Source organism: Neoarius graeffei, chromosome 9 (assembly GCF_027579695.1).
Source record: "Neoarius graeffei isolate fNeoGra1 chromosome 9, fNeoGra1.pri, whole genome shotgun sequence".
NCBI lineage: Eukaryota > Metazoa > Chordata > Actinopteri > Siluriformes > Ariidae > Neoarius > Neoarius graeffei.
The window spans coordinates 5,322,929-5,578,770 of NC_083577.1; the positions used below are offsets into that span (position 1 = coordinate 5,322,929).

General features: G+C 42.3%; 1 protein-coding gene and 1 long non-coding RNA gene across 10 annotated transcripts; one reads left to right on the forward strand and one right to left on the reverse strand.

Moving 5' to 3' along the window:
- Positions 1 to 45,426: 45,426 nt before the first annotated feature.
- Positions 45,427 to 62,681, reverse strand: LOC132891121 (uncharacterized). 2 transcript variants are annotated; one of them, XR_009655277.1, is made up of 3 exons: positions 62,401 to 62,681; positions 55,176 to 55,249; positions 45,427 to 49,829 (listed from the first exon to the last, which is right to left on the reverse strand). It is a non-coding gene; the product is annotated as an uncharacterized LOC132891121 (long non-coding RNA). The 2 variants fall into 2 exon arrangements; XR_009655276.1 differs by having other exon boundaries at positions 62,394 to 62,681.
- Positions 62,682 to 67,847: 5,166 nt separating this feature from the next.
- Positions 67,848 to 243,346, forward strand: itprid2 (ITPR interacting domain containing 2). 8 transcript variants are annotated; one of them, XM_060928968.1, is made up of 21 exons: positions 67,848 to 68,183; positions 97,984 to 98,089; positions 158,363 to 158,560; positions 160,026 to 160,068; positions 172,275 to 172,324; positions 197,968 to 198,021; positions 204,814 to 204,853; positions 207,855 to 207,956; positions 212,874 to 213,082; positions 215,987 to 216,648; positions 216,947 to 217,007; positions 221,146 to 221,234; positions 223,281 to 224,987; positions 225,434 to 225,508; positions 227,323 to 227,438; positions 229,179 to 229,323; positions 230,054 to 230,119; positions 230,432 to 230,704; positions 236,241 to 236,375; positions 238,799 to 238,919; positions 240,339 to 243,346. In XM_060928968.1, the coding sequence occupies exons 3-20, from the start codon at positions 158,401 to 158,403 to the stop codon at positions 238,904 to 238,906; spliced, it is 4,095 nt and encodes a 1,364-aa protein (XP_060784951.1). In that variant the 5' UTR covers positions 67,848 to 68,183; positions 97,984 to 98,089; positions 158,363 to 158,400; the 3' UTR covers positions 238,907 to 238,919; positions 240,339 to 243,346. The 8 variants fall into 8 exon arrangements, with proteins under 8 accessions (XP_060784951.1, XP_060784953.1, XP_060784957.1 ...); XM_060928970.1 differs by having other exon boundaries at positions 158,366 to 158,560; XM_060928969.1 differs by lacking the exon at positions 67,848 to 68,183 and adding an exon at positions 79,784 to 79,889.
- The last annotated feature ends 12,496 nt before the right edge of the window (positions 243,347 to 255,842 follow it).

A 255,842-nucleotide genomic window follows, 5' to 3' on the forward strand; every position in this document is an offset into this window, starting at 1 on the left:
TCATGGACAGATGTCCTGACATTTTCCTTTAGAATTCACTGGTATAATTCAGAATTCATTGTTCCATCAACGATGGCAAGCCGTCCTGGCCCAGATGCAGCAAAACAGGCCCAAACCATGATACTACCACCACCATGTTTCACAGATGGGATAAGGTTCTTATGCTGGAATGCAGTGTTTTCCTTTCTCCAAACATAACGCTTCTCATTTAAACCAAAAAGTTCTATTTTGGTCTCATCTGTCCACAAAACATTTTTCCAATAGCCTTCTGGCTTGTCCACGTGATCTTTAGTAAACTGCAGATGAGCAGCAATGTTCTTTTTGGAGCAGTGGTTTTCTTCTTGCAACCCTGCCATGCACACCATTGTTGTTCAGTGTTCTCCTGATGGTGGACTCATGAACATTAACATTAGCCAATGTGAGAGAAGCCTTCAGTTGCTTAGAAGTTACCCTGGGGTCCTTTGTGACATCACTGACTATTATATGCCTTGCTCTTGGTGTGATCTTTGTTGGCCGACCACTCCTGGGGAGGGTAACAATGGTCTTGAATTTCCTCCATTCGTACACAATCTGTCTGACTGTGGATTGGTGGAGTCCAAACTCTTTAGAGATGGTTTTGTAACCTTTTCCAGCCTGATGAGCATCAACAACGCTTTTTCTGAGGTCCTCAGAAATCGTCTTTGTTCGTGCCATGATACACTTCCACAAACATGTGTTGTGAAGATCAGACTTTGATAGATCCCTGTTCTTTAAATAAAACAGGGTGCCCACTCACACCTGATTGTCATTCCACTGATTGAAAACACCTGACTTGAATTTCACCTTCAAATTAACTGCTAATCCTAGAGGTTCACATACTTTTGCCACTCACAGATATGTAATATTAGATCATTTTCCTCAATAAATAAATGACCAAGTATAATATTCTTGTCTCATTTGTTTAACTGGGTTCTCTTTATCTACTTTTAGGACTTGTGTGAAAATCTGATGTTTTAGGTCATATTTATGCAGAAATATAGAAAATTCTAAAGGGTTCACAAACTTTCAAGCACCACTGTATCAGAGGAATCTGATACCAGTGTCCCCGATGCGGAATAAACACCATGAATAAATCTTTTCTGACTGTTCCTCTTTTCCAAACCAAAGAAAAACTTGGATGGGGCATCCATTTCAGCAATGTTCTGAAAACGTGACCTAATTAGAGCTCCCTGAGCCTTAACTCTTAAAAGGTCAGATAAAAACACCTTTTTGGATTTAAAGGACTCATAATAAAATTGATTACTAGCTGAGGATGTGGGGTGTTGCATATCCATAAATTCAAGTTCTATAGCTTTTAGGGACTCAGTAATCACTTTGGAAACACATAGGCTGTAGTCTTGACAAAACATTTTAATTTTTGCTTTCGCCACATCCCACTACTGTGCAAGCGATGAGTATAGGGTTTTCTCAGCCGTTATAACACTCCAAAAAACAACAAAACTGTCCTTAAAATTAGAGTCCTCTAAAAGTGATGCATTAAAATGCCAATAGGCGCTCCTGGGTTTGACATTGGTCATGGAAACATTGCAAACGACCATGCTGTGGTCAGAAAAACCAACAGGGCATATCCAGCATTTTCTAATGATATTCAAATGGTGTTTAAAAATATTAAATCTGTCAAGTCGCGCCATGGACAACACGTTACTCCTAGAATGCACCCAAGTGTATTGTCTATCAGTTTTGTGGAAGCACCTCCAAACATCACACAGCCCATGTGTTTGTAGCAGTTCAACAAGGTGGCTGCGCGACAAGGCATGGGGTTCAGCGTGGTTCCTATCCATGCTATCTGTCGTGCAATTAAAATCACCGCCTAGAAACAAGAAATCGCCCGGACTGCAATCTCTAATCAGAGCGCTTAGTCTCTTAAAAAAAGCCAACCTATCGCCACCAGTAGTCGGCGCATAAGCGCAAATAAAAACAAAAACCTCATTCTCAAAAATGGCCCGTATTTTTAAAAGCCTCCCCTTTATAACTTCATCGACGCAGTGGGACTGAGGAGTAAAGTTACGTGAAAACAGCAGGGCAACACCAGCACTACTGGATGTATGATGGGTAAGGACAGACAAACCACTCCACTCCTTACACCAGTCTGTGGCATTTAACGCATCACTGTGCTTCTCTTGCAGGAACATGACATCAATCGCCTTCTGCCTAATCAGTTCATAAATCAATGCCCTCTTCTCACAATCCCTGGCCCCATTGATATTTAGGGAGGCAATCCGAACGCTACTCATGATTGTCGAAAATACGAAGGGGAGAGAGACAAGACAGAAGCGAAGGGGAAAACTAGACCATTTGCGCATCATCACGTTTTAAATATTTCTTAACTTTCGTAACAATCTTTCTCAGGCGGTGAATTTCGGGGTCACTAAACGCGCCTTCATGTCTATGATGGCACACGTCCTGCAAGAACTGTTTCCCGTCTACAAAATACTCCTCAATTTTTACGTTCCTTTTCTCTTTTGTATCTGACAAAAACTTACTGATATAATCAGCGGTATACATAACCACAGCGCTTGAAGTGGGAGACGAAGAGAAACTGCTGGAGTCGGAAGAGTATCCATCACTCTCCGAGTCTGCAGAGGCCACTTTAACGTACCTTTTGGCAGTACAACTCGCATCATCAGTAACATTTTTCCTTTTTGACTTCGGTGCTTTGAACTCAATTGGGCTGGCAACAGGGACAGTAAGGGTAGACAGTAGATCGGTGCTGGTAGCGGACCCACTCGCAACCATATCGGTAATAGAAACAGCAGTCCTACCTGAGGATGTCTGTACAGCAGGATTTCCAGTCGACTCAACCTCCACTGGCGTTTGAACAGAAATATCCATATCAGTGCGAGCATTCCGCGTATCCACAGTATCGATAAGCAAGGCCTCGGGTTCTATGGCCTCCGTTGTCCTCGCTGGACCAGCAAAAAGTTCCGCAGGATTTACCGCAACAACAGGTGCATCCTGGGGTGTTGCGAGGATAGGTTGTTGCGATGCGATCGGAATGGGTTCTGGGCGTGTGCGCTTTACATCAGTGTCAACAATATTGGCAGGGGCAGTGACAGTACCAGCCGGTTGGGAACCAGCTGGAGGCACCTTGGCCAGAGGCGGTGCATCCGCTGGTCCACCACCAGCTGAACTACCGGTCACATCTCTCCCATGCTGTCCCTCATCATTTTTAGGCCCATTAGGGCATGTACGAACTAAATGCCCCATTTCCCCACATATAAAACATTTCATAATTGTGTCTGACGTAACAAACACAACGTAGTCAAAGTCATCAATTTTGAAACAAAGGGTTATATTAAGTTCATCACCACCATTAAGTATCATGGAAGCCTGACGGCGAAAAGAGACAACATGTTTGAGAAGGGGCGATTTACAACCAAGCGATATTTTAAAAATCTTTGAGACCAGCTTGCCATGGCGAGAAAGCTCACGTTCGAGCATGCTATCAGGGAGAAAAGGGGGAACATTAGAAATAACGATTTTCTTCGAAGGCAAACTTAAAGGCAAAACCGTGTGGAGTATGCCATTGAGCACCACTCCCCTTTCGACCATTACATTCGCAAAGTCAATGCGTTTAAAGAAAATTACAATGGCTCTATTCATCCTCGAGGCTGACACAATGTTCTCATGACCAACGATATCACCCACTGCTAGACTGCACTCCTCAACACTGACATCCGCAACCACCTTAACGCCATGACGGCGTGATAAGGTTGTAAAATCTATGGACCCTCCAGAGGAGGCCATGGATCCGACCAGCAAAAGCTGGATACGGGCTCAGGGGACAGACCTGTCCAAGAGAAAGTGTGCCTTATGCAACAGTGAAATGTACATAAAAAATACCGAGCAAAAAGAAGAAAGATCAGAAAGAAAGAAAGTTAGAAAGCCACAGAAGGGCACGACGCTCACACGCTCACAGCACTCACCAACATGCCCACTCACTCACGCATGCACAGAGAGAGAGAGAGAGAGAGAGAGAGAAAGAGATCTGAAGCGCTGGAGAGAGAGAGAGAACTGAAGCATGGGAAAGAGAGAACTTAAGCCCTGGAGAGAGAGAGAGAACTGAAGCGCTGCAGAGAGTGAACTGAAGCACTGGAGAGAGAGAACTGAAGCACTGGAGAGAGAGAGAGAGAATTGAATTTTAACAGCGCTTTATTTTAAAACATTAGACAGGTAACACTGATCCATTGAACCAAAAATAAATAAATAAATAAATAAATAGATGAGTAAATAAATAAAAAGTACAATCAGTTGTTCAAGAGAGGTGTAAACAAAATATTATCATCATCCATTACAGAGCAAAAAGAACCTTCACAGCACCATTTGTCCTTGAAATAGTCGATCGCCCTTGTCAGCTTTGCGAAACAAAAATCAGTCATAACTCTGGACTTAATCAAATTCTTTAACAATGCAACAACATTGTCCCCAGCCTTCCCCCCCATCTTGTTCTTCTGGCTCAAGTAGACTGCTAACTTGGCCTCCCCAACAACAAAATTAATCAGCTCACACTTTACACTGTTCTGTTTGTTGTAGAAAAAACCCAGTATGAAACCCTTTGGAGAAAAGGTCACACCAAATGATAGGAGCAGGAAGCTCAAAAAACAAAATAAAGGAACAAGTCTGCCACACTCCAAGAAGCAATGGTATATCATCTCCCTTCTGGTACAAAATGGACAGGTGTTGGACAGCTCAGGGTTAATCACAGACCTCAAGGCGTTCACGCCAATGGCCCCGAGCAGCACCCGCCACTGAAGATCACCTCTGTTCTCTTCGCAGAGGGGGCCTTGTATAGCACCCTCCATACAGGTTTCACCTCATCAGTAATCCCCAACGTCTCTCTCCACACATTATCTGGTCTGCCCTTCAGGCTCCCTCTATGCAGTATCTTCACTACATTTCTGTACAGCACCTTCCCACTTGCTGAGTACAAGTATATGCCATCACGATCATTAAAGTGCAACAGAGGACTGGCATAACTACATTCCTTTAAGTCTGGCGAAAGGTACATTTCAGGAAACATATCGCTACTGTCACAGTGAAGCATCCCACCACCATAATCCTGAAGTAGGCGAACCTCCTGAGATCTCAAGGCTCCCCTGAGTTTCCCAAGAAACTCCCCACATATCTCATGGACCTTGGACCCAAAAAGGAGGCCATTGCCTGAACATTCTGCAAGTCACATCCCGCCTTATCAACAACATCGCGTAGGCGCAGAATATGTTTGTCACACAACATGGATACAAGACCAGGCAATTCATCACATGACACATCAAAACGTGACCCCAGTACAACAGGCTCCTCAAGCAGCCAGTGAATTGATGAGAGCCCCCCCACCCACTGATGCCTGAACAGGCCCCAAACACTGAATAAGCTCCTATAAAATAAAGGAAGTCCATCAAGACAAAGCCGTTTAGGGTCCATTTGAAACAATGCAGCATCCAGGCCCAGACCACCAGCCCCACGCAAGACGCTACGGGCCAACAGTCCCCAGGCCTGTGTGTCAGAAGCTGTAAGCAGCCTTTGAACAAACTGCAGTCTGTAAGTGTCTTTTATGCTCGCGAGGTTTATAAGTCCTTGTCCTCCATCATCCTTTGGTAAGAAGAGCACTGCTTGAGGCACCCAGTGCAATCTGTCCCAAAAAAAGTCGACCACGTCCTTTTGGATGCTGCTTAGCAGCGCTTTCGGGGGCTCAACACAGGTGAGCTTGTGCCACAGTGCAGAGGCCGCCAGATTGTTCACAATAAGTACCCGCCCCCTATAGGACAGTTGAGGGAGCAGCCACATCCACTTCTCCAGACGGCTTTTCACCCTCTCACGCACTCCATCCCAGTTCTTTTGAACATAAGCATCATTCCCCAAATAAACACCAAGATATTTTAGGCCCTCTTTCCCCCATAACAGCCCACCGGGTAGGCCAGGGCACCTCGTTTCCCACTCCCCCATCCAAACAGCATTACTCTTACCCCAGTTTACAGTTGCAGATGAAACCATATGAAAATCAATAACAATTTTTTTAAAAATGTTGACATCATCTTCCCCATTGACAAAAACAGTTATGTCATCAGCATAGGCAGACAAATAAAAACATTCATTAAAAAAAAGTACAGAAACACCCCTCAACTCAGTTCACAACCTATGTAACAGAGGTTCGATTGCAATGGAATACAACATTCCAGACATGGGACACCCCTGCCTGACCCCCCGTCTGACGCTGAATGGAGCACTCAGGCCCCCATTAATTTTCAAGACACCTTCAATGTTGCAGTACAGAACCCTCACCATATTAATAAACTGTGAGCTAAACCCAAAACATTCCATGGTTGACCATAAATACAGGTGTTCCACGCGATCGAAAGCTTTCTGCTGGTCGAGGGCGATCAGTCCCAAATTAAGACCCAGTTTTTCAGACACAGTCCATAGGTCTCTCACAACAGCTATGTTGTCAAATATGGACTGGCCTGGAACACAATATGACTGATCAGGGTGCACCACCTGAGCTATCACCTTCTTCAGCCTGGATGCCAGAGCTTTAGCCAGTATCTTTGTATCTGAACACAGCAAAGAAAGAGGTCGCCAATTGCCTAAGTTCTGTAAATCGCCCTTCTTTGGCAGGAGTGTCACAACTGCTCTGCGACAGCTTAGAGGAAGGCAGCCCTCCTCCAAGCATTTGCGAAGCACTGCTAAGAGGTCCTCCCCCACACAATCCCAGAGCACTTTGTAAAACTCCACAGGCAAGCCATCTATTCCAGGAGACTTGCCATTCTCCATACTCATGAGTGCATTTTCAATCTCAAGAAGAGTTAGAGGACCATCAGTGTCAGAATAGCTCTCCTCAGGCACCCTGGGTAAGCCAGTGAAAAAAACACTGGACTCCAGACTGCCTGGTAGAAGTTCACTATCAAACAGGTTGGAATAAAACATTCTCGCATAACTGCGCATCTGTACCAAATCGGAGAACTCCTGACCAGACTCAGTCTTTAGAGTGTGCATCAACCTGCTCTGGCCATTTTTCCTTTCCAAGTTGAAAAAGAACTTTGAGGGGGCATCCATTAAGGTGACACTCTGGAACCTGGAGCGCACCAGTGCCCCCTGAGCCCTAACTCCCAAGAGCTCAGCAAGAGCACTTTTCTTCCCCTCCAGAAAGTCCCCACACCCCACACCCACTGATAAGGACCTTTGAAGCTCCATAATATCCCTCTCAAGCATTCTAAGCAAGGAAACAATGTTTTTAGTGACATGGGAGGTAAACTGTTGACACAGCATCTTAATTTGAGTCTTCCCATACTCCCACCAGTCTCGTAGAGAAGAAAATAAACCCTTTTGCCCCCTAAAAATGCCCCAAAAGTACACAAAAGTGTCCCTAAAATGCTCATCCTCTAAAAGCGATGTGTTGAGGCACCAGTAGGCACTTCTAGGTTTGAAAGCCTTGATAGACACACTACAAAATACAGCACAATGATCAGAAAAGCCAGTAGGCACGATAGTACAAGACCTAACTATATTTAGTTGAAGCCTTGGAATATATATCCTATCCAAGTGTGCAAATGAAATGTAGTTACCCCTGCTATGAGACCAAGTGTATTGTCTGACCCCATGAAACATTGCCCTCCAAGCGTCGAGTAGGTCATGAGTCTGGACCAGCTGAACTACAGCCCTCTGAGATGGAATGTGGGGCTCTATGTGATTCCTGTCCACCTTATCGTCCTCAGTGCAATTGAAATCCCCCCCAATAAAGAGAAGAGGCTCTGAGCCAAGACTTTTCAGCGCCTCGTCAACCTTACCAAGGAAGGTCACCCTTTCAGCACCATTAGTTGGAGCATACACATTAAGGAAAACAATCACATTACTGTCAAAATGCGCTGTCACCATGAGAAGTCTCCCCCTCACTAACTCCTGCGCTTGACAGGAGTGTGGGAGAGCATCCCTGGAAAACATTATTGCCACACCCCCTACTGCAGATGAACTATCTCATCTCATCTCATTATCTCTAGCCGCTTTATCCTTCTACAGGGTCGCAGGCAAGCTGGAGCCTATCCCAGCTGACTACGGGCGAAAGGCGGGGTACACCCTGGACAAGTCGCCAGGTCATCACAGGGCTGACACATAGACACAGACAACCATTCACACTCACATTCACACCTACGGTCAATTTAGAGTCACCAGTTAACCTAACCTGCATGTCTTTGGACTGTGGGGGAAACCGGAGCACCCGGAGGAAACCCACGCGGACACGGGGAGAACATGCAAACTCCACACAGAAAGGCCCTCGCCGGCCCCAGGGCTCGAACCCAGGACCTTCTTGCTGTGAGGCGACAGCGCTAACCACTACACCACCGTGCCGCCCCAGATGAACTATGACTAAAAAAAATCTTTCCGTTCCATTCTTTTCTCCACTCTACTTCAATGGCATCGTCTCTATGCGTTTCCTGAACCATAGCAACGTTTATGCATTTTAAAGTAATAAAATCAATTAACGTAAGTCTCTTCCTTTTGTCCCTTGCACCATTCAAGTTCAGAGTTGCAATACTGAGCGAATTTATCATAGTGGCTATAGTAAAGGGGGAGTGATGTTTCTTCATGCACGTTTTTCCTGAGTTTAACCAATAATTTGCCGAGACGTGCTGTATCCATAGAGGTAAACACTTGTTCTTTTATCAAACAGGCGGCGTCATTGATAAACTGGCATCGATCTGGGAAATGTTTTTCCACTTCGACACCACGCTGCCCCTTTGTTTCATTCAGGAAGCGGCTTATCTCTTCCGCTTTATAATGAACCACTATTCCTCCACTGGACCCAATAAGATCGGCCAGTGAAGTATCTGATGCTGTAGAACACACCGAGTCATCATCGCTATCACAATGGATGCTTGTGGTACCGACTCTCTTAGGTCTAGTGGGATTGCAATCAGGATCGGCCGTCTCAACCTTCCTTTTAGGCGCCTTAAACCCATCTGCGTCCATATCAACACCACTGTCTGGCACCGCATTAAGACCTGACTCACCGCTAATGCCTGGGGCAAAACCAGTTGCAGCCTCGCTCAACGCAGCGAGCTCCTTCGAGATCATATTATTGACGGCAGCGTCATTCAGAACAGGCTCCGCAGAGGGCAACTTAATGCTACTGTCAGTGCCCATAGCGCCACTGCCCGCAGAGAGGCTAACCAGCTCAGCCTCGGAGCAGACAGCATCTACCGGTACCTTTTTCCTATCGTCAGGCATAGACGCACTGACACTTGATGGCTGTAGATCACTTGGGGCCACTGAGGCCACCTCGGCCAAGGACTCGGACGGGGGGGCCTGGGAAGACCCACCTAGCAGGGCTGATGAAGCACCGTCAGTAGAGGTGCCCGCGGTAGGTGGCTCACTTCCCTTCTGCTCCGCTACGCTGGAGGACGGCCCTGCCCTGCCTTGCCCTGCCTCGCCCTGCCTTTTGCGCACACAGTCACTGACTACATGACCCATCATATTACAGAAAAAGCACACTAGAAAAGTGTTAGATGTTGCATAGATCGTATATTCGAACCCACTAACTTTCAGTTTTATGGCCAAGTCAAGAGAACTGTCATCCTTATCCAAAGCCATGTACACCTGCCTTCTGAAAGACACAACATGTTGTATCAAGGGCGATTTGCACCCTAGGGGAATCTTCCTCATTGGGGAGACAATCTTGCCATACCGCCTAAGGTGGCTCGCTATCAACTCATCACCGACAAAAGGGGGGACATTGGAAATGATAATTTTCGTCGCGGGGGTACTGAGAGGTAGAACAGGTGTAAGAGTACCATTAATGACAATGCCCGAGGCAATTACCTCCCGAGCCTTATCTACCGAACCAAGAAAGACCACGACAGCATTGTTCATGTGCGAGGCCGACTTAATGTGATCATGGCCAACAGCATCGCCAATGGCCAAGCTACACTCTTCAACACTAAGAGAACATTGAACTTTGATGCCGTGGCGTCTTGTAAGCTCCTCAAAATCCATTCTCCCTGCGGTGGCCACGCTGCCAACTCGGAGCTGCGGACTCCGCGGGACAAACAATCTAAACTGCTAACGCGAACTAGAAACTATCCGCAGCGTCTGCAGAGAATCTATAAGCTAAACAAAGCAACAAAAACACTCAAAAGACACACAAAAAGGTAGAAAGTTTGAAAAAGCCAAAGAGGCTTCACTCACACTCAGAGTCTGCACTCACTCTGCACTCAGTCCGCACATGCGCAACGAGAGAGAGAGAGAGAGAGAGAGAGAGAGAGAGAGAGAGAACTGAAGCGCTGGAGAGAGAACTGAAGCGCTGGAGAGAGAGAGAACTGAAGTGCTGGAGAGAGAGAACTGAAGCGCTGGAGAGAGAGAACTGAAGCGCTGGAGAGAGAGAGAACTGAAGTGCTGGAGAGAGAGAACTGAAGTGCTGGAGAGAGAGAACTGAAGCGCTGGTGAGAGAGAACTGAAGCGCTGGAGAGAGAGAACTGAAGCGCTGGTGAGAGAGAGAGAACTGAAGCGCTGGAGAGAGAGAACTGAAGCGCTGGAGAGAGAGAGAACTGAAGCGCTGGAGAGAGAGAACTGAAGCGCTGGTGAGAGAGAACTGAAGCGCTGGAGAGAGAGAACTGAAGCGCTGGAGAGAGAGAACTGAAGCGCTGGAGAGAGAGAGAGAACTGAAGAGCTGGAGAGAGAGAACTGAAGCGCAGGTGAGAGAGAACTGAAGTGCTGGAGAGAGAGAACTGAAGCGCTGGAGAGGGAGAGAGAGAACTGAAGCACAGGAGAGAGTGAGACCTGAAGCACTGGAGAGAGAGACCTGAAGCGCAGGAGAGAGAGAACTGAAGCACAGGAGAAAGAGAGAACTGAATCGCTGGAGAGAGAGAGAGAACTGAATTGCTGGAGAGAGAGAGAACTGAAGCGCTGGAGAGAGAGAACTGAAGCGCTGGTGAGAGAGAGAGAGAACTGAAGCGCTGGAGAGAGAGAACTGAAGCGCTGGAGAGAGAGAGAACTGAAGCGCTGGAGAGAGAGAACTGAAGCGCTGGAGAGAGAGAGAACTGAAGCGCTGGAGAGAGAGAGAACTGAAGCGCTGGAGAGAGAGAACTGAAGCGCTGGAGAGAGAACTGAAGCGCTGGAGAGAGAGAGAACTGAAGTGCTGGAGAGAGAGAGAACTGAAGCGCTGGAGAGAGAGAACTGAAGCGCTGGTGAGAGAGAACTGAAGCGCTGGAGAGAGAGAACTGAAGCGCTGGAGAGAGAGAACTGAAGCGCTGGAGAGAGAGAGAACTGAAGTGCTGGAGAGAGAGAGAACTGAAGCGCTGGAGAGAGAGAACTGAAGCGCTGGTGAGAGAGAGAGAGAACTGAAGCGCTGGAGAGAGAGAACTGAAGCGCTGGAGAGAGAGAGAACTGAAGCGCTGGAGAGAGAGAACTGAAGCGCTGGAGAGAGAGAGAACTGAAGCGCTGGAGAGAGAGAACTGAAGCGCTGGAGAGAGAGAACTGAAGCGCTGGAGAGAGAACTGAAGCGCTGGAGAGAGAGAGAACTGAAGTGCTGGAGAGAGAGAGAACTGAAGCGCTGGAGAGAGAGAACTGAAGCGCTGGTGAGAGAGAACTGAAGCGCTGGAGAGAGAGAACTGAAGCGCTGGAGAGAGAGAACTGAAGCGCTGGAGAGAGAGAGAACTGAAGTGCTGGAGAGAGAGAGAACTGAAGCGCTGGAGAGAGAGAACTGAAGCGCTGGTGAGAGAGAGAGAGAACTGAAGCGCTGGAGAGAGAGAACTGAAGCGCTGGAGAGAGAGAGAACTGAAGCGCTGGAGAGAGAGAACTGAAGCGCTGGAGAGAGAGAGAACTGAAGCGCTGGAGAGAGAGAACTGAAGCGCTGGAGAGAGAGAACTGAAGCGCTGGAGAGAGAGAGAACTGAAGCGCTGGAGAGAGAGAACTGAAGCGCTGGTGAGAGAGAACTGAAGCGCTGGAGAGAGAGAACTGAAGCGCTGGAGAGAGAGAGAACTGAAGTGCTGGAGAGAGAGAGAACTGAAGCGCTGGAGAGAGAGAACTGAAGCGCTGGTGAGAGAGAACTGAAGCGCTGGAGAGAGAGAACTGAAGCGCTGGTGAGAGAGAACTGAAGCGCTGGAGAGAGAGAACTGAAGCGCTGGAGAGAGAGAACTGAAGCAGTGGAGAGAGAGAGAGAGAGAGAGAGAGAGAGAGAGAGAGAGAGAGATCTGAAGCACTGGAGAGAGAGAACTGAAGCGCTGGAGAGAGAGAGAGATCTGAAGTGCTGGAGAGAGAGAGAACTGAAGCACTGGAGAGAGAGAGAGAGAGAACTGAAGCGCTGGAGAGAGAGAACTGAAGCGCTGGAGAGAGAGAACTGAAGCGCTGGAGAGAGAGAACTGAAGCACTGGAGAGAGAGAGAGAACTGAAGCACTGGAGAGAGAGACCTGAAGCACAGGAGAGAGAGACCTGAAGCGCAGGAGAGAGAGACCTGAAGCGCAGGAGAGAGAGAGAGAACTGAAGCACTGGAGAGAGAGACCTGAAGCACAGGAGAGAGAGACCTGAAGCGCAGGAGAGAGAGAACTGAAGCACTGGAGAGAGAGACCTGAAGCGCAGGAGAGAGAGAACTGAAGCGCAGGAGAGAGAGAACTGAAGCGCTGAAGAGAGTGAGAACTGAAGCACTGGAGAGAGAGACCTGAAGCACAGGAGAGAGAGACCTGAAGCGCAGGAGAGAGTAAGAACTGAAGCACTGGAGAGAGAGAGAGAGAACTGAAGCGCTGGAGAGAGAGAACTGAAGCGCTGGTGAGAGAGAACTGAAGCGCTGGAGAGAGAGAACTGAAGCGCTGGAGAGAGAGAGAACTGAAGTGCTGGAGAGAGAGAGAACTGAAGCGCTGGAGAGAGAGAACTGAAGCGCTGGAGAGAGAGAACTGAAGCGCTGGTGAGAGAGAACTGAAGCGCTGGAGAGAGAGAACTGAAGCGCTGGTGAGAGAGAACTGAAGCAGTGGAGAGAGAGAGAGAGAGAGAGAGAGAGAGAGAGATCTGAAGCACTGGAGAGAGAGAACTGAAGCGCTGGAGAGAGAGAGAGATCTGAAGTGCTGGAGAGAGAGAGAACTGAAGCACTGGAGAGAGAGAGAACTGAAGCGCTGGAGAGAGAGAACTGAAGCGCTGGAGAGAGAGAACTGAAGCGCTGGAGAGAGAGAACTGAAGCACTGGAGAGAGAGAGAGAACTGAAGCACTGGAGAGAGAGACCTGAAGCACAGGAGAGAGAGACCTGAAGCGCAGGAGAGAGAGAGAGAACTGAAGCACTGGAGAGAGAGACCTGAAGCACAGGAGAGAGAGACCTGAAGCGCAGGAGAGAGAGAACTGAAGCGCAGGAGAGAGAGAGAGAACTGAAGCACTGGAGAGAGAGACCTGAAGCGCAGGAGAGAGAGAACTGAAGCGCAGGAGAGAGAGAACTGAAGCGCTGGAGAGAGAGACCTGAAGCACTGGAGAGAGAGACCTGAAGCACAGGAGAGAGAGACCTGAAGCGCAGGAGAGAGTGAGAACTGAAGCACTGGAGAGAGAGAGAGAGAACTGAAGCACTGGAGAGAGAGAACTGAAGTGCAGGAGAGAGTGAGAACTGAAGCACTGGAGAGAGAGACCTGAAGTGCTGGAGAGAGAGACCTGAAGTGCTGGAGAGAGTGAGAACTGAAGCGCAGGAGAGAGTGAGAACTGAAGCGCTGGAGAGAGAGAACTGAAGCGCTGGAGAGAGAGAGAACTGAAGTGCTGGAGAAAGAGAGAACTGAATCGCTGGAGAGAGAGAACTGAATCGCTGGAGAGAGAGAACTGAAGCGCTGGAGAGAGAGGACTGAAGCGCTGGAGTGAGAACTGAAGCCCTGGAGAGTGAGAGAGAACTGAATCGCTGGAGAGAGAGAGAGAGAGAGAGAGAAAACTGAAGCGCTGGAGAGAGAGACCTGAAGCGCAGGAGAGAGAGAACTGAAGCGCTGGAGAGAGAGAACTGAATCGCTGGAGAGAGAGAGAGAGAGAGAGAGAGAGAACTGAAGCGCTGGAGAGAGAGACCTGAAGCGCTGGAGAGAGAGACCTAAAGCGCAGGAGACAGAGACCTGAAGCGCAGGAGAGAGAGAGAGAGAGAGAACTGAAGCACTGGAGAGAGAGAACTGAATCACTGGAGAGAGAGAGAGAGAGAGAGAGAGAGAGAGAACTGAAGCGGTAGAGAGAGACAACTGAAGCGCTGGAGAGAGAGAGAGAGAGAGAGAACTGAAGCTCTGGAGAGAGAGAGAGAACTGAAGCTGTGGAGAGAGAGAGAACTGTAGTGCTGGAGAGAGAGAGAACTGAAGTGCTGGAGAGAGAGAGAGAACTGTAGTGCTGGAGAGAGAGAGAACTGAAGTGCTGGAGAGAGAGAGAGAACTGAAGCACTGGAGAGAGAGAGAGAACTGAAGCACTGGAGAGAGAGAGAGAGAGAGAGAGAGAGAGAGAACTGAAACGCTTCGGGAAATTGGTGAGCGGATTCCGGACAGTGAGTTTGGGCTGTAGGAGTGATAAACTCAAACACGTTCAGTCTCTTCGGAGACAAGTGTTCATGTTTCTGGACTCCCCGACTCAAACACTCTAAGGCCGAATCCCATTTCACCCCTTGGACCAACCCCTTGGCCCTTCCCCTCCATTTTGCGCGTTCACGTGAAGGGGTAGGGGTATCCCAATCCCAGTTAACGCGGAGGGGTAGGGGAAGGGGTAGGGCTTCTGTACCCCTCCAAACGGAGATTTTCCTGGAGCTGACTCCGAACGAAGGGGTTTGAGTGATTTCCCACAATGCCATGCGGATTTCAGCGAGATTTCATGCGGATTTCAGAAAGATGGCGGTTCCCGCGGCGAAAGATTGTCATAAATGTATTTTCTCCATTATTTACGTGTTTTAAGTTGTTATCCAGAGGAAACACGCCGCTTGATTCGCTTTCGAGCTGAGAATGAGCAGCGATTTCTGAAATCCAAGCTGCTGCTAAAAAGCTTTGGGAGTGAGTATTGTTTTCGGTTGCTTGACTGCGTACGTTTTGTTCTGTTATTCTCGCTTTTATTGTTTACATGAGTGTTCTGACACCTCATTCTGTCGGATGTGGTGCACGAAGTGCCAAAGATATCCCATTCAGTGGTGTTAGTTAACAAATCACACCCTGCCAGCAGAGATTTCTGTTCTGGCTCTGACTGTAGCGGCTGGTCGCAGCCAATGACGCATTTGGTCGCGTTTTGCTAACGTAAACGCTGACGGAGGTACACGATGACGTATGCGATCGTTGAAGGGCTATCCCAATACGTAAGGGTTGAATTTCAAGCCCTATCCCTTGTAGCTCAGTTTCAAGGGGAAGGGCCAAGGGGAAGGCGGAGGGGAAGGGGGAGGGGTAGGGGTAGAAATTAGAATTGGGATTGGGCCTAAGTTTCCTTCCGTGTTAAACACGAGGAAGGGTTTTACGTGGTTTATGCAAGTTCGGGGAGAATTAAATGTTTTGAGTGTGGGGATGTGGGACACAAGCGGGTCGCGTGTCCTCACAGACAGCGGGGAGCTGAGCCGCTTGCTGCCGCTGGGACTGTCAGTGAGGACAGGGGAAGGAACGGGACTGGGAGTGGGGTAACTGCGGAGACTGACAGTGGGGAAGGGGACAGCGGGGTGGTTGGTGTGCCTGACTGTGGGGATGGGGTCAGCTGGGTGGTTGGTGTGACTGACCGTATGTAAGGGGACAGCGGGGTGGTTGGTGTGCCTGACTGTGGGGAGGGGGTCAGCGGGGTGGTTGGTGTGACTGACGGTGGGGAGGGGGTCAGCAGGGTGGTTGGTGTGACTGACGGTGGGGAGGGGGTTAGCGGGGTGGTTGGTGTGACTAATGGTGGGGAGAGAGTCAGCAGGGTGGTTGGTGTGACTGACCGTATGGAAGGGGACAGCAGGGTGGTTGGTGTGCCTGACCGTGGGGAGGGGGTCAGCTGGGTGGTTGGTGTGACTGACGGTGAGGAGGGGGTCTGCAGGGTGGTTGGTGTGACTGACGGTGGGGAGGGGGTCTGCGGGGTGGTTGGTGTGACTGACGGTTGGGAGGGGACAGCAGGGTGGTTGGTGTGCCTGACCGTGGGGAGGGGGTCAGCTGGGTGGTTGGTGTGACTGACGGTGAGGAGAGGGTCTGCAGGGTGGTTGGTGTGACTGACGGTGGGGAGGGGGTCAGCAGGGTGGTTGGTGTGACTGACGGTGGGGAGGGGGTCAGCAGGGTGGTTGGTGTGACTTACGGTGGGGAGGGGGTCAGCAGGGTGGTTGGTGTGACTGACGGTTGGGAGGGGGTCTGCAGGGTGGTTGATGGTACAGGTAGGTAAATGAAGCTGTTGGACTGACCATGTGGAGGAGGGTAGCAAAGTGACTGACAGTGTGGAGGTGGACAGCAGTGAAGCTGTTGTGACTGACGGTGGGGAGGGGGGCAGTAGAACAACTAATGTGACTGACAGTGGGGAAGTGAACAGTGGTCGGTCAACACCATCAGAATCTGCTCCACCCACTCAGGTTGAGTCCAGCAGCTCCGCACCTGGAGCTACGGAGACTGGAAGCAGTGTTTCAGCAGAGTTGATGGAGGCTGAACAGAGCAGAGTGGAGCCAGGAGAGGTCAGTGTAAGGGGGTCCGAGCAGAACGCGGAGTCTCCTGTCTCATAGGAGGCTGTCAGACCCGACAGTGAGACAGAAGACATGACAAAGCCGGACTGCTGTTATGGTGACAATGTGACTGACATGGACTGTGACTCTGACTCGGTTTCTGTAACAGACAGTATTTCCCAAAGCGAGGACCTCTGTTCACTCGAGGAAATCAATAGTTTTTTGGACGAAACCTTTGGAAAAAAAGCAAATGTTAAAGATTATTTTCCCAATATTGAAAAGTTTATTCAAATCAGTTACCACACTTCAAAGAGTTGTCGGAATGGATTTACTAGATGGAAAAAAACGTTATTGATTAAAAAAAGCACGTTACTGGCTTGAGGAAAGGGTTAAAGGAGTCCAAAAGTAGAATTATTAAGAAAATGAAAACGAAAAAATAAAAGCAGCACTGGGTGTTTTATTTCTACTCGTTCTTTTTATCTGTCCTTTTACGTTTCTGTCTTTTATCTTTCAATATGCAGGGGTTAAGAGTCGCAACTTTAAACATAAATGGGGGAAGAGATGAACAGAAAAGAGTTTTATTATCTGAAGTAATTAAACAGAAAAAACTGGATATTATTTTATTACAAGAAACACAGAGTGACGAGTTGAATAAAATAGCCTGGGGTTTATGGTGGAGAGGACAATATGTTCTTAGTCATGGGACAAATTTTAGTGCAGGAGTTGTGATTTTATTCTCTCCTGTTTTAAACATCGTGTCCAGTACAGAGTTGGTGAAAGGTAGAGTTCTTATGGTAAAAGTTAAAATACAGGATTTTATTCATAGTTTTATCAATGTTTATGCACCAAACCAAGGCTCTGAATGTGACGAGTTGTTTAATTTATTAAAAGAGAAGTTAAGTTGTAATGATCCAGGGGAGTGTGTTGTAATGGGGGGAGACTGGAACTGCTGCACAGACTTTACATTAGACAGGACTGGAGAGGAACCACACATTCACTCCTCGTCCATTTTATCTCACTTTTTAAAGAGAACTGATCTGGTTGATGCGTGGAGAATGAAGCGCGCTTCAGTCCGACAATACACATGGGTGAAAATATCTGACGGCAGAGTCTGTGCAGCAAGGTTGGACAGATTTTATATTTCTGCACTTTTTTATTTCAAGAGTTATTGACTGCCAAATCTCCCCTCTTGTTTTTACAGACCAACAGTTAGTTTTAATGGAGCTTTTTTTATCACCTGCGGAAAAACCAAAGTCCTTTTGGCATTTTAATGTTAAGTTATTGCATCTCATCTCATTATCTCTAGCTGCTTTATCCTGTCCTACAGGGTCGCAGGCAAGCTGGAGCCTATCCCAGCTGACTACGGGCGAAAGGCAGGGTACACCCTGGACAAGTCGCCAGGTCATCACAGGGCTGACACATAGACACAGACAACCATTCACACTCACATTCACACCTACGGTCAATTTAGAGTCACCAGTTAACCTAACCTGCATGTCTTTGGACTGTGGGGGAAACCGGAGCACCCGGAGGAAACCCACGCAGACACAGGGAGAACATGCAAACTCCGCACAGAAAGGCCCTCGCTGGCCACGGGGCTCGAACCCAGACCTTCTTGCTGTGAGGTGACAGCGCTAACCACTACACCACCTTGCCGCCAAGTTATTGCATGATCTTAATTTTTGTAAAAATTTTTAATTATTTTGGATCTATTGGAGATCCAGGAAGGAAACTTTTCCTTCACTCTTGAAGTGGTGGGAGGTAGGAAAGGCCCAAATTCGGGTGTTTTGCCAGCAGTATTCTTGTAATTCCACAGCCAAGATCCAGAGAACTGTCCAGAAACTGGAAGAGGAAATAAGAGACTTGGAAAAAAATTTATTTACCTCACAAGCTGATCAACCAAAAAATGATGGGTTAATTTTTAAAAGGCAGGAACTCAACTCCCTTCTGCAGGACAGAGCTAAAGGAGCACTAGTCCGAGCACGTTTTACTAGACTCCAAGACATGGATGCACCAACTTCTTTCTTTTTTAACCTGGAGAAATCTGCTGTTCAGAGGAAACAAATGGTCTGTCTTTGACATTCTGATGGAAACATCACTACAGACCCAGCTGAGATGAGGAAGCTCGCAGTGGAGTTTTATACAGACTTATTCAGCGCAGGCAGCTGTGACATGGACTTTGCTGCAGAGCTACTGCAAGGGCTTCCTCAACTGAGCTTAGAAGACCAGAACACTCTGAATGCAGAAATCGTTTTAGATGAGCTGACTGCTGCAGTGTCCCAGATGGCACCAGGCAAGGCTCCGGGACTAGATGGTCTTCCTTCAGACTTTTTTAAACACTTCTGGACGATACTGGGATGGGACCTTTTGGCTGTTTAGAGTGTTTTAAAAAAGGGAGCCTTCCGGCTTCCTGTAGGTGAGCAGTTCTTTCATTGCTGCCCAAGAAGGGAGACCTAGCTCTTTTAAAGAACTGGAGACCTGTAGCTCTTTTATGTACGGACTATAAGATCCTCTCCAAGGTTTTATCAAATAGATTAAAACATTTTATTGATTTATTTATTGGTGCAGATCAGTCTTATTGCATTCCAGACAGGTCAATGTATGATAATTTATTTTTAATAAGGGATATATTTGATTATAGCAAGTGTTCTAGGTGGGTGGAGCACAGAAGCATGGCAGGCCAGAACTGAGTTCTCAAAACTCGTTTATTGTAGCTTTTCAGCTTTTAACTATACACACACGCACACAGGTATCCAGGTTGGGAGTAGCTCCCTTCCTCCGCGCTCCCTCTCCTCTTATAGGGCACGGTCACTGGGGAAGACACACAAACACAGGTTAATTCCTGTCAGGTGCAGTGATTCCGCCACTTATCTTCCCTGACTCCGCCCTCCATTCACAGACTGATGCTTGACCATGCCCCTGCTGCCACATACCCCCACCGCCCGACTCAGGCCGGGCAGCTGTCCGGCCTGCAGCCGACTCCCCCCCCCTTGACGGGAGAGGAAGTCCGCCACAACCATCTGCGCCCCCGGCCTGTAGACCACCTCGAACTTAAATGGCTGGAGTGCCAGATACCAACGGGTGATCCGCACGTTGGCATCCTTCATGCAGTGGAGCCACTGCAGGGGCACGTGGTCCGACCAGAGGGTGAAATGGCGCCCCAGCAGATAGTAGCGGAGGGCGAGAACCACCCACTTGATGGCGAGGCATTCCTTCTCTATGGTGCTGTACCTGCCCTCGCACACCGACAGCTTGTGGCTGATGTACAGCACTGGACGGTACTCCCCCTCCAGGGACAGAACAGCCCCCAGCCCTCTGTCCGATGTGTCCATCTGTAAAACAAAGGGGAGAGAAAAGTCAGGGGAGTGTAACAGTGGCCCCCCACACAGTGCAGCCTTTACCTTAGAGAAAGCCCGCTGGCATTGCTCCGTCCACTGGACCGGATCTGGTGCCCCCTTTTTAGTGAGATCAGTCAGCAGGCTGGTGATGTCCGAATAATTAGGTATAAACCTACGATAATAGCCAGCCAGCCCCAGGAACTGCCTCACCCCCTTTTTGGTCTTGGGCCTCGGGCAGGCCGCAATCGCTGCTGTCTTATTGATTTGGGGACGCACCTGCCCACTGCCCAAGTGGAAGCCCAGATACCGTACTTCCACCCACCCAATCGCACACTTCTTCGGGTTGGCTGTGAGCCCCGCTCGCCTCAGCGACCCCAGGACGGCCCTCAGGTGTTTTAGGTGCTGCGGCCAGTCATTACTATAAATAATAATGTCATCCAAGTATGCAGCCACATAGATGGCGTGGGGGTGGAGGACCCTATCCATAAGCCACTGGAACATAGCAAGCGCCCCAAACAGCCCAAACGGAAGTGTGACGAACTGGTGTAAGCCAAATGGTGTGGAAAAGGCTGTTTTCTCTCGGGATAGTGGAGTCAAGGGGATCTTCCAATATCCCTTTGTCAAATCCAGTGTCGAATAAAAACGAGCCGTGCCTAGTCGATCGAGCAACTCGTCAATACAAGGCATTGGGTATGCATCAAATTTAGACACCGTGTTGACTTTTCTATAGTCCACACAGAACCGGACCGACCCGTCGGCCTTGGGAACCAAGATCACTGGACTGCTCCAGTCACTGTGGGACTCCTCGACAATGCCCATTTCGAGCATGGTCTCGAGTTCTTCCCGAACCACCTTTTTCTTGTGTTCGGGCAGTCTGTAAGGGCGGCTGCGCACTACCACCCCCGGGGGCGTCTCAATGTGGTGTTCTATGAGGTGGGTGTGGCTGGGCAGGGGCGAGAACACGTCAGAAAATTCTGTTTGCAACTGGGCGACCTCTGCGAGCTGGGTCGGGGAGAGGTGGGCTCCACAGGGGACCGGAGCGGTGGGTGATGCCAATTTTCCCTTTTGAACCTCCGCCCCCAGCTCCGCCTTCTCTGGAACCACCGACACGAGCGCCACGGGGACCTCCTCGCTCCAACATTTTAACAGATTGAGGTGGTATACCTGTAACGCCCCACTCCTGTCCGTTCACCTCGCCTCACCTCATAGTCGACGTCCCCGACTCACCGTGTGACCTCAAAGGGTCCTTGCCACCTGGTGATTAATTTAGAGCTTGACGTGGGCAATAACACGCGTACTTTGTCTCCCGGTGTGAATTCCCTAAGGCGCGTGCCCCTGTTGTACAGGCGGACTTGACGTTCTTGAGCCTGCCGCAAATTCTCCTGGGTTAGGTGTGTGAGTGTGTGGAGTTTTGCGGCCAGGTCAATAACGTATTGAATTTCATTTTTGCACGGGGAAGGTCCCTCCTCCCAATTTTCCCGCAGCACATCTAGGATGCCGCACGGCTTACGCCCATATAATAATTCAAACAGGGAGAACCCTGTGGAGGCTTGTGGGACCTCTCGCACTGTGAAAAGCAGGGGTTCGAGCCATTTATCCCAGTTACGTGCGTCCTCGCTTACAAATGTTTTAATTATGTTTTTGAGGGTGCGATTAAACCATTCGACTAAGCCGTCCGTTTGTGGGTGATAAATGCTGGTGTGGATCGGCTTGATTCCCAATAACCCATACAGTTTGCGCAGTGTGCCTGACATGAACGTAGTGCCTTGATCAGTCAGAATCTCTTTGGGGATTCCGACTCGGGAGATAACGTGGAAGAGCGCTTCCACAATACTACGTGCAGAGATATTGCTGAGCGGCACCGCTTCCGGATATCGCGTTGCATAGTCCACCAGAACTAAAATAAAGTGATACCCTCGTGTTGACCGATCTAATGGCCCGACGAGATCCATCCCAATTCTTTCAAACAGGGTCTCGATTAATGGTAGAGGGCTGTGATATCATGAGAGGTTGACTGGCTCTCAGCGGGACCATTCAATTAGTGCAAGGACACAAGGGTTAGAATAAATCAAGATTTTTAATGTTATGCCAGGAGATTAAACAGAAAAGGTATCTCAAATTCCAATGTTCAAATGAGGATGGATCCCCAAAAGTCAAACTCAAATAATGTCTCTGGCTTTAGAATAACAAAATTATAGGCAGGTTTCCTTCAGTCCAATATCCTTTTCACAGAACAAACAAAGTCTTCTGCCTTACTTTGAGTCCAGTCAACAATCCCTGTAGTCTTCAGCCCGGTGGCAGTCCAGTAGCAGGCATTCATAACACAGGTAAGTACTTCAGTGCAAAATCCTTCAGGTAAGAATTCCAGATAAGCTCTTCAACAAATACTCCACCCAGCAGGTTCCACTCAGCAAAGAGAGTCCATGAGCCCCTCTCCTCTGCCCTCCACATTCACACTGGGAGTTTTGAGCTCTCACAAAGCCCTCTTGCTCATTAGGCCCTCATTGGCCACAGGTGTGTTGCCGAGTTGTGTGCTAAGGGGTGAAGTTCCCAACTCCACCACCAGATGGAGTTATAGCTGCTTGTTGGAGCCATCTGCGTGGAATATAGCGCCCCTCCAAGACGCAGCCTCTCGGGATGTCACAGGGCGCAAAGGCGCTTTTGGGATGGCCACTGGATTTACTAACTGGCATTCGCAGCATGCCGTACACCACCTACGGACATCGCCGTGAATCCCTGGCCAATAGAACCGGGCCATTATTCGGGCTAGTGTCTTATCCTGCCCTAAGTGTCCAGCCATGGGATTAAAGTGAGCCGCCTGGAATACCAATTCCCGGCGGCTCTTTGGGATCAAAAGTTGGGTTATTTGTTCCTTAGTTTGAGTGTCCTGCGTCACTTGGTATAACCTATCCTTAATAATGGAAAAATAGGGGAAGGACGGGGTGGCGTTTGGCTGGAGCGTTTGACCATCGATTACTCTCACTTGGTCAAACACATGCTGCAGAGACTCGTCTCGCGATTGCTCTAACGGAAAATCCGTGAGGGATTCCCCGAGAGAGGGAGGAGGAGCCTGCTGCTCCTCACTCTGAAGTGGTGATGATGTAGACGGCTCTGTGACAGCTGCTCCTGCCAACACCACTCCGGGACCTCCCCCCGCTAAACTATGGCAGGACCCACTCTTCACTAAGTGCATCATTAAATCACGAAATCTGGGCCAATCAGTCCCCAAAATTATATAGTGGGTGAGGCGAGGATTAACCGCCGCCTGAACTCTAAATTTCTCCCCTCGAAACAGAATGTGGACCGACACTAAAGGATAGTTGTGAACATCCCCGTGCACACACAACACCTTCACCAATTGTGCTCTCCCCAATGCCTCATTTTGCACCAGGCTTTGGTGGATTGAGGTCTGATTACAGCCGGAATCCACCAAAGCCTGATACGTATCCCCTTGGATACTCACCGGTATGCGATGCACTCCGGCCCGATCGAGGGCGGTTCCTGGCGCGTCGGGGATCTGGACCACTGCACCCACCTCCATTGCCGAGCACTGATGCTGGAGGTGCCCCGGCTCCCCACAGCGCCAGCACACCAGCCTGGGCTCTCTCTCTGCACTGGTGTTCCAGATATCACTCACCTGAGGGGGGGAAGACACAGACACGGAAGTAGGAAACGGTAGGACACTGCGGGTGCAGCGGGCTGGCTGGGGTGGAGCCGGCCCCTGCCTCTGTGGTGGGGGAATGGGGCGAAGGAGAGGAACAGAAGGGGAGAGAGAGGGAGAGGGGAGAGGAGAAGGGGAGACACGCTGTCCTGCCATTGGAACGGCCGCCATATGGTCCTCCGCCAGCTCAATGGCCTGATCCAGCGACGCCAGGCGATGGCACTGGACCCACTCCGTGGTTCCTTCTGGAAGTCGAGCGACGAATTGCTCCAGCGCCACCAGATCGATGATCTCCTTGGCGTCATGGTTGTCGGCCCTCAGCCACCAGCAGCAGGCGTCCCGGAGTTGCTGGCCAAATGCGAACGGCCGGCCGACCTCCTCCAGGCGCAGCGCGCGGAAGCACTGCCGCTGCTGCTCCAGAGTGCGACCCACGCGCTGGAGGACGGCCCTGCGGAGGTCCGCGTAGACCAGTCGGCTGTCGGCGGGGAGCTGTAGTGCGGCCAGCTGCGCCTCGCCCATGAGCAGGGGGAGGAGGCGCGCCGCACGTTGTTCCACCGGCCAACCCCACGCCTCTACTGCCTGGTCAAAAAGAGTGAGGAATGCCTCGGGGTCGTCGTGCGGGCCCATCTTCGTCAGGGTGAGGTGGGAAGGGCCCGCGGCGGTGGAGGTGGTGGACCCCGCCGACGCGAGTAGGTGCCGGAATGCCTGGCGATCTTCCTGCTGCGCCAGCACCAGGGCCTCAAACCTTTGCTCCTGTTCTTCCCGGAGGGCGCGACCAGCACCTGGTGCTGGCTCTGTTGGGCTGTGGCGAAGGCATGGATCAGGTCCTTGAAGGGGGAGGACTCCATGGGGCTGTTCTCTCCTGCGCTCCATCCTGGGTTTCAGCACCACTATAGCAAGTGTTCTAGGTGGGTGGAGCACAGAAGCACGGCAGGCCAGAACTGAGTTCTCAAAACTCGTTTATTGTAGCTTTTCAGCTTTTAACTATACACGCATGCACGCACACACACAGGTATCCAGGTCGGGAGTAGCTCCCTTCCTCCGGGCTCCCTCTCCTCTTATAGGGCACGGTCACTGGGGAAGACACACAAACACAGGTTAATTCCCGTCAGGTGCAGTGATTCCGCCACTTACCTTCCCTGACTCTGCCCTCCATTCACAGACCGACGCTTGACCACGCCCCCGCTGTCACACTGATGTTTGTAATTTGTACAATATTAATGTTGGCATTTTATCCATTGATCAAGAAAAGGCGTTTGATCTTGTGGATCATGGTTTTCTCTTCTCCACCTTGCAGGCTTTTGGAATTGGGGGGAGCTTTTTATCCTGGGTCAAACTGCTGTATAATGAAGCCTGCTTTTTAGTAAAGGTGGGGGGAGGGTTGAGCTGCCCTGTGCCAGTTAAAAGAGGAATCAGACAGGGCTGCCCCATCTCAGGCCAGCTCTACAGTATTGTCATTGAAACTCTTCTGTGTAGGCTGAGGAGCAGGTTACAGAGCCTGGGTCTCCCTGAGCTGGTTCAGAACCACTCTGTGGCCATCTCAGCTTATGCAGATGATGTTAATGTTTTATAGAAGATCAGAGAGATATACAAGAACTTAAATAAAGCCTGACTGTGTATGAAAAGGCCTCCTCCGCTAAAGTTAACTGGGACAAATGTGAAGCGTGTCTAATAGGTCAGTGGAGCCCAGGAGGTGTCCCTGATCTACCTGGGAAACTTAAGTGGGAAAAAAGAGGCATCAAAGTTCTGGGAGTGTACTTGGGGTGAGAGGACTTCCAAAAACAGAACTGGGAAGGAGTGCTGGAGAAGGTGAGCGCCAAGTTGTCTAAATGGAAATGGCTGCTTCCCCAGCTGTCCTACAGCCAATAGCCAATAACCTGGTCACTTTTTCTCTTTGGCATATACTGATCGTCTTAGTACCACCACCAGGCCTCGTGAAGGACATACAGCGGCTCCTGGTGAACTTCTTCTGGTCAGGTCAGCATTGGCTGAGGGCACCAGTTCTGTACCTCCCTGTAGCCAAGGGAGGACAAGGCCTCATGGACATTCCATCAAGAATTGCTGCCTTCAGACTGCAAACAGCACAGAGGCTACTTTATGGCTGCGGTTATTGCTGGGTGGCATTTGCTCAGCTGCTCCTGAGGAAGGCTGGCCGGCTAAGACTGGACAAACAACTGTTTCTTCGAAAGACCTCTTGTTAGGACTGGGACTGTTTTGGCCTCTAGAGGCCGCTGTTATGTTTATCGTGTCATGTTTGTTTTGGCCTCTAGAGGCCGCCACTGTGTTTTGTGTTTGTCTTGATTGCCTGTTTCCTGCCCCGCCCTGTTCCTTAATTAGTTTGTGTATAAATACCCCTCTGTTTGTTCCCTTGTCACGGAGTCTTTATGCTATGCTGTCTAGTGCTAGTTTCCTCTGTCCCACGTATCTTGCCTGTGCCCTTGTGTTTTTGATATTTTTGCTTTCTTTGGACTTTGTACCTTTTTGATCTTCTGAGCGTTCAGCATTTTGCCTTTCCTTTTGTTTTTGGACATTTTACCTTTGGATATTTTTATTTTGGTTTATCTTCTGAGCTTTTGGATTTTCTTTTTGTTTTTTCCATTGGATTGTAAATAGTGTAAATAAACTTTTTTTTGATACTCTACTTTTGCCTCACGCCTCTGCACTTGAGTCATCCCCCTGGTGGCCTAGTGGGGGTTTGCTGGATTATCACACCAACGACTCGGGTTCGAATCCCAGCAAAACCCTAACAGAAAGACTCTGTCATGACCGACTCAGCAGAGGCGTCTTCAATGGTCTACCTGGCTAACCTTCAGGGAATTATGGCTTCTTTAACACACTTCGTAGCTACCATGGACGAACACTTACGAGCCAATGTGAGGCCCTTGCTCGCCATGAGGTACTGCCCCAGCAAATTGGGAAAACCCTGGCACAGCTGACTCTTCTGCCCGCATCTCCTGATCCGGCTCCTGCTCCACCATCTGCTCCCTCTCCAGTGCCTCCTGCCACGTTGTCTCCTTCACCTTGCGAACCCAGCCTTCCTGCACCACAGAGGTATGACGGCAAGCACGGTGAGTGCCGGGAGTTCCTTACCCAGTGCCAACTCACCTTTGAGCTTCAGCCTACCACCTACACTACGGATCGCCGCAAGATTGCCTTTGTGATAACCTTGTTAGCTGGTAAGGCAAGAGCTTGGGCAACAGCCATTTGGCAGAGACAGGGACCTGAGTGCTCTGATTTCAAGTTGTTTATGGAGGAGATGCTTCATGTCTTCGATCAGGCAGACACCAGTAAAGACGCAGCCAGGAAGCTCATGTCCATCCGGTAAGAAAGAAGCGTCATGGACTACGCCATCACGTTCCGGACGCTCGCAGCAGTCAGCGGATGGAACGAAGCAGCCCTGGTTTCAGCCTTTCACCATGGTTTGTCTGACCCCATCAAAGACGGCCTGGCCTCTATCAGATGCCCAAGTGACCTCGAAACTCTGATCTCACATTCTACTCGTCTTGACAACAGGATTAGAGAGTGCCGCCGAGTCCTGAGCTTCCCCGGCCTCACTGCCTTGACCTGGAGCCCGTCTACCTCCTCCAGTGACTGTCCAGAGCCCATGCAAGTTGGCCGTACTTGTCTCTCCACAGCTGAGAGGGAGCACAGAAGGAAGGACAAGTGCTGCATCTACTGTGGCAAGCCTGGCCATTTCCGAGCATCATGTCCCGAGCTCTCGGGAAAAGGACCACCCCGTCCAGCCGAGGGAGGGTTGTGATGGGGCCTACCCTCTCTCCTGAACTCCCTGGCCAAGGAGTCTACATCCCGGTCTCCATCTCCTGGGGTGAGTCCATCCACTCTTGTCAAGCCTTGTTAGACTCTGGGGCGGCTGGAAACTTTATGGATGTTCACTTCGCCCAAAGTATCAATGTCCCGACTGCACCTCTTGAAGTCCCACTGTCTGTGTCTGCCCTGGATGGCCAAGCTTTAAGTGACGGAAGAGTCACCCAAGTAACTTCTCCAGTCTTCCTCCAGTCTCAAGGTCACAAGGAAGAAATATCCCTGCACCTGATTCCTTCACCAGAGTTCCCAGTTATTTTAGGTCTTCCTTGGCTTACCCGCCACAACCCTCGTATAGACTGGGTCACTAGCCAGGTTGTGGAGTGGGGTCCTGCTTGCTATACCTCTTGTCTGCTCTCTAGCTCTCCTGTGTCTCCTGCCGAGCCTCCTGATCTCACTGAGTTATCTCAAGTTCCCACAGAGTACTGGGGTCTTAAAGAAGTTTTCAGCAAGAGCAGGGCCACCGTTCTTCCTCCACACCGTGCCTACGACTGTGCCATCGACTTGCTCCCTGGGACTACCCCTCCTCGTGGCAGACTGTTTTCCCTCTCTCAGCCAGAATGCAAGGCCATGGAGGAGTACATCAAGGACGCCTTGGCCTCTGGGTTCATTCGACCCTCCACCTCACCCGCTGGTGCCGGCTTCTTCTTTGTCGGCAAGAAGGATGGGGGGCTCCGGCCATGTATTGATTACAGGGGTCTGAACAAGATCACTGTACGCAACCACTATCCCCTTCCACCGATGTCCACAGCGTTCGATCTGCTCCAAGGCGCCACTGTCTTCACCAAATTGGACTTACGGAACGCATACCACCTCATCCGTATCCGACAGGGAGACGAGTGGAAGACTGCCTTCAACACCCCGTCTGGGCACTACGAGTACCAGATGATGCCCTTCGGACTCACCAACGCACCAGCTGTTTTTCAGGCCCTAATCAACGACATCTTGAGGGACATGATTAACCAGTACGTTTTTGTCTACCTCGACAACATCCTAATCTTTTCCAAGACCGTGCAGGAGCACTGCCACCATGTCTGCCAGGTTCTCCAGAGGCTGCTACAGAACAATCTGTTCGCTAAGGCCCAGAAATGCGAATTTCATGTTCCCGAGGTCTCCTTTCTGGGTTTTATTGTACGGACAGGCCAACTCCAGATGGATCCAGCCAAGACCCTGGCCATCCGGGACTGGCCCACCCCCAAGTCCGTCAAAGAGGTTCAGCGGTTCTTAGGATTTGCGAACTTCTACCGCAAGTTTATCAGGAACTTTAGTTCTGTAGCAGCGCCCATATCGGACCTCACCAAAGGGACAGGTGGATAGTATGTCTGGTCTCCTCAGGCGGAAAAGGCGTTCAAAGACCTCAAGCACCGCTTCTGCACGGCACCCATTCTGGTCCTCCCGGACCCTTGACAACCCTTCATCGTCGAGGTAGACGCCTCGGACAGTGGCGTCGGCGGGGTCCTCTCTCAACGCTCGGAAGGAAGGTTGCACCCCTGTGCATACTTCTCCCACTGCCTGAGTTCTGCGGAGTCCCGGTATGACGTGGGGGATCGAGAACTGCTAGCAGTTAAACTGGCCCTTGAGGAGTGGAGGCACTGGCTGGAGGGAGCGCAACATCCATTTTTGGTCTGGACAGACTACAAGAACCTGGAGTACCTCCAGCAAGCAAAGAGACTCAATCCACGACAGGCTAGGTGGGCCTTGTTTTTCAATCGGTTTGACTTTACCCTATCATACCGCCCCGGCTCCAAAAACACCAAACCTGACGCGCTTTCCAGGCTGTTCGCTCCCACCAACAGGGAGAGTGAAGTTGGGCCTATTATCCCTGTGTCCCGGATTGTGGCCCCTGTCCACTGGGGTATTGAGGAGGCCGTCCGACGAGCCCAACGCCAGGACCCCGGTCCTGGGATGGGGCCACTGGGCCTCTTGTACGTCCCACATCAAGCCCGGGCCAAGGTTCTCCAGTGGGGTCACTCGTCCCCTCTCACCGCCCACCCGGGAGCTCGAAGGACCCTGGACTTTTTGAGAAGACGCTTCTGGTGGCCAAGCATGGAGAAGGAAGTAAGGTCATTTGTCCTTTCCTGAGAGGTGTGCACCAGAAGCAAGAACCCACGACAGCATCCCCAGGGCCTCCTGCATCCTCTGACCATTCCCCGGCGTCCCTGGTCCCACGTGGCAGTCGACCTCATCACGGGTCTCCCTGAGTCACAAGGTAACACTGTCATTTTGGTCATAGTTGACAGATTCTCCAAGGCCTGCCACTTTATACCACTGTGCAAGCTCCCTTCTGCCCTTGAAACAGCTAAACTAATGTTCAATCACGTCTTCCGAGTCTTTGGTCTCCCACAGGATATCGTCTCTGACTGGGGGCCCCAGTTCTCCTCCCAAGTGTGGCACGGGTTTTGCAAGCTCATTGGAGCCACTGCCAGCCTCTCCTCTGGGTTCCACCCACAGTCCAATGGCCAGACGGAGAGGCTCAACCAGGACCTGGAAACCACCCTGCGAGGCCTGGCCATGGATAACCCGACATCGTGGAGCACCTGGCTGCCATGGGCAGAGTACGCCCACAACACCCTGCAGTCATTGGCCACCAAGCTGTCGCCATTCCAGTGCCAATTCGGGTTCCATCCACCTCTGTTCCCGGACCAGGAGGAGGATGCGGGGGTGCCCTCGGTCAACCAATATGTGAGACGGTGTCGCAAAACCTGGAGCAAGGTCAGGAGGACCCTCATCCAGACCTCCAGAACCAACCAGACTCAGGCCAACCGCCATAGAAGACCTGCCCACGCTTTCCGCCCTGGGCAGCGGGTTTGGCTGTCCACCAAGGACCTTCCGCTGTGGGTGGAGAACTGCAAGCTTGCTCCTCGCTACATTGGCCCCTTCAAGGTGGTGCGCAGGGTGAACCCTGTCGCCTACCGGCTCCAGTTGCCCCGGACTCTGAGGATCAACCCCACATTCCATGTTTCCCTGTTGCGGCCCATACTGACGTCCACATATGCCCCTGCCCCTAGGAATCCCCCACCCCCTGCATCTTCCAGGGTCAGACTGTGTTCACTGTGCATCGCCTGCTTGACTCCCGCCGGGTCCGTGGCGGGCTTCAATATCTGGTAGACTGGGAGGGCTATGGCCCTGAGGAACGCTGTTGGGTCCCCGCCCGGGACATTTTAGATAAAGGACTTTGTCGGGACTTCCATTCAGCCCATCCGGATCGCCCTGAGAACGTCAGGAGACGCTCCTAGAGGGGGGGGGTCCTGTTAGGACTGGGACTGTTTTGGCCTCTAGAGGCCGCTGTTATGTTTATCATGTCATGTTTGTTTTGGCCTCTAGAGGCCACCACTGTGTTTTGTGTTTGTCTTGATTGCCTGTTTCCTGCCCCGCCCTGTTCCTTAATTAGTTTGTGTATAAATACCCCTCTGTTTGTTCCCTTGTCACGGAGTCTTTATGCTATGCTGTCTAGTGCTAGTTTCCTCTGTCCCACGTATCTTGCCTGTGCCCTTGTGTTTTTGATATTTTTGCTTTCTTTGGACTTTGTACCTTTTTGATCTTCTGAGCATTCAGCATTTTGCCTTTCCTTTTGTTTTTGGACATTTTACCTTTGGATATTTTTATTTTGGTTTATCTTCTGAGCTTTTGGATTTTCTTTTTGTTTTTCCCATTGGATTGTAAATAGTGTAAATAAACTTTTTTTTTTGATAGTCTACTTTCACCTCACGACTCTGTACTTGAGTCATCCTAGTGGGGGTTTGCTGGATTATCACACCAACGACCCGGGTTCGAATCCCAGCAAAACCCTAACACCTCTGAAGTTGACCTGACTGGAATAACACCTTTTTAAAACTTGGTGCTTGATGCATGGAGGACGTTCAAGACCACACAGACCATGGACCTCAGACCTGGTTTGTGGATCTTCAAGGAGCCGCTGTTATACAATGACTTCTTTACATCTGGCATGTTTTCTTCCATATCACTACATGCCAAGTTCGTTGAGGTTGGTATCATCAAACTGGGCCACCTCATAAGAACATCTCCGGAGAGGCTTGGTGGAGTCATCGGTGGCAGGTCTTCCAGGGTGCTGAATAAGATAGTGAACGAAGTCTGGCAGTCCCTGTCTGCACCCCTCAGGGTGTACGCCTAGGACCATACCCTCGTTGACCTATGGCACGAGGACCACGAGTACATCTTTCCTGCACTAAGCGTCAGACCTGTGACTGAAGAGTGGTGAGAGGAAAGAGGGTTGCTTCTGTTCCTGTAAACACCGGTGCTGGGCAACTTCAGCTCATGTGGGAAGAAGCAGCTCTACTACAGCTGCGTAAAAGTACTGAACTTCTGCTCTTTGGTCGAAGTCAGGGAGTCAAGGTGGACCCAGGTTTTTGCTCCAGAATGCACCCCTAAAGGCTGCTGGAGGATTCTGTACAAGCTGCCCATCGAGAAACGGATGGCTGACCTCCAGTGGAGGATCATACATGGAGTGATAGCCACAAACAGACACAGGGCTCACCTGGATCCCAGCACTGGAGAGGACTGTCCCTTCTGTCACCAACAAGAAACCCTAAAACACTTGGTGTCTCTTTGTCCTCGGCTAGTGGGCCTATTCAAGACATTGCAAGAGTGAGTGGAACACCTAGGGGAGAAATTTTCCATCCCTTTGTTTGTCTTTGGGCCGAAATACACAGTCAGGAAAAGACAGACTCAGGTTTTAATTAATTTTTTTAATGGGAACTGCAAAACTAGCAATCTGGAAGACCAGAAAGAATCAGATGCTGAGCCTGGGATGGACTGATGTGGTTCAGAGCCTGAAAGGTTTGGTTGCATCTCGTCTTAATGTAGAACATGCTTTTTACAGACTAACCAATAACCTGGACACTTTTATAGATCTGTGGGGTTTTAGACAGGTTTTATGTTCACTTGAAGAGGATGGTGCACTAACTCTCAATTTTTAACGTACAATTGTGTGTGTGTGTGTGTGTGTGTGTGTGTGTGTGTGTGTGTGTGTGTGTGTGAGAGAGAATGTTTTAATAGAAAAGGTGTTTTTATGGACTGAATTTGATGATTTTCTAGTAATGATTTTTTTATGTACCTTTTATTTTCTCCATTATTTATTGTTTTATTTCTTGTGAAAGAAAATATACACATGGAACAATGGCGTAATTAAAGGTGGTTTAAAAAGTCAAAGTCTCTCTCTCTCTCTCTCTCTCTCTCTCACACACACTCTCTCTCTCTCTCACACACACACACACACACACACACACACACACACACACACACTCTTTCTCACACACACACACACACACACACACACACACACACACACACACACACACTTTCTGTTACTTACTTTTTTCTGGATTCTCTCCCTTACATTTATTCTTCACTTTCTTTAATACTTATGAAGTTTTTTCCCCTAATTTGCCTCTTTCTTTCTTTCTTTCTTTCTTTCTTTCTTTCTTTCTTTCTTTCTTTCCATTTTTGTAATATTTGTTTTTGTCTGCGTTATCTAGCATTATTTTATTCTTTAGTCTTTTGCTTCCTTCCTTTTACTTCCTCTACAATTTCTCTCACGTTTGAAGTCTTTACTTTCTTTAATACTAATGAGCTTTTTGCCCTATTTACCATCTTTCTTTCTTTCTTTCTTTCTTTCTTTCTTTCTTTCCTTTTTTGTATCTACAAATTCAAGAAATACAACTTTAGTTTGGGTTGGTCATAGTATTTACAATAAAACATCTAATAACATAAATACACCACACACCCAGAATGTATACAACATGTACTTGTTTATTTATAGGTTATCACTGTTGATCAGCTCTTTGGTGTTGTCGGATGTAATTAATCATGTTTTAAAGGAACAGTTAACAGGAACGTTTAACCTGAACACTCACTACATGTCTTCATTCTGAGGGACTCCAGTTGACTTCTTAGAGGAAAACATGAAGTTCTTCTGACTGATCACCTTCATCCTACAATATTACATTTCTATGCTAATGGGCGTGGTGTCTTCCAGGATGACTCTGCCCTCATTCACAGTACACAAACAGATGATGAGGATTAAAATGATATAAATCATAAGCATATGGTCTCTACACTCACCAGATCTCAACCCAACCAGTTTATTTATTCCTTATAGCAGCAACAACTGAATTACAAGGAATGTCAGCAAGACCAAACAATCCAGCAGACAAAAATACACATCAATAATGAATAACAATGAATTATTACATATTATAAATGCAACAAACAGTGAAATTCAAGTCAGGTGATATCAATCTACTTTATATCTTAGTGTCAACTTCTCCCCAAACCAGCAGGCACTCTTGATGGCAGATGGTAATAAAATCATTCAGGCACTTGGTTCGAGCCACCACTTCACCCACCCTAAAGTTCCCTGACCTGAAATTATAAGGTTGATGGAATTCAGAAGGGGAAATAAGGCACTTCTTGCAAAAGTATTCATCCCCCTTGGTGTTTGTCCTGTTTTGTTGCATTACAAGCTGGAAGTAAAATGGATTTTTGGAGGGTTAGAACCATTTGTTTTACACAACATGCCTACCACTTTAAAGGTGAAAATTGTTGTTTTATTGTGACACAAACAATAATTAAGATGAAAAAACAGAAATCTGTAGTGTGCATAAGTATTCACCCTCTTTCGTATGAAACCCCTAAATAAGAGCTGGTCCAAACAATTCACTTCATAAGTCACATAATTAGTTGATTAAGATCCACCTGTTTGCAAAGTGTCACATGATCTATCACATGATGTCTGTATAAATCACCCTGTTCTGGAAGGACCCTGACTCTGCAACACTACTAAGCAAGCAACATGAGAACCAAAGAGCCTCCAAACAGGTCAGAGACAAAGTTGTGGAGAAGTATAGATCAGGGTTGGGTTATAAAAAAATATCCCAAACTTTGAATATCCCACAGAGCTCCATTAAATCCATTATAGCAAAATGGAAAGAATATGGCACCACTACAAACCTGACAAGAGGAGGCCCCGCCCACCAAAACTCACAGACCGGGCAAGGAGGGCATTAATCAGAGATGCAACAAAGACACCAAAGATAACACTGAAGGAGCTGCAAAGATCCACAGCAGAGATGGGAGTATCTGTCCATAGGACCACTTTAAGCCGTACACTCCACAGAGCGGGGCTTTATGGAAGAGCGGACAGAAGAAAGCCACTGCTTAAGAGAACCCATTTGGAGTTTGCCCAACAGCATGTGGCAGACTCCCCAAACACATGGAAGAAGATTCATTGGTCAGATGAGACTAAAATTGATCTTTTTGGCCATCATGGGAAATGCCATGTGTGGCACAAACCCAACACCCTGAGAACACCATTCCTACAGTGAAGCATGGTGGTGACAGCATCATGCTGTGGGGATGATTTTCATCTGCAGGGACAGGAAAGCTGGTCAGGACTGAAGGAAAGATGGATGGCAGTAAATACAGAGCAATTCTGGAGGAAAACCTGTTTGAGTCAGCCAGAGGTTTGAGACTGGGATGAAGGTTCACACTCCAGTAGGACAATGACCCTAAACATACTGCTAAAGCTACACTGGAGTGGTTTAAAGGGAAACCTTTAAACGTCTTGGACTGGCCTAATCAAAGTCCAGACCTCAATCCAATTGAGAATCTGTGGCATACAGTGGTGCTTGAAAGTTTGTGAACCCTTTAGAATTTTCTACATTTCTGCATAAATATGACCTAAAACATCCTCAGATTTTCACACAAGTCCTAAAAGTAGATAAAGAGAACCCAGTTAAACAAATGAGACAAAAATATTATACTTGGTCATTTATTTATTGAGGAAAATGATCCAATATTACATATCTGTGAGTGGCAAAAGTATGTGAACCTCTAGGATTAGCAGTTAATTTGAAGGTGAAATTAGAGTCAGGTGTTTTCAATCAGTGGAATGACAATCAGGTGTGAGTGGGCACCCTGTTTTATTTAAAGAACAGGGATCTGTCAAAGTCTGATCTTCACAACACGTTTGTGGAAGTGTATCATGGCACGAACAAAGGAGATTTCTGAGGACCTCAGAAAAAGCGTTGTTGATACTCATCAGGCTGGAAAAGGTTACAAAACCATCTCTAAAGAGTTTGGACTCCACCAATCCACAGTCAGACAGATTGTGTACAAATGGAGGAAATTCAAGACCTTTATTACCCTCCCCAGGAGTGGTCGACCAACAAAGATCACTCCAAGTGCAAGGCATGTATTAGTCAGCGAGGTCACAAAAAAGCTGCTTTGCGACAATATTTATTGTTAAAAGCGCTATACAAATAAACTTGACTTGACTTGACAAAGGACCCCCTGGAAACTTCTAAGCAACTGAAGGCCTCTCTCACATTGGCTAATGTTAATGTTCATGAGTCCACCATCAGGAGAACACTGAACAACAATGGTGTGCATGGCAGGGTTGCAAGGAGAAAGCCACTGCTCTCCAAAAAGAACATTGCTGCTTGTCTGCAGTTTGCTAAAGATCATGTGGACAAGCCAGAAGGCTATTGGAAAAATGTTTTGTGGACGGATGAGACCAAAATAGAACTTTTTGGTTTAAATGAGAAGCATTATGTTTGGAGAAAGGAAAACACTGCATTCCAGCATAAGAACCTTATCCCATCTGTGAAACATGGTGGTGGTAGTATCATGGTTTGGGCCTGTTTTGCTGCATCTGGGCCAGGACGGCTTGCCATCATTGATGGAACAATGAATTCTGAATTATACCAGCGAATTCTAAAGGAAAATGTCAGGACATCTGTCCATGAACTGAATCGCAAGAGAAGGTGGGTCATGCAGCAAGACAACAACCCTAAGCACACAAGTCGTTCTAGGGTGGCAGAGTGGTTAGCACAGTCGCCTCACAGCAAGAAGGTTCTGGGTTCACGGCCGGTGGGAGCCTTTCGGTGTGGAGTTTGCATGTTCTCTCTGTGTGGGTTTGCTCCGGTTTCCCCCACAGTCCAAAGACATGTGGTTAGGTTAATATGGGACAGCCTTGGGCTGAGGTGCCCCTGAGCGAGGTACCTAACTTCCCACTGCTAAGTGTGTGTGCTCATTGTTCATGTGCATGTGTGTGTTCACTGCTTCAGATGGGTTAAATGCAGAGAGGAATTTCACAAGTGTGTGATGAATAAAGTTGTGCTTTCTTTTTTGCTTTCTTTCAAAGAATGGTGTAGAACCAGAGCAGGTAGGTGGAGCACAGAAGCATGGCAGGCCAGAACGGAGTTCTCAGAAAATGTATTTTCTGTGGTATATGTGGCTTTTCAGCTCATTCACTCTCTCACACACGCACACACATGCATTCTGGTTGGGAGAGAGCTCCCTTTCTCTGCTATCTCTCTCCTTTTATAGGGCATGGTCACTGGGGAAGACACACAAACACAGGTTAATTCACGTCAGGTGCAGTGATTCTGCCACTTACCTTCCCTGACTCCGCCCTCCATTCACAGACTGATGCTTGACCACGCCCCCGCTGCCACAAATGGTTAAAGAAGAATAAAGTGAATGTTTTGGAATGGCCAAGTCAAAGTCCTGACCTTAATCCAATGGAAATGTTGTAGAAGGACCTGAAGTGAGTAGTTCATGTGAGGAAACCCACCAACATCCCAGAGTTGAAGCTGTTCTGTACGGAGGAATGGGCTAAAATTCCTCCAAGCCAGTGTGCAGGACTGATCAACAGTTACCGCAAATGTTTAGTTGCAGTTATTGCTGCACAAGGGGGTCACACCAGATACTGAAAGCAAAGGTTCACATACTTTTGCCACTCACAGATATGTAATATTGGATCATTTTCCTTAATAAATAAATGACCAAGTATAATATTTTGTCTCATTTGTTTAACTGGGTTCTCTTTATTTACTTTTAGGACTTGTGTGAAAATCTGATGATGTTTTAGGTCATATTTATGCAGAAATATCGAAAATTCTAAAGGGTTCACAAAAACCAATGGGACACCAACGCAACCCATTTAACTTGAAGGAGTTGGAGCAGTTTTGCCTTGAGGAATGGGCAAAAATCCCAGTGGCTAGATGTGCTAAGCTAATAGAGACATACTCCAAGCGACTTGCAGCTGTAATTGCAGCAAAGACACTGTAATACACATAAACATTGTGTAACTGTGTTTCAGTCTCGACCAACCCAGGCTGTGTTCTGTCTAGCCTGGGGTTAGCCGTTTTGAGTTCTCTATGTAGTTGTACTTTATATGGTTGGTTTGTTTCCTTGGCTGTTTGAGTATTGGTATCTCAACAGAATATTACACTCGGTATTGCTGTCACTTGTTCAGTTGGCATTAGAACTTTCTTGTCTAGAAGTTCAGCACGTTGTGTACTTGACTTTTGCACTCGTTGTACGTTGTTCTGGATAAGAGTGTCTGCTAAAGGCCATGTAATGTAATGTAATGATTCCTCACGTTGCTCACATCACTGACAGCAGGTCATTTAGAAAGCTGTACGGCTTCTTTAGAGCTTGAACTTGGGAAAATAATATATTAAACTTTCTTTTGAACTGACTCAATCACGTCAGAAAGATAATTGGGTAAGGTAACCTAGAGCGGGGACGCATATTCAAGCACGGACCTAATGATTGAACAATAGACCTTAACCAGATCCAGTCGAGGGAGACCACTCTTCTTAAGCAATCTAATGATGAATAATTTGTTGTTGGCTTTCTTAACAAAATAATTACAGTTATTCTATCCACATTCACTGGATATGAGCAATCGTGCGTTCTGATTGGCTACTCTACTACTAGGATATCAGCTCATATACCGTGAGGAGAGAAAAACAAAATGGTGGACCGTGTTGCTGAAGCAACCGAGGACGAAATAAAAACTCTACTCGAAAACAAAAACCCAAAAAATACAAAAAACCCAAAACAAAATATAGAATTTGATGGTAAGAACATATCTTTTTTTCCCCCAGAAATGATTATTATTGCATTTTTCGCAAATTGCTCCTTTCATTTTGCCAGTTTGTTTACATTCTAAGTGGAAATGATTTTGTTGGACGTTTTGTATAAAGATTTTATTTATCGAATTTGCAAAAAATAAAAATAAAAATTCTCTGTTTCTTCAAATCCAGTGAATGTGGATAGAATAAAACAATTATTCCATGAAATCAAGGCGTACATGGATTGTAGCCGACTTTCAGCTCATGTACGACTCGATTTCGTGGAATAACTGTTAAATAATAAACCGAAATAAAATTCTTCAGCTCGATCCCTTTCTTTATCTTATTCAGCGGGAGACTGAGATTAAAAAGCTGACAGCAAAACTATGACTTCTTTCTTCTGATTCTTTTCAAACTACTGTATTTCTTCTATCTGAGGTCTTTGGTGATCTTGTCTTCTTAGAAGAAAAACTCACTTTAAAAAAAATCCTGCAGCTAAATTGTAAAGTCTGTTTATTGGGAGGGATGCAAACTTTTGCACCCAACTATGTTTTAGTGGCCCTACGAACTGGACATGTGTTCAGTATCAATGTGAGTGTTCACAATGGGTTTGTCCTTCAGACATAAAACATTCCTGAGTGTACATACAACACATGAAGCTCGTCATGTGAGATTCTTTTGGAAGAACTTGGTTCATTGTTCTCGTACAGAGTTCCAGAGACTTGTGAAATCGATAGAAAGCTGTTCTGGTGGCTCGGACCGGCACCAGACACTTTACATCGCTTGAGTAAAGCATATTATTTATTATATCAAGACGACAAGAATGACAGTGTCAGTATTTTAATATAATTAGCCAATTTCATTTCCTTTCAGCTAGTCACACAAGTGCTTGTGTTTGTCTTTGAAAAAGGCGCCCCCTTGTGTCCAGAGTCACCTGTAAATCTGTTAAATGTAAAAGACAATGCAATGCAATTCAATGTTATTTGTCTAGTGCTTTTAACAATGGCTGATATAACATTTACATTTATAAATTTATCCCTAGTGAGCATAATGATCATGTGCCAAAATAAATGAAAGAAAATCATGTGCTGTATAGTTCCTCACAATTTTTTTTTTTTTGTAGATACAAGTAGGACTTGTCCAGGGTGTACCCCGCCTTTCGCCCGTAGTCAGCTGGGATAGGCTCCAGCTTGCCTGCGACCCTGTAGAAGGATAAAGCGGCTACAGATGATGAGATGAGATGAGATACAAGTAGCTGTACCACTACAGCCTTCAGCATTAGGCAGCCTGATAGATAGTAAACTGGCATGTGTATAAGTGTATAGGATTTTAAGGTAAATTTTGCAGTCAGAAGCCTACATACAGTCCTGTGCAAAAAAGTCTTAAAGAACCTAAAGAAATGTTGTCGACCAAACATGGCTTAAAAATGAAAAAATGAAGTCAGTATTTGGTGTGAAACGACCCTCTGCTTTAAAAAAAACAAAACAAAACATAGTAGTCTGAGGTCCAGTGAGTGCAGTTTTATGCGGAAATGATCTGTAGGTTTTCCTGAGCATCTTCCAGAACCAGCCACAGTTCTTCTGGACACTTTGACGGTCACACTCGCTTCTTCATTTTGCACCAAAACCCAGCGGCCTTCATTACGGTTTCTTTTTTCATCTGAAAAGTGCTCTCTTATGGAATATGTGAAATATGCTGCTCAGATATTTTTTTCTGTAACATTTAATTTTGTGCTGGAAAAAAAATGTTTGGACTCAAGTGGTTTTGTAATGTTTTGACTCGATAATGTAGAAATCATAAAATAGAAATCAGTATGAAAAAAGTGCCAAAACTTTATACACTCATCATGGTCATATTGGGCTTTCCAAAAAAACTTTTTTTGAACTGTTCTTTTTCTGTGACAGAATGATTGTATAGCATACATCTTTAATAAAAAAAAAAAGTAAAAGAAAAAAACTTGGTGCAGATGTTTTCATTTATTTTGAGTTTCCTGAAATCAACACAGGACTAAAATTATAAACTGGCCGACTGGATAATTGCATGAATGAGCAGGTGTACTGATATTCCTATTAAAGTGGCCAGTGACTATAGAAGTATATATTTGCCAATCGTCTATCTATCCATTATCTATACCGTTTATCAATTGAAGGTCACAGGTGACTTCAGGGGGCGGCACGGTGGTGTAGTGGTTAGCGCTGTCGCCTCACAGCAAGAAGGTCCTGGGTTCGAGCCCCGTGGCTGGCGAGGGCCTTTCTGTGTGGAGTTTGCATGTTCTCCCCGTGTCCGCATGGGTTTCCTCTGGGTGCTCCGGTTTCCCCCACAGTCCAAAGACATGCAGGTTAGGTTAACTGGTGACTCTAAATTGAGCGTAGGTGTGAATGTGAGTGTGAATGGTTGTCTGTGTCTATGTGTCAGCCCTGTGATGACCTGGTGACTTGTCCAGGGTGAACCTCGCCTTTCGCCCGTAGTCAGCTGGGATAGGCTCCAGCTTGCCTGCGACCCTGTAGAACAGGGTAAAGCGGCTAGAGATGATAAGATGAGATGAGATGAGGTGACTTCAGGAGAGAGGCACATTACAGGCATTTAGCAAACGCTCTTATCCAGAGCAACGTACAACGTACCCAGAGCAGCCCTGGTAAGATGCCTTGCTCAAGGGCACATCAGTCATTCCTGCTAGTCCAGGGAATTGAACCAGCAACCTTTTGGTTCCAAAGCTGCTTATCTGGGAAGGTCGCCAATCTATGGATGACTTGCAACCATGTGATCAAAATGTGCTACGTCATGAGCGTCTGCCATGATGGTGGATATACAAAGCAACTCGGATGGCAGCCGCTGAAAGCATGTCTGTAAACAATGCTGAATTTTCTCAGTATTACCATAATTTGAACAGTCGAGCAAAGATTTGATCCAAATATGTGTGGGTTTGACCCATATTATTTTAAAAAATCAGACTTTTCTGAAGATAAGACACTTCTACCGACCATCGAGTACCCAGATATCGCGTTGTGGCAGCGGGGACGTGGCCGAGCGTCGGTCTGTGAATGGAGGGTGAAGTCAGGGAAGGTGAGTGGTCGTATCACTACACCTGTTATCAATTAATGTGTGTTTGTGTGTCTCTTACAGTGACGGCGCCCTATAAACAGAGAGAGAGGAGGGGAGATTGGCCCTGAGAACTTGATAGTCTGTGTGTATGAGTGTGTGTTTGTGCCGAAAAGCAGAAATAAAAAAATAACTCCGAAGCACACAACCACCTGCCGTACTTCTGTGCTCCACCCACATCCAGAGATTGTCTACACGTGTTCTATCTGGTTTGGCTGCCGAAGAATCAAATCCGACCTTGGACGAAACATAGCCCATTTTCTGAGTGGATGCCCAGTCTGGATTGTTTCTATCATATAATTTTGCTGGTGCTCCTAGAAGCGAAATGTTAAAATTATAACAATGACCGAGTGAACCACGACAAGAGAATTCTCATTTTATAGCAACATTCTGGCAGCATGAAATAAAATTCTTCCATGATATTATCGAGAACGCTTTTAAATGAGATATAATGATTAATGATTACGAGCTGTTTTGGTTTTAGCCTCTGTTAGATCAGCCCTGCTCGTCTCCTCTCCGTACTAAGCCTCAGAGTTTCCTCACCCTTTTTCTGAATCACAGACAGAATTCTAAAAAATTGGAACATGCCACGGTCACGAGTATTGTTGTGACCATAAGCACATATACAGCAGAAAGAAACGACAGAGCTAAAAGAATGCTTGGAAAAACAAAGAGTTGCTCACGCGTGACTATGGTTTTGTATGGAATGTCGCTTGACCCCGCATTTGTATCTCCACCAACATGGCCGACATCCAGGTTTTTATTTTGCTTTGACGTCACTTGCAAGTCAAGGATTGCAGGGCTAACACAGAAAGACAGACAGCCATTCACACTCACATTCACACCAGTGGACCTAATTTGCATGTCTTTGGACTGTAGGAGGAAATCCGAGCACCGGAGGAAACCCACACAGGCACGAGGAGAACATGGAAACTCCACACAGAACATCTCCAGTCAGCCATATAAACCCAGAACCTGCTTGGTCTGAGGCGACAGTGTTAACCACTGCACCACACTGCCAATATTTTTATATTTACAGTATTGTGCAAAAGTTTTGGCACTTTTTTCCCCAGACAAACTTTGTTCTAGATTTCTATTTTATGTCTTCTACATTATTGAGTCAAAACATTACAAAAACATTTTAGAGTTCCGAACATTGGTTTTCCAGCAAAAAGAAAACAGAATGAAGGCTAGTGGAAATTTTTTGTTGTAAAATGAAGACGGGGCGGCACGGTGGTGTAGTGGTTAGCGCTGTCGCCTCACAGCAAGAAGGTCCTGGGTTCAAGCCCCGGGGCCGGCAAGGGCCTTTCTGTGTGGAGTTTGCATGTTCTCCCCGTGTCCGCGTGGGTTTCCTCCGGGTGCTCCGGTTTCCCCCACAGTCCAAAGACATGCAGGTTAGGTTAACTGGTGACTCTAAATTGAGCGTAGGTGTGAATGTGAGTGTGAATGGTTGTCTGTGTCTATGTGTCAGCCCTGTGATGACCTGGCGACTTGTCCAGGGTGTACCCCGCCTTTCGCCCGTAGTCAGCTGGGATAGGCTTGCCTGCGACCCTGTAGAAGGATAAAGCGGCTAGAGATAATGAGATGAGATGAAAAATGAAGATGTGAGTGTGACAGTCAAAGTGTCCAGAAGAACTGTGGCTGGTTCTGTAAGATGCTCAGGAAAACCTACAGATAATTTCCGCATAAAACTGCACTCACTGGACCTCAGACTATTTTTTTTACAGCAAAGGGAATTTTGCCTCACACCAAATATTGATTTTGTTTCATTTATTATGGCTCACTGATTACTGTTTATAGTATTTATTTAAAAATTGAAACCTAACATTTCCATTATTTTTAAGCCATTTTTGGTCAACAGCATTTTTTTATGTGTGCCTAAGACTTTTATACAGTACTGTATCTGTTTATGTTTATTTTACATTTCCATTTACATACAGCAGCTATGGCCATAGAACAAACAACTGTCATGGTTAAAGTTGTGACAAATTATCTAAATCATCTAAATCAATAACTCATCAAGAAGCACATGGCTGATGTATAGATGTGTGAACACTGCTGATAGTGGTTCACTTAACATTCTCATTCTCCTTGACTTATCTGCTGCATTTGACACCATCAATCATGACACACTCACCTCCCATCTGTCAGATATTGGTATCACAGACATAGCCCTCCAATGGTTTCGGTCCTACCTCACCAACAGACGATAGTTTGTACTAGGTCTACATAAGTCCTCCATGTCCCTTATTACTTGTGGTGTCCCCCAGGGGTCTGTTCTTGGGCCCCTCCTTTTCCTTATATACATCCTGTCGCTTGGCCAAATTATTTGTAACCATGATCTTAACTTCCATTGCTATGCTGATGACATCCAATTATATCTCACTACATCCTCCCCGAGGCGAAGTGACCAAGTGGTTAGAGCGCTTGACCACTAAGCGAACGGTCCCCGGTTCGAGCCTCGTCTCGGATGGTGATCTGGGGCTCGCCTCCTGTCCACTCAGCAGTGAATGGGGACCTGGTGGAAACACTGGGGAAGTTAAAAAAGGCGGCGAGGAAAGGAACTGGCCACCCTACCTCACCATGCCGTGGCCTAGACAGAGTGTGCTCTCTAACAGGCACTCCCCAACGTACGTACGAAAACGTGTATGGGACTGACTTAGACTTTTGACATCCTCCCCCCAGTTCCCTCAATGACTGTCTATCAGACCTAAAGCTGCGGATGCAGAATGATTTTCTAAAACTTAACACAGATAAAACAGAAATCATGCTTATCGGCTCCAAATTTTCATTGTCCAAATCCTCCAGTTTCAGTCTTAACATCGACGGTGCGCTTGTTAAATCTGCACCTGTTACTAGAAACCTTGGAATATTGCTTGACCCCTCACTCAACTTTGATCCCACATTAAATCCCTCACCTCCGGAACATTGCCTGCCTTTGCCCCTTTCTTTCCAATAGTGATGCTCAAACGTTGGTCCACTCCTTCATTATGTCCCGCCTAGATTATTGTAACTCCCTTCTCATTGGCCTTCCTACTAAATCCCTTCAAAGACTACAATACATTCAGAACTCTGCAGCGAGTCTCCTGACCCATACCAAACCATCTGCTCATATCACTGCCATTCTTCCTCAGCTTCACTGGCTACCTGTTCTGTCAAGAATTAAATATAAAGTCATACTACTCACCTTCAAAGCTCTCCATAACCTTGCTCCTTCTTGCATCTGTGATCTCCTGACCCCTTATACTCCATCCTGCTCTCTCAGATCCTCTAGCTATAATCTCCTTGCTGTTCCTCACACTAGACTCTCTACCCTGGGTGGCAGGTCCTTCAGCGCCACGGCCCCCAAGTTCTGGAATTCCCTTCCTCAACCCCTCCGTGACTGCTCTTCTCTTCCTTTCTTCAAATCTCATTTCAAAACCTTTCTGTTTCATGAACATTTCTCCACCAGTGCATAAACTCGCTACTTTTTTTTTTGTGGTGTTTTCTCTGACTTATGTAAAGTGACCTTGAGTTTGAGAAAGGTGCTATATAAATGTAACTTATTATTATTATTACTGCATGCATCTCTTCTGAAGGTCGAGATGCCGTGTGTATGCCCATGAACCTCAGAGACACGTTGAGCTGTTCATAAATCAAACCGTACCAGTCAGGCTGAATTAATGAGTGCATAAGTGCTGCACTTCGAACCATCTGCTTTACCACAAACTAGCAATTGTAATTAAATTTCCCATGAGATATGGACCCAATTTAGACCTCATTTTGTTGGAGAAAAACCATTACATACAGTTTATACATCAGTAGGTGGTATTAGAAATACACAATTCCTTACATGTAACACAAACAGCTTTATTTTTTTTTAATAGATTTTGTTAGGGATGAAAGTGTATGCTGTACCACTGAGATTTATCACTTTATCCATCATTTATAATCTTTAGCCAGGAAATAAAACAGGCAAAACATGAACATTGATTTAAATCCAACCAAACTACTTAATTTCCAAACAGAAATGTTGGATGAGGTGTATGTTTGTTGATGTGAAACAATTGTGATAAAAAAAAGTGCATTATAGATAAAAAAGTTTTAAAATTAAACATGCAGTTAATACCCCACATCACAAAATATTATGACTAATCATCATAGACACTCACTGTAAATGAGCATGAATAATTTACATTAAAGGTGCTATTATGTAAGAATTGACCACCTGTCAAATTCATACTCCAGACAAACAGGGGGCAGTATATCTCCAGAAAGTTGGGCCGTCCACCCCATCAGAAGAAATGTAATTTATGTCATTATGCAAATAAATAAACAAACAAAGTCATATACACACTAAAGGGTTAGAAATGGAATATGCACAATGTATTAAATACAACCCCAATTCCAAAAAAGTTGGGACGTTGTGTAAAATGTAAATACGATCAGAATGTAATGATTTGCAAATCTGTTTCAACCCATATTCAATTCAATACAATACAAAGACAAGATATTCATTGTTCAAACTGATAAACTTTATTGTAAATATACAGTGTCATGCAAAAATATTCATCCCCTTTGGTGTTTGCCCTGTTTGTCCGGTATTCACCCCCAAAGTCAATACTTTGTAGAGCCACCTTTTGCTGCAATTACAGCTGCAAGTCTCTTGGAGTATGTCTCTATTAGCTTAGCACATCTAGCCCATCTAGATTTTTGCCCATTCCTCAAGGCAAAACTGCTCCAACTCCTTCAAGTTAGATGGGTTGTGTTGGTGTACAGCAATCTTCAAGTTATGCCACAGATTCTCAATTGGATTGAGGTCTGGGCTTTGATTAGGCCATTCCAAGACATTTAAATGTTTCCCTTTAAACCACTCCACTGTAGCTTTCACAGTATGTTTAGGGTCATTGTCCTGCTGGAACGTGAACCTTCATCCCAGTCTCAAACCTCTGGCTGAGTCAAACAGGCTTTCCTCCAGAATTGCTCTGTATTTAGTGCCATCCATCTTTCCTTCAGTCCTGACCAGCTTTCCAGTCCCTGCAGATGAAAAACAGCCCCACGGCATGATGCTGCCACCACCATGCTTCACTGTAAGAATGGTGTTCTCAGGATGTTGGGTTTGTGCCACACATAGCATTTCCCATTATGGCCAAAAAGATCAATTTTAGTCTCATCTGACCAGAGAATCTTCTTCCATGTGTTTGGGGAGTCTGCCACATGCTGTTGGGCAAACTCCAAACGGGTTTTCTTAAGCAATGGCTTTTTTCTGGCCACTCTTCCATAAAGCCCCACTCTGTGGAGTGTACGGCTTAAAGTGGTCCTATGGACAGAGACTCCCATCTCCGCTGTGGATCTTTGCAGCTCCTTCAGTGTTATCTTTGGTGTCTTTGTTGCATCTCTGATTAATGCCCTCCTTGCCCGGTCTGTGAGTTTTGGTGGGCGGGGCCTTCTCTTGTCAGGTTTGTAGTGGTGCCATATTCTTTCCATTTTGCTATAATGGATTTAATGGAGCTCTGTGGGATATTCAAAGTTTGAGATATTTTTTATGACCCAACCCTGATCCATACTTCACAACTTTGTCTCTGACCTGTTTGGAGGCTCCTTGGTTTTCATGTTGCTTGCTTAGTAGTGTAGCAGAGTCAGGGTCCTTCCAGAACAGGGTGATTTATACAGACATCATGTGACAGATCATGTGACACTTTGATTGCACACAGGTGGATCTTAATCAACTAATTATGTGACTTATGAAGTGAATTGTTTGGACCAGCTCTTATTTAGGGGTTTCATACAAAAGGGGGTGAATACCTATGCACACTACAGATTTCTGTTTTTTCATCTTACCTTTAAAGTGGTCGGCATGTTGTGTAAATCAAATGGTTCTAACCCTCCAAAAATCCATTTTAATTTCAGCTTGTAATGCGACAAAACAGGACAAACACCAAGGGGGATGAATACTTTTGCAAGACACTGTACACTCATTCTGAATTTGATGACTGCAACACATTCCAAAAAAAGGTTGGGACAGGGCAACAAAAGACTGGAAAAGTTGTTGAAGCTCAAAAAACATCTGTTTGGAACATTTTACAGGTAAAAAGGTTAATTGGTTATTGGAAAGTTTTAGTCATTCAGAAGCAAGGAAGGGTCGAGGTTCACCAGTTTGTGAAAAGCTGCGTGGGCAAACAGTCCAAAGGTTTAAGAACAATGTTTCTCAAAGTACACTTGCAACGAATTTAAGGATTTCACCATCAACAATCCATAACATCATCAAAAGATTCAGAGAATCCAGAAAAATCTTGGCACATAAGAGGCAAGGCCAAAAACCAACAGTGAATGCCCGTGACATTTGACCCCTCAGGTCAAACTGATAAAACTAATATGACTGTATTAAGGATATTACTACATGAGCTCAGGCACGCTACCGTGCAAAGTGAAAGCTATATATCAACAACATCTCGAAACACCGCCAAATTTTCTGGGTTCAAGCTCATCTAAGATGGAAGGACGCAAAGTGGAAAAGTGTGCTGTGGTCTGACGAGTCCGCATTTCAGATTGTTTTTGGAAATCATTGCCATTTTGTCCCACACAGTAAAGATGAAAAGGACCATCCAAATTGTTACAAACACGAAATTCAAAAGCCAGCATCTGTGATGGTATAGTGATGTGTTAGTGCTCATGGTAACTTGTACCTCTGTGACGGCACCATTAATGCTGAAAGGTACAGACAGGTTTTGGAGCAACATGCTGCCATCCAGATGATGTCTTTTTCATGGACGTCCCTGCTTATTCCAGCAAGATAACACCAAGCTACATTCTGTACGTGTTCCAACAGCATGTCTTCATAATAAAAGAGTGCAAGTGCTAAACTGGCCTGCCTGCCTCTCATTGAAAATGTGTGGCACATTATGAAGTGCAAAATACGACAATGGAGACTCCGAACTATTGAACAACTGAAGTTGTATATCAAGCAAGAATTTCACTTTCAAAACTTCAACAATTAGTGTCCTTAGTTCCCAAATTCTTAGTGAGTGTTGTTAAAGGAGAACTGAAGGCAAAATTTTTTATTATCAAAATTCTATGTCATTTTATTAAATATCGGAATGCATTTTTGATCGATATTTTGTCGCTGCTATAGCAAGTTATGAGTGTTTGAAATATGCTCTGTAATATATCAGTCCATATATCAAAGTGACGGCCGTAAACGAGATTCGTTGAGACCTGTGCGAGACATCGTAGGACGGAAGTAAAACGTACAACGGAAATCAAAGTGACCGACATCTGCCAACGTTGTCAAAAGATGCGCACGCTGTCTTTCGAATGCTGATGTAATCAAGCCGGAAGTTTTGTTTGTTTTGATAGCAATCAGGAAAGTTTGAAAAAAGTAGGTAGTAATTGTCATTTAAACTCGTTTTTGTGCAATATTTCATTTGGAAAACAGTTTTCAAAATGGCGGCACTGACACTTCACGCTTCGAAGTCTCGCACAAGTCTCGTGAAGATCGTGTGGATAAGCGACGCCTGCCGTGGACCAAATGAACTAAATTAAACATGGCTAAAAAATGAATAGGCGGATAAGTATAATATTTAATTGCGATTAGTTGCCAATACGAGTCACGATATAAGGTTACTAAAACCGAAAACGTAATTGAATAACACGTTAATTAAGAAATAAAGCAAGTTTAAAAATGACTTCAGTTCTCCTTTAAAAGAAAAGGTGATGTAACACAGTGGTGAACATAACTCTGTCCCAACTGCTTTCAAATGTGTTGGAGGCATTAAATTCAGAACGAGCGGGTATTTACCAAAAAAAAAAAACCAAAACAATAAATTTTAACAGTTTGAACATTAATTACCTTGTGTTTGTATTGTAGTTATTTGAATATACATCAAAAAGGGTTGTTGCTTTGTTTTTTTGTTTTTTTAACTTAGAAGTGTGTCACACATATGTCTATGTGGCAAATTGCATTGTATAACAGAGATTGAAAAGCAAAGCATGTGCATACAGTACATTCTGCAGTGATATGTTACGTAAATTATTAATTAGCTCGCTACCTAGCATGCTACATAGCTAAGCAGTAGAATATAGTCATGAAGTTATGACAGCTGTTCTGAGTAGGTGGAGTAATGAAAGTCATGAAAGGACATTTGATCATGGTGGTGTTCACAATGGTGATCTAACCAAAGAATTAGAAGAAATAAGTTTAAAAAAAAAGGCGTACAGGGCCACTTCCATCGTCTCCCTGCGGCTGTTGGATTTGCTAAAGGGAAACTTTCCTGGAGCTGAAACACACTTTCTTCTCTGCCAAACAGGAGGCTTGATTCTACAGACATGGCTTTGTTTCTGTAGGCGATATGGTCTACCCATGAGGCAGCAAAGATCTCCTACAGCCTGTGATGAAAGAAGCTCCTCTGTTTGCCAGAACGTCTGCCAGTGAAGACACTAAACTGCTGAAGTAGCAGCCAGGAAAAAAGAAAAAAAAATCCAACAACAATAGCTCAAGAGCCATCAGTCACATCGATGTAGGAATGTGTCCTAGTGCCAACTAAAAGACAATAACTGTCCTTTACATCAGGTTCCATCATTAAGACTCTTGTGTTGTTGTTTTTAACGTTTCAACTCTACTTGCTGGTCTTTTTTCATCCACATCTCCTCTACAGAGCTTCTCGTGAAGCAATACCTGAAGTCTCATCACTGACTTCCTGTTCCTGCAAGCATCAAAGGGTTCTGCACCACATTATACACACACCCTGGTTTAACACCTGCACCCCAGCTCGGATCTTCAAACTTCATTAAGATTGAAGCAAAATCTCTGTCCCCACATGAGCGTCTCACTGCAGCTCAGACAGTAAAGATGGGCAATTTCTCTCCAGTCAATATCAACGGTAACATTTTACACTTACATACTGTACACCGAGTGCGTATTGTAAGTACGTTTGTACACCTGGACTGACCGTGTCATTCTTGTTAACTGCTTATTTTAAAAATTCTGAAATTATTTTAATTATTCTTAGAGATGATATGGTGCAGCTTTTTTTATTTTCTTGATAAACATTGAGTACGAGTCAATATCAACACCCATCCGATATTGTTTTCATATCAACAATATAATACAACAAAGTACAATAAATATAATAAAGAATAAAGTATAAATATAATACAAATGAATCCTAACAATAGACAAAAAAAAAACAGCCAAATTTTTTTATATTTGTAAATACGTCCAGTTTTTTACTTTTCTAAATCCAATTCTAATCTTTGCCATTAGTTATAGGGTCTGATATCTGATATGCTTTTTTCCAATATCTGATCCGCCGTATCAGAGGTATTGGCCTGATACTGATTCTTGCTATCGGATCAATGCTGACTCTCATTACTGTTTATGCATTGTTGAAATGTTCATTTCCCAGTGAGCACTTCAGCAGTTCCTTTTGCACATTTTCCAAGTTACTTCAGTTCAGTTCAGTTTTATTTGTCATATATAAGTTAACGGGTGGCACGGTGGTGTAGTGGTTAGCGCTGTCGCCTCACAGCAAGAAGGTCCGGGTTCGAGCCCCGTGGCCGGCGAGGGCCTTTCTGTGCTGAGTTTGCATGCTCTCCCTGTGTCCGCGTGGGTTTCCTCTGGGTGCTCCGGTTTCTCCCACAGTCCAAAGACATGCAGGTTAGGTTAACTGGTGACTCTAAATTGAGCGTAGGTGTGAATGTGAGTGTGAATGGTTGTCTGTGTCTGTGTGTCAGCCCTGTGATGACCTGGCGACTTGTCCAGGGTGTACCCCGCCTTTTGCCCGTAGTCAGCTGGGATAGGCTCCAGCTTGCCTGTGACCCTGTAGGACAGGATAAAGCGGATACAGATAATGAGATGAGATGAGATGAGATGTAAGTTAACACAGGGTCAAAATTACAACATTACAATGAAATGCATTGGACGAGAGAAGAACCAGAAACAAGTCTCTCATCATTGGAGTCCTTCAGAAGTTTAAAAGAATAGTGATCTCATCTCATCTCATTATCTCTAGCCGCTTTATCCTGTCCTACAGGGTCACAGGCAAGCTGGAGCCTATCCCAGCTGACTACGGGCGAAAGGCGGGGTACACCCTGGACAAGTCGCCAGGTCATCACAGGGCTGACACATAGACACAGACAACCATTCACACTCACATTCACACCTACGCTCAATTTAGAGTCACCAGCTAACCGAACCTGCATGTCTTTGGACTGTGGCGGAAACCGGAGCACCCGGAGGAAACCCATGCGGACACGGGGAGAACATGCAAACTCCACACAGAAAGGCCCTCGCCGGCCACGGGGCTCGAACCCGGACCTTCTTGCTGTGAGGCGACAGCACTAACCACTACACCACCGTGCCTCCAAGAATAGTGATATAGAAAGTAAAAGTCATAAATATAAAATAGAAATGAAATTAAAAGTCTTATATAAGAGAAAGTCTGTGCATGTATTAACTTGGGGGGGGGGGGGGGGGTAGTGCAAGTGCCAGTACTCTGTAGGTACCAAAGAAGGCGACTGGACTTGCTTGAAATCCTTGAAGACGGTTCGCCTCTCATCCGAAAGGCTTCTTCAGTTCTGTCTGACTAGCAAGGAGTTCCAGGTATTTATCCTCTAGTGGACCAAAAGCAACCCTGATGAGAGTCGTTGAGGTCACATGGGTCATTGACCCTCTCAGTCGTCCTGTAGGTGTTAAGCCCGGCACACACAGGTGACTTCTCGTCGCAAGCGTATTGCGATTTTTGGATGCAAGTTTCCCCTCTTGGGTAGCTGTGTGTGCGTGTTATCTGCGACCAGTGGGTGATTTAGGGAGGGGGATGCAAGTCACGTGTAAATCATGTGACTACTTCGCGGGCGGAGATTAACTTAGCCTTTGGAGGTGATTGCTTTGTTATTGCAAAGACACGCACACGCGGCGTTATCTCTGCAACAAGTCAGCAACTGGTGATTTTTTTGTCACAGAATATCAAGCATGTTTTATACCTGCAATCTATCACAAATATCTGCACACGAAGCAATTTTTCGCTTGCGTCAAAAAGTTGTACGACCAAGCAATGGAAAATCGCTCATGTGCACTGGGCTTTAGGGTCACTGGAGGTTGGCTCTCTCTGCCATCATGTGAGTCTTTGAAGTCAGCAACCCACAGATCACCCTAATGACCCTCTAGGCTGCTAACATCATTCACACCTGGCCCCCAGGGACCCAAACACCTACAGGACAACGGAGAGGGTCAACGACCCATGTGACCTCAACGACTCTTCTTAGGGTTGCTTTTGGTCCACTAGAGGATAAATACCTGGAACTCCCCACTAGTCAGACAGAACCTTTCAGATGAGCGGTGAAATGTCTTCAAGGATTTCAAGCAAGTCCAGTCACCTTCTTTAGCAGCTATGGTTTACGATGACCTGGATGACTGAGAACCAAAACAGGCAAGCACCAGTACTGTACATTGGAGAAAGTGAGGTGTGTAAGTGCCTATAATTGCATGTTGGGGAAAGACAAATTAAGTACTAATACCAGTTAGTGGTTGTACAGTTAATGACAATGTAAATGTAATTTGAAATGAACCAACCAACCAAAACCAAACAAACATATGGGATGGTAGTCCATCAGGTAGCATCACCAGGGATGTTATACAGGAGGAAACAAGCCTGGATAGAAATCTATAAGAAAAGTCCTTAATGCCAAATATGGCGATTGTACGCATATATTCCGGCCCTCTCCCCAAAAAGCCAATCATCTCCAAACCAGGAAGCATGTTAAGCCGATAGTTTTGTTGTATTGATGCAAACACACAATTGCACATGCGTAATAGAAGTATAGCGACTTCATAGCAACCTTGTGCATGCATAGTAAAAGTATGGCCTGTGCTGTCAGAAATAGGGGTACAGTAGGAGTCCATTTCTGTCCCCTAGGGGTGCCATTAGAAATTTTGGACCCTATGAAAGAATATAATATTGCCCCACCCCGTAGTGGTGGCTACAATTATCGATGCCTTAACGATCTTTTGGCTGTTGCAAAAGTAGAAAAGACTTTCAATACGTAAATTGTGCATGAATAACTGCTCAAACTTCCACTGGAAAAAAAAATGAGTTGATTCCCGATTACATATGCCGCTTTTCCACTACCGACGCGGCTGAGTTGGGCTGAGCCGTGCTGTGCTGAGTTGGGCTGAGTCGAGCTGAGTGGGGCTGTTAGAGTTGCATTTCGACTACAACTGCGCTGAACCGTGCTGGCTGGAAGTGGGTGGACACATTGGGTGGAGTTAGCGAAAGTGGATGGACGTCACGTGATGTCGTTAGGTGGCGCAAACAGTGACATCAGTGACCTTTTAAGCGGTAGTCTCACGACCCGGATAGTAAACAATAAACATGGAGGACATGGAGTCGTTAGTGTTGCTGGTCTTGGTGCTGTGGCTTGTTGTCACCGACAACGGCAACAGATACTGGCAAGAGCATATAGATGAGGCGAGGCGCATAAGGCTTCAGAAATTCTCGTAATTCGTAATTCTTCTTCTTCCGGGTTTACGGTGTTTACAGATCCCAGCGGGGCATGTGTGGGCATGTGAGGACACTCCTCCTCACCAATCAGTGCACAGGGGAGTGTCTCCTCATGCCCCCAGCCTCACTTGGCACGGTTTGGCTCGCTTCAGCCCCACTCCAAAACCGTGCGAGTTTTGGGTGCTGAGTAGGGCTGAAGCGAGCTGAGTCGTGCTGCTCTGAGGTAGTCGAAACGCGAGCCGTGTCGGGCTGAAGTGAGGTGAAGTGAGCTGAAAAACGGTAGTGGAAAAGGGCCATTAGCTTATTAGATCACATGACACCGTTCCACAATTATCGACACTTTTGTCCACAGTTACCGACACCGTTCCACAATTATTGACACCTTTGTCCACAATTATCGACATCCAGATGATTATTTGTTAAAAAATAATGGGTATGTGGAATTAAGTTAACAAAACATTGTTTTTATTTAAAATTTGTTTTACATAGACTTATATTTAGTACAAAATATCTTTTATATAAATATATGGATGTCGGTGTTTACGTAAATGAGGAAGTAATTCTAATGTTTGTAAACAAATGAACTGATAATGTTTAACCTGCGTCAGAAAATCATTTTGTTCCACTTTCTAAGTATTTTTGTAGATCACAGTTTGTTAATAATTCATTGTTGTTTGTATTAATTTCTAGTTTTGTAGTTTACCGATAAATATCAACAGGGAATCGACATCGTAACCACATGAACATCCAGGTCAAAGGTCGCATGTCATTCCTTGAACCAAAATATAAAATGTCTCCTGATATTGTAATATGTGGTGGATATTTACAACATACTGCAAAAAAAAATCTGAATGGAATAGAAAAATCTGAATATTTCAAGCATGTAATTTTTTATATGTTAAGAATTTAATTCTGCTCTAATTCTATTTACTGCAATCAGATTCTAAATACTCTATAAACATTCCATTCTGTTATGAATCAGAAAAAAAATATTATAAATCACAGCACTTTTATTTTTTTAAAGCTCTTCATCTACTTCAACGTTACACAAAGATCGATCCATAACTGTTGTAAGTGAACCTTAATTCCACAGGGTGTCGATAATGGTGGACACCGGTGAAAGTGGTCACTATTATCAACACCTTACGTGACGTCTCAAACGCACGTTTAGATACAAAATGGTGGCTGTCAAATGAAAGAGTAAGAAACAAAATAGGTTTTGATGAGGAGATCATGAAATATTGGTGAATTTGATCAGTAACAACATGTCCATGATCTTTCCAGCATGCTTACCTGCGATGATAACGTCCGGGTTTTCCAAAGAAATTGCTGATCGTGCTGAAAAATATTCCATCTCAGGTAACAAGCTGTGTCAGACAACAAGAAGATATCTTTATTTCATACTAAACACTAAAATTTACAAATAACATAAACATAAAACAGACAAATAGTATGATGCTGCCTAGAAATAACTGAAAAGCTAATCGAGCTAGGCAGCAAACAAGATCAAGATCAAAAGGTGAGGGTGAGGCGGGTCTTCAGGTTGATTAATTAACCAATAATAACTGTTGGAACTGAAACTCACCTTTGTAAAATTGTTTTTTATTGTTAAATCTGAAAAGGTGTTGATAATTATGGACTGTCGATAATTGTGGCCACCGCTCTCTCTCTGTCTATCTGTATATATACAACCCCAATTCCAAAAAAGTTGGGACAAAGTACAAATTGTAAATAAAAATGTAATGCACTAATTTACAAATCTCAAAAACTGATATTGTATTCACAATAGAACATAGACAACATATCAAATGTCGAAAGTGAGACATTTTGAAATTTCATGCCAAATATTGGCTCATTTGAAATTTCATGACAGCAACACATCTCAAAAAAGTTGGGACAGGGGCAATAAGAGGCTGGAAAAGTTAAAGGTACAAAAAAGGAACAGCTGGAGGACCAAATTGCAACTCATTAGGTCAATTGGCAATAGGTCATTAACATGACTGGGTATAAAAAGAGCATCTTGGAGTGGCAGCGGCTCTCAGAAGTAAAGATGGGAAGAGGATCACCAATCCCCCTAATTCTGCGCCGACAAATAGTGGAGCAATATCAGAAAGGAGTTCGACAGTGTAAAATTGCAAAGAGTTTGAACATATCATCATCTACAGTGCATAATATCATCAAAAGATTCAGAGAATCTGGAAGAATCTCTGTGCGTAAGGGTCAAGGCCGGAAAACCATACTGGGTCCCCGTGATCTTCGGGCCCTTAGACGGCACTGCATCACATACAGGCATGCTTCTGTATTGGAAATCACAAAATGGGCTCAGGAGTATTTCCAGAGAACATTATCTGTGAACACAATTCACCGTGCCATCCGCCGTTGCCAGCTAAAACTCCATAGTTCAAAGAAGAAGCCGTATCTAAACATGATCCAGAAGCGCAGACGTCTTCTCTGGGCCAAGGCTCATTTAAAATGGACTGTGGCAAAGTGGAAAACTGTTCTGTGGTCAGACGAATCAAAATTTGAAGTTCTTTATGGAAATCAGGGACGCCGTGTCATTCGGACTAAAGAGGAGAAGGACGACCCAAGTTGTTATCAGCGCTCAGTTCAGAAGCCTGCATCTCTGATGGTATGGGGTTGCATTAGTGCGTGTGGCATGGGCAGCTTACACATCTGGAAAGACACCATCAATGCTGAAAGGTATATCCAGGTTCTAGAGCAACATATGCTCCCATCCAGACGACGTCTCTTTCAGGGAACACCTTGCATTTTCCAACATGACAATGCCAAACCACATACTGCATCAATTACAGCATCATGGCTGCGTAGAAGAAGGGTCCGGGTACTGAACTGGCCAGCCTGCAGTCCAGATCTTTCACCCATAGAAAACATTTGGCGCATCATAAAACGGAAGATACGACAAAAAAGACCTAAGACAGTTGAGCAACTAGAATCCTACATTAGACAAGAATGGGTTAACATTCCTATCCCTAAACTTGAGCAACTTGTCTCCTCAGTCCCCAGACGTTTACAGACTGTTGTAAAGAGAAAAGGGGATGTCTCACAGTGGGAAACATGGCCTTGTCCCAACTTTTTTGAGATGTGTTGTTGTCATGAAATTTAAAATCACCTAATTTTTCTCTTTAAATGATACATTTTCTCAGTTTAAACATTTGATATGTCATCCATGTTCTATTCTGAATAAAATATGGAATTTTGAAACTTCCACATCATTACAATCCGTTTTTATTTACAATTTGTACTTTGTCCCAACTTTTTTGGAATCGGGGTTGTAGATAAAGATTGTTTATCACCAAGGATTCAAATGCCAAAAGACAGACGCCGAACCTTCTTGGTAGTAAAATCATGGCTTGAAGAGGCTCTAAACTATCCATAACCTTAACCATAAGGTACATAATTCAGAATCTGTCATATAATTGTACTACCACAGTGTGTTGTGAGATCTATGTGTATGTGTTATTAACATTTGGATGGAATGAGCTGCATGCTTGGTTCGTAACATTAGCTGATCATAAAGGGAAACAAAAGGGTGATCTTAAAAGTGGCAATAGCATTATCACCTTTACATTTTAAGTCAAGCTATCTAACAATCTTTTTTAGCCAGTTTTTCTCCATTTCATTAACGGAATGTCTATATGAACGTTATGAGCTAAAATCGTACTTGCTTGCGATAGCTAGCTGCTCACATGGTTAAAGCAGCATAAATACTAAACATCGGTCTGCATGAGCCTTAACCCTAAAGCCCTTTGTTCACAGATTGCTCTGTAAATACATTATCAACAAAATACTGCTCGCCTCCTTCTGCTTCAACTGGGAGGGGGTTCGAGGGAGGGTTTACTAATGCTGAGGCTGCATCTATGCATGTTGAGGTCAGACCTCATGAGTGAACACGCTAGTTACTAGCATGCGTCTTCACCTAGCTGGTGCACGAGCTGTATAGCGAACTTACAAATTCACTGAGCTCTTTGGAGACCAAAATTACATTCATTACTCGTCTCATTTTCAGTGGCAATAAAGGTAACCTATGACATATTTAAGTAAAATGACACTGCATTGTAAATTAAGTTGTTAACTTGATCATCAAAGCAGCGGTTTAGCTACAATAATAATCTTCTGTAGCGTTAACGTTACTGTAGCATGTTAGGTTAATAGCCACCGAAAGAAGGTCAGTGAATAAACGTATAGGCCACCTTTCTTCAGAAAAAAACTGGGTGACTAACTGTCAGATCTTTTTTCTCTTTCTCAGCTTTCTATTGCCTCTCTTTACGTTTCCGGTAACCCGATTTCTTCATCATGGTGTCAATCTACTGATGGTTCACCATCAATTCTGCTTCTACAGTGCAGCTAATGTTAGTGCTGGATTGGATCTATTCGAATAATTTTGCGGAAAATGGAAAAACAAACCAGAAGGTTGTTGTATTTGCTTATTTTAAGAGACGAAATTATGAAAAATATTTTAATTAAATGAACTTACACATAGGAATAATATTAATATTGTCCTCTCAGGGCCCTCTGTCAATGCTAGAATCATCCTATTACCCCCCGTGGCGCCCCTGCTGTCCCCCAAGGTACAATTTACACTGATGTACCCTCTAAGGCTCATTATTAGACCTTAAGGTAACTATATGTACCTTTTTAGGGTCAAAAAAGTATATATACTGTATGTTCCAAAGCACTATATAAAGGGTACAAATAAGTACCTTAGAAGGAACTGGCCCAGTGACAAGCCGGTGTAGCCCTAAAGGAACAACAATAATGTACTTTATTTTCTGAGAGTGTGTGTGGGGGGGAAGGTTTTTAAAACTTATCTTGGGGCAAAGTCACCAAACATTTATCCCCATTTATTTACAGTGGTGCTTGAAAGTTTGTGAACCCTTTAGAATTTTCTATATTTCTGCATAAATATGACCGAAAACATCATCAGATTTTCACACAAGTCCTAACAGTAGATAAAGAGAACCCAGTTAAACAAATGAGACAAAATATTATACTTGGTCATTTATTTATTTGGGAAAATGATCCAATATTACATATCTGTGAGTGGCAAAAGTATGTGAACCTCTAGGATTATCAGTTAATTTGAAGGTGAAATTAGAGTCAGGTGTTTTCAATCAATGGGATGACAATCAGGTGTGAGTGGGCACCCTGTTTTATTTAAAGAACAGGGATCTATCAAAGTCTGATCTTCACAACACGTTTGTGGAAGTGTATCATGGCACGAACAAAGACGATTTCTGAGGACCTCAGAAAAAACGTTGTTGATGCTCATCAGGCTGGAAAAGGTTGCAAAAACATCTCTAAAGAGTTTGGACTCCACCAATCCACAGTCAGACAGATTGTGTACAAATGGAGGAAATTCAAGACCATTGTTACCCTCCCCAGGAGTGGTTGACCAACAAAGATCACTCCAAGAGCAAGGTGTGTAATAGTCGGTGAGGTCACAAAGGACCCCAGGGTAACTTCTAAGCAAATGAAGGCCTCTCTCATATTGGCTAATGTTAATGTTCATGAGTCCACCATCAGGAGAACACTGAACAACAATGATGTGCGTTTCAGGGTTGCAAGGAGAAAGACACTGCTCTCCAAAAAGAACATTGCTGCTCATCTGCAGTTTGCTAAAGATCATGTGGACAAGCCAGAAGGCTATTGGAAAAATGTTTTGTGGACGGATGAGACCAAAATAGAACTTTTTGGTTTAAATGAGAAGCATTACGTTTGGAGAAAGGAAAACACTGCATTCCAGCATGAGAACCTTATCCCATCTGTGAAACATGGTGGTGGTAGTATCATGGTTTGGGCCTGTTTTGCTGCATCTGGGCCAGGATGGCTTGCCATCATTGATGGAACAATGAATTCTGAATTATACCAGCGAATTCTAAAGGAAAATGTCAGGACATCTGTCCATGAACTGAATCTCAAGAGAAGGTGGGTCATGCAGCAAGACAACGACCCTAAGCACACAAGTCGTTCTACCAAAGAATGGTTAAAGAAGAATGAAGTTAATGTTTTGGAATGGCCAAGTCAAAGTCCTGACCTTAATCCAATGGAAATGTTGTGGAAGGACCTGAAGCGAGCAGTTCATGTGAGGAAACCCACCAACATCCCAGAGTTGAAGCTGTTCTGTACGGAGGAACGGGCTAAAATTCCTCCAAGCCGGTGTGCAGGACTGATCAACAGTTGCCGCAAACGTTTAGTTGCAGTTATTGCTGCACAAGGGGGTCACACCAGATACTGAAAGCAAAGGTTCACATACTTTTGCCACTCACAGATATGTAATATTGGATCATTTTCCTCAATAAATAAATGACCAAGTATAATATTTTTGTCTCATTTGTTTAACTGGGTTCTCTTGATCTACTTTTAGGACTTGTGTGAAAATCTGATGATGTTTTAGGTCATATTTATGCAGAAATATAGATAATTCTAAAGGGTTCACAAACTTTCGAGCACCACTGTATATGGCATATGATTAAAAATAAAGCTTTTATTGTCACATACAGTACAGTATACATGTACAATATAGTGAAATTCTGCCCTTTGGATATCTTAACTCGGGAAGCCATGGTCTAATGGTTAAAGAAGCAGCTTTAGGACCAAAAGGTTGTGGGTTCAAATCCCTGGACCAGCAGGAATGGCTGAAGTGCTTTTCAGCAAGGCTACAAACTCCAGGCTGCTCTGGTTATGCTGTATCTTGCTTGGGATAAGAGTGTCTGCTAAATGCCTGTGTAATGTAACTTTAATAGGATGTTGGAGCACATGACATTCTGCCTCACATCTCATCTCATTATCTCTAGCCGCTTTATCCTGTTCTACAGGGTCGCACGCAAGCTGGAGCCTATCCCAGCTGACTACGGGCGAAAGGCGGGGTACACCCTGGACAAGTCGCCAGGTCATCACAGGGCTGACACATAGACACAGACAACCATTCACACTCACATTCACACCTACGCTCAATTTAGAGTCACCAGTTAACCTAACCTGCATGTCTTTGGACTGTGGGGGAAACCAGAGCACCCGGAGGAAACCCACGCGGACACGGGGAGAACATGCAAACTCCACACAGAAAAGCCCTCGCCGGCCCCGGGGCTCGAACCCGGACCTTCTTGCTGTGAGGCGACAGCGCTAACCACTACACCACCGTGCCACCTCATGTCATTATATAACAACATTATGGTGTCTGGAAAAAACAAAAAAGCAAAAACCAACCACCTGTGAACACCTGCCTTGCATTCTGCAGATTATTATTATGCCGTAGTCAGCTGGGATAGGCTCCAGCTTGCCTGTGACCCTGTAGAACAGGATAAAGCAGCTTGAGATAATGAGATGAGATTATTATTATTATTATTATTATTATTATTATTATATAGTAAAGAGACGTGAAGAAGAAAGAAGCAGTTGTCTTCATTTACTGTATGTGTTTTAATTTTGAAAGTTGAAATGCTTCCTCTGCAAACAGACCACTGGTGGGTTTTCCAAGAGCCTTTTAACGCTAAGAGCATCTTAACTAGGAGAGAGAGAGAGAGAGAGAGAGAGAGAGTTCATTGTGCTGTTCACGCTGCCATTTAACAATGATCTTTGTGCTACGATGCTTTTGGGAAACTCGGCCAGTTTTGGACTGGTAATAGAGCAAGGAAGTCAAGGTTTCTGTTAGCCACCAGGGGGCGACACGTCATCTCACAACAGTATCACAACTTGCTTTAGGACGCCTGTACTGTATATATTTCATTGTATGTCATATTACATTCATGTTACCTTTTTCTGGATGTCAGAAAACAATTTACAGCATCGTTCATTCATTAGATTTTCCATTTTATCTTTTTTTATTTGATCTCAGAGACAGGGCCAATCTTAATTCATTATTTAGGAGCTAATAGCAAAAAAAAAGAATTTGACCTGCAGTTAACACCTGCCTGCAAGTACAAGTGCAATTACTTTTCCATCACCTTGTAGCCATTCAGTGTGTATGATAAACACATGATATACAATAAATCTTCTTGGTTTATATTTAAATACATGATTTCTAAATGGGGCGGCACGGTGGTGTAGTGGTTAGCACTGTCGCCTCACAGCAAGAAGGTCCGGGTTCGAGCCCCGTGGCCGGCGAGGGACTTTCTGTCCAGAGTTTGCATGTTCTCCCCGTGTCCGCGTGGGTTTCCTCCGGGTGCTCCGGTTTCCCCCACAGTCCAAAGACATGCAGGTTAGGTTAACTGGTGACTCTAAATTGACCGTAGGTGTGAATGTGAGTGTGAATGGTTGTCTGTGTCTATGTGTCAGCCCTGTGATGACCTGGCGACTTGTCCAGGGTGTACCCCGCCTTTCGCCCGTAGTCAGCTGGGATAGGATCCAGCTCGCCTGCGACTCTGTAGAACAGGATAAAGCGGCTAGAAATAATGAGATGAGATGAGAATGAGATTTCTAAATAAATGTATCATTTCTCAGTAAGTGTCAATAATATCATGACAACAATATTTAAAACCATTATACGCTCACCGCTCACTTCAAGAGGAACTTGTTCTTGATTCTCAGATTCCTGTTCTTGGCTGCAGGAGTGGAACCCAACGTGTTATTCTCTCTCTGTTGCATGCTGAGTTGCTTTTCTGCTCACCACGATTGTAAAGAGCGATTATATGAGTTACTATATCCTTCCTGGCAAAAAATAAATAAATAAAAATTGAACCAATCTGTCCATGTTCCTCTGACCCTCTCTTATCAACAAGGTGTTTGTTTCCACGCACAGAACTGTTGCTCACTCAGTGTTTTTTTGTACTCTAGAGACTGTTTGTTGTGTGTGAAAACCCCAGGAGGAGATCAGCAGTTTCTGAAATACTCAAACCAGTCCATCTGGATCAAACCAACACCCATGGCAGCCAATCAAGAGATTGACTGATTAGAGAACTGCATAAAACAGCAGGTGCGTGGATGGGTATTTCTAATAAAGTGGCCAGTGAGCATATAACTTGCAATATATTAAAGTCAAACATTCAGTCCCGTCCCAAAGTATTGGAACAGCAAGGCTGTTTTTGCTTGTTTTTGCTACACACTGAAGACATTTGGGTTTGAGATCAAAAGATGAATATGAGACGATAACTTTCATTTCCTGGCATTTACAGGATCTCGACGTATTAAACAACTTAGAACATTGCACCTTTGATGGCAGAACACACAATTTTGAGGTGACTAAAAGTATTGGAACAGACAGTCTTAAAGTAACTAACACCTATTTTTTTGGTTGCGTGTCCTTTGCAACCAATAACAGCATCAAGCCGGTGAACAACTGACATCACCAAACTGTTTCATTCTTCTTTTGTGATCCTTTTCCGGACTCGCACCACAGCTTCGTTCAGTTGTTTGTTTTGGGGGTGGTGTTTCTCCATTCAGTCTCCTCTTCAGGAGATGAAATGCTGCTCAGTTGGGTTAAAATCTGGTGTTGGACTTGGTTAGTTTAAAACCTTACACTTTTTTCCCCTGATGAAGTCCTTTGTTGTGTTGACAGTGTAATTTGGGTCATCGTCACTGTCTGAGCCGACTTGCAGTTAAGCTCGCGTTGGCCTTCGAGATGGCCAAGGGCGATATATATTTTTGGTCCTTCCCGCTATAAATTAAAATCTGATTAGATAGATAGATAGATAGATAGATAGATAGATAGATAGATAGATAGATAGATAGATAGATAGATAGATAGATAGATAGATCCTTTAATAATCCTTTACAGGAAATTACAGTGTCACAGCAGCACAACATTCAGACATCACATCACACATTACCTCACCAATAACTCTAATAATTGAATACTACTGTTAGGTTAAAATAGATAAATAAATAATAATACTAAAGCAGAAGGAGTGCAGTTACTTTTGTGCATTATAGAACCTTATAGCAGCTGGTATAAAGGACTTCCTAAATCTCTCCGTTTTACATATTGGTGCAATCAGTCTCTGACTAACTACTATTGTTAACCACTTTCAGGGCATGGAGTGGGTGTTGAGAGTTATCCAAAATTGCCCTCAATTTACTCAGGGATCTGGCCTCTGTCACCTGCTGAATTGTTGGGAAAACAGTCCCTACCACTGATCCCGCCTTCCTAATTAGCTTGTCCAGTCTTTTGTTGTCAGCAGCACAGGCTCCCACACCCCAACATACAACAGCAAAGAAGAGGGCACTTGCCACCACTGAATGGTAGACACTGCATAGTAAGGGCTGACAGATATTAAAAGATCGCAGCCTTCTTAAAAAATAAAGTCGGCTTTGGCCCTTCCTATACACAGTCTCCATATGACTCCTCCAATCCAGCCCACCATCCAGCTGCACTCCCAGGTACCTATGGTTGGCAACCACCTCCACCTCAGTGCCTCTGATGGTGATTGGTGTTGGTTGAGTCCTTTTCCTCCCTTTCCTGAAGTCCACAATAAATTTGGTTAATTAATTAATTAATCTGTCACTTCCTACATAAACATACACTGCCATGGCCTTCTGTCCCGGCAATGAAGTCCTAACCAATGAGTGAGCAGCTCTAAACTTTTCTCAGCCAAGACACAACAAACAAAACAATCTCATTGGAGAACTCGATTTTAATGTTTTCAGGACAGTAACTGAAACTAATTTGATAGAAAATGAGGCCGAATTAGAATTAGAAGAGAATAATTATAATTAAATGATGAAAGAATGAAAGAAATGAACAAGCTCAACTATGAGCTACTGCTCACTGATGTATCTCCCCTGCTCTCGCTTATATCAGAACGTAAGCAGTCGAAGGAATAGGACGCTTATTATGAATGTTGACTTCAACAAATAATGAACCCTGAAACAAATAAGTAAAGAGCAATGTCTCTCCCCAGGGATTTCAAACAGCATCCTGGGAAACTGTCATTTTGAAGTAGCATTTTGCGTCTTCAAATAGCATCAAAATCCACCCTGCATGTTTCATAAATACATTCAGTCGGTAAACAGGAAGTCGATGTGTGACGGACCTGAAAATGGTATACATGGTATAGAACCCCAAGCTGAAGTTTGGTACCAAGTACCAAGTGGCTATGATTTGTGATTGCTGAGAAAAAAGGTGTTTCAGACGGACGGAGATACAGATGGACGGATGGACGGACAGAGGTAAACCAGTATTCCTCCCCCAGAACAGGGGTATAACATTATATACAGGTCCTTCTCAAAAAATTAGCATATTGTGATAAAGTTCATTATTTTCCATAATGTAATGATAAAAATTAAACTTTCATATATTTTAGATTCATTGCACACCAACTGAAATATTTCAGGTCTTTTATTGTTTTAATACTGATTATTTTGGCATACAGCTCATGAAAACCCAAAATTCCTATCTCAAAAAATTAGCATATCATGAAAAGGTACTCTAAACGAGCTATTAACCTAATCATCTAAATCAACGACTTAACTCTAAACACCTGCAAAAGATTCCTGAGGCTTTTAAAAACTCCCAGTCTGGTTCATTACTCAAAACCGCAATCATGGGTAAGACTGCCGACCTGACTGCTGTCCAGAAGGTCATCATTGACACCCTCAAGCAAGAGGGTAAGACGCAGAAAGAAATCTCTGAGCGAATAGGCTGTTCCCAGAGTGCTGTATCAAGGCACCTCAGTGGGACGTCTGTGGGAAGGAAAAAGTGTGGCAGAAAACACTGCACAACCAGAAGAGGTGACCGGACCCTGAGGAAGATTGTGGAGAATGACCGATTCCAGACCTTGGGGGACCTGTGGAAGCAGTGGACTGAGTCTGAAGTAGAAACATCCAGAGCCACCGTGCACAGGCGTGTGCAGGAAATGGGCTACAGAGAAGCAGCACTGGACTGTTGCTCAGTGGTCCAAAGTACTTTTTTCAGATGAAAGCAAATTTTGCATGTCATTCGGAAATCAAGGTGCCAGAGTCTGGAGGAAGGCTGGGGAGAAGGAAATGCCAAAATGCCTGAAGTCCAATGTGAAGTACCCACAGTCAGTGATGGTCTGGGGTGCCATGTCAGCTGCTGGTGTTGGTCCACTGTGTTTTATCAAAGGCAGGGTCAATGCAGCTAGCTATCAGGAGATTTTGGAGCACTTCATGCTTCCATCTGCTGAAAAGCTTTATGGAGATGAAGATTTCATTTTTCAGCACGACCTGGCACCTGCTCACAGTGCCAAAACCACTGGTAAATGGTTTACTGACCATGGTATTACTGTGCTCAATTGGCCTGCCAACTCTCCTGACCTCAACCCCATAGAGAATCTGTGGGGTATTGTGAAGAGGAAGTTGAGAGACACCAGACCCAACACTGTGGATGAGCTTAAGGCCGCTATCGAAGCATCCTGGGCCTCCATAACACCTCAGCAGTGCCACAGGCTGATCGCCTCCATACCACGTCGCATTGAAGCAGTCATTTCTGCCAAAGGATTCCCGACCAAGTATTGAGTGCATAACTGAACATAATTATTTGAAGGTTGACTTTTTTTGTATTAAAAACACTTTTTTTATTGGTCAGATGAAATATGCTAATTTTTTGAGATAGGGATTTTTGGTTTTCCTTTACTTTTTTGCCAAAATCATCAGTATTAAAACAATAAAAGGCTTGAACTACTTCAGTTGTGTGTAATGAATCTAAAATATATTAAAGTCTAATGTTTATGAGTACATTACAGAAAATAATGAACTTTATCACAATATGCTAATTTTTTGAGAAGGACCTGTATATAACATTTGAAATGCTGATATGTTTGGGCTTCTCTGAAGGTCTAGAAGGCCCTGAAGGTTCCCCTCTGCTTACAAGAGAAAAACATATCAATGGACATTGAAAAACTGGAAAAGACAGTGTGTATTTATAATAATAATAATAATAATAATAATAATAATAATAATAATAATAGTTGGCTTTGTTTGTGGTATATCAGATATATTCTGTTCAGCTACTTGTGTTCGACTTGTTCAATATCATGCTAGCTGAATGGAATATATCTGATAGAACACTCAACACCAGCCAATATTATTTAAATATGTCATAATTATGTCTTAGTATCACATAACTATGAAATCATGTTTCTCATAATAATCCATCCATCCATTATTCACGGGTAGGGCGGCACGGTGGTGTAGTGGTTAGTGCTGTCGCCTCACAGCAAGAAGGTTCGAGCCCCGTGGCCGGTGAGGGCCTTTCTGTGCGGAGTTTGCATGTTGTCCGCGTGGGTTTCCTCCGGGTGCTCCGGTTTCCCCCACAGTCCAAAGACATGCAGGTTAGGTTAACTGGTGACTCTAAATTGAGCGTAGGTGTGAATGTGAGTGTGAATGGTTGTCTGTGTCTATGTGTCAGCCCTGTGATGACCTGGCGACTTGTCCAGGGTGTACCCCGCCTTTCGCCCGTAGTCAGCTGGGATAGGATCCAGCTCGCCTGCGACCCTGTAGAACAGGATAAAGCGGTTAGAGATGATGAAATGAGATAATCGTTCACACTCACATTCACACCTACGGTCAATTTAGAGTCACCAGTTAACCTAACCTGCATGTTTTTGGACTGTAGGGAAACCCACGGGGAGAACATGCAAACTCCGCACAGAAAGGCCCTCGCCAGCAACGAACCCAGAACCTTCTTGCTATGAGGTGACAGTGCTAACTACTACACCATGAAAGAAGATAATATCTCATCAGTATGACGTGACTTCTTTTTTTTTTTTTTTTCAAATGCTGGAAACGGGCTTCCAGAACAATGACTCATGACAATTATTCCTGATCGTGTTGAGACAGACACCTCCCTTTGGGTGGAGATCATTTCCAGGGTGATGGTCTCACTGTGCACTGCTCATTTCCCCCAGCAGGCTGCACACCAGTCATACTTTTCCACCTGACCCACCCTGACTGTGTTCGGCTCCATCCCTTATGGCACCCTGTCTCACACCAAGTGCACTAGATAGTGTGCAGGGGGCTGTGATCTCACACCCTGCGGAGCGCGCGGTCCTGCTCACTCGGCTGCAGTTTGACAGTGCCTCGCTGTGCGCGTTTGTGTTTTGTTTTCCCGGAAGTGGAACTCTGAGAGGAGTTTTGACGGAAGTTTTGGGGACCTTTCCTTCTTCCCCGTGCAGTGGGATCTGCTCTGGCCATGGTGACACTGCTGCTCTTCTCACAGGCTCTGAGTGGGAGCTGCTTGTGCAGGGTAGAGAGTAAACGCACCTCCGGCGTGCAGGAGAAGAAGCTCCTCCAGGGATTCAGTGTGGAGCAGCTCTGGGTCCTGCTGGCTCCTGCAGTCCTGCACTAGAACCTCTTCATCCAGCACACAGCCTGCACACTGCACTGGTGGGTTTGTTTGTTTGTTTGTTTATTCTGCTCTGTAGGTTGCATGTGCTGCTGTTTTGCAAGTTTTTTTTTTGGGTGGTGGTGGAAAATGTTTTTTTGTTTGTTTGTTTTGGACAAACGTCTACTAAAAAACTTGGAAACAAACAGACCAAAACAAAACTTTTTTTTTTTAAAAAACATTATTTATTTATTTATTTATTTATTTATTTATTTGGTAGACTTGAGCCTCAAAATTGCAATAAATAATTAAATGAAATAATTAAATGGATGAATAAAAGGTTTTTCTTTTCTTGATAAACCTCTGCTACAATCTATAAATAAATAAATACTTTTTTGGACAAACTTGTGCCATAAAATATGAAAATGCCTCATCTCATCTCATTATCTGTAGCCGCTTTATCCTTCTACAGGGTCGCAGGCAAGCTGGAGCCTATCCCAGCTGACTACGGGCGAAAGGCGGGGTACACCCTGGACAAGTCGCCAGGTCATCACAGGGCTGACACATAGACACAGACAACCATTCACACTCACATTCACACCTACGCTCAATTTAGAGTCACCAGTTAACCTAACCTGCATGTCTTTGGACTGTGGGGGAAACCGGAGCACCCGGAGGAAACCCACGCGGACACGGGGAGAACATGCAAACTCCACACAGAAAGGCCCTCGCCGGCCACGGGGCTCTAACCCAGGACCTTCTTGCTGTGAGGCGACAGCGCTAACCACTACACCACCGTGCTGCCCTTTATGAAAATACCTAATTTATATAATTTCTTTTTTGGCCAAACTTTGGAAATTGTAACAACAACAACACAAAAAAAGTGTTCATGAAAATATTTGGTTTTGATTAGATTTCTGCTACAAAACCTGTGGAAAAAAACCCCCAGTAAATAATAAACAGTAGATAAACAAGATTTTTTTTTTCCAAACTTGTGCGACAAAATTGCCAAACAAATAAATAAATTCTATTTCTTTTTGGCCAATCCTTTACCAGAAAATTGGAAAATAAGCTTAAAGGACCCATGGCATGGTGGTTTGTTGATGCTTTAAACGGGCTCGTAGAGGTTTCCGGATGTTATATCCGCAGCCTTTCTCGAAATGAACCCTCGGCACGTAGATATAGCCTCCTGGGAGAAAGCCCCATTTCAGCGCTTTTCCCAGTGCGTCGTTTTGCTAATGAGAAGCAGGAGGCGGGGAAGGGTAGAGGGTGGGGACGGGTCTTATCATTAATATTCATGACATGTAAACGTGTTACCTCTGATTGGCTAACAGCACTGTGACGCTACCTCCAGTGGGTCAGAACAAGCGGATGTGGGTGTCTTACTATGGCGAGAGAGAAGGAACAAACTGCGAAGGGAAAAATACCGCGCGCTGACGTCATTAAGGTGCGACGCGAGGAAATAAAATAAATTCCACAAATGTTTGGGTTTTTACTAAACAAACAAAAAAAATGAACGAGTGACTTAAAAAAAAAGAATGTGGGTGTCTTTGTAAAAACTGTTTTGATTGGCTATTATAACAGAGCATGCTGCATGCTTTTTGGTTTTGTAGCGCAGAGTACCTGGCTAACTGCAGGAAGCGGTTAGCTGCACAGCTAATGTAGCCATTGCAAGGCTAACGTGGCACCGATTTTAAAACACGGCAAAACGACTTAACAGTTATACACTTACTTGTTCGGTGTTTGTGGCTGATGCGGCAGGGATGCTTGGTACGGACCCAGGCTTCAGTGACAGTTGATGTGCAAAACCTGCCCTGTACTGTCCCAAGTTGTGGAAACATTCCTCAGGAAAATGCTTCCGATAAACATGCACCGTCTTAGGTAGACTCGACGGCGTATTATTGGAGTAAATAAAATTAAGCCACTGCGTCTTCAGGGGCTCTCCCGTCGGCAGTAAAAACAGACTCCTTTCTGTGTTGTCACATCCATGTACAGCGCAACTTCCATGTTTGGTGGCAACTTTTGAGCTGGGCGGGGCAATCCATACAGTGGGTGGGAATCCAGAGGGGGGGCGTGGGGATCATCTCCCTTGCTGACGTAGGCAAGGGAAGAGTTTATCAACGCGCCGTTTTGACGCGCCATTCTCAAATGTTGGGCATAGTTTGGTTTACACATTATGAAATTTCTAGCCACTGGAGTGACTTAAGAAGGTCAGAGGAACTCATTTTAACGTTAAAAAACCTCAGAAAGTGAAAATTTCATGCCATGGGACCTTTAACCAAAAATCTGATTATTTTTTGAGCCAAATTTGTAGTACACTATTAAAGACAAGATTGGTAATTCTAATTTTAAAATCTTGCTTTATTTATTTTTTATTTGTATTTTTGGCCAAACGTATGCTACAAAATTTGGAAAAAAGAGATTTTCTTTTTTTTTTTTACTTGACTGTCTTGTGAACTCTTCTCTGTATGTTTCCGTTGTCCTTTGTGTCACCTCTTTTATCAAACAATCTGTGAATACTCCTCCACTGTTCGGAGTTCTTGTTTCCTCTGATCCGATAAACACCATCGATTGCCTCATAGATTTCCAAGCTGTTTGATTTTCTGCTCATAGATCCAGAAAATCCAGTTCCGTAGAAAAGCCTTGATCCTTCAGCTGGATGCTGTGTGTAGGTTAGGTTATGTTACGTTACGTTACTTTTCCTTTGCCAGGCCATTTATAAATCTGTGGTGGAGCAGCTTTATTGCCTTCTCGGTATTTTACAGAAATGTCGGAGGAACAGCACAGCCTCTGAAGAAACGGGCACCGTTCTGCTCTTCCTCACAGGCTGTCAGTCAGCGGGACTTGTTGTGATGTTTGCAGATTTAGTTTTGCACTTGAGCTGTGAGGTTAACGTAGCGAACATGGAGGAGAAGCTTATAGCTACTAGTTTAGCGTAGCTCGTGTAATTGTTTCACTGTGTAAGATTCTGAGTTCTTCTACAGCTTAGTTGAAAGCTCGATTCTGATTGGTCGAGAGGTGTTGATTTAATTTTCACTGGTTTATAAGAGATGATATGATCCTACAGTTGTGGTCAGAAGTTTACATACCGTGACATGAATGTCATCTCAGATATGAATGTCATGGCAATATTTGGGCTTTCAGTAATTTCTTTGAACTGTTCTTTTTCTGTGGCAGAATGATTGTACAGCATACAGCTTTAATAAAATAATAAAAAAAAAAAAACTCTGGAATTTGGTGCACAAGTTTAAATTTTCTTTGGGTTTTCTGAAATCAACACAGGGTCAGAAATATACATACAGCACACCTAATACTTGGGTAAAATGTCTCTTCGCAAGATTCTCCTTGACCAAACATTTTTGTTTACCATGAACAAGCTTCTGGTTGGATATTTCATGACTCTTCATGGTAGAATTGGTAGAGTTCAATTAATTTTTTTTTTTCCCCCTTGGCATGGACTCAACTTATAAGCACGGTCCATATATTTCCAATAGGGTTGAAGTCAGGACTTGTTTTAAGCTTAATGTTCACCTGCTTTATCTTCCACAACCAGCTCTGATGCGTGTTTGGGTTCATTGTCCTGTTGTAACTCCCAATCATGTTCAAGTTTCTGATGGTTTATGCTGAAGAATTCTGAGGTAGTCCTCCTTCTTCATTATTCCGTCCACTTTGTACAGTGAACCAGTTCCACTGGCAGCAAAACAGCCCCAGAGCATGATGATCCTACCACCACCACCAGCTGGGACAGTGTCCCTCTGTACATGGTGGTCATTGTGGCCAAACAACTCAATCTTTGTCTCATCTGACCATACAGCTTTCCTCCAGAAGGCTTTTTCTTTGTCCGTGTGGTCAGCTTCAAACTTTAAGCTTGAAGGTGTCAATTTTGGAGCAGGGGGTTATTTATTGGATAGCAGACTCTTAGTCCATGGTGATCTGAACTGTAGACAGTGATCCATCAGCTTCCAGTTCATGGCAGGGCTGTGCCATGGTGGTTCCCAGGTTGTTCCTGACCATCCAAACCAATTTCCTTTCAGCTCCAAGAGACCTTCCGGAGTTGCGCATGTCTGCAATCCTCTTTCTCAGATCTGCACTGAGCTCCTTGGATTTTCCCTTTGTATTGTGTGTTGGTCAATCCAATAAGTGCTGTAAACAAACCCTTTTTATGAAGGCACAGAGAAGCTACCAGCTGTAGTCAATCATGATCACTAACAGGAAGTTGAGAGATCTCGGGCTTGGCAAGATAAAAGACATTTTGGAAGTTCCAGCACCTCTGAATTAAATCTGAGTGTATGTATATTTTTGACCCTGTGTTGAGTTCAGAAAACCCAAAGAAAATTAAAACTTGTGCACCAAATTCTAGTTTTTTTAAATTATTTTATTAAAACTGTATGCTGTACAATCATTCTGCCACAGAAAAAGAACAGTTCAAAGAAATTACTGAAAGCCCAAATATTGCCACGACATTCATGTCACTATATGTAAACTTCTGACCACAACTGTACATCTACCGTACTTAGAAGTAGTTCTACTACATCTGCCATGTCTACATCTACTACTTCTATAGCTATGAAGCATCTACTACTGCTTCTTCTACCTCTACTTCTATATCTGTCTACTACTTCTGTATCTACATCTACTAAGTAGAAGCAGACCTACTACTACTACTACAGACGTCTCCTTCTTCTACTGCTTCTATATCTATGTCTACGTCTACGTAATAGATGTAGACATAGAAGTAGTTCTACTGCGTCTACTTCTTCTATATCTACGTCTGCATTTACTACTACTTCTACCTCGATGTCTACTACTTCTCGCTGATGGAGTGACTGTTTACAGCTGCAATAAAGTAAGTCCTAACAGAAACTAAAGTTTCATGGACGTTCCACAACGTGATGAAACGTAATAAAGCATAGAACATCTCTCTTAAATAAATACCAGTTGTAATCGTGTTTTATTCCTGACATAAATTTTCACCTGGTTGGACATGGAGGTTTTTCATATAGTGCGATAAGGCCTGATTGGATTTAAGGTACATGATGTATAAAGCGTCTCTGTTTCAGATCTAGAGCTCATACCCAGTGTGCTTCAGGTAAATTTCCGATAAGGTATTGGGCATAAGATGGAGGGGAAAAATACTGAGAATGCAAATGAGTGGGAGTGGATTGTTGTTTTTCAGGAACAAGCATGTAGAGGCGGCAGCTCTCTGGAAAGGGAGTGTTTCAGTTTTTCAAAGATAAGCTCGCTATTGTGTTGCTGATGAAAGTAATTAACTGAAATGAGTTTGTGAGATTTTAATGCTGTTGTGAAAGCATTGTAATTCTTCACGCTGAGCATGTTCACTACCTGTCCTGTGAAACAAGGTGATCACCGGACATGGACAAAGTACCCAAGTTCATTACTTCAAAGTACAGATCCCACTGATCAAATGTGACTCTGATTGCAAGTAAAAGTTGTCCAGTCAAATTTTTACTTAAGTACTGAAGTACTTGCTTTTAAAAATACTTAAAGTGCCATTCCACCATTGGATGTATTCTTTGGCATAAAATACAATATATTTTGACAACATATATAAATGGTATCACTAGATAGAGAAATCTTTTAGCTTCAAAATGATATATCAGGAGGCACGGTGGTGTAGTGGTTAGCGCTGTCGCCTCACAGCAAGAAGGTCCGGGTTCGAGCCCCGGGGCCGGCGAGGGCCTTTCTGTGTGGAGTTTGCATGTTCTCCCCGTGTCCGCGTGGGTTTCCTCCGGGTGCTCCGGTTTCCCCCACAGTCCAAAGACATGCAGGTTAGGTTAACTGGTGACTCTAAATTGAGCGTAGGTGTGAATGTGAGTGTGAATGGTTGTCTGTGTCTATGTGTCAGCCCTGTGATGACCTGGCGACTTGTCCAGGGTGAACCCCGCCTTTCGCCTGTAGTCAGCTGGGATAGGATCCAGCTTGCCTGCGACCCTGTAGAACAGGATAAAGCGGCTTGAGATAATGAGATGAGATGATATATCAAACATAATTTTTTGACAACAAGTATATTAATTTTGCGACCAAAGTCACCTACCCTTTTAATTTCCGCGCGTGATGTCATCGGCAGGTTCCCCTTCTTGTGTACCACGTGACGTGGCACATATTATCAGCAATGGCGGATAGAACGCGATAAAAATAATACCAATAAATCTAGCTAACTGAAAGATTAACTCAAAAATTTTCGCAATTTTTTTGGCCCCCATATACGAGGAGAAATGACTCTCTCACTTTGGGGGTTTCCTGGTCTAAAAATAGACCGACACGTGGTACACAAGAAGGGGAACCTGTCGATGACATCACGTTTCACTACCGCGCGGAAATTAAAAGGGTAGGTGACTTTGGTCGCAAAATTAATATACTTGTCGTTGTCAAAAAATTGTTTGGTATATCATTTTGAAGCTAAAAGATTTCTCTGTCTAGTCATGTTGTCATAAAATATATTGTATTTTATGCCAAAGAATACATCCAATGGTGGAATGGCACTTTAAGTATTAAAAGTACATTTTCTGTGAACGTGTTGTATTATTGCTACAACGCTTACAAAACCTAATGCCTCTGAAGCAACCGACTGGATTTACTGACTAACTTCTAGAACCTGGTAGAACATTACAAAATGAAACAACTGCCATCTACAGGTTTCCCTTTGAGCATGCACTGACAGTTCCATCATTCTGTCGCTAAACGAACAGCTGATCACATCGAGGTGCTCGCTGAGCGCCGATATTTATTAGTTTGGTCCTGCGTTTCCTTTCCTTCATATAGAACATAACGTCTTTTCTTCTCGCTTTTTTCCCGTTACTGTAGTCGGTCTTTCACGTTTCATGCGCACACTCACGTCCTCCATTTTTCTCTCCTGTTTCAAATTTGTATCCCACAATGCCTTGCGTGAATGGGGAAAGCCCACTACGTGATGCATGACGTAGTATCTTGTACTGGGTCATGGTGAAGCAGGAAAAAATAGCGGAGAATTTAGAGCCATGTGGAAATCAATTCATTAATTGTTCTGTTTAAAAAAAAAAAAACACAAATAAAATTTGAAGTCTGTGATTCGAATTCAGTAGCTTTCAGTCACTAAACAAAAATAATTGGGTGTCGTCGGGAAAATTCTTCTTATGACCTACACTTGAAAAATCTGAAAGGCAGTCGAGCTTGAAAATCTTAAAATGACCACCTTCATCCTGTGGAGTAGTATAAAACCATTTGGCGCTTTTGGACCAAACAATTCTAGGGACTTACTGAGCGGAGCTACCCACTGGGAAGTTCTCCTGAAAATTACGTACCTTCAAGGTTTTTTGGTTTGTATTCACACCGCCATTAGAAATGCTGAAATGATGTAAGCTGGCTTGCTAGCGTGATGTTAGCAGGAAATGCAAGTGACAATTTTTATATTTTGCTTAGACGCGTCAAAATCATGCTGTGTTCTGTCTGTCGCAGATACGCTCAATAAAGCCTGGACTTCACTGTCGGTCTATTTGTCCATTTGTTTTTATTTTTTTTTTAATGGCAACATTTTAAGAGTTGTTTACGCACATTTTTAAAACTTGGTTTGTTGGTGCGGCATTGGTTCGTGTTCAACCAATCAGCGTACACTTATAGTACCAGTCAAAAGTTTGTACACCTACTCATTTATAGGATTTTCTCCATTGTAGAATAATACTGAAGACATCAAAACTGTGAAATAACACATGGAACATATACAGAATTATGTGTTAAACAAAAAAAGTATTAAAAATGTTTGATATTTTAGATTCTTCAAAGTATCCAGTGTTTCCCTTGATGATGCTTTGCACACTATTGGCATTATCTTAAATAGCTACACGAGGTCGTCACCTGGAATACTTTTCAATTAACAGCTGTGTCTCGTCAAAAAGTGGACGAGTTTCTTGCCTTTTTAATGTGTTTGAGATCAAACAGTACAGTAAATAGTAAATACTAACAATGCTCTAAATAAATAGCCCTATTCAACACCACAACTGGAGTAATCCATATTATGTCAAGAACCGAACAGCTAAGTAAAGAGAAACGACATCCATCATTACTTTAAGACATGAAGACGTGTCTTTTTTTTAATTAATAAAAATAAAGAAAAAGCATTGACTTGGAAATGGTAACCAAATGTTTAACTGGTCCTGTATGTCTGAACCAATCGCCGTACGCTTCTAGGAGAGACCCTGAAGTAGCTAAAAAAAAATTTTGCGTCTTTTTTGGTGCAATCTGGTGACTTCTGGAGCTGCCTTAAAAAGAAACGGAAGAAAGCATTTAATTTTAAGTGTGAATTATATTTTATTAGGTATTTAACACATTTTATTTAGTAACTTAAAAGGTTATAACAAAGTTTAAATTTGCTTTCTTATTCATTAACCAGAACTTTACAAGTCACTGTAATTATCAATAAAATCTTCTACAAATTCCTGCAATAAAAGCAGAAACCTTAAATTATAATTTCTAGCGCACTTAAGGCAAAAAAACTAAATATACATTTCTGCAATTGAGTCGTATTACACAGAATCCGTCTTTACGATAAACAACAAAGACGATAAATGAGATTCAGCAACTCTGAAGATTAATATTTTGAAATATATCCAACTGAAAATAATAGATACCTTTAGCAAGTTTTGATTTTACGAAATTTACATAATGCAAATGTTTGGAATCATTTTGATTCTGTTAAAAACTGCAATAAACAGGAGTTAAAAATAAGTGAAATTACGTTACAAATGAAAGGAAATTTTCCTGTAGTTACTAGAAATGTAAATACTGTAAACAATACAAAAACAATTCAATAATAATGGTAGTTTATGAAAGTGCTATTTAAGATGATGTAACTCTTGGTGAAAGAGAAACCAATCAAAAGAGTGAAAGTGATTATCATGCCGTTACCATGGGAACTGTCTTTTATGAACGCGTAAGTGGGCGCTCAGCGCGCCGACTCCGGTGTGACTGAGGAAGGGGGCGAGTTTAATGTTTCATCTAATTTAGGTAATTTAAAAACTATAATATTTGTCAGTGGGCAGGAAAGTGTAAAGTATAAAGTCTGTCAATATGTTTATCAGGCTTGTATGATGATAAACTCACGAAGATATTTATCTAAATCCATGACCTACTCATTCTAAACCTTTGAAGCGCTGCCTGAGAAGCTCTCAAAACTCGTAGTATTTTGCTTCCATTCAAGCCTCGTTTCGAAGTCTGACCAATAAGGACGCTACATTTTTGGTGGTAAATTTGATTTTCTTGATTGAACTTCCATATATGGAAAGCGTGCATGCTGGGCACGCCCTGGGAAACCGCTGATCGTCGACAAAAATGTCCACAGAAACGCACAAAATTACTTCTCAAAACAGCAAAATGTTGGTGCACATGCGCTAGTATAAAATTGTATAAGCAGTGTTTGGGGATTTATGGTAGTGTTTTTTGAGAATTGGCAGTGTTTTTTAAAAAACAACAAACAAACAAAAAAAAACGGTTGCACAGCTCGCTAGCTAAGCCTACGTTTCACCACAGCATACCGTGCTGCGCATCAAACAGATGGAAGAAAAGCAGGTAAATATAGTTTTGTAAATAAACAGGCAATAAACGAACCACTACTTTTTATTTTGATTCCTTTTCTAGTCCTGCATTGCCATAATTTTTTTTTTTTTGAGAAATGCAAACAAATTGACCGAGAAGTTACGCTAGACCATAATATTATACTATAGGAAAATTATGTCATGTATGATGTAGTTATGGCGGCCTCGGTGACAAAAAAATAAATAATCCCGTCCATTTTCATCACTTTCGTGGTTATATCATTAAGAACAAATTCAACATGCAGCTTTTTTTTTCCTTTTAATAAAGGACAGACATAAAGACCGACTTTTAGCTCAATTTGTTTATTTGTGAGATATTTTCTTTAAAAGTGGTAAGTGTATCCTGTAGGGGGTGCTACTGAGGTAATGATTCGTTGATAGTTCCTGGATCAGCCAGCGAAAATGGTGCAAAATTTCGCACACCATTACACCATTCTATAAGCGGGGACAAAAATCCCATGGTGCAACACAATTACAAAACCTTAACGAGTGAAAGGTTTTGAAAGTTGCAGAACAGATACTGAAAACCGTAGTGATCTTTTGATTCTTCTTGCAACATTACTGTCTTGCACACTCTCCCTGGTGAAAATCTTTCAAGGATCCGTAAAGTTCTTTGTGAGGGTCTTTTTGAGGATCCTGTTGAAGATCTCAACAAAGATCCTTAAAGATATTTTGAGGATCTTTAAAATTCTTGGCAAGCTCTTCAAGGATCTACAAAGATCTTTTAACTTCTTGCCAAGATCTTCAAGGATCTTCAAAGTTTTTTTTTTTCTTTCCTTCCTCCAAGATCTTCAAGGATATTAAACAAAAACCACATTCCATTCCAAGCATAATTCTTTATTGATGCTATTTCACACACACTGACCTTTCCAGTAGAAGTCGTCAATTAATTTGACCAAGAGATCCTTTTGAGATCTCTGAAACCTTGAAAATCATGAAAGATTCCTTCAAAGATCCTTTTAAGATGTTGGCTATTCAGGATTCCGTGGTAAAACCTTATCCAGCTCTTATGAATCATAATTATGTAAATGTCAGTCCATTTCCATCCTTGCCAATTCCACTGAATTAGGATCATTTAAAAAAATCTCGTAAAGACTTTGAGGATCCTTCCAAGATCCTGATTAAATCTTTGAGGATTCCAGTTAAGCTCTTTATAAGATCCCGAAAGGGATCCTTTTAAGATCTTTGAAGGATCCTTGTTGAATCCTTGAGGAAATTGTGAAGATCTTGACGAAGATCCTGATCAAATCCTCAAGGATCCTAGCCAAGATCTTAACAAGATCCTTAGAAGGATCCTACTAATATCTTTTAAAGATCCTAGTTGAATCCTTGATCTTAAAGGATCTTTGTCAAATCCTTGAGGATTTTGCAGATGAAGATCCTTTTGGGATCTCATAAAGATCCTTATCTTGAAGGATCTTTGGCAGGTCTTTGACAATCCTCATGGACGTTTTTCAGCATGGATGACTACGTTCGAGCAAGTTGCCTTTTCATTTCATTCCATTCGTCGTGTGTGTTGTTTTATAGTTCAGGGTTGTGCTCCAGTAGTCAGGTGTTTAAATCATCCGAGGGCGTGTCCGTGTGAGGGACATGGAAATAACCGTTTATGACCTGTAGGCTTGTGTGGCAAGCAAAGCGATCATGTGGTTGTTGACCTGCATTTTGTCGTCCTCCATATTTACTGGTCTCCTCCTCCTCTTCCTTTTAAAACTCTCTAACCTGGAAGTGAAGGAACGTAACAGAACAATCTGCACGGATTAAAACATCCATTTTATTTGGTTTCTTTTGTTTTGTTTAATTGTGGTGAGATTAGTGGCCTGTTCTGAGTCTTCTCCAGATTGTCCACTGTTGACATTGGAAAAGAAGGACGGCGTGCAAACAAGATGACTATCGTATGAGCTTCTTCAAATAACTGTGTCCAGGTGTTCGTGTGTCTTTGCACGTGTGTGAGAGACAGACAGACAGACAGAGAGAGAGAGAGCAGTATTGTGTGTGTTACTTGCTGAGCTAACATGGGTGGATCTGACACCATGTCACATGGGTTTCTACATTCTTGTCTTGATTGTGAAAGCGTGTTTGGCTCCGAGTCGGTTCTCTCTCCCAAGTGAAAGCAGCAGAAAGAGGAAACACACCAGTGTGGATCAAAACGTCTGAAAAGAGAGGATTCTGCCTGATCTGTCAGTAAGTGAGGGTTTGTAGGAAGCTGGAAGGTGTTTCAAATATGGATTAGTGTTGAAACTGTTTTAATCGGCTGAAATTGTCAAAATCACGGGTGAGTGGTTGGTTCGCTGCTCACAGATCTGCTGTAGGGATGGAAATGGTGCATGTTTTCATCTCTTGTGTCATGTCTGTTCTGTGGTACTTGTGGAAAAGGTGTTTCGACTCTGTCTGCCTTCAGAATGTACTGATGATGTCACTTCCTTTTAAACCCGTCTGAAATCTACAGCTTTAATCCATTTGTTTACTTTCACATGAGTATTGCGGGTCTTGTCAAGACTTTCATACCTGACAACGCTGTTTCTCACGAATCTTTACTTTTTTTTTCTTCTGTATAATAAGTGTGTAAATTCTGATTCATAAGTCATCGAACGTTGTGGCTCGAATGTATTTTAGCGCTTTGTTCGTCAAAAAGCAGCCCATGTTTCTCAGCAAAGCAAGACAACTTGTACTATACAGTTTTGTTTTGTCACTCGGTATTGTGTTATTGGTGTTTGCAGGACTGGAAAAAAAAAGGGTGTCATGATGTTTAGACTTTTGATAATGTCTTTGATTATTGAGGCATTTATTTTTGTATTCATTAAAGAATTAGTTATTTAGCAGAGATGACGTAATACCACTTTTTTTTTTCTTTTCTTATGTCATCTTTACAGAGGCACAGGTAAAGAAATGCTGTAAACCAAAAATAAAATACTATAAACAGTAATCCGTGAGCCATAATAAATGGAACGAAGTCACTATTTGGTGTGAGATGAAATTCCCTTTGCTTTAAAAAAAAAAATCCGTCTGAGGTCCAGTGAGTGCAGTTTTATGCGGAAATGATCTGTAGGTTTTACTGAGCGTCTTACAGAACCAGCCCCAGTTCTTCTGGACACTTTGACCGTCACACTCACTTCTTCATTTTACACCAAAACCCAGCAGCCTTCATTATGTTTTCTTTTTTTAATCTGAAAAGTGCTCTCTTATGGAATATGCTGCTCAGATATAAACAAACTTTCTGTAATGTTTTGATTGGATAATCAAGTCATAAAATAGAAATCAATAACAAAGTTTGTATGAAAAAAAAATATATAGGGTGCCTGAGACTTTTGCACAGTATTGTGTACAACCCCGATTCCAAAAAAGTTGGGACAAAGAACAAATTGTAAATAAAAACGTAATGCACTAATTTACAAATCTCAAAAACTGATATTGTATTCACAATAGAACATAGACAACATATCAAATGTCGAAAGTGAGACATTTTGAAATTTCATGCCAAATATTGGCTCATTTGAAATTTCATGACAGCAACACATCTCAAAAAAGTTGGGACAGGGGCAATAAGAGGCTGGAAAAGTTAAAGGTACAAAAAAGGAACAGCTGGAGGACCAAATTGCAACTCATTAGGTCAATTGGCAATAGGTCATTAACATGACTGGGTATAAAAAGAGCATCTTGGAGTGGCAGCGGCTCTCAGAAGTAAAGATGGGAAGAGGATCACCAATCCCCCTAATTCTGCGCCGACAAATAGTGGAGCAATATCAGAAAGGAGTTCGACAGTGTAAAATTGCAAAGAGTTTGAACATATCATCATCTACAGTGCATAATATCAAAAGATTCAGAGAATCTGGAAGAATCTCTGTGCGTAAGGGTCAAGGCCGGAAAACCATACTGGGTGCCCGTGATCTTCGGGCCCTTAGACGGCACTGCATCACATACAGGCATGCTTCTGTATTGGAAATCACAAAATGGGCTCAGGAATATTTCCAGAGAACATTATCTGTGATCACAATTCACCGTGCCATCTGCCGTTGCCAGCTAAAACTCTATAGTTCAAAGAAGAAGCCATATCTAAACATGATCCAGAAGCGCAGACGTCTTCTCTGGGCCAAGGCTCATTTAAAATGGACTGTGGCAAAGTGGAAAACTGTTCTGTGGTCAGACGAATCAAAATTTGAAGTTCTTTATGGAAATCAGGGACGCCGTGTCATTCGGACTAAAGAGGAGAAGGACGACCCAAGTTGTTCTCAGCCCTCAGTTCAGAAGCCTGCATCTCTGATGGTATGGGGTTGCATTAGTGCGTGTGGTATGGGCAGCTTACACATCTGGAAAGACACCATCAATGCTGAAAGGTATATCCAGGTTCTAGAGCAACATATGCTCCCATCCAGACGACGTCTCTTTCAGGGAAGACCTTGCATTTTCCAACATGACAATGCCAAACCACATACTGCATCAATTACAGCATCATGGCTGCGTAGAAGAAGGGTCCGGGTACTGAACTGGCCAGCCTGCAGTCCAGATCTTTCACCCATAGAAAACATTTGGCGCATCATAAAACGGAAGATATGACAAAAAAGACCTAAGACAGTTGAGCAACTAGAATCCTACATTAGACAAGAATGGGTTAACATTCCTATCCCTAAACTTGAGCAACTTGTCTCCTCAGTCCCCAGACATTTACAGACTGTTGTAAAGAGAAAAGGGGATGTCTCTCAGTGCTAAACATGGCCTTGTCCCAACTTTTTTGAGATGTGTTGTTGCCATGAAATTTAAAATCACCTAATTTTTCTCTTTAAATGATACATTTTCTCAGTTTAAACATTTGATATGTCATCTATGTTCTATTCTGAATAAAATATGGAATTTTGAAACTTCCACATCATTGCATTCCGTTTTTATTTACAATTTGTACTTTGTCCCAACTTTTTTGGAATTGGGGTTGTATGTGTGTGTATATAGATGTGTGTACATACATACATACATACATAAAGTGTAAAGTAACCAAACGAGTCATCAGCGGATGCCGAATCCCCACCGGCCCCCACATGAAACCCCACCCCAAATTGTCCGAAGGTGAATTGGTTGCCATGGAAATACGGAAAAAATAAAAATCGCTGAAATCCCAAAATGTCAAAAGGCACAACTCCTCACGTCACTTAACGTAACTGTCAGCTTTTGTGAAAAAAAAAAATTCCTAATAGTTATGCTCCGGAAACTAAAATGTTTACAGACAGACGGACAGAGCGATAGATATGTATCCCTCCGTATTCTATGCCGGGGGGATAAAAAGGACCAAAAAACCCACAGGCTATGAACAAAATTTGTACACAAGTTATGAGAGTGAGACTTAAATAAGAAAATACTTGACAATGAAAAGTACCGGTATATTCTACCAAAAAGTAATATTATTGCACAGCAGAAGTGGGTGATGGTGATGAGAGGCGTATAAAGTGACAAAAAGGTGATGGTAACCGTGGAAAAAAAGTATAACTAATTCAGGAAGAATACATAGATACACGCATGTCTTGTGCTTTTTTTTTTTTTTTTTTTTTTTTTTTTTTTTTTAAAAAGTCCATTAAACCCTGTTTTTACATATGAAAAATGATAAAGCATAAATATAGTTAAATAAATCCTAACAAAAATGCAGTTGTCTCTTTAAAAATTTTTTGAGTCTGTAACAAATGCAAAAGACTGACTTACACACATTTTTATATATATATATATATATATATATATATATATATATATATATATATATATATATATATATATAAATATATATATATATATATATATAAATATAAAAATATAATATCTCTTGATCTTGCATTTGTTACAGACTCAAAATGACCCCAAACCCCCCCCCAAAAAAAAATTTCACTGTTTCATTGGTATGAGCTCGATCCTGATCCTGGGCATCGGATCTGTAAACAATATCTTATTAAACAAAAATGACCTCATCTCTACGGAAAATGATGCACAAATGATTGGTTAAATTAAAACATTCATAAAATGCAGTAATATAACGGACTAGCATCCAATTACAGTCACTATACAGTAAAGGCCAATTTATGCTGACAACGCAGTCCTCGCAGATAGCGTCGCAGACAGTGTCTGCGTAGCCCCCCCACCTTCGCAGACACTCTGCGCGCACCTCCCAAAAATTGTGACCACCGCAGAAGCCTCGCAGACAGCGTCGCAGACAAGAGGGCTCTGATTGGTCCACGATACATCCGCTGTACACGCACTTCCGCTTCCCTACTTTCCCGGTTTGGTTTGTTTTCACGACCGCCATTTTTAAAAACATGAGCAAAGATGGAGCAGCACGAAGAGCGGTTGATCGAGGAAGTGAGGAAGTACGTACATCTATACGACTCCAGTTCTAGTCATTATAAGTAACCGGAGGATAAACACTCCACTAACCACACCCACCAACTACTCCTAGCGACTTCGCGCCCCCTTGCGTTGTGCCGATGAATAACATCGCACACGCCCATTACTCCCCACTCAACGATAAATTACAACTGTCTGCGAAAAGCTATCTGCAAAAGCCTTGTCGCAAGAGCATGCAGAGGCCTTAACACCATGATTTTAGTATTTACAGCAGTTTTTTTTTTTTTTTTTTTTATATATAAACTTGGGTCTTAAAGCTAGACGGCCTTTCGATTGCATAAAATTGGTGAAATTTGGTTCTGTCTGAAATGTGGTGATTGTGATATCTGTTTATTTCTGTAATATCTCACAAAATATCAGGCCGTTCTGTGGCTGGGAAGTGATTTAATTTGAGGGGATTAAAGCAAATAATGTGCATGAAATCGCTCGACAGAGGAAGTCCGTGTGCGCATGCGCAGGTTTACCACCTTCTTCTTTTGGGTTTTACGGCAGCTGGCATCCACAGTGTTGCATTACTGCCATCTACAGGTTTCCCTTTGAGCGTGCACTGACAGTTCCATCATTCTGTCGCTAAACGAACAGCTGATCACACCGAGGTGCTCGCTGAGCGCCAATATTTATTAGTTTGGTCCTGCGTTTCCTTTCCTTCACATATAAAATAACGTCTTTTCTTCTCGCTTTCTTTCCGTTACTGTAGTCAGTCTTTGATGTTTCATTCGCGCACTCACGTCCTCCATTTTTCTCTCCTGTTTCAAATTTGTATCCCACAATGCCTTGCGCAAACAGGGAAAGCCCACCATGTGATGCATGATGTAGTATCTTGTATTGGGTCATGGTGAAGCAGGAAAAAATAGCGGAGAATTTAGAGCCACTTGGAAATAAATTCATAAATTGTTCTGTTTTTAAAAACACAAATAAAATTGGAAGTCTGTGATTTGAATTCAGTAGCTTTCGGTCACTAAACAAAAATAATTGGGTGTCGGAAATTTTTTTTTTTTCATGACCTATACTTGAAAAATCTGAACGGCAGTCGAGCTTTAACTCTAAGATGCAGTGGTTCAACATTCTTTTGGCAAGTACTGACGATACCCATCACCCGATCGGTGAATATCACCACAGTGTATTAGAATTTATGAAAATATCACAAACACTTGACTTTGTTTTGGTCAGTTGGAGCGTTACTGAAAATGTTTGATGGGTTTACATTTAAATAAAAAAAAATTATCCGCCTGTATTCATTTTGTAGACAAAGAATCATTTAGTGAATTTCGAATAGCTAATTGATTTAAATGCTATTATAAAAGGAGTAATCATGGTAATAATTAATACAAAAAAAACTCATACTAGATACATGATCCTCTGTATGCCTAATGATGTATCGGTTTAACAAACAAGTCACATTATTTAAAAAAAAAAAGTTTAATCAGCAATTCTTCAGCAGAGAGGCCAAAATTATGAAATAATTTAAGACTGCATTAACTTGTCAGCTCAGTGATGATGCTAAAGTATCGAATCCAAGGCAAAATGTACTGAAAACCATTTTTAAAAATCATCGCCCCAATGCCACTTCGGAGAAATCTTGGTTTGAATTTTAAGAAATGAAAGTTCAGTGTATTTCCCCCCCCACGTAATTCCATTCCTGATTTTTTTTTTTTTCTTCTTTTTTTGGGTCAAAAGCTACCCCATACAGTGTGAAATTTTTAATTTAAAGTCCATGTAATGCCTTATTGTAATGCTTTAAAATGAGTATACATCATTCATAATGACCAAAATTCATTTATAAAGCAGGGGGGAAATATTAATTATTTATTTTATCAAGCACAAAACTGTCGATAAATCGCGGCGTCCGGATCCCAGAAAAAGGCACGCGTGGAACCCCCAGTTCTCTGGGTCATTTCCGTTCATCTGACTCCATGCTTGTTTACTCGCTGAAGTTGGATATCGTTGTTGGAAACTTATGCCATGTACACACGTAGCCGGGTATTTTTAAAACCGAACATTTTCCCCCCCTCCGTTTATAAAAAATGTTTTATCCACACCACCTCGTCTTCGAAAAAAATCCCTTCCACACATAACCGAACATCTGCGTTTTCAATCACATTCATAAGCATTCCAAACCTGTAGATGGCTATTTCCCCAAATCCTACCGCCTAATCACATCGCCTGTGCTCTTGGAGCAGTAGTTGGGCTTCTAAAATTAAACACGTAAATAGCACCTGCACAATAATTAATGCTTTCAAGGCACTACTCCGATCCATTACTTTTTACCTAGCCGCACACTACGCCGATTTTCAGCGTACCGAGCCAACTGAAGTCGCGAGTCAGGCGTAAAGACTAGTTTTCGATGGTACCGACTCATCTCACAGCCGATTCGAAAAACTAATCGGGAGCCAGACTGATCGGCGAGAGTCGCTAGCAATAGCCAATCATATCTTTGGCATATAACACGTGACATCATTAAACACAATTTCTAGCGCGAGAAATACGTGTTGGTAGCACCTAATGCAGGTATATACTGTAATTCCATAGACTGAAGCTTTATCCATAGACACAGTGGGCTGGAAAGCCACTCTGCTCAAGTTGTGTGGCTGAATTCCAAATCGCTTTAACTCCCCTATATAAGTGCACTATTTAAGGTTGGGAATAATAGCTCATGCAGCCTAGATAGTGCGCTACATATTCCATGTTGTGTCATTTGTAATTCAGCCTGTAGCATCTTCAAGTGTTGGATTTAACAGTAACTATATCCAATAGCCAATCACAAAGCTATTAAGTTGTCACGTGTCGCTTCAATCGCGACTGCACTCGTCAACAGTCGGGGGATATGTGCGTGCCCTGTCGGGAGTCGGCTCTGAAATGGGTCGGTTCGGTACCGCGTGGATCGCCGTGATGTGCGGCTAGCTTAAGTCCATGCTTAATCTGGCTTCTGCAGTAAACAAAGGTTGCACGTTTGATGTCAGGGCAGATTTGTTGTCATTTTTTTGGCGCAGATTGTGACGTTCTAAAATGCAAACCTCCGGTTATCTCTGTCTACACGAAAAGGCATACACAGAGTTTTCAAAAATCTTCACTTTGCCCGGAGTTTTTTTTAAATATTCATTTTTGATGTGTTTTCATGTGGATGACAGGCCAAAACGTAGAAAAATATCTTCGATTTAGCAGATACCCGGCTACGTGTGGACGGGGTCTTAGAAAAATGACAACGTGAAAGCGCTGCGTTGTTTTCGGATGTTCAGATCCATATACAACAGGACATCAGTTCACCGATTTCTGAGAAATGACACGAAAGCGACAGTGGGTGAGATTTGTGCAAACAAAGCAGGCAGGTTTCTTGTCACTTACTACTAATAAATTTGATTCACCAAGTGTTCATCATCACCACCAGAACGACCACATGGGAATTACTGGAGCAAAAAACAAACCCATTTGTTTTTTACATGAGATTTGATCTGACGTTTGGACAGTTTGTCGATTCCCCTATTATCGCCCACTTCGTATTTTCTTTCAGTAATTACACTGAATAAGTGTACGTTTTTTAAAGATTATATTTCTGCATTTATTGAGGTACATGTAAATATTTTCCCGTTATTTTGTAACAGCCAGCTTAGAATAAAAATCTACAAACCAATCTGTGTTTCCAATTCTCTCTGGCTGGTGGTGCACTATCGGCGCTGAGTGGGACTGTCATGAACCGAGTGAACTGTTTTTCATCTTGGGGGCTCGAAAAGCTAACCATTTACTCTGGAATATCCTTGATAATCATTTGCCCCTTCATCAGACATAAGAATCCCAATCACTATCAGAATTCTGTCCAAAACGTGATTTCCATATCGAGATTGGTCTAACCACTGCTGTGAAGGGGAACGGGAATGAAGCTGATACCTGAACTGTTACATGTGATGTCACGCACCTCTTTGGGATCTTCCGGTTCAGTCTGGGCAGATTTCGTGAAAATTGGCTGATCTTATTGATTTTCCATTAATTTCTGGCCTTTTGGATCAGCTGTGGTTCAAAAACGCATGATCGATCAACGTAACGATTGTTGCTTTGTGCAAGGAAAAAAGTGTGGTTTCAGGACATCAAGTTCACTTTAATACCTTTATCTTGAGCGCTGCAACTTAAAAAAAAAAAAAAGACCACATTTTGCTGTGAATGAATGTTATTGAAGAACTACCTGAACCGAATACTTAACACAAAGGAGAAACTTTTAAAAATTCTGTACGAATTTCAACATTTTACATTCGTATCTGCGTCAGTTAGAGGTCATAAAAATACTACTGCTATCTGTGACGTCCCAGGAAAGTCCATAACGATGTCATTTCCAACAGCGCCAATATTGTCATGACGTTTCCCAGCTTTTTCACCAGGATAATTCCTGAAGGAAGTGGTCTCGGTTGGTAAACTGAGGAATTGTAGTGTGTCTTGTGTCACAGGAATTGAAGTGTCGGTCTTCTTTGAAGACGTGATGATCAGACAGGAGATTTTGTTCCCACTGATTAGATGGACAGTCTGATAGGGTTAAGAGATACCGAGCAGGCACAGTACAGAACTCGGTGTGCCATTAGGCTGAACCTTTTACTCCTTCAAGGCGCCATAATGTCAGCTTTAGGACGGAATCATGTGAGGGTGCTTTTACAAATCAGCACACCTGCTGGTGGGTTTATTTATTTAATATTTATTTATTTATTTATTTATTTATCCCCCCCTTCCCCTCTGTGTGGTTCTTTAATATTTAGGCCAGGGCGACATTAGCCCGAAACTTTCTGCAGACTTGAGCCTTATTTATTCCAGATTTATAAGGCCAAACAAAATGTGTTTCCTGTTTCCTGGGTTTTCAAAATAGGGTAGGTAGGGAAAAAAATGAGTTTATCCCAAAAGTTTACGACAAATTTTCTAGGGTAGGTAGGAAAAAGTGAGACGTTTCCTTTGAAAACTTTTTTTTTTTTTTTGGCAAAATACTCGTTAAACGTTTGCAACTGATCCCAGAATGTCAGAACTGTGTGATTTGTTGTAGGAAACAATGTTGTAGTTACTCTATAGTTCTTCATTTGGAAATATTTTTAATTGTTGTGAATATCTTTTGCATTGCAGTAGGTTGATTTGACAAGCAAACATTTCTGTCCACTGTGTCGCTTTTTGTTCCGAGGCGAACCTCCATTTTATAGGCACCCGGAAGAATCGATGAAATATACTGCGCATGTGCAAGCGGTCATTTACATCCGACCCTTCGAGGCATGAACACAAGGGTGGCCAGTTTTTCTACTTAAAAATCTAAGATAATCATCATTGTAACACAAGCAAGAATACGCAGCTATGTATTCGATTGCATCTAACGGTGACCCGTCTAGAAATGCCTACGAAATTTGGCTTTGCTGCGACCTTTGGTGTCCGAGCTATAAACGTTTAAAGGTGGGCTGGAGCCATGGATCAGATCAAAACTTAAGTCGCTGAGCAGCGCTTGCACGGTGGCGAATGACTGGCCGAGGCACCGTCCTACCAGGCCGTGCCCGTGCTGGTTTGAAAGGGCTGGGGTAGAGGGAGGTGCATGTTGGTTGTCAATTTACTCCTGACGGGCCTCGTGTCTTTCGGCAAATACCGAGTGGTTTATATGACATGCCCTAGCGGTTCTCGTTTGACTTGCCAAATGGCTGCCAAGCAGGTAGGGTCGGGCGCAATAAATAGTTTGTTTATCGTGGTCATAAACAGTTGAAGGGTCGCAGTGTTTTTACAGGGTCAGCCGGGTAACCGGAAACACACATTATTTTGTTTTGCCTAATAACGTGCCAACTGGTACTCTGACCATTCAGGTTCTATTCATTACAGCATTTAGCATCACACATGTAAATTCTTGGAGTCACTGAGTCGGAGTGACTGTCAACCAACAGCTGTTGAGGAAGTAGTGTCAGAAAATGGACAGTGAAATCGCACTATTTTTATTACTGGGCATGTTCACTCTTCATTTGAATGTTGCTTGTTTGAATGGAGCTCGCAGTACAGTAAGTCAAGCAAAACCCTGACTTCCTAGTTACCACTAGTGTAGATCTATGTTTAGTCAGTGCCTGAAAACAGAGCTCCTGATGAGTTTATGAGCAAAGTATTTGCAAGGGCACAAAATCCCCCTGATTAGAATCATAATATTACAGCACCGTGAATGAACCATCGACTTGTGTCGTGTTTTTCACCTCAATAAATCACTGTGTTGTCTTGTGACGTTATTGTGATACCAATAATGAGATACGCATCGCAGTTACGATACATATTTATTCCTTTCTTTAATGCCACATTTATTATGGTGTGACTTTGCTGGGTGCCTGGGGGACAGCAGTGACCCAGCACTTTCACTTTACACCACTACTATAGAGTTGCGACCAAATATCAAACTTATGTCAAATAGTGTCTGGTTACATCTATCACACCGATGTGCGTTGGAACTCGCAGCTCCATTATGATTAATGACCATGTACCTGTTCCTGATTAGAGTGCAGTCACAGCGCAGACATTTATATAAGGACTCTGAGTAACACACAGACTTTGTGAAAGCCTTGATTTTTGTGTCGCTTTTCTGGTTTTGACCCTGTTTGTGTTTTTGGACTGTGAGTATTGTATTCCCTCTGATATCCTGTCTGCGCCTCACTCCACCCCTGCTTGTTTTTGTCTCCGTTTTGGATCTGTTTGCTCGTGTGCTTTCAATAAAACTCTTTCTGTGAAACTCTTTCATCTGTCTGTCATCCTTACACGACACAAACTGTCAACTGTCCAACAAGCGAGTGGACTAATAAAACTGTTTTAACTCATTTTTTTAAAATGAAACTGTCGAATATTTTCCATAAGTGTGTGTTTGTAAATACTCCCGTGTTTAATGAACAAAAAAAAAAGTAAAATTAATAATGAGTGCTGGATAAAAGCCCATTTATCTTGTATAAATAAAGATACACATTTTGTTGTCCGGTGGTCAAGTGTTTGAGATACGTTGCCTTGCACTTACAGTTGGGTTCCCTGTGGTGGGACACGTACATACGGATGTCGTACAGTCAAAAGCCATCAAATTCTCTTAAAGTGAGCCAGCCTTTCGATTTCATTAAATCGGTGAAATTTAGTTCCGTCTGAAATGTGGTGATTGTGATATCTGTTTATTTCTGTAATATCTCACAAAATATCAGGCCATTCTGTGGCTGGGAAGTTATTTAATTTGAGGGGATTAAAGCAAATAATGTGCATGAAATCGCTCGCTTCGCGTAGTCAAGCAGACAGAGGAAGTCCGCATGCGCAGGTTTACCTTCTTCTTTTGGGTTTTACAGCAGCTGGCATCCACAGTGTTGCATTACTGCCATCTACAGGTTTCCCTTTGAGCGTGCACTGACAGTTCCATCATTCTGTCGCTAAACGAACAGCTGATCACACCGAGGTGCTCGCTGAGTGCCCATATTTATTAGTTTGGTCCTGCGTTTCCTTTCCTTCGTATAGAACATAATGTCTTTTCTTCTCGCTTTCTTTCCATTACTGTAGTCGGTCTTTCACGTTTCATTCGCACACTCACGCCCTCCATTTTTCTCTCCTCCTGTTTTCAAATTTGTATCCCACAATGCCTTGCGTGAACGGGGAAAGCCCACCACGTCATGCATGATGTAGTATCTTGTATTGGGTCATGGTGAAGCAGGAAAAAATAGAGAATTTAGGGCCACTTGGAGATAAATTCATTAATTGTTCTGTTTTTAAAAAATGATAAAACTGGGAGTCTGTGATTCAAATTCAGTAGCTTTCGGTCACTAAACAAAAATAATTGGGTGTCGGGGAAAATTCTTTTCATGACCTACACTTGAAAAATCTGAAAGCCAATCGAGCTTTAAGTCTGGGGCTCTGCGAATATTAATTTGCAATAAAATTGGAACGGCTGTCTTTCAATTTCTCTCATAACCCCATTTGTAAATCAGGTACCTCAGTCAGTCTGAGAACATGGTTTGGTTTGATTGAACTTTTTCAGCGTGAGCTGCTGAATGCAAACAGAGCTGTAGAGCTGCAAAATATAATATGCTCTAGATTGAAAATGAGGGGGAAAATAACTGCGTGTTCTTGGGCGATTTGTGATTTCTACTTAAACTTGCAAAAAAAAAAAGGCTTGTTGAACCTCTTTAACCAGAGTTCTGACCAATAAATGAAAGTGTTAGCAGGCATCGAAACGGGCGGTCGCCCACTCGCCAATGCGAGTTGGAAAGGGTACGGGCGACTAGTGACATCATGTACTCGACCGAGTGGGCGACTGGCTCGCCACGCTATATATATATCAAACTACTCCCTGCCTCGATGGTTTATCAATGATTCTCACCCATTTTAAGCAGAACTTGGTCTATTTTACGTTTTTTTTTTTTTTACGATAATTTCAGTAGATTTTGTGAGACATTTGCCAAGTTGGCATAGACGCGGGCGCCGCCATATTGTTTATGTGCGCGGTATACACCGCTACATGCAGCATGGCTGCGCGAAGTTTCGTTTCTTCCCGTTCGTTTTCATTGCTGCCCGTGAAGACAAATGTAACTTGAACCGCTATTGGTCAGATAGATTAGACCGCCGTGAAGTTTAAAAGTCCTTGGCTTGACATTTTTGACAGCTATCAAAACAAACGGATATCGCTCAACAAGTATGTGGCCCTTATTTCTGTTTCTTTTAAATACTTGGTAACAAAGCCACCATTTTGTTTTTCTCTACTCACAGTATATAAGCGGATATCCTAGTATTAGAGTAGCCAATCAGAGCATGCGATTGCTCAGCCTGCAGGTGATGAGAGGGAGTATGTGGCAGGAGATGTCGAGCCCCAGGAGAGACAGAATGAGGAGGTGGAAGATGAAGATGACGAGGAGGCGCAGCATGATGTGGTGTATGACATGATGATGATGATGATCTGGATGAGGGTTTCGATGATTGTGATGATGAGATGACTGAGGAAGTTGTTTATAGACAGTTGAAATTGATCACTCATGTATAATATGGTTGTATTATATGAATAAATATATAAAATCGGCTTGAAATTTGTAATTATAAATACGGACCAGTACCTCTGAGAGGTATGGACCAGTGCTCCCAAATTCCCGTTTCGATCCCTGTGTTAGGAGTATGTTTTCAGCTCTACACGCTCCTCAGCTAACATTTCCTAAAACCTTTGTTCATTTCATTACGTGTAGGATTAAACCCGTCCAAACCTCATCTCAAACAATGCAAAAGTGTCACTTTCTCCCTGATTTCAATCCAGAAAATGATCAGTGCTATGCGCAAGAGCGTGCAGCTCCCATAAGCTGGTGAGCATTGTTCTGTTGTTCCAGCAAGACAGGAAGTCTGGATTCACGACAGCAGAGGATTTCTGATGCATCAGCAGACTTGGAGGTGGAAGTGACCTTTGACCTGTCTCGGTGGGAGGGAAAAGAGACACTGCACAGTCCTGCGGAGGATCAGTAAATCCTGGCGCAGTTCGTTTCTCCTCCTTGAGTCACGTTGGTGCTAATTGCGTTTTGCGTATGCGTGCGTTGGAGAGCTTGTTCACAGGAAGTTAAGTGTCATCAGCAAGAGTGGCTCAGCTGGGCTGCGTTACGAGGAAGTGGACAGTGCAGAAATAAGCCAAACGCAGATAGAAGTCATGATCTGCTTTTCTGGTTTTGAAAGGAAGTGACATCATTCTCGGTACATTCGGAAGGCAGTGTTTAAACCCTTATTCCACACATACCATGGTGCGACAGAACAAAAGATTGACTGATGTGAAAAATAAACATGTCACATGTGCGTGTTTTTTTTTTTTTTTCTTCTTTCCCCCCCTTCTCCTTAGAAAGCAGTCATGTGACATTTACAGAAATGTATTCATCATGAAGGTGAAAGTTTGTGACATGTCTGCTCTAAAGCTACTCGGTTACGATCGCTAAATTTAGATTGGCTTAATAAGAAACACTTTGTGTGCTATTACTGGAAAGCAAAGACATGGTGGTTTGTTGCAGTCTGATGCCAAGCGGAGTTACTGTTACATCCCACAAGTGGATTATTTGACCACAGTTTGCGAAATATTTAAATAATAGTGGTCTATCAGAGATTCCATTCAGCTAGCATGATACTGAATGAGTCGAAGACAAGTAGCTGAATGGAGTATATCTGATAGACCACAAAAAACCCGTTATTATACACGCGTATTCCTTTCAGGTGTTCGACGCGTCTTTCTCTTTCAAAATTCTCTCAAAATCTTCCGTATTTTGTAACGAAGCAAACCTGGCAGCCATGTTTGTTTACAGATTGTCCCAGTAGCTTGCTAGCATGGAAGTTTTATGTCTCCGACATGTCTCTTTTCCAGTTTCTCGATGTCCGTTGGTATGTTTTTCTCTTGTAAATACGTGTGAAGAATGTATAACGTAGCCTTTCGGGTGTTCAGCGCGTCTTTTTTAGTTTCAGTTTTCAGTTTGTTTTTGTATTTAGTGCTAACAGGAGAACTGAAGTCATTTTTAAACTTGCTTTATTTCTTAATTAGCGTGTTATTCAATTACGTTTTTCAGTTTTAGTAACCTTATCGGCCTATTCGGTTTTTAGTCGTGTTGAATTTAGTCCGTTTGGTCCACGGCAGGCGTCGCTTATCCGCGTGATCTTCACGAGACTTGTGCGAGACTTCGAAACGTGAAGCGTCAGCCAGGTGTCAGTGCCGCAATTTTGAAAGCTGTTTTCCAAACGAAGTATTGCACAAAAACGAGTTTAAATGACGATTACGGCCTACTTTTTTCAAACTTTCCTGATTGCGATCAAAACAAACACAACTTCCAGCTTGATTACGTCAGCATTCGAAAGAGGGTGCACGCGTCTTTTGACAACCCCTGTGTCCGAAATCGCTCGCTACTCACTATATAGCGCACTATTATAGTGGGGACGCCATGTTGTAGTGCTGTCCGAAACCTTAGTGAGGATTATTTACACCCTAGATAGTGCATTCAAAGTATCCCACAATGCATCACGAAAAGTAGTGTACAACGATGGTCACTAACCAAAGCAATATATCCCATCATGCATCACGGTCGTGCTAAGAGAAATCAAATTAAAAGTCTCAAATCTGATTTAATAAAAGGCAGCGGCAAAGAAGAAAGTATTCAGGCTTGATTTAAATGAACTGAAAGCTGCAGGTACTTTGTATTGATTAATGTGGGAAATGCGCTCAGTATAATATGGATTTATCACAAAAACACACCAGCCGACTGATCTGACACGTTTTAATTGTGCAACAGTAATGATGTAAATACCAGCGCGATGGACTAGTGTTGGTGTTTTTTGATTTTACCAATCAGCTCACTATATAGTCCTCTATGTAGTAATTCCCTATATAGGGAGTAGTGAACGAGTGAGCAATTTCGGACACAGAACGTTGGCAGATGTTGGTCACTTTGATTTCCGCTGTACGTTTTACTTCCGTCCTACGATGTCTCGCACAGGTCTCAGCGAATCTCGTTTACGGCCATTGCTTTGACATATGGACTGATATATTACAGAGCATATTTCAAACACTCAGAACTTGGTATAGTCGTGACAAAATAGTGATCAAAAATGCATTCTAAATTTGCCTTCAGTTCTCTATTAATTATAGCATAGCTAATCCTAGCAGTAGTACTAGATTAGCCTCGTCTTCTCTTTTTCCCAGCGGACAAAGAAATTATTCTGTGCATGCACAGCAGAAAAGTTTTGTCATTGGAGCTTTGCATGAGCTCCAAAATGTGACGTCATGTTGTCTTGACAACCGTGCAATTTCGTAAGCCATATTCAGCGCTCATTCTCCATTGGGTAGAGTGACGTAATACACGTAGGGTAAACAGTTATGCTAACAGTATTGCATGGTATTGAACCAAATGAATGAAACCTGCTTGAAGGGAATAGAACATATGTTTTTATTCCATCGAAAAAGTGTTCTGTATGTATAATAACATAACATACAACCCCAGTTCCAGAAAAGTTGGGACACTGTATAAAACATAAATAAAAAGAGAATGCAATGATTTGCAAATCATGGAGACCCTATATTTCATTGAAAATAGTATGAAGACAGCATGTCAAATGTTGAAACTGAGATGTTATTGTTTTACGAAAAATATATGCTCATTTTGAATTTGATGTCAGCAACACGTTTCAAAAAAGTTGGGACGGGGCGTGTTTACCACGATGTTGCATCACCTCTACTTTTCACAACACTCTGTAAATGTTTGGGAACTGAGGAGACCAATTGCTGTAGTTTTGAAAGAGAAATGTTGTCCCATTCTTGCCTCATATACAATTTCAGTTGCTCAGCAGTTCAGGGTCTCCTTTGTCATATTTTGTGCTTCATAATGCGATACATGTTTTCAATAGCAGACAGGTCTGGACTGCAGGCAGGCCAGTTTAGCACCTGCACTCTTTTACTCCAGAGCCATGCAGTTTTAATATGTGCAGAAAGTGGTTTGGCGTTGTCTTGCTGAAAGAAGGAAGACCTTCCCTGAAAAAGATTTAGTCTGGATGGCAGCATATCGCTCTGAAACGTGTTTATATCATTCAGCATTAATGATGCCTTCACAGATGTACAGTACAAGCTACCCGTGTCATGTGCACTAATGCCCCCTCATACCATCACAGATGCTGAATGCTTTTGAACTGTGCACTGATGACAAGCCGGATGGTCCCTCTCCTCTTTAGCCTGGAGGACGTGGTGTCCATGATTTCTAAAAAGAATTTCTACTTTTGATTCATCAGACCTCAGGACAGTTTTCCACTTCACCTCAGTCCATCGTAAAAGAGCTCAGGCCCAGAGAAGGTGGCGGTGTTTCTGGATATTGTTTATATCTGGTTTTAACTTGCGTTTGTGGATGCAGTAATGAAGTGTTTTCACAGGCGATGGTTTTCTGAAGTGTTCCTGAGCCCATACAGTGATTTCCACTATGGACACATGTCTGCTTTTAATGCAGTGTCTCCTGAAGATCACAGGCATCCAGTGTCAGTTTTCAGCCTTGTCTCTTGCATACAGAGATTTCTCCAGATTCTCTGAATCTTTTAATGATATTATGGACCACAGATGATGTGATCCCCAAATTCTTTGCAGTTTTACATTGAGGAACGTTATTCTTAAATTGTTGCACTGTTTGCCCACGCAGTCTTTCACAGAGCGGTGAACCCCTCCCCATCTTTACTTCTGAGAGACTCCGCCTCTCGGTAATGCTCTTTTTTTTTTTTTTAAATCCAGTCAAGTTACTGACCTGTTGCCAATTAACCAAATATTTTTTTAGCATTGCACAACTTTTTCAGTCTTTTGTTGCCCTGTCCCAACTTTTCTGAAACATGTTGCTGACATCAAATTCAAAATGAGTGTTTTTTTTTAAAAAACAATGAAATTTCTCAGTTTCAACATTTGATATGTTGTCTTTGTACTATTTTCAATGAAATATATAGGGTTTTCATGATTTTTGCAAATTATCCCATTCTGTTTTTATTTACAGTTTACACAGCGTCCCAACTTTTTTGGAATTGGGGTTGTATATATTTTGAAATCGCAGGTTTATACATTTATCTCCTTTATGGTAACATTTCATGTTGTGGAATGTCTGTGAAATGATTTGTTCCTGTTATCACTTGTGTTATAATGGCTATAAACGGTCATTTTCTTAACAGCCTCTTATTTTCTTTTCTCTCTAAGCTACCGAAAAAAGCGTCTCCATCTTGAAGACTTGCTTTAAATGTAAAATAGCTTTATTTCAGAGTGCTGTAACTGACTGACTGAATTCTTCGTTCATAATCATTAAACAAATGTTTCCTTTCTGAAAACTTTTCTACATTCGTAGGTATTTAATAACGATGAGTTGTTGCTATAGAAATAACGTATTAAAACAAACTAACTACTAATAAACCTGTGCTTTAAATTGTCTTACAGCCAGAACGACTCTCCGAGGTGCTGTTGGAGAAAACTAATCAACACCTTCTAGCCAATAAGAATCAAGATTAAGCATGTACTGATGTGAAAATCCACGCAATAACAGGTAAGATTGATTGATTGTTTATAATATCCTTGAAATAAAATCAATGTAAAGGAAGTTAGTGTGTTGTGATTGGTTCGCTCGTTTGTAGGAAGGAAGAATCTTAATCTTTAACGCTTCACAAGAACCTGATGAATGTGTCCTGGATGGATATTATTACTATAATCGTCATGCAATCTGAATTTATAGTCAAACATTCACAATTAACTGTGATGGATGATATTTGCATCAAGTGGGGGGAAAAATAACTAACTTTGGTGCAAACACTATTTTAAAAAAAAGTGCAAAAGTCGTACAAACGTCAGTATAGAAGTCCAGGCGAATCTCCGTGGCCCATTTGAAGCACATTAAATGTTTCTGTGGGTTTGAAAACTTTTCATCTTTTGATATATTGAGCCATGGGAACTCGCTATCGCAACACAACCCTTATTATCTTTCTTTTTTTTTCCCCTCCCAGGACTAATATTGACCCACGATATGGGGCAAAGTGATCCATGAGATCGGTTCATGTTCCAAATATTGTTTGTGGATCTGAATCTGATCATTTTGGTTTTTGTGTGCTGGGCTTTTCGGTCACATCTGTTTTATAATCCTGTCATCTGCTGACGTCGTGTTCCCGGGAATTCAGCCAGCTTGCCTTTTGAGGCTTGTATTATTGATATTCATCACAACTCTGTGTGTGTGTTTGCTCGATGAAGTACTCGTTTATCAAAGAAGAATAGTTTTTATCTGCATGTAGGCAGTGTTTTGGGGTCTAGTACTCAACCTATGCATGTGTACGCATGCACCAACAGTAGTTCCATTGTCGTGTTCACATCCCAATTGCTCCATATGTGTGTCGTCGTCGTCGCCCCCCCCCCCCCCCCCCCCCCCCAAATTGCTCAGCCTGAAGCCCTGGGCAGCACCGCCCTCCTTGAGCTAATGATTAAACAGTGATTGTTAGTAGCAGTGAGTATAGGACATGGTGTAGAGCTCATGCTGCTGGCTCTTAAAGGGTACCAGTACAATATTTAACCATGATCGATATAGATAGTACGAGCCCTAATTATAATAACGCACACAGGCGCAGCCACCTGATTAGCTATCAGAAAGTCCAAAAGCTTTATTGCACCATGGACAACCAATATGGCGTCCAGGATGTGACGTGCTAATGCATTATACACTCATCAGGAACTCCGTTTTGAGGCAGAGCCTTTTTTTTGTGTGTGTGTGTGTGTGTGTGTGTGTGTGTGTGTGTGTGTGTGTTAGGGATCGACCGATATGTTTTTTTCAGGGCTGATACTGATACCGATTATTATGGAATTGGGATGCCGATAACCGATAAATGTAAACATTATAATTCACATGAAATTAAACTTGGCACACACTGACACAGACCTTCATATCCATGAAATGTATGTTTAATTGTAAAATTGAACATGAAATGTTGTGCAGGGAGATGCCAGCAGCATTTGTACAATAAAGTCAAACATTAGTTAGAATAAAATGAGAAATAAAAGAAATATTCACCAATAAAAAAATAAATCCCTCCCTACTCTATTACAGCTCACCATTTTCAGTGGAAAATAAATGAAAATACACTCTGGATTCTTTTACACTAAGAACTAAGTAAGACTTACCAACTTCAAGTAGTTTTTAAATAACAAATCAAGTGTAGGGAGCTGCCTGCAGCATTTTTTAAAAAGTAAAATCAAACAAAGTCGGCTATCACTCCCTGTTATGTAACAGCTTAACAAGTAACCGTCTACATTCTAATGCTTTTAATGCCCAAGCCTAATATTCCCAATTTAGGAGGATTATATTGTAGTGAAGGAAGCATTACATGTAGTTTCAGCGAGACTAGTTGGTTGTAGGCTAATTCAAGTGCTTCCTTCCGTAAGCTAAGTTTGCCTGGCTGCACAGATGCAAATGGACAGTTTTAACGAGTAGTAGATGAAGAATGTAAACATATAATGATGTTGTGCTTTTGCAACTTGTGTGTTTGTGACTTATTGCGGCAAAAGCAGCGTGTCCTTACCTTGAAGCGGGATCTGCTTCTGCCCGAGTGCCCATACGGCCGCCTTGAAACAGTTCACAGCATTTAGCTACGCGTGTTGATTGGCTGTATCCCTTGTGTCGCTTCTGCCCGAGTGCCCGTACAGCCGCCTTTAAACGGTTCACAGCGTTTAGCTACACGTGTCGATTGGCTATATCTCTTGTGCCAAACAAATCAGATGTTGTGGTGGGCGGGACCGTGTTCTTAAACTCAGAGAGGCGAGTGCAGGAAAGGACGTGCAGTGACAGTTGCGTTAGGAACGAAATGGCTGCAAAAAGGCATGTTATCGGCATATCGGTGGAAATTATGGCCGATACCGATAACCCTAAAAATGCAGAATATCGGCCAGGCCGATTATCGGTCGACCCCCTAGTGTTTGCGTAGTCGTACATCAGTGAACAGCTGATACATCGGCTATAATCCATATACGACAAGATTGAGTGGAATAACTGTTTTATTCTATCCACATTCACTGGATTTTGAGAAACCGAGCATTTTTATCCCCCGCTGGCCAAAAGGCCCGAAGGGGGGTTATGTCGTAACAATTTCCTTCTGTCCCGGGAAGGGTGCTCACCTTCTGAATCAACTCCTCTCTCAATTTTTGGACGAATTTGTTGAAGCTTGGCAAAAGGTCTTGTTATATGACGGTAATACGTAGATTGCGATTTAATTTCGTTTGTGAAAATTTTCCCAGAGTTTTGACTCTTGATTAAATGACTTGTACTTTGACAATTTCATGAGGGTGTACGTTCTTCTGAAATCAACTCCTCTCTCAATTTGTGGAGGAATTTCACCAAACTTGGCAAAAGGCTTTGTTATATGATGGTTATACGCAGATTGAAATTTCATTTAATTTGGGCAAATTTTTACCAGAGTTATGCCCTTGATTATTAACAAACTTGTACTTTGGCAGTTTCATGAAGGTGTGCTTGCTTTCTGAAATCAACTTCCCTCACACTTTTTGGAGGAATTTCATGTAATTTGGCAAAAAAGTTTTTATTCCCCTCTGGCCGAAAGGCCTGAAGGGGGATTATGTTGTGGTGATGTCCGTCCCAGGAAGGGTACTCGCCTTCTGAAATCAACTCCTCTCACAATTTTTTGGAGGAATTTCACGAAACCTGGCAGGATTCTTTGTTATGTATTCTAATTTTGTTCAATTCAGTCACATTTTACCAGAGTTATGGCAGAGTTACCAGCAGGGAATATTGTGCTCTCCGAGCACTCATTATTTTTATTTTGTTGCAAATTCAGTAAATAAAAAATTTGACAAAATGTCCAACAAAAAAAATTCTGCTTAGAATGTAAACAAACTGGCGAAATGACAGGAACAATTTGTGAAAAATGCGATAATTCTTGAAAAAAAAAAAAAAAGGTGCGTACTTTTTATTTCATATTTTGCTGCTTTTTTTTGGGGGGGGGGGGGGGTTGTTTTTTCGAGTTGAGTTTTTATTTCGTCCTTGGTTGGTTCAACAACACGCTCCGCCATTTTGTTTTTCTCTAATCGCAGTATATGAGCTGATATCCTAGTAGTAGAGTAGCCAATCAGAGCGTGCGATTGCTTATATCTAATGAATGTGGATAGAAATATTTATATAAGCTTTGAATGTCTGTACTGTTTGAGCTAATCAGTTTGCGTGGCCTGTTTTTCTGCTGGCTCAGTGTTGGAATATTGTTAGCACAGCATCAGGTTTGAGTCTAACGTGACGTGTCTAGCCTGAGAGCTCGGCCTGGAGATTCCTTTCAAAGCATCCGGACTCGAAATGGCCCTCACAAAAAACAGAATTTCTGCCAAAGTAGCGTTTCTCAAGTGTGACCTGTTCATGAGTTGTGTCAGCACTGTTTCGCAAGTCGTTTACATTGCTCGGATGTTGGCAGTGGAACACAGGAGGGGGGGAAAAAACCCTTTCCCTTATTAAGATGTTTATTATTTTTCAACCATAGGCTTTGCACACCGCTATTTTCCAACAATATTGTGGACCTCCGGCTACACTGTGGTGTCAGGAGCAGCAAGCCAATCAAAATTCAGGGAGCTTTTCAATGATCTATGTCAGACTCCGCCCACAAAATGGCAATATGGTTGCACCCTTGAGTGAACAAGAATACAAAAGAACTGTAAAGCACTGCTTTGAGGCATTAGGGGTGTTCACACGGCAACTTTTACTCCGGTGTATCACCGGGGCTGCCCCGGTAGAGCGTTCACACGGTACAAAGTTATACCGGTGTCGCCCCTGAAAGCTGCTTAAACCGGTGCAAATCTAACCCTGCTCGGGAGGTGGTTTAAGAAATTTACTCCGGAGTAAATGCTAGTTTGCAGGGCAGCACCGATATAAAATGGGACGTCTGAACGCTACGGGGGTAGACTCGCTACGCGTGAGGAGAGTTGATTACATACGGGCATTGCATAATTTGCATCCTGGTATTTTGAGCTTCCAAAATGGCGAATATCAACAACAACAACAGGACTGCGTGTCTTCCAGTGTTGCCAGATTGGGCGGTTTTAAGTGCATTTTGGCGGATTTGAACACATTTTGGGCTGGAAAACGTCAGCAGTATCTGGCAACACTGGTGTCTTCATCCACGTTGTTTTCCCGGCGCTTGGTGATGCCATGACAGCCAGGAAAAGGAAGTACGTTTTCACGCATGCGCATATTTCATTTCCGCATTATTACTATCGTATAGCACGGTCGCAAAAACTGCCATGTGAACGCCAGTGGGGCTGCACCGGTGCTAACACGCTTCTCTCTAGTAAGCAGGTTTGTGACGTGTGAACGCTCCACAAAATTTACACCGGTGTAAGATATATCGCAACAAAATACATCGGTGCAGCATTGATGCAAATATGTGCCGTGTGAACACCCCTATAGTGTGATAATACAGGGGAGTCAAAATGCATTTGTGCAAAATGTGTAATCTGCCTAGTGTGTGTGGTTTTCGCTGCGGGTTCCCTTTAAAAAAAAAACGTGCGCGCACACACATTCTCTCTGTCTCATCGTCTCATGCACACTGACTCCAGGGCTGATTTTGTCTTGGTTATCTGCTTTTACTTTGTATGAAAGGCCTGTACAGGTACGGAGGGGAAACCAAACGCTTTATCTTCCTGCATTCTTTGAGCACAGATAGAGTTGCACACATTTGCAAATATTTCTAAGCGTCTCTCGTCTCTACCTCCGTTAACTCATTTTGAAGTCAGATACAACAGTTTTGGTAATGTCAGTTATTTTCACATAAAATGTTTGGGCGTTTTTTTTCTACTCATGACTACCACGTTATCTGAAGCCATTTTGATGTAGCCTTTAAGCTCCGCCCATTTGAAATGCTTATCTCATCTCATCTCATTATCTCTTGCCGCTTTATCCTTCAACAGTGGTCGCAGGCAAGCTGGAGCCTATCCCAGCTGACTACGGGCGAAAGGCGGGGTTCACCCTGGACAAGTCGCCAGGTCATCACAGGGCTGACACATAGACACAGACAACCATTCACACTCACATTCACACCTACGGTCAATTTAGAGTCACCAGTTAACCTAACCTGCATGTCTTTGGACTGTGGGGGAAACCGGAGCACCCGGAGGAAACCCACGGGGAGAACATGCAAACTCCACACAGAAAGGCCCTCGCCGGCCCCGGGGCTCGAACCCGGACCTTCTTGCTGTGAGGCGACAGCGCTAACCACTACACCACCGTGCCGCCCTTAAGGAACTAATATTCCTGTAAAATTTTCCATACAAGTGCTGGTCATTTTGTGTTTTCAGAGTGAAATAGGGACTATATTTAGAGTCCAAGTATGCAGATTTAATTAGATGAAGGCTGTAAATTAATGTAACAGCATTCCAATATTAAAAAAAGTGCTCGTCATTCTGCTGGATTTAGGAAATTTTCAGAAGCGCTGATTTTCGTCATAAAATGGTGCGAGGAGGAGGAAGAATACCAATCACTTGGTGCATACATAGAATGCTGATTTGCATTTGGTGACGCCTACAAAACTCCATAAAAGGCAAAACCCACATTGCATCACTAAAATGACAAAAAGATTTCCCATAGGTAGAAGTGAAAGTTATTTTGACTCCTGTATATGGCAGTTAAAAAAAAAAAATTATGTAGGCTACGGTCACACTACAACTCTCAATACTTTGTGATGTGTTATCGACAGAGGGGATTTGCTTCAGCGTTACTGTCCTGAAAACATTAAAATCGAGTTCTCCAATGAGATTTTGTTTGTTGTCTCTCGGCTGAGAAGAGTTCAGAGCTGCTCACTCATTGGTTAGGACTTCATTACCAGGACAGAAGGCCATGGCAGTGTATGTTTATGTAGGAAGTCAGGCTTTCGTCTAAACTGGGGAACAGGGGCGCTGCGCCCTCTTACCGAAATGCCGATTGAACCCCAAGTCACACTTAGGCCAGGCACTTATATGCTACTGCACAACATGCAATCTTTCTCAAAACGATCTTTTCTCCGTCAAAACATCCCAGCAACACCACGTGACAATGTGTCTGATCATCAAATACGTTATAATTACTCCAAAAATATTCCAATCATAGTAGATACACCGCCAAACGGTGCGAAAACAATCCAAATTGGCGTTTTCCAGACTGAGGCGCCATGTTGTTTACTTGTCGCGGCTGCTCTCGCGAGATTTGACATGGGTTACATACAAGGTCAGCTGACTTGTAGAGCGAGATTTCTCGAGACTGAATGACCTTTCACCCACCGGCGCGGGAGCTTTTGACAGAAGTAGTTTGCAAGTTGTTTTTGTTGACACTTGGGCATTTAAAGATGTCATCCCGCAGCACGAAACGGAAGAAAGCCAAAGACTGTCCGGGGCAGAAGATGATTACTACTTTCTTTTCAATGTTGACAGACAATTTGTTACGATTTCCCTCTCAGATAGCCTCAGAATGTCCCATTGTAGCCTCAATTTTTCAAAGGCTTCGCACGGCGGAGGGGGGGACGGACAACCGGCACCATCCCCCGGTCGCTTCGCTCCCTCGCCATGGTGAGCGCCCTCATACTAAATTTTTCTAGAAAAACCCCTGGAACTGACCAGATGAGTTAACCAATCAGATTTTGATTTATAGTGGGAGGGACCAAAAATTTATCGCCCTCGGCCTTCTCGAAGGCTTAACCACAAGTCGGCGCCATCAGCGCAGCAGTGAAGTCACCTTCCAGCCAGTGTAGCATTCATCAGTAGTGTTAGCGAATGCTAATAAAGCAGTCAAGCCAGTGCTATCGAGAGCTACAGGCTAACAACCGAGAAACTAAGATTTCTGTCTCCAGACTCTTCTTCCACAGTATTTTTCACTCAGACTTAAGGATTCATTTCCCTGTGGAATTTACTGAGTTACTTTTACACGCAATGGAGCGACCTGGCAGCCTGATGCTAATCCCTTACAAAATCCTTTACCCTGTTGCTTTTTTGGTTGCCAAGTTTCACCTGAGCTGAAGCCCCAGCTCTAATAGTAACGGTTGGCAACTGGCTATCACAGAAAATGAGGCGTTTTATGGTGCTGCTTCCCCAAGCTTCAGGAAGTATCCCCAAACCCACCTTTTTTAGTTTTCCAACGAATTTTGATGCATGCATTGATATTTTTTGCAATGTTTTTGGCCACTTGTGAGACAGCGACACACCAAAAACAACTCGTGAAACTCTGAGAACATTCGCCATGCATGGCACGATTGGTGGCGATGCTACCAATTTATCATCGCCAAGTATTCGCGAACCCATCGGGAGCTGTAGTCTGGCCAGGGCTTTAACAACACTACAACCCCTTTGTCAAGAAATTATAGAAAAGTTGAATTGGATGCGAGTGAGGTGAAAAGCAAATGGTTTGACATAAAACCATAATGCTGTGTTGAAAAAGGAGGAGGATTTCACAGGAAGTCATGGAGTGCACTAGGGAATGTTCAACACATTGCATCTTGAGACATACCAGGTCGGTCACATATCGGACACTTGGCTGGATCTAATCAAGTGTTGCACAGCATTAAAATAGAATTCTGCAGCAAACCGAACTGCCTTATATGCACCAAGTTATTGCAGTGTATTCTCCTTTTATAAAACCGCATTCTTATTTGAATGATTGGTCGTATTTGATTTATTTTGGCTTTATTTCTTTTTTCATATCCAATTTCTTTAACGCCACCCACCCCCCAAAAAAAGTTTCCTAATCAAGTTTCATTAAATTTGTCTGTGTAACTGAAATGCACAAGATATTTAAACTTTACAGCATAATCTTATCACACATTGTACAATTTTTGAAGCTGCTCTATCAACCTTTGTTACTCGGTCGTACTCAGGAGAACAAGTAGGATGCAAATGTTTTTCTACAATTATGGGATTTTCATGAACACCAAATTTCATCTCGAATTGCTTGTATGAGCAATTTACGAATACATTTGTTCATATCCAGCTTGAAAAGTGAGTCGCAGTTCTCAGATACACGTGGAACATCTCTTGGGTGTAGCATAAATAAAAATGCTTTGGATTCTTCTTTCGATCTGTATTGTTTTGGGAATATGTTTACACTACAGGTAAGGGTTCATTTTATTGCAGGATAAAGGAGCACCATGGTGACGTGTCTTCCACATTATCAGCTATCGAAGAATCTAATATGTAAATGTGTGGCTTGAACAGAACCTGGTGCATGCAGTATGTAAATTCTGGTGTACTGGATCGTCTGAGTAGCTCTTCTTAGATTTCAGATGGACTGATGAGTGAGAGGAGAGATCATGACGATCAAGATCACAAAACTGCATAAAGCCTCGGTCACAACCGGCCGTACGTGCTCCTACGGCCGGTCTACGTACAAAAAACGCAAGACAAACACGGAGGGCGCGCATGTGACGTGCTGATTTTCGAGCCGTAGACTGGCCGCAGACCGGCCGCAGAGGTTCTTTGTCATGTCAAACAAACTCTACGGGCATTTGTTTTTTTCAGGTTGCAAGACAAACTTAGGGCCAACGTGCGTCTTTCTCCATGAACAAAAAAAACGCAGCGATTTGGGAAACACCAAAAATCGCACGGCCAAAAAATCGTACGTCCGGTTGTGACCTAGGCTTAACAGTATGTTTTTCACAGAGTATCTCGGTTAGTACTAAACTTTTATAACCTTGATCAGCTTCATCACAACAGGTAGCCGAGTGAACAGTAAAATCTCTTTCCTTAACTTTGCTTTATTAAATTGACACTATTACACATCAATTTCGATTAAAACCAAGATTTATTTTTATTTTTTAATGTATTTTTTTTTAAGATTGTGGTACTAGCCTATTGCATTTTCTTACCAAACTTAAATGTTACAAGATATAACATGACTTGAGGGCTCTTGGCCACAGTCATGTGACTGGCAATCAGATACCTATAGATGGCGATCAAGAGCTAGGGTGTGGCTGTCAGGCAGTGGGTGTACTTCAACAACCTGGGACATCCAGGTGAGACGAAGACATCCCAGATAGCAACGCCAGCCCTCTGGAGACAAACAGGAAGCTACAGTGAGTGCTTGCTTCATTGGACCTTCATCCCTAAAGCCTCGGTCACGGCCTGTCTACGTGCAAGAAACACATGGAGGGCGTGCGTGTGACGTGCTGATTTTCGAGCCGTAGACTGGCCGCAGACCGGCCGCAGAGGTTCTTTGTCATGTCAAACAAACTCTACGGGCGCTTACGTTTTTTTCAGGTTGCAAGACAAACTTACGGCCAACGTGCGTCTTTCTCCATGAACAAAAAAAAATGCAACGATTTGGGAAACGGCAAAAATCGCACGGCCAAAAAAATCGTACGTCCGGTTGTAACCTACCCGTAGGCTTAAGATGGTCTAAACCTGCATTCTGCCCCTCTTTATAGTGATGGATAGGGGTAGGGTTACTTGTTCTTGAATAGACCTGGTCATTTGTGGCTTGATGGTACCAGCGGATACCAAGGGTGTAAAGTAGGCAAGTTTGGTGGTAGAAGGTCCATGTTCTGCAGCCATAAAGGGGACACAGTGTCCAAGATGCAAATTTTGGTGGCACTGTGGATCTTGCCAGTGTGTCTCACACAGACAAGTTGGCCGAAGGTTTTACAGGCCAATTGGAGGCCATGGTCAGTCTCAGTGGTCCAACAAACAGTCTTTGGTGAAACCTTAGAAATCGATCTGAACTCCTGGGAGTGGCTTGCTGAGGATTGTCCAGCACGGTGAGCAAAGTTCACCAGTGGTGCACGTGCAGCAGAGATGAAACGCATCGCCGAGACCCAGAAGAACTGAGGTGTGTGGAAGGCTCAAACTATGGCCACCCCATTACAGCACCTACCCACGTGTGCCCGATATGTAGGCGTACTTTCAAAGCCCGGATTAGTCTCATCAGTCACCTCCGGGCCTACAGCCGCCACCCACCAAATTGAAGTCATGGTCATCTTCGACTCCAAAGGACGATAAGATAAATTTGTTGATCTACCTCAGCCTCAGTGGTGTTGAAGTTGATTACCTTTGGTGACGATGGCAGGAAGTCAGACAGGTGACTTAAGTTTTGTCTTTGCACAGCTGTGATGGTGAAGCCCAAGAGCAAAGCTTCCTCTAAGAACTCAGTCAAGGTATCCAGGAGTGTGGTAGTGAGCACAGCGTTGTCTGCATAGCAGAGATCAAACAAGTGGAAGCTCAAGGATGGCAAGCTCAAGGATCACTGGTAAGATATGATGTACCATGAGAGATCTTCAGATATCATGATGACCGCTTGACAGATTGTACTGCGATACTATCTGCTTGATTTTAAAGGCATTAGTGTTCTCAAGCTCCCGGTCTCTGATGATTGATTGAATTGGGAGATTGCAAATTCCCTGTTGAACATTTAAAGACCATCAAATTTTGATGTAATGGTCAGTCGCTAATCATAATATATGGCCCTTCTGTGATGCTGAGATCTCCATGGCCTTCTTTATCTAGTTTGGCCTTATATTCATTGCTCATAAAGCCTGAGTAGTGCTCCAATGGAGTCCGTGTGTGTGTGTGTTTCCTTGGCTCATGACTTTCTCTGCGTGCCTGGGCTCTGTTCTGTGTGCAGAGTAACACCATGTGCTGAATACAAAATGTGCTACTGAGCAGAAACACAATGAGAGAATGAATGTGCCAAATGGCTAAAAGGGAGCTGCAGGGTGCAGAGCAAGAAACAAAAGTTTAAAGACTTTTATTTAAAAAAAAAAAAAAGAAAAGCATCTGTGCTTCCTGTTACAACAAGGCCAAAGCAATAAGCAAGGGTTCAAGTCGCTTAAGCTGGAAAGTGTCCTTTTCCCTCGTGTCTGTAGGATATATCACAGCATTAAGGCATGCTGAAGGACATCGTCAAATATCAGATTATCTCGTTTCATGTCGAAGCCTGAAGTTTATACCTGCACCATGTCTTGTTTGTATTCTCGGTGTAAGTAGGTAAGCTGGAACAAGTTAGAATTCCAGTGCGTTTTGCACATGGCCAGTGATGATGAATCTGGAGTAGGCCATTGATTGAGTACCTTGGAAAGTTCATAAAGCACATTATTGTCTGTGTGGATAATTAAAAAATAGTCACTTGGACTTCATTTGAGGAGACGTACAGGTCAGGATAAGTGGCATTCTTGGGCAGTGGTTGTGCGATTGAGGCATTGATAACACACAAAAATGTAAACATTCACCTATGCACCTTTTAGTCATGGCACTGTGGTCGAGCCCTAGCTTGAAAACCACCAGATGCATTTTGAAAGTAGTTCTTGGGTTTATACTATGGGCTAACCTTCTTTCATCACCGGGAGGGGGTGTAATGGCCTAATGGTTTGAGAAGCAGCTTTGGGACCAAAGGGTTGCCAATTTGATTCCCTGGACCAGCAGGAATAGCTGAAGTGCCTTATACCCCTTTTCCACCAAATCAGTTCCAGGGCTGGTTCGGGGCCGGTGCTGGTTCACAACTCGTTCAACTTGCGAGCCAGCTGAGAACCAGTTTGCTTTTCCATAGCTCGCGGTGCTAAGGGAAGACACGTCATTACGTCATTGTATACGTCAGTTACGTCTCTACGTTCGCATAAACCTTGACGTGAATATCGAAGCAAAAACAACGCCGAAGAAGCAGCAACAATAACAATAATAATAATGGATGACTTTGCGTTTGTACAGCTGCTGCTTCTCGTCGCTTAAAAATGGCGATCTTTGCCGGTCTTATTGTTGTTGGTCTTAACAACTCCGCCCCCCGCGCTGACGTAAGCGGTTCTTTCCTCTGGCCCAGCAGAGAGCTGGTGCTAGCCTGGAACTGGTTTTTCTGGCCCCAGAGCCAGTTCTTTGTCAGTGGAAACAGAAAACCCGGTTCCAAACTAAGCACTGACCCCGAACCAGCCCTGGAACTGATTTGGCGGAAAAGGGGCATTAGAACAAGGCACCGAACCCCAACTGCTCCCCAGACTTCTCTGGGCATCTTGTACATCGCTTTGGATAAGAACGTCTGCTAAATACCATTAATGTAATGTAACTTGAGATGAGATTTACTTCTCTCACACTTGTAAGTGGGAAGATAAATTGGTCACCAGGACAAGCAGATTTTTGTTTGTGTTTTTAAATTAATAAAGAGAAAAATGCACACCTTTATTGAACTTGACAATGTTCATTTGGGATGTTAAAATTTAATGCGCTTCATGATGGTGTGATGCATCTCGATGATCCACTGCACTCCTTCCGTATCTCACCACCTGCTGCACTACACACATCAGCTGCGACATGAGCTTGTTGACAGTAGAATGTGTTTTCTCCTAAGCGGATTAATTAACGTGGATGAAAGGCAGAAGAGCTTTTCAGAATCTATAGTCGCATAGCTTTCCTGCTAGCACAACGGTCACCTGCTGTTTGAACAGAAGTGCGAACCTGACTTGACTAGCGTCTTTCCCTGAATCATTCTGCAACAACTTGCTTACTTCATTAGAACAGAATAATGATTGTATGCCTGTATGAACTATGCTAATGTAATTTGTTGACTTGCTAACTCGCTTTGCTATATGTTATAACATTGTTAGCTACCTAGTCCATTTCAAAATAAAGAGCAGCCTAAACAAGGAACTGGGCAGCACATGGAAGCTTTTATTTGCCTTATGGGCTAGCAAATGTATTTATCATTCGTCCACCCTTGCTGCTAGCAGCCTATGAAGTATAGCGTACCACGGCAAAGCTAATACGTACAAAGCTATGGAATTATGTGGTGAACAAAGTGTTAAAATTAGATATGTTTATTTTAGATTCTTCAAAGTATCCAGTGTTTACCTTGATGACGCTTTGCACACTATTGGCATTCTCTTAACCAGCTTCATGAGGTAGTCACCTGGAATGCTTTTCAGTTAACAGGTGTGCCTTGTCAAAAGTTAATTAGGCCAAACAAAATGTGTTTCCGGTTACCCAACGAACCTGTAAAAACACTGCGACCCTTCAACTGTTTATGACCACGATAAACAAACTATTTCTCGCGCCCGACCCTACCTGCTTGGCAGCCACCTGGCGAGTCAAACGAGAACCGCTAGGGCATGTCATATAAACCACTCGGTATTTGCCGAAAGACACGAGGCCCGTCAGGAGTAAATTGACAACCAACACGCACCTCCCTCTACCCCAGCCCTTTCAAACCAGCACGGGCACGGCCTGGTAGGACGGTGCCTCGGCCAGTCATTCGCCACCGTGCAAGCGCTGCTCAGCGACTTAACTTTTGATCCGATCCATGGCTCCAGCCCACCTTTAAACGTTTAGAACTCGGACACCGAAGGTCGCAGCAAAGCCAAATTTCGTAGGCATTTCTAGACAGGGGTCACCGTTAGATGCAGTCAAATACATAGCTGCGTATTCTTGCTAGTGTTACAATGATGATTATCTCATATCATCTCATTATCTCTAGCCGGTTTATCCTGTTCTACAGGGTCGCAGGCGAGCTGGAGCCTATCCCAGCTGACTACGGGCGAAAGGCGGGGTACACCCTGGACAAGTCGCCAGGTCATCACAGGGCTGACACATAGACACAGACAACCATTCACACTCACATTCACACCTACGCTCAATTTAGAGTCACCAGTTAACCTAACCTGCATGTCTTTGGACTGTGGGGGAAACCGGAGCACCCGGAGGAAACCCACGCGGACAATTCAGAGCTTTATACAGATTGCATTTACATACAGTTGTGGTCAGAAGTTTACAAACAGTGATGAATGTCATCTTCAATATGAAGGTCATGGCAATATTTGGGCTTTCAGTCATTTCTTTGAACTGTTCTTTTTCTGTGGCAGAATGATTGTACAGCATACAGCTTTAATTAAAAAAAAAACACTAGAATTTGGTGCACAAGTTTTAATTTTCTTTGGGTTTTCTGAAATCAACACAGGGTCAAAATTATACATACAGTACACCTAATATTTGTGTAAAATGTCTCTTTGCAAGATTCACCTTGACCAAATATTTTTGTTTACCATGAACAAGCTTCTGGCAGAATTCTGGTTGGATATTTCATGACTCTTCATGGTAGAATTGGTAGAGTTCAATTAATTTTTTTTTTTTCCCTTGGCATGGACTCAACTTATAAGCACGGTCCATATATTTCCAATAGGGTTGAAGTCAGGACTTGTTTTGAGCTTAATGTTAGCCTGCTTTATCCTCCACAACCAGCTCTGATGCGTGTTTGGGTTCATTGTCCTGTTGTAACTCCCAATCATGTTCAAGTTTCTGATGGTTTATGCTGAAGAATTCTGAGGTAGTCCTCCTTCATTATTCCATCCACTTTGTGCAATGAACCAGTTCCACTGGCAGCAAAACAGCCCCAGAGCATGATGATCCTACCACCACCACCAGCTGCTACAGTGTCCCTCTGTACATGGTGGTCATTGTGGCCAAACAACTCAATCTTTGTCTCATCTGACCATACAGCTTTCCTCCAGAAGGCTTTTTCTTTGTCCGTGTGGTCAGCTTTAAACTTTAGTTAAGCTTGAAGGTGTCAATTTTGGAGCAGGGGGTTATTTCTTGGATAGCAGCCTCTCAGTCCATGGTGATCTAAACTGTAGACAGTGATCCATCAGATTCCAGTTCATGGCAGGGCTGTGCCATGGTGGTTCCCAGGTTGTTCCTGACCATCCAAACCAGTTTCCTTTCAGCTGAGGGTGACAGTTTGGGTTTGCTTGAAGCAAAGAAGCTTGGCAAAGTGACTACACCTCACAATAACTTGGATTCAATTGTTTGAACTGATCTTGGAATTTGCGGTTGTTTAGAAATGGCTCCAAGAGACATTCAGGAATTGTGTATATCTGCGATCCTCTTTCTCAGATCTGCACTGAGCTCCTCGGATTTTCCCATTTTACTGTATGCTGGTCAATCCAATGAGTGCTGTAAACAAACCCTTTTTATGAAGGCACAGAGAAGCTACCAGCTGTAGTCAATCATGATCACTAACAGGAAGTTAAGAGACCTCAGCCTTGGCAAGATAAGAGACATTTTGGAAGTTTTAGCACCTCTGAATTAATAATCTAAGTGAGTGTATGTATAATTTTGACCCTGTGTTGATTTCAGAAAACCCAAAGAAAATGAAAACTTGTGCACCAAATTCTAGTGTTTTTTTTAATTTTTATTTTATTAAAGCTGTATGCTGTACAATCATTCTGCCACAGAAAAAGAACAGTTTAAAGAAATGACTGAAAGCCCAAATATTGCCACGACATTCATGTCACTGTATGTAAACTTCTGACCACAACTGTATCTGTATCCCATTCACCAGTAATAAATTACTCCATCATGGAAAGTTTTTGGTTTTACTGTGTTTGCTGTGTGTTTTCAAAGCACATAGTGAGTTTATTGGCTTAGAGGAATTATCTGTCTGTGCTGACCTTTTACCGATTTCAGACCAAGATAGGAAAAGAGTGAAATGACATTGGGTACTGTCCATAAAATGACTGACAGGAGGTTTGTATAAACACAACCAAGCACTCAGGACCATAATACAGTTTTCCAAACGGGTTTCTCAGCCATGTTATATGGAGCTGAGGCCATGACTTTTTTTTTTTTTTTTCTTTTAAATATTTTTCAGGTTGTTCGTACAAGTTAGAAATGAAAACAAACGCTGGATTGCACCTTCAAATCCAGATTTTTGCAATATTCCTCTATTTTGAATTTCATATCATTTTGGGGTATGAAGGTTTTTTTGTTTTTAAACAAGTTTATATATGTGATAGAAGAAATCAAGGCCTTGAAACAGAAAAAAAATAAAGTTGTAGAATCCTACAACATTCACAAATCGGTATGTAATAATAATAATAATAATAATAATAATCAGCATGGTGGTGTAGTGGTTAGCACTGTTGCCTCACAGCAAGAAGGTTCTGGGTTCGAGCCCAGTGGCCGACGGGGGCCTTTCTTTGTGGGTTTCCTCCGGGTGCTCCGGTTTCCCCCACAGTCCAAAGACATGCAGGTTAGGCTAATTGGTGGCTCTAAATTGACCGTAGGTGTGAATGTGAGTGTGAATGGTTGTTTGTCTCTATGTATCAGCCCTGTGATGGTCTGGCAACTTGTCCAGGGTGTACCCCGCCTCTCGCCCGTAGTCAGCTGGGATAGGCTCCAGCTTACCCACAACCCTTTACAGGATGAGCAGTTCCAGATAATGGATGGATGGATAATAATAATCATTATTATTATGCTCACTCTGGCTCCGTCTCGTCCAGAAGGTATGATCTAAAGTGGGCCACCTTGCGCAATAAATGTTGCAAGCTACATACACAATATACAAACCATATATACAGTAGAAGCGATATCCACCCTAGGAATACCGACCTATTTACCAGAAAGAATCCAAAACAGCGAGGAATTGACCAAGAAGAAGGGATTTTTTTTTTTTTTTTTTGCTGTTGAACTGCTCATTAAGGCTGAATTTGTCCATAACTTCATTAATAATTATAATGAAGCAAATCTGGATAGAAGTTATATCCACCCTACCTTCAGGTCAGAATCAAAATTGGTGAAGAATTGACCAAGAAGAAGCGATTTGTGTGGAAACTGCTCGTTAGCGATCGATTAATTACTCCATATCTTCATTATTAATTGCAATTATTCAAATTTGGGTAGAAGCTATATGCACCCCAGGCAGACCTACCTTCCTGCCAAAAAGAATAAAAATCAGTGAAGAATTGAGAGAGAAGCAGCGATTTTCATGAAATGTGGACGATGACAGATGGACGACAGACAACACATGATGTCATAAACTCATCACCTGTCAGCCAGATGAGCTAATAATAATAATAATAAAATAATACTAATAATAATAGCATTTGTACGAGTATTCTGATTGGCTGATTTTTAAAAGGGGACCAAAGGATAACAATTATGTTGATCAGTTCAGGAAGTGAGAAATGACCAATTTACATGTGAAAAGAAAGGAAAATGTAATTGAACAGTTTTATTTACATAATTTTAACCTGTTACATCCCCACCACCGTTATGACAAATGATACTATACCTTATGGGGATTAGTATTAACATGGGTCTACTTTTCATGTGTTCAGCCTGGAGGTGGAGAAATGGGAGAAGTTCATCAAGGGAAGAAGTTCTCCATCTTTTTGTAGGCAGGATTTTAAAGCAGTTTTGAACATGGATGGCTCAGCCAGTCAGTCACCATTGTCCAGGTACATCTAATAACCTGTGTGTAGGAATGCTGAACAACTCACACGCAGGTACTACACATAAAAACACACTCAAACACACCGTAACCAAGAGGAACACAGATTTGTATCGAGTCACCTGCCATGATGAGCATATTAAAGGGAGAACAGAACTCCATCTTGGAGCTGAGTGGCGCTGTAAACCTTCATCCATAAACACAATATATAGATTTAGGCACTGCCTAAAAGCAGAGCTCTCATCTGTTTCTCATCTCATCTCATTATCTCTAGCCGCTTTATCCTGTTCTACAGGGTCGCAGGCAAGCTGGAGCCTATCCCAGCTGACTACGGGCGAAAGGCGGGGTACACCCTGGACAAGTCGCCAGGTCATCACAGGGCTGACACATAGACACAGACAACCGTTCACACTCACATTCACACCTACGCTCAATTTAGAGTCACCAGTTAACCTAACCTGCATGTCTTTGGACTGTGGGGGAAACCGGAGCACCCGGAGGAAACCCACGCGGACACGGGGAGAACATGCAAACTCCACACAGAAAGGCCCTCGCCGGCCACGGGGCTCGAACCCAGGACCTTCTTGCTATGAGGCGACAGCGCTAACCACTACACCACCGTGCCGCCCTCAATGATGATTATCTTAGATTTTTAAGTAGAAAAACTGGCCACCCTTGTGTTCATGCCTCGAAGGGTCGGATGTAAATGACTGCTTGCACATGCGCAGTATATTTCATCGATTCTTCCGGGTGCCTATAAAATGGAGGTTCGCCTCGGAACAAAAAGCGACACAGTGGACAGAAATATTTGCTTGTCAAATCAGCCTATTGCAATGCAAAAGATATTCACAACAATTAAAAATATTTCCAAATGAACTATAGAGTAACTACAACACTGTTTCCTACAACAAAATCACACAGTTCTGACATTCTGGGATCAGTTGCAAACGTTTAACGAGTATTTTGCAAAAAAAAAAACAAAGTTTTCAAAGGAAACTTCTCACTTTTTCCTACCTACCCTAGAAAATTTGTCGTAAACTTTTGGGATAAACTAATTTTTTTTTCCCTACCTACCTACCCTATTTTGAAAACCCAGGAAACGTGTTATTTTGTTTGGCCTTAGTGAGCGAGTGTCTTGCCGCCTTATAGTGTTTGAAATCAAATAGTAAATAATAAACATGCCGTAAATGGTGCTATTCAACACCACAACTGTAGTAATCCATATTACCTCAAGAACTACCGTACTCAACTAATGCCCAGGTCAGACGGCAGAAAGACTCATGCTGCGATCGGTCAGGTGGTGATTGACCGATCGCAGGTGGACGCAGGCGTTTTGCATCAAATCTTTCATTGTGGTCAGACATATTGCAAGACGCTGAGTTTTTAAGCTGTTACGACAGGACGCGATCAGTCGGAAGCAGACACAGGTTGATGCAGCGCACAGAAAACCTTTAAAAAAAAAAAAATAAAGGCATGAGGCTGCTCGCAGATTGTTATGAACTATTTGCAGGTGCAGTCTGCGTCTACCTGCGATGCATTGCGGCCATCTCTAAAGACTCGTCTTCCCCTGCGTAGAGCTGTGCAATATATCGTGTTTTTATCACGATATCGATATTGGTGTCAAACGATATCAAAATTCATAATATCGATATGAAACGATTTTTTGTCATTTGTCGAAAGGGACGTGCACAATATTTCTACAATGGCAATAAAACAACAATAACATTGACGTGACAGTCCCCTAAGGCACACCGTAGCCTTGCATACGTCATCCATTCTACTCCCGCGATATCTCCGCAACAGTAAAAAATCAGTTCTTCTGTTTTCATACGTGTCGGGTGATTTGATATATTGATTTCTTAATATGTTGTTTGATTTGCTTGCTAATAGTTATAATAATACAATTAACATATATTTACGTCATATTTTTGGATGTGGGACTGGGTAATGTAAAAATGGCATCTACGGAAGAAAACAAGCACAACAATATTAGCACATATCCAGCTTGCTAGCTGTGTTAGATGTGTTAAACCGTGTGGATTTAAGTGGAATAATTGCGAGTCGTCCTGTGGTCAAGGCAGCGTTTTAAGGTAAGGCAATTTGGTTATTAATGTTGCCCGCCGCGGCATGTTTACTTGGGTTCATTTGATTTTGACTTGTGCATCTGCAGCTAGCATCATGCTTTGAAGTAGGTTCTGCTAAGGACGGGTTTATTGCGCGATGTAGACGGACTCAGATGTAATTACATTGTTTTTAAAATTCCGTGCACTTAAAACGGTGTCCCCCTGCTAATCATGTAGCCCTAATCATGTGTTGCTTTTATTTTTCTTAATGGCGAGTGAAATATCTCTGCAAATGGTATTTCAATGCTGACATGCCAAAAAGATAGCGGAGTCCACATTTGGAAGATGAAGGAAGAGAAGCCTATTTTCATGTATGTTAATTCTTAAGGACTTGTCTCTATATTGTGCGTGTTTAATGTTGGTGTCTTAACAACACACAAGCTTACGTTGTAGTGTGTGTGAGAGAGAGAGATTTTATCCTTGGCTGGCTACGAGCCAGTGTGGACGTTACGCAGTAATCACTGGTAATACCAGCGCTGGCTCCATCCTCTGTGATCGGAAATGTTGAGTGAGGAGAACGTGAGCCTTGTGCAGGCGATAGGACCTATGCAAAGTACGCGCTTGCACAGTAAATAGTTTAAGTAAAAGGCGTTTCAGGGTACAACGGGAAGGGTTGACAGGTAGCCTATGAGGCCTGTACTATAAAAATGTGGCCCGGTGCCTCAGGTGTTGATGATCAGGGCTTTAAAAAAAGGTGTATAAATATCGTTTTAAAAATCGCGATATCGATATTTACTGAAAAAATCGTGATATTGATTTTTTTTCCAATATTGAGCAGCCCTTCCCCTGCGTCTAGCTGCCACTGCCTGCTTCAACCTGCGATTGGTCGCTCAAGCGTTGCACGACCGCCTGCCTCTACAGCTGAAATGTGAACAGATCATGATCCACTTGCGTCAACCTGCCTCTGCTAAAGACCCTCTGCAACACACTGCCATTATCCGCGTCGACGCAAGACCAGTCTTGCGTCTTCCTGCGATTTTATCATCACAGGTAGACGCAAGTAGTTAAAAACTAGTTGCCGTCTGACCTGGGCATGAGTAAAGAGAAATTACCTCCATCGTTACTTTAAGACGTGAAATGTCTTTTTTAATTAATAAGAAAAAAAAAAACATTTGATTGGTACTCCAGGTCTCACTGGGTGTAAATATGGAAAAGCCGAGCCACGTTAAAAGTTTCCGGTTAGCTCAGAAAACCATTTTGGAGAACAGATTCCATTTTTCTTTTCACTTTTTGCATATTACATTCAGCTGTAGATGGTTTTCTTCTGTAGAGTCTCAATAATAGAACGGCCACTTCTTCCTGGTTATCGTCTCCGGTCGCCTGGCAGTTTTATGAAGTTTGATCAGAATGATGACTGACAGCCTCTGGTACACTGAAGCTAATCAAAAGCAGGGATAAAAGAGCACTTCCTGATGAACTGTAATCTATTTAAGACTCTTAAGGTTTAATATGGACTGAATGTATTGTTGGCATTTTGCGTAGCTGCTCTCTGAAACGGAAAAAGGCTTAAACGTTGGCAGGATTCGAAGCGATACGCAAAGTGCCATTACTGTAAGCAGTGTGTCACTTCAGCTAAACCAAAAGGATGGCTTTGCCCCCTGGCAGTGTCCTTTTAAGTTTTGTCATCCACAGGAAGTCCATCTTGACAGTTCTTTTCAAGTTCTTGCCAAATCCTAATGAGATGTAGACGATTCGGTGTATGTTTTCATTTCATTTTGAGGGTGCGCTTCCTTTCGGCTTCACCACCCGAAAGCGGTTCTTCTGTGGAAAACCTGAGGTAAAGCAGGTGCTTTATGCAAAGCTATTGGAATTGCCTTTGCTGTTGTATCCATGCTACATTGTTTTGCATTGATGGAACGATAATTTGCAAAAAGGCACTATTTTTGGTTCTTAAAAGGACCCATTATTGATCCCTGAGGGATTTGTGGGAGGGATACAGGAAGGGATTTGTCTCTCGTATCTACACGCCAACTAGCCATGCTGCCTTGAACAATATCACAATAGAGAACTGTGCGTCAGTGGACCGTGTTAACTGAAGCTTTAAGTCGCACGTGATGCCGGTAGCAAAGGTCAGTCAGGGTGGCTGCCGTCTGGGAGTCGTGTTTCTTTTTCAGGGAGAAAAACATTGCAGGCGTGCCTCAGAAGGGCTAACTTAGTTTGGCAAGTCTTATCTTGTTGTGCTTGGGAAGGTGGCTGTTGCCATACCAACATTTCATCCTGGTAACTCGATCTCTTCCTATCAGAAATAGTTTGACGTTGTTTTTAGTGACTCATGTACTTTTCTCTTGGTTGGCAGTGTTTATTTTTACATTTAGGCTGGATAAGAGAGATTGCTTGGATGTTCTTGAAGAGAAGCTGGTCAAGTCCCAAAGGATTGCGACACGATTATATCATGCTAAGATCTGAGTGTTTTTTTTTTTTTTTTAAATGAAATATTGCAAGTATTTCTAAGTCATGGTAGAAAGCTGTATGTGGTCTTGAATAAATAACCGGCAGCAATGGTGGCGCAGTACGCCAGAAATGACGTGCTTTCTGTATGCAGAATATAAAACTGGCATACAACATGAATAACTAGAGGTGTAACGATCTGTCATTTCAGTGTGTTTTGAAAATTAGTTATTTAACAAGCACAAAGAAGAAAAAATGACATAATTAGCCGTTAAAGGTCAATCACTTGCTGCCTGATACGCAGAGACCTTTCCTTCTTAACAACAGCAAGTGTTGGGCTACATTTCAGCTGTTTGCTAATTTTTTTTTTTTCCCCCCTTGCATTGCATATGAATCATGATTCTCACATGCATTTCTTTACTAATTCCCTTGACAGCATCAAATCGTGCAGATACAAAGCAAGAGCTTCAGTTCATGTTCACAATGTTCAAACATCACAGTGGGACAAATTGTGATCTCCAAGTTTGACTTTCATTTGGTGCGACATGGACTGCTCGTGTGAGTGTTTCAGAAGCTGCTGATCTCCTCCTGGGGTTTTCACACACAGCAGTCTCTAGAGTTTACACAGAATGGTGCCAAAAACATTAAGTGAGCAACAGTTCTGTGGGTGGAAATAAACGCCTTGTTGATACGAGAGGTCAGAGGAAAATGGACAGATTGGTTCAAGCTTTTTTTTTTTTTTTTTGCCAGAAAGGATATAGCGACTCATAGCAACTCTTTACAACCGGTCTAAGCAGAAAAGCATCTCCGTATGCAACAGAGAGAGAACAACACATTGCACTCCTGCAGCCAAGAACAGGAATCTTGTGCCGCTTTTCCACTACAAACGCGGCTGAGTTGGGCTGAGCCGTGCTGTGTTGAGTCGGGCTGAGTCGAGCTGAGCGAGGCTGTTGGAGTTGCATTTCGACTACAACCGTGCTGAACCGTGCTGGCTGGAAGTGGGTGGACACATTGGGTGGAGTTAGCGAAAGTGGGTGGACGTCACGTGATGTCGTTAAGCGGCGCAAACAGTGACATCAGTGATCTTTTAAGCGGTAGTCTCACGACCCGGATAGTAAACAATAAACATGGAGGACATGGAGTCGTTAGTGTTGCTGGTCTTGGTGCTGTGGCTTGTTGTCACCGACAACGCCAACAGATACTGGCAAGAGCGTATAGATGAGGCGAGGCGCATAAGGCTTCAGAAATTCTCGTAATTTGTAATTCTCCTTCTTCCGGGTTTGCGGTGTTTACAGATCCCAGCGTGCTCGCGGGGCGTGTGTGGGCATGTGAGGACACTCCTCCTCACCAATCAGTGCACAGGGGAGTGTCTGCTCACGCCCCCAGCCTCGCTCGGCTCGCTTCAGCCCCACTCCAAAACGGTGCGAGTTTTAGGGGCTAAGCAGGGCTGAAGCGAGCTGAGTCGTGCTGTTTTTTGGTAGTCGAAACGCGAGCCGTGTCGGGCTGAAGTGAGCTGAAGCGAGCTGAAAAAGGGTAGTGGAAAAGGGTCAATAGACTCGAGCACTAGTTCCTGTTAAAGTGGCTTGTGAGTGTATTTATTACTTTAACAGAGTGTCGTAGATCCATTTTCTGATCACATATTTGTGAGTACTGTTCACGGAACTGCTATTTAGGATAAAAGTTTAATCAAGTAATGCTGTGTTCACACTTATACCGGTACGAAAGTGGTATAACTGTATCAATACAAAGTATACCGGTACAGTTTAATGCATCTGTCCACACTAGCGAGAAATGTTTGTGGTTTTCTTTTACGGAAGTTGAAATGCGCGTGCGCGAAATGTTTCCATGGTTACCGAGTAACTTCCTTCCGAGAATATGGCGGATGAAACAGCGTGTGTGTGCTTTTTGTTGTCGATGTACAGTCTGTATTTCTGGTGGTCATTTATTCAGTCGAATCGTATAAAACGCGTGAGGCAGTTGAGAGAGAAACAAAGAAAACGAATCTCCCTTTCTCCCCCCTCACTTTCTCCCTCTTTCCTTCTCTTCCCCTCCCTTTCTCCCTCTTTCCCCCTCCCTCCCTCTCCCTTTCTCCCCCCTTTCTTTGCTCCATGTCGCTCCACGGTCGTTTTGAGCCATTTTAACATTTTATTTACAGCTGGAAAGCACGTGCATATTGTATTGTATGAATAACCCAGAAGACGTAGGAATGGTTCATTGCACATGCGCATTATATTTGTATCGATACAGAGCCGCTTCATCTGTCCACACTACAGCGAAGCGGTACTGTACCGGTACGAAACCCATACATTTGTGGGTTTCGTACCGATACAGTTATACCGCTACAGTACCGGTATACAGTAGTTGCTCGTGTGGACAGGTGTTGCGGTACTAAAGTAGTTTTGTATCGGTACAAAATCCCTAGTGTGGACAGGGTACTAGTGTTCCAGAAGCACAGTTTGTCCTTCCAAAGTTAAACACAAGCCAGCACTCTTAACGTTTGGTTAAATACAAAGTCATGATAATGTTTCTATTCAACTCAAAGCCACTTGTAGCTGAAAATTTGTCCTTTACTACTTTTTGTTTATGAATTAGGGGATTCAGCGCATACATTTAAGTTATTCCACGAAATTGAGTCGTACATGAGCTGATGGCTGACGAGGCGCGTAGCACCTAGTTTATCCATGTAGCCTACAGTGAGATTGAGTGGAATAACGGTTTTATTCTAACCGCATTCACTGGATTTTGAGAAACTGAGCATTTTTATTTTTTGCAAATTTGACAAATCAAAACTTTATACGAAACGTCAGACAAAATCATTTCTGCTTGGAATGTAAACAAACTGATGAAATGACGGGAGTAATTTGTGAAAAATGCAGTAATTCTTGGGGGGAAAAAGACGCACGTGCACCACTGGTGAACTTTGCTCACCTTGCTGGACGATCTTCAGCAAGCTACTCCCAGGAGTTCAGATCGATTTCTAAGGTTTCACCAAAGACTGTTTGTTGGACCATTGAGACGGACCATGGCCTCCAATTGGCCTGTAAAACCTTCGGCCAACTTGTCTGTGTGAGACACACCGGCAAGATCCACAGTGCCACCAAAATTTGCATCTTGGACACTGTGTCCCCTGTATGGCTGCAGAACATGGACCTTCTACCACCAAACTTGCCTACTTTACACCCTTGGTATCCGCTGGTACTATCAAGCCACAAATGACCAGGTCTATTCAAGAACAAGTAACCCTACCCCTATCCATCACTATAAAGAGGGGCAGAACGCAGGTTTGGACCATCTTAAGCCTAGGTCACAACCGGACGTACGATTTTTTGGCCGTGCGATTTTTGGCGTTTCCCAAATCGCTGCATTTTTTTTGTTCGTGGAGAAAGACGCACATTGGCCGTAAGTTTGTCTTGCAACCTGAAAAAACGTAAGCGCCCGTAGAGTTTGTTTGACATGACAAAGAACCTCTGCGGCCGGTCTGCGGCTCGAAAATCAGCACGTCACACGCGCGCCCTCCGTGCGTTTTTCTTGCGTTTTTTGCATGTAGACCGGCCATAGGAGCACGTACGGCCAGTTGTGACCGAGGCATTAGTTTTTTTTTGTTTTTGTTTTTTTTTTTGCGGTTGGCAAACCAACTTAAAGGTGCATTACTGCCACCGACTGGGCTGGAGTGTAGAACAGGAGATATTGGGGAGACTGTTCTTTTCACTATTTCTGTTTCTTTTAACAATTTTTGTGGCTTTTGTTTTCAAGAAGAGTTTTTATTTCGTCCTCGGTTGCTTCAGCGACACGCTCCGCCATTTTGTTTTTCTCTACTCATGGTATATGAGCTGATATTCTAGTCGCAGAGTAGCCAGTCAGAGCACATAATTGCTCATATCCAGCTGGTGATTTGGTGTCGAGCAAATTTCTTTTCACTATTAAAACGACATCTGGGTTGTTTTTAATATTCTCTCAGCTTTCCAGCGTTGCTTCTTTTGTAGATTTGCTGCATTTCAGGTGTGCATATGAAGTCATTTGGTACAACATGTGTAGTCCCTGGCCACAGTGGATAGTTTTGCTGTGTTTCATGCAGTGTAAATGGTGCAGCCTCGACTGTTTCTTGTGCAACCCCAGTTGTGTGACTAGCATCCTCATTTTTATTCAACATGTTTAAATACTGTACGAGATGATGCAACATTATACTTTTCATGGTGGTACCTCTGTTCTGCTGTACCTTGCTTAAATGCATTGATGTTTTTGCATGATGTTTAAAACCATAATTAACTAGGAAGTGGTATCGCTTTGGCCTGGAGTTAGTCGCTGACTGAACACAGTGGTCTGTCATATGTCCAGTCCAAGCAAACCACCAGTTCCTCTTTAAGACTCTGTTGTGCCCAACCCATCCTCCTCTTCCTGCATCTTCTCACAATCAGTAGCTGGTGTGAGAAATAGCAAGCCAACATGCACAACGAGGAGGCTTGCTATCAAGAGGTGCGACAAAAGACCAACTAACAAATTCAAGTTGTTGGTTGATCAAAAGGAGAAACCCTTCTTTGCAGCACGAGGTATGCTACTGTAATGGCGCTACCAGTAATGCGCCAAATAATTGAAGGGAAATGTAATTTTCTGCTGTGGTGTCATTATGTTGGGTGGACTAGCCATCATAGAATCGGAATACTTTTATCGTAGCGACTAGCTAGTTACGATTCTCTTGCTAGTATGAGGTATAACTAGTGATGAATTCTAAAGTGTATCAAGAGATTTATTTATCTATTGTTAACAAATAATTTAGGAATTGCCCATTACCAGGGTCTTGACCTCAGTGCCCCATTCCCCAATGTTCAATCCAAAGTTATGCCTTTGCTGGAAAGTTTTTGATTCTGTTGCATGGTTCTGAACTTCAATATATGACTTTGCATGACTGAAATGAAACGTGGTCTGTTCAGAATGTAGATAACCATAACAAGTACACACACTGTACTCGATGTCCTCATGTTTCATTATGATCTCAAACACACAGTCAACCATTAACAGCAGCTTATCAGGCCTGGTGCGAGATGTGGGAACCGTTTAATTTTTAGTTCCACTGAAAAGCGGTCACACTGAATGCGTCTGTGTGAGAGGTTCTATATATACACACACAGCCTTTAAAAAAAAAAATAGTCCTGATCCGGAAATGGATTTGTCCCAATGGAGTTCTTTTTCGTGATTGCTTTGGGTTAATAATAGGGTCAGTGTTTATTTCTGCGAATTGAGCAGAAACAGCTGGTGAGGATGGGAGCTTTCTGATGCTCCTCACTTCCTGGATGTCCAGGTGTTGAACACAGATTGTTTGGCCTCCGATTTCCTCTTCTAACTTATTTGGTAGGCCTGGAGGGAGGCACTATTTTCTGTTCCCTCTAAGGGTAGAAGGGGATGAAACATTCACACCAAACAGTTCAATTATTTTTTATTCGTAAAGCTCTTCTTGCAGTAGAGACCAGGGCTTTGAACCAGAATTTTTTTCCTATTGGTTCGTTCCGAACAGAAACGGAATTTTAACGTTTCCGGTTTTAGGTTCCACCATTAAATAGACGTTCCCGAACCGGTTAGAACAAAAAAAATTCGTTCCCGGACCGGTTAATTACGTTCCCTGTCAGCTGTTTAACAAATGGCTATAAAATGATGTCTCTGTCTCATCCAGCTTAAGCCAAATGTAGGCTAATTCTATTACAACCTTCATTAAATAAGACAAGAAATAATTCAAAACAATTATTATTTCAAATGTTGGCGATTTGGATTCTCAGTATGTCTTCCCATCTACACAAACAGAAAAAGTGCCAAAAATGAAAGATAATTCGTTTAGTGCGTTACCAAAGGCTAGTCAGGCCCTATGCATTGATAGGCTAACCGAGGTTAACGTCATTTAATGTTCGCAAGCCTCTCATTAACGTGGACAAATATATTGATATTGTGTTTGAAATTGACGTTTTTGAATAACGATAGACTGCAATATTTACCTCTTATTTAAGATGTGGAGACGTGATAGTAGTCCACCCTCCCACTCTCTCCATTCAGTCAGCGAACGTCACACAGGAAGTGAACCCCAGCGGGTTATAGAAACTTGCGCAGGAGAAGAATGACTTTTTTTATTTGTAGGCTACGGAAACTTTGAGGAACGAAATAAAAACCGGTATTAACCGGTTACCATTATTTTTAATAAGCGTTTCTGTTCCGGAGCATAAAAAATAATAAAGTTTCTGGTTTCGTTTCTGTTCCATGTGAAATAGAAAAAGTTCCCGGTTTTCGTTCCTTGAACCGGTTCAAAGCCCTGGTAGAGACTGAAAGAACACAAACCAAAATGAACAATAGCTAACTGCTTAGGCAAATCGAGAGGCAGCTTGCACAGAACCTCCGTCAACTCTTGGACTTTGCCAGACCCAGCCTCTGGTGTATCCCAGTTCTTTGGCAAGATGCTCCTCCTTCTGAGTTAACGCGCAATGAGAATTTACTAGACCAACAAAATGGCTGAAAGGTTTGTTCCAAGATTTGACTCCCTAATGAATAAGCCAGAGGTGACGGAGGCATGGGAAAAACTCCCCGAGATGACATGAAACGAGACTTGAAAAGGGACCCATCCTCTTCCATAAGAAGTCGTTAGAGCATACAGCAGAGTATAAATAAGCACTGGATAAAAACCCATCTATCTTGTGTGAAGGTCAGGTCAGTTCATAACCCAGTACTACCTGCTGCATGGTTGGCGACTAAACCTGTTCCCCCACCAGCACCATGCTGGTGAAGAGGGTGGCATGACTTCCAGCAGGAAGACAAACAAGACCTGTCAAAGCGCAGATGAGCTCTACTTGAGCCAACGGCCATCGTGCAACAGCACCAAGATGCTTCTGTGCCCGTCTCAGCACTGCTGTGCTGCCGATTCAACAGGGCATCTTACCAAGAGGGTATCGTGCAGCACTGCGTGGTACTGACCTCATAAGCGCAGCCACACAGAAAAATAGTGTTTGACATACGTTGGCTTGCACTTATGATTGGTTCCCTGTGGTGGTACGCGTATGTCGTTTGTACATCCGGGCACCGTACGGTCGCAAAGCTTCGCATGGAGAACTCTGCTTAAAAAAATAAAAAAATAAAATAACCAATATGTTTTTCATATTTTAGATTCTTCAAAGTGTCCAGTGTTTACCTTGACACTTTCCACAGGGCGGCACGGTGGTGTAGTGGTTAGCGCTGTCGCCTCACAGCAAGAAGGTCCTGGGTTCGAGCCCCGTGGCCGGCGAGGGCCTTTCTGTGTGGAGTTTGCATGTTCTCCCCGTGTCCGCGTGGGTTTCCTCCGGGTGCTCCGGTTTTCCCCACAGTCCAAAGACATGCAGGTTAGGTTAACTGGTGACTCTAAATTGACCGTAGGTGTGAATGTGAGTGTGAATGGTTGTCTGTGTCTATGTGTCAGCCCTGTGATGACCTGGCGACTTGTCCAGGGTGTACCCCGCCTTTCGCCCGTAGTCAGCTGGGATAGGCTCCAGCTTGCCTGCGACCCTGTAGAACAGGATAAAGCGGCTAGAGATAATGAGACACTTTCCACACCGTCTTAAAGGTCCCATGGCATGAAATTTTCACTTTCTGAGGTTTTTTAACGTTAAAATGAGTTCCTCTGACCTTCTTAAGTCACCCCAGTGGCTAGAAATTTCATAATGTGTAAACCAAACTATGCCCAACATTTGAGAATGGCGCGTCAAAACGGCGCGTTGATAAACTCTTCCCTTTACTACGTCAGCAAGGGAGATGATCCCCACGCCCCCCCTCTGGAGCCCCGCCCAGTTGTAGTGAGGAGACCATAGAGGACACAACAACATGGCATCACCTAAGCGAGCGAAACATGGAAATTGCGCTGTACATGGATGTGACAACACAGAAAAGAGTCTGTTTTTACTGCCGACGGGAGAGCCCCTGAAGACGCAGTGGCTTAATTTTATTTACTCCAATAATATGCCGTCGAGTCTACCTAAGACGGTGTATGTTTGTCGGAAGCATTTTCCTGAGGAATGTTTCCACAACTTGGGACAGTACAGGGCAGGTTTTGCACATCAACTGTCACTGAAGCCTGGGTCCGTACCAAGCATCCCTGCCGCATCAGCCACAAACACCGAACAAGTAAGTGTATAACTGTTAAGTCGCTTTGCCGTGTTTTAAAATCGGTGCCACGTTAGCCTTGCAATGGCTACATTAGCTGTGCAGCTAACCGCTTCCTGCAGTTAGCCAGGTAATCTGTGCTACAAAACTAAAGAGCATGCAGCATGCTCTGTTAAACTGAGTTTAGTCTGGAAATTGACTGTAACTTATGAGCTTATGTTTGACTGTTGCTCTGCAATGCATGTCTTCTGTTGGATAAGCGATATGTTGCTGTAGTTGCTGCTTCTATCCTCTTTGGTTATAGAGTGCGTGTTGAAGCCTAGGGTATTATACGTTCGTAAACTACCACTCCGAACACTCTCACTCTCTGTTCTCTGTGTCACGTTGAGTTTACGAAAGGAGTCCGAGGGAGAACGGGGTTTTGTCTTAGCAGCGTGGCTACAGGCGCTGATAGCAGCGAGTATGTGTGCGCACAGCTTGGTCAAGCCCCTCCCCCTCCCCCCATGGCACACCCCCACCCTCTACCCTTCCCCGCCTCCTGCTTCTCATTAGCAAAACGACGCACTGGGAAAAGCGCTGAAATGGGGCTTTCTCCCAGGAGGCTATATCTACGTGCCGAGGGTTCATTTCGAGAAAGGCTGCGGATATAACATCCGGAAGCCTCCACGAGCCCGTTTAAAGCATCAACAAACCACCACGCCATGGGACCTTTAACCAGTTTCATGACATAATCGCCTGGAATGCTTTTCAGTTAACAGGTGTGTCTCGTCAGAAGGTTATTAGTGGACGAGTTCCTTGCCTTTTTAAAGCTGAACTGCCTTTCGGATTTCCCCGACACCCAGTTATTTTTGTTTAGTGACCGAAAGCTACTGAATTCGAATCACAGACTTCCAATTTTATTGTTTTTTTTAAAAATAGAACAATTAATGACTTTAGATCCACATGGCTCTAAATTCTCCACTCTTTTTATTTATTTATTTATTTATTTATTTTTCCTGCTTCACCATAACCCAATACAAGATACTATGTCATGCATTACGTGGTGGGCTTTCCCCGTTCACGCAAGGCATCGTGGGATACAAACTTGAAACAGGAGAGAAAAATGGAGGACGTGAGTGTGCGAATGAAACGTGAAAGAGCGACTACAGTAACGGAAAGAAAGCGAGAAGATAAGACGTTATGTTCTATACGAAGGAAAGGAAACGCAGGACCAAACTAATAAATATTGGCGCTCAGCGAGCACCTCGGTGTGATCAGCTGTTCATTTAGCGACAGAATGATGGAACTGTCAGTGCACGCTCAAAGGGAAACCTGTAGATGGCAGTAATGCAACACTGTGGATGCCAGCTGCCGTAAAACCCAAAAGAAGGAGGTAAATCCGCGCATGCGCACACGGACTTCCTCTGTCGAGCAATTTCATGCACATTATTTGCTTTAATCCCTTCAAATTAAATAACTTCCCAGCCGCAGAACGGCCTGATATTTTGAGAGATATTACAGAATTTGTCACATCACAATGACCACATTTCAGACGGAACTAAATTTCACCGATTTGATTAAATCGAAAGGCCGTCTCGCTTTAATGCGTTTGAGCTCAAATAGTAAATACCAAAAGCCAAGAACAAGAGAGAAATTTGTGGATTCATTTGAAATACTTTTATCTAACATGACTGATGGATCGATTGGGCCACCTGCCCAAAAAAGTTGAGCGACTCCACAGTAAAGGTTTTCATAATATTTTGCTTGTCTTGGTTAAATGCCAAGAGTATGGTGGTGGTGATAATTTCAGATCTTCCCTGTTCTGAAACACATTGCTGGTTTATTGGGAGCGTGTCATAGTGCTTTATCATGTCTTGAGAAATATGTCTGGACTACGTTTTCTGGGAGTCGTGTCTGTCTCGTCTGCCTCTCATCATCTTTGTCAAAACAGACTGGCTGGAGCTGATGGATGCGGCTGAATTGCTTCCCCCTGTCCTCCCCGAGCAGGATGCGCCCTGAAAGACTTGTGCTCGTTAAGTTGTTGTGCACATGCAGATGTTTTTAGCTGTTGTCAGAGAAGAAGCTCTAATGAGCAAAACAGCTGGATTTATGTGTGTGGGAGTCATTAGCTAGTTTTGCATGTGTATTACCAGGATGTCTTTATAAGTCGAATAAACTGGTCTGACTCCACGACGGTGTGAAACGGTCCTCCGTCACGCATCCTGATGAGTTTCTCCTGCTGTGCTTTCTGAAGCTGACAAGGTGTTGTTCAAATAAACAACGCTGCATTTAAACCCGAGTAGCTTTTACCGTTTCGGTCATGATTGGGTAAAGACCATTCATGCTCTTGTGGATTCGAGGAGGAGGAAGCAGGACAAGACCGAGTGTAATGGTTGTAAAATGTTTGAGAGTCAGTCGCGTGGTCCTGCTGTAGGACGGTGGAAGTAAATGTATAAACGCTCCAATTTTATTTCCGTTCATTTTCTATGAAGAGTCGTGAATAAGAGCTTGAGGCATTATGGGATTGCAAAGTACAAGAGTCTGACCTGATCTGGATTCAGTGTTGGACAATAAATACAGGTCTTACTGTCAAAAATAGAAGGGGGGGGAAAAAAAAACATGGACGTGATATTAGTTGCAGTCGTGTCGAGATTCTTGGCACTGTATAACCTGATCTATACCCAAAAACAAGAATGGCGCTTCTACTGAGCTGCTTCTTCCTTCTTTATCCTTCTCTTCTTTTTCCTTCTTCTTCTTCCTTCCTCCTTCTCTTCTTTTTCTTTCTCCTTCCTTCTCTTCTTCTCATTCTCATTCTTCTTCCTCCTTTTCTTTTTTCTCCTCCTCCTTTTTCTTTCTTCTCTTCCTTCTTCCTTATCCTCCTCCCTCCTTCTGTTCTTCCTTCTCGTCTTTCTTGTTCTCCTTCCTTCTCCTTCTTTCTCCTTCCTTCTCTTCTTCTCATTCTTCCTTCTCTTTTCTCCTCCTCCTTTTTCTTCTCTTCCTTCTTCCTCCTCCTCCTCCCTCCTCCTCCTTCTCGTCGTCCTCCTTCCTCCCTTCTCCTCTTCTTTCTCATTCTACTTCTTCCTCCTTCCTTCTCATTGCCCTTCCTTCTCGTCCTCCTCCTCCTACTCCTCTTCCTCTCTTCTTCTTCAATTAGCTATGGGAACTCTAGAACATAGCCAGTTAATACTGTATTTCACCGTTAACTGGCCTATCAAGTGCTAGCAAACATGAATTAAATGTATGACTCATAATTTTTTTTTTAAATATCTCCATGATTGACATGTTGGACTTTTAGGGCGTATTCACACCTACGTTGTTTGGTCCGGACCAAACGAACCAAATTTCCCTTGGTCCGGACCTTTTGGGTCGGTCTGAATACAAACCACCGAACTCTGGTCCGGACCAAACAAGCGGACCGAGACCGAGCTGCAAGGTCGGACTCGGTCCGGACCAAAGGAACCCTGGTGCGGATCTTTTGGAGGTGTGAAAGCAGACCGGACCTAATCCAACAGTTTTGCTTTTTTGTACCTCGGGAGCTTCCGTCGTTTGTCGAGCATTATGGGAAACAGAGTCTTGATACTCCACCGCAAAGTGCAAACACTGTTTCGGTTGTCAAGGGAACCTTACAACAGTCGTTCAGTCATTCAGACCAGTGGTAGGCTAGACTACAGAGTACAAAAAATGAGTCGGGGGCAAACGTGGGCCGAGGAAGAAACGCGTACCCTTGTGGATATATGGGCAGATGTCCACATATCTGAGCTTTTGGAGAGAACACACAAAAATGCCGACGTGTTTGCTGTATTCAGTGAGAAAATGAAGGAGAAGGGGTTCACGCGCTCCCCAGAACAATGTCGGCTAAAAGTGAAGAAACTCCGTCAGACCTACATTAAAATCAGGGACATTCTTTCAAAAAGTGGCGGTACTAGCGACTGCGTGAAGAGCCAGAACTATCACAACATGATGCGCGCTCATCAGCGCTATCCTCCGTGACTACTTTTGAACTTAACGCTTTGTGTGCGTGTCGTCTCTGACCAATAGCTGAACGACCTCAGGGCGCGTGGCTTTGTTGACAGATTTTGGTCCGCTTACTAAAATGTACAGTGTGAAAGCGAAGCGCACCAAAATGGAAAAAATAAAAAAAACATTTGGTTCGGACCAAAGCAAGTGAACTATCGAACTATCCTGGTCTGAATACACCCTTAAACAAGGTTTCAGAACTTTACACAAGGTTTCAGGACTTTGTTTTCAGAAATTTTCACAAACTTTGACATTGCACAAATTCTTTTTTGTCAGGAATTTATACAAACTTTCAGGACTTTACGTAAACTGAGGACTTTGCACAAGGTAAAGTAATTTATACAGACTTCCTAAATTTCCGCATGGTTTCAGGATTTTACTTAAGTTTTCAGAAATGTGCACACGTTTCAGAAGCTTGAACAAGTATTTTTTTTCCTCAGGAATTTATACAAACTTTCAGAACTTTAGGTTTTTTTTTTTTCCCAGGACCTTTCAAAAGCTTTGAGGACTTTAGACATGTTTATTCAGGAATCTATAGAAACCTTCAGAACTTTTTGATGACTTTACACACATTTTCAGCAGATTTCACTTGCTTGCACAAGTTTACACACAGTTTCAGGACCTTTATAAAAGCCTTTAAAGGACTTTACACAAGATTTCAGAACTTAACACCTGTCTTTAACCCTTTGCACACTGTTTGTAACTGAACACACTGAAAATTGTGCTTTGTTTCTATTTTCTGTGCTGCACAGAGCCTACATGCCCGAATCTAATTTGAAAATGCATTACTTGGGTGAAGTTTATTTTGAGAAAGTTCGAGAACATCATGGATGGTAACGGAATATATCACAAAATGCACGTTTTCTTGAACATACTGTCCATGTTCTTGCTTGAGTGGGGGGTTTGAAGTGTGTGAATGTTCACGTTCTGTAAACCAGCGGTGTTACGTGCTGCATGTTTTACAGATGGTAATCCCTAATGGTATATACATGAGTTACATGAAGTTTTTGTAGTTTTTCTCGGTCATGATTTGAAAAATTATAGTCTGTTTTCATGTTAAATGTCGAACCAGGATTTTGAGGGAACTATACGTACTTCCTTCCTAATTTTACTGTCAGTCAGTGATGAGAGGAAAGGGAATAAAACCTACTTGATGCCTAACGCAAGATCGGAGACTTCATGTATCGGGGAGGAGGATTTTATTCATTCGTCAGATGCCTTTATCCAAAGTGAAGTGAGAATACATTCTTGGCACAGATCTGAAAATTCCAAGCTCGGTAAGATAACACATGGGGCATTTGGGAATCGTGTCTTTTTTTTTTTTTTTTTTTTAAATTTGTTAATTTTAATCACTCGTCTCTACGAAGAGCTGCGAAAGAGAGCAAATCTGCATGTGAGGATGAAGTGAGTGAGAGAGAGCAGGACACATGACCGTCTCAACAGAACACTTTGTTCTGGTAGTGTAGCATTCGTATCATACCCACGGTGGTCTAACGGCACATATTTGCCCACAAAGCTCGACTTTCCCATCCCTCACTCTCCGTCTGTTGACTTTTAAAGCCAAGCGTATACGCGGCTTTAAACCGCTGTGTTTATAGAGCTGCTAGCACATTGTCAGCGCGCCGTAACATTTCCTCTGTATTTATAGAAGCAGACGATTTCTCAGTTTCCAGAAGGAAATGGTGTGTGTGTGTGTGTGTGTGTGCTCGCACTCAAGTTTTAGCCCTTTGAGAGAACAAAATGTCTCCATAATAGGAATATAGTAGTATTTGTTTACAAATCCCACTTCCGGAAAAGTTTTATATTCCAAAATGCAATAAAAACAAAAATCTGTGATTTGTTCATTCACGTGAACTTGTATTTAACTTTGACAAAAGTACAAAGAAAAAATTTTCAATACTTTTATTTGACCGACTTCATTGTATTTTGTAAATATAAACAAGGTTAGAATTTGATGCCTGCAACACTCAAAAAAAAAAAAAGTTGAGACAGAGGCATCATTACCATTGTATTACATCACTTTTGCTTTAACTTTTTTTTTTTAATCATACAGGATCTCAGGATATTAATTGTTGCAGTTTTGCAATTGTCCATTCTTGCTTGATACAAAACTAAAGCTGTTCAACAGTCCGTGGTTGCTGTTTGTTTGATTCTCCTCTTCATGATGCACCGTACATTCACAATAGCAGGCCAGTCAAGCACACGCACTCTGTCTACAAAGCCACAGTGACTACGTTTACATGCACGTCCAAATCGAGCTGCTGTTGGTAATCGAGCAAAGGGTCCCAGCAGGGGTGCCAGAGAAATCCAATCCTACATGCACAAGTGAAATCGGGCTATTGTGCACCTGAGCCACACGTGGCGCTACACGCTCCATCGTGTTGGTACACTTCCGGTTGTCGTCATGAAGAAGAGCTATAGTGTTGCCAGATACTGCTGACGTTTTCCAGCCCAAAACATGTTCAAATCCGCTAAAATGCACTTAAAACACCCAATCTGGCAACACTAGCAGTTCCGTGTTCAAGCTGTTAGGCTTGCTCTAACAGACTATGGCTACAAACTGTCCGGCGCAGACCACTGTTTTGTAAGACAACTTATTTTGCACAATAATATTTTTCTAAAGTCCATTTTTTGCTTACAAAAAAAAATTTTTTTTTTTTGCTTACAATTTAACTTATGTCTTAATAAACACACAAAGTTAAATTGTTTTGTTTTTATTGACATTCTTCAGATGTTGGATATATATATATACGCACACGCAAATACAATGACTTGTTTATGTACACAATTCACAGCTATGCAACAGCTGTACAGATGTATTTGGTGATACAGTAAGTGAGCTAAATTTTAACAGTGCAAACAATGCCACAAAAAGAAAAGATTCATGCCGTTGTCATGATTCGTTGTCATGCTGACCGAGGCTGTTGTGTTTCCCGCTTGTGGTCTCGTCACTCGTCACTTCCGGAAGTAGCTCGACAACTAGCTCGATAGGGTATACATGCACAAAGTAGCTCGGCAGAAATCGCATAAACTAGGTCGTGTAGCTCGATTCCGAGAAATCAAGTTCGGTTCAATTTCAGCCGAATTAAGGTGTATACATGGCATTTTGAACTTCGATTTCAGTCGAGCAACGGCAGAAATCCGATTCTCTCTATGTGCATGTAAACGTAGTGACTGTGTTGTAGCTCATGCAGACTGAGGTGTGGCATTGTCCTGCTCAAATAAGCATGGACTTCCTTCTTTTCTCAGGAAGTGACGTTACCTTGATGGCAACAGATGTCTCTCTGAAATCCCAAAATGCACCTCTGTATCAGTGATACCTTCACACACGGGCAAGTCGCCCATGCCGTGGGCACTGATGCCCCCCATATCATCACACATGCTGCTTTTACACTTTTCTCTGATAAGAAACTGGATGGTCGTGTTCACCTTTGGCACTGAGAACTTGACACCCGATTGTCCTGAAAACAAGCTGAAATGTGACTCATCTGACCACAGCACATGTTTCCACTGTCTTTCGGTCCATCTGAGAGGAGTTCAAGCCCAGAGAAATTGGCGTTGTTTCTGCATAGAATTGACTAATGGCTTCCTCCTTGTGTAATACAGTTTCAGGTTGCATTTCTGGATGCAGTGGTGGACTGTGTTAAGTGACAACGTTTTTTTTGAAGTCCTCCCGAGCCCATGTGGCTATATTTGTCACATTAGCATGACGGTTTCTCAGCCAGTGCCACCTGAGGGCTCAAAGTTCACACCCATTCAACAGCGGTTCCCAACCTCGCCCTTTTACGTATTGAGATGTCTCTGAATTCCCTGAATCTTTCTTTTCACAATATTATGTGCTGTAGATTCTGAAAGACCTATAATCTTGCATTGAGATGTTTTTTTTTTTTTTTGAATTGACGAACAATTCTCTCACATTTTGGCAGAAAGCAGTGAGCCACGCCCCATCCTTGCTTGCAAAGACTGAGCCTTTGGTGCTTCTCCTTTTCAAATCATGTTACCAGTTAACCTGCTGATTGTGGAATCTTCCAAAATGGTGTTACTTGAATATCCTGTAAACTTTCAGTCTTATTTTGCAGTCAAGTTGGTCAATAAAACTACCGAAAATCTTTTTTTGTCCTTTTGTCAGTTAAATAAAGGTTCACGTGAATTAACAAATTACAGATTTTTGTTGTAATTACATTCTGGAAAATCCCAACTTTTCTGGAAATGGTGTTAGGATTTATGGAAATCGAAGAGAGGTAAAACATATTTTTCTTTTCTGTAATTTATTTATTTTTTGGGAGTCCTAATCAGTGTCACGATCGCCACATGCTATCATCGTGTCAAGCAGATACAGATGAGCCACATGCACAAAAAAGCTGATCTAGCACCATCTTTCAGGACTTTACGCGAGCTTTCAGAACTTCATACAAGCTTTCAGGAGGTCGCACTGGCCTTCTGAACTTTACATCAGACATTTACACGTGCTTCTAGGACTTTGCACAAGCTGTCAGAAATTTATACACGCTTTGAGACTTCGCACAAACTTTTATATAAGATCTGAGGACCATCCACCCACTTTCAGAACTTTACCCAAGCTTTCAGGAATTTGCTTACAGAAAGTTTGTTTTCAGGGCTTTTCACATGATTGTTACTTGCACCAGATTCTGGTATGAGATACAAACTCTCAGGACCTCATCTATGCATTTTACACATGGTGAAGCAGCGTCCATGTAATTTCGTAGTGGTTTTTGAAATAAAATTGAACAACCATGAAATTCGGTTGAAAGGAAAATAAAAATGCTCAGTTTTGATAGCGGAACAAAGAATACCGAAACCAGCATTCAAATTATGCAATCCTTGTGAAGTTAAAGGGATGCAGACATGTCAACCTTTGCTCAATCAAACCTGTATAAGAGCAATTCCAGCGTTATGGACGTGACACTTGAACTCAAAATGGCAACAAATGACCCAGTGCATGTTTTATTGTCTCCCAGTATTTAAACAGGTGTTGCATATTTTAAGGCTGTACCATACTGGAGAAGTGATAAAACAAGAACAATTCCCATAGTACATCTCGGGCATGCCAGAAAACGCCAATAAAAGATGCGTTATGGATGTGACAGAAAAAGTATCACTTTTCTTGGGTGACTGTACATTTTTATCAAACTCTGTGAAATCGTAAACCTAATGTCGAAATAGAGATATCCATTTGATAGAGGGGTCCAAGGTGAATATTAAAAAATCTTTGTTTAAAATATTTTGTATTTCATGCAGAGTTTCGGAAGGAAAAGTCAGCGTTATGGATGTGACGAAATTCCGTTATGGATGTGACGCGTCTGAAATAGACATGGCATAAGTTTAGAAAATCAGCAATTTAACCACCATAACCCTTTGAAAAACTCTCTAAATATCAGCTAAAACTATCAAAGTCCTTAAATAATATTTAGGATGGCTATTGTTTTGCTGTTTTGTGGATTTTAGCATACATTTCTGTGGCTTGTGGCAATAATATAGAATTGTACATGATCAAAGTTGATTTTGGCTTGGGTTTTACATTATAAGAGAGAAAGACTGACAGTGACATATTAGGTTGGTTACAAATTGGTTCAACTTATTCACATCTGTAAAATACAGGCCTAGGTGATATCTCTGGGAGTGGTTTTGATGTATTATATGTTGCTTTATTTTTGCATGGTGAGGTTGACATTTACATGGAATTGCCCATAACCAACCTCCAAAATCCGTATTTCCCTTATAAAATCCATATAAGATGCAAATTAAAATAATTTACCTAAAATTTGAATGATAATTAATTAACAATGATGTATCCCAGTTACTTTTTATTCAATATTAATAACAATAAACCTTCAGAATGAATACAAAGCTCCAATGTTCGACAGAAACACAAAGTGTCACTCTAATGTTCTGAATTGTACTCCATGACAGCTTTTTTAGCGCTCTGCACCAATACCTCACGAGGCTGCATGTCACAGCAAGTGTCTGTGTTGATCTTGCCGGAGTGCCCATTCAGAATCTTTTCAGTCGCTAGTGAAAGTCGCTCAGGTGGAAATACGCGTTTCAAACAAAATGTTACTTCCCGGTTGGCGGGATTCTCGCAATGCGGTGTGCGCATGATCAGAAGTGGAACGAAGTCTCGCTACCACAAGATAACGCGCGATTTCATAAGACTCTTTACTGGCTGTCTGTGGTGTACAGTACGTTTGTAAATGTTATGCACTCTTTTATCATCGTGGGAATTGATTATAGCTCTAAATACTGAAGTTTTTTTAAAGAATCCGTATAACTTTATTTGTACGCCCGTATACTACGTTTATTGAATCAAATCTGTATAAAATACGGACATTCCGTATAGGTTGACATGTATGGGGATGTCACATATACTGTACCAGTCTGTGTATCGGTGCTGTGATTGTTGCCCACTTGCACCCAAAATCTGTGGTATGAACAGGATGTGATGTCATTCTGAGGTGCTCAGGTTTTGGAGACAAAAGATCTTGGCTACGCTGTAACACAGTCTGAGGTTTTACGCAGTTATTGCTGGTGTGTGTGTGTGTGTGTGTGTCTTTGCTAAACTCTGTTCATGTAAATAATGTATGAAGTTGTTTCATTTCAGGTGCACGTTATTTGCCATGACTGGGTCTGAACATGTTCCAGAATAAATTGTTCCTAATTTGGTAATGCTTGTCTAATGTCAGGAGTGTGTGTCTGCTTTTACCATGAGCTGCCGAGTCTTAAATTATCAAGCGTAAAAGGAAACACTGAAGCTTTAACTGTTAAGCTTTAAGTACGATGTGGAAATCTTGGTCTTGGTTTAACTAGTGTGTTAATTTAGCTGTAGTCAAACTGCAATAGTGGTTAGCACGGTCACCTCACAGCAAGAAGGTCCGGGTTCGAGCCCCGTGGCCGGCGAGGGCCTTTCTGTGTGGAGTTTGCATGTTCTCCCCGTGTCTGCGTGGGTTTCCTCCGGGTGCTCCGGTTTCCCCCACAGTCCAAAGACATGCAGGTTAGGTTAACTGGTGACTCTAAATTGATCGTAGGTGTGAATGGTTGTCTCTCTGTATGTCAACCTAGCGACTTGTCCAGGGTGAACCCCGCCTCTCACCCATAGTCAGCTGGGATCGGCTCCAGCCCACGTGCAACCCTGTACAGGATAAGCGGCTGCAGATAATGGATGGAACTGCAATAGACATCTTTTGTTTGCGTTTTCTATAGTAGGTGTGCTTCACCAATATTTACAGTCATTTGCTTCTTTTGTTCGTGTTTGTATAATATATGTTATGCTTCATCAAGTTTCAGGTTTGTCCACTGGTTGTGACGGTACTTTGAGATCATGCGGTCATTTTTTAAATAATTAAAGCAAGACGGCCTTTCAAAGTTATTTAATTTGAGGGGTTTCCTGAGCAAATAATGTGCATGAAATCGCTCGCTTCGCGCAGTCAAGCAGGCAGAGGAAGTCCGTGTGCGCATGCGCAGGTTTACCACCTTCTTCTTTTGGGTTTTACGGCAGCTGGCATCCACAGTGTTGCATTACTGCCATCTACAGGTTTCCCTTTGAGTGTGCACTGACAGTTCCATCATTCTGTCGCTAAACGAACAGCTGATCACACCGAGGTGCTCGCTGAGCGCCCATATTTATTAGTCTGGTCCTGCATTTCCTTTCCTTCGTATAGAACATAACGTCTTTTCTTCTCGCTTTCTTTCCGTTACTGTAGTCAGTCTTTCACGTTTCATTCGCACACTCACGCCCTCCATTTTTCTCTCCTGTTTCAAATTTGTATCCCACAATGCCTTGCGTGAACGGGGAAAGCCCACCACGTGATGCATGACGTAGTATCTTGTATTGGGTCATGGTGAAGCAGGAAAAAATAGCGGAGAATTTAGGGCCATGTGGAGATAAATTAATTAATTGTTGTATTTAAAATAAATAAAACTGGAAGTCTGTGATTCGAAGTCAGTAGCTTTCGGTCACTAAAGAAAAATAATTGGGTGTGGGGAAAAATTCTTTTTATGACCTACACTTGAAAAATCTGAAGGGCAGTCGAGCTTCAAGTTATTCAACAAAATCGAGTTGTACATGAGCTATAATCCATGTACGGTGAGATTGAGGGGAATAACTGTTTTATTCTATCCACAGTCACTGGATTTTGAGAAACCGAACATTTTTAGTTTTATTTTTTGCAAATTTGATAACTTGATATAAAACATCTGACAAAATAATTTCCACTAAGAATGTAAAGAAACCTGCGAAATGACAGGAGCAATTTGTGAAAAATGCGATTAATAATAATTCTTGAAAAATGTTTTTTTTAAAAAGATACGTTCTTACCATCGAATACTTTCATTCCATATTTTGTTGCCTTTTTTTTATTTTTTGGTGTTTTGTTTTTTCTAGTAGAGTTTTTATTTCGCCCTCGGTTGGTTCAGCAACACGCTCCGCCATTTTGTTTTTCTCTACTCACGGTATATGAGCCGATTGGCTACTCTACTACTAGGCTATCAGAGCGCGCGATTGCTCATATCCAGTGAATGTGGATAGAATAAGTTATTCATTAAGTGGCTGTCAGAATGAATGCAAGTAAAATACGGCAGTTAATTTTACTTGAACTCAGGTTCAGCTTTTACACTTGTAATCTTTTGTAATTCACTGGAAACAGCTGGACAGATGTTTTTCCTCTTGGTTCCAAAGAAAAACGAAAGGGAGGAAGTATTAAGTATTGCTCGGTTTTATTTATTTATTTTTTTTTTTTTTTTGCGGTTACACAAATTTCAGTAGTGCATGCTTTACTGTCATCATACTGAGATTAGTCATAATTCCAAATAATTTGCTTTGCACCAACAAGGAAAAAAAAAAAGTCCAGAAAGCCTTGTGTGGTGACTCCTCCTCCTTTTCTTTTTAGCAAAATGCTTGTACAGTATAAGTGACTTCCAGCAAGATGTGTTCCTGTGTTTCACCCATTGCATTTATTCTCGTCATCACTCTTTCAAGGAGAACTGGAGTCATTTTTAAACTTGCTTTATTTCATAATTAATGTGTGTTCAGTTATGTTTTCGGTTTTAGTAACCTGATATCGTGACTCGTATTGGCAACTAATTGCAATTAAATATTATACTTATCAGCCTAGTCGGTTTTTAGCCGTGTTGAATTTAGTCCGTTTGGTCCACGGCAGGCGTCGCTTATCCGCGCGATCTTCACGAGACTTGTGCGAGACTTCGAAACGTGAAGTGTCAGCCAGGTGTCAGTGCCGCCATTTTGAAAACATTTTCCAAACAAAATATTGCACAAAAACGAGTTTAAATGACGATTACTGCCTACTTTTTTCAAACTTTCCTGATTGCTATCAAAACAAACAAAACTTCCGGCTTGATCACGTCAGCATTCGAAAGAGGGCGCGCGCGTCTTTTGACAACGTCGGCAGATGTCGGTCACTTTGATTTCCGCTGCACGTTTTACTTCCGTCCTACGATGTCTCGCACAGGTCTCAACGAATCTCGTTTACGGCTGTCGCTTTGACATATGGACTGATATATTACAGAGCGTATTTCAAACACTCAGAACTTGCTATAGCAGCGACAAAATAGCGATCAAAAATGCATTCCGATATTTATTAAAATGAGAAATAGAATTCTGATGATAAATTTGCTTTCTGTTCGTCTTTAAAAACTACTGAAAAGAATCTTTTAAAGCTGAAACTAGCCTACACTGGACTTCAGACACTTGACCTTTTAGGAAGTCTATTAACACTGAAAATACAGCAGTTGGTATAAAAGGAATCCTGATTCTCCACCTCCAGGTGGTGCCTGGGGGGGGAGAGGTGAAAAATATACCCTGTACATCCTTAGACTTGACATGTTGTGATCCGAACCCTCCGTGATAAGCAAACCAGGTGCAACAAAAAGCTCTTTTATCATATCATATGTTCCTTTGCTGTGTTCAAATGATTACACACAGTTGACAGAGCTTTAAACCGGATTAAACATTAACGATACAGGATTGCGATCCAGTCACACAAGCCTCCTAACAGCCGAGATGTCCATCACGTTACCTTCCTGCCTCCTTATTCTCAAGTCCTTTTTCCACCTGCACTATCAGGAAAAAAGAACTGCGCCGGCTTCATTTTCCACTTTCCCCAAAACTGTTATTTGATCGCTCAGAGCAGCGATTGAAGATAAGACTCCAAAAAAAACAAAAGCTCTGACGTGTTCCATGCTGTTTGCTGCTCAAACACAAGTTGAGATGCCGGGCTGGTGTTTGCAGGCTTGCGTTAATGACTTGGAGTTCAACATTGCAACATCACGGTGCTCTTTCTTTGCAGGTTTCATGTACAGGACATTCATGAGTCCGGGGGGGAATCTGATCGTGGATTCTTACAAAGCACAGCTTTAATTTTTTGGTGTGTACTTGCTTAACCTCCTAAGGCCCAAGCTGTTTTTTTACATGCATTTTTTATTTCTCTTTGCTATTTGGGCTTATTAGAACCTGATTAGAATAAAAACTAAGCATCTTTTGATAAGATGTACTTTTAGAGAAAAAGTATGTCCACATATGTGGATTCTTGTTCCGAATTTCCATAAAGTGCTGTCCACGCATGTGACCGCTAAGTCCTAGGAGGTTAAAGCCTCGGTCACAACCGGCCGTACGTGCTCCTATGGCCGGTCTACGTGCAAGAAACGCACGGAGGGCGCGCGTGTGCCGTGCTGATTTTCGAGCTGCAGACCGGCCGCAGAGGTTCTTTGTCATGTCAAACAAACTCTACGGGCGCTTACGTTTGTTTCAGGTTGCAAGACAAACTTACGGCCAACATGCGTCTTTCTCCACGAACAAAAAAACTGCAGCGATTTGGGGAAACGCCAAAAATCGCACGGCCAAAAAATCGTACGTCCGGTTGTGACCTAGGCTTAATAGATGACTTGCAACCATGTGATCAAAATGTGCTGTGTCATGAGCGTCCGCCACGATGGTGGATATACAAAGCAACTCGGATGGCAGCCGCTGAAAGCGTGTCTGTAAACAATGCTGAATTTTCTCAGTATTGCCATGATTTGAACAGCCGAGCGAAGATTTGATCCAAAGAGAAGATGGATATCTGAAGATAAGTCGCTTCTACCAACCGTCGGGTACCCAGATATCGCGTTCTGTCTGGTTTGGCTGCCAAAGAATCAAGTCCGACCTTGGACGCAGCATAGCCCGTTTTCTGAGTGGGTGCTCAGTCTGGATTGTTTCTATCGTATAATTTTGCTGTTGCTCCTAGAAGCGAAATGGTCATACACGTGTTAAAATTATAACAATGACGAGAACGCTCATTTTATCACAAGATTCTAGCAGCACAAAATTCTTCCACGATGATATTGAGAGAGCTTTGGAATCTCACCTGAGATAAAATGATTGCTGCAAACATGAGCTGTTTTGGTTTTCGCCTCTGTTGGATCAGCCCTGCCGATGCTCGCCCTCTTTCCGAATCACGGACGGAATTCTAAAAAAATTGGAACGTGCCACGATCACAAGTACTGTTGTGACGACAGCCATATACAGCACAAAGATATGACACCGCTAAAAGAATGCTTAAAGCAGTGAAAAAACAGAGTTGTGCACGCATGACAATGGTTTTGTATGGAATGTCGCTTGACCCCACATTTGTATCTCCACCGACGTGGCCGACATCCGGGTTTCTATTTTGCTTTGACGTCACTTGCAAGTCAAGGATAGTGATCCGATGCACCTCAAAGCTGTTAACTCGGACTAGCCTGGCAAACCAGACTAAATGTGAATATTTAGTCTGGCCTCGATCCGTAGACATTTCCGACAGGGGTAGGAGGAACAACCCGCTGTCTTTCAAACTGTCTCTGTGCGTATAGGCCAACGCTCTGACCAATCAGCGCAACAGTGACTGTGACGTAGTCAGAGCGACAGAAAGCAGTGGGGGAGACCTTGAAATAAATAATTTTTCAAAATGCGTATTAATTAATAAACAGGTTCTAGATATTAAGAAGTTTGGAGATAATGACCACAAGTTTGGAGTCTGTACCACATACACATTTTTTTTTCCAAGTGTTTTTTAAGGGTTTGCTTAAACTGTTTTTGAGAGTTTTTATTTAGTGGTGTTTGGTGAAATAATTTCCCTTAAATTTAAAATAACGGGAAAATAAGAAACAATCAAAAAGTAATGTTTCAAAGCTGTTTATTAATTCTTCGTACTGCACAAACTAGCCCCATCCTTTTGGCTACGAGCGGAGCCAGCTGGTAGATCAGACTTTTGCCATAGCCGGTCGGCAAAACAGCGAAAACGTCCTTCTTGAAAAGGAATGACCGGAGAGCCTCTTCCTGCTCATGTTTCAATGAAAACTCCAAGTCTAATTCTTCTAAAACTGATTCCAAAGCGGAGTCAAACGAGCGCTGTTCACTAGCCGTAGCCATCTTTCCTGCTGCGCTTTCTCCAGCGTCGCGCAGCTTTGTCGTCACTCCTGCAAAAGCCCGCCCAAAGAATCCAAACAAAAACCTTGCGTTGTGATTGGCGGGCACGATTTGATGCCCGGGGTGTTTTTGTTTATATGGTGCGAGGCTAGACCCATTCACTAGGCAAAAATATTTTTGGCCGCTAGGCGAGTGGGTCTAGTTTACTAGGCTAAACTCGGACATCACTCGAGAACTGATTGGACTTCCAGTCGAATGTTTTTCTTCAGTATCAAAACTGAAACTTAAATTGGGTTTAATTTTTAGAAGTAAAAGACTCTACTCCAGGCTAGGAGACATCTGTTTTCAGCAAGTTTTTGCCCTTATTGGACTGTACTTTTAGGGTGGCACGGTGGTGTAGTGGTTAGCGCTGTCACCTCACAGCAAGAAGGTCCGGGTTCGAGCCCCGTGGCCGGCGAGGGCCTTTCTGTGCGGCGTTTGCATGTTCTCTGGCGACCTGGCGACTTGTCCAGGGTGTACCCCGCCTTTCGCCCGTAGTCAGCTGGGATAGGCTCCAGCTTGCCTGCGACCCTGTAGAACAGGATAAAGCGGCTACAGATGATATGAGATTTGATTTTTCATGGACTGTTGTTGATTTAAATTCTCTCTCTTCATTGTGTAACTTATTCTGTAAATTATTTAACGTTGTGTATGGATGTATGCTTTAACTGTGCTGCTGCTTGTCTTAACCAGGAAGCTCTTGTAAGAGATTTTTTTTTTTTTTTTAATCTCAATGAGTCTTTCCTGGTTACATAAAGATTAAATAAAAAAAAAAAATCATAAACAAACCAACAGCGCTCACTGTCGTGATACTAGCTGCAGCAATCTTGTACATTGTTGTACTCTGTATAATATCGCAAACTGTCCATCTCTGTCTGTCTGCAGACTTTCACACCGGTTGATGTTTGTTTATAAATCTGTTCTTGGGCTAGCTCTGCCTTATCTTTCTTGAAACTTGCGTCTAAAACAAAATCGCATGGCCTGCACTCGCTCTAGTAACGCATTACAGATGTTAGTCCCTGGAGTGAGAACAGATTTTGGGGAAAAAAGGCGTTTAAATATGCCGTCCTCTCGTCCTGGAACAGTTTACAAAGGGACTTGAAACTGTCCGAGCTGATGACCCTGGGTGAATTTAAATCCATTCTTAAAGATGGAGAAAATGTCTCTGTTGTTCAGTGCACTTGCTTTTAAAATTCTATACGTGTTTAACTGAATTCTTAACCTTGACCTTTTATGGCATTTTAACTGAACGCTGTTTTATCTGTAATCATCTGCAAGGCTGCACCAGGAGGGTTTTATGCATTTGTATGGTTGTATTTTTATTGTAATATTGTTTATGGGTCATTCTAGAATTCGGGGTACGTTTCACGTCTCCGAGATAAACCTTTTATTTTCCACAAAAGAAATCTTCTTCAGTTTTGAACAGTAATGCAAATTATGACAAACTTTCCCCAACAGTGATGCTTAATGTACATTTTAGACCCAATTTATCCATAAAACATTAACTAAATGACCCCCACCCCTCCCCCCACATTATCGGCTGTCTTCGACTCCTGATTCATCCATTCAACTCCAATAAACAGGAAGTGATTCAGTCTAACAGTCTGTTCTTTGGCGGCTGATTCTGTTCACTGTTATAAAATCAAATTGCATCAAAAGTCGATTTTCTGTATTCGGTGAAATTTTAGTCTTTTTTTTTTTTCATCCCTATGTTCTTGTCAACTCTGTTAACTTTGTTACAAAACCACGTAAAATCCACAAAGACTTTTTTAGTAATGCGCATGACACCTGCACCGAGTGATGTCACTTCCTCTGGCGGGAAACTTCAGAAAGGCAGTGAGGGGGATTGTGTGTTTGTCTTTTTAATTTGAGCAAAATGTTGAGGATTTTACACCAACAGTAGATTTTTATTCGTCAACTGTTATTGTGATACTGTATGGAATCAATTTTGTGCCAAAATGTTCATACAGTACTTTTGAAATATCAGACAAAAACGACAAATCAAAATACAAAAAAAGAGTCAATTTTTTTTTTAGACTGGCAAACAAATTATTCGTGTAATCGTGCAAAAATATCAGTCTATTACTCTTCAGAAACCTTTTATTTTTGTTCCGCGTCTTTCTCAGTTTTGTTTGACGTAATTTTGGTTGCGATTCCAGCTTTCTCGTTTGCGCTCCCTGACTTTTTGCTTGCAGTTTTGGCACAAACTTCACGTGTGGGCGGGCTGTCCAGGAACGCATTCCCATTGGCTAACTTGTGTTTGACTGACAGCTACGCTCAGCCATTCCCTACTTGGATTCTGGCGGACTGTTTGACGAGTGACCGATCCACTGACGGTAAACAAGGATGGAGTGGACTTCAGTGGCGACTATGATACTGAATTTACACTTTGTTGAATTAATTCAATATCATAGTCGCCACTGAAGTCCACTCCATCCTCGTTTACCGTCAATGGATCGGTCACTCGTCAAACAGTCCGCCAGAATCCGAGTAGGGAATGGCTGAGCGTAGCTGTCAGTCAAACACAAGTTAGCCAATGGGAATGCATTCCTGGACAGCCCGCCCACACGTCAAGTTTGTGCCAAAACTGCAAGCAAAAAGTCAGGGAGCGCAAACGAGAAAGCTGGAATCGCAACCAAAATAAATTACGTCAAACAAAACTGAGAAAGCTGCGGAACAAAAATAAAAGGTTTCTGAAGAGTAATAGACTGATATTTTGCACGATTACACGAATAATTTGTTTGCCAGTCTAAAAAAATTGACCTTTTTTTTTGTATTTTGATTTGTCGTTTTTGTTTGATATTTCAAAAGTATTGTATGAACATTTTGGCACAAAATTGATTCCATAATACTGGAGTGACTCTCATTTATTAAAAAATAAAATAAAATTCTGTTTTTATGCATGCCACGTGGTAGTGAGTTTGAGGTTAGCATGTGGAGTTAAGACACAAAATGGTGGGAGATGTCAACTCTGTTATCGTCAGTTCTGTTGAAAACTGAATTTGTCTCCAACAGATGACAGATTTTTCTGTTCGTACATAGGTTTTTTTTTTTAAAGAAATAAACACTTCGTCTTACAGGTTTAAAGTTTGAAAATACTTCTAACGTTAAATTTGAATTGTGTTCTATGACAATAAATCTTATATATATAATTTTTTTTTTTTCTTTTCTCCTCTTTCAACACTTGTAATGTACCCAGAATTATAGAACGGGCTTTCTGCTGCCCTCTTGGCCAGGTCAGTCTTATAAAAGAGATTTTAATCTCGATGAGTCTCTTACCTGGTTAAATAAAGGATTTTGATTGATCCATTTTTGATTTTACGAGGTGGATTAATTAGCATGCATGGAGACGGGCGCTCTGTCCAGAATCGGGACATTTGAACGAGGTACATGGAGACTCCAATAATATCTTTTGCGTGTGATGGACAAAATGCCAGAGCTGATAGTTAAAATGTTCACCACTGACTTTTTATTGAGGATGAAAACATGCGATGTTGCACAGGAAACTTTGTTTAAAGACGATGATGATGATCACACAGTCACCTATTACTCAACCTGTAACTAGCTAACTCGCTTGCCGTATTTTTTTTGAACATGTTAACTTCCATGTTTTGGCCTCACGAATGAATTTATCACTTGCCCAGCACTGATTGAAGCTCCTCCTTCCTGATATTTGTCTGTATTCACATTTATTTGGAAGTATGGCGTTTGCAGACTTGAGAGAACGCGAGACAAAGTGATATACACTACCGTTCAAAAGTTTGGGGTCACTTTGAAATGTCCTTATTTTTGAAAGAAAAGCACTGTTCTTTTCAACGAAGATCACTTTAAACTAATCAGAAATCCACTCTATACATTGCTAATGTGGTAAATGACTATTCTAGCTGCAAATGTCTGGTTTTTGGTGCAATATCTCCATAGGTGTATAGAGGCCCATTTCCAGCAACTCTCACTCCAGTGTTCTAATGGTACAATGTGTTTGCTCATTGCCTCAGAAGGCTAATGGATGATTAGAAAACCCTTGTACAATCATGTTAGCACAGCTGAAAACAGTTGAGCTCTTTAGAGAAGCTATAAAACTGACCTTCCTTTGAGCAGATTGAGTTTCTGGAGCATCACATTTGTGGGGTCGATTAAATGCTCAAAATGGCCAGAAAAATGTCTCGACTATATTTTCTATTCATTTTACAACTTATGGTGGGAAATAAAAGTGTGACTTTTCATGGAAAACACAACATTGTCTGGGTGACCCCAAACTTTTGAACGGTAGTGTAAATTTATTAATTATTTAACACCTGGCCTTGAATGTTTTCAGGTTTGTGGGGTTTTTTTTGTTGTTTTTTTTTAGGTTTTCTAAGATTCCTAGGATTCAAGTATTGAAGTGTGGAGCCGGGTGATATCACATCACATTTTTAGTATAAATACAGAGGTGATTATAGAAAATCATGTGCGTTGATTTGATTGATTGGTTGAGAAATTCGGACTATTTCTCGATAATCACCTTGAGCGACTCGGCAAAACGGCTCCAATCGCTTCGTCATCGTAAGTGTGGAAGAATTACAAATGATGAAAGAAAATGCTGTTCCTAAAAGCACTAAAGATGCTCCGAAGTTTGGTCTAAAACTGTTCAAAGGTTAAGTGGGACATATGTGATTTATTTTATCGATTTCAAAACAAAGGATTTTATGCGACTCGGCGTAGATAAGTGGCACAAGTCTGCGCTGCAAAGTTATTACATTTATATGCTGCTTTTGAAGATTGAATATTGGCGAATAATAACCTCGACTTCATCTCACTTATTTAAATAATGTTGGCTGGCGTTGAGTGGTCTATCAGATATATATTCCATTCAGCTAGCATGATATTGAACGAGTCAAAGACGAGTAGCTGAATGGGATATATCTGATAGACCATGAAAAAAAAGCCATTATTATTATAATACACATTCCTTTCAGGTGTTCAACGCATCTTCGTCTCTCAAAATTCTCTCAAAATCTTCTGTATTTAACGAAGCAAACCTGGCGACCATGCTTGTTTACAAATTGTCCCAGTTGCTCACTCACTAGCGCAGAAGTTTTATGTCTCCGACGTGTGACGTCATGTTGTCTTGACAACCGCGCAATATTGTAAACCATATTCAACGCTCATTCTCCATTGGGTAGAGTGACGTAATACACATAGGATAAGCGATAATTATGCTAACAATATTGCATGCTATCGAACCAAATGAATGAAACCCACTAGAAGGGAGTAGAACACGTTTTTATTCCATTGAAAAAGTGTCGTGTATTTATAATAATTCCCGATATTCGCTTCACCTTTGGCGAATGCTTGTTAAATAATGTGATAAATTCTGAGATTTGTACAAAGCGTGGGTTTTTTTTTATTATAAATAATTACAAACTGATTATAAGTAGCTGCTGTAGATTCTGATTTTATATTTCATCTTTAAAATTGTAAAATGCACAACCTTTCTATTGCACAAGTTTATTATAAACAAATTTATTCTAAATTTGCTTATTAATAGTTTTATTTATAGCATTTGTTTTTCAATGCATCACGACTGTATTGAGAGCGCACATATTGTTTATTGTCGAAATGCTTTTGAGAATTGTGATATGATATGTTTTTGTCAGGTCAGCCGTCCCTGCTGCTTCTCTTCTGACGTGTTCAAGCATTTTTTTTTTTTTTTTAAGCTAGACGGCCTTTCGATTTCATAAAATCGGTGAAATTTAGTTCCGTCTGAAATGTGGTCATTGTGATATCTGTTTATTTCTGTAATATCTCACAAAATATCAGGCCATTCTGTGGCTGGGAAGTTATTTAATTTGAGGGGATTAAAGCAAATAATGTGCATGAAATCGCTCGACAGAGGAAGTCCGTGTGTGCATGCGCAGGTTTTTCTTTTTCTTTTGGGTTTTACGGCAGCTGGCATCCACAGTGTTGCATTACTGCCATCTACAGGTTTCCCTTTGAGCGTGCACTGACAGTTCCATCATTCTGTCGCTAAACGAACAGCTGATCACACCGAGGTGCTCGCTGAGCGCCCATATTTATTAGTTTGGTCCTGCGTTTCCTTTCCTTCGTATATAACATAACGTCTTTTCTTCTCGCTTTCTTTCCGTTACTGTAGTCACTCTTTCACGTTTCATTCGCACACTCACGTCCTCCATTTTTCTCTCCTGTTTCAAATTTGTATCCCACAATGCCTTGCGTGAACAGGGAAAGCTCACCACGTGATGCATGACGTAGTATCTTGAATTGGATCATGGTGAAGCAGGAAAAAATAGTGGAGAACTTAAAGCCATGTGGAGATAAATTAATTAATTGTTCTATTTAATAATACCGTAATAATAATAATAATAATAAATTGGAAGTCTGTGATTTCGAATTCAGTAGCTTTCGGTCCATTAAACAAAAATAATTAGGTGTTGGGAAAATTCTTTTTATGACCTACACTTGAAAAATCTGAAAGGCAGTCGAGCTTTAAGTTGTTTTGAAATTCCACGATTGGATTTGAGTATGTATCTGTGTTTGAAACGTGTGAGAGGGTTTGAACGTATTCAGACGAACACTACTTTTATCCGTGTGCCATCCCTCCCTCTCCCCCCCCCCCCCCCCCCCCCCCCGTTCTGCCTCCACATGTCTTCTGTCCGAGTGTGTTCTTCAAGCACTTTTTCTTTCCTGAGCATTTTGCTTCCTGCTTAGTTAAGAAAATGGCTCCAAAAATAGCCGCAGCCTAAGAATAGCCGCGCTCCGTGATGCTGAAGAGATCGTGCAGTTGGGTGATAAACTCGTTCTGCTTGAGTTCATGTGTCCAGTCGCTTGAAGAGAAAAAAATAAAAGGCCATCCAAAAACAGGAAATGACTCGGCACCCACGTGTAATCTTTCAACTAAACAGACATTTCCTGCCCTACTCGTTTTCTGAGTCCTTCTATCCCTCTGTCCTCTCTCTCTCCCGGAGTGGGATTGTATTGGAGGGTCGTCATGCTCACATTGCAAATTCAACACACCTGAAGTAGACTTTCTGCACATGTCTGTGGTGAGTCTCTCTTCGTTATCTTCAAGCGTAATGTCTGTAAATGTGCTGAAAGAAACTTCTGTGCCAAGTAATTCATGTCAATAAAATAAAAAATGCTGTTGTGACATGCTGGAGAGCATGCGTGGGGGATGAGGTGTGCGTGTGTGTTTCTGCATGGGTTAATCACAATACAGCATGAGCAGACCTGTATAGGAATGCATCATCTTCTATTATGTTCCTCCGCTATGAGTGTTGGATTACAGTGGTTCAGCTGGATTTGTGCTCGACTCGAGTTCACGGAAGTTACAAAATCCTTTTGAACTGTCAGTAAACACCGTGATGGTTTATTAAATGCATCTCTTTTTTTAACTTCTGAATTGTGTGTATTGTGAGTGCGTGGGGGAAAGGGACCGTTTAGCCCCCGGCTCTGTGGTATCTGAATAGATTATCGCTGTGATGTGCAGAGATAAACGGATGGGCTTTATTCTGATGAGGAATTGTGACTTTTTGAAGCAGTTCGTCAGCTGAGCTCTGAGCTTTTCACAGAGGCTCTTAATTAAATCCTTTAACTTCAAAATCAAACTCATGAATACACATTAATGACTCGAAGTTCATATTAAATATTTAGCAAACTGTGTTTTTGTTTGTTTGTTTGTTTTTGTTGTTGATCTACAGGTTTAACTTCCTAAAGCGCTCATTTTGGAGTCTCAGTCAAGCATTTCCACAAAATTTCTTTTTTTCTTTCTTTGTCTTCTATTTTTCTTTCTTCCTCCTTTTTCTTTTCTTTGTTCATTTTTCTTTTGTCCTTGTTCTCTCTCTCTCTCTCTCTCTCTCTCTCTCTCTCTCAGCTTCCCTTTGCGCTTTTAAACATAATGCATCTACATCAAATTTGTTTGCAAATCCATCTCTCTCTCTCTCTCTCTCTCTCTCTCTTTCTGTCTCTCTCTCTGCCCCTGTGTGTCTGTCTGTGTGTCTGTCTCTCTCAGCTTCCATTTGGGCTTTTAAACGTAATACATCAAATTTGTTTGCAAATCCATCTCTCTCTCTCTCTCCCCCCCCTCTCTGTCTGTCTGTCTCTATCTCTCTCAGCTTCCATTTGGGCTTTTAAACATAATACTGTACATCTACATCAAATTTGTTTGCAAATCCATCTTTGTCTCCTTCTCTCTCTCCCTTTCTGTGTGTGTGTCTCTCTCTCTCTCTCTCTCTCTCTCTCTCTGTGTCTGTCTCTCTCAGCTTCCATTTGGGCTTTTAAACGTAATACATCTACATCAAATTTGTTTGCAAATCCATCTCTCCCTCTCTCTCTCTCTCTCTCTCTCTCTCTCTCCCCCGTCTCTGTCTGTCTCTCTGTCTGTCTCTCTCTCCCCTGCTCTATCTGTGTCTCTGTATCTCTCTCCCTTTCTCTCTCCCCCTGTCTCTCTCTCTGTCTGTCTCTTTTTCTCTCTCTCCCTCCCTCTTTGTCTGTCACTCTGTATCTCTCTCTCTCTCCCCTCCCTCTCTCTCTCTCTCTCCCCTCCCTCTGCCCCCCCCCCCCCCCCCCCGGCTCTATCTCTGTGTCTCTCTGCCCCCCCCCCCCCCCCCCCCCCGCATCATTGATCATTGTGTCTGTTCTGTAGTAATAGTTGTGATTAAACTGTAATAAAACACAAGAAACTCCAGATGTTCAGAAACTTTCCCCTGAAAGTGTGTGTGTGTGTGTGTGTGTGTGTGTGTGTGTGTGTGTGTGTGTGTGTGTGTGTGTGTGTGTCACACTGCTGATTCACAGTGTGATTCTTTGCTTGTGTTCAGAGTCTAAATTGGGAATCGTGAAGCCAAACCTTAAACTTCTGTAGACAGTTTTTGTGATGAACCCCAGAACCTTTTCAGCCCTTCAGCAGACGCACGACATGATCTCATTTACTCACCAAAAAGCGCTCCAAACCGAACCCTGTTTCTGTCCAACGTTTTAATCCAGTCGCTTCAGAAAGCCACAGAAGAGTGGGGTGTTTTTCCCCTCCTGCTGGAAACAAATGCACAGGAGCTGAGACGGCCAATCAGATCTTAATTTCCCTGAGGGAACCCTCCCAACGGGATCAATAAAGTTTTATCTAATCTAATCTAATCTAATCTGAGTGCAGCGTGAACATTCCAAAGGTTGTGGCCAGAAAAGTGTACAAAAGATATCGGCCCTCTGTGTATCGAGTGTCTAAAGCTGAGACTAATAAATATAAAACCTACAATTATTTATTTTGCTATTACACGTTTAAAATATAATACATTTTATGAAGTATAATATAAAAAGGCTTTTTGGTTTATTGTGAAGTGATGAATAAAATGTGGTAAAACTAGAGATGACGCGAATATAAAACCCGTGATCCGTATGGCTCCGCCTTCAGCAAAATGATGGATCAGATATCGGAGGGAAAAAACTGAGCTCTGATCCTGGAACAACTGGAAAAGATTAGAATTGGATTTTGAAAGGATTTTTTTTTTTAAGCATCTAAAGAGACGTACTTGTCCAGTTGTGTGCAAAATGATTGGGCTCGTGCAAAGAAATGCTCGAGAGCAAACTGTAAATCTCCTGCATAGATTTAATGAGGGTTTTGTTAGATTTGATCGGTGTACGTCACTGTGGTAATTTGATCTGAGTGTGACGTTGATGATCTGACAAAATAACAGTGTGGCTCACAAGAATTTGGATCTAATTCCAAGCAGCAAAACACAGCTGTGGCCAAAAGCCAGTCTTCCCAGTTCTTTATTTGTGACTCCAACAGGTTTTCCCCACACGTTTCTCTAAATGCATGCATTTAATTTTTAAGCTTTTGCGAAACGATTTCCATGGAGCTCATCACCGATTTTGGTTTTGCATTCCAGACTTTGAATTTTGTGAGTGAAACTTGACAAAGTTTTAACTTGAGTGAAATTTGCCATACAAAGAGAGCGACTTTGGATGGGAGTTCCTTCATGTGGCAGCTTGAAATTCAAAATGAATGAGTTTATATCAACCTTCCCAAACCTGATTATACATGTTGGAGCCACATTTTGGAATCTTGAAGTTGATCTAAAAACGTGCAAGAATTTAATATTATTATTATTATTATTATTATTATTAAATTGCATTGTTATTTTAAGTTATGAAATATGTTAATTTACTTACCTTTGACCTTGCCTGCAGCTCTCGTACTTGTCTGTTGTGTGACGTGAACACGTGGCTCCTCCTCAGACATGCGTCACTAAGGCGTGAACGTGTAGGTGTTAGTTGGTTTGATCTGGTGTACGGCAGGTTAGGTGGCGGAGAGGAAACAGTTTTCCGACCGCATAAGTATTCGCTTTGTTTCGTACCACTTTATTTTTTAGCCTTTGTTTCACTTCTTCTGAAAAGTCAACCGGATTGTTGATGGAATAAATCTAAACATTTTGTGATGGAACATTTGCATTATGTAAATTTCGTAAAATCAAAACTTGCTAAAGGTATCGATTATTTTCAGTTGGATATATTTCATAATGTTAATCTTCAGAGTTGCTGAATCTCATTTGTTGTCCTTGTTGTTTATAGTAAAGATGGATTCTGTGTAATACGACTCGATTGCAGCAATTTGTTTTTTGTCTTAAGTGCACTCGAAATTATAATTTAAATTTCTGCTTTTATTGCAGGAATTTGTAGAAGATTTTATTGATAATTACAGTGATGTGTAAAGTTCTGGTTAATGAATTACACGTGTGTGTGTGTTTTTTATATATATATATATATATATATATATATATATATATATATATATATCCATTAAAGTGAAAAGTGCTGCTGCTTCTTCTGGGGCCGAATCCCATTTCACCCCTTGGACCAACCCCTTAGCCCTTCCCCTCCATTTTGCGCGTTCACGTGAAGGGGTAGGGGTATCCCAATCCCAGTTAACGCGGAGGGGTAGGGGAAGGGGGAGGGCTTCTGTACCCCTCCAAACGGAGATTTTCCTGGAGCTGACTCCGAACGAAGGGGTTTGAGTGATTTCCCACAATGCCATGCGGATTTCAGCGAGATTTCATGCGGATTTCAGAAAGATGGCGGTTCCCGCGGCGAAAGATTGTCATAAATGTATTTTCTCCATTATTTACGTGTTTTAAGTTGTTATCCAGAGGAAACACGCCGCTTGATTCGCTTTCGAGCTGAGAATGAGCAGCGATTTCTGAAATCCAAGCTGCTGCTAAAAAGCTTTGGGAGTGAGTTCGGTTGCTTGACTGCGTACGTTTTGTTCTGTTATTCTCGCTTTTATTGTTTACATGAGTGTTCTGACACCTCATTCTGTCGGATGTGGTGCACGAAGCGCCAAAGATATCCCATTCAGTGGTGTTAGTTAACAAATCACACCCTGCCAGCAGAGATTTCTGGCTCTGACTGTAGCGGCTGGTCGCAGCCAATGACACATTTGGTCGCGTTTTGCTAACGTAAACGCTGACGGAAGTACGCGATGACGTATGCGATCGTTGAAGGGCTATCCCAATACGTAAGGGTTGAATTTCAAGCCCTATCCCTTGTAGCTCAGTTTCAAGGGGAAGGGCCAAGGGGAAGGCGGAGGGGAAGGCGGAGGGGTAGGGATAGAAATTAGAATTGGGATTGGGCCTGGCTGTTCCTGTTCTACCCCTTTTCCACCAAATCAGTTCGGGTGCTAAGAGGAGCCACGTCATTACGTCACTGTATACGTCTGTTACGTCGCTGCATTTGCATAAACCTTGGCGCGAACATTGAAGCGACAACACGGAGAAGAAGAAGCAGCAACAACAATAATGGATGACTGCTGCTTTACTGCATCCATGATATATCGTCGCTTATTTAAAAATGGCACCCTCTCGCGGTCTTGCTATTGTTGTTGGTCTTAACAACTCCACCCCCCGCTGACGTAAGCGGTTCTTTCCTCTGGCCCAGCAGAGAGTTGGTGCTAGCCTGGAACCGGTTTTTCTGGCCCCAGAGCCAGTTCTTTGTCAGTGGAAACAGAAAACCCGGTTCCAAACTAAGCACTGGCCCCGAACCAGCCCTGGAACTGCTTTGGTGGAAAAGGGGTATTAGGGGTCTCTACAGCGGATAATGTCCGTCCATCTCCTCCTGTCCTCTGTATCTTCTGTCACACCAACCGTCCTCATGTCCTCCTTCAGCACATCCATAAATCTCATCTCCTTCTACCGGCCAACTCCATCTCTAACCTTCTTTCCCCAGTATACCCTGGATCTCTCCTCTGTACGCGTCCAAACCATCTCGATCTCGCCTCTCTCACTTTGTCTCCCAGCCGTCCTACATGTCCCTCTGCCCCTCTAATATTCTCATTTCTCATCCTGTCCAACTTTGTCACTCCCAGTGAGAATCTCAGCATCTTCAGCTCCGCTCCCTCCAGTTCAGCCTCCTGTCTTTCTGTCTCCACACCGTACAACATCGCTGCTCTGACTACTGACTACTACACTTTCACTCTTACTGCCAACCTTCTGTCCCAAATCACTCCTGACATCCTCCTCTCCTCCATCTGTTCCATCCTGCTCTCACTCTCTTCTTCACTGCTCACCATTACTTTGTCCAGTTGAACCCAGATATTCCAACTCAAAAGTGAAAAGTGCAGCACGATGAGTAAATGCGCAGGACTGCGTGGGTCATGGATTCGACAGTCAACATGCTTTTGTGATTTAAAAAAAAAAAAATCACAACTTCAAACTAATTAAAGGAGTTGATTTTGGAGTTTTGTGCTAAATCTTGTAAAAATGTAAAGAGTTAAAATCGATTGGCCTCGGCTTTGATCAGATTCCTCGTGTTGATGTTGGGTTGATAACGGTGGAAAATAGTGGATGGGATTTCGGATCTGATAACAAACAACAAAGATTTGAATTGAATTTGCAGAAGAAATATATTTTTAGATCTGGAAATGTTTACAGATAAAGAGACCTCTCTCTCTCACGCACACTTTCTTTCTCTCCTCCTTTTTCTTTTTCTCTCTTCTTTCTTTCTCTTTGTTCTCTCACTTTCTTTTTTTGCCTGTCTTTTTCTCATTCTTTTTCTTTCTCTCTTGCTCTTTCTTTCTCTCTTGCTCTTTCTTTCTCTCTTTCTCTCTTTCTTTCTTTCTTTCTTTCTTTCTTTAATACGTTATATTTGGCTGTTTTCTGATTTGATTTATACGTTTGTACTTTATTATAATTATATTTGCGATGAAGCTGACGTTTTTGTTTTTTTCCTGTAAAGAGCTTCACTTCGAAGTGCTTCAGTTAAAATAAAAATAGCTTCTGTTTATAACCACTGCTGAAGAGGATCGGTATCAGCGGAGACTCGAGTATGGTATTGGTATCGGAAAAGAAAGTGGCGTGATCGCTTTTCTATGTTAAATGATGCGTTTTTATTGACATTAAATAACGTTAGCATTTGTGGGGTTTTTTTTTTTAAATGCAGTTTTGCTGGCAGTTGGTTAGCACACATTTATAACCTGTATATCATACATTATAGAAATGTCTTCAAATATCATTATTTTATTAATATTAACCACTTACTGTGAATCTCTCTCTCTCTCTCTCTCTCTCTGCCCATCAGCAGGTGATTAGTCTCCCTCTGTAGTGTCCCAGGAGGACATGGAGGAGTGTAAATTGTCCCCGGGAGGCAGCGGTCACCCCTGGAGAACTGCCAGGCTGAGAAGGATGGCATGGGCGCAGAGTCGAGACACATGGCCGACCCCGGAATCTGAAGAACCGCTCAATAACGACAACAAGCCGAGAACAGCCTCTGAGACAGGTATCTCTTTCTCGCTCTCTCTCCTGTACACTCACTCTCTTGCATGCTCCCTGTCTCTCTCCTGTGTCTCTTGCATGCTCTGTGTCTCCTGCACACTGTCCCTTTCCTGTCCCCCCGTCTCTTTCCTGTCCCTCCCCTGTCCCTCTTGTCTGCTCGGGGGCAGCTGTGTTCCAGTAGAGGGAGAAAGCAGACCATTTAACTGGATCATTCATCCTAGATTTGTGGCTAATAACATTGAGTTTTTTTTCTTTTCTCTTTCACTCTTTGCATCAGTGTCTCTGTCTCAAATACACTTTCGGAGAGTTTTTGGAGGAAACTTTGAGTGTAGTAGTGGAGGATGGTTGCAGATGAAACGTTCAGTTAAATATTAATTTTACCCTTAAACTCATTGGTCATCCAAGACAATCATTTATTTTTGCCCTGAAGACACAAGACTAATGAAGTAATGAATGCTACTAGTTTAGCATTGTTCAAACTCCATGCAAAAAATCATTCGACAGAAGAAAAACTCCAAGTAAGTCGTGTATGCCAGTGGACAGGGCATGTCCATGCTAACGGCGTATCGTGGGTGACCTTTAGATGACCCCCAGATAAGACCCAAGTATGACTTTAGATAACCCTCAGATTCAACCAGACTTTTTTTTTTTGTAGATGTGCAGCCACTATTCTTCCATTTTATCATCAACAGACCAGTCCTACCTTGTCTTAGTCCAGAGGACCTTGTGAATTTACAGATGGAAGTCCTTTCCCCTTCAGTGAATTGACTTGATTGAATTTGAGTTGTTTGTTCTGCTTTGGCTGAATAAACAGATGCTGATTTCATTGTTTTCAGGAGTATTTCATACAGTATCTCCATAGTGATGGGTCAGAAATATTAAATGTTATGGCTGGATTGTTTTTATTATTTTTGCGTAATCGGTTTCATTAAATCGCAGAAAAACATTTCCAAATCAAATTGGAAATTTTATTATATTATAATCCAGTTCTTGTTTAACAATTCCTCCTTCATATTTTGCCAAATTATGTGCTGGAAAAAAGTGATTGTGGCCTCAGTGGTACTAAAGCTGATACCATTTTAAAAATTTATTATTATTATTATTATTATGTCTTTGTGTTTTATAAGCAAAACCTTTGTGCTTATTGTGTGAAGATTCAGTCAGTTCGATTGCACCAAATCGTAAACTGGTGGCTATGAGCCTTGTTTCCTCACTGCAACAACAATACTACACCCAAACATGTCCCGGCTGAGCGACGACGTTTGGGATGAATGGAAAATTGTGTACATTTTCATTCCGTTTGATTCGGGTTCATGTGGTGATAAACAGATTAAATGTCAGATTGGTGTGTGTGTGTGTGTGTTGTTTTTAGCTGTGGGAACTTTAACAGGATGCTGCTCGTGGGATTGTGGCCTGTTTTGTAAACTTCCTTTACATGGTTCTTTTTTTTTTTCTTCTTTTTCTTTTAGGTCCGATCCCAAACAAAATAGCGAGCTGGCTGAGAGAATGCAGGTAGGTTCCTGAACGATTACGCAACACCGTTCGGATGCATTCAAATGTAAATGTTGTCAGTAGGATTCATGTTTGTGTTGTGAGTCGGCTACGTCTCACTGGGTTAAAACAAAGGATTCTGTAAAGACTTGGAATGGAAAAACACTCTCTGGATGGTTTTCTGCGATGGCTTCTGATTCTCTGCGGGTTTCAGACAGAGATGTGAATGGATTTGTGGTTCTTGTGACATGTCCAAGTGTAGATTTCCTGTTCGTTAAAAGGGAGCGAGCTCTCTTCTGGTGTGCGCGTGTGCGCTCAACTTAATGAATTCTTGGTGTTTCCTGTCCAATTTTAGTGAAAGTGTGCCCTCTTATTACATTCATGAGGAATTCACAGCATGTATACTGTATTTCCGGAATAGTGAGTCACTCTTCAGTGCAAAACAATACATATCCAGGTCAGTTTACACAAATAGTCAGATTGGTAAGCTTTTTCTTCTTTTGCACTTAGTGTTTTAAACACTTGAATATCCTTTTTTTTCTATGGAGCCGGTTTCACATTCCACTTTGTATCATTAGTAACAGGAAGTCTAACTTAATATGATGTCTGAACTTCCTCAAAAATGGCTTAGCTTTAGATAGTAGTTTCCTTGACAGGATTTCTGAGGGGATTTCTATTCATTTATTTGTTTGTTAAATATTAACTGCTATTTCAAGTCAAGTAGCTACCATGAGCTAAGGCCAAAAAAAAAAAAAGATAGTGTGTTTCAGGTAACACGAAATACTAAAATAAGGTTGGTAGGTAGGAAAGTTCCCCCCCCCCCCCCCCCTTAATTTTTTTAATTTTGTTCGAAAAAATTAACACAAGTAAACATCTTACAAAATAGTATTTTGGCACAGAATCCTTTATACCACACATCATAATAAAATAAAAGTGTTTTAAATCTTTAAACGAATAAAAAAAAATATCGCGAGAGTTTGAGTTATGATCTGCAGAAGCGTATTGCTGCCACACTCAAAAAAAAAAAATTGGCTTAGAATCAAGTAATTACGTGAAAAGATATTGTTAACAAAGTTATCACGTTTTTACAATGTATTTATCATGTAATAACATCACGTAATTTCATGATACGAACTTATCACGTTATTTCATGATATTTTCATGTAATAACGTGAAAACACCTTATCAAGAAATAACGTGAAAATAACGTCCTAGGCTACTTCCATTAAAAGCAGACGGCCTAGCCTAGCCTACTGTAGAACTTGGGTCGAGCAAAAACACCGAGCAAAAACATGGCTGAATCCTGAATGACTCCTATTTGTATAAATAGGGGACTACATAGGCAGCAAAACGTAGTGTTTTTCCTGCCATGGAAGTGCACTTGTATACTGAAGAGGAAGCAATTTGCATTACAGCCTTGAATGAGGATTCAAAATGGCGGCTCGGCTCAGTTTTCCCTTCCTCCTTCAGTATACAAGTGCGCTTCCATGTTTATGCAGGAGGGCTGATAGAAGTGGTGAAACATTTTACTTTTTATCGTTTCTTTCACAACTTGAATGCGTTGAAACAAAAAATTATGACAAACTAACGCCGCTTACACTAAAATATCGAGGGAAATTTGTAATAACTTTACGGTTGGCAATTTCAACGCGGAAATTCTCGATCGGTCGGGTTACCGGAAACACTTTTTTTTTTTTTTTTTGGCCTAACCTGACACGCTTCCTGACAGGACTGTTAACACATTTTTCATAAACGGTTCAAATATTTACTGATGTTCTTGGCTAACTAGCAAACACGATAAAATTTCTGACCGAATCTTATTGTTACAGATCTCTGCTGCTAATGTTCAGCTGCTAGCCAGTATACGCTAACAACAGAAATAAAATTTCTAAATACTACTAATAATACATATTTATAAAAGTTTCAGATATTCACTGATATTGCTCACCTGCTAACATGGTAACACGAGCGAATCTGAAATAATTTCTGAGAGGATTCTTGGGTCTCACTCATTAAATGTTAAAAAGCTCATCTGCTCATGCTAACCAACTAGCTAACATGAGCTTATGATTTTTCACAAACATGATTTTTCACGCTTAATAAATGCTAGTTTTTTTTAATATAAATAATTTTCAAATTTATATTCATAAATGTATCCCATCTTCATCGCTAATGCTAAGCAAGCAGTGAGACAGGATTTCTGAAAGAGTTTTTGCTTTTTTATTGTGTTTTCATAATATTTTTTTAAAATAAATGTTGCACATTTTTATTCTTAATGCTAGTCAACTCGCTAATTTGAACTAACCTGACAGGATTTTACAAAAAAAAAAAAAACCTTCACAAATCTTACAGATTTTAACTGCTATTGATGGCCAGCTAGCTAATATGGATTAAACGTAGACTGCCTTTTGGATTTTTCAAGTGTAGATTATAAAAAGAATTTTCCTCGACACCCAATTATTTTTGTTTAGTGACCAAAATCTACTGAATTCGAATCACAGACTTCCAATTTATTATTTTTTAAATAGAACAATTTAATGAATTTATCTCCACGTGGCCCTAATTTCTCCGTTATTTTTTCCTGCTTCACCATGACCCGATTCAAGATACTACGTCATGCGTCACATGGTGGGCTTTCCCCGTTCACGCAAGGCATTGTGGGATACAAATTTGAAACAGGAGAGAAAAATGGAGGACGTGAGTGTGCGAATGAAACGTGAAAGAGCGACTACAGTAACGGAAAGAAAGTGAGAAGAAAAGACGTTATGTTCTATACGAAGGAAAGGAAACGCAGGACCAAACTAATAAATATGGGCGCTCAGCGAGCACCTCGGTGTGATCAGCTGTTCGTTTAGCGACAGAATGATGGAACTGTCAGTGCACGCTCAAAGGGAAACCTGTAGATGGCAGTAATGCAACACTGTGGATGCCAGCTGCCGTAAAACCCAAAAGAAGAAGAAGGTAAACCTGCGCATGCACACACGGACTTCCTCTGTCGAGTGATTTCATGCACATTATTTGCTTTAATCCCCTCAAATTAAATAACTTCCCAGCCACAGAATGGTGTGATATTTTGTGAGATATTACAGAAATAAACAGATATCACAATCACCACATTGCAGACGGAACTAAATTTCGCTGATTTTATGAAATCGAAAGGCCGTCTAGGATTTTTACATATAAGTAAAAACACTTGTTTGTAAATGTTTTAAGTGTGTGTATATATATACTCCTAGCCAACTAGCTAACATAAGCTAACCTGTCAAGATTTCTGAGAAAATTAAAAAAAAAAACAACCTTATTTTTCGTAAATGTTTCAAATTTCAGTTGCTCGTGCTAAGCTATTTGAGATCTGATGCGTTGAATTTGAGAGTATTTTTAAGTCATGTTTATAAATGTCTCATCTCCATTGCTATTGCTTACCAAGTAGCTAACATAAGCTAACTTGAGAGAATTTATGTTGAGTCATGATGTTCTGTTGAATGAAATGAATGAATGAATGACAAGTAATTAAATTAGTTGATGGTTGGGGTACATATAACAGTGAAAAGCAAAATATGATACAAATAAAATCACAGCAAATAAATATACAATGCGGTCTTAATGCTAGCTGTTAGCTAAGATGCTAATTTGACAGGACTGAACATTTTTTTTTTTGTTGTTGCTTCTTTTGCTTTTATTGTTATTCTGTGCAAATCTACTTAATCTAGTCCTTGTTAGCATAGTTGTTTTTTAACATCTTACACTTTTTTTTTTTAAATTCATGGGTTAAAATGAGTTGTATAATTGTCACATTTGTAATGATTGGGTCACTTTCAAGATGAGATTTTAAATAAAACTAAAAGAAAAATGAGCTTATGTTAGGCATATCGGGTGAAAATCCAATCCAAATTGCTTGAAACTGCTCTCAATTCAGAATTGAATGCAGAACAACAGACTTTTTACAGAATTAAAATATGTTTATCCATTCTTGAGATATTACAAATCAAAGATTTTTTTGGGGGAAAAACGCGTAATTTTTAGAAAACTGCCGTAATATTCTGTATGAGGGTCACATGGTTCAAAATGGGTCTCATTAACCAGTGACGTCAGATGTTTTTTTTTCTTCATAAATTATTTTTCAAGATATTTACATGGAAATTGGTGGCACATCGATGGTTGTATACTGAATACAAAATTTGAAAAATTAGTAAAAACAGATTATGCAAATTAGTATTAATTATGCTCATTAAGTTAAAATGTTAAATCAGTACACTCTCTTCTTCAAAGTTTCACCAAATGATTTTATTTGCGCAATTTAAAGCTGATCTTAAATCTCATTTATACATCACAAAGAAGGAGAAATCAGTGTTAATTATAAAATATACATAAATCAGCACTGAATGTCTCACATCTACCATTCTCTATCAAAATAAAAAAGGAATAAAAGATTATTTCTGATCCCCTCTTTGTGCTCTGTAGGTCTTTGTATTTCTCAGTAGGGCCGACTAGTGTTTATATGAAAGAATATAAATGATTATTTCGATTAATATTCACAGCTTTCAAGGCGAACCTCGAAAAAACTGTCTGATCCACATCCAATAAACAATTCACATTAACTCAACTGAAATCGACACTCGCGTTTCTGACTTTTTTGTTTTTTTAAATCTCATTCCGACCACTAAGATCTCAATATTTTTCATCAAAACAACTCCAGTTATATTCTAAAATAGTTATTTATTTACATAATTGGTTTGATTTGAAAAAATAAGTAGGTAAAGCTACGAAAACTCACTTCAAAATCTCCCGTGAATCAGAATGTCAAAACTAGCAGAGGGAAAATTTTGGTGAATCCTTCATCAGAAACAGTGAGAGCGAGAGAACACTATAAAAGTGATCTGATTTGATATTGACGAGTAATCCAGTGGGAAACTCATCAGGAGAGAGAGAGAGAGAGAGCCTGACCGCTTTCCCATGACTCAAAAAGAAAAGCACCGGCTGTTTCCCGACGTCACATAACAGAGCCTAATCTAGGGCGCGTAATACGCGTTTTTTATCTGTCTGTCGCACATCCACTTTTTGGGCGTGAGAATGATATCGCGTATCTTTTCATTTTGTCGCGCATTTATAAGTAGAGAGCGTGTAGTCGCGTTTTACTGAATCTTGTGCGTATCAATTTGTCAGCACCAGCTAGCAAGCACTGCGGTAAATATAGCGTTGTTTACACACCAATCGGAAAGGACCGAAGTATTCCGAATGGTTTATTTAGCGGGTAAAACAGTTTTGTGAACTATTATATCATTGGTCACTGAACCAGAAGACAGTGTATCTCAACCAATCGTGTGAAGTGTTTTAAAAATACCCAAAAGCACATGGCATATCGTTCTGCCTCATCCAAACATAATGTCAAAACACGTGGTCACGTTGAAAGACCTCTGGATGAAAAAAGGAAACAAAATGAAGACACAGAAGTGACAGATACTAATCCAGCCGACATTACACAACCCGATACAAAATATTATGAAATAGATTTAATCTGTTCTTGTATAATGGTAGGTACTGTAACATTACTGTAAATAATAAGAGATTATCATGATAATAGACTGTTTAGGAAGTCTGAATTTTGGGATTATCTCTCGTCATCTATGTCAAAAACTAATTTAAAGATAAGTTCTACATGAATGCTAGTTGTGTTTTTTGTTTGGGAGTAATTTGTTTAATTCAGTTTAGTATTATGTTATTAATCATATTCAAATAGTAAAGGTGCTTAGTTGATATATAAGACATATATAAGTTTGTGTACAAATATGATCTTAGAGTAATTATATGACGGTGTGAAGACATACTAAGTCATTTGATTCTGATTGATAATGGGTTTTGAAGTTTGAATTTGACATTATTTTCCTAATGCCAATATACAATTAGTTTGATAATGTTTGGTATTATGTAAGTTTTATTTAAAAATATTATGAAATATATTTAATCTGTTCTTGTGTAATTGTAGGTACTGTAAGATTGTAAATGATAGAGATTATATACTTTTTAGGAAGTCTGAATTTTGAGATTATCTCCAGTCATTTATGTCAAAATCTAGTTTAAACACGGGTAGATTGTTTGTTTTTCACTTTCATGAAAGGTGGTCTGAACAAAACAAATATGATAGCATTTTTAAATATTTGATAGTGATTTTATTTTATTCAGAAAGTCAGATTTTTCATATTATTAATTAATAGTGGCAAGACTACATGTATTTTAGACTTAACTATATCAAATGATGCAATATTAACCTAGTCATATTTGATATGCAACATTATACTACTGGCGGTCAAATTGGTAAAAATAGGCTAGTCACATGATTTATAGTAAAACGGTAACCTAGTCATATAACAGAAAACTAGTCATATTTGTAAGGTTTGTGCAGTATATAATTCTTCATATAGTTTTTGATCTAAAATCTTTACATTTTTAAAGTTCAGATCTGATCATAATGTTTGTGCAATACTATAAACTGTGGATAAGTGTTTGCTGATATGGTTTTCATATCACTGTATTAAAGGATATGTATAGTGCCATAATTATGACATTATATAGATTAACATCTGATATGAATGTTTGTTACATGTGTTTAGTTTTATTAATAAAACTGTTCTGTTTATAGATGTACTCTTGAAAATATCTACCAGTGTATTACGTATTTTTCTGTCCCCACTAACTGGAACAAATGAGGGATATTTTTACCCATGTTAATATTTTCCGTCCCCTGTTTCAACAACTAGTGAGGGATCTGTCCCCTGTTTTCAAATTCCTAGATTAGGCTCTGCATAAGCAGAGTTTTTACTCTGTTGTACCGACTTCAACCTGCCATTACTCCCAAAGCACTGAACAGAGCTTAACCAGATACATTTCTGTGGAAAGCAGAGATTATAAACTTTTAAATGAGAGTATTCACGATAGAAAATATTCAACAATTAAGCAATGACAGGTTTGGAAACTTAGATGAGTGTCTGGATGGACAATTTTCACAGCACAGCCAGCGAGAGTCTGATACGCCTACTTATGTAAGACACTATACAGTGGTGCTTGAAAGTTTGTGAACCCTTTAGAATTTTCTATATTTCTGCATAAATATGACCTAAAACATCATCAGATTTTCACACAAGTCCTAAAAGTAGATAAAGAGAACCCAGTTAAACAAATGAGACAAGAATATTATACTTGGTCATTTATTTATTGAGGAAAATGATCCAATATTACATATCTGTGAGTGGCAAAAGTATGTGAACCTTTGCTTTCAGTATCTGGTGTGACCCCCTTGTGCAGCAATAACTGCAACTAAACGTTTGCGGTAACTGTTGATCAGTCCTGCACACCGGCTTGGAGGAATTTTAGCCCGTTCCTCCGTACAGAACAGCTTCAACTCTGGGATGTTGGTGGGTTTCCTCACATGAACTGCTCACTTCAGGTCCTTCCACAACATTTCGATTGGATTAAGGTCAGGACTTTGACTTGGCCATTCCAAAACATTAACTTTATTCTTCTTTAACCATTCTTTGGTAGAACGACTTGTGTGCTTAGGGTCGTTGTCTTGCTGCATGACCCACCTTCTCTTGAGATTCACTTGAGATGCAGCAAAACAGGTCCAAACCATGATACTACCATCACCATGTTTCACAGATGGGATAAGGTTCTTATGCTGGAATGCAGTGTTTTCCTTTCTCCAAACATAACGCTTCTCATTTAAACCAAAAAGTTCTATTTTGGTCTCATCCGTCCACAAAACATTTTTCCAATAGCCTTCTGACTTGCCCACGTGATCTTTAGCAAACTGCAGATGAGCAGCAATGTTCTTTTTGGAGAGCAGTGGCTTTCTCCTTGCAACCCTGCCATGCACACCATTGTTGTTCAGTGTTCTCCTGATGGTGGACTCATGAACATTAACATTAGCCAGTGTGAGAGAGGCCCTGTCCACACGGTAACAGATTCGGGTGAATCCGATAAAATTGTTTATCGTTTCGGCCTGGCGTCCACACGGCACCGGCGTTTTGGGTGCCCCAAAACGAAATCTTTTGAGAACGGGTTCCAGAGTGGAAAGATCTGGCAACGGCGCCGTTGCAAAGTCGTCTGGATGAGTAGAACGGATTTGTTTACGATGACGTCACAACCACATGTGCTTCACGCCGGGTAGAAGTGTAACGAACTCGATGCGAGTTGTCAACAAATCCTATAACTTGGTTCATGAAACGCGCTTACAAAATATTTTCACTGTGAATATTTATTGTGTAATGGTGCAAAGTGAGAGAGAGTGAGTTAGGGCAGAGTCAATCCCGCCAGCAAAAATAGTGAAAAAAAGGAGCGATCTCACCTCTTCAGATGTTGGTTTAAGTCCTACAATACATTCCTCAAAAAGGGCGTAGAAGAACAAATTAATCCATCAACGTGTAGCATTCAATTTATTCCGGACGATTAAAGACGCCGCCTTCCGCGTAGAATCATACGTCATCCTCGCCGCCATATTGGATGGGTCAAAGCGGAGAATAAAGATGCCTCATTCATGTGCTGCGTTTAACTGTACCAACAGGTTTACCGTCCAAACGAGACCACATGGGATTACCTTTCACAGGTGAGACTGGAAAAATACTTTTCATTGTATTTGGTCATTATAACGTAATTTTACGAACAGATTTTCCTGACTTTGTGGCTAATATGAAGTCTCGCGCATAATAGTTTATGCGCATGCGTCCTTACTTCTTCTATTGTTCGGTGTCTCCGAAGGGACCATCTTACAGCGCCCCTAGAGGTGTGGCATGTGTATTGCATCGTTTTCAGCAAGCGTTGCGTTGCCATATGTACCTGATATTTTACTGATCCGTTGCCCATTTGGACGCGATATTTTTTTTAATAACATCTCGTTGCCGTTGTCGTGTGGATGTAGCCTCAGTTGCTTCGAAGTTACCCTGGGGTCCTTTGTGACCTCGCCGACTATTACACGCCTTGCTCTTGGAGTGATCTTTGTTGGTCGACCACTCCTGGGGAGGGTAACAATGGTCTTGAATTTCCTCCATTTGTATACAATCTGCCTGACTGTGGATTGGTGGAGTCCAAACTCTTTAGAGATGGTTTTGTAACCTTTTCCAGCCTGATGAGCATCAACAACGCTTTTTCTGAGGTCCTCAGAAATCTCCTTTGTTCGTGCCATGATACACTTCCACAAACATGTGTTGTGAAGATCAGACTTTGATAGATCCCTGTTCTTTAAATAAAACGGTGCCCACTCACACCTGATTGTCATCCCACTGATTGAAAACACCTGACTCTAATTTCACCTTCAAATTAACTGCTAATCCTAGAGGTTCACATACTTTTGCCACTCACAGATATGTAATATTGGATCATTTTCCTCAATAAATAAATGACCAAGTATAATATTTTTGTCTCATTTGTTTAACTGGGTTCTCTTTATCTACTTGTGTGAAAATCTGATGATGTTTTAGGTCATATTTATGCAGAAATATAGAAAATTCTAAAGGGTTCACAAACTTTCAAGCACCACTGTAGGTATCAGTTCCTGATTTAAAAATCCTGTTTCTAATAAATAACAATGTGCAGTAAACTCAATATATCGATTTCATTCGTCATCTTTCAAGTCATTTATTAACTTTATATTTCATGAAATGAGAATTTATAGGTGCATAAAAGTTATTTTATAAAATGTATTGCAGGGCGAGTTCGTGCCTGTGGTGTCGTGTGAGAGAGCGAGCGCTACAAATGCGTTCATGATCACACAACAGTTTATTTCGTCCTTTAACCTCTTACTTTTCTCTGCTACTTGAGGATGCAGTTGTGTAAATCTCCCTTTTCCTCATGTGACCAGGAAAAAAAAACAGTGTGTGTCGGGGGGGTGTTGATGTTTGCGCGTTGGTGCTCGCTCCACACTGTGTCAATAAACCATTTCTGTGCGATCAGTGCTTCTTCCTCGTCGAGTTCAGAAAGAGTGGAGACATGTGGCTGTCTCACGTCTCTGGAGCTTTCTGGATATCTGGTCGTGCTGAGGTTTTATCGATATGCAGGAATTTGATCGATGTCCCAAGGTTCAGGAGTTACTGTGTGGAGTGTATTAGCCTTTGAGGCGTGTGTGTGTGTGCGTGTGTGTGTGGTGTTTGCTGCCTGGTTTCTCACGCCGCTCGAGCATTCAGGTGTCTGGATGAAAGTGGAGTCTGAGAGCAAAAGCAGCATTTTGTAAGTCTTTATATTAACATTCATAGTGTATATGAATGCTGTGTGTGTGTGTGTGGTTGCCTTTGACTTTCATTGTTAGAGATCAAACATTTCAAAGTTAACCACTTAAAGTGAAGGAAAGTCTTACGCTATCTAATTCATAACTATAATGAAATACAAGTTCTGTTATTACATTGTAATACCTCTTCATGCTTTAATGCACTTCAGGTTGTGTTGTACAGCTTCAGGGTGCAACAGCTGTTTGTTTTGCGGGCGCTTGCGTGTCCTAGATGTACAGTATATTGTATGCACTGCGTCGATATCGTGTGTTGTGTCGTATCGTATCATCCTCGTCTCTGTCTTATCGCAGTGTTTAATGTCTGTAAACACAACGAGCTCAGAGTCAAATCTCGAGTGTACTTGGCTAATAACACGTGTCTGATGATGATGATGATGATGATCGCATGTTGTCGTGGTCCAGTCCAGTAGAGCTCTCCTTTGCACTGTAAACTAAGGTTTTGGAAAGAAACGTTTGTTTGTCTTTTTAAACTTTTCTCAACTGTTCTTAGAATTTTGAGACACTTGGATCGAGTAAAGACTCGAAACCTGTTTAACCTGAACTTGTTTATAAAGTCAGTTGATGAAATTCTCCACAAAACTTTTTTTCCAGTTGATCTAATTGGAGCAGATTGTTCAGTTTTTACAGCAGGTGCATGGAAACAATGAGTTTTACTTCTTAACTGTTGGGAAGTTGGATAAAACTAACTGCACGAGAAGAACTGTGAAGAAATTTCTCTCCTGCTTATTTTATCCCAATATAACTAATGTAAAAAATAAATAAATAAATAAAATTAGCTTGGTCTGCTAGCGTATTAGAAATGTTGAACAAAATTCAGCACCTACATTAAAAAAAAAAAAAAAAAAAAAACCTCCATTCCAGACTAACTTGGAGGGACCAAAGGTTCTGTTTTTATGTCGAAGAAAATGTACCAAGCTGCAAACATGTTATAGATAGATAACATAGATGTTATTTACCAGCTGGGAGGTCCGTATCGTGTTTAAAAAAAAAAATCCATATCGTATTCAAGGCCGTACCTCGGCCTTGAATACTGATCTCGGCCCAGAGGGCCTCGCTCAGTACTTTCGAGACCTCGGTCACGGTATTTCATCATATGGACCGACCTTAAGCTGGTAAATAATATATTTATTTTTTTTCTTTACCAAATTCTAACAGAAAACGAGAGCACCCGAAAGGGAAAACCAAGCCGAGCCGCCATTTTGAATCCTCATTCACGGCTGTTATGCAAATGGCTTCCTCCTCGGTATACAAGTGCACTTCCATGGCAGGACAAAACTACATTTTGCCACCTATGTCGTCCCCTATTTGTACAAATAGGAGTCATTCAGGATTCAGCCATGTTTTTGCTCGGCGTTAGCAACAGTTAGAGGTTTTTAGCTTTCTCCTGAAATGTTTTCTTTTATTTCTTCTTCCTCAGGGTAGTAAAACTCTCTTTCGCTGTGAACACTGTCGTTATCGCTATCCATGCTGTAAAATTAATGCTATTCTCCTGAGAAATGCTGGCAAACATTTATAAGATTTTTGATAATCTGATAAATAAATCTTATAAAAAAAGATAAATGTTGACAAAAATGCTCCTATGTTTGTTGTTGTGAACGAGCGAGTCGCCAGAGGTCCGTAACCGGGTCTGTATTGTAGGATACGGACCCGCTCGCCAGCCAATCAGAGCGCAGGATTTGATGAAAACCGGACCGCGCAAAAAATAATGAGGGTTTTTTTTTCTTGCATTTCTCTTATTTTAATAATTATCTCATTTTCCTTTACTTATTTGTTGTGGGATTGATGTGGAACATGAACAAATAAAGCATGACCTTTTGTAAATAAAAAATGTGACATTTCCTTATCTAAATATTTTTGCAGTTCACTGAAGCTTTACCTTCATGATTTTTGAATCAGTTTGATGCTATATAATATCCTCTGTGTGTGTGTGTCTGCGTGCGATCGTGCACTTTAGGACTCCGCTTGGAGTTTCTTTCGATGAGCAGTCCAGCAGTCCAACCAAAGGTGAGTAAAACTGTTTATCTGATGTTTGTTTTAAAGAAAAAAAACCCTGCAATTTTTATTAAATCTTTCTTTCTGGTTCCTGAGATTAGTGATTGTTGCAAGCAATAATTAGGGGAGAGCGGGGAGACTTGGGACGGTTTATATTCCCAAAAATTTATTTCGACCAATCAGGTTTGAGATGGGGCGGCACGGTGGTTAGCGCTGTTGCCTCATAGCAAGAAGGTCTGGGTTCGAGCCCCGTGGCCGGCGAGGGCCTTTCTGTGCGGAGTTTGCATGTTCTCCCCGTGTCCGCGTGGGTTTCCTCCGGGTGCTCCGGTTTCCCCCACAGTCCAAAGACATGCAGGTTAGGTTAACTGGTGACTCTAAATTGAGCGTAGGTGTGAATGTGAGTGTGAATGGTTGTCTGTGTCGATGTGTCAGCCCTGTGATGACCTGGCGACTTGTCCAGGGTGAACCCCGCCTTTCACCCGTAGTCAGCTGGGATAGGCTCCAGCTCGCCTGCGACCCTGTAGAACAGGATAAAGCGGCTAGAGATAATGAGATGAGATGAGGTTTGAGATGACATCAGAAGTTAGATGTTGCCCCTTAGAGTAACCGACTTCCTTTGGAGCCATGAAGCTGGACACTGCAGTACGGTCTGTGCAGATAATAATAATAATTAAAGCCGCAAGCGGCCTCGACGGGCCCTCGCGCCAGCGGCCAAGGGGGGCGGGGGCATGCGTCCCCGCGAAGTACCTTCCACAGCTTCTGCGGCAAGAGACATTACTCCCACAATGGCGACAAAGCACAGAATTGGACACATGGCAACAATAGGGTCTCGCACTGTATGGTGCTCGGGGCCTAATAATAATAATGCCATGACTGCCTGACGGATGAGAGACAGACAGACAAACATTCAAGAGTGTGTGTGTGTGTGTGTGTGTGTGTTTCTCTGGTGTGAAAATGTACATTTATATATGTACAAAACTATACATGTGTCTCCTCCTTATCTCCATCTCACGCTGTAATCTTAAGTCATCTTAGCTTCCCTGTGTCTGCAGTGTGTGTGTGTGTGTGTGTGTGTGGCTAGGACAACTATCATGATTCATGTCATTTTTGTACTGATCTAAGGGTTCTGAGTAAGGTTCTGGCCATAAGTTCTGAAGAGTTTTGTTTCAATTAGGGGGCGCTATGAAGTCCCTGGGCCACGCCCGGGCCAAACGTCTGTGGCTGAGAAGCGGTTACAATGACTGATGTGTGTATCAAATTTCATGAGTTTTCGTGCATGGGGAAATGCCTCAAATAAGGTCAAATGCGACAGAAAAATAATAATAATAACCCCCAGGGGCGAAAGTGCACAAAATTTGGCGTACATGTCAGGTGAGCTATGAAGAGTTTGCGTATGAAGTTTGATGACAATTGAGTAAATAGAAGATGAGATATAGATTTTTGAAGAATACATTTTTTGGTTTTTCCCATGTCAGTAGGTGGCGCTATGCTGTACATGAGCGATTATGAGTTGGAGAAATAAGTGTCTACAACAGCAATGCACTATCACAAGGTAGTGGTGTGAAGGAAAAGCGTTATGGAATCATTTACCAAAAACCCGTTTTGGAGCAATTGCGTCGGCCAAAAACAGCGCCCCCCCCATGGACAAAAATTCCCAAAATTTGGTATACATGACATGGGAGGCAGCAAGAGGGTGGCCGTGAAGTTTGACCAAATTTGAGGAAAGATTGGATTTTTTGCCCAAAAATAGCGCCCCCAGTGGCGAAATATCACAGAAATTGGGTAACATGTCAGAAGCCCAATGAGTGATTTGCGTGTGAAGTATGAGCAGTTTTGAGCAATTAGAAGATTTCTTATGAATTTCTAAGCATGTAAAATTTCGCATTGAAAATTGATTGACGTAAAACTTCTGAACGGTATAGGCTACGTGAAACGTATTGAGTAACTTTTGTCAGCCATGTCTGTAGATGATGTGTATCAATTTTGGCGACATTCCTATGAACGGTCTAGGAGGAGTTGCGCCGTCCTCGTGGCCATGCATTTCGCAAAAAAGTGAAAGTACCTCACTTCCTGTTGGGCGTGGCTAATGCATTGGCATTACATTTTTGTCCGGCTTAGAGAGATACATATGCGTACCAAATGGCATGCCACGACTACAAACTACATGGCAACCAGGCACCTTAATGCGGGAGGCCAAAATCACAACGAGTTAGGGGGCGCTAAAGAGGCCCAGAGGCCCGCCTGGATCTGGGCTTCTGGTTTTCAGTAGCGGTGGCAGTCTAAGAAAAAGGAGCCAAATTTCGTGCGTTGTCGACCATGGCAAGCGCCCCAATAAGGGTCTTGTAAAGAGTTTGCTTGCCAAGTTTGACAAATCAGAAGCTGCAATATCATTTCTGGCATAACGAGCACCCCCAGGGGCGAAAGTGCACAAAATTTGGCTTACATGTCAGGTGAGCTATGAAGAGTTTGCGTATGAAGTTTGATGACAATTGAGTAAATAGAAGATGAGATATAGATTTTTGAAGAATAAATTTTTTGGTTTTTCCCATGTCAGTAGGTGGCGCTATGCTGTACATGAGCGATTATGAGTTGGAAAAATAAGTGTCTACAACAGCAACGCACTATCACAAGGTAGTGGTGTGAAGGAAAAGCATTATGGAATTATTGACCAAAAACCCGTTTTGGAGAAATTGCGTCGGCCAAAAACAGCGCCCCCCATGGACGAAAATTCCCAAAATGTGGTATACATGACATGGGAGGTAGTAAGAGGGTGGCCATGAAGTTTGACCAAATTTGAGGAAAGATTGGATTTTTTGCCCAAAAATAGCGCCCCCAGTGGCGAAATATCACAGAAATTGGGTAACATGTCAGAAGCCCAATGAGTGATTTGCGTGTGAAGTATGAGCAGATTTGAGCAATCAGAAGATTTGTTATGAATTTTTAAGCATGTAAAATTTTGAAGTGAAAATTGATTGACGTATAACTTCTGAACGGTTCATCCTACGTGAAACGTATTTAGTAACTTTTGTCAGCCATGTCTGTAGATGAGGTGTATCAATTTTGGTGACATTCCTATGAACGGTCTAGGAGGAGTTGCGCCGTCTTCGTGGCCATGCATTTCGCACAAAAGTGAAATTACCTCACTTCCTGTTGGGCGTGGCTAATGCATTGGCATTACATTTTTGTCCGGCTTAGTGAGTTACATATGCGTACCAAATGGCATGCCAATACTACAAACTACATGGCAACCAGGCACCTTAATGCGGGAGACCAAAATCACAACGACTTAGGGGGCGCTATAGAGGCCCTGAGCCCCGGCCAAGTTTGGGCTTTTGGTTCTGAGTAGCGGTGGCAATTCTCGGAACTGGTGCCAAATTTCGTGCGTTTTCGCCCATGGCAAGCGCCCCGAAAATGGCCCAACAGCGGAGAAAAATAAAGAAGAAGAAGAAGACGGAAGAATAATAATAGTGAACTCTTACAAGAACAATAGGGCCTTCGCCCATAGGGCTCGGGCCCTAATAATAATAAGAAGTAGTAGTTCAACTTGTATAGCATCTTTCTCACACCCAAGGTTGCTTTACAATTACAAAACCAAAAAAAAAAAGTCCACCAAAAGAGGGTCAGGGTGTCATTCCAGTGGCGTAGCTGCCCACGATCCCACCAAAAGGTCCACGAAGGTAAACCCCACACCATTGAATGATTTTGTCAATTCACCATGTCCACCAGTTAAATAAACCGCAAGTTGGCCTCACGGTTAGCATGTCCGTCTCTCGGCCAGGAGATCATGAGTTCTACTTGGAGTTGGGTCATACCAAAGACCATCATAAAAATGGTAACTACTGCCATCTGGTGAGGCACGTCCCAATACAGAGGAGTCAAACTCTCACAGTTACCTGAGGACCACCCTTCCGCTGTGACCCTAGCTGTATAATAGGCAAGAGGCCGAGGGCTGTGGAAACGGAGATCGGTGCTGCACCCATATGCCTCAAAGAGCTGGGTAGTACTGGGACAGGTGACTGCCTGGGAAGACCAGATCCTGGCGTGGGAGGGACTAAACAGTTTAAAATAAAGTCGATACACCACTGTGTGAGCAACAAGGTCATCATCTCGTATGTCAGCCATAGTTGACCTGTTTTACTGCAAATTTGTTAGCTGTAGCTCAGGAGAGCGATCCAGGGTGGACATCAAGGACGTAGAGCAATTCCCACTGAACCATTCAGGCCTATGGGCAAGTAGCCAGTTAACGTAACGGCGTGTCTTTGGACTGTGGGGGAAACCAGAGGAAACGAACACAGACACTGGGAGAACATGCAAACTCCATATAGAAAGGCCTCCATTGGCCCTGAGGTTTGAACCCAGAACCTTCTTGCTGTGAGGGGACAGTATCTGTGCCACCCGTTGTCATCACCCTCTTCACCACCACTGCAGTGGGTTGGATGCCTAGCAGCGTGTTGAGTAGTGGCAGGAACCTCTCTCTCTCTCTCTCTCTCTCTCTCTCTCTCTGAAACTGCGTTTTCGACAGTCTGGTGAGTTTTTCCAGATATCACGAGCGTACAGCTTCTTGTTAGATCGAAAAAGAGTGGGTTTTTTGCAAGGCAGAGTTTGGCCGTCTAGTTACGGTATATGGGCAACGTGTTTCTAAGGTGTTGAGACAAACTGAAGTTACAGATTAGCAAGCTATTGGTGAGTAGAAGTACATCTCCTGCATATTGGTGCAAAATTTGGAATGTGGAGTGACGAGTCGTCTGACCTGTTCAATAAACCGTAGCAGTTAACACCAAATGTCAGAGTGCTGGACCGCGTGCCACGTATCGGACATCGTCAGGCTGGAATTGTAGCCAGTTGCCTACGCTTGAAAAAATAAAGGGGACAGAAACGGTGAAAGTGATGCCAGAGCTCAGTGGTTTGGAACTGTGATGTGTAGCTAGTGTGTCCGTGATTGATTTTTTTTTTAAAATATATATGAACATTAGTGGAAATTTCAACTTGCGGTACAATTATTAATTTTTGCATTTATTATTCACTTCTCGTTCTTAGTCTGCAGTGTTGTGCATGAACGCACTAAGTGAGCGATGTTGAATGAACATGCTTGTGTTTTGGTGGACAGTGACCTGGATGAATCGGTTTCCACCTCATGAACACGAGTGTGACGCTCTCACATTACAAGCAGGGATAATGTACAAACAAAAAAAGAAACCTTCAAATTGTATGGTAATATGAAATACAACCCCGATTCCAAAAAAGTTGGGACAAAGTACAAATTGTAAATAAAAACGGAATGCAATGATGTGGAAGTTTCAAAATTCCATATTTTATTCAGAATAGAACATAGATGACATATCAAATGTTTAAACTGAGAAAATGTATCATTTAAAGAGAAAAATTAGGTGATTTTAAATTTCATGACAACAACACATCTCAAAAAAGTTGGGACAAGGCCATGTTTCCCACTGTGAGACATCCCCTTTTCTCTTTACAACAGTCTGTAAACGTCTGGGGACTGAGGAGACAAGTTGCTCAAGTTTAGGGATAGGAATGTTAACCCATTCTTGTCTAATGTAGGATTCTAGTTGCTCAACTGTCTTAGGTCTTTTTTGTCGTATCTTCCGTTTTATGATGCGCCAAATGTTTTCTATGGGTGAAAGATCTGGACTGCAGGCTGGCCAGTTCAGTACCCGGACCCTTCTTCTACGCAGCCATGATGCTGTAATTGATGTAGTATGTGGTTTGGCATTGTCATGTTGGAAAATGCAAGGTCTTCCCTGAAAGAGACGTCGTCTGGATGGGAGCATATGTTGCTCTAGAACCTGGATATACCTTTCAGCATTGATGGTGTCTTTCTAGATGTGTAAGCTGCCCATGCCACACGCACTAATGCAACCCCATACCATCAGAGATGCAGGCTTCTGAACTGAGCGCTGATAACAACTTGGGTCGTCCTTCTCCTCTTTAGTCCGAATGACACGGCGTCCCTGATTTCCATAAAGAACTTCAAATTTTGATTCGTCTGACCACAGAACAGTTTTCCACTTTGCCACAGTCCATTTTAAATGAGCCTTGGCCCAGAGAAGACGTCTGCGCTTCTGGATCGTGTTTAGATACGGCTTCTTCTTTGAACTATAGAGTTTTAGCTGGCGACAGCAGATGGCACGGTGAATTGTGTTCACAGATAATGTTCTCTGGAAATATTCCTGAGCCCATTTTGTGATTTCCAATACAGAAGCATGCCTGTATGTGATGCAGTGCCGTCTAAGGGCCCGAAGATCACGGGCACCCAGTATGGTTTTCCGGCCTTGACCCTTACGCACAGAGATTCTTCCAGATTCTCTGAATCTTTTGATGATATTATGCACTGTAGATGATGATATGTTCAAACTCTTTGCAATTTTACACTGTCGAACTCCTTTCTGATATTGCTCCACTATTTGTCGGCGCAGAATTAGGGGGATTGGTGATCCTTTTCCCATCTTTACTTCTGAGAGCCGCTGCCACTCCAAGATGCTCTTTTTATACCCAGTCATGTTAATGACCTATTGCCAATTGACCTAATGAGTTGCAATTTGGTCCTCCAGCTGTTCCTTTTTTGTACCTTTAACTTTTCCAGCCTCTTATTGCCCCGTCCCAACTTTTTTGAGATGTGTTGCTGTCATGAAATTTCAAATGAGCCAATATTTGGCATGAAATTTCAAAATGTCTCACTTTCGACATTTGATATGTTGTCTATGTTCTATTGTGAATACAATATCAGTTTTTGAGATTTGTAAATTATTACATTCTGTTTTTATTTACAATTTGTACTTTGTCCCAACTTTTTTGGAATCAGGGTTGTACGATGTATAACGATGTCTCAGGATCGCACCTTGGAAAATGATTTTGTGACCATCCCGATTTTCTCACACTTTCCTTATCTTGACCTGTTGTCTTGTGTCTTGCACTTCTGAGTTGCTCACATCAATAAAGTAAACTCCAAGAGCTTTCTAAATTTCTGGGAGGTGAAATTTGGTATTTTTTAATTGCTGATCAAAAATGAACATTGTTTTCAGAGCAACGCATGAAACATATTCAGAAGACATGAGCATGACCTCGGTTTGTTCGTTTTTGGGACTGTGAACTATGAACGTGATCGTTTTAATGTGTGTGAACGGAACTTTGAGCTCGCTCTTCAGTGTGAACTTGGACAACACTGTTATAGTCTGAATGAGTTGTTACTTGTATTGAACGGTTATCATCGATCAATAATTTCATCTTGGATTTATTGTGTTCTGATTGTGGAAAAGTCAGAAATAAAAAGCTCTATGACTTGAATAAATACCGAGACTATTATTGTACGTTTTAATGGTGAGCCTGTGGTTTAGTTGGTTTTTCTTGAATAAAAGAATAATTTTCTGATCTCTGTGTGAGAGTTAAGGGGTCACTGGCTGCAGGAAGTTGGAGAACCCATACCACAGTCAAAGCACTTTCAGTTCCCTATGCAGGGCGTTTTGTTTCATAACTGTTTCGTTCAGTCCGTTTATTGAGAGTTATTTTTGACCATAAAACTCATATCTGTTAATGACTAACTTGAAAAAAAAAAAAGTTCTTTGTGACAGCAGTGGTTAAAGCGCGATCATTCTGAAAGGTTTTTTTTTTTTTTTAATAAGGGTTCTCCATCTTTTTTAAACAAGGGCTCTCAGTCTTTTTTTTTAAATCAAGGGTTTGCCCTTTTTTAAACGGGTTTTCCATTTTTTTTTTTTTTTTTTACAAGAGTTCTCCATATCTCATCTCATCTCATTATCTCTAGCCGCTTTATCCTGTTCTACAGGGTCGCAGGCAAGCTGGATCCTATCCCAGCTGACTACGGGCGAAAGGCGGGGTACACCCTGGACAAGTCGCCAGGTCATCACAGGACTGACACATAGACACAGACAACCATTCACACTCACATTCACACCTACGCTCAATTTAGAGTCACCAGTTAACCTAACCTGCATGTCTTTGGACTGTGGGGGAAACCGGAGCACCCGGAGGAAACCCACACGGACACGGGGAGAACATGCAAACTCCGCACAGAAAGGCCCTCGCCGGCCACGGGGCTCGAACCCGGACCTTCTTGCTGTGAGGCGACAGCGCTAACCACGACACCACTGTGCCGCCCGGGTTTTTTATTTTTATTTTTTTTTTAAATCAAGGGTTCATTTTTTTTAAACAGCAAGTGTTCTCCAGCTTTTTTTTTTTTTTTAAACAGCAAGGGTTCATCATCTATTTTTAAACAATCTTCTTTTTTTTAAGCAACAGTTTGTTTTGTTTTTTTTAAACAAGGGCTCTCCTCCATTTTTTCTTTTTTATTTATTTATTTTTTAAACAAGGGTTCTCAGTCTTTTTAAAAAAAAAAAAAAAAAAAGTCAAGGGTTCTTCATTTTTTTTAAACAGCAGGCCTTCTCCAGCTTTTTTTTTTTTTTAAACAGCAAGGGTTTACCTTTTTTTAAATCAAGGGCCCTCCATCTTTGTTTAAAAAAAAAATTAAACAAGGGTTCTCCATCTTTTTTTAAACAATTTTTTAAACAGCAAGCGTTCATCTTTTTTTTTAAACAAGGGTTCTCCTTTTTTTTAAACAAGGGTTCTCCTTTTTTTTAAACAAGGGTTCTCCTTTTTTTAAACAAGGGTTCTCAGTCTTTAAAAAAAAATCAAGGGCCCTCCATCTTTTTATTTTTTTAAAACAATTTTTTTTTTTAAAACAAGGCTTCTCCATCTTTTTTTTTTAAACAATTTTTTTTAAACAGCAAGTGTTCATTTTTTTTTTTTTAACAAGGCTTCTCCATCTTTTTTAGGCAGTGTTTTTTAAACAAGGGTTCTCAGTCTTTTTTTTTTTTTAAATCAAGCGTTCTCCTTTTTTTATTTGTATTTTTTATTTATTTTTTTAAACAAGGGTTCTCAGCCTTTAAAAAAAATCAAGGGCCCTCCATTTTTTTTAAACAATTTTTTTTAAACAGCAAGTGGTCATCATTTTTTTTAAACAAGGGTTCTCCATCTTTTTTTAAGCAATGTTTTTTAAACAAGGTTTTTTTTTAAATCAAGCATTCTCCTTTTCTTTTTCCTTTTTTTTAAACAAGGGTTCAGTTGTTTTTTTTTTAATCTTTTTTTTTTATAAAAATAAGGGTTCTCCAGTTATTTTCTTTTTGTGTGTGTCCCTACAAGCTAAATCCCACACCCTCTTGGCACATTAATTCAAATATCAGGCTCAGTATTGAAAGGTCTCCAGTGATATTCTGTCTGTTCACGGGCACCATAGAGTTCTTCATTCCTGAACTTTCCACAAACAGAACACTATTTTTTTTTTATTTGTTTTTGTTTGTTTATTTGACCTACATGTTTGAGTAAATTAAGGGTAGTAACTCACTGGGCTGCGACAGCCTGCGACTAGTTGGAGAGACAACAATTGCAATAAAATATGCGAATTAGCAACAATTTTCACTTGGAATCACACTGAATTGATATTCGCATATTTTATCGCAATTATTGTGTCTCCAGCTAGTCGCAGGCTGTCGCAGCCCAGTGAGATATACACTCGCACTTCCTGTCTCACGGAAACTGACTTGAGAAGGGTTCGTGACGCATTTGCGACAATTTTGAGAGGAATTTTGTCGCACACATTTTTTGAACATGTTCAAAATTTCAGCGAGGAAATTGAGAAGCCCCGCGAATGTTTCGAGACACTTTTGAAACTCTCGCGAATGTTGTTCGCAATTTGTCGGAAGCTGTCGCAGCCCAGTGAGATACTGGCTTAAGGTTTTGAATTAAACCCATTCAGTTCAAGTGACCCGTCAGACAGACTGATAACTCTGCCTTATTTTTACAAACTATTATTAATCATGTGCTTCTCTGAGTAGAAGCTTGATTTATGTAATATTTAACACTCCTTAAAACTGTCAGATTATTATGATCATTTTGATTAGTGGTTGTTTAGTTTAGCGCTTGCGTTAAGCTGATTTTACAGCAGGCCTCAACAGTGCCGTGTCCAACATACTGTCATGTTAATCACAGTGACTTTTTTACACCACATGCTGACTTTAGCGCGGGCATTGAGCAGCTGTTGTAAATAAAAAGAAGAGTGTTTGTTTTACGTGGTGTGGTCATGGTGTAATTTCTAGCTCGCGAAAATCTAGCTCGGGTGGGTTTCCCGAAAGCCTCTTAAAGGAACAGTCCACCGTACTTCCATAATGAAATACAGTAAATCCTCTAATACTGGCCTGTATTCCATTACTGGCCGGGACTCTAATATTGGCCGGTCTCGCTGTCGGAGGAGGTAAATAATGGCCGGACTCTAATACAGGCCGGGGCTATAACCAACGATGTTTCTGAGATCATAGTGGCCTTACACAATCGTTCCGATCTGAAAGACAATTGTGATCAGTGGCGCCGCCAGGCGTATGGCCGTACGCACTAGGCGTACCTTGGGGAGAGAGATTTTTTTTTTTTTTTTTAATTATAATTGTTACCTGAATGCTTTGGCAATGCAACATAATTTGAGAAAGAAAGAGAGAGAGAGAGACGTGTGTGTGCCGGCGCATTTGTGTACTTCAGGAGTGGGCGGGGTGTGCGTGACCAAGAAAGCTCATTGGTCAATGCAGATATACTTTTCTTGCACCACTGAGATTCTCTCCAGTTTTGAGAAACGAAGACAGACAATCGTCAGTAGTCAGAGCTTGTGCGAGAATTTATTGAGAAGCGAGTCAAAAATGAGTAAATGAACCCTGAAACAAACGAGCTTGTTTCAGACTTTTACGAAAAAGTCCAAAAGCAGTGATCCAGGGGTGTCATCTGCTTGCCAGTCCTCTCCAGTATCAGCTAGTAACACGGCACCGGCAGCTTCCACTCCTCCGCAACCGAGCAGCAGTGCGCTGCAGCTGGATGCGAGCTCAGTTCCTTTGAGGGAATTGCCTTCATCTACCTCTGAGTTTGAAACTAGCCATACATCCAGTGAATTTCATATAAGAACACCTACATCTCCCCATGTCCCTTACGATCAGAAGTAGATGGTTGCTCCACCTTGCTGACAAATGAGCCATCAGATAGCTTTACTAATGAGCCACGAGTCAGCCCGCTATCACTGACATCAGATTTATCAGACATAGGTAAACTTCAACCAGATGCCTTAAAATGTGCACCGGACTCTGTAAAGCTCAATGTCCTACAGAACCGCTTCAAACCAGACAGAGGGTGGGTGGCTCCTTCTACTCTGATTTTCGGTAAACTCAGAAAAATACCCGAGGAGTTTTTCAGCGAGTCTCTGTACCCCACGTTGCGCTACAGTGTGTGTCAGAGTCGTGCGTGCGGTAGTGCTGAGCAAGTTCACTAGATTCTAATCGAGGCTATAAAGAGTTTATTGTTTATTGTCGTGTGTAGTTCACATATGTTGTTCAAATATCAGCCTGTGTTCATGGAAGGCTATTGTTCAATTTCAAGTTAAAGTTCTATCGTTGTTTTGTGTATAAGCCTATAGATCGACTCTTCATAGAAACTGCAGCACGCAAGCGTTTTTTTTTTTTTTGGGGGGGGGGGGGAATTACACCGCTAGTGCGTACCTTACAGTTCAACCCTGCAGGCGCCCCTGATTGTGATTACCGGTAGGTCTGGTGGTAACCAGGCAACCAAGCATCAACCTATTTTATAGGTTCAAATAGACACAAAATCTCGTTTTTATTCATTCCACTGGTAGTCTGTTTTGCTCAAGTAGAAATAGAGGCCTGCCTCTAATTCTGGCCTCCTTCCAATAATGGCCTGGACCAAGATGCACTTGAGTGAAATAAAGGCCCCGGCCTATATTAGAGGATTTACGGTATGCTCTTATCTGAATTGAGACGAGCTGATCCGTACCTCTCCGAGCTTTGCGCGACCTCCCAGTCAGTCAGACGCGCTGTCACTCCTGTTAGCAATGTAGCTAGGCTCAGTATGGCCAATGGTATTTTTTGGGGCTGTAGTTAGATGCGACCAAACTCTAACGCGTTTTTCCTGTTTACATAGGTTTATATGAGCAGTGATATGAAACAAGTTCAGTTACACAAATTGAAACATAGCGATTTTCTATGCTATGGAAAGTCTGCACTATAATGACAGGCGTACTAACACCTTCTGCGCGCTTCGGCAGCGCATTGATACCTTCACTCCTCTTCGGGCACGGCCAGGCGAGCGAATGCCCTGGTCCGTCCGCCCTGTCTAAAAAAAAAAAAAAAAAAAAAAAAAAAAAAATGGTACAACTCGAGCCCCATGGTAAAATTGGGACTTTGTCATTTTTCTCCATGAGGCCCATGGTAAAACCACACTTCCAGGAGGGGCTGCCGTCTGCCTCCCAAGCCGGCCGAAAGCGCTCCTCGTCGGGCACGGCCAGGTGGGCGAATGCCCTGGTCCGTCTGCCCTGTCTAAAAAAATAAAAATGGTACAACTCCTGAGCTCCGTATCAATGCGCTGTCGAAGCGCGCAGAAGGTGTTAGTACGCCTGTCATTATAGTGCGGACTTTGCATAGCATAGAAAATCGCTACGTTTCAATTTGTGTAACTGAACTTGTTTCATATCACTGGTCATATAAACCTATGTAAACAGGAAAAACGCGGAAGAGTTTGGTCGCATCTAACTACAGCCCCAAAAAATACCATTGGCCATGCTGAGCCTAGCTACATTGCTAACAGGAGTGACAGCACGTCTGACTGACTGGGAGGTCGCGCAAAGCTCGGAGAGGTACGGAACAGCTCGTCTCAATTCAGATAAGAGCATATTTCATTATGGAAGTACGGTGGACTGTTCCTTTAAGGCCAAGAGTGTCTGTAATTACCTCCTAAGATCCATCGTCAAGCTAACGTGGTTTTCCCGAACAACATCGTAGCTCAAGTAGTCCTTTAGTTTGCTCTGAATTTATGAGAGACCCCGAGCACTCGCTCAAAACAGAGTGAACTCACTCACAGCCGAACGCACAGGCTGCGCTGCGCCTCCGAGGGACTCTCGCTCTCTTTCTCTCTCTGTCAACGGGGAAAACTGGTGTTGAATTTGCTGCTGGTGTTCAATTATTTTTCTTGTACATTGCAAGGACATGGAGTTAATTATTAAATAAATATACGCAAAACATTACGAATCTATTTCACTGTGGTCTGGAATTGCGTACGGATATCGGAATGTCAGTGATAACACGTTTTAATCAAATTTAACTCCATGAGGTGAGTCATTATCTCATTTAGTGTCATGAATGAGACACATTTCTGCACCTCGAACATTGTGTGTGTGAGAGAGAGAGAGAGAGAGAGAGAGAGAGGGGGGTTTTGATCTGTGTGTGCCTAAGGAGGTTAAATTGAATGCTGGTTTACCTCTGTCTGTCCGAAACACCCATTTTCCTCACAACTGCTTGATATTTGGTACCGAGCTTCAGCTTGGGGTTCTATACCGTGTGTACCATTTTCAGGTCTGTCGCACATCGACTTCCTGTTTACCGACTGAATGTATTTACGAAACACACGGTGGATTTTGACGCTATTTCAAAATGACAGTTTCCCAGGATGCTGTTTGAAATCCCTGAGGAGAGACACGGCTCTTTACTTACTTGTTTCAGGGTTCATTATTTGTTGAAGTCAGCGTTCATAATAAGCGTCCTATTCCTTTGATTGCTTACGTTCTGATATAAGCGAGAGCGGGGGGGATATGTAAGTGAGCAGTAGCTCACAGTTGATCGTGTGTGTGTGTATATGCACACATTCCCCAACATATGTGCAATATTTACTTTCACCATTAGGTTAATTTCTCATATAACTTCCCTTATGTCTACCGTTTGAATGCTAACCGTCAAGGCACTGGTTTTTGCCTTTTCTATTCCCCTTATGTCACTTACAGTATTTCTTTTGTTGTTCTACTAGACACTCAGTGCGTTTACATGCACATCCAAATCGAGCTGCTGTCGTAATCGAGCTAAGGGTCCCAGCAGGGGTGCCAGAGAAATCCAATCCTACATGCACACAAGGAAATCGAGCTATTGTGTGAGGTACATTGTGCACCCGAGCCACAGGTGGCGCTATACGCCCCATCGTGTTGGTACACTTCCGGTTGTCGTCATGAAGAAGAGCTATTCAAGAGTATAAACAAAGTTATCAGTTCCGTGTTCACAAGAAGAACGACGACGAGGACAGCAACATCGAGATATACCGTATTTTTCGGACTATAAGTCGCACTGTTTTCATGGTTCGGCTGGCCATGCGACTTATACTCCGGTGTGACGTGTGTGTGTATATATATATATATATATATATATATATATATATATATATATATATATATATTTTTTTTTTTTTCACCGTGGAATAACTGGAGCTGATGCTGAGTCTGACGACAGCCACGCAGAAGAAGAGGAAACGGCGCTTCGTCTGCCACTGGAGTTGGCAGAGTTGTTCAGAAGCGACACCGAGGATGAGGAATTCAGTGGATTTGCTGATTTGGAGTGAAATCGTCAGCTTGATAAACTTGATTGACCTGTGTTTTATTATTAATGATAGGCCTATAGTTATTTAAATAAGTTATGTAATGATTTTAGCCAGTGCTTAATTTGTGAAGTGGGAGGTCCGGCGACTCAAAAAAAAAAAAAAAGGCGGGTGGTGGTTTACTATAACTTTACGCACACGCGCTTATTGTGTGTGTAAAAAAAAATAATAATAATATCAGACATTATGATCTTAGAAAACGCTTTAGTGACGAACAGTTACAGACAGTAATATATGCCGTGATATTATGTTATAAAATTATTATTTTTTATTAGGCTATATATTAAATTATATATTAAATTTATCTTCTAAAATAACAGACTGTACTCATATCACAACCGCTTTATTTCACCATTGGAGATCAGATCACACAAGACATGAGTTAAATGACTCATTTTAAGGATTTAAGTAGGGGGTTTAAAAGCAGTGCCAGCGGGACTTCGTGGCTCAGGTGGGTAAGGCGCCGTACCATAAATTCGGGGACCCGGGTTCGATTCCAACCTGCGGTCATTTTCCGAGCCCTCCCTGTTTTTCTCCTGCTCATTAAAAGCAGTGCCAGCAAACATAAGTGCAATCAATTCAAGTAATAGTTAAGAAATAAAGGGTTTACAAAACAAGTTGGAGAATTCATTTTAAACATTTTAGTAAGCTTTCTTGTTTTTTTGCCATTTTTTCCACAGCGCAAGCTAACGGCTACAAAAAACCCGGTGTTCTATTGAGCGGAAGTATACACCCCATGCCCCTCCTTCTTCCCCTTTCGCATAGATTTTGTGGATGTCATAGGAGAGAAATCAACAACAGATATCAAAATCAAAACCGAACACTAAACACATTTTTATTTACTTATTTAATTTACTGTTTTGGGGCGGCACGGTGGTGTAGTGGTTAGCGGTGTTGCCTCACAGCAAGAAGGTCCGGGTTCAAGCCCCGTGGCCGGCGAGGGCCTTTCTGTGCGGAGTTTGCATGTTCTCCCCGTGTCCGCGTGGGTTTCCTCCGGGTGCTCCGGTTTCCCCCACAGTCCAAAGACATGCAGGTTAGGTTAACTGGTGACTCTAAATTGACCGTAGGTGTGAATGTGAGTGTGAATGGTTGTCTGTGTCTATGTGTCAGCCCTGTGATGACCTGGCGACTTGTCCAGGGTGTACCCCGCCTTTCGCCCGTAGTCAGCTGGGATAGGATCCAGCTCGCCTGCGACCCTGTAGAACAGGATAAAGCGGCTACAGATAATGAGATGAGATGAGAATTTATTGTTTGATTTTTTTTTTCCCTTTGTGATGGTCACGGAGGTGATCTGATCCATTTAAATAGCTGCCGGAACACCGAATGAAATGAAAATAGCTGCCGGATCCGACAACGGAGGTTACGGATCTTGTTCCGTCATGTTCCGGCTCAAATTAAGCCCTGATTTTCGGCCTATAGGCTGTTGAATAACTTGATGTTACGGTACATATTCAGCCAGTTTTTCTCTGGGCTGTTATAAATGATTTGTTTTGCATTTTTAAAAATAACTCTCCTTCCAAGATGAACTTTATTCTTCGTCTCTGATGTTATGGTGTTAATGGTCTGAATAACGTTTAATGTTTTTATCTGATATGACGTTAACTGGCAGGCGCACTTTCTGCCTGTTGTTTTTTCTCTGAGCGGTTGTTGTTGTTTTTACTACCGTACCTGTCTTTGGAGATGATATACCTATAGCCTACTTGGCCTCTGATTTGATGAAATAAAATTCGACAAAAATGAAGAATGACACTCCTCGATGATGACTACAGCTTTAATAACACAGATGAAAGAGCCATGGGGCGATAATAAGCCCTACTGGTAAAAATATTCTAAAAGCAAACTGATTAATGCATCAGTAATAGGCTACTAATATTAGTTATAATAATAATATAGGCTATTAGTAATAACGATAGTGATAGTATTAAAGATAGTAGTAGATATTTAAAATAATCAGACGAGGCTACTTACAGGGCAAAGGGCGCGTTATCACTGCTCAGCTGTTCGTTTATTAAATAAACAATGCAGTCACGCAGTAACTACACGCCGCTTCTCAGATAGAATCACAGATTCTATGGATAGAATAACCCTACAAAAAAGTGCGACTTGTAGTCCGGTGCGACGTATATATGTTTTTTTCGTCTTCATAATGCATTTTTTGGCTGATGCGACTTAAACTTCGGAGCAACGTATAGTCCAGAAAATACAGTATATACCTGTATATTCAACTCCTTAAGCTGAATGAGCATGAACTCTGTCTCCTCATTGCTCCAGAAGTGCATGTTTCTACTACTGTTGTCATGCCGACCCAGGCTGTTGTGTTTCCCGCTTGTGGTCTCGTTACTCGTCACTTCCGGAAGGGGCAGTGCTGAAGTGAGTAGCTCGACTACGTAGCTCGATAGGGTTTACATGCACTAAGTAGCTCGGCTGCAATCGCATAATCTAGGTCGCGTAGCTCGATTACGAGAAATCCAGTTCGGTTCAATTTCAGCCGAGCTAAGGTGTTTCCGTGACATTTAGAACTTCGATTTCAGTCGAGCTACGGCAAAAATTCGATTTTCTCTATGTGCGTGTAAACGCACTGAATGAATGTTTTTAGGTATTTATTTCTTGCACGGTGGTGTAGTGGTTAGCGCTGTCACCTCACAGCAAGAAGGTCCTGGGTTCGAGCCCCGTGGCCGGCGAGGGCCTTTCTGTGTGGAGTTTGCATGTTCTCCCCGTGTCCGCGTGGGTTTCCTCCGGGTGCTCCGGTTTCCCCCACAGTCCAAAGACATGCAGGTTAGGTTAACTGGTGACTCTAAATTGAGCGTAGGTGTGAATGTGAGTGTGAATGGTTGTCTGTGTCTATGTGTCAGCCCTGTGATGACCTGGCGACTTGTCCAGGGTGTACCCCGCCTTTCGCCCGTAGTCAGCTGGGATAGGCTCCAGCTCGCCTGCGACCCTGTAGAACAGGATAAAGCGGCTACAGATAATGAGATTTCTTGCACGGTTCTTGTATTGTTGTATTTTAACTTGTACTGTGTTGTTATGGAGGGATTTCTGGCACAGGAATTTCCCTCGGGATTAATAAAGTTTTATCTTATATCAGTCCAATTCCACCTCCTTAGGTACACACAGGTTAAAACCTCTCTCTCTGTGTCTCTCTCTCTGTCTGTCTGTCTGTCTCTCTCTCTGTCTCTCTACACACATATAAGGGAGAACATTACCAACTCGGCATTGTGGATAATAGTTGAAATAATCCTGACTATGTTTGAGTAACAGTGAAATGAGCACGCGCGGGGAACACATTTACTGAATTATTTAGTTTATTTGCTCATTCTTTTGTGTACACATTTATTCATTTAATAAAACAAAAAAGCTTGGGATAAAAAAATATATATATTGCCCAGAAATGTGAAATAGCTTATTAATTACTGCATTATGTCTGTAATGCTTACAATATTTGAACCTATTTTAAACGCTTTTTTTTTTTTCTTTTTTTGGTGAAAAATGAACGCCGTGTGACCTCATTGACTGGATTTAGTATTATTATTACTCATGCCTATATCAGGGACATTGCTTCATAATGTTGCTATTAAGACTCCTTCTGACGAGTGAGTTTGGGAAAACCACGTACGGAGACAACGTGCGTTGCTGAAGAAAGTCTCTCAGCTCGCTCTTTAGCTCTAAAGGGCAACGTTATTGGGAAACTGACCCCAGAACGGCAGGCAAAATTGTAAAACGGTGACACGGGCGATAGGTCGAGTGACTCGGCAGAATCAAAGATGAGAAACAGGAAATCAGGGATCAGGAAGGAAATAAGGCTCGGTAATGTATCAGCAATGCAACTCAATACTTTGCAAAGTAAGCGTGTTTTCACAGTTTTTATATCGGCGCGCTGATTGCGCCTTAATCCTGTGCAGGTGCGAGTCATTTATGGTGTGCACGAGAGTCCGCTTGGTGTGCACTGTCCGGAGCGCGCCCAAGAGTCTATCTGATGCACGTGCCAAGGCGCACAGGTGTGACGCTCTTGCACAAAATTAGTACAGAAATTAATGTAGATATAAATATCTTATGCTGAATTATTATGGCATGTTACAAACAAATTAAAAAAAAAAAAATCAGTGTCCTCGTCTCCAGTTTACAAGTCTGAATGCAGTTAATGCACGAGTCCTTAAAATTCGGGCACGAGTTGGACTCGAGTACTACAAGCCTGGCTCCTGATAGCACTGACTTGACCGCTTTATTAGTATTCGCTAATATTACTGATGAACGCTACACGGGCTGGAAGGTGACTTCACTGCTGTGCTAACAGCACCGAGTCGCAGGTAAGCTAGTGTTGGCCATCGAGAACGCTAATATAAAGTGTGTATGTATTATAATATTAATATTGGCTGTGGCTTTTTTTTTCATGGTCTATCAGATATATTCCATTCAGCTACTCATCTTCGACTCGTTCGGTATCATGCTCGCTGAATGGAATATATCTGATCTACCACGAAAAAAAACCAGTCAGTATTATTTAAATGTGTCGCTCAGATCCACAATGGATTTCATATGAAAAATGCGAGTTTTTCAACACGAGAAGATAAACTTCATATCTTCAAGCCAACGTGTGAGTTTCTTTTTATTATATCGACACATTCACAAACAAAAAGTCCCCAAATTTATCAAAACCATTCATCGATTTCCTCACGAGTGACAGATAGAGATTTATGTCCTGGTTTTGGTTCTCCACGTCCCGCATGGAGCTCAGATGAAAAATGAGTGGTGTATTTCCCACTAAAACACTCGTGTCTATATAATAAATATATATATTGTGTGTTTATAGACGTGTGTGTGTACAGAGCAATTACAGGACTACAGGTAAAGAGCAGTGCGTGGGAATGAAACGTATATGTCAGTGTGTTGACAGATGGCAGTTCAGAGCTTCTCTCTGAAGGAGTTTATGATAAACTCCGTATCATGGGAAGGGTTTTATTTATTTATTTATTTATTTATTTTTAATTGTCACAGGTCACCAGAGTTTAAAAAACCTCAAACAGCCACACACCACATGGTCACATACACAAACGTACAACCCCGATTCCAAAAAAGTTGGGACAAAGTACAAATTGTAAATAAAAACAGAATGCAATGATGTGGAAGTTTCAAAATTCCATATTTTATTCAGAATAGAACATGGATGACATATCAAATGTTTAAACTGAGAAAATGTATCATTTAAAGAGAAAAAATAGGTGATTTTAAATTTCATGACAACAACACATCTCAAAAAAGTTGGGACAAGGCCATGTTTCCCCACTGTGAGACATCCCCTTTTCTCTTTACAACAGTCTGTAAACATCTGGGGACTGAGGAGACAAGTTGCTCAAGTTTAGGGATAGGAATGTTAACCCATTCTTGTCTCATGTAGGATTCTAGTTGCTCAACTGTCTTAGGTCTTTTTTGTCGTATCTTCCGTTTTATGATGCGCCAAATGTTTTCTATGGGTAAAAGATCTGGACTGCAGGCTGGCCAGTTCAGTACCCGGACCCTTCTTCTACGCAGCCATGATGCTGTAATTGATGCAGTATGTGGTTTGGCATTGTCATGTTGGAAAATGCAAGGTCTTCCCTGAAAGAGACGTCGTCTGGATGGGAGCATATGTTGCTCTAGAACCTGGATATACCTTTCAGCATTGATGGTGTCTTTCCAGATGTGTAAACTGCCCATGCCACACGCGCTAATGCAACCCCATACCATCAGAGATGCAGGCTTCTGAACTGAGCGCTGATAACAACTTGGGTCGTCCTTCTCCTCTTTAGTCCGAATGACACGGCGTCCCTGATTTCCATAAAGAACTTCAAATTTTGATTCGTCTGACCACAGAACAGTTTTCCACTTTGCCACAGTCCATTTTAAATGAGCCTTGGCCCAGAGAAGACGTCTGCGCTTCTGGATCATGTTTAGATACGGCTTCTTCTTTGAACTATAGAGTTTTAGCTGGCAACGGCAGATGGCACGGTAAATTGTGTTCACAGATAATGTTCTCTGGAAATATTCCTGAGCCCATTGTGTGATTTCCAATACAGAAGCATGCCTGTATGTGATGCAGTGCCGTCTAAGGGCCCGAAGATCACGGGCACCCAGTATGGTTTTCCGGCCTTGACCCTTACGCACAGAGATTCTTCCAGATTCTCTGAATCTTTTGATGATATTATGCACTGTAGATGATATGTTCAAACTCTTTGCAATTTTACACTGTTGAACTCCTTTCTGATATTGCTCCACTATTTGTCGGCGCAGAATTAGGGGGATTGGTGATCCTCTTCCCATCTTTACTTCTGAGAGCCGCTGCCACTCCAAGATGCTCTTTTTATACCCAGTCATGTTAATGACCTATTGCCAATTGACCTAATGAGTTGCAATTTGGTCCTCCAGCTGTTCCTTTTTTGTACCTTTAACTTTTCCAGCCTCTTATTGCCCCTGTCCCAACTTTTTTGAGATGTGTTGCTGTCATGAAATTTCAAATGAGCCAATATTTGGCATGAAATTTCAAAATGTCTCACTTTCGACATTTGATATGTTGTCTATGTTCTATTATGAATACAATATCAGTTTTTGAGTTTTTTTAAATTATTGCGTTCCGTTTTTATTTACAATTTGTACTTTGTCCCAACTTTTTTGGAATCGGGGTTGTACATATTAATCACTGTGTAATAGATGGATGGATGGATGGATGGATGGATGGATGGATGGATGTGTATTATATTTCCTGTTTCACTTATGCGTCCTGAATGTTTGTTTAGCTTGTGGTGTTTGTAGTCCTGGTTTGGTTTTGGCACAAATTTTAAACCTTTTGTTTAAACAAAACTCTACTGCTTCATTTGATTTAACACAACAAAAAAGCCCCGATGTGTTCAGTGACTATTCAAATAACTAACACTTTGTTCACTTTCATTTGTTGTTCCCCTTGTATTTAGGTGTTATGTTTTAATGATATTTATAGTGTTTGTAAGGAATAAAACACTTGGCGTAATGCTATTATAGGAAAATAATCAGTGATGAGGTGGTGTGATGCAGCCCACCGCAAAGCGGAGTTACACTTACCATCCTGACATTGATTAATTTCTTGCAGCAGCGTTATTCCTATCGTGAAGATGTTTACCAGCTCCAGCAGTTTTTAACTTAGGAAAGCCAAACACTTTTTACATTTATAGTTGTTTTATTCTTTGGAATGCTATGAAACAGCTCTTCTCTTATAGCAGCTATAAACATTCCAGTCATTCCTTCACCAGCCTTTCATCTCATTAGCTCACCGGCCGTAAGGTCATGAGCTGTTGCTATCACGCGGCGTCCGTCATCCGTCCGTCCGTCCACGAGTCGCTACTTCTCACTGACTTTTTTGATTTGGCAAGATTTGTTGTTTTGTTTGCAAGCGTGATCATGTGCCTGTGAAAATGAAAAAGAAGCCGCCTTTAATTTGTCACATGTACACAGTCAAGCACAGTGTGAAATTCCTCCTCTGCATTTAATTTTGTTTGGAAGATCAAATTGTTCTTATTGTTCTCATGAAGAACAACTTGGCTAATTATAAACGTGTCTGGCTTCTCATGGTACGGCCGTGTGAGCTACTGCGTCGCTGACGCTCTGGTCTGACGAATTCTTTCTTGAATTAAATAATACAAAAATATAGAGCATCATGTTACCGAGTCACCTCAAAGTACAAACTCGTCGGTCCTGAAAACTTCCCCATATCGGGAAACTTGCTTACGGTTGTCAAAGCTGTTGTTGCAGAAAATTAATCAGTGCCTTTTGACCAATCAGATTCATGAATTCTGGAGCTTTGAATAATAAACAATGTTTTCGTCGACACCATATACTTCACTTTATAGCCCAGAAAATGAGACCCACCTACGAGACTTGATTTGGCAAGATTTGTTGAATTCTGTTTGCAAGCGTGAGCATGTGGAAATGAAAAAGAAGGAAGCCTTTAATTTGTCACATGCACAATCGAGCACAGTGAAATTCCTCCTCTGTATTTAATCCATCTGAAGCAGTGAACACACACACGCACACACACAGAGCAGTGGGCAGATATGCTACAGCGCTCAGGGAGCGGTTGGGGTTTAAAGAAGAACTGAAGTCATTTTTAAACTTGCTTTATTTCTTAACTTGTTATTCGATTACGTTTTCGGTTTTAGTAACCTTATATCATGACTCATATTGGCAACTAATTGCAATTAAATATTATACTTATCGACCTATTCAGTTTTTAGCCGTGTTGAATTTAGTTCGTTTGGTCCACGGCAGGCGTCACTTATCCGCGCGATCTTCACGAGACTTCGAAACATGAAGTGTCAGCCAGGTGTCAGTGCCGCCATTTTGAAAACTGTTTTGCACAAAAACAAGTTTAAATGACGATTACTGCCTACTTTTTTCAAACTTTCTTCATTGCTATCAAAACAAACAAAACTTCCGGCTTGATTACACCAGCATTCGAAAGAGGGCGCGCGCATCTTTTGACAACGTTGGCAGATGTCGGTCGCTTTGATTTCCGCTGTACGTTTTACTTCCGTCCTACGATGTCTTGCACAGGTCTCAACGAATCTCGTTTATGGCTTTGACATATGGACTGATATATTACAGAGCATATTTCAAACACTCTTAACTTGCTATAGCAGCGACAAAATAGCAATCAAAAATACATTCCTATATTTAATAAAATGAGAGAAATAGAATTTTGATGATGAAAAATTTGCCTTCAGTTCTCCTTTAAGTGACTCAGCCCCCCTCATATTTTTCCTGCCGGTCCTGGGAATCAAACTGGTGACCCTTTGCAGCCAAGGCTGCTTCTCTAACCTTCATGCCCCCACCAGGGACCTTTTAGATGTCCCTAGAACCTTTAGATTACAACCCCGATTCCAAAAAAGTTGGGACAAAGTACAAATTGTAAATAAAAACGGAATGCAATAATTTACAAATCTCAAAAACTGATATTGTATTCACAATAGAACATAGACAACATATCAAATGTCGAAAGTGAGACATTTTGAAATTTCATGCCAAATACTGGCTCATTTGAAATTTCATGACAGCAACACATCTCAAAAAAGTTGGGACAGGGGCAATAAGAGGCTGGAAAAGTTAAAGGTACAAAAAAGGAACAGCTGGAGGACCAAATTGCAACTCATTAGGTCAATTGGCAATAGGTCATTAACATGACTGGGTATAAAAAGAGCATCTTGGAGTGGCAGCGGCTCTCAGAAGTAAAGATGGGAAGAGGATCACCAATCCCCCTAATTCTGCGCCGACAAATAGTGGAGCAATATCAGAAAGGAGTTCGACAGTGTAAAATTGCAAAGAGTTTGAACATATCATCATCTACAGCGCATAATATCATCAAAAGATTCAGAGAATCTGGAAGAATCTCTGTGCGTAAGGGTCAAGGCCGGAAAATCATACTGGGTGCCCGTGATCTTCGGGCCCTTAGACGGCACTGCATCACATACAGGCATGCTTCTGTATTGGAAATCACAAAATGGGCTCAGGAATATTTCCAGAGAACATTATCTGTGAACACAATTCACCGTGCCATCCGCCGTCGCCAGCTAAAACTCTATAGTTCAAAGAAGAAGCCGTATCTAAACACGATCCAGAAGCGCAGACGTCTTCTCTGGGCCAAGGCTCATTTAAAATGGACTGTGGCAAAGTGGAAAACTGTTCTGTGGTCAGACAAATCAAAATGTGAAGTTCTTTATGGAAATCAGGGACGCCGTGTCATTCGGACTAAAGAGGAGAAGGACGACCCGAGTTGTTATCAGCGCTCAGTTCAGAAGCCTGCATCTCTGATGGTATGGGGTTGCATTAGTCCGTGTGGCATGGGCAGCTTACACATCTGGAAAGACACCATCAATGCTGAAAGGTATATCCAGGTTCTAGAGCAACATATGCTCCCATCCAGACGACGTCTCTTTCAGGGAAGACCTTGCATTTTCCAACATGACAATGCCAAACCACATACTGCATCAATTACAGCATCATGGCTGCGTAGAAGAAGGGTCCGGGTACTGAACTGGCCAGCCTGCAGTCCAGATCTTTCACCCATAGGAAACATTTGGCGCATCATAAAACGGAAGATACGACAAAAAAGACCTAAGACAGTTGAGCAACTAGAATCCTACATTAGACAAGAATGGGTTAACATTCCTATCCCTAAACTTGAGCAACTTGTCTCCTCAGTCCCCAGACGTTTACAGACTGTTGTAAAGAGAAAAGGGGATGTCTCACAGTGGGAAACATGGCCTTGTCCCAACTTTTTTGAGATGTGTTGTTGTCATGAAATTTAAAATCACCTAATTTTTCTCTTTAAATGATACATTTTCTCAGTTTAAACATTTGATATGTCATCTATGTTCTATTCTGAATAAAATATGGAATTTTGAAACTTCCACATCATTGCATTCCGTTTTTATTTACAATTTGTACTTTGTCCCAACTTTTTTGGAATCAGGGTTGTAGATATTTATTATAAATAAGATGATCAAAACATCAGGCTAATACAAAAAAAAAAGGCATACAGGGCTTAACTGTAAGTTAGATTGTGTGTAAAATTTCCAAAATTGAAGCAAGTTCAGAGTTTTGAAGGAATAGTTCAGGCAAAAATGAAACTTGCACAACTTTTAGCTAACGCACAGCTCGGTGCATCTGGTTCCTGTGTTTTTTCAAAGTGCAAGCGACAGGTTCAATATTGTTATCATCAGAGCCTGGGTCGTATTCTCTCTCTGCCCAGACTCGCACTAACGTCAGATTATCCAGCATTACATCACTCACCCTCTGGTGGTTTTATTGTTTGTTTTTTGTAAGTAGTGTGTTCTTTTTTGTTTGTTTGTTTTTTAAATTCAGCTTGCTTTACAGTAATTTCAGGGTTGAGCAACTTTCCACCCCACCCCTCCTTGTGAACTTTGAAACCGAGACCTACACACACACACCACCATGTGGTCAACAGGATTGCTCTGTCGATAAGCCGGTGACCGTCCACATAGTGACAGTGCGCATTTTATCTCCGCGTGAAGAGCCGATTAGTCAAAGGGAACTGTGTGGGTGTGAGGAAATGTGATTTTGAGAAATGGAGAAGAGTTCTTGGCCTGTCGTTCGGGTTTAGAAATGGCAGCATGTAAGGAATTTCTTCTTCTGCTTTGTAGGACCACCAAGGAATGGCTGTAGCTTCGAAGATGACTTGTCCTTGGGTGCTGAAGGTAAGAGGTTATATATAAATAAATGCGAACATTCTTTCGCTTGTTCACTGAGAGGAAGGTGTTGCAATATATCTCGAAAGACCTTTTCAGAACATTTCAACTATCTGAAAATGTCACTGATACAATTTTCAAGGAGCTTGAACAAAATTCAAAGCAAAATGGCTGCTTTTTAAAATTATACTAGTAGTAATATTTTTTAAATAATGCAAGGAAAATGCATTCAGAGTAATATATTAGCAAAACAAACAAAATAAACCACCCAACTTTATTAGAATTGATGAGATAGGAATTAAGGTTCACTGAAAGGTATTTAAACTTAAAACAACCTCAACAAACAAAAGTTAATTCAGCAATCAAGACGTGAATATACAACTAACCATTTTAGGAAGGTGGGTAACTAGAAGCTAAATGAATGAATAAGATGTATTTTTCATGCGGAAATATCAGGGATTTTTACAGAAAGTGAATCCCGTAACTGTCAAAACTAAAAGCAGCTTCACTAGTTATTAGAGGTCCAAGCACTAGTGTTAGCGTCCTGTGTGGGGTTTTTTTTGGATTCTTCTCCTTCCTTAAAACTAAAAGCTACCGTTTTGCAAGTGTTCTTCATCCGTGCCAAAATGTCGAAACACTCTCGTGTTTGTTACGCCATTTCCAGTCAACTCTGTTTTGATTCTAAGCGTGTGAACAGCTGTAATTTTTTGAGGTATCAAGTTCAAGTATCAGCTTCATGAGTGAGCCTGCTTTTAAAGTGACACAACCAAGAAGTGCCAAGATGTTGGTTGGTTGTTTAACATGGACTGATGAGGTAGACTTACTGCTTCGGGTTACAAATGAACACAAAATCTCTCAAACATTGATCGGGAGTCTTGGGTGAGGAAATATGAGGATAAACAACAACACACACACACACACACACACACACACACACACACACACACAAAAGATCTCAATAGACCGATAGAGCAGCATTGACTGCATTTTACCCATCAGGTTTGTTTTGGCGTCTTGAGCAAAAACTTCCGCCAGTATTGTGACGGTCATCCATCAGAGTTTCTGAAACTGTGTTTTTCTGTCCACATAAAACGCTGGGCTCGCGTTGTAGTGGAAAAATGTTTGTCTGGACGGAAAGGCTAAAGAGAGAAATAATTGCATTTTCGGATTAAGTGTGGACATAGCCCAAAAAAGTCCAAGACATGAAATTCTTCGATGGGTCAAACTCCGTCCACTACTCAATCAAACCTGTTTCATGATTTGGGCCATAAGCATAGAGCAAACAAAATTCTTTCCACTGCAGCTTTGTTGAGTTAAATTAAAAACTTTGACCTTGTGTACAGCATACAATCTATTTTATTAAGCCAATCTTATCCAGTTATGAAATTTGACAAACCAGAACCATTTGTGGTCGGTTTAAGTTAATGTACAGGGTAAAGGATTTTATAAGGGATTAGCGTCAGGCTGCCAGGTCGCTCCGTTGTGTGTAGCTGTCGATGTTGATTTTAAAAGTAACTCAGTAAATTACACAGGGAAATGAATCCTTAAGTCTGAGTGAAAAATACTGTAGAAGAGGAGTCTGGAGACAGAAATCTTAATTTTTCACCAGGGCAAGGTTTGACAATAAGAAGAGTCTGACTCACCTAGGAAGCAGTCATTCCAAAAAATTCTATCCACATTCACTGGATATGAGCAAAACAAAATGGCGGCACGTGTTGCTGAACCAATCGAGGATGAAATAAAAACTCTACTTGAAAACAAAACCCCCTTAGAAAAACCCTTTAGAATTTTCTATATTTCTGCATAAATATGACCTAAAACATCGTCAGACTTTCGCACAAGTCCTAAAAGTAGATAAAGAGAACCCACTTAAACAAATGAGACAAAAATATTATACTTGGTCATTTATTTATTGAGGAAAATGATCCAATATTACATATCTGTGAGTGGCAAAAGTATGTGAACCTTTGCTTTCAGTATCTGGTGTGACCCCCTTGTGCAGCAATAACTGCAACTAAACGTTTGCGGTAACTGTTGATCAGTCCTGCACACCGGCTTGGAGGAATTTTAGCCCGTTCCTCTGTACAGAACAGCTTCAACTCTGGGATGTTGGTGGGTTTCCTCACATGAACTGCTCACTTCAGGTCCTTCCACAACATTTTGATTGGATTAAGGTCAGGACTTTGACTTGGCCATTCCAAAACATTAACTTTATTCTTCTTTAACCATTCTTTGGTAGAACGACTTGTGTGCTTAGGGTCGTTGTCTTGCTGCATGACACACCTTCTCTTGAGATTCAGTTCATGGACAGATGTCCTGACATTTTCCTTTAGAATTCGCTGGTATAATTCAGAATTCATTGTTCCATCAACAATGGCAAGCCGTCCTGGCCCAGATGCAGCAAAACAGGCCCAAACCATGATACTGCCACCACCACGTTTCACAGATGGAATAAGGTTCTTATGCTGGAATGCAGTGTTTTCCTTTCTCCAAACATAACGCTTCTCATTTAAACCAAAAAGTTCTATTTTGGTCTCCTCCATCCACAAAACCTTTTTCCAGTAGCCTTCTGGCTTGTCCACATGATCTTTAGCAAACTGCAGATGAGCAGCAATGTTCTTTTTGGAGAGCAGTGGCTTTCTCCTTGCAACCCTGCCATGCACACCATTGTTGTTCAGTGTTCTCCTGATGGTCGACTCACGAACATTAACATTAGCTAATGTGAGAGAGGCCTTCAGTTGCTTAGAAGTTACCCTGGGGTCCTTTGTGACCTCACTAACTATTACACGCCTTGCTCTTGGAGTGATCTTTGTTGGTCGACCACTCCTGGGGAGGGTAACAATGGTCTTGAATCTCCTCCATTTGTACACAATCTGTCTGACTGTGGAGTCCAAACTCTTGAGATGGTTCTGTAATCTTTTCCAGCCTGATAAGCATTAACAACGCTTTTTCTGAGGTCCTCAGAAACCACCTTTGTTCGTGCCATGATACACTTCCACAAACATGTGTTGTGAAGATCAGACTTTGATAGATCCCTGATCTTTAAATAAAACAGGCTGCCCACTCACACCTGATTGTCATCCCATTGATTGAAAACACCTGACTCTAATTTCACCTTCAAATTAACTGCTAATCCTAGAGGTTCACATACTTTTGCCACTCACAGATATGTAATATTGGATCATTTTCCTCAATAAATAAATGACCATGTATAATATTTGTGTCTCTTTTATTTAACTGGGTTCTCTTTATCTACTTTTAGGACTTGTGTGAAAATCTGATCATGTTTTCGGTCATATTTATGCAGAAATATAGAAAATTCTAAAGAGTTTACAAACTTTCAAGCACCACCGTAGGTCCCACCCTGCCAATATCTCCTGTTCCACACTCCAGGCCAGTCAGTGGCAGTAATGCACCTTTTATGTTGGGTTGCCAACCGCCAAAAAACCCTAAAGAAAAAGAAAAGCGTAAAAAAAGCAACAAAATCTGGAATAAAAGTGTTTGATGGTAAGAACGTATCTTTTTTTTTTTTTTTCAAGAATTATCACATTTTTCACAAATTGCTCCTGTCATTTCGCCGGTTTGTTTACATTCTAAGCAGAAATTAATTTGTCGGACATTTTGTATCAAGATTTTTTTTTTTTTAATGTTTCGAATTTGTAAAAAATAATGTTTCTTTAATGTTTCTCTGTTTCTCAAAATCCAGTGAATGTGGATAGAATAAGTTATTCCACTCAATCTCATCGTACATGGCCTATAGACAACTCGGTGCTACGTGCCTCGTCGACTATCAGCTCACGTATGACTCAGTTTCATGGAATAACTGTTAATTATCACAGCGTGATGATTATCAAGGTACTGCTTTTTCATTTGTCCCAGAATTGCCTACTGCCCCACAACACTGACTTTTAGTTAAGGCTGAAAATCCGGAAGTGAAAGTAAATCATACCCAGTAAGATCTGCCATTACAGAAGTGAAACAGTGTGCAAGTGAAGCAACCGTCAGTCCAAAACTGAGCAAAGCATGAACATAAACTAAATCGAACGAATCTGTTACAGGCAGTAATAATGTTGTACACTTGAGTTAACAAGGTTCAGACAATTAAAACAAAAATAAGAGAACCGGGGTCTTGGAGAAAACTGGAAATTGATTTCAGACAGGTCAGTCCACACTCTTAGAAAATAAAGTATATTATTGTACCTTTAGGGGTACAGCGGCTCGTCACTGGATCAGGACCCTCTGAGGTACTTATTTGTACCATTTATATACTGCTTGGGAACATGTATATGTACCTTTTGGTCCTAAAAAGGTACACATAGTTACCTTGAGGTCCAATATAAGCCCTAAGGGGTACACTGGTGTATATTGTACCATGTGGTACAGAAATGGACTCCTACTGTACCCCTATTTCTGACCGTGCACATGGGATGGAATCATGCTAAAACCATTTGAAGCAATTCTATAGAATTGTGAAACGTAATGGAGACAGACTTTCGTTAACTTTGTAGGTCTGGTGAAAATTTAAAGAAGCAAACATGAAGCACTAAACATCTCTAGGTTTATATATTTGCAGTAAGGAAATGGTGGGCTAAAAAGCCCCACCCACTTGACATTAATGCTACGCTCCGGTTGGCCACTTTGAAGCAGTAATGATGATTGACACTCTGATCCACCTGTAGAAATGAGAGAACCGATATAGATGAGACGATAACGTAACGGTGTGCGAAAGTGGGCGTGGAAAAACCTTTTGTTAGAATTGTAACTTTCAGCCCGCAGTCCGTATGCAATTTGTAATGTAAATGTGTGCTGTCTTGCTGACACCCTTGCAAGGACGTTTAGGAGTTTCTGTAAAGTGTGTCAGAAATGACACGAAAGAAGGATGAAGATGGGATGTTCTGGGAGGAATGTGTGTATCTGGACTGTGTCTAACACGGTTTGCGAATACCGGATTGGTGTAGGTTTGTGTATTAGTGGTACTGTATGTAGGTCAGTGGTGAACCGTTACTGTTAGAGCTGGGACTTGAGCTCAGCCAGACACCAGAAAAGCAACAGGGTAAAGGATTTTGTAAGGGATTAGCGTCAGGCTGCCAGGTCGCTCCGTTGTGTGTAGCTGTCGATGTTGATTTTAAAAGTAACTCGGTAAATTACACAGGGAAATGAATCCTTAAGTCTGAGTGAAAAATACTGTAGAAGAGGAGTCTGGAGACAGAAATCTTAATTTCTCGGTCGTTAGCCTGTGCTACTTGCTCTTGATAGCATTCGCTTGACTGCTTTATTTATCAGCATTCGCTAGTGCTACTGATGAACGCTACACCGGTTGGAAGTCCCCTTACTACCGTCCCCCTTCCAGTCACAGTGGTCGGCTGTGAACATGAACGCACAACATGACTGTAACAAAAGTGGTTTTACTCACTTTCATGGCCTGTCATAATGTCTGTAACTGACTGACTGTATCAGGTCGTTCTGAATTTTGCTTGATGTGCCCACAAATAGTCGCAGTGTCAAGATGATGGCGGAGTGGAGTGTCGTATTCCGACAAAAAAAAAAAAAAATCAAGCATCTTCAAGTAGCTCCGTTTGTTTTCAGAGTCCTTGCTCTCATCATGTCCTCTGAATGCGAGCTCTTGTGTTAATGAGCCGCTTCAGTATCTCCCTGTTCTGCCTGCCTCTGTTGTTGTGGGCAAGAATTTCATTGCAGCGCTGCTCGTCCAGCTGGAGGTCTAGTCTGGCGTCCCTGGAAGTTTTTAATCTCACTGTAGCTCGCTGAATTTTTATGATGGTGGGTTGACTTTGTTAGGTTAGTAAGGCTAACAAATCCAGCATAAGCCCAGGCAGGTTACTTGTCCGTTAAGGGGGGTTATGTCATGGTGATGTCTGTCCGTCCGTCCCAGGAAGGGTCTTCTGAAATCAACTTCTCCCACCGTGTTTGGAGGAATTTCACGAAACTTGGCAGGATTCTTTGTTACATGTCGGTAATACGCCTATTGCGATTTCATTCAATTCAGTGATATTTTACCAGAGTAATAGCCAAGTTGCCAGTGGGGGATATTGTGCTCTCGGAGCCCTTTTTTTTTTTTTTTTTTTTTTTTAAAAACAGCCAGTCATCCATAGGTAGCATTGATAATCGTTGTCTTTGAAATGCCTTTCAACAGTTTTCCCCTTTTCTGTTCGGTCCAGTGCTGGAGTTGGTCTTTGCTTTTGTGTTATAAATTGTTTTTCCACAAAACCCCGCCTTCAAAAAGGCAACGCTATTAAACTCGCCACATCAGTCTTCTCTGCCATAGCTACGGACATGATCTTACTTCACTGCTGCGCTGATGGTGCCAACTCTCACTTAAGCTCATGTTAGGGTGATAAGCTTTTGGTCCCAGCCACTATAAATCCAAAATCTGATTGGTTAATTAATTAATCTGTCACTTCCTACATGCACTGCCATGGCCTTCTGTCCCGGCCATGAGTGAGCAGCTCTAAACTCTTCTCAGCCTAGAGACGACAAACAAAACGATCTCATTGGAGAACTCGATTTTAATGTTTTCAGGACGGTAACGCTTTCATTTTTGAAGCACATTTGATAGAAAATGAGGCCAAATTAGAGGAGAATAATTATAGTGAATTGATGATGAAAAATTAAAGAATGAAATAAATTACATCTAACATTTGAAATGCTGAGATGTTTGGGCTTCTCTGAAGGTCCTGACGGTTCTCCTCTGCTCTTGGTGACTGTCATGTGGTTTGATATTGTATTGACGATCTTTGTGTTTTGGTCACTCTTATACTTTTTTTGTCTATTTTTCCTTTGTAGCCCATCTTCTCCATAGCAGCAGTGCCAAACCTGATCCCGGGTAAGTAAAACTATCTCAGTGATTTTATAATCTGACTCATCTTTCAGTTATTCATCTAAACCAGTGTTCATGTTAGCAAGCAAAATTGGTCCTTTCCTTTTCTGAGACTGTACAAGTTTCAGTCTGACTTCGCTGGCACAGATTAAAATCATACATCATAAAAGAGTACTTTGGTCCTGATTTGAATATCTTAGAAAGTGTAATATGACCTGCTGACAGATTTAATGGTATTGTGTCCAAAAACAGTGGACTGGCAGTGCCAGGGATTTCTGATTAAATTCCCCAAGTGTTAGCGCTGCCAAAATCCTTCAATAGAAGGACCGCGTGGGATCACGCCAAACTCACAGGACAGCTACAAATACAGTAGTGGTGATGGTATAAAATAAACAAAACGTGCTCATGGTTGCAGTGACGGGCCTTTTTATTTTATTTTATATAAAGTAGGTGCCATAGTGTTGTGTAAGGTATCAAATTAAAGAGCGTGAAGATCTGAATTGAAAACTTGTTTAATTTTGTAAATATGTCTTTAAAAAACCAAACTTATGAGCATTTGAAAATGCAATCTGTGGTTGGTTGAAGAGAGCAACTGGACTTGCTTGAAAAGTCTTGAAGACGTTTCGCCTCTCGTCCGAAAGGCATCCTCAGTTCTGTCTGTCTAATAGGGAGAATCAAGTATTTATCCTCTCATGGATCATAATAGAATCCGAATCAGAATGCTGATGGCTGCATTGTAGGTGGCTGATAGATGTCATAGACCCCCACCTCTGTTCAATGATGGTCGTTCCAGGTTGACAAAAAAGAGCGATCCTCTCTGGCTAAGATGTCTGCCAGTTTTCTGGAAGTCCTCTCATACTCCCGCACCAGTCGAAGGGAACTCATCCCAAAGTGCATAGAAACATATCTGTGAAGATACTCAGTCGTCCAGGTACATAGTAATCTGTGGTTGGTAGAAGAGAGCAACTGGACTTGCTTGAAAAGTCTTGAAGACGTTTCGCCTCTCGTCCGAAAGGCATCCTCAGTTCTGTCTGTCTAATAGGGAGTATCAAGTATTTATCCTCTCATGGATCATCATAGAATTTGAAAATGCAGTTGTTTTTTTCATCTCATCTCATCTCATTATCTCTAGCTGCTTTATCCTGTGCTACAGGGTCGCAGGCAAGCTGGAGCCTATCCCAGCTGACTACGGGCGAAAGGCGGGGTACACCCTGGACAAGTCGCCAGGTCATCACAGGGCTGACACATAGACACAGACAACCATTCACACTCACATTCACACCTACGCTCAATTTAGAGTCACCAGTTAACCTAACCTGCATGTCTTTGGACTGTGGAGGAAACCGGAGCACCCGGAGGAAACCCACGCGGACACGGGGAGAACATGCAAACTCCACACAGAAAGGCCCTCGCCGGCCACGGGGCTCGAACCCAGACCTTCTTGCTGTGAGGCGACAGCGCTAACCACTACACCACCGTGCCGCCCAGTTGTGGTTTTTTTTTTTTTTTTGATAAAATTTCCATTTCTGTCCATTGCCCCGGTCACAAACCAGCCATCATTTTCCACTGGTTTAATTTTCCATTCATGAGAAAAAAAAACCTCAATCAGAAATTAATAGACCCAAAATCCAGAGATTTAGAATTTTGAGCATCAGGGTAAGAATTACAGATAAAGGCTTCTTGCAGATCACAATTCTGCACCTCGAAGTCTTAAAAGTAATACGTCAGTGAAATTGGTCCATCCTTTGTGTTTAAACATGAAAGCCAGAATTGATTGGGCATGTTCACTTTAAACGTGTCGACACCTAGCGTGACTAATGGCGGTGGTGCTCGAATGCCCTGTGTATGAGAGGGTCAAACTTTTGTTAATTCTCTTCAAAACAGCATCACTGGTATTTATACACCTTCTCATTTTTTTTCTCCATATTTGGAAAATCATTGATTTTTAGGAAGGATACAAAATTTTCCTCAGTGATCCGATCTTTCGCGGGCGCTAGACAGCAAAGTGTTCGGGCGATTTTATTTGAAAAACAAGTCAACATGAGAGATTTGACCACTAGGTGGGAATCATGAGTTTCTTTTTCAAGTTAATTGAACCAACAGTGAGCGAGCTGGAAGCAACAACAAAACGCACGGACCGGTGACGAATATCACTAAAAAAACCAAAATGGCGGCGCCTGTGAGTTTGGTGTATTGCATCATACAGCGTTAAAAAACGTTTCAAGTAAAAGCTCATCACAACGGCGCACGAAATGAACAGTATATTCCATAAATGTTATTTATTCTTGAATCGACACTAGTTTTATGTAAACACTTTTTTAAATGTCTTTAAAGGCCAAACGAAAACATACTGTTCTCCCAGACAAACATACGGGAGGTTCATCAGTGCAGCGGCGTGCTATCAAAGCTACTCATGGGCGGAAAAATATCCTTATTAGCTCGCACGCTTTGAAGAATATTTCTTTTTGTGCCACACTATAGCATAAGCGTTATGTAGTAACGTTCTTTAATCATAGATCTATCGACAGAGGATCTTCAGGTAATCCGACGGAGAAAATATGCTATTGCACAGTCTCGTAGAATTCATCCGAATTTTATCGGGTTCAACTTGTACAGTCTGACAAAGATTAAACTTAAGACTGCTGTAATTGCACTGTCGAAACGCAGGTCATGTTTGCAACACAGCCACAATTCTGCCTACAATTTCTCAATTTTGTGCAAATTATTTGATGCAGTAAAGCGACAAATCTAAATGATGGACCCAATTCTCAACCCCCACTCGCATTCTTATTATCAGGAGGAAATGTACAGCCTGGTTTACTTGGAAATATGCCACGCTATAGAAGAAAAGTGTATTCTCATGTCCTGTCATGGTTTCAAAAAAAAAAAAAAAGAACCTTAAGAGGCGGCATCCACTAGTGATAGCAGTAGTGGCCAGTCACTTCCCAGTAACAAGCCACACATTGGTGTTTTCCTGTTCTCTTTTTCATCTCTGTCTTTCTCTCAGTAATTATGAAATGCAAGCAACGGAGAAGAGGAGTCAGTTCAGACAGAAGGGTCGGAGTATGAACTCCACTGGCTCAGGAAAGAGCAGCGGCACCGTGTCCAGGTACTGACATACTAAACACTTCACGGTGAACTCCACTTATTCATGCTCTTATCAAGTACTTGCCATGTGGATGTTTGTTGTTGTGGGTTTTTATCCCCTGCTGGCCGAAAGGCCCAAAGGGGGGGATTATGTCGTGGTGTTGTCCGTCCATCCCGGGAAGGGTGCTCACCTTCTGAAATCAACTCCTCTCACCATTTCTGGAGGAATTTCACGAAACTTGGCAGGATTCTTTGTGATATGTCGGTGATGCACATTATTGTAATTTTGTTAAATTGGGTCACATTTTACCAGAGTTACAGCCCTTATACTTTGACAATTTCATGGGAGTGTGTTTTCCATCTGAAATCAGCTCCTCTCACATTTTTTGGAGGAATTTCACGTAACTTGGTAAAAGGCCTTGTTATCTGTCGGTAGTACGCATATTATGCTGCGTTCATGTGCTATGGGAAGATGATATTTTCCAGTTGGGAAGTGGTATTTACCAGTGTGTTGTGTTCACATGCTTTTGTCGTTGTTGACAAATTAAAGATGGTGGACCAGATTCAAGTTAGCAATAGTTAGTTAGCTATCGTTAGCAATAGCGTCTGCTCTGGATAGGTAAAAACAAACCATAACAACACATTTTTAAAGGAAACGGATTTCTAACGTATTATATTACACTTGTTAATGACGCAACATTGCATAGACACAAAAAACTACCCACTAATACTAGTAAAAAAAAAAAAAAACTTTAGTAGCGTACAATGCTTACCATTCAAGGCAAGGCAAGTTTATTTATATAGCACATTTCATACACAATGGCAGTTCAATGTGCTTTACAGAAGTAAAAACAAAAACAGTAAACAATAGAGAAATAAAATTACATAAAATAATTTTATCTTTATTCTAAAATAATTAAAAGAATTAAAAGAATTAAAAGAAAATAAGAATTAAACAATAGTAGAAATAAAATATTAAAATGCCAAAAAGAAAAAGGAGAAAAAGAAAGGGAAAGGGAAAAAAACTAGCAGAATAAAATAGAATAAAGTTAAAATAAATTTAAAACATGCAGAGAAAATAAAGATTATAAAAAATGTAAAAATATTAATTATTTAACAGAAAGCATCTGAAAACAGCTTGGTCTTTAACCTAGATTTGAAGCTGCCAACAGCAGGAGCATTTTTAATGTCCTCTGGCAGTTGGTTCCATAGCTGTACTGCATAGTAGCTAAAAGTGTCTTGTACCGCTCGCCGCCATGTTGAAAAGGTTAAAGTTCATCTCATCTCGGCAACTCGTGTATCAAAATTTTCTACAAGTTGCCCAGTGGAAAATACCACAAGAGGGGGCGTTCATGTGTGCTTTCCATGTTGGCGTTTGGTATTTACCATAATTCCCATAGCACATGAACGCAGCATTATTTTGTTCAATTCGGTCACATTTTACCAGAGTTGTGGCCCTTGATTAACAACCTTGTACTTTTCACAATTTCATGAAGGTGTGTTCGCCTTCTGACATCAACTCCTCTCACAATTTTTGGACGAATTTCTCGAAGCTTTGGTAAAAGGCCTTGTTATATGACGGTAATACGCATATAGCGATTTAATTTCATTTGTGAAAATTTTCCCAGAGTTTTTACTCTTGATTAAATAACCTTGTATTCTGACAATTTCATGAGGGTGTACATTCTTCTGAAATCAACTCCTCTCTCAATTTGTTGAGGAATTTCACCAAACTTGGCAAGAGGCTTTATGACAGTTATACGCAGATTGAAATTTCATTTAATTTGGGCAAATTCATACACGTCAACCTTTAGTTCCCCACGCCCTTATAAAATCTGTACTTTTCCCTTACATACACCCATGAGCCCTTATACACGAGAAAAAATTCCAGTATATAATCCAAAGCACTGATTGTTTTATTGCACATTATACACTCCTATTGTAATCGGCATATTTATCACACTGCATCAAGTTGAAGGGATCAAATAAGCATGTACTGAACAAAAAGAAATTTTAGATCCCAGAGAAAACAACGGAATTAAAAAGGACTATATGTGCAGTCATGTAAACAATTATCTACTAAAGAGAATGACTGAACTATAAACTTAATTATTTAATATACATTGTATCAGTAATGCCAGAATTATTGATGTAAATTTTGCAAATAAAATGTATTAATATTAAATAGTTCATAAAAATTACACAAAGTTCTATTTGACACCACCTACAATATTACATTCCACCGAAGAGAATTACTTGAAATATAACAGCAGTGCAAAGTCGGTATGTTAATTAAAATAGTAGGTTACATGTAATAAATTGTATATAATCATGTCAAACAGTAAATGAAGGTTAGTAAAAGTTCCATTTGAGAAAAGTGTCGACACCACAAGCAGTGTTCGATCCAACTAAAGATGGCTGAACCACATCAAGTATATTATGTAAACAAGGATAAGTGAAAATATTAATAAATTATGAAGTTAAATTGAAAATCTTCCCAGTAATTTATAACGAATTTAAATCTTATTCCTTTCCAGAGTGTTCTTTGTTGTACAAAGATGTCGCAGATTTGGCACGAGCTATATCATCACTGCTTGGGTTGCAGTTGTAGCTCCTCATCGCACTTCATTTTAATTTGCAGATGTGCAGTTCATGTGTCTGCAGCTGTATTTTTTTCTGTCCTCAGTATGAATTTTCCTAACCAATGAAAAAGCCCTCTCACTATCTGCATCGCTCTGTGGGAGGCGCAGCAAAGCAGTAAAAAGTTGTTTCAGCGTTGGAAACCTGGCAACACCCAGAGCAGCTTTTACATCCAAGACCTTTCCCCAATATACATCTATTATTCTCCTGGTCAATAAAAGAAAATCAGAGCACAGCAAACATGTAGATGGCGTTAAATTGCTTCCATCCCCGACTACACATTTTAGAGACAGGTTACTCTTCATTCAATACTTTTCCAGTTTACTGATGACTGATGGTAGTAACGGGTGTTGGTCAATGTGTCTACATATAACGTCTATCAGCAATTCAAATGTTTAGGGAAGCGAAACCAGAAATCGCTGAGTAACTACAGTTGCCGTTGTATAAACGGCGACTCCCTAGTCTGGTTAACACCAGACCATATCACAAGTGAAATATGGTCTGGAATCCGCCTATTGAATTTCTCGTAGGGGAGGTGTGGTTTACGATTGTCAACGGCCGTTTATTGGACGTTGCGAAAGTCTATCATTTGGCGTATACGTAGCCCATGGCCAATCATGGCAGTTGTACCCGGTGACGTAGTTAGAGCGACGAAGAGGCGAAGAAAGACTGAAACGCCAAACGCTGTTCTTTTTTTAAAACAAACTTTTGCTCTTAACTATTCAGAACAGTGTCTAAAGCTTGATCGAAAGTTTGGTTCGTATCGCTCGCCGCCATGTTAAATGTGATCCGTAAACAGTCCCAAATAAACTACAAGCTTCCGTTTGTCGAGTAGTACGCGTCACTGTCTTTCCACCCCTCCCCACTCTCTGATTGGCTCCCTAACTCAGGCGAGCCTTTAGACCATAGTTTCCATGCTGTCTTTTCAGATCGGAACGATTGTGCAAAGCAGCATGGGATTTCCCAGGCTAGCGACTCCCAGTATCGCCTTCCGAAATTGTCTTCATAATTGAGGAAGCTTTCCTACATGCAAACAGTAAAAACTTTTAAAAAAAAAATAAATAAAATTAATAAACAATCCCCTCTACAAATGCTTACCTGTGCAGTCTTTGAATCGGGAAACTTTTTTTTTTTTTTTTTTTTTGCTAGCTGCGAAAAATGTTCTGCCACAGTCGGGGGGATGGTGTGTTCCACGAAAAATTGGCAGAACATAACTTCTGCAGCCGTCACAAAAGTCTGGGCAGTCTGAGCCGACGGACTTAAATGACCGAGAAAACCACGTGCAACTATAAAACCGCGCAAATCGAAAATAGTTCAGTTTCATTGGGCATGCGTGTTTTGAAAAAATAAATGGTGGATGCTAAGAAAATTTTCTCGGAGTAACGGAAAAAATCTCTGATACGAAACTTAATTTTCCCGTATGAAAATCAGCGTACGCCGTATTAGCCAAAAAATTGCATTTTTCCGTACAAAATACGGGGAAACTGTATAACCTGACATGTATGCAAATTTTCCCAGAGTTATGCCCTTGATTATTAACAAACTTGTACTTTGGCAATTTCATCAAGGTGTGCTTGCTTTCTGAAATCAACTTCCCTCACAATTATTATCCCCCGCTGGCCGAAAGGCTTGAAGGAGGATTATGTCGTGGCGATGTCCGTCATTCTTTGTTATGTGTCGGTAATACGCATATTGCAGTTTCGTTCAATTCCGTCACGTTTTACCAGAGTTCTGGCCTAGTCGCCAGCGGAGGATATTGTGCTCTCAGAGCACTCTTGTTTTTAATTGTTATTGATCTGTCGAGTGAATTGTCACACTATGCTTTTTCTTTTACATGTTATAAGCTCTAAGCATATACGTGCAATGAAATGTGATCGTTAAAATTGTTATGGACCGAGAGCTTATATTGAGTCGAGTAATCTAATGGAGACACATTTTTTCTTTCCTTTTTGCCTTATTTTCTCCCAATTTTATCAGTTTCATTGTTAGTTCCTACACACCATTTTTGTCTTTTTTTTATTTATTTATTTATTTAAATCATCACACATCATTATCAATCTTCTTCCAATATGTAAAGTCAGCAGCCACATATTTTCACCTGTCCTCTTGTACTGCATGCCTGGGCTCACAGCTGCCCACGATCGATTGAATCTTCCACCCAGAGAACAGTGCTAAATATTCTCTTCCAAAACCCCTATGGCTATGGCGTAGTTGAGATTAGAACTCCCATCAAGAGGGCAAATGATTTACGCAAAAATTGTGTAAAGCTCTTAACCTTGTAACCTCTAATATCCACCAGTGTCTCAGAGCTGTTGGACCTGTATGAAGAGGACCCAGAGGAAATCCTCTACAACCTTGGCTTTGGCCGTGAAGAGCCTGACATTGCCTCTAAAATCCCCTCGCGGTTCTTCAACACATCGTCCAATGCCAAAGGCATCGATATCAAGGTTTATCTGGGAGCACAGATGCAGCGCATGGAGTTGGAAAATCCCAACTATGCCCTCACCAGTAAGAAATCTGTTTGTTCTCCGCATCATACCGTACTAGCTCAAAGATCTGTAATGAACATGTTCCTGGAGAGCTTCGTGTTTAGCATGATGGGTAGTTACAGCTGTTCATTTGGTAAGGTGTGTGTGGTGGTTTTTTTTTTTTTTCTTAAACTAAAGACATGGAAGATTTCTTCTTGGGTATTAGGGTTTCATAAACAGCAGTATGCTGGTAAATGTTGAGGAAATGCTTTCCCAAATAACAGATTGTTGCCTAGTCTTGTGATTCTGGCATAACAAGTCAATCAAGAAGTTTCACGCTGTTTATTTGACCATTTTACCGTTATAGTTTGTTTTTAAGTAACAGGAGAAGAAAGTGAGAACTGAGCGATGAGTAGGCATGAGTGTTTCTATTTCCTGTTTTTGAAAGTCCACTACTTGGGTTCTGTCTTCCTCTCTCTCCCCCCCTTTGCTCTTTGTATTTTAATTAATTTTAAGGGATAGCAAGCATAGTGTTCAGATATACCAACAGGTCAAGGACATTTATACTGTAGAGGTTTACATAACAGGAATAAAACAGATAATCATAAGACACGTATAGATATCAGGAACATCCTGCCATATAGGTCACTGTCTGGGTATACGGTTAAGGACCGTAGCCCGTCTTTTGCCATGTATAATGTATCCGCATCCCTCTAACCAGTCCATCAATGGAACTGGACCACCCTAAGACTACCAATGTGTAGGGTTGTTTTTTTTTTTTTTGGGTGGTGTATTAATTCTCAGCAGAGCAGTGACACTGACATGTACGGTATGCCTGTATGCTGTACTGGTACAAGTGAAGGTCTGTACAGTTTGCAAGGTCTGGAACACCTCAGTGTTATTTTATCCAGGGCTAGAATGAACTGTTCAATGTGGGGGAGAGACCTGGATGTGGTACTTTTGGCTTGAGTCAAAGTGATGGAAGGTATATTCACACGTACGCTATCCTCTGGCTTCCTGTAGAACAACTATAGGAAGGTCTGTGCATCTTGGGGGATGGGGGAGTCACAGGTTTCAATCTGGGCCATGTCATGCTTGGCTACGAGTCCAAGAAAGTGCGATTGGTCCGGTTCCTTGACTGGGGCCGATGGTCTTAAACTTTGTCACGTATACATTACAGCACAGTGAAATTCTTTTCTTTGCATATACCAGCTTGTTAGGAAGTTGGGGTCAGTGTACAGGGTCAGCCATGATAAGGCACACCTGGAGCACAGAGGGTTAAGGGCCCAATGTTGGCGCCTTGGCAGTGCTGGGACTGACCTTCAGATCAGTAACCCAGAGCCTTAATGGTTGAGCCACCACTGCCAAGTGTATATATGTAAAGAAAATCTGGGTACATCATCAATTTCAATGGTACAGCCAGCTCAGAGACACCAGTCTCAATGGTACAGCCAACTAAAGGTAATCTTAGAAGTGTGGTCTTCAGAGACCCATTCCTGCCCAGTTAGGGGCATCAATCATTTGATTAGCTTGTGGGAACTGTTTGTCAAGACTCCAGGTCTACTGTACATTGGCTTGAGTTCTTGCATGGTGCTCGAACATCCTTTGCCATTTTCTTTGGCAGATGTGATCACGGCTCTTGGACAAGAGAGTTAAGGATTCTTTCACAGCCAGTGATACTATGTCAAAGATTTGCTGTTGCTCTTGGAGAGCCTGAGGATTTACTTTTCAATAAGTAGGGATCAAGGTTGTGATTGGAAATTTTGTCCCCATCTCTAGCCATAATTGATGGTTATTCCAGGGCTCTTTGTCTGTCCACTCTCGGTAGAAAGTGATGGCACGCTTAATTTGAACACCAAGGATAAATATTTGTGTAGATTTTTGTTTTAAGTGCTATTTGTAAGTGGGTGTAAGAACTCTACGTTCACATGGCTGTTGAATACACAGGAAGCAAGAAAATCCAGTGTTGCAAAGCCAACTCTAATGACTAAAAACAGCACACAATGGCCTAATTGTCTTTCATGAGAGAGAGAGAGAGAGAGAGAGTGGCTAGCAGACATATCAGCCTTTTATGAGGCATTTCTGAGAGCTGTTCAGGTTGTTTCTTTGCCCATTTGCCACCGCAATGCCGGCTTGCTTGCTGGCTCACATTTGAATACCTCTGGCTTGGAGCATTAGAAAGCAAGCAGATGGGATCAGGAAGGATCTAGACCAAAGCACAACTTCTCATTTGTCATCATTACTGAGGTCTGGAATCAAGTCTCATTCCTCATAATTCTTGCTTCAGATGGTGAAGAAAGCAATGCCTTAAAATTCCGTTGGACAGAGTGTTCTGGTTGCACTGAAGTTATGCTGTCTAGAAGCATGCTAAGCTTGTTGACTTAAGCCTGCAGTTCTGTCGGAGAAAATGAAAAGCTGCTGTAGAAATGAGTTGCAGTTTTCACGATGTTTTGTCTTTTCTTGCATAACATCTGACTTTCTGTCTTCTGAGACGCAGGGGGTGGAGAAGCATTGGGCACGTGTCATTTACACTGAACAAGAAGCCAGTAGTTCTCTGTTCTGCGCTGTCTGGTCTTGGCTGGTTTTCCTTTGAGTCATGCCTGAACACTTAGTCACCGTGTCTAAGTACACAGGAAAATGGCTGTACAGGCAGAGATAGCTGTTGACTTGTTCACTTATTGACAGCTTGGGTCATTTATTTGGTATCTCTTAGAAACATGTTTGACTTAAGTAAAACGTGTGTGTTTTTGATAATTTAACTTAAACATTGAGTTGATTTGCATGCAGTTGTACGGGTATATATGCTTGCATTCTTTTCTTGCTGGAATTTCTGCAAATTCAACAGCAAATGAGTCTCTCACTGGCTGATTTGCAAACATCTACTGTATTAATTCAAATGCTGTTGGAAATGCTCCATGCTTAATGCCTGCTTCCTTCTATGTAGGTCGTTTTCGCCAAACTGAGGTTTTGGCCACCGTGGCCAACGTCTTCTCAGAGATCTACTCTCAGGTCTCTGGTCGCCCAATTCAAAAGATCTGCTCCAAGGAGGCAGAGCCGAAAGAACCTTCCCCGCTACGGAGGAGTAGCTCCACCCTTAATGCAGTCAAAATCCTGAAGAAGAACATCACCCGGCCAAACCTCATGGCCTTGGCAGAGATGATGTCAACACAGTCCGCAGAAAACACAAATTCTGACCCTGAGGGAATGAAGAACGAGGTTTGTGAGCCTCACTCGGATGCTGAGCTCAAACAGAAGATGTTCAGGAGGAAAGACTCCTCTCTGGCAACAGTAACTGAGGAGTCTAATCAATCTGGCATTGATGTTTGTGACTCAAAGGCAGAAAACTCCAAACTTGTTAATGGAGAACAATTGTCTCCAAGTGTTGCTGAAAAACCTGAGGTGATTCCTGATGATTCAGACACACCGAACTTGGTGAAGGAGCAGAGCAACGGAGAAACCACCGAATCCAAATCGAGTCCCATCCCAGAAAAGCAGAAGATGGTCTCCTCCTCTTCCATTCCAGATAAAGAGCCCTGCTCCTTCCTGCCCAATCCTCACATGGCACATCTCCTCACACAGCCACGAGACTCCTTTGAGATGGAAGAGGTAATTTTTACTTTCAGAACTTTACACATGAACCCTGCCTCGCTTGTGTTTTTTTTTTTTTTTTTAACTCTCCTTTTTGAGTTGTAAGTTAATTATGTGACCTTTGAAAGTTGCAAATGAGTGTGCAGGAACCATGCTGCTTTAAAGGTCAGGATAGAGTCATGGTGGCGTCTTTTTTTTGGGGGGGGGGGGTTCATTTGCACAAAATTATTTGTAATTATGTCATTTTGTGCTTAATTATACATGCATGTCTTGGTCTTGGCAGTATATATTTTGGTAACAAAGTCTGTTGCTTCAGTTACAGAGTAATGAAGATGAGGCAGTTTCTGGGGGTCACTGTTACTCCAGAGAGGGCACTGGTGAGTCTTACTGTCCATATTTCCAACCTCTTAAGGGTTGTTTTTGTTGTGTTTGCCCGTTCTGCTTTTGTAGTCACCCTCTGCACTATACATTTTATATATTATATTTTCTGTGATAACTACCTGAATGCAGAATTTTATAACTCGTGTAATCTATAATGCATTCACATTAATAGCATTTAGCAGAAGCTCTTATCCAGAGCGATATACAATGTACCCAGAGCAGCCTGGGGAGCAGTTAGAGGTTCGGTGCCTTGCTCAAGGGCACTTCAGCCATTCTTGCTGGTCCAGGGAATCAAACCAGCGACCTTTTGGTCCCAAAGCTGCTTGTCTAACCATTTAGGCTTCCCCTAATGCAGATTTCTGATATACAGTTCTCATATGACCTTTACAAATCATCACTGATTTCATAGTTTTTGTCTCACATTATGGATTTTATTTTTTGTTTGACACACTATGTTGAGATTTAACCCTGCCGCCTTAGCTCTGCCCTTTTTATATTGCAATAGTGGGATGTTTGTGGAAACTGTTCAGTTTAGATTAGGGCTGGGTAAAAAAAAATCGATTTTGGATCGATTTCATTTAAATTTCGCACTATCGATTCACAGGGCATGAGATCGAGGGTTTTTCATTGCCGGCAGTAAGTCAGACCTGTTCCCAGTGCATGTTGGACTCCAGCAGGGCTGCCCTTTGTCACCGGTTCTGTTCATAATTTTTATGGACAGAATTTCTAGGCGCAGCCAGGGGCCAGAAGGAATCCTGTTTGGGAACCACAGGATTTCATCTCTGCTTTTTGCGGATGATGTTGTCCTGTTGGCTTCTTCAAACCAGGACCTTCAGCATGCACTGGGGCGGTTTGCAGTCGAGTGTGAAGCGGCTGGGATGAGAATCAGCACCTCCAAGTCCGAGGCCATGGTTCTCGACCGGAAAAGGGTGGCTTGCCCTCTCCAGGTTGGTGGAGAAGTTCTGCCTCAAGTGGAGGAGTTTAAGTATCTCGGGATCTTGTTCACGAGTGAGGGAAGGATGGAGCGTGAGATCGACAGGCGGATCGGTGCAGCCTCCGCAGTGATGCGGTCGCTTTACCGGTCCGTTGTGGTGAAGAAGGAGCTGAGCCAAAAGGCGAAGCTCTCAATTTACCGGTCGATCTACGTTCCGACTCTCACCTATGGTCATGAGCTTTGGGTAATGACCGAAAGGACAAGATCGCGGATACAAGCGGCCGAAATGAGTTTCCTTCGCAGGGTGGCTGGGCGCTCCCTTAGAGATAGGGTGAGAAGCACAGTCACTCGGGAGGAGCTCGGAGTAGAGCCGCTGCTGCTCCACATCGAGAGGAATCAGCTGAGGTGGCTCGGGCATCTTTTTCGGATGCCTCCTGGACGCCTCCCTGGGGAGGTGTTCCAGGCATGTCCCCCTGGGAGGAGGCCCCGGGGAAGACCCAGGACACGCTGGAGGGACTATGTCTCTCGGCTGGCCTGGGAACGCCTCGGTGTTCTTCCCGAGGAGCTGGCCGAGGTGTCTGGGGAAAGGGAAGTTTGGGCTTCCCTGCTTAGACTGCTGCCTCCGCGACCCGGTCCCGGATAAAGCGGAAGAAGACGAGACGAGACGAGACTATCGATTCACAGGGCATGAGATCGAGGGTTTTTTTGTCGTCCCCCCCCCCCCCCCCCACATACACACACACACACAATCTCGTGTGTTGTGTGATTTTCCTCCCTCAGCTGTCTCGTGCGTGATGATGCAGCTGCGCAGTCGTACGTCGTGACGTTCAAGCACGCACACAAAATGGCTGAGGCCAGAGCCGTGGCTGAGGCAGGGAAAACACCGCTCAAATGAAATCTGACGTGTGGAATCATTTCAAATTTAAAACGACAAAGGACGAAGAGCTTGATAAAACCAAGGTAGTTTGCAAGATATGCCAAGCAGAGCTCAGTTATTGTAGGAATACTACAAACCTCAGAAACCACCTGACAAGGTACCACACGACGCTAACCTTAGCTTCCGACAACAAGCCACCCGGAGCAAAACAAAAGAAACTGAAGGACCTGCTAGCATTACCATCAGGGTCTCCGCGGGCTGTAAAGATAACAGAGGCCATCGCAACTTTTGTTTGCAGAGATTTACGCCCATACTCGGTAGTGGAAAATGAAGGATTCAAGCAGCTCATTCAGGTACTCGAACCACACTACGTTATAGTGCAACGTAAACATCTGACTGAAACCATGATACCCATGATGTATACATCTGTGAAAGACGCGATACGAATAAAAATGCAGTCAGCAAACAGAGTCGCTATCACGTGTGACAGTTTAAGTTTACTGTCTTCGTTTTGTTAATATTTTTTCACTTAAACAATACAATTTGCTGCAACGTTCATTTGCACTTTTTACATTTGCACTTTTTTAATTACAGGAAGATAAGACAGTTTTGTTTACAGTTACGTGTGAACTGTCAAATTTACAAAATAAAGACGTGTATTTTGCAACGTATTGCATGGAGATATTTTCATTATTTAAGAGCAGATTGAATTGATTCAGATCGAATCGAATCGTGATTAATCAATTTAAAACCCTAAGAATCGAAATCGAATCGATCTAGGAAATTGACTGATACCCAGCCCTAGTTTAGATCATGTGCTTTGGCAGGATACCCAGTGGTTAATAAGTGAATGTAGTAAAGAGGATATAATGAAGGTTGCACTTCTAACAAAGAATAATATACAGTCACCTTTGCAGGTTTACGAACTAATCCATAAAATTACAATGCAAAGAGATTCTTCGCTAGTCTGGTTAACACCAGACCATATCACAAGTGAAATATGGTCTGGAATCCGCCTATTGAATTTCTCGTAGGGGAGGTGTGGTTTACGATTGTCAACGGCCGTTTATTGGACATTGCGAATGTCTGTCATTTGGCGTATACGTAGCCCATGGCCAATCATGGCAGTTGTACCCGGTGACGTAGTTAGAGCGACGAAGAGGTGAAGAAAGACTGAAACGCCAAACGCTGTTCTTTTTTTTTTAAAACAAACTTTCGCTCTAAACTATTCAGAAGTGTCTAAAGCTTGATCGAAAGTATGGTTCGTATCGCTCGCCGCCATGTTAAATGTGATCCGTAAACAGTCCCAAATAAACTACAAGCTTCCGTTTGTCGAGTAGTACGTGTCACCGTCTTTCCACCCCTCCCCACTCTCTGATTGGCTCCCTAACTCAGGCGAGCCTTTAGACCATAGTTTCCATGCTGTCTTTTCAGATCGGAACGATTGTGCAAAGCAGCATGGGATTTCCCAGGCTAATTCTTTGCGGCCTTTTGAGCCGTCCCCCCCAATTTCAGTTTAATGTATGTAGGAATCCTGAAAAAATGGCTTTCAAGAAAGACTACTGAAGAAGCCGAATGTGGAGCATCTGGCTTCGGTAATCATTGCTTAAAGGTTTAATTCAGCCTTCTGAATAACAAATATGCAGTTGAAGCACATGTTTTACATTTAGACTTTGGATTACAAAATACTCTTTTGTAAAGAAAGGTTCTGTTGGTTGATGATGATTTTCACTTGGTCCAACTTGGTAAATAAGAATATGGCTCCTAAAAATACAGCAAGCCTCATTCAAATCAGTCGGACTTCTTCCTAAAACGGATCGTTATACTAATCCTCACGTAGTTTAGTCCCCATCCCTAAAAGCAAACCAAGTTGGGAATGTACTCGTGCAGTGGATCATGACTGTCCTCCGGTGTTAGATTTCAGATAAGTCTTACTACCTTTTTCCTGCTACAAAACATGCTAAAATTTTGGCACCAGAAAACTGGATCTGTACTTTTCCTGTCAGCTGACTGTCTAGTACCTGCCCGAGACTGGCACCAACAAGATCTAGTGCTACTCTGTGGCAGTTTGTGTGGCAGTGTTCATTGTTCATATCAGTTCACTGAACTGATTACGAAGTCACTTGTATTGTAGGCATGGTTATATGTATTCTGTTCAATGTCTTCCAACTCATTAAACCTACAGTAGAACTACAACCCCAAGACCGGTTGGCTTCCATTTGGGCTTTTAAATGTAATGCATCTGTCAAATTTGTTTGCAAACCCAGCTCTCACTTTGTTATCTTCTGCTGGTTAATTTTGTTCACTTCCACTTAATTTCCAGAGCCTTTACTGAGGACAACTAGTCAACAGTCAGACAGCAGTGGCTTTGCGGAAGATCCCGCGACAGAAGGCTCGGCTAATTTCCTGAAGGTATGTGTTCATCAGGCAGTTTAGAGAGCTGTGCAGGCTGTAATTCAGAGTGTTCCAACCCCAGTACCACAAACTATAATCCAGTCGTCCTCACTGCACCTCACAGATCTACTTTCCTGTTGATAGTTACTACCAAAAATTGCTGCCAGAGTCACAGAAAAGGTGCAATATAAAATCTCATCTCGTTATCTCTAGCCGCTTTATCCTTCTACAGGGTCGCAGGCGAGCTGGATCCTATCCCAGCTGACTACGGGTGAAAGGCGGGGTACACCCTGGACAAGTCGCCAGGTCATCACAGGGCTGACACATAGACACAGACAACCATTCACACTCACATTCACACCTACGCTCAATTTAGAGTCACCAGTTAACCTAACCTGCATGTCTTTGGACTGTGGGGGAAACCGGAGCACCCGGAGGAAACCCACGCGGACACGGGGAGAACATGCAAACTCCACACAGAAAGGCCCTCGCCGGCCCCGGGGCTCGAACCCAGGACCTTCTTGCTGTGAGGCGACAGCGCTAACCACTACACCACCGTGCCGCCCTACAATATAAAATAAACTTTTTTTTTTTTTTTAATTAAAACAGTGATGGAAAAAAAAGTGAAAATTTTATAGTCCAAAAAGGTTTATCTAAGCCATCTTATTGTTGTGGCGGCACGGTGGTGTAGTGCAGTGATTCTCAACCGGGGGTCCGCGGACCCCTAGTGGTCCGTGGTGTAATTGCAAGGGGTCCGTGAAAATAAAATATCTTTAAAAAAAAAAATTGTTCAAATGTGACTGAGACCTTTATCTAGCTAAACTACAGAGTTGTATAATATATAAAATATAAGATATATAAAAATATTTTCAGGAAGCTGATGTGGCAAAACTCATTAACTTGCAAGGTTCCGGTTGGCGCTCAAAATTAAGCTAATGTTACAAACCTCACTACACCACACCCAAGTGACACAAAAACAGAAGTGAGGATGCTTTGCTTTGATAACACACACACCATCTGCCTCTACAGATAAAACCAAGACTTGGTTACATAATTATTATATTATATTATTGCTGAATTATATATTATATTCATTGAGATTTCATACTTATGTTTGTTTTGTTCTTGAAGAGTGCATAAAAAATCTGTTTCATTACATTCATATTTCTTAAAGCTACTATCTAAAAATTGTTTTGTTATATAATGTTCAGAAGATGAAATCTGTTTCATTACATTCATATTTCTGAAAGCTACTATATATAAATTTCTGTTTTGTTACATAATGTTCAGAACATGCTGCATAAAATTTATGCAGATAGGATATTTATGCCATAAATATCCTGTTTTGTTACATATTTCTGGAAACTATGCTGTTGTGTTGTGAATAAATGCCATAATGCAATTTAAAATGCAGTTTCTGCTGTTTCTATCAAATTGCACCCTAGCCTCCAGATCGGGTGGGAGGGGTCCTCAGGGTCGATCAAAAATATGCAGGGGGTCCAGGACCCCAAAAAGGTTGAGAACCACTGGTGTAGTGGTTAGCGCTGTCGCCTTACAGCAAGAAGGTCCGGGTTCGAGCCCCGTGTCTGTGCGGAGTTTGCATGTTCTCCCCGTGTCCGCGTGGGTTTCCTCCGGGTGCTCCGGTTTCCCCCACAGTCCAAAGACATGCAGGTTAGGTTAACTGGTGACTCTAAATTGAGCGTAGGTGTGAATGTGAGTGTGAATGGTTGTCTGTGTCTATGTGTCAGCCCTGTGATGACCTGGCGACTTGTCCAGGGTGAACCCCGCCTTTCGCCCGTAGTCAGCTGGGATAGGCTCCAGCTTGCCTGCGACCCTGTAGAACAGGATAAAGCGGCTACAGATAATGAGATGAGATCTTATTGTTGTAATTTTACTTGTAAAGATTTAAGCCTGACAGCTGGTCTGTTAGGTAGTTGAACGCTTGATTTATCCTTGACGGATCACATTTTTGTATGTGTTCTTATTGTAACAAATCATAAGCACTGGACAATGAGCACATTTGTAAAAGATTAAGATTACTAAAGTATTAAACTTCTGCATCAGGTCCAGGAGAGCTCGGACAGCTGTGACAGTGAAACGACTGTGACATCCCATGCGGTTGGACATGGAACACCCGAGTCTGTGGAACACCCAGCCTTTGAAAGACTGTTAGTGGGTGAGGAGCTACTCGTGCAGACCAGTATAGGGCTCTTTGGCCCAATCAGAGCAAAGGAAGTCCCTGAACATGTGCACCAACAGTTGCCAAGTCATTATGTCATGGACAAGACAAGGCCAGATACTCTGGAGACTGCTGGGTCTGAGATAGAAATTCATGATGGACTTGCTGGTTCTGCAACGGAGACAAGCTCTAGCACAGAATCAGTCTCCACTGTAGAGTCAGCAGATCCAGAGTCATCTATTGACCTGGCTTCAGTACCAAACGTACCTAATGCAAGTGCAGAGATGACTGCTGTTGGTGAGCAAGATATGATCATGGAGGCTGACGGGTCAAAAGAGAGAAATTCATCGCCATCAAGCTCTTCCAATCTATTAGAACCAGTGTTAGAAGACGTACCTACCCCAGATCAAAGTTCAGAGCCTGTTTCCGAGTCCACAGTTCAAGAAAAGGAGAACCATAGCACCTCAGGTAGCGCCAATGGTGCCCTGCTAAGGGCCCAGCAGAGGACAACCTCATTTGATGATCAGAGGGGACGGGTTTGGATTCGGTCAACCGACCTGCTGAGGAATCTGGATGAGCAAGTGAGGAACCCACTTCAAAGGTCTAGCTCTCTCCCAAACACGCTGATGAACCCAACCCGGGTGGTGTCATCTATGCGCATCCAACTAGGTCATGGCTCAGTCAAACAGTGCACCCCACCATGCTACAGCTATCGTTATGAGGCAGAACCAGAGGACATCATGTCAATGGCAGAGGAAGAAGACAACAAATCTCAGTCCAGATACCAGTCCGATCTTGTTGATGGAGACTCGGTCAGCTTAAATCCAGAGACAGAGCTACCCAACATGGGCATGCCTCAGCATTTGACTCGGTCGACTAGCTCACTCTGCAGCATCCCTGTTGATTGGCCCTTGCGGCGTATGGCAGATGCTCCAGTTTGGAGCACAAACAGTGTCCCTGATCTGACCCAGCACACAATGATGCCACATCCTGCAATTCCACGCCATATTCAGCAAGAACTTCCTCAATTTCGAGGACCATTTGGTTCCCCTTACAAGAAACCTGTTAATTCCCCTACTCGAAGTTATACCCCTAACAACAGCTCTTGTCCTTACACACAAAGTGGCTTATATTTCCAGTATCCTCTGCCACAGAACTCACCATATCCTCAGCCTGTATACACACCACCTCATGGTTCACCGTTCCCCCAACCAAATATGGCTTATACCCACCCACAAAGCATGCCTTACCATCCTTCACCGCCTTTCCAGTCTCCTCCTCCTCTCCCTAACCCTTATGGTTCATCATTCAATTTGCACATGCAGGCAAGTCCCTACAACTCTCAAGTGCCTCTTACCCACCCCTTCAGTGCCCCCTGTAGCCTGGCCTACAGTAACACACCTTATACCTCTGCAATGCCCTGTGGACATCAGTGTAATTCCCCATTCCACACTCCACCTGCCCCATTCTCCCCATTGTCTGCTTCATTCCCATCCGAAACCTCAACACCACCCCTGACTATGGGCAGTACGGAAATGCAGCTGCGTCGAGTCCTGCATGAAATTCGAGGCACCGTCCAGAGTTTTGGCCAGGTGAGAACTTTTTACAGATAAGGAAAAGGCACATGTTGCATGAAAGCTAAAAGCGGAACACGTTTAGCAAATTGTGTTTTGTTTATCTAACTAAACCAACCCTGATGTATTGTTGGCAGCAGCATTTGATTTTCAGATTAACTCTTTTCCCAGGGTATTTTCTAAACCTAAACGACAGCTAATAACATGTATATCAACTCTGCAGCTTGTTTCATGCAAGATGAGCACTATTGACTTTTTAGATTAGGAGACTTTGATTAGCCGTGTTATTTTTCCAACAGGCCAAGTCAGGAAGTTTCTGGTTTCCTGGTTGTCTCTCCCTAAAAGCAAACACGGTTGACTCAGCACATCTTTGTGTGGAGTTCAGACCTGTTTCATGTGTGCGTGACATCTTGCTAATTTCATTTTCGGGTTGTTTTTTTTTATTTTTTATGATTGTTTGGCAGAGCGCTTCTGAGCAACGTGATGGCACACCCTCAGGGCTCCACAGTCCACACCAAGCTGTCCAACCACTCTATGAGGTATTGATGATTTTTTAGTTGCTTTCATTTCACTCATGGTTGGTTTATGTAAGCAAACCTATCTTCAGTTTGCTAATTGTGTCGCAGTAGTAACTGATCTGGACTCTGTCTTATGATCTCAGGCAGGACGTATTGCACACGTGTCATGTGCTACTAAATTCATATGCTGTTTTTATAACATTTTACAATCCAGTATTGTTAGTGTTCTGTAGTATTTGTGTATTATGCCTCCTGCGTCCTCCTCTGCAGGTACTGTGTACGAATACAGTCTTGCGTAGGGCTGGACGATTTAATAATCTGGCTATATCATCATCATAATTTGGCATAGTACAGTTTTCCATGGTATTTCATTATCATTTAGAACTTTTATGAATGTTTTTAGATTTTTTTTTTTTTTTATTACCAGGTACACTCTCTGGAAGAAGAGTTGAACATTTTCTTGAGACACTGTGTAAAATGTAAATAAAAACTGAATGTGGTGATTTGTAAATAATGGGAACTCTATATTTCATTGAAAGTAGTACAAAGACAACGTATGAAATGTTGAAACTGATTTTTAAAATGTATGCTCATTTTGAATTTGGTGCCTGCAACATGTTTCAAAAAAAAAAAGTTGTGGCGGGGCAACAAAAGACCGAAAGAGTTGTTTAATGTTAAAAAAAAATACTAATTAGGTTCATTGGCAACAGGTCAGTAGCATGATTTGGGTATAAAAAGAGCATTCCGGAGAGGTGGAGTCTCTCAGAAGTAAAGCTGAAAAGATGAAGTTAAAACCAGATATAAACAATATCCAGAAGCCATCCTGTCTTCTCTGGGCCCGAGCTCATTTATGATGGACTGAGGCGAAGTGGAAAATTGTCCTGTGGTCTGACTTATCGAAATTTGCAGTTCATTTTGGAAATCCTTGACACCATGTCCTCCAGGCTAAAGAGGAGAGGGACCATCCGGCTTGTTATTACTGTAGCGCACAACCCAAAAGTCAGCATCTGTGATGGTGTGGGAGGAAATGGTGCACATTGCACGACATCTTTTTCAGGGAAGGCCTTCCTTCTTTCAGCAAGGCAATGCCAAACTGCTTTCTGCACATATTAAAACTGCATGGCTCTGTAGTAAGAGTCCGGGTGCTAAACTGGCCTGCTGCAGTCCAGACCTGTCACATATTGAAAACATTTGGCATATTATGAAGCACAAAATACGACAAAGGAGACCCCGAACTGTTGAGCAATATTCACTTTTTTAAAATTACAGCAACTGGTCTCTTCAGTTCCCAAACATTTACAGTGTTGTTAAAAGTAGAGGTGATGCAACACAGTGGTAAACACGCCCCTGTCCCAACTTTTTTTGAAATGTGTTGCTGACCTCAAATTCAAAATGCGCATATATTTAAAAAAAAAAAATCTTATTCAACGTTTGATAATGTCTTTTGTATTATTTTTCAGTGAAACTACCCTGTATTCAGTTACATCTGTTTTGAATGAATTTGTCATGGCTGGATAGGTATGAGTGTGTGGTAGGTTTAGGTTTATATAAGTAGCATGCATGTTGACGCATGGAAAAAAATTTTTAATTCAACCAAATATTCTTGCTGGGTTAAACCTTCCCACCAGTGACACAGCAGCTCCTTCTCTTTAGGTCAGAATTATGAGAATTTGAAGCATGTGTTTTGTATTGAATATTTAAGTTTTAAAAGACGTTATATTATCACTATCCACGTAGACCCTATAATTTACTTTTCTTGAAAGTGGGCATGTATATCAGGAATGTAGTTAGTCATGTGTGTGTGTGTAACTTCTCTCGTTGTGTTTGTCCCGTAGGAGCTGCAGAGGCGGCGAAAGAACCTGAACGTTTTCCGGACTCAGATGATGGACCTTGAGCTGGCGCTGATGAGGCAGCAGTCCACGGTTTATCAGCTCCTCACTCCCGAGGAGAGGTGAGGAAATACCACTGCAGCGAGTCACTTTACCGCGTGCTGATTCAGGTCTAAAGAAGCATCACACACCAGACATGTCTCATCTGATTTGAATAAGTTTGAGAAAAGTGAGCAATATGTTAAATTTCCTGGTTTTATAAAGCGTTCAGAAGCTTGAACAGATATTACAGGTCCTTACTTTGAACCGGTTGCTCAGTGTATCTTCTGTTAACAGAAGAAATCTGATCCTAGGTCAGTATTTTAACAAAGAAAAATTCTAACTGTAAGCAAAGCTGAAGGCCGTCTGGTTTTTCATTCTCCGAGTGCTGTATTCGTCGTCACTTTGATCACCATTTTGTAGAAGAATTGGCCGTGCTTATGGGTCAAAGATGGGGGGGGGGGATGCTACTGGGGTTGATCTGTGACAATTGGTTAGATTTGTAATACAGATTATTCGTCACTTTTGCACACCTGTACACACATACAAAGGCACATGCACATACAGTCTCATACGCAAACAGGCATTTTGGATCAATTAATCAATTTAAAAGGCAACAATTGAACTAAATTGGTTATGGTTTTAAAGCTAGACGGCCTTTTGATTTCATAAAGTCAGTGATATTTAGTTCCGTCTGAAATGTGGTGATTGTGATATATGTTTATTTCTGTAATATCTCACAAAATATCAGGCCGTTCTGTGAATGGTAAGTTATTTAATTTGAGGGGATTAAAGCAAATAATGTGCATGAAATCGCTCGACAGAGGAAGTCCGTGTGCGCATGCGCAGGTTTTTCTTCTTCTTTTGGGTTTTACAGCAGCTGGCATCCACAGTGTTGCATTACTGCCATCTACAGGTTTCCCTTTGAGCGTGCACTGACAGTTCCATCATTCTGTCGCTAAACGAACAGCTGATCACACCGAGGTGCTCGCTGAGCGCCCATATTTATTAGTTTGGTCCTGCATTTCCTTTCCTTCGTATAGAACATAACGTCTTTTCTTCTTGCTTTCTTTCCGTTACTGTAGTCGCTCTTTCACGTTTCATTCGCACACTCACGTCCTCCATTTTTCTCTCCTGTTTCAAATCTGTATCCCACAATGCCTTGCGTGAACGGGGAAAGCCCACCACGTGATGCATAGTGACATCTTGAATTGGGTCATGGTGAAGCAGGAAAAAATAGCGGAGAATTTAGGGCCACGTGGCTCTGAAAGTCATTTAATTGTTCTGTTAAAAAAAAAATTGGAAGTCTGTGATTTGGATTCAGTAGCTTTCAGTCCACTAAACAAAAATAATTGGGTATCAGGAAAATTCTTTTTATGTCCTACCCTTTTTTTTTTTTTTTTTTTTAATAATCTGAAAGGCAGTCTACCTTAAATTTTGTAATTGTACAAGGCATTTCTTGTACAAGAAATAAAATGCTTGAGTCCTTCTAGAGCTGGAAGTGTTGAAACATTTTCTAAGATTGTGAAAGGTACATGTTGAAGCAGTGATGTTCCTGTTGTAACCTGGCTCACGTGGCTTCCACAGCTGAAGAATGACGCACGTTCAAAATGTCCCTCCTATTTCTCAAGAAACAGTCGTTTAAATTTCTAGCTTTTATGTCGTGAGAAGCAGGCTGTGTATACTGTTATAAGTTATATATACTGTATGTTACAGCAACTATTGTCATAATGTAATGGGCTACTTGTAGTTGTTTACTTTATTATTATTATTATTATTATTATTTGTATTGTTGTAATGTTATGGTCGTGTGTGTGAGACAGGCAGGAGGCGGAGCAGCTGCAGAGACTTCGCCTCGCTGTTCGTCAGGAGCTGCAGGAGTTGGAGCAGCAGCTGGAGGATCGACTTTTCACTCTGGACGATCAGTTTCACTCGGCTCGCAGCAGCCGTCTCTACCGCCATCCACTGGTCAGTACGTGCAACTTCAACACTGTAATCAATGTATGGCGAGCAAAGAGACGAGACGCGCGGGCTGTACAATAATAACAAAAATGACCTTCGTGAATCTCATCTCATCTCATTATCTGTAGCCGCTTTATCCTTCTACAGGGTCGCAGGCAAGCTGGAGCCTATCCCAGCTGACTACGGGCGAAAGGCGGGGTTCACCCTGGACAAGTCGCCAGGTCATCACAGGGCTGACACATAGACACAGACAACCATTCACACTCACATTCACACCTACGCTCAATTTAGAGTCGCCAGTTAACCTAACCTGCATGTCTTTGGACTGTGGGGGAAACCGGAGCACCCGGAGGAAACCCACGCGGACACGGGGAGAACATGCAAACTCCGCACAGAAAGCCCCTCGCCGGCCCCGGGGTTCGAACCCGGACCTTCTTGCTGTGAGGCGACAGCGCTAACCACTACACCACCGTGCCGCCCACCTTAGTGAATAACACGATTATTTAGCAAAATTTGGAACTACGTAGTTATGTTAATTTCTTTTATTACAATTTAGAATGTATTATTTTGTCATTCAAAATAACCAGAAAACATTGGTTTTGTTTCAAACTAGAATCAAAGTCTACACAGCCAGAAAAAAACGTCTGATACTCAACCTGGACTACAGATGCGTGAAAATGAAAGCGCTTAGCTTATTCATTATTCCAGTATGTAAGGTTTGTGTTTTTATCTTTAGGAGATTTGCAGGGGTCAGAGCATGGACAGTCTATCCAGTTCCTCTGCACTCAGAGCTACAGAGCCGGTGAGTGGACGGACATATACACACACAGAGACAGACAGAGAGACAGACAGACAGACAGAGACAGACAGACAGAGACAGACAGACACACACGGAGGTCTTTGTGAGGACCTTGACTTTTCAACTAAAAGCTTCAGTAAAAATGCTGATTTGTTTTGTGAAGCCTCTTTCCAAATTCTTGCAATTCCTTATTTCTAAATTCTCGTGTTCATATTTTTATTTATTTAACTCTCAAACACACTGACCTACGATTTTTAATCCTAAAAGATAAGTATTAAGCATCCATTCAACACTGTTGCATTAATTCCATTACAGGTAAGTGATCTCTTGCGGGAGCAGATGTATCTCCAGTCAGAGCTGAGCTACGATACTTCTGCTCCAGTCGACACACCGACCTCAGCTCGCTCATCTAGATCAGCGAGTCCAGTGCGATTCCGTGACCCCAGTGACCACGCCTCATCTCTATCAAGGACAAGAAGAGGAGTGTATCGCTCAACAGTCAGCCTAACACCCTCCATCCCTCCGAGATCGGGAGCAGAGGGCCAAGAGCAAACAACAGTGACCAACATGAGCTCTAGTCGACCTGAGGTCAGGGATCAAGGTCTTATTGATGCTAATTTTATTTTATAGCAGCGAGCACAGCTCAAAGGCCTTTAACCTCCTAGGGCTTAGCGGTCACATGCGTGGACAGCACTTTATGGAAATTCGGAACAAGAATTCACATATGTGGACATACTTTTTCTCTAAAAGTACATCTTATCAAAAGATGATGCTTAGTTTTTATTCTAATCAGGTTCTAATAAGCCCAAATAACAAAGAGAAATAAAAAATGCATGTAAAAAAACAGCTTGGGCCTTAGGAGGTTAAACAAGTTTCATACATAAAAAGTATCATATGGGGGATATGATGAGGGGTCACAAAGGCAAGCATTTACTAGGACAAGGGTTCCTGAATTCCAGTGTTCTTGAGGATGATGGGTCACAAGTGTGAGGGTTGATAAGGATGAATAGGCACCAAGATAAAGAATCACAAGGATTAATGAGGACAAGGGTTAACGAGGATTAGTGGTCAGAAGGGTGACTGGTTATGAAGACAAGGGGTAACAAGGTTGCAGGGTCAATAAGATGAGATTTAACGAGGACAAGGGGTTATTAAGGCGAGGGTCGATGAGGCGTCATTAAGGTGAGGGTTAACGAGGACGAGGGGTCACTCAGGTGAGGGTTAACGAGGACAAGGGGTCACTAAGGTGAAGGTTATGAAGACGAGGGGTAACAAGGTCAAATGGTCATTAAGATGAGGGTTAACAAGGACAAAGGGTCACTAAGACGAGAATAAACAAGGATGAGGGGTCATTAAGGTGAGGCTTGACGAGGGGTCACTAAGGTGATGCTTAACGAGGAAGATGGGTCATTAAGGTGAGAGTTAACAAGGACAAGGTGTCACTAAGGTGAGGCTTAACGAGGAGGGTTATGAAGACGATGGGTAACAAGGTTGAGGGGTCATTAAGGTGAGAGTTAACAAGGACAAGGGGTCACTAAGGTGAGGCTTAACGAGGATGAGGGGTCATTAAGGTGAGGGTTAACAAGGACAAGGGGTCACTAAGACGAGAATAAACAAGGACGAGGAGTCACTAAGGTGAGAGTCAATGAGGACGAGGGGTCACTAAGGTGAGAGTCAATGAGGATGAGGGGTCACTAAGGTGAGAGTCAATGAGGACGAGGGGTCATTAAGGTGAGGGTCAATGAGGACGAGGGGTCATTAAGGTGAGGGTCAATGAGGACGAGGGGGCATTAAGGTGAGGGTCAGTGAGGACGAGGGGGCATTTAAGGTGAGGGTCAGTGAGGACGAGGGGGCATTTAAGGTGAGGGTCAGTGAGGACGAGGGGGCATTAAGGTGAGGGTCAGTGAGGACGAGGGGGCATTAAGGTGAGGGTCAGTGAGGACGAGGGGGCATTATGGTGAGGGTCAGTGAGGACGAGGGGGCATTAAGGTGAGGGTCAGTGAGGACGAGGGGGCATTAACATGGTAGCCGCGGGGTCTTAAAAGTCTTAAATTTAATATTCCAAAATTAAGGCCTTAAAAAGTCTTAAATTGCTTTGCCCAAGTCTTAATTTTTTAAACAAAGGTCTTAAATCTACTCATACTATTCTGCAGTGTGAAAACGTGGGTTTTGCGTAACATCAGTGAATTTCTTGGGAGTATGCGTAAAGAAAGAAACAATAGTGATACATTTTCGCGCCGGCGCAGTCGTCGAAGTCCGTGGTGGAGAGGAGACTCCGCGAATCGCAGCATGGGGAAGTGTCGTTTTAATCAGCAGTGGCTTTCAGATGAAAGATATCGTGATTGGGTGAGGGAGGTTCCTGGAAGCGACGTTGAAGCAAGATGCTGTGTTTGTCGAAAGACCTTCAAGTTGTCCACTATAGGTCATTTCGCTTTAGAGTCTCACATGAAGAGCTCAAAGCACATTGCATCTGCCCTCCACCGCCACCAGCCCATCGCTCAGTTCTGCACGGTTCAATCTCCAAATGCAGCTGGAGTTGGCACTAGCACCACTGTCGAACGTCAGCAGCATTAGCCAAGCCAGACATCATCGGCAAGGCTAGCAACAACACAAGGGCCGAGCAGTGGCATGATGGGTGTCGGTGGAACCCCGACACTTCGGCCAGAAGTGCTCTGGATTTTAAAAACAATTACGGATCACCACTCGTACAGCTCGAATGAGGGCATAAGCAAACTCTTTAAGGCTGTGTTCCCAGACTTGGAAGTCGCTACAACATTCTCCTGTGGAAAAAAACAAAACGTCTTACATAACAAAATTCGGTCTTGCTTGTCTTGAATGTGAAGATTTGACAAGCAATGCACATAATGACTTAAGTATATAACTTTCAAATAAAAATACTTTTATTATAAAACATTTGTCATTATTGGGAATTTGATCTGGTGTTCTACGACCGCATAATGGGTGCGATGTAGGTCTTAATTCTCATTTAAGTGGTCTTAAAAAGGTCTTAAGTCTTAAATTTATGGTGGTCAAACCTGGGGAAACCCTGATTAAGATGAGGGTCAGTGAGGACGAGGGGGCATTAAGGTGAGGGTCAGTGAGGACGAGGGGGCATTAAGGTGAGGGTCAGTGAGGACGAGGGGGCATTAAGGTGAGGGTCAGTGAGGACGAGGGGGCATTAAGGTGAGGAGTTACAAAATCGAGAAATAACGAGGTTTCAAAGATGCAGGGTTACTAGGATGAGGGTTAATGAGCACGAAAGGCTTACAAGGTCATGGGGGTGAGAGGTTATGAAAATGAAGAGTTACAAGGATGACTGGTCACTAGAATGTGAATCCATGTGGGAGAGGAGATACTAGGACGACTGAGCACCAGGATGATCACTGAAGAGTGTGAGGAATCAAAGAGGAGGGTTAACAAGGGTTTAAGATGAGGTCACATAAGGGTTCATAAATATAAGGGCCCTTGATTATTGGGGTCATGATGTGATAATGCTGTAAATATATTTGTAATGGTTGTATTATGATGGTAAGTCATAAGGGGTATGATGATGGCGATAAGTGGTTGTGGTAAGATGAGCACTTCTAACAGGAAGGGGTCTTGATAAAGAGGGGACAAGATGATGATAAATCTCTATCAGTGATCCAGCTAGCTTTCCAAGACGCCAGGGTGCCAGTGATCATCACCGGCAATTTTTCCTGCATCTAGGGCAGTTTTGCAAGTGAATCTGAAACGTCTTGAATTGTCTTTCACGTTCACACGCATTTGCATAGCAGTCTAATGTTAGTTTATACTAATAATAGTGATACTAATAGCATGAATTGATCATTAATATTATTCCGGGATATTAACGTTAACAACTAGATTTTCTATAGATTACATTACAGGCATTTAGCAGACGCTTTTATCCAGAGTGACGTACAACAAGTGCAAAAGTCGTCGTAAGTTGTTAGAACGCACTTTGTTTCTGTGACTTAATGTATGTGCCAGGCGCTTGGAAAAGTATGAGGAGGGTGAACATAAATTTGGGTGTGGCACTAGTATTTGAGGGCAGGGTACATGTTCTGGAGGGGAGGGCGTGGCACTCTGGTGAAATAAACTAGCTGGAACACTGTCTATAAATATAAGGAGCCACAAATATGAGGGGCTGCAATAGTGATATCAGCGGTCATTATGATTAGGATCCTGATTGTAAGAGTTTGTAATGGAAAGGATTATGAATATAAGGAGTCGTCGTCATCATCACAAGTCCAGTAGGTGAAAATTCAGTCCAAATCGCTTGAAACTGCTCTCGTTGAATTCAGAATTGAATGCAGAACTAAAGACTTTTTTTATAATTAAAATGTTTATCCGTACTTGAGATATTACAAATCAAAGATCGAAAAACGCTTAATTTTTAGAAAACTGCCGTAATATTCTGTTTGAGGATCACATGGGAGGGCGGCACGGTGGTGTAGTGGTTAGCGCTGTCGCCTCACAGCAAGAAGGTCCTGGGTTCGAGCCCCGGGGCCGGCGAGGGCCTTTCTGTGCGGAGTTTGCATGTTCTCCCCGTGTCCGCGTGGGTTTCCTCCGGGTGCTCCGGTTTCCCCCACAGTCCAAAGACATGCAGGTTAGGTTAACTGGTGACTCTAAATTGAGCGTAGGTGTGAATGTGAGTGTGAATGGTTGTCTGTGTCTATGTGTCAGCCCTGTGATGACCTGGCGACTTGTCCAGGGTGTACCCCGCCTTTCGCCCGTAGTCAGCTGGGATAGGCTCCAGCTTGCCTGCGACCCTGTAGAAGGATAAAGCGGCTAGAGATAATGAGAATGAGAGAGAGGATCACATGGTCCAAAATGGGCCTCATTAACCAATGAGATCAAATGATTTTTCTTCCTAACTTTTTTTTTTTTTTATTATTTTTCAAGCTATTTACATGGAAATTGGCAGGAATATAGATGGTTGCATACTGAATACAAAATTTGAAAAATTAGTAAAAACAAATTATGCAAATTAGTTTTTAATTTGCATTGATTAGGTTAAATATTAAATTGGTACACTCTTCAAAGTTTCACCAAATGATTTTATTTGCACAATATAAAGCTGATCTTAACTCTCATTTATACATCACAAAGAAGGAGAAATCAGTGTTAATCATAAAATATACATAAATCAGCACTGAATGTCTCACATCTACCATTCTCTATCAAAATAAAAAAGGAATAAAATAATATTTCTGATCCCCTCTTTGTGCTCTGTAGGGCTTTGTATTTCTCAGTAGGGCCGACTAGTGTTTATATGAAAGAATATAAATGATTATTTCGATTAATATTCACAGCTTTCAAGGCGAACCTCGAAAAAACTGTCTGATCCACATCCGATAAACAGTTCACATTAACTCAACTGAAATCGACACTCACGTTTCTGACTTCTGGTTTTTTTAAATCTCATTCCGGCAACTAAGATCTCAATATTTTTCATCAAAACAACTCCAGTTATATTCTAAAATAGTTATTTATTTACAGGAATCAATTTGATTTGAAAAAATAAGTAGGTAAAGCTCTGAAAACTCACTTCAGAGTCTCCCGTGAATCAGAACATCAAAACTAGCAGAGAGAAAATGTTGCTGAATCCTTCATCAGAAACAGTGAGAGCGAGAGAACATCGCTATAAAAGTGATCTGATTCGATCAGGAGAGAGAGAGAGAGAGAGAAAGAGAGAGAGCCTGACCGCTTTCCCGTGACTCAAAAAGAAAAGCAGCGGCAGTTTCCCGACGTCTCGTGAGCAGAGTTTTTACTCTGTTGTACCGACTTCAACCTGCCGTTACTCCCAAAGTACTGAACAGATCTTAACCAGATACATTTCTGTGGAAAGCAGAGATTATAAACTTTTTAATGAGAGTATTCACGATAGAAAATATTCAGGAGTTAAGCAACGACAGGTTTGGAAACTTACCGTAGATGAGCGTCTGGATGGAGAAGTTTCACACCACAACGATGTTTTGACAATAGGAAGTGAGAGAAACAACGTAAAGTGTTGACGTCATGATAATTGAACATGAAATGTTTAAGACAAAAAGGAAACTGGGGAAATAAGTAAATGCATACATCTTATTTCTAAGTATTCTGCGTGAATGTATGTGTTCAGGTCACAGCTCAGAGGGCGGCGCACTGCGTCTCAGACCACAGCGATGATGCTAAAGAGCGTTCATTTCAGGAAGACAGAAGAAGAGGAGAAGAGGAAGCTTGTGGAAATGCTCATATGCAGCAGCTCATCCAACAGGTGACTGCCGAAACGTCAATCTTTTAGATTATGGTTGTGCAGACAAGGAGTCATGTGACAGACCTGGTTGGTTTATTTCAGTAGGAAAATGATTTGCTGATTGTCTTTCGTCTGCAGTGTGTTAAAGTTGTTTGTTCAAACCCTTTGGGAAAGAAATTAATGGTGTTTTTCGTGTCACTGGAGAACCAAAGTCAACAGTGGTCGGTATTTTTCCTTTTCATTGTGTTCTTGGCTCAGTGTTCTCGTACATTTAGTGACAGCTGAGGTGACACTGGAACATTCTGACTGGTTAGCTGCTGAATTGTCACTCAGGCTGAATTACAACTTTGGTCTGGTTCATGAAAACCTTCTCAAGTGTTTGGGTGAAGCTGGAATAATGCGGTTTTGTAGCTGCAGGGTACTGGCTAATGCAAAGGAACATGACGTTATGTAACTTAATGGTGTTGTGCAGTGTTTGTGTGTGAAATGGCCACGAGTGAGATGTTCCGCATAGTGTGCGTTTTTGATAAAATGCTGTATCTGTTTTTCTGTTGCACATAATATATATTTTTTAAGTACAGTAGTTTAAAATTGGTTAGTCTATTGCTAATTTGTCTGTTATTAATAAATCTATTACTATAAGAAATTACCAACATTGCATGTTAGTAAAGTGTTGATTACAAGCTGCTAGAATGCCTTCAGTCCACACTGGCCCATTCTACACGTCTCTGGAACTATACTGGAGCGACGAACACCGTTCTTCCAAAAGATATTTCCTCTGTTGGTGTTTTGGTTATGATCGTGGTGGCACGCTGTTGAACACATCACTCCAAAACTTCTCTAAGTGTTCAGTTGGGGCTGTGTGGAGGAGTATGAAAGCCATAGTACACCATTTAAATCATTTTCATCCTCATCAAACTATTCGGTGACCCCTCCTGCTCTGTGGATGGAGGCAGAGTCATCTTGGGAGAAGCCACTCCCACCAGAATAGAAAGGTTTCATAAGACGTCAAAGGTGATTCGTGAGAAGAACTTTGCTGTTACTGTTTTATAAGGGGACAAGTGGACTCAAGCCATGGCACCAACATAAATAAAGAAATAAACCACCAATCCAAGTACTAAGTGTAAGAGAGCCACCCCGATGCTACTAAAGATTAACTTTCTTTATAGTTACCTCCACCAAGGAGGTTATGTTTTCGGTAGCGTTGGTTTGTTTGTTTGTTTGTTGGTTTGTCTGTTGGCAACATTACGGAAAAAGTTATGAACGGATTGCTCTGACATTTTTTCCAGAGTTGTGACTGGGCACAAGTAACAATCCATTAAAATTTGGCGGTGATCCGGATACGTCAGAGCAATAGGGCCAGGGTTTTAGATTTTATTTGGAAACTTCTGAGAAAAAAACTCAGAATTTTCGAGAAAAAAAGTCAAAATTTTCGAGAAAGTCAAAATTTTCGAGAAAAAAAAGTCGAAATTTTCGAGAAAAAAGTTGAAATTTTTGAGAAAAAAGTCAAAATTTTTGAGAAAAAAGTCGAAATTTTCAAGAAAAAAAAGTCGAAATTTTCAAGAAAAAAAAAGTCAGAAATCTGTAGAAGGCGGGCTTCCATACGGAAGTGACACTCACTCGCGGCTGGTAGACATGAATGGCTGAGACCAGAGCCATGGAATTCAGAGTTGTGACAACCGGGGTACAGGAAGTCGGTTGGTGATGTGATTCACGTAGATTCAAATACTTCTAGGCAGCGGCTTTCTGTTTGCTAGAGACTAACACAGAACCACTACATAAGTTCACAACACCGCCTCTTCAAAGTCCGGATAGAAATCACAATATTGTGATTCTGTGCCAAGACTGCAAGGATCTCTTTGTTATTAAACCCAATCCCGAAATAACATTTGATCAAGTCGTCCATTTCAGCAGCACTAAACACAGTAGTAGCAGACTAAGTCTCCGTCAGCTCTGAATGACCTGGTACTTCCTGGTAGCCTAAATTTGTGACTTTTTTCTCGAAAATTGAGTTTTTCTCAAAACTTTTGACAAATTTTGACTTTTTTCTTGAAAATTGCGACTTTTTTCTCAATTTTTGACTTTTTTCCGTGAAAATTTCTACTTTTTTCTCAAATTTTGACTTTTTTCTCAATTTCTGACTTTAATCTCAAAAATTCTGAGTTTTTTCTCAGAAATTTAAAAAAATATATGTATTTCTTAGTGGAACTATCGCTCTTCCGTATCCGGATCACCTTCTGGATCCCGGATTTTTTTTAAAGGATTCTTGGCGGAGGTCTGCGCTCTCCGAGTGCTTTTCTAGTTGTTCATAATTCAATTACAATAGATTTGCATTCAGACTAATTTACATGTATTACAAATCCTTTGGCTGCGTTTATTTTTACGTATCTGCTGTCGTTTGCTGCATTGTCAGAGGGGTTTTTTGTTTGTTTGTTTTTTTCCAGATTAAGCAGAGTCTCACTGATGAGATCAGAAAGGAGGTCATCAATGATCTTCTCACTGCTGTGTTGCCGCAGAGATCTCCTGTCGCGACACAAGAGCCAACACCATGACAGTGGTGACTCGGTGAGTCTAATCCGAGAACAGCCCAACTACCTGACCCTCCCTTCGACAGATGGACAGCAGACTGACTGACAGACAGATGGCGACGGACAGGCGACAGCACACTGCAAAAAATAAAAATCTTAGGAAGTTTGTCTATTTTCAAGTCAAAACATCTCGCCACCCTTATTATAAGACATAATTGCCCAACAAGCAAAACCTCATTTAGCGAGAGGCTAGTTTTTAGACAGTCCATCTTGAAAATCTTGTATAGACAAAATGTCTTGAAAAAGTCTTATTTGGAGCAACTCTGAAAATAAAACAAGTTTTTTTTTTTTAAACAAGTACATTTTGGACATTTGTCAAATGCGGTTCATCTTGTTTCAAGAAAAAAAAAAAAAAAACAAAGTACCGTATGCTTGTTTTGGGAATAAATGAACTTTACTGAATCTAGTGCCCCAAAATGCATTGTCGTGGCTCAGGTGGATAAGGCGCCATACCATAAATCCAGGGACCCGGGTTCGATTCCGATCTGAGGTCATTTCCCAATTTCTCCCTGTCTCTCTCCCGCTCATTTCCTGTCTCTACACTGTCCTATCCAATAAAGGTGGAAAAGGCCCAAAAAAAATCTTAAAAAAAAAAAAAGACTTGAATGGCTAAATGTAAGAAGTACGATCTTGTTATAAGATTAGTTAATCAGATCTCGCATAATTAGTTCCCCAATCTTATTTTGGAATTATTTCATCTAAAAACAGGTTAGATTTTTCATCTTACTTTAAGAAATCTTACCAAGTCAAATTTGACTAGTTCCATTGGCAGATTTTTTTCACCTGATTCAAGCAAATAGGCTTTGTTTTAATCTTTTATTTCTTATTTTTGGAAGGCCATTTTTTGCAGTGCAGACAGGCTGACGGACAAACGACAGCAGACGGACAGATGCACAGAAGTTAGGCACAATCTGCTTAGTGAAATAATAAACACTGCTGTAGCATATGTATAGTGTTTTACATCTTTACTCCTTTTTCAAATGTTAATTGAGAATTGTTTTATTTATCTCACTGCTGCAACTTCACAAAACTTCAGATGTCTGTTTTGCATCCCATTCCCACCTTTCCCATCCTGAGCCAGCCCTTAACCCAACTTTTGTACTCTTTGTACTTTTAGATACAGTTGCTACAGATTCAAATTCCTGTTCAGGATCAATCAAAAAAATATATATATATATTTTTGCCCCCTAATTATAGTCCGCCACTGAATAAGGTAATAACTGTCTTCAGTTAATGACGAGCAAAAAAAAAAAAGTCACGCCACTGGTTATGGAAAAATTACCTCATAAATGATGAACACTGTGTGCGATTGTGTCTGTGTATTTGTTTTGGATTTTACTTCTCGTCATTTATACCGGTGTGTGGCGTCTGTGTTCTCCGTTTGCTCACTTCACAGCTGAAGAGGAGGAGTGCTTGGGATCTAAACTCTGAGGAAACACTGCCCTCTTGAGCCTGTCACACACTACTGCAGCTCTAACAGACACCGTCTAGCCAACTGCCTTCCCAGTGAACAACTTCTCCACTGCAACGTCCTGAACACCTCGACCTGATACTACTGCTCCAGGGACAATCATCATCTCCCCCTCACAGCAACATCTGCAGTCCTGCAATCCCTCACACCCCCATGTGCAGCCCCATGCTAGGGAGATAACGCACCTGCTCGGGCCAGAGTAATTGTCACTTTCAAAATAAAAGCACAGTATTCTGTACCTTAACTAGCATTTCTTAAGACTGTATAAGATCGATTAGAGTTTTAATAAATTTTAAGACTCGTTTTACTTAAATTTTAAATCTCCTTCACTTCAGCTAGCTAGTTAGCTAAGCTGGCATTAGCTAGCTGAAAACGAAACACAGACTCCTATAATTTGCTAATTCAGTGTAAAGTATAATTGTGACTAGAGCATATATTTAATACAAGATGTGCAGCTTATTAATCTACAGTACAGTTTTGTGCAAAAGTTGATGATGGAAACATTTATCATGTTTGTTAATTTCACTTTCTTAACTGTTTTTGGTATTTAAAATTGAAAAGTTTTTCAAACATGTTCACACCTCCGCCCATGCTGGGGCTTCATCCATGTATGCCAAATCATCTCCCACCCAACGCCAGGGCTATATCTGCCCAAGCTCAGACTACAAGTGGATACTTTCTCATCAAGGTAGGGCTCCATTTCGCCAAGCCTAATCTTCTCCGTCCCAAGACGGGAGTCTCATGCCGGCTGGGAATGTTTGATGCCCAAGCACAAGTTTCTCACACCCAAGCAGAGGATTCTCATGCTCAAGTGAGCCATTCTTGATTTTTCAAACCAGGCAAGGACTTCATCCACCCAAGTTGGGGTTTCATATGTCCAAGTCTAAGCTTCACACACTCAAGCGAGGGATTCTCATGCCTAGTTGGTGGTGATTGCTGCCAGGGCATACCAGGGCTTTATCCTCCCAAGTGAAGGCTTCATCTGCCAAAGCCCAAGCCAAAACTTCTTGCACCCAAGTGAAGTGAAAGGATGCTTATGCCCAGCAGGGGGTGTTTGCTGTCCAAGCCAGGGATTCATCTGCCCAAGAAGGATTCTCATACTCAACTGGGGGATTCTTGCACTTAGTGCAGCAATTCTTCTGCCCAGGCAGTGGCTTTGTCCATCCAAGCCCAAGAAAAATTCCCAAGTGGGGGATTTTTCCAAGCTGAGGTTCTGTCCACTTAACCAAAGGCTATATCCATCATCGGGTCTGCAGTTGGTTCTCGTTGCCCTGTCTGACGGACTACCACAGGAACATTCGTCCACTCCTGAAATACACTGTACTACCAACTGAAAAACTCAAGCTCATCCAAGTAGCCATTCATTTATCTTCTCCCACTGTAGATCCTGGAACTTCAGACACTACTCCACGGCAAACACTTTTCCAAACCGGACCAACAAGACTTTCTGAAGACCTCAACCGGACATTATTACCACATGGGGGGGGGGCTTGCTGCACTGGATTTTTTTTTTTCTTACTACACAGGATCATCCATCTGAACACAATTATAAATGGATCTGCTCCTCTCCTCCACCTGAGTGCACATGTCATAGTATTCCAGACCTTTTTTTTAAAAAAATGACTAGAGAAGCTGCAAGTCATTTCATATGAACGTTATATGGTACGCTGCCATTTTCCTGAAAAACTCTGAGCTGTAGTTCTTTCTTTTATTTTGTTTCGTTAGGTGAAAGGTGGCCAGGGTTGATGATGATCACACAATGTAGGTGATGGTGAAAGCATTTCGGTGTGTTTATGTACATATCTGTAAGCCTTCTAATGCAGCCTCTGTGAGGTACTAACCGTGCAATATGTTTCACTTGAACTGACCAGTCACAACTGCTGTAGGCCTGCCACTTTAAAAAGAGGAAGGGACACAAGTGTAACAACACACACACACTTTTTTTTTTTCCCACGAAATTGAGTCGTACACGAGCTGATAGTCGACGAGGCGTGTCACACCGAGTTGTCTATAATCCATGTACGACGAGATTGAGCGGTATAACTGTTTTATTCTATCCGCATTCACTGGATTTTGAGAAACGGAGCATTTTTTTGTTGTTGCAAATTTGATAACTTTTATACAAAACATCCGACAATCATTTCCGCTTAGATTGTAAACAAACCGGCGAAATGACAGGAGCAATTTGTGAAAAATGCGATGATAATTCTTGAAAAATTTTTTAAAAAGATGCGTTCGTACCATCAAATACTTTTATTCCATATTTTGTTGCTTTCCTTTTGTTTTTTGTGGTTTTCTAGTAGTTTTTATTTCATCCTCGGTTGGTTCAGCAACACGCTCTGACGTTTTTTCTCTACTCATGGGATATGAGCTGATATCCTAGTAGTAGAGTAGCCAATCAGAGTGCACGATTGCTCATATCCAGTGAATGTGGATAGAATAAAATACATACAGGCACACGCGCCCGCGCGCGCGCACACCTCCAAGTTTTTATCAGGAGTCCATGACACGCTTTACGTGTAGGAATCAAGCTTTCTGACCACAAGCACTAAACCTGTTATTGTTGCTTCGGTCTTTTATGACTTTTTTTTTTTTTTATTCAACACAGCAATCAGTAGTTTGCTGCGGGAAAATATTTGAAGTTAGGGGTTTTTTTTGGTGTTTTTTTTTTTTTTAAACAAAAGTGCCATGCTGAATGTCTTCTGTGCCTTTTGCAAGCAAATATTTTCAAGTGTTCAACGGATGACTTCCAAGCCTTGCGTATGCGACGAGGCAGGTGATTTTCATAGCGGATCTTTGTTCTAATGACTTGTAATACTAACTGATTGACATGACTACATTTTTTAAGGGACATGTTAACTTGTTATTTGGGATGCATGAGGAATTTATCTCTCAAACAAATCATTAATAAAAATCTATTTATTTTGAATATATAGATGCCTTGTGGTTCATTTTGTGCCTTCGCTCACATGGCCTTGTTTTTGTCATCACATCTTATTATTTCAACTCAAGCAAGTGACAGACTGAGTGGGATGAATGTCTTGAAAATTAATTGTATGAAATCAACCCTGCCGTTAATTAGACACGTTTATTCTCCATTCAAACCAGACATGACCAAGTGGTGTATACCAGGCATCGTGGTTTATTTATTCAAGCATGAAGAGCCACCGTCATTCCCTTTCTGTAGGACATCTCCGACAATCGAGCATATTTTACTTTGTTGTCGTGGTCTAAACACCAAAAGGGAACCATTTTATTCTTATACTTTGGATGATGACTTTAACAAGGTGGCACCACAAAACGTTCGAGCTTTTATCACATGTACGGTATACCTGAAGCATCTCGTTTAGTGGGGTTTTTATTTATGAAGACATTAGTACCTTTTTAGAAATGCTCTTGCCATGAAATCGCCTGAGGTTCTGACATGGCTTTAAAAAAAATCACTCATTCACCCTGTTTTTGTAAGCTGTTCTGAAAATCAAGTCTTGATTCCGAAAGTCAGAAATGATTCAGAAGATTATATACAAATAGTTTACAGAATAGTGTTATTGAGCCAAATGATGGATATAAGGTACTCTTAGTAGTTAGTATACCATATTAATGTTGTAACTGCAGAAAAAAGTTCCTTTGAGTCCAATTATTTTGTGCAAAATTAAACCAGTGACTTAATGCAAGAAAATCTTGTAATCCAGGAGCAGGATTAGGTGGACGTTTATCTAAGACACTCACTGATGTCTTAGTGTTTCTCAAACCTTTCATGCACAATTTGGGGGTATTTGATGCCCAAACTAGGGCTTCATCTGCCCAAGCCCGAGCTTCTCACACCCAAGAGGTGGATTCTCTTGCCCAACTAGGGGTATTTGATGCCCAAACCATTGTATCACCCACCCAAATGGGGACTTAATCTATCTGCCCAAACTAAGTTTCTCACACCCAAGCAGATAAATCTTGTGCTCAATGGGGGGTTTGTGTACCTGGGGATTAAATTCACCCAAGAAGGGCTTCATCTGCTCAATCTCAAGCTCCTCATGCCCAGAGGATTCTCAGGCTCAAGTGGGGGAATTCAGGGATGCTTCTTTCCATGCAGGGGCTTCTTTTTTGCATCCAGGGACTCCTTTACTTCGTGTTGAGTAACGTCCGTGAGGTTTCGATTAAATTTCATTCCATTAAAGTGATCGGTCATATACTGTACAACCCTGATTCCAAAAAAGTTGGGACAAAGTACAAATTGTAAATAAAAATGGAATGCAATGATGTGGAAGTTTCAAAATTCCATATTTTATTCAGAATAGAACATGGATGACATATCAAATGTTTAAACTGAGAAAATGTATCATTTAAAGAGAAAAATTAGGTGATTTTTAAATTTCATGACAACACCACATCTCAAAGTTGGGACAAGGCCATGTTTCCCACTGTGAGACATCCCCTTTTCTCTTTACAACAGTCTGTAAACGTCTGGGGACTGAGGAGACAAGTTGCTCAAGTTTAGGGATAGGAATGTTAACCCATTCTTGTCTAATGTAGGATTCTAGTTGCTCAACTGTCTTAGGTCTTTTTTGTTGTATCTTCCGTTGTATGATGCGCCAAATGTTTTCTATGGGTGAAAGATCTGGACTGCAGGCTGGCCAGTTCAGTACCCGGACCCTTCTTCTACGCAGCCATGATGCTGTAATTGATGCAGTATGTGGTTTGGTATTGTCATGTTGGAAAATGCAAGGTCTTCCCTGAAAGAGACGTCGTCTGGATGGGAGCATATGTTGCTCTAGAACCTGGATATACCTTTCAGCATTGATGGTGTCTTTCCAGATGTGTAAGCTGCCCATGCCACACGCACTAATGCAACCCCATACCATCAGAGATGCAGGCTTCTGAACTGAGCGCTGATAACTCGGGTCGTCCTTCTCCTCTTTAGTCCGAATGACACGGCGTCCCTGATTTCCATAAAGAACTTCAAATTTTGATTCGTCTGACCACAGAACAGTTTTCCACTTTGCCACAGTCCATTTTAAATGAGCCTTGGCCCAGAGAAGACGTCTGCGCTTCTGGATCATGTTTAGATACGGCTTCTTCTTTGAACTATAGAGTTTTTGCATGGCAACGGCGGATGGCACGGTGAATTGTGTTCACAGATAATGTTCTCTGGAAATATTCCTGAGCCCATTTTGTGATTTCCAATACAGAAGCATGCCTGTATGTGATGCAGTGCCGTCTAAGGACCCGAAGATCACGGGCACCCAGTACGGTTTTCCGGCCTTGACCCTTACGCACAGAGATTCTTCCAGATTCTCTGAATCTTTTGATGATATTATGCACTGTAGATGATATGTTCAAACTCTTTGCAATTTTACACTGTCGAACTCCTTTCTGATATTGCTCCACTATTTGTCGGTGCAGAATTAGGGGGATTGGTGATCCTCTTCCCATCTTTACTTCTGAGAGCCGCTGCCACTCCAAGATGTTCTTTTTATACCCAGTCATGTTAATGACCTATTGCCAATTGACCTAACGAGTTGCAATTTGGTCCTCCAGCTGTTCCTTTTTTGTACCTTTAACTTTTCCAGCCTCTTATTGCCCCTGTCCCAACTTTTTTGAGATGTGTTGCTGTCATGAAATTTCAAATGAGCCAATATTTGGCATGAAATTTCAAAATGTCTCACTTTCGACATTTGATATGTTGTCTATGTTCTATTGTGAATACATTATCAATTTTTGAGATTTGTAAATTATTGCATTCCGTTTTTATTTACAATTTGTACTTTGTCCCAACTTTTTTGGAATCAGGGTTGTAATAAACTACAAGAACTCAATAATAAATAAAACTTTGAGTATGGCTTGGGATTGCCATTGGTGTCAAAATTTGAAGAACAAAACCAAGAAAGCAATCATTTAACTCCAGGGTATGCTTCATGGACCCCATGTTGTACGGTATCATGGGAGCAGGATCGGGAAATTAAACCTGACCGTTGTAGTTCAAACAACTGGTGAAATAATGAGCAGGATTGATGCACTTTTCTAATGATTACCACATGCCTTTGTATTATTGGCAACCGCATCAACGTATGAGCTTTTTTTTATGGGGTTGTTCTATGTAATTAAATCATCTCAGTTAAATGCCTTGAATTTGTTATGCATACAGTATATCTGATTACGGCTTGATAACCAAGATCTCCTTTTGATCTTCCTATCGAATGCACAGGAGGGAAAATAATACACACGACTCCACACCTAAAAATAATTTCACGCCACTGAAACCCGATCCAGTCGGCCATTTCCATGGAAACGTGGCTCCTCGAGTGTGAGCAGCCATTGTGAGGCCTGTTTGTGGGATGTGATGTTGTGCTTTTGTGTGAGGCTTTCGGACATGAAGAGATAAAACCGGCCAAAATAAGGGCTGTTTCTGCGCTTTGGAGTGTTTGCAAAAACAGCAAGCCTTTTGTGTAATCAAATAACTCTTGGATTAGCCTGTGGTTATCACCAACACTTTGTGAGTAGTATCGTGGTGTAACAGTGTTTTTCTGTCATAAGATGAAGGTTAGACGAGGAAAATTACCTTGTTTACCAGAGAGAGGATGACGAGTTGTGCATCAGATTTAGATGGAAGATCACTCAGACCTTTCAGAGTGTGTTAAGTTGACCCTCATCCCTTCTCTTGCTCACCGAATTCAGCACACACAAGGACATAATTGTCTCCGTGTACTTGCTTTCATAGCAGAGCTCCTGCATGGGCCAAAGGCCCACATGAGCGGAGCCCCATAGGCATGGAGTGTGGAAACATAAAGAAACCCATCGAGTTGTTTTCTGATGGTTTCGGCCCTGTGCGCACCACCCATCATACCAGTGTTAGTAATTACCAGTCATACACACCGCCTAGTGGCCAGTGTTAGTAATTACCAGTCATACACACCGCCTAGTGGCCAGTGTTAGTAATTACCAGTCATACACACCGCCTAGTGGTCAGTGTTGGTAATTACCAGTCATACACCGCCTAGTGGCCAGTGTTAGTAATTACCAGTCATACACACCGCCTAGTGGCCTGTGTTAGTAATTACCAGTCATACACACCGCCTAGTGGCCAGTGTTAGTAATTACCAGTTATACACACACTGCCTAGTGGCCAGTGTTAGTAATTACCAGTTATACACACACCGCCTAGTGGCCAGTGTTAGTAATTACCAGTCATACACACTGCCTAGTGGCCAGTGATAATAATTACCAGTCATACACACCGCCTAGTGGCCAGTGTTAGTAATTACCAGTCATACACACCGCCTAGTGGCCAGTGTTAGTAATTACCAGTCATACACACCGCCTAGTGGCCTGTGTTAGTAATTACCAGTCATACACACCGCCTAGTGGCCAGTGTTAGTAATTACCAGTTATACACACACTGCCTAGTGGCCAGTGTTAGTAATTACCAGTCATAGACACTGCCTAGTGGCCAGTGATAATAATTACCAGTCATACACACCGCCTAGTGGCCAGTGTTAGTAATTACCAGTCATACACACCGCCTAGTGGCCAGTGTTAGTAATTACCAGTCATACACACCGCCTAGTGGCCAGTGTTAGTAATTACCAGTCATACACACCGCCTAGTGGTCAGTGTTGGTAATTACCAGTCATACACCGCCTAGTGGCCAGTGTTAGTAATTACCAGTCATACACACCGCCTAGTGGCCAGTGTTAGTAATTACCAGTCATACACACCGCCTAGTGGCCAGTGTTAGTAATTACCAGTCATACACACCGCCTAGTGGTCAGTGTTGGTAATTACCAGTCATACACCGCCTAGTGGCCAGTGTTAGTAATTACCAGTCATACACACCGCCTAGTGGCCTGTGTTAGTAATTACCAGTCATACACACCGCCTAGTGGCCAGTGTTAGTAATTACCAGTTATACACACACTGCCTAGTGGCCAGTGTTAGTAATTACCAGTTATACACACACCGCCTAGTGGCCAGTGTTAGTAATTACCAGTCATACACACTGCCTAGTGGCCAGTGATAATAATTACCAGTCATACACACCGCCTAGTGGCCAGTGTTAGTAATTACCAGTCATACACACCGCCTAGTGGCCAGTGTTAGTAATTACCAGTCATACACACCGCCTAGTGGCCTGTGTTAGTAATTACCAGTCATACACACCGCCTAGTGGCCAGTGTTAGTAATTACCAGTTATACACACACTGCCTAGTGGCCAGTGTTAGTAATTACCAGTCATAGACACTGCCTAGTGGCCAGTGATAATAATTACCAGTCATACACACCGCCTAGTGGCCAGTGTTAGTAATTACCAGTCATACACACCGCCTAGTGGCCAGTGTTAGTAATTACCAGTCATACACACCGCCTAGTGGCCAGTGTTAGTAATTACCAGTCATACACACCGCCTAGTGGTCAGTGTTGGTAATTACCAGTCATACACCGCCTAGTGGCCAGTGTTAGTAATTACCAGTCATACACACCGCCTAGTGGCCAGTGTTAGTAATTACCAGTCATACACACCGCCTAGTGGCCTGTGTTAGTAATTACCAGTCATACACACCGCCTAGTGGCCAGTGTTAGTAATTACCAGTTATACACACACTGCCTAGTGGCCAGTGTTAGTAATTACCAGTTATACACACACTGCCTAGTGGCCAGTGTTAGTAATTACCAGTTATACACACACTGCCTAGTGGCCAGTGTTAGTAATTACCAGTCATACACACTGCCTAGTGGCCAGTGATAATAATTACCAGTCATACACACCGCCTAGTGGCCAGTGTTAGTAATTACCAGTCATACACACCGCCTAGTGGCCAGTGTTAGTAATTACCAGTCATACACACCGCCTAGTGGCCTGTGTTAGTAATTACCAGTCATACACACCGCCTAGTGGCCAGTGTTAGTAATTACCAGTTATACACACACTGCCTAGTGGCCAGTGTTAGTAATTACCAGTCATAGACACTGCCTAGTGGCCAGTGATAATAATTACCAGTCATACACACCGCCTAGTGGCCAGTGTTAGTAATTACCAGTCATACACACCGCCTAGTGGCCAGTGTTAGTAATTACCAGTCATACACACCGCCTAGTGGCCAGTGTTAGTAATTACCAGTCATACACACCGCCTAGTGGTCAGTGTTAGTAATTGCCAGTCATACACACCGCCTAGTGGCCAGTGTTAGTAATTGCCAGTCATACACACACCGCCTAGTGGCCAGTGATAGTAATTACCAGTCATACACACACCGCCTAGTGGCCAACGTTAGTAATTACCAGTCATATACACACCGCCTAGTGGCCAGTGTTAGTAATTACCAGTCATACACACACCGCTGGCGGCACGGTGGTGTAGTGGTTAGCGCTGTCGCCTCACAGCAAGAAGGTCCGGGTTCGATCCCCATGGCCGACGAGGGCCTTTCTGTGCAGAGTTTGCATGTTCTCCCCGTGTCCGTGTGGGTTTCCTCCGGGTGCTCCGGTTTCCCCCACAGTCTAAAGACATGCAGGTTAGGTTAACTGGTGACTCTAAATTGAGCGTAGGTGTGAATGTGAGTGTGAATGGTTGTCTGTGTCTATGTGTCAGCCCTGTGATGACCTGGCGACTTGTCCAGGGTGTACCCCGCCTTTCGCCCGTAGTCAGCTGGGATAGGCTCCAGCTTGCCTGCGACCCTGTGGAACAGGATAAAGCGGCTAGAGATAATGAGATGAGACACACCGCCTAGTAGCCAGTGTTAGTAATTACCAGTCATAACACACACCGCCTAGTGGTCAGTGTTAGTAATTACCAGTCATATACACACTGCCGAGTGGCCAGTGTTAATAATTACCAGTCATACACACCGCCTAGTGGCCAGTGTTAGTAATTACCAGTCATATACACACCGCCTAGTGGCCAGTGTTAGTAATTACCAGTCATACACACCGCCTAGTGGCCAGTGTTAGTAATTACCAGTCATACACACCACCTAGTGGCCAGTATTAGTAATTACCAGTCATACACACCGCCTAGTGGCCAGTGTTAATAATTACCAGTCTTACACACACCGCCTAGTGGCTAGTGTTAGTAATTACTAGTATTGCACACTGCCTCGTGGCCAGTGATAGTAATTACCAGTCATACACACACCGCCAGTGGTTAGTGCTGTCGCCTCACAGCAAGAAGGTCCTGGGTTCGAGCCCCGTGGCCAGCGAGGGCCTTTCTGTGTGGAGTTTGCATGTTCTCCCCGTGTCCGCGTGGGTTTCCTCCGGGTGCTCCGGTTTCCCCCACAGTCCAAAGACATGCAGGTTAGGTTAACTGGTGACTCTAAATTGAGCGTAGGTGTGAATGTGAGTGTGAATGGTTGTCTGTGTCTATGTGTCAGCCCTGTGATGACCTGGCGACTTGTCCAGGGTGTACCCCGCCTTTCGCCCGTAGTCAGCTGGGATAGGCTCCCGCTTGCCTGCGACCCTGTAGAACAGAATAAAGCGGCTACAGATAATGAGATGAGATGAGAAACAGATGAGAGCTCTGCTTTTAGGCAGTGCCTAAATCTATATATTGTGTTTATGGATGAAGGTTTACAGCGCCACTCAGCTCCAAGATGGAGTTCTGTTCTCCCTTTAATATGCTCATCATGGCAGGTGACTCGATACAAATCTGTGTTCCTCTTGGTTACGGTGTGTTTGAGTGTGTTTTTATGTGTAGTACCTGCGTGTGAGTTGTTCAGCATTCCTACACACAAGTTATTAGATGTACCTGGACAATGGTGACTGACTGGCTGAGCCATCCATGTTCAAAACTGCTTTAAAATCCTGCCTACAAAAAGATGGAGAACTTCTTCCCTTGATGAACTTCTCCCATTTCTCCACCTCCAGGCTGAACACATGAAAAGTAGACCCATGTTAATACTAATCCCCATAAGGTATAGTATCATTTGTCATAACGGTGGTGGGGATGTAACAGGTTAAAATTATGTAAATAAAACTGTTCAATTACATTTTCCTTTCTTTTCACATGTAAATTGGTCATTTCTCACTTCCTGAACTGATCAACATAATTGTTATCCTTTGGTCCCCTTTTAAAAATCAGCCAATCAGAATACTCATACAAATGCTATTATTATTAGTATTATTTTATTATTATTATTATTATTATTATTATTATTAGCAGCTCATCTGGCTGACAGGTGATGAGTTTATGACATCATGTGTTGTCTGTCGTCCATCTGTCATCGTCCACATTTCATGAAAATCGCTTCTTCTCTCTCAATTCTTCACTGATTTTTATTCTTTTTGGCAGGAAGGTAGGTCGGCCTGGGGTGCATATAGCTTCTACCCAAATTTGAATAATTGCAATTAATAATGAAGATATGGAGTAATTAATCGATCGCTAACGAGCAGTTTCCACACAAATCGCTTCTTCTTGGTCAATTCTTCACCAATTTTGATTCTGACCTGAAGGTAGGGTGGATATAACTTCTATCCAGATTTGCTTCATTATAATTATTAATGAAGTTATGGACAAATTCAGCCTTAATGAGCAGTTCAACAGCAAAAAAAAAAATAATCCCTTCTTCTTGGTCAATTCCTCGCTGTTTTGGATTCTTTCTGGTAAATAGGTCGGTATTCCTAGGGTGGATATCGCTTCTACTGTATATATAGTTTGTATATTGTGTATGTAGCTTGCAACATTTATTGCGCAAGGTGGCCCACTTTAGATCATACCTTCTGGACGAGACGGAGCCAGAGTGAGCATAATAATAATTATGATTATTATTATCCATCCATCCATCCATCCATTATCTGGAACTGCTTATCCTGTAAAGGGTTGTGGGTAAGCTGGAGCCTGTCCCAGCTGACTACGGGCGAGAGGCGGGGTACACCCTGGACAAGTTGCCAGACCATCACAGGGCTGACACATAGAGACAAACAACCATTCACACTCGCATTCACACCTACGGTCAATTTAGAGCCACCAATTAGCCTAACCTGCATGTCTTTGGACTGTGGGGGAAACCGGAGCACCTGGAGGAAACCCACAAAGAAAGGCCCCCGTCGGCCACTGGGCTCGAACCCAGAACCTTCTCGCTGTGAGGCAACAGTGCTAACCACTACACCACCATGCTGATTATTATTATTATTATTATTACATACCGATTTGTGAATGTTGTAGGATTCTACAACTTTTTTTTTCTATTTCAAGGCCTTGATTTCTTCTATCACATATATAAACTTGTTTAAAAACAAAAAAAAACAAAAAACCCTTCATACCCCAGAATGATATGAAATTCAAAATAGAGGAATATTGCAAAAATCTGGATTTGAAGGTGCAATCCAGCGTTTGTTTTCATTTCTAACTTGTACGAGAAACCTGAAAAATATTTAAAAGAAAAAAAAAAGTCATGGCCTCAGCTCCATATTACATGGCTGAGAAACCCGTTTGGAAAACTGTATTATGGTCCTGAGTGCTTGGTTGTGTTTATACAAACCTCCTGTCAGTCATTTTATGGACAGTACCCAATGTCATTTCACTCTTTTCCTATCTTGGTCTGAAATCGGTAAAAGGTCAGCACAGACAGATAATTCCTCTAAGCCAATAAACTCACTCTGTGCTTTGAAAAACACACAGCAAACACAGTAAAGCCAAAAACTTTCCATGATGGAGTAATTTATTACTGGTGAATGGGATACAGATACAGTTGTGGTCAGAAGTTTACATACAGTGACATGAATGTCATCGTGGATATGAATGTCGTGGCAATATTTGGGCTTTCACTAATTTCTTTGAACTGTTCTTTTCCTGTGGCAGAATGATTGCACAGCATACAGCTTTAATAAAATAAATAAAAAAAAACACTAGAATTTGGTGCACAAGTTTTAATTTCCTTTGGGTTTTCTGAAATCAACACAGGGTCAAAATTAAACATACAGGGTCAAAAATTTACATACACTCACTTAGATTATTAATTCAGAGGTGCTGAAACTTCCAAAATGTCTCTTATCTTGCTAAGGCCGAGGTCTCTTAACTTCCTGTTAGTGATCATGATTGACTACAGCTGGTAGCTTCTCTGTGCCTTCATAAAAAGGGTTTGTTTACAGCATTCATTGGATTGACCAGCATACAGTAAAATGGGAAAGTCCGAGGAGCTTAGTGCAGATCTGAGAAAGAGGATCGCAGATATACACAATTCCTGAATGTCTCTTGGAGCCATTTCTAAACAACTGCAAATTCCAAGATCAGTTCAAACAATTGAATCCAAGTTATTGTGAGGTGTAGTCACTTTGCCAAGCTTCTTTGCTTCAAGCAAACCCAAACTGTCACCCTCAGCTGAAAGGAAACTGGTTTGGATGGTCAGGAACAACCTGGGAACCACCATGGCACAGCCCTGCCATGAACTGGAATCTGATGGATCACTGTCTACAGTTTAGATCACCATGGACTGAGAGGCTGCTATCCAAGAAATAACCCCCTGCTCCAAAATTGACACCTTCAAGCTTAACTAAAGTTTAAAGCTGACCACACGGACAAAGAAAAAGCCTTCTGGAGGAAAGCTGTATGGTCAGATGAGACAAAGATTGAGTTGTTTGGCCACAATGACCACCATGTACAGAGGGACACTGTCCCAGCTGGTGGTGGTGGTAGGATCATCATGCTCTGGGGCTGTTTTGCTGCCAGTGAACTGGTTCATTGCACAAAGTGGATGAATAACGAAGAAGGAGGACTACCTCAGAATTCTTGAGCATAAACCATCAGAAACTTGAACATGACTTGGGAGTTACAACAGGACAATGAACCCAAACACGCATCAGAGCTGGTTGTGGAGGATAAAGCAGGCGAACATTAAGCTTAAAACAAGTCCTGACTTCAACCCTATTGAAAATATATGGACCGTGCTTATAAGTTGAGTCAATGCCAAGGGGAAAAAAAAACAAATTTAATTGAACTCTACCAATTCTACCATGAAGAGTCATGAAATATCCAACCAGAATTCTGCCAGAAGCTTGTTCATGGTAAACAAAAATATTTGGTCAAGGTGAATCTTGCAAAGAGACATTTTACACAAATATTAGGTGTGCTGTATGTATAATTTTGACCCTGTGTTGATTTCAGAAAACCCAAAGAAAATTTAAACTTGTGCACCAAATTCTAGTGTTTTTTCATTAAAGATGTACAGTGGTGCTTGAAAGTTTGTGAACCCTTTAAAATTTTCTATATTTCTGCATAAATATGACCTAAAACAAAATCAGATTTTCACACAAATCTTAAAATTAGATAAAGAGAACCCAGTTAAACAAATGAGACAAAAATATTATACTTAGTCATTTATTTATTGAGGAAAATGATCCAATATTACATATCTGTGAGTGGCAAAAGTATGTGAACCTCTAGGATTAACAGTTAATTTAAAGGTGAAATTAGACTCGGGTGTTTCAATCAATGGGATGACAATCAGGTGTGAGTGGGCACCCTGTTTTATTTAAAGAACAGGGATCTATCAAAGTCTGATCTTCACAACACATGTTTGTGGAAGTGTATCATGGCACGAACAAAAGAGATTTCTGAGGAACTCAGAAAAAGTGTTGTTGATGCTCATAAGGCTGGAAAAGGTTACAAAACCATCTCTAAAGAGTTTGGACTCCACCAATCCACAGTCAGACAGATTGTGTACAAATGGAGGAAATTCAAGACCATTGTTACCCTCCCCAGGAGTGGTCGACCAACAAAGATCACTCCAAGAGCAAGGTGTGTAATAGCCGGCGAGGTCACAAAGGACCCCAGGGTAACTTCTAAGCAATTGAAGGCCTCTCTCACATTGGCTAATGTTAATGTTCATGAGTCCACCATCAGGAGAACACTGAACAACAATGGTGTGCATGGCAGGGTTGCAAGGAGAAAGCCACTGCTCTCCAAAAAGAACATTGCTGCTCATCTCCAGTTTGCTAAAGATCACGTGGACATGCCAGAAGGCTATTGGAAAAATGTTTTGTGGACGGATGAGACCAAAATAGAAATTTTTGGTTTAAATGAGAAGTGTTATGTTTGGAGAAAGGAAGACACTGCATTCTAGTATAAGAACCTTATCCCATCTGTGAAACATGGTGGTGGTAGTATCATGGTTTGGGCCTGTTTTGCTGCATCTGGGCCAGGATGGCTTGCCATCATTGATGGAACAATGAATTCTGAATTATAGCAGCGAATTCTAAAGGAAAATATCAGGACATCTGTCCATGAACTGAATCTCAAGAGGTGGGTCATGCAGCAAGACAACAACCCTAAGCACACAAGTCGTTCTACCAAAGAATGGTTAAAGAAGAATAAAGTTAATCTTTTGGAATGGCCAAGTCAAAGTCCTGACCTTAATCCAATGGAAATGTTGTGGAAGGACCTGAAGCGAGCAGTTCATGTGAGGAAACCCACCAACATCCCATAGTTGAAGCTGTTCTGTATGGAGGAAC

What these genes read in the sequence shown, in the direction of transcription:
- itprid2 (XM_060928968.1), top strand. Translation starts at nt 158,401, where the DNA reads ATGGAGGAGTGTAAATTGTCCCCGGGAGGCAGCGGTCACCCCTGGAGA. An exon ending in AGCTGGCTGAGAGAATGCAG is followed by an intron (nt 160,069 to 172,274) that starts GTAGGTTCCTGA and finishes CGTGCACTTTAG; the next exon opens with GACTCCGCTTGGAGTTTCTT. An exon ending in TGAGCTCTAGTCGACCTGAG is followed by an intron (nt 230,705 to 236,240) that starts GTCAGGGATCAA and finishes GTATGTGTTCAG; the next exon opens with GTCACAGCTCAGAGGGCGGC.